Raw genomic sequence first — 258,039 nt, 5'->3', positions numbered from 1 at the left:
TATATATTCCAAATGTTGTACTAGTCCTTTGTCAGACATGTGGTTTGCAAATATTTTCTCCCTGTCCATTGCTAGTTTTCCATCCTCTTAATAGAGTCTTTCACAGGCAAAAAAAAATTAATTTTGATGAAGTCCAATTTATCATCTTTTACTTTGTATGTTTACTTTTGTACTTTTATTTTTGTATGTTTATCTTGTATCCTTTGAACTTGCTACATTCACTTATTAGGTCTAGGTGTTTTTATGCAGATTCCTTGGGATTTTCTACACAATCATGTCATATGCAAATAGGAACAGTTTTAATTCTTCCTTTTCAATCTGTATGCATTTTATTTCCTTTTCTTGCCTGACAGCACTGGCTAGAACTTTCAGTACTAGGCTGAATAAGAGCGTTTTGTTCCTGACCTTGGGAGAAAAGCATTTAGTCTTTCACTATGACGTATAATATTAGCTGTGGGTTTTTTGTAGATGCTCAAGATGAGGCAGTTCCCCCATTCCTATTTTTCTGGGAGTTTTAAAAAATTAATCATTAATGGGTATTGAATTTTGTCAAATGCTGTTTCTACATCAATTGAAACGATCATATAATTTTTTACCTTTAGACTTAATATGATGAATTACATTGATTGATTTTTGAATATTGAACCAGTTTTGCATCCCTGTTAAACTCCACTTGATTATATAGTATAATTCTTTTTTTTACATATTGCTGAATTTGCTAATATATTCTCAAGGATTATAAAATCTATACTCATGAGAGATAATTGGTCTGTAGTTTTGTTTTGTTTTCATTTTTTTGGTTTGTTTTGTACTGTCTGTGTCTTTTTTTAGAATAAAGCTAGCTTCATAGAATGAGTTGAGAAGTACAGTTTTCCTTTAGTTTCAGGAGGCATTGGTTCCAGGACACATTTTCTCTCTCTCTCTCTCTCTCTCTCTCTCTCTCTCTCTGTCTCTCTGTATTATTTTTTATTGTTTCTTTTTTTAATTTGTTTCAAATATTTTTGATTTGTGATTGGTTTAACCTGCAAATGCATAACCTGCAGATAGGGAGGACCAACTGTATTCCCCCAGTAGAATTTTCCAGTGAAACCATCTGGGCCTGGATATGTCTTTTGGGGGAATTTTTAATTTGATTTTTACAAAATCAATTTCCTAAATGGCTGTAGGGTTATTCAAATTATCTATACCATCTTGGTGAGTTATAGTAGTTTGTCCTTTTTGAGAGATTAGTCCATTTTGTCTAAGTTGCCAATTTTATAGGTGTAGAGTTCTTTGTAGTGTTCCCTTGTTATCTTTTTGATGTCTACAGCATCTGTAGTGATAGCCTCTGTTTCACTGTTAATATTGATAATTTGTGTTTTCTTTTTTTCTTTGTCATTCTTGCTAGAGATTTGTCAGTTTATCTTTTCAAAGAGTGAGGTTTTCGTTTTGTTAATTTTCTTTATTTTCTGTTTTGAGTTTTACCCTTATCTTTATTGTTTCTTTCCTTCTGCTTGCTTTGAGCTTATTGTTCTCTTCTTTTTCCAGTTCCTTAAGGTGGGAGCTTAGGTTATTCATTTGAGACTGTTTTCTTTTCTAATATAAGCATTTAGTGCTATAAATATCCCTCTCAGCACTATGTAAGGTGTGTTTCTCAAATTCTGATATATTTTCATTTTTATTTAGTTCAAAGTATTTTTTAATTCCTTTGAGACTTCATTTTTGACCCATGGATTATTTATCAGAATGTTATTTAGTTTTCATATGTTTGGAGATTTTCCTGTTATCTCTCTGTTATTGAGTTCTAGTTTGATTCCATTGTGGTCAGAAAACACATTCTGTATGATTTCAATTATTTTAAATGTGTTGAGGTTTGTTTTATGGCCAAGATATGTTCTATCTTAGTATATGTTCCATTGACTCTTGGGAAGAGTCTGTATTCTTCTGTTGTTGAGTGGCATGTTCTCTGTCAATTAGATGCTGCTGGTTGATGGTGCTATTCAGTTCTTCTATGTCCTTGCTCATTTTTTGGTCTGGTTGTTCTATCTATTGCTTAGAGATCGGTGTTGAAGTTTCCAGGTATAATTTTAGATTTGCTATTTCTCCTTTCAGTTATAACAGTTTTTGCTTCACATATTTTGCAACTTAGTTGTTTGGTGCATGCACATTTAAGATTGCTATATCTTCTTGGTAGATTAACTTATTTATCATCAGGTAATGTCAGCTCCATGCCTTCAACTCAGAGAGTGTGCCAGGTTCTTCCTGGCTTCACCCTCCCTGCACCACAGCCTGCAAACTCTCTTAAGGCAATATTCTGGGGCAACTGTAAGCCTACCTCATTGTTTGCCATCTCTAAGGGATCACTGTACTTCATTGCCTGATGGCCAGTGTCTTGCAAACTGTTGTTTCATAGTTTTTTCTGCTTGCGGGTAGGGCAGACAAAAGAGTGAGTTGCTAGACATAGCAGGGTAAAACCAATTATTCTTATTCCATCTTTGGCATTAGCCAAAATCTCAATGTATGTTCTAATGGTCTTGGATGTGGTGGCTTCCTTCCCTGTCCCCCTATTTCATGAATAAAAATCTAGGAAATTCAGATATTCAGAAAGCTCCAGTTGAATATCATGAAAAAGGAGTTAGTCCAACTTTATATTACAGTTCAATTATGAAGTTAGATCTCTCAAATAAGGCTCTGAAATTTTCTTTTGGGGGCCACATTTTCCAGCTTCTCTGAGCCCCATCATTTCCTACATATCAAATATCACTTTTGATTAGTGACTAGAATTGATTAGTGACTAGAATTTTTCTCTGAATGTTTATCATTAACAGACTAGTACTAGTAGGGAGAGTAGTTTCCTTACCCAAGGATTTAGGAAGTGGCCAGAAGATATCATTACTAGCTATCATTATTATACATCATTTCTAGGCATTAGATGACTTTTCCAACCTTCTGGTGGCTTTTTCCCTAGTAGATCTGGGGACAGGCCTTTATGTAGGTACTGAGTGATACTTAATTCTAAGTACCTTTAAAATAAATGAATCATGTATACTTATAACCTGAACTTTACATTAGTATTCAATTTAATAAAGATGCCTCTGTAAGGAGAGTGTCACAATGGCATTAGTCCCTACCCCTCTGTGAAACTTGTATGAGTGCGGTATAACATGATAGGGACATTATCCATTTTCGTCAAGGGTTTCTAAGATATTGTTCATACCAAACTTGAGACCAGTTGACTCAAATTGTGCAACAATTCCTCTTTTTCTTTTTTAGCCATAAAATATAGTTGATGGAATTGTAAATACTAAATACTGTCTTCAGTTTGTACATAAAAGCTTATATTTTATTTGGTCTCTAAAGTCTTAGATTAATCTTAAACAATTGCTCTTGACAAGTAGAAAATATTTATGTCCAAGAAGATCTAACAATCCTAAACATATATGCACCTAACAACAGGGTTTTGAAATATGAGGAAGAAATTGATATAACTCAATGGATAAATAAATCCACTATTATAGTTGGACACTTCAACATCCCTCTTGTCAAGTAATTGAGAGATGAAACAAGCAGAAAATAAGTAAAGATAGAATTGGCTTGAACAGCATTATCAGTCAACTGGACCTAATTGACATTTATACACAACAGAATACACGTTGTTCTCAAGCTAACCTGGAACATTTATCAAGATAGAATACATTCTGAGCCATAAGACACCCCATCATAGATATTAAAAAAATGGAAATCATGCAAAGCATATTCTCAGACCACAATAGAATTCAACTTAAAATCAATAAAAGAATGATAGATGGAAACTTACTCAAATATTTGAATGTTAAACAACATACCTCCAAATAACACGTGGGTCAAATAAGAAGTCTCAAGGAAAATTTAGAAATATTTTGAAAATACAGTTTATCAAAATTTGTGAGATACAGAAAAAACAGTGCTTAGAGGAAAATTTAAAGTATTGAATGTATATATGAAAGAAAAGAAAGATATAGCATCAATATCCTAAGCTTCCAACTTCAGAAACTAGAAAAAGAAGAACAAATTAAGCCCAAAGTAGGCAGAAGAGAAGAAATAGGCTGGGTGCAGTGGCTCACACCTATAATCCCAGCACTTTGGGAGGCCGAGGATTGAGACCATCCTGGCTAACATGGTGAAACCCCATCTCTACTAAAAATAAAAAAATTAGCCGGGTGTGGTGGTGGGTGCCTGTAGTCCCAGCTACTTGGGAGGCTGAGGCAGGAGAATGGTGTGAACCCGGGAGGCGGAGCTTGCAGTGAGCGGAGATCGCACCACTGCACTCCAACCTGGGCGACAGAGCAAGACTCTGTCTCAAAAAAAAAAAAAAGAAAGAATAAAAATTAGAGCAGAAATCAATGAACTTGGCAAGAGGAAATCAATAAAGAAAATCAACAAGACTAACACCTGGTTCTTTGAAATGATCAATCAAATCAATAAACCTCTAGCCAGGCTAACTAAGAAAAAAAGAGAATACATTAATATAAGAAATAAAAGATGGGTCATCACTGCTGATTCCATGGGCATTAAAAGGTTAATAAAGGAATCTTCTGAACAACTCTATGTCCACGTATATAACCCAGATAAATGAACCAACTCCTTGAAAGATACAATCTACCAAAATCCACACAAGGAGAAATACACAGTTGGAATAGGCCTATATCTATTAAAGAAATTAAATCAATAATTAGTAGCCTGTCAAAACAGAAAGCACCAGGCCCAGATGGGTTCATTGATAAATTCCACCAAAAATTTAAGAAAGAAATTATACTAATTATCTATAATCTTTTAGAGAAAATAGAAGCAGAAAGAATACTCTCTAACATTCTATGAGACCAGCATTCCACCAGTAGTGAAACCAAAGACACTGAAAGAAAGGAAAACTGCAGACCAATATCTCTAACCATCTCTCATGAATACAGATGTAAAAATCCACAACAAATTATTAGCAAATAACACCCAATGGTGTATAAAAAGAATTATACATCATGAACCAGTGGGATTTATTCCATGTGTGGTTTCAAAAATCAGTTAATTTAATTCATTACATCAACAGGCTAAATAAGAAAAAACATGATTTTATCAATAGATGCAGAAAAAACATTTGAGAAAACCCAAAACCCATTAATGATTAAAAAAAAAAAAAAACCCTCAGCAAACTAGGAATAGAGAGGGACTTCCTCAACTTGATATAAAACATCTACAAAAACCATACAGCTACTGTTATACTTAATGGTGAGAAGCAAGATCTACCCCTAAGATCAGGTAGGAACAAGGCAAGAATGTCTGTTCTTACCACTCCTATTTAACATCCTACTGGGAAGTCCTAGCTGATACAATAAGATAGGAAAATAACATAAAATGTATACAGATTGGAAAGGAAGAAATAAAAATGTATTTGTTCATAGATGACATGACCATCAATGTAGAAAATCCCAAAGAATCAACATCAGAAAACCCTGAAGCTAATAAGCAATTTTAACAAGATTGCAGGATACAAGGTTAATATATAAATTGCTTTCTTATATACCAGCAGTGAAAAATTGAAATTTGAAATGAAAACATAATGTCATTTACATTCACACTAAAAAGAAAAAAGAAATCTGTAAAAATAAGCACAAAATTTATATGAGGAAAATTGTAAGACTGTGATGAAAGAAATCAAGGAAGATAACACATGGTGAGACAGTTCATATACATGGATAGGAAGACTTAATTTTTTTATTTTTATTTTTATTTTTATTTTTACAAACATCTCCAGGCATTACACATTTCACCCTGCAGGGAGACATTGGCATCTCTCCCTTGGACTCTAAGCTTTTTCCCACCACTGGATCTTTGTACTGGCTATTCTCCCCTGCATGGAAAGCTCTTCCCCTTACCTCCATTTGCCTGCTTTCTTCTTTTCATTCAAATGTCTCTCTCCTTCTCACAGAGATTTTCCCTGATCATTCCCTCCCAGTCTCCTTCCCTGTTACTTTCTACCAGACTATTCTATCAGCTTTCTAGCCAGTAGCACAAATGGCTCAAAACCTTGAACTTGAAGACAGCTCCTCACAAGGAACCACATTATCTCTGCCTTCCTGTCCTTAAATTTTCGTCTTCACTCACTCCCTGAAGCCACAACAGCTTCTGTTGCTCCTCCTAAGTGCCAGGCATCCCCAGCAAGGCCTGCACATTGGCTGTTCTTTAGCCTGAGCACTGTTCTGAGACAACCTCTGTGAACTTCAGTGTTTGCTCAAGTGTCAACTTCTTAATAAAAGGTCCTCTAACTCCTGCTCCCCTGTGCTCTATCCCTTGCTAATCTATTTTTTTCTACAGCATGAATCACTTAATTATCAACATCATTCCTTGCTTGTCCCCTACCCGGCCACCTCCTTCAGGCCTTTAGAATGTGAGCTACTCCAGGGGAGGAATTTTTGTTATCTTTTCTGGTGTCTCCTAAGTGCTTAGAAAAGAGTTTTGCACACAGAAGCTGCTCAATAAACACTTGAATTACTCTGAAATTACCCAATATATTGATTTACCTGTGTCATTTATCATTCCAGATTGTGAGCCCCAATGCAGGGTCTGGTTCAGGGTGCTATCTACTCACTGACTGCACCCCACTGTGGTTGCCCCCAAATCCCAGAATGCCAAAGAGCTGGAGTAAACTTTTCCTATAACAGCCTTTTTGAATTGCTATTAAAAGGCCAGACCACAGGCTACTCCAGACCCTACTAGTCGACACCTATCACCCTAAATGTTTTAACATGTCAATTCTTCCCAACTTGATCTGTAGATTCAATGCAACCCAATCAAAGTCCCAGCAAGTTACTTTGTGGACATTGACAAACATTCCAAAGTCTACACAGAAAGACAAAAGACCCAGAACAACCAAGACAGTATTTAAAGGAGCAGAACAGTCAGAGCACTGACACTACCTGACTTCAAGACTTACTCTCAAGCTACAGTAACCAAGACAGTGTTGTATTGGTGGGAAAAAAAAAAGACAAATATTTCAACAGAACAGTAAAGAAAACCCAGAAATGGACCCAAACAAATATAGTCAACTGATCTTTTACAAAGGAGAGAAGACAATCCAACAGAGAAAGGGTGGTGATTCTATGATCACACTTCTATTGATATGATAGATCATGCAAATGATATAAATCAGTACTTAAAAATTCCTTCTTTCTGTCAATACCTGGTGAAAATCTACTAAGTAATGAATTTTTAATAAAAGAATAAACTCTTTTATTTTAGTTTCCTAAAAAATAATTTATCTTTTAAATGGCAAGTTAGACAATTAAAATAAACTAGACTTCTTATGAAGTCCATTGATTCCAGGTCTTTAGAGAACTCAACCAATTTCTAATCAGAAAATCTTTGCAACCACCTATGACCTGGAAGCACCCCCACACCCACACCCGCCACTTCATACTTCAACTTGTCTTGCCTTTCTGGACCAAACCAATGTATATCCTACATGCACTGATTGATGTCTTATGTCTCCCTAAAATGCAAAAAAAAACAAGCTGTAGCCCAACCACCTTGGGTATATGTTTTCAGGATCTCCTGGGGCTGTGTCACAGGCTTTAACATTCCCATTTGGCTCAGAATAAATCTCTTCAAGTATTTTACAGAGTTTGACTCTTTTCATCAATAGACTTTATTAAAATTTTAAAAACTTCTCTGTGAAAGATGCTATTAAGAACATGAAAAGACAAGCCACAGACTGGAAGAAAATATTTGCAAAACACATAAGGACTGATAGCCAAAGAATTCAACAAAGAACTCTTATAACTTAACAATAAGAAAACAAACAACCCAATTGAAAAATAGCCAAAAGTTCTGAATGGACATCTCATCAAAGAAGATATACAAATGGCAAATAAGCATAGAGAAAGATCCTCAACACAACATGTCATTAAGATATTGCAAATTAAAACAACAATGATAAACCACCACACAACTAAAACTCAAAAACACTAAAACACCAAATGCTGGTGAGTTTGTGGAGCAAGAGGAACTCTCATGTATTGCTGATGGAAATGCAAAATGATATGGCAACTTTGGGAGACAGATTGGCAATATTCACAAAACTAAACATACTCTGACCATATGATACAGCAGTTTTGCTCCTTGGTATTTACCCCAATGAATTGAAAACATGTTTATACAAAGCCCCACATACAAATGTTTATGGCAGTTTCATTTTGTTTTGTTTTGTTGTGGGAATGAGGAGGACTAGAGAGACTACGGGGTGAAATAGTAGGATGTTTATTGAGTGCACTTAGACTTAGCAGATTAACATCCAAAAACTGGGCCTAGAACAAAGACAGCACTTGACTTTTATACACACTTCTAAAAGGGGGTGGGCTAGCTTGGAATAAGCTTATAGTAGTGTGTAGTGGTGTGAAAGCAAGGAGACAGAGGCAGAACAAAGGCAGTTAATCAAATTGTGACAGGTTCATAACTCAGGATTACATGCAACTCTTGCTATGAGGTCTAGATGGCTGTTATCCAGGCTTGCTCTAGTGCCTTGCACGGGTTTATCTCATAACCTTTGCTATGGCACCTAGATGGCTGCAGCCCAGGCCTGCTCAGGCATGTCTTATAACTTTCACTGTGCTGCTTAGATAAAACAGAATACTTGAAGTTACTAGTTACAGAAAACAGGAATCTATAAACTCATAAGTTTACTCATATCATAGGGGAAAGGGAAATTTGTTTTCTTCTCCTTATTTTGAGAGAGTGCTGGGAGAGTCTCTAGAGCACATTCCTCTGAGCCCTGGCTTCTTTGATAATGTTATTGAGACTTCGCCTGGGTCCAGGCTTTGCCTGTTACTGCCTTTGGGATGAGTCAGCCTAATATAGAAAGTTTGTTTTTCTCTTTTTAATTCTATTTTTTATTTTTTTCTTTAATTTCCTACCTCAGTTTTTTTTTAATTATAAGTTTTATCTTTTTTTTTTCTTTCCAGCTTTTTTTTAGGTTCCAGGGGTGCAGGTGCAAATTCATTACATGGGTAAATTGCATGTCCCAAGGGTTTGGTATACAGATACTTTTGTCACCCAGGTAATCAGGATAATACCTGATAGGTAGTTTTTCAATCTTAACCCTCCTCTCACCCACCACCCTCAAATAGGCCCCAATGTCTATTGATCCTTTTTTTGTGTTCATGTATACTCAATGTTTAGCTCCCACTTATAGGTCAGAACATGCAGTATTTGGTTTTCTGTTTCTGCATTACTTTGCTTAGGATAATGCCTTCAGCTCCATCCATGTTGCTGCAAAGGCCAGGATCTCATTTTTTTTTTAGTAGCTGTGCAGTATTCCATGGTGTATATGTACCACATTTTCTTCATCCAGTCTGCTGTTCATGGCATCTAGGTTGATTTGATGTCTTTTGTTTATAGCAGTTTATTCATAATTGCTAAAACTTGAAAGCAACCAATATAGGTAAATAGGTAAACAAACGGTGGTACATCCATACAATGAAATCTTATTCAGTAATAAAAAGAAATGAACTATCACACTGTGAGGAGACATGGAGGAAACTTGCTAAGTAAGAAAAGCCAATCTGAAAAGGCTATATACTATAAGATTACAACTATATGACAGTCTGGAAGAGGCAAACCTGTGGAGACAATAAAAAGATCAGTGATTGCTAGGGGTTCCGAGGAAAGAGGTGAAGAAAGGATGAATAAGTGGAGCACAGGTGATTTTCAGAACAGTGAAACTATTCTATATGATACTGTAGTGGTAGATGCATGTGATAGGGTTTTTGTCAAAACTCATAGAAGTGTATAATACTAAGAGTGAACCTTAAACTATGGACTTTAATATTAATGTATCAAGATTGGCTCATCATTTGTAACAAGTGTACCACACTAATGCATGATGTTAATAATAAGGGAAACCAGGAGGTGTGTTTGGGTTGAGTGAGTATTTAGGAACTCTCTGTGCCTTCTGTTCAATTGTCTTGTAAACCCAAAACTTATCAAAAAATAAAGTATATTATTTTTTAAAGACTTTATATTGTTTAGAGCAGTTTTAGGTTCACAGCAAAATTGAGTGAAAGATACAGAGATTCCCCATTTATTGTCTACCCCAACACATGTGTAACCTCCCCAACTATCAACATCAAGCACCATAGTGGTATATTTGTTACAATCAATGAACCCACACTGGCTCCTCATCATAACCTAAAGTTCATAGTTTACATTAGGGCTCACCTTTGGTGGTATACATTCTATGGTTTGGACAGATGTATAATGCCACGTACTGTATTCAGCCTTATAGTATGATATAGTTTCAATATATGTTCCCACCAAATCTCATGTTGAATATTAATCCCATTTAATTTAATCAACATTGGGGAATGTTGCAGGGGGAGCCTGGTGGGAGGTGTTTTGGTCATGGGGGAAGATCCCTTCTGCTTGGTAGTGTCCTCACAATAGTAAGTGAGTTCTCGCAAGATTTGGTTAAGTGTGTGACACCCCCCTCCCACTCCTTCTTGCTCCTGATTTCTCCATGTAACATGCAAGCTTCCTGCTTCACCCTCTAACATAAGTAAAAGCTTCCTGAGCCCTCCCAAGAGCAGACGCTGATGCTATACTTCCTGTAAAGCCTGCAGAACCATGAACTAATTAAATCTCTTTCTTATAAATTACCCAGTCTCAGGTATTTCTTTATAGCAATGCAAGAATGGCCTAACACAGAAAATTGGTACCAGGAGTGGGACATTGCTATAAGGATACCTGAAAATGTGAAAGCAACTTTGGAATTGGGTAACGGGCAGATATTGGGAGAGTCTAGAGGGCTCAGAAGAAGACAGGAAGAGGAAGGAAAGTTTGGAACTTCTTAGAGTAGTTAAATGATTGTGACCAAAATGCTGACAGTGATATGGACAGTGAAGTCCAGGCTGCTGAGGTCTCAGAGGCAAATGAGGAACTTACTAAAAACTGGAGCAAAGGTCACCTTTGTTGTGTCCTAGCAAAAAATTTGGCTGCATTGTACCCATGCCCTAGGGATCTTTGGAAATTTCAACTTGAAGTGATGAGCTAGGGTGCCTGGCAGAAGAAATTTCTAAGCAGCCAAGTGTTCAAGGTGTGGCCTGGCTGCTTCTAACAGGATACACTCAGAGGTAGGAGCAAATAAATTTTTTTAAATTGGAAATTATATTTAAAAGGGAAGCAGAACATGAAAGTTTGGAAAATTTGTAGCCTAGATATGCAGCAGAGAAAGAAAAAGCTTTTTGGGGAGAGAAATTCAAGCAGGTTGCAGAGCAACCACTTGCTAGAGAGATTTGCATAACTTAAAAGGAGACAAGTGCTGATAGCCAAGACAATGGGAAAAAGGTCTCAAAGGTATTTCTAAGACCTTCACAGCAGCCCCTCCTATCATAGGCTCAGAGGCCCAGAAGGACTGAATGGTTTCATGAACCAGGCCTAGGGTCCTGCTGCCCTGTGCAGTCTCAGGACACTGCTTCCTACATCTCCTCTGCTCCATCGTCAGCTGTGGATCAAAGGGACTCCAGTACATCTCTGGCTGCCACTCCAGACGACAAAAGCCATGAGCTTTGGAGGCATTCATGTGGTGTTAAGCCTGCAGGCCCACACAGTGCAAGAGTAAAGGAGTCTTAGTAGCCTTTGCCTAGATTTCAGAGGATGTATGGGAAAGCCTGGGTGCCCAAGCAGAAGCCTGCCACAGAGGCAGAGCCCTCACAGAGAGCCTCTGCTAGGAGAGTGCCAAGGGGAAATGTGGGGTTGGAATCCCCACACAGTCCCCAGTGAGGCACTGCCTAGTGGAGCTGTGAGAAGGGGGCCACCATCCTCCAGACTCCAGAATGCTACGTCCACTGGTAGCTTGCTCCCTGCACCTGGAAAAGCCCCAGGCACACAACAACCTGTGAAAGCAGCCATGGGGGCTGAACCCTGCAAAGCCAAAGAGGTAGAGCTGCCCAAGGCCTTGGGAGCCCACCCCTTACACCAGCATGCTCTGGATGTGGGACATGGAGTCAAAGGAGATTATTTTGGAGCTATAAGATTTAAGGGCTGCCCTGCTGGGTTTTGATCTTGCATGGAGCCTCTGGCTTCCTTTTTTTGGGCCAATTTTTCCCTTTTGGAAAGGAAGTGTTTACCCAATGCCTATACCCCCACTGGGTCTTGGAAGTAAATGGCTTGTTTTGATTTTACAGTATCGTAGGTAGAAGGAACTCATTGTCTGATGAGACTTTGGACTTGGACTTGGGACTTGGGACTTTTGAGTTGATGCTAGAATGAGTTACATCTGGGGGACTATTGGGAAGGCAATATTGTATTTTGCAATGTGAGGACATGAGATGTGGGGGCTAGGGGTGGAATGACATAATTTGAATATATGTCCCCACCAAATCTCATGTTGAATTGTAATTCCCAATGTTGGAGGTGGGGTCTGGTGGGAGGTGTTTGTGTCATGGGGGTAGATCCCTCATGCCTTGATGTTGTCCTTGTGATAGTGAGTCAGCTCACTCGAGATCTGGTTGTTTAAGTGTATACCACCCCACCCCCTGTCCGTGTTGCTTCTGCTTTTGTCATGTGGCATGCAAGCTCCCTGCTTTGCCTTTCACCATGAGTAAAACCTTTCTGAGGCCTCTGAGAAGCATATTCTGGTGCTATGCTTCCTGTACAGCCTGCAGAACTGTGAGCCAATTAAACCTCTCTTTTAATAAAGTATACAGTTTCAGGTATTTCTTTATAGCAATGCAAGAACAGCCTAATGCAAGTATCATACAGAGTATTTTCTCTGCCCTACAAATGTTAATTTTAAAAACTGTTTCTGTAGAAAAAAAAAAGAAAGAACTGAAGTAGAGGAAACAGTGATTCTAAGTCTGCCCAAACTTTTCCCACACTGTTCATGGTGGGGAGTGACCATCCAGACAGAGGCTTCAATTATCTCCAGTGTTGCTCAGAAGATCATGGAGCACAATATCCCAATACACTTGTTGCCCATTTATGGTTTGGATCACAGAAGATACACTGGGAAATTTTGCTCTAAGAAAACAAGATAGAGAAAGTTAATTTTAGTTATAGTTTCAATTATTTTTCATTGTGGAAAAATAATGCTGTATGCTGATTAATAAATTTGGAAATAATTATTTCTATTGCTAGCAAGATGCGTTGAAACTGGAATGCTCTAACAATGCAGGATTCAAAATAAATTGTTATAGGCTTTTTCTAGAACAACTTTATCCATAAGTGTGTATATATTATAGGTGTGCTTTGTAAAATATTATATATATTTATATTCAATAATTTGATTATTGGTAATTTATGCTATGAAATGAATTTGATGGCTCAAACTATACAGACTGCACAAAGATGTTTATTACTGCATTATTTATAATGACAAAACATAGAAATTATCTGAATATGTATCTAATAGCAGAATGATTAAATAATGTTTTTGCAGCAATTCAGTAAGATGTGTTACAGTCATTACAAATCATGATTAGGACATTTGATTATAGCCAGAATTATTGTTACTAATTATCATTACAATTAGCTCAACATAGCACTATACAAAAGAGAATGAATACAAAATCTTCAAACATTACATTCTTTCCATCTAACCTCCATAGCTTTGTCCATGTTCACCCTATTGCTTGGAGTAAATGAATGATTGTACAAATACAAGTATGTAAACATCATGTGTGAATATGCAGAGACTGGCAGCTCATTGAAATTGAAAGGCCACATGATGAGAGTTAGGATTTTCTTTTTAATTTTTAAATTTCTATTGTTTGCATAATAAATAATTTATCTTTAAATAATGAGCAATACTTTGCCTATCCTAATTCACTGGGGATTTAAGAGACTTGAAAGCTTATTCTTGAGCAGGCATCATGGCATGACCACACGGGCAACAAATCTGAGAATGGAAGTACTTATCCATATAGTTCAACATCCTGACCATTCTCCCTTCTACCTCCCAGATAATCACTTTTTAAAAACTATATAGAGAATTGAAACAGATTTCTTCCTTTAGATAATTGTCTCAACTCTCAACTCACTTGGCTGGTTAAAATCTGTTACAGAAATGCTTCTCAAGCTTTAATTGTGCGTGAATCACCTGGGGATCTTGTTAAAAGGCAGACTTTGATTTGGTAGATTTGGGGTGGGGCCTGAGATTCTTCATTTCTATCAAGCTCCCAGATGATGCTGATGCTGCTAGCCCTGGACCATATTTATGTAATAAATAATATAGCATTTGAGTAATCTACTTATCTAGTGAATCCAGGTAATTCATATACTTATATGTGTGTGCATATGTATGCATATATATGAGTCATATACTTAAAAGTATGCATATATATCACATATATACACACATATACACACTTTATGTATACATTTATACATACATACTTTATATATGTACATATACAAATATACGTATCTATACATACAGACTATAGATACATCTATACGTATATATACTATATATATATATATACACACACACAAAGTATTCCATCAGGTTTGACCATCAACATGAAGCAAATTATGGCAAATGGCCAGTTTACACTGTAATTTATACTATACAGACTGACTAGTTTCCTTAGTTTTCTCATCTTTGAAACAAAGATGATAAAACAGTTGGTAAGTTACCTGCTATTTCTAGATTCTGTGAAGGAAAAAAAGAAAGAAATGAAGTGTTGAGTTTGATCATGCTTGGCAGAGGCATGACTTGTTTAATGATAGAAGCAAAACCTGGTCATAAATGTTCAAAAAGCATCAATAAGCTCTAGTAACTCTTGCTGATGGAATTGACATCTAGCACCCTTCTTACTCACAGACTATGCTCGAAAAATATTTGTTCAGTAAATGCCACATGAACAAATTTATGAACACCTACAGCCATATCTTTGTACCGTACCCTATGCTACTATCTTCAGCTACTGGCTGAAAATATTATTTTTTTCATGGTGTTCTCAAGTGATAAACCTGATTAACTTCAAATATGATGAAAGTATTCATTTTTGTGGAAAATCTTAAATCATCAAGATGCGATTTTCTGTGACATAGTATTTGAATTGATGACATCTTCCAGAGTCAGTCAGTAGCTCTCAACACATCTTATTTTCCAGACACTGTCCTCAGCAAAAATAATACTGAGAGGTCAGGGCACATCAATCTGCAGGGCATAAAAAGGCGGCATCTGAAATACTCTTTTCTCACTTCTTTCTTTGCATAGATAATGCATTGCTTTCCCCCACTGAATAGGGATTGTTGCCATAGTAATGTTTTAAGAACACTCCTAGATCAATATTAGAACTGCAGAAAGTGTCTGAGATATTCCATGCCATTTGTGAGTCTAAAGCTATGTCCCCACTCTTGTTTATTTGCTCAACTGTAAACTAAAGATTTGAGCAACTCTCACAACTGGTCAGTTCTGTGATGTGAAGAATTAGTCAGTCAACCAACAAGTGTCCTGTGAATGCTCCCAAGCAGAGGATTATGCTAAGCATTAAACAATAACCAGCAATGTCAAATGCAGAGGCTGTGTATCTGTCAATATGGAAAAAAAAATGCAGTGTTTACTGCACCAGAGGGTCAGGATCCCAGCTGTCCCTTAAAATGCACACTTTGATTTTTTTTCCATATTATATTTCAAAGTTTCCCTAAGAAAATTAAATATGTTTCTCTTTTTATTGTCCTATTCATGTTTAGCTTCCCATCACAATTCCCAACTTGCCCACATAAATAATATCTCAGTACCACACACTGCACAAAATATGGGAAATGAGTTGCAATTCCTTATATTACAGAATGTTTAGAAACATTCAGATGGTTTAGAATCAACAGTTAGAAGGAAATAAATATATATGCCAAGTATGTGTCTGCTTCCTTCTGTAACAAAGCTACACATACACAGGCAGTGCTTTTTATGCCACAAGGTAGACATGCATTCCAAAGACCCCGTTAACTTCAAGTGCTGTTACATAAATCTCCTCAAGTTATCCCAATAATGAATGTCCTTCTGAGGAGCTGGGTAAGAAGATGCCTGCGCTCCAGCTGCAGCCCTGCTTCCAGCCATGTGACCCTGAGCAAGTCATTTCACCTTGCTTGAGCCTGGTTTTCCATGTTTAAAAAAGGCAGAACTGTACTTCCCAATCTGAGTCTCCATCTGACTATAAAACCTGTAGCACCATGAAACAGAGTCAAATAAGGGGTCCCTTCATCCTTCTTTGGTCTTTTGCTCCACTTTCATATCCCTTGCTGATATAGCAAAGTACTCAGTATCTGTTCTTATGGAAGTTTGGCGGCAAACACACACCATCTGTCGAAAAGATTGGTGGTGGCTCACGCCTGTAACCCTAACAATTTGGGAGGCCAAGGCAGGTGGATCACTTGAGGTCGGGAGTTCAAGACCAGCCTGGACAACAAGGTGAAACCCCGTCTCTACTAAAAATACAAAAATTAGCCAGAAATTGCTTGAACCCAGGAAGCAGAGGTGGCAGTGAACTGAGATTGTGCCACTGCACTCCAGCCTGGGCAAGAGAGAGAGAGACTCCGTCTCAAAAAAAAAAAAAAAAAAATTAACTCAGTGTTTTCCCAGTCATGCATATTATAGGAATGAATTCAAGGATTCGGTCTGGAAGAATGAGGACACTTGTTATTTCAAATTAAGAATATATAATTTATGGGAGGCCGAGGCGGGTGGATCACGAGGTCAGGAGATTGAGACCATCCTGGCTAACACGGTGAAACCCTGTCTCTACTAAAAAATACAAAAACTTAGCCGGGTGTGGTGGCAGGCACCTGTAGTCCCAGCTACTTGGGAGGCTGAGGCAGGAGAATGGCGTGAACCCGGGAGGCGGAGCTTGCAGTGAGCTGAGATCGCGCCACTGCACTCCAGCCTGGGTAACAGAGTGAGACTCTGTCTCAAAAAAAAAAAAAAAGAATATATAATTTATATATACACATATGAGTTTAGAAAAAAATATATAGGTTAGGTAACTGAAAGATGAGCATTACCAAGTAATTGGTCAAGCTGTCTTAATTTTTTATACAACCATATTTAGAAATAAAATAATGCCCTGATATAAATGGCTTCTAACTACCTGTCCTATATTATTCCTCCATTGTAACCATGAGTGAAATTGCATAAAGTTAATCCATTGACCTGTAAAGTCAGATTTGCCCTCTAAAATGCAAGCTATTCTCAATATAAACAATCCTTTGTTTAACTATTTGTAACAGTCATTTTAGCTATATGAGAAGTGCTTGAAGTGTACTCTTAGAATGCCAAATTATAATTTAAATTTAAACATTATTTGGCATAGGGTTGACTGCCACTCAGTGAATTCCTGGTTATCTGCATTGTGGCAAAATGCTCATCTGCCCAGGTAAGTGAAAATTGACTATAATTTAGTACTGTGAAATTTCCCTTGGCCTGCTCATTGTCTCCCACACATCTCTGGGAATTTAACCTTTCCTCATTGGGATCTATTTCTTTAGTTGCAAAAACTCCAGAAACAATCTTATGTGGGAACCCTAGATATCCAGATGTTACAGAGAAGTAGTGTTATTACATAAGAGGTGTACTTGGGATCTTTCTATTTACACAGATTAAATGGAATGAATAGCTGTGACAACTTCCATCATTGAACACGAGTATACTGTTCTGGGACCATCAGGAAACATAGCAGAATGAGCTGACATAAGCAGGTTACCTCCCTGCATCACCATCTTACACCCAGCTCCCAAAACATAGAAATGCTGGATAAAATAGGACAACACCACAATACAATTTTACTACAAGCCAAGCACAAAAGAATGGTAAAAATGCAGGAAGCAAAAACAAAGGCAGACACCAAAGTCAGAGCAGCACGCAGTAGCAGGGTGATGCAGCCACAGCCCATAGGGATTGAATGGAATGGAGGCCCTTGGGACTGCTGATTGAAGGACAAGAAGTTCAGCCTAGGCTCTATATGAGGCTGGGAGCCTACCTGGGCCTTGGGCATGAAGGTCAGAGCTGTGAAGCACTGCCTTCTCCAGGGAAAAGGAGCCAGGAAAACTCTCCACAAGTCCAGGAAAGCCTTGAAGAAAGATGCTGCCCTTCTGGGGCCTTGGGTTAGAAAATAGTCACCAGAAATCAAAATGCCAGTTCTGTGACATATTTGGGTGTATAACTTGAATTTACATCATTTGCGTGGTAGGGAACCTCCAGGCCAAGAAACAAGCCCAAAAAGTGGCCCGGGATCACTGGAACCCTAGAACCCAGAGAAACAAACTGCAACTGAGGGCATCTGGGAGGTTTCTAGGAAATGTGGACGTGGAAGGATAAACAGAATTTCAATAGACAGAATTAGGGGAAAGGTGTTTCAGGTGGACACCTACCTGTGCAAAAGCATATGAGGGAATATGTGGCCTAAGGTAAGAAATTTGTGAAGGAGTAGAGTGAGAAAAAAGGCTGGATAAGGGGGGCAGATTAGAGGAATAAGATGATCAACTTTTTTATTGTGAAAATAGCTGGTATTGTGCTCAAGCTGAATGCAAATGTCACAATGTGTAAAGCTAATAACTAGGTTTATCCCTTTCCACTTGATAATGAGCAATATGAATAATGAATGGTATGAATGAGTGAAAGGGTTGCTTAATACTAGCTAACCTCCCCTGAGTTCTCTTGGCCAAATAATTCCCCACAATCAGATAAATAAATCCTTGGTGCTACTTCCCTAGAGCTTCCTACAAAGAAGGCCAAATGAGAAGTAGTTCAGTTTTCACATAATTTCGTGCATTGGTCCTTGTTACTTCCAATTTGGAGCCATTTGCAACCATTGTCTAGCACGTCTCACTCAATCATAAAGTCTCTCACTGAATCTCGGTTTCAGCTGCTTCACTAATTGTCTTTTGAGATCTTCTCTGGGCTCTACCTAAAGAATATTTCATATAGTCTACATGGTTTATACTTAAAGTCAAACCATACCAAAAGAATTTCTAAATTGGGAAGACATGAAGCTTGCTGTTTTGCATGATGTGGTGTCACATGAAAACAATTTTTTAATAGAAATCATGGTTAGGCAAACTTTTCAATAAAGATCCAGATAGTGAATCTTTTAGGCTTTGTGGGCTATATACAGTCTCTATCACATATTCTTCGTAGTTTTTTTCATTTGCTTTTATAACACTTAAAAAGCCTAAAAACCAGTCTTAGCTCACAGGCCACACAAAAACAAGCTAGGGCCAGATTTGGCCCACCGGCTGTAGTTTGCTGAGCCCTGATATAGATTAATCCAAGGAATACAGCATTTTTGGCATTTAATTACAAAGAAGTCCGGAGCTAGCATGAGTGAATGACTGAGACCCTGAGGGATGGCTGTTGGAGTGCTGAGACCAGCTGAAGAGAATGTTAAAAACACAAGACCATGCTCGCCTGAACAACCAGAGCATCCATCAAAAGGAAATCATTTTCAAAGTGAAATCATGCTTGCATGACGAACAGCAGAATATCAATCCAAACAGATGTGTAGGAGGCAATGGAAAGTCGGAACCACGGAACAGTAGATTATTTAAAGCAAATGAAGTCAAGTGCCAGAGAAGATGTATAAAGGAACCCAGAATGGGATTTTAAGGAAGATCCTCCCTCAAAACAAAACTACTCTGCTACACCACCCTTCAATTTCAAGTCATTTAAGACTAGGTAACCTCCTGTAGTATAACTCCTATTATAAACTAACACATAAAATATAAAGCTATTATTCTGGAGAAAGAGAAGAGAGATAAGGAAGTAGGGGAGATAGAAGAAAGGCAAAAAGAGGAATGGTAGGAGAGTGTGATGGTAAATTTTATATGTCAACTTAACTGGGCTATGGGGATGTCCAGATAGCTGAAAGAACATTTCTGGGTACGTCTGTAGGGGTGTTTCCAGAAGAGATCGGCATTTGAACTGGTAAACTGAGTAAAGCAGATGGCCTTTCTCAATGTGGGTGAGCATTATTTAATACACTGGGGACCCTGAATAGAAGAAAAAAATGGGGGAAGTGGGAATTATCTCTTTGCTTAAGCTGGGCATCTAACTTCTCCTACCTTCAGACATTGGTGCTTCCAGTTCTCGGCCTCCGGACTTGGACTGGGTCTCCTGGGTCTCAGGCCTTCCAGCTTAGACCAGCATAACATTATTGACCTTCCTGGGCCTTCAGTTGGCTGATGGCAGATTGTAGGACTCCTCAGCCTTCATAACCCTGTAAGCCGATCCCTCATAATAAATTTCTGTATATCTATAAATATCCTACTTGTTCTGTTTCTGGAGATACCTAATACAAATGGGAAAAGAAAGGAGGGGAGAGAAAGAAAAGCCAAGGGAAAAGGGGAAGAACAATAACATAACATTTAATAAATCTTTTTTTTTTTTTGAGATGGAGTCTCGCTCTGTCATCCAGGCTGGAGTGCAGTGGCGTGATTTCGGCTCACTGCAATCTCCGCCTCCCGGGTTCAAGCAATTCTCTGCCTTAGCCTCCTGAGTAGCTGGGATTACAGGCACCCACCACCGCGCCCGGCTAATTTTTGCATTTTTAGTAGAGACGGGGTTTCACCATCTTGACCAGGCTGGTCTTGAACTCCTGACCTCGTGATCCAACCCCCTCAGCCTCCCAAAGTGCTGGGATTTCAGGCTTGAGCCACCACGCCCAGCCGGCATTTAATAAATCTTTAAGTATAAAGTAACATGTGGCATCTGTCTTAAGCCTAAAAACTCTGACTACAAAAAAAAAAAGTACTATCTTTTTTCTTTTTCTTCATGTATGTCCCACAAGAAGTTGACAACTTGTTGTCCAGGATTAACCACATGGCCACACCCAGCTGTGAGGAGGGTGGGAAGTATATTTCAGCTAAGCACATTGCCTCCTCTGATAAAATCAGTAGAAAAGGGATAATGATGTTGGGGTAGGCTATGGCAGTTCTTGCTGTATGGAGCTAATGTGACTTTCACCTTACTGTGGTTATTGGAATATTTTTCAGCCAAGTCAGGGATCTGAAAACACAGAAAATTTAAGGAGCATTCAGAGCCACAGGTATGTAATTGGCCAAGGCATTTTGGAGGATGGACATTGGTAAACACCAGTACACTAAATAAGCAATAGAAATAAATGTGTGTAAAACACACTACCCTTTTAAGCTATCCAGAAGCATATGATACAAACCTTGAAAGAACAGCAATGGCCTTCAACTAAGCAAAACATAATTTATTAGAGGTGAGCTCTTTTGAAATGAAAACTATTTAGAAAGTTAATATTGTTAGACTGGGAAAAAAATATTCCAAAACACACACCTGAAAAAAATTTGTACCTAGATTATCTAAAGAACTCTTAGAACTCAGTAATTAAAGGCAAACAACCTAATTTTAAAATAGGCAAAAGATTTTAATAGACTAAAAAAGAGATGCACAAATGGCCAATAGTTACATTAAAATATACTCAATATCATTAGTTACCAGAGAAATGCAAATTAAAACCACAATTAGATACCACTACATCCTCACTAGAATGGCTATTAGTAAAAAAGCTGACAATACCAAGTGTTGTCAAGGAGGTAGAGAAACATGGAACTCTTCATGCTGATGGGAATGTAAAAATAATACAGCCACTTTGGGGAACAATTTGGCAGCTTCTTATGAGGTTAACATGCAACCCAGCAATTCTACTCTTATGTATTTACCCAAAAGAAATGAAAATACATGTCCAAAAAAACACATGAACATACACAGCAGTTTTATTCAACATTTCAAAACATTGGGAAACAATCCAAATGTCCATCAACCGGTGAATGAATAATGAAATTTATCTCACAATTACAATCCAACAGCACTAATGTTCTTTTAAAATCAATGTATCGTGGTATATTCCCATAATGAAATTCTCCCAGCAAGAAAAAAGAAGACAACTGCATTCAATGACATAGATGAATCTTGAAAACATTACACTTTGTGAAAGAAGTCAGGCACCTAAATACATACTGATAATCCCATTTATACAATTCTAGAATAGTTAAAGCTAATCTACAGTGACAAAAAGCAGAGCAGTGGTTGTCTAGGCCAGGAGTGGTCGTGGGCAAATTGACTGCAAAGGAGGCCAGTGGAATTTTTGGAGATGTTGGAAAAGTTCTGTATCTTTATTTTGATAATATTTATGGGTGTATAAATTTGCCAAAACTCATTTAAAAAACATAGGGTTTTTTTTTGTTTTTGTTTTGTTTTGTTTTTGGTTGAGATGGAGCCTCACACTGTTTCTCAGGCTCCCAGGCTGCAGTGCAGTGGCGCGATCTTGGCTCACTGCAACCTCTGCCTCCCAGGTTCAAGAGATATTCCTGCTGCAGTATTGGAGGCCATTCCAATACTCAACAATACCACATGCCTGTGAATGGTACAGCATGTGGAAGGACCACTGGATAACTTAACTATTATTAGCTCATTCTTGAGTGGCTTTTGTGATAATAAATGTATCACTATCAGACTGCAAATAGTATGGAAAGCCAAACACATTATGCATATTAGTTTCAAGGGCCACAACAGTGTGGCTGGAGTCTGTTGACCAGACTGCAACAGTAACACTGTAACCTGAAAGAGTATCTACAGCAGAGAAGCACCACTGATAACCCCAACAGAGGAATCAAAGATCCAAAGTTGAATGCATATCAATCACCAGTGCATGGAAGGCAGTGTGGCAGCCTACAGCATGAGACAAATGGATCAGCTTATGGCAGGATTCACAGGTCTGGCATGCAGTGGCAGCCTCAGAAACACTGAATCCTTTACTTTGTTCCCAGTCTATGATGGTGGATGTATTGCCATGTATGGTATGAGGATGGATTCCAGCAGCAATGGTAGCAATCCAAGCTGTGCAGGCTTGATCAGCAGTTTGATTTCAGTTGATTTCATCAAAGAATAGGTTCTTATGATGAATATTTACTTGAGTGAGCCTGACTGTTTAGTTAACACAGTTCATGATCCCAAAGAGGGATATCTCTAAATCTGCCAGTCTTTGGTTTTCCAGGTGGCAGACCAAGTAGCTAGGCCATTGGCAACACCCCAAGAGTCAGTAAAAATATAACAGAGTCTGTCAAGGGGAATATTAGGCAGAGCTGTGGGAAGACCTTGAGTTCTGTCCCACCGATAGGATCAAATGCATCCATTTTGCCTCTGCATAGCTGAATAGCTATAGCAGCTCACTGGACAGTACTGGATTTCAGCTTTGCCGAACCATCAGTGACTCAGGCCCAGGCATCTGTAGCAGGAATCAACAAACTTTTTCTTAAAGGCCTAGAGAGTAAATATTTTAGGCTTATGGGATGTGTGATCTCTTTTGCAACTACTCAACTCTCCCACAGTAACACAAAAGTAGACAATACATTATGTTCTATCCACGTAAAGAAAAAAATAAAAATAGACAATACAGGAATGAATGGGTGTAATTGTGTTTTAATGAAACTTTATTTGGGGATACAAAATTAATGTACAAAAAGCAGTAGCATTCCTATACACTAACAGCACCCAAGCTGATAGCCAAATCAGGAATGCAGTCCCATGCACAATTGCCACACACACAAAAAAATACCTAGTAGTACAGCTAATCAGGGAGGTGAAAGATCTCTACAATGAGAGTTACAAAACACTGCTCAAAGAAATCAGAGATGACACAAACAAATGGAAGAGCATTCCATGCTCATGGATAGGAAGAATCAATATCGTTAAAATGGCCATACTGCCCAAAGCAACTTACAGATTCAATGCTCCTCCTATCAAACTACCAATTACATTCTTCACAGAATTAGAAAAAGCTATTCTAAAATTCATATGGAACCAAAAAAGTGCCCAAATAGCTAAGGCAATCCTAAACAAAACGAACAAAGCTGGAGAAATCACACCGCCTGACTTCAAACTGTACTATGAGGCTATAGTAACCAAAACAACATGGTACTGATACAAAAACAGACACATAGACCAATGGAACAGAATAGAGAGCCCAGAAATAAAGCCACACACTTACAACCATCTGATCTTTGACAAAGCTGACAAAAACAAGCAATAAGGAAAGGACTCCCTATTCAATAAATGGTGCTGGGATAACTGGCTAGCTATTACATAATACATGCAGAAGATTGAAATTGGACCCCTTCCTTACACCACATACAAAAATTAACCCAAGATGAATTAAAGACCTAAATATAAACCCTAAAACTATAAAAACCCTGGAAGATAACCTAAGGAATATCATTTTGGGCATTAAAAACTGGCAAAGATTTCATGACAAAAATGCCAAAAGCAATTGCAACAAAAGCAAAAATTGACAACTAGGACCTAATTAAACTAAAGAGCTTCTGTACAGCAAAAGAAACTATCAAGAGTAAATAGGTGATCTACAGAATAGAAGAAAATATTTGCAAGCTATACATCTGACAAAGGTCTAATATCCAGAATCTACAAGGAATTTAAACAAACATACAAACAAAAAACAATTAATCCAATTGAAAAGTAGGCACAAGTGGGCAAAGGACATGAACAGACACTTCAAAAGAAGACATACATGTGGCCAACATGCATATGAATAAATGCTCAGTATCACTAATCATTAGAGAAATGCAAATCAAAACCACAATGAGATATCATCTTACACCAGTCAGAATGGCAATTATTAAGAAGTCAAAAAATAACAGATGCTGGCAAGGTTGCAGAGACAAAGGGAATGCTTATACACTGTTGGTGGAAGTGTAAATCCATTTAGCCATTGTGTAAAGCAAGTGTGGTGATTCCTCAAATAACTAAAAACAGAACTACCATTTGACCCAGCAATCCCACTACTGGGTATATACCCAAAGGAATATAAATGGCTCTACCATAAAGATACATGCACACATATGTTCACTGCAGCACTATTCACAATAACAAAGAGGTGGAATCAACCGAAATGCCCATCGATGGTGGACTGGATAAAGAATACATATACACTATGGAATACTATGCAGCCATTAAAAAGTACCAGATGATGTCCTTTGCAGAAACATGGATGGAACTGGAGGCCATTATCCTTAGCAGACTAATGTGGGGACAGAAAACCAAATATTGCATGTATTCAATATAACTGAAACTAAATAATGGATACATGGATACATACAGGGGAACAACACACACTGGGGCCTATCAGATGGTGGGGTATGGGAGGAGGGAGAGATTCAGGGAAAGAAAAAAAACTATCAGGTTCTATGCTTGGTACCCAGGTGACAAAATATCTGTACATAAAACCTCCAAGTCATGAGTTTACCTATATAACAAACCTGCACATGTATCCCTGAAAGTAAAATAAAACTTAAAATTTTTTTAAAAACAATATTTTTAAATGCATGTTCCCTCATATGCTTCTTTGCACTGTTTATTTTTATCATGAAAAACATAGTTTTGTTTTATTTATTTAAAAAAAAATGAGTGGCCAGCCTGCAGGCCATAGTTTGATTGAGGGCAGAATTCTGTGAACAAAAGGCCCTATTGAGCCAGTGACTTTGTTTCAAATGGTAGAATAGAGGAGATAGTTTCTCCCAGAGAAACCTGCCAGTTTTTCATGTGAAGCTGAGATGCAACTGGGGCCAGGGTGCCTGCATTCTTGAATATACCATTTCTATTTGAAAACAAGGTTTACTGGGCTCTTCACAGCTTGTTACCAGTTGAGTCCAAGTTGACCTACCCCACAATGAGAACTTCAGACTGGAAGTCCAAAAGTCTCCATGAATTAGGCATTCGATGTTGACAAGAGCCAGATAGCAAGTTGTTAATAGCTGCTTTTCAAAAGAAATGTACCTGGTAGCTATGTCAGTAAGGTAACAAGACCAAAATCCCAAGGAGCACCTCTAGATAAAGGCTGCCTCTCTTTACCAGAAGTTCCCATCAGCAAAATCATCAGTCATGGAGGTTTGTAGCTCACAGGGGTAAAAATAGACTTCTTGGTGGTGGTGGTGGTGATCATTGTTGTTGCTTTTTTTTTTGAGTCCCACTTACAGGGTGCTGATTTTCAAGTTACCCCATGTACAGGACCAAGAAAAATGCCCAAGTGAGGCACATACTGTCTCTAATAACCAAAAAAAGTACAGTAAGGTGCTGGGTCTTCTTTTTGGTGGTGGTTGGCTACAGGCAGTAGTTTTTTCTTGACTGATGGAGGGATTGAACATTGTGAATCCATACATGGTCCCAAAAACCTTCACTCACTGAGCAGGCCTCTGAATTGTGTTAGGATTTTCAGCCACCCCTGCTGGCAGACATGGGATAATACCACAGTCAGGATCTTCTCAGGCTTCTGACTTGCTAACCAGGAGGATATCATCTGAATAGTGAAAACTTTGGGCATCTGAGAATGGACACATTCATGCTAAATCCCAAATCACCCGCTGGGCGCAAATATCAGGATGGTTTATCCCACTAACACTTCTATACATTAGCCTCTCTTTGATCAGGGGAATCCCCTCTGGCAACTTCTGGGACAGGGAAGTATGGGAATATAAAACATCAATTCATACTAGAGATTCATCCTATCCACAAGGTCGTGTTAACTTCCCTTCCCTACTGTATATCCAACCCACCCCCTGTCACTTGGGACTTTGGGGTAGGTTGTCTATGTCCAATAGAACTTAAAAGTTTGAGGTCCTTCCCTCCCCAAGCTTTCCCAGCATATTCAGATAAGTGTATAAGGCCTCCAGTTGCTCTTGGGGACAGGGAGACCTTGGCCCAGCCCCAATCCTCCTTCTCTTTGAAGCAGCTGAGTTCAAGGTCAAGAGAGAGGGAGAGATCACAGAGGTGCAGAGGAAGAGAGTGATTCTGCACCGGAAATCAAGGCTTTGTATTTACTTTCAGTTTTAAGCAGTCACAGTGCAGTGCAACCAAATGAACTTCTAATGACTTTAGCCTGTCTAAATCTCTGCATCTTCATTGCTGATATCGTTTATTTCAGCATCACTGCCTCGGTAGCTATAGCCATATTGTCTTTTGGCTCTGGCCACAGGACTCGCTGCCTCATTGTCACTATAACATTTCTTCTTCTTCCCACCTGAGGCAAGCAAGCAATGTCAAAAACACTGTTCTAATTGCTTGTTTTATTCCTATGCCCTTTACTTGGCCTTAAAACATATATTAACAGGCAGGACCATGGAGACCCTTACTAATCCCCCTACAATCCTCGTTCACCAATTGGATAAGAGTGTTATCACTGGATTCTAGAAAATCCTTTCATATTCCTGAACCTGGCCCATAGGGTACTTATCCTTTCTTTTTCAGAAAGCAATGTCTGTGTCAGCATCTTATATTCTCACCAAAAACTGCTGAGAACTACAAAGGGTCTGAGGTTTTACCTGCTTGCAAACTAACAAAGTAGCCAGCCATGGTTTCATGGATGAGGGCAGAAAACACTAGACTCCTGGTTCAAAGATAAAGCACCTTATTAGTCACAACACAGCAGATGGCATGAGCTTCATATTTATGCTGCTTCCTTTTGCCCCTCAAATTCAGGAGTGATCTGGGGAGGGCCTGCATGAATGCTGCACACACACTGGCAGAGGAACCATGAGCTCAGGTGTCCCAAATCTTTCATACTAGACAGTAAGCAAACCTACCTACCACCTGCTCCCGAGGGGGACACTATTATCTTCCAAGGCTGTTTGCTATACAAACATCCTTGAAAAGACAGTTCCAAACAAAGGGACAGTTAGAGCCCCTTCTCATGAAACATGCAGAAATGCAAGGCACCCAAGTTGAATTGTCTTTGAGCATCCAATCGTCTCCACTTGATATTCCCTCACTTGTTTACTTTTTTATTTGTCTTTTGCTCCCAACAGAACATAGCTTTATGGGATCAGGGACCTTCTGTGTGTTGGTCTCTGCTCTTCCCCTACCATCTAAAACAAGACTTGGCATATAGTAGAAGCTCAGTAGGTATTTGTTGAACAAATAGATTTCTCAAAATCTTACTTGTTTCTGAATACCCAGCTTAGATGACCTGTCTTCAGAGGAGCCATACCAGATGCTGTCATTGAGATTTATTAGTCAGGCATTTGAGCTTTCATAATGCTTGAACTTTTGGCATGGCACTTGTAATTGGACTTGTGTTATGGTTCCTTTTTTTGAGACAGAGTCTTACTCTGTCGCCAGGCAGGAGTGCAGTGGCACAGTCTCAGCTGACTGCAACCTCTGCCTCCCAGGCTCAAGTGATTCTCCTGCCTCAGACTCCCGAGTAGCTGGGACTACAGGCGCGCGCCACCATGCCCAGCTAATTTTTTTGTATTTTTAGTTGAGACAGGGTTTCACCATGTTGGCCGGGATGGTCTCGATCTCTTGACCTCATGATCTGCCCACCTCGGCCTCTCAAAGTGCTGGGATTACAGGCGTGAGCCACTGCGCCTGGCCAGTTCTTTTTTATTCATGTTTGTCTGGCTAGATTGAAAAACCCTTGAAGGTGGGGATGGAGTCTTATTCATAAGGCTGAGACTAGGGTGAAGCAACTAAAGAACCTCAGCGCAAAATTTAAGGAGGTACCCTCAAGCACATGCAAATGTGCCCTACACACTTTGCTTGCCTGACCCTAGTCTAGTCCTGCTTACTTGTCTTCACATCTTCAGAGCCCACTAAAGTGGCTCTCATCTAATAGATGTTCCACCAGTGTTTATTCAGTTAAAATGAATAGGATCGCTAACTGAAAGTGTTCGACAACCATTTGCTTAGTACGTAATATTTGCCCTTTGACCCTTTAGAGGCACGTTCACCATTCTCCGCCCTGCTTTGTGCCACAGAAGGCTGACCTGTGTGAACTGTATCAAAAGGCACTCTTGCCTCTAGCTTCTAGTTGAATGTGGTCAGTGGGAACTCCCAGTAGAAATTGGAAGGGCAGAAGGAGGATGAGTTCAGGGCCCCAGCTCCCTTGCTGCAAGGTCACCTTGGATTGGCTATTTCCTCCAACAAAGACACAGCTCCTGTCAGTCAGACCTCTCTTACAGGTACAGTCACTCTCTTCAGGTTACAACAGTTGCTCCCACTCCTTGCTCCTTCGTGCCTAAGACAGGTGATGCCTCCCCATTGTGGCTGCCTCTGGAATGTATTCCTGTACCTTTTTGTTTCCCTCCATTCTGACTGCATCTTTTTTACATAGTTCATTTATTAAAACTCTTTCAGGCCAGGCACAGTGGCTTACGCCTGTAATGCCAGCACTTTGGGAGGCTGAGGCAGGCAGATCACTTGAGCCCCTGAGTTCGAGATCAGCCTGGGCAACATGGCAAAACACTGTCCCTACAAAAAATACAAAAAAAAAAAAAAATTAGTGGGGTGTGGCAGTGTAAACCTGTAGTCTCAGCTACTTGGGAGGCTGAGGTGGGAGGATCACTTGAGCCCAGGAGCTTGAGCCGGGGAGGTTCAGGCTGCAGTGAGCTGTGTTCATGCCACTACACTCCTTCCTGGATGACAGAGAGAGACCCTGTCTCAAACAAACACACACTTCCAATTACTTCATTTGATATGCTATTTTTTTTTTCCTATTGAGACACTTAAAGAACACGATATTGGACCTCAACAGATATTTTATAATAAATATGGGGAAAAGCAATGATAAAATATATCACTTAATTTTTTAAATATAAAAGATATCATTTTAAAAGAAAACTTGACAGCAACTATATGGTATTTTATTGGTTTCAACCAAATGAATTTAATTTCAATGGATCATGATACCTAAAATTGATAAAGTAATAAAATTAAGCCAAAGGGAAACCAGTTTGAAGGCTGGGAAGACTGATGATGTATTATGGATAATGAATGCTAGAGGGTGGGGTATTTTTATAATTCACCTTTTTGTCATTAGTAAGTTAATCGCAAATCTATGCACCAAAATGAAAATGCCCAATCAAAGGAATACATAAAGCCTTAGATGACTCCAAGAATTACTAGGGCATAAAGACTTAAAAGAGTCTGAAAACTAAAGGATGCCTAGGTAAAATAATTTCAATTATCTTAATGATTTAACAGCGTAAGTATGAACATTTCTTGATAACAAAATGGCATTAATGATTCTGGCTGGCAAAAGAAAAGCTTTAATTTACTAGAAAAGGGTTAAAGTTGATATACTGTTTCATCTGGGAAACTCAATTACTGAAAAGCAGAAGAACAAATTGATTAATAGGTGGTTTTAACAATGGTTTCATGCTTTGGTCACTACAAATAGAGGGAGGAGTGATGGAAATCCTACTAAATTCATAACATCTTAATAAGCCTAGAGGATTTTGGATTCTAATAGCAAGTTTATTTTGAGATGGGACTGACATTTACATTAGATTTCATCTCTTCTAATAGTGCCTTTAAAAAAAAATCTTTGAACAAAATGGGATGGCAATTCCTTAACTCTTTCATCCCCGGAACTAATTACCTAAAGAAAGAATATGATTGTGTGTTAAATTCTAAGCTTATTTAGAAGATGCAGCACAGAATTGAGTAATTATACAGATAATTGAATCCCCAAGCCTTTCTCTTTATGCAGAGTCTAAATAATTGACGCAAGGATGAATTATCCAGATTCATTATCTCATTTCTGGACTTCATTTTAGTAATTACAAATTAAAATTCAGCCAACATTTATTGAACAGCAGCTGATTCCAAGATTTTCCATATGCTGTTCCAGTTAATCTTCCTAGCACCTTTGTAGTGTAGGTGTCATTAATTCCATTTTACAGATGAGGAAGCTCAGATTCAGAGAGGTTTATAACTTGCATGGAATTGGATTTGAAACCGCATCCCCTTACTTTAAGTCTGGCAAAGTTTCCTTTAAAAACCCCGTGGATAAATAGATGAGAAATGAAATTTGATCATGGTGTGAAAGCCACACATTCTGGGAAACAATACTAGCCAGGGGATGAGTTTGCTGTTCTGAAGTTCTAACTGAACATGCCTTGAACATTTCTGAGGATCCTGTCATCAACCACACTGGGAGCAGAGCAGGACTAAATTTACACCCAAATTGATTTGTTTTCTTCATCAGTTACCTCTCACTTTCTCTGGAAATGATTTATCTTTCCTACCTGATTTTTGAGTAGAGGAAACATTATGACATTAATTGGTCACCAGTTAAACAGTGACTCATGATTTATGTAAGGAATATAGAGCTTTTCCGGAAGACTACATTTCCCTTTGCCAGTGTTACAGAAAAACATTTCGTCTCACATATAGAAGATCAAAACTCGGAAAGGGAACAAGCATTTAAAAATCCAGTGCCTGTGGGGAGGAAAATGTATCCAAAGAGATAATCCCTCAGGCACTTACTCTCTCTTATTCACCAAGAAAAGAATGCACACGACTGAAAATATATGAGAAAACTGAAAGAAGCAGGAGCTGGAGAAAGCCGGAACAGAATAGCTGTTGTCTAGAAAAGAGCAGTTGGTTCTTGGTTGGTAAAAATACCAATCGCATTCCAGTGGTATGTGACTTAGTAGAACCAAAATAAGTGACATACTGGTCCAGAGAGAAAACTGCCCCAGGTCTAAGGTATTAGGAGAAATGAAGAGCTACAGAATGTATTCAATGAAACATGACTTTCATTTGCATTTTCCCCTTGATTTGACTTTGTACTTCACACTTCCAGCCTTCTACACATTAAACAATGAAATGAACTTATTTCTAGACCCTCACTCAGCAATCCACACAAAATCTATCTCAGGCAGTGCCCAGCAGAAACCAACCTGTATAAAAGCCCAGAAAACCCCAGCAAGATTTTTCCCATTTTTTATCCCACAACCCTCCTCACCTTTCTCAGTCCATACATTGTTATAGCCTCATTAAGAATAGTCTTGAGTAAAACCTACACTTTCATATTTTTCTCCAAGAAACCACTAGAGCAAAACTCATATAAAGAAGAATCAAGCAGTCTTTTCAGATAAACGTATTAGAAAAAGGCAGTTTCTATGTTCACTCATTCATTCCACATTGTTTTAGCAGTACCTACTCATTTCCAGCCTCTGTGCCAGGTGCTGGGGATTTAGAGGAACGATGTGATCTGGCTGTCAACCTAGATGAAGAGACAGGACACACAGTACATTGTAGTTAGGGTACCTCACAGATAGGAACACCAATCTAGGATAGCACAAACATAGAAGTTTTAAAACTTTATTATCTAGAATATGCTGTTGCATGATTTGTTGATGGTGTTTCTCGCAAATAAACGGGTTACAAATGCAACACTGTGGGCTCTGGCCAGTGCTGCAACCCTCCCCCTGTCTATAATTCTGAGGTTACTTCTGGACAAACTGTAAGTAGTCTTTGTTGTCTGGGGTGGCTTAAAGGGATCTGAGGGATGCTCCTTTACAGTAAAGAGATGTTCTCTTTACTTGAGCAGTTTCCAGGTGAGCAAACCTTTGACTCAATTGTCAAAGCCTCTTACTAAGCCCCTCTAAATATAAGGACCTTTTTTTTTTTTTTTTACAGAGTCTCACTCTGTCACCCAGGCTGGACTGCAGTGGCGCGATCTCGGCTCACTGCAAGCTCCACCTCCCGGGTTCCCGCCATTCTCCTGCCTCAGCCTCCCGAGTAGCTGGGACTACAAGCGCCCACCACCACGCCCGGCTAATTTGTTATATTTTTAGTAGAGATGGGATTTCACCTGTGTTAGCCAGGATGATCTCGATTTCCTGACCTCGTGATCCGCCTGCCTCGGCCTCCCAGAGTGCTGGGATTACAGGCGTGAGCCACCATGCCCGGCCAATGATCTTTTTTTTTTTTTTTTTTTTTTTTTAAAAAAAAAAAAAGCTGTTTGGTGGGGGAACTCTCAAATCAAATCAAATAAGAAAAAAATGCACACGAATATTTAACATTGAATGTATTCTCATTTGTATCATATGCCAAAGGAGGTATCACAGGAGATGAGCAAGACGCCAAGTTTTCCCTTTCGTTAAACTTGCAAGAGTCCTGTAAATGGCAACTCTTGAGCACAGAGGAGAGGGTTTTCTCTTCATTTCCTAAATAGTTTTTCCTTCTGTTAGGCTTTCAAAGTGGAGAACGTAATCGCTACCAGTGCTATCCCCCATTTCCCAAGCATTGGCTCCTTCGCCCCTGGAGGGAGGAGGAGCCTGGCGGGAGAGGAGGGGAAGCAGCGGAAGGGTCTCATTCAGCTTCTCCTCCGGGAACCTTCCTCCTGCTGCCGGGATGGCAGGCGTGGCAAATAGAGGTATTCTGCTGCCTCTTCACCACCTTTTCATTCTACTCTCCCTGCCTTGCAAAAAGTCACAGAAGGTCACCAAGCACATAATCCATCATGGCGTTTTGACAGAATACCCGCAGCCCTGCTGAGGGAAGACATGAGGTCATTAAGGGCTTTCAACGCAGACGAGGAGGAACCAGATTATATATGAGCCAAATTACTTATCTCTTGGCCATGAGGGATATTAACGTTGAAATGAATTTCCTAAAGGCTATTGCAGAATCGTCCTGTCTGGGCCCCTTGAGAAGAGAAGGGGTAGTGTCTGTCTAATGCTAGATGGGGGGAGAAGAGCTTGGGAGGAAATGGCATAGCCCCCACTTTTTCTTCCAGCCTTAGACTTCTATTAAACTTCTGTTAGATACTGGCTACAAAGTGCTTTTTGGAAAGTATTAGATTTGAAGTGAAACAAATTGCTGGTCATTTACTTACACTTTGATCGCCTTTGGGTATACACCAATTGTTGATGACAAATAACAAAATTAATGGAAATCGTCACTGAAGAGAAATCTCTACCTACCTTTCCTCTCCCTGTAGGCTTCCATAACTGAGAGAAACAGTTACCAGATTCTGCTGGGGAAAATACAGTTAAGGCATAAAACCAAGAAGAAATGATGTTGTAAGTCAGTGACCCTGTTTTATCTCCTAAACAACCACAACCACACTCAACATTTCAATCGACTTAAGTGAAAACGTGAATTGGGCCCCTAGTTCTCATTGATTAATCACACTGGGAGACAAATCAGCCAAGAAACCAATTGAATTAAAAGGCTGAACAAGATAAATAAAACCTGGGAACAATCCTTTAACACAGACAGCTATGACTCAGTTATGAACGCTCAGCACAAAATGATCCTGAGGAGAGAGAAATGACAGTTATCATTATTATCGTTAACATTATTAGTTGCTATTATTACATTTTATTAAAAACTCATAAAAAATAGATGTGCCATTGTAAAAATTATGTCAAGAACTTAAAACATAGCTAGAGAAAAAAGAAAATTTCAGGTTTTCATGATTGTGCTTAAATTAATGTTTAATACATCCTGCTAACTTAATTTTTTTTTTTTCGCTTGTGACTCATCTAAAAGACTAAAAGGATTTTTACATTTTCAGAACAGGAAGATAAAGAAATCAGGATGCTGCAGCAAAATAAGCAACATTCTAGTTGATAATTATCTATCACACAGTATAGTAACTTTTAATTAATTTGGTCACAGTTTAATTAAAACTTAAGTTTTATTTGATCAGATCTCCAGGAAGCTAGTGATTCGCATTTGCATTGTGCTTAGAATGCACATTTTCTTCACCTCCTGTTATCACCAGGTAATTCAGTAATGATTGCCTGCGACTAAGCTAGGCCTCCATATCGGTCACAAAATTTATCACCTCACTATAGAGTGACCTCTGCTTGAATCTCCTTAGGTTGCTCTAACTTGTTTTATTCATGAGGCACTCTTGTTCCAGGAGGCCAAATACAGTGATCAGCGGCAAAGGTCAGCACCTGTCTTTAGATAGTCTCATAAGTCAGTGGCTCTACAAGGGGTTATTCCACAGCATTATACATTCTGGACTGAATGTACAGGAAAAACAAGGAAACAAGGAAAAGCAAGGCATTTCCCTTTCCCTTAAAAAGGCTGTGATCTGTTTTAGGAAATCATGTTCATCTCTTATCCCCTCACAAGGGCCTCCAGCCAGTCTTGCTGCCTTCTAGCTCCTACTCCCTCCTACCACAGATCTCCCCAGCACCCTTCAATCTGATCAACATCTTTCTACAACCACTTTGATTCTGTCACTCTCCTCAGGAAAGCCGAGTCCAAATTCTTCAATCACCAGATTGCACAACATTGTGGCTGCATTACATAAATCTCTTCTGCAGCCTCACCCCTAATGCCTCACAATGAAGCTGGCTCTGGCCATCGTCCCCACCTGAGCCACCACCTCCCCTCTCTGTTTAGTCACATTCCACCTGTACTTCAAGCTCCAGTTCGCCTCCACAAACTTGCCAGAATATCCTAGCCCTTAGCTCTTTCTCCCTTTCCTATTCATGGGACTTTCTGCGTCAGCAAAGATTTCATTTAGCAATCAACCTTCCAAATTAGATCACTGGCTTCCTGAGCAGAGGCCAGGATTTACACCTTCTTGGTTATCCCCAGGCCCTACCCCAGCATTATTTTTCCTCAACAATTGTTAGTACGTCATGATGGACAGTGATAAAAGTGGTAAAGAATTGATGGTGTAATACCTTAAAACATTTTTAATATGTCAACATGCACAATCATTATATATTAAAATTACTTACATCTTGCCTCTCCCTACTATACTATATTTTCCCCAAGAGTCTAGATCAGGTTGTCTACTTTTTTGCTTTATTCCAAATGCCTAGCATAGCACTGCACACACATTGTAGAGATTTATTAAATAGTTGCTGGTTTAATTTAATTAATTTGATATAGCTGACACAAATATCTACAAAACCAAATATAAATATCTGTGCCACCACTAAATACTATAAGTTAATTGCTATTCTTCAGCAATTTTAGTACATTGTCCTTGTACTGACACTTCACTTCTCAGTCTAATGGGTTATTTATTTAATTAATAGCTATTGCCCATTAGGATCCATTAACATATCAAATTGTTTTTTCTGAGTCTTGCCAAAAAATAAATTGTACATGTTACTCTATGACTCTTGATTGTATTATTTTAACATCTCTTTGATGATCTACGAGTCCCTAATTAAGATAACAGATTAAATATACAAAACATTAAGTTTATAACTCCTTTGTGAAGGCAAACCTAAATATGAATTTGCTGATATTTTAATTTTTTTTCTAAAGTAAATCAAGGTAAAGTAAATCAATTTGATTTTGTAGGACTTTGTCGTGCATAAACAACAAATACACAAATGCACAGACACACTTGGGCTAATTCAAGTTGGGTTTCCAGGAGTTTCTGTGATTTAGTTTCAGGTTGTTTATTTGCCCCTTAGAATTCTTCTTGGTTGTTGCTTCTGGCACATCAGAAGATGACTTTGGGTAATATGTCCTTCTTAGCTGTAATAAAGTGCTGTGTTGGAATCAAATCGGCTTCTACTTCCTACAAACTGTCCATGCTCCATTGAGATGGGAAGCTGCTAAGAAAACAGAAAGCTAAATAGCAGCAGGCAAAATAAATCAATGTTCAAGCCTACCTAGTAAGCAAGTGAACCAAGCCGTTGCCATGAATGTGGGCAGACTGAACTTAAAATGGCTGCTATGAGACACTTGGAAGAATCTGATGTCGTTTGCCCTATTTCTTAGATTTCACACACTGAAAGACTTCCTTTTATCTTGAAGCAAACAAAATAGACAAACATGAACAAAAGTAGACCATGGTCTTATTTTTATATGAGACTTAAATGCAGTCCATGGTCAGGTATCTTGCCATCTCTGTTTTACTTAGGACCAGATCGTTTAATGAAATTATTGAATTATTAAAGAAGCACTTCTCACCAGCCCATCCGTCATTGTATAGGGATTTATATTTCACAAACAAAATCAATAGTCTCGTGAGGACATTGCTGCTTATATTGCAGAGTAACACCATCTGTCAACACTGAAACTTGGGAATTTTTTCTATGACTTGCTATGGAAGCATCTTATATGCAGAGACCTTTAAAAAAAACTTTCTACGAGTGCCTCTTAACTACACCAAATTTGACATGTTTAATACTCCAAAAAAAAGGGCATAAATAAGGAAACTCACTGTAACATTCTCAGCAGTCAAAGCCAGAAAGGATGCATAGTATTCTTACCATCTGGGCCAGCCACAGGTAGGAAATGTCCACTGCAGAAAACTGCAGAATCTCATTCTTCAAAGGACCAACCCACATGCCTCTACCCACACCCACACACATACATGCATGTGCACGCTCTATGTGCAGAATCAAGACTATAGATGAAAGGTCCAAGGGTACATAATCACATTACACATCACCAGTTTATTTTCTTACTCCAATGCCAAAAACCATAAGGAGATGTATATCCCTCAGTAGGTGCAGAGAAGGTGACTTGGGAGATAGAATTTTTGCTGAAGAAGTGATGTGCAAGGTCGGAGCCAGTTCTGGTTGTAAAAATTCTCAAAATGGCAGGTGCTGTCCACAGAGGTTTTTGTCAAAGACCACTTGATGACAAGTTCTTTAAATTCTACTGTGTCATTCAAGATAAGAGTGTCAGATGTTTTGGGCATTAGGTTTGCACAGCTCATCCCTATGAAAACATTTTCTACTTTTTCAACCAAGGAAGTAGGTTAAAGAGATTCTCAGGAAAGAATTCTTGGAAAAGAATTTCTTTGCTCCATTGATAATTTGTGGAAACCACTTTAGCTATTAGAGCACTGCGGCTTCAGATGGGTTTTAACAGATATTCCGAAATCTCTTCATTTTGTTTTTTTGTTTTGTTTTGTTTGAGACGGAGTCTTGCTCTGTCGCCAGGCTGGAGTGCAGTGGCGCCATCTCAGCTCACTGCAACCTCTGCCTCCCAGGCTCAAGCAATTCTCCTGTCTCAGCCTCCCGAGTAGCTGAGATTACAGGCACGTGCCATTACACCCAGCTAATTTTTGTATATTTAGTAGAGATGGGGTTTCATCATGTTGGCCAGGATGGTCTCGATCTCCCAACCTCGTGATCCGCCTGCCTCTGACCTCCCAAAGTGCTGGGATTACAGGCATGAGCCACTGCACCAGGCCCTTGTTTTTTTTGTTTGTTTTTAATATTAATGGATGCAGGGTCTCACTATGTTGCCCAGGCCAGTCTTGAAACAAAATCTCTTCTAACAAAATACAAGTGTATAGGGTAAGATGGTGTCCATCCTCTAAACTTAGTCATTATACTTCTGTCTTTAAAGAAAAAAAAGACTTAACGTTCTCAAACTACTCAGACCTAGTCAGTACACTGTACCAATGTTAGTTAGCTGTAAATTATTCATTCTTTTTTTTTTTTTTTTTTGAGATGGAGTTTTGCTCTTGTCGCCCAGGCTAGAGCGCAGTGGTGGCGTGATCTTGGCTCACTGCAACCTCCACCTCCTGGGTTCAAGCGATTCTCCTGCCTCAGCGTCCCAAGTAGCTGGAACTACAGGCACGTGCCACCATGCCCGGCTAATTCTGTATTTTTAGTAGAGACAGGGTTTCACCATGTTGGCCAGGCTGGTCTCCAACTCCCGACCTCAGGTGATCCGCCTGCCTCGGCCTCGCAAAGTGCTGGGATTACAGGCATGAGCCACTGCGCCTGGCCAGATTATTCATTCTTAATGGATGTCTACACTGTGTCAAGGCACTATTCCAGATCTGATAACACAGTAATAAGCAAAACAGACACAATACATGCCTTTGCGGAGCTTCATTCTGGTTGGGGAAATGGACAAGTACATTAATAAATAAATAAAAGACTGTCTGACATTGACAAATACTACAAATACAATGAAACAGGCTAATGAGGCAATGGCATTCTGAATTCAGATAACACAAACAGACAATAAAATTTCTTTGAGAAAAAAATCCATGTCCTACTTATCCTTCTTAAGACCCCTGGTATCTAATGCAATGCTTGATATTTGGTAGATGTGCACTTTTTTTGCAGTTGAATTAATTCTAAATGCAAAAATAAATAAATAAATAAATAAATAAATAAATAAGACATCGCTGAAGCAAGAACTTTGAAATAAAGGATTAGAAATTCACCAATAATGCTTAAACTCTTTTGCAGTCAAATTTCTAATACAAATGGCAACCTGCACAGGAAAAGCACTCAGAACTGCTCTCTGCCAAAGGATGGAGCTTCCATCCTTCTGATCAGAGCACTGCACAAAATGCTCCTAGTCTGTCTTAACTGATATACTCTGCTCCCTGGAAGGAAGGGGGTACTGGCTTCACTTTGATTCAGATTTATTATGGCAGGACATACAATTGCTTCATTACTGCTGGGACTTGAGGGAGATTCAGAATGAAACCCAGGTGTTAAAAGCCATTTGATGCTGAACTCTCAGCCATACCTCCTGAGGGGTCAACTGACACACCAAGCGGAGAAAGAAGTCATTCTCTCATGGACAGCAGGCTGCTGAAACAGTGTCCCTTCCGACTGGCCAATCAATGGCACATTACAAGAACGGCAAAGAGAGGTCACAGGTTCCAGCAGGAGGTGTTAGGTCATTTATTTATTTCTTTAAGTTGTTGGTTTAGCTCCTCCAGACGTGTCTATTAGAGAAAGAAGGGTAGGATTGGTTTTTGTAGTTTGTATTTGTGATAAAATTCTGTGTTTGAGTCACACTGGTCTCTGCCTATTTATAATTTTTTTTTAATGCAGTGTCCATACAGCAGAAATAAAATTTTGTAAAATCATTCATTAGAGTAGTATTTACATTGTACTGTTAGTAGAAATTGTTTATTTACAACTTAGGTTTTCTATTTATTAGGATCATTAGTAGGAAACAACATTCTCACTTCTACAGGGCAACTTGATGTCACAGACGGAGCACTGGGATCTGAATTTCTATCTGAGCTCACTCATGCACTGGCTCTGGGACTTCTGGCTTTGCGGTCACATCTGAATTTTGGCTTTTTCCTCTCTTAGCAGAATGAGCTTGGCAAATTACCTATCTTCCCCAAGCTTCCACCACCACCTCCATAAAATGAGGATGTCAATATGTACTTCAAAGTTTTTAGGATGACTATTAGCATCATAAATGTCATCATTTATGTATCATCATGTCATCATATGATGCCAATATGTATTAGTTTGCTAGGGCTGCCACAATAAGATGCCCCAGAATGGGTGGCTTAAACAACAGAAATGTATTTTCTGACAGTTTTGGAGGCTGGAAGTCCAAGATCAAGGTCCTAGCAGGAGTGGATTCCTCTAAGGCCACTCGGCTTGCAGATGGCCATCCTCTTGCTGCTTTTTCATATGGTTGTCCCTTGTATACTTGTGTCCCTGGTGTCTCTTCCTCTTCTTATAAGGACACCGGTCATATTGGATTGGGGCCCCACCCTAATGGCCTCCCTTTAAATTCTTGCAAGGACTTGTCTCTAAATATGGTTAAATTCTGGGGGGTGGGACTGCAACATATGAATTTTGGGAGGACACAATTCAGTTCATAACATAATGTTTATAAGGTGTATAATAAATTAGATTCCTTTCCTTTTCCCTTAATTTTACAAATTGGCCTAAATCAGCAGGTTTCAAAGTGTGGCCACAGATCATTGAAGGTCAACAAGATCCTTTCAGGGGATTTGTGAGATCAGAACTATTTTCACACTAATATCAAGATGTTATTTGCCTGTCAGGGTTGACTTTTGTACTGACAGTGCTAAAGCAATGGTGAATAAAACCACTGGCCCCTTAATACGCATCAAGGCAGTGGCACCAAACTTTGCTTATAGTCATTGTATTCTTCAATATCATACACTCGTAGCAAAAAAAAAAAAAAAAGGAAAAAAAGCAACAATTTAACTAAGAGTGTCTTTGATGAAGCAGTTATTGATTTTATTAAATTTCAACCCTTGAATACACGTGTTTTAAATATTTTGTGTGATGAAATGTAGTGCACACATGAAGTACTGCTTCATAGCAAAGTACAACGGTTGTCTCAAGGAAAACCACCTGTGTGGCTGAGTTGCAGCTGACCTAGCCACCTTTGTCACAAAGCACCAGCCAGTTTTCTGTTAAGACTTTCAGACTTACAAACTTTGATTTGAGGAAGTTTAACTTGCAGACAAACTATGATTATTGAGACTTTGGTATGTAATGACATTTTCTTGAAAATGAACTAAGTGGACCTCTCAACTGAAGGGAAAAAAAGAACCTGTGTTTTTCAGTATTTGTCCTAAATAATAAAGTGGGAGCTTTCAGGTAAAAATTAGAATTTTGGAAACTTGTATCTGCCACCATGAGATTAACAGATTTCCAAAGTTTAAATACTTTCCTTACATGGCTGGTGGTGATATTAAAAAAATATGATTTTTTGCCAAAATTTGGAAGCTCTGCATAGCCCAGCGAAACAATGTTTTCCAAATAATCAATGCATCCTTTTACAAAATGAGGCATGGGTAAAGAAATTCATTCAAAGTGCAAGGTAGACCAATAGACTTTAAAGTAAAAGTTCGTTGATTTCGTTTCATAATCTATATTATTGAGCTTTGTTGCAGAACCAAAGAAGAATATCTACAGTTTTCTAAGATGATGAAAATATACTTCTTTTCCAAGTATCTATCTGTGTGAGGCCAAATAGAATGGTTCTGAGTTTCCTCCCCCTACCTCTAAAAAATATTGGTTACTGCTAGCCTAGACCAACGTCTCCCAAGGCACAGTACACACACTGCTGGTCATGCATAAGATGGTTCTAATAAAAGCACACATAAACTTTTTAAGGTTTTTATAATTGCAAATTTACTTTAATTGATTTTGGCAAATTATACTGGTTTTCCATGTTATAGTTTTACAAAGCTTTCTTTTTTCATACATTTACTTATATTAAAAAGTGAATTTAATGGAAACATGCAGATATAGTAAAAATGGTGGCAGTTGTATGTGAATGACTGACGTATGGGAAGCTCTGGTCCCAGGATACATTTTCAAAAGCATGTATTGCACTGGGTTATTTTTTTCTAACTTGGGCCTTCTCACCCAACATTTTTACATATTAACAATTATCACGAATGTGAAAAAACATTTTAAATGGTCCATTTTCAAGGCATGATAAATCTAAGTACTGGCGGCCAGCCTGTGGATGTAACAAACCGCACATCTCATGCACCTAGAAGGTCACGATAAGTGAACAGAATGTAGAGGAGGGGTCAGCCCATAAAAGGGAAGAAAGTTTCATTATCGGGAAATCGAAACTTAAGCAGGGAGGGGGGTGGGGTATAACCTTATAAGGGGGATCATGAAACTTAGGCGACATCCGGGAAGATTGTAACCCCACAGTACTCAACCAATGAGGACCTAAGGGAGGGACTTGCATGCTAGGAGATAAATTACCTTCTGTAACTGCCCCGGATGAACCTACCTACCAAACACCCTATCTTGCAAGACCACCATTAAAAGACTTGCTTTCACTGTTCTTCGTGTCTCTGAGTCCATTCTTTGGGTTTGGACAGGTGAATGTGTGTTTTTCACAATGAAGAAACGGAATTTACTTACAGTACAAATTATTCTCCATCTCATTCAGACCACAAAGTTCTATTTGAGGCCCGGATAATTAGTTTGATTTAGCTATCTGCAGTAACAATTTGAAGTCTCCAATTCGTTCTGGATTTTGTAGACATAGCTCTCATTACACAGCTGGTAACATTACTTGACGAAATAGAAAATATTACTTATCAGTTCTTTTACTTTAATCTCATCTTCTGTCTACAAGCTATGTGAAGCCCTAGGCTTCCTTTAAATTAGAAAACCCTCCAAATTCATGCTGTATGGACAATGACTGATACCTCCATTCACTTTCTAACTCCATGGAAAGTGGTTCAGGAGCCAGTCTTGAGAAACAGGGTAGTTCAGGGAACAGAGTGCTGAAGGCAGCATCTGGAGATTTGGGTTCTTCCCATGACACTGACCCAATTTTGCATTGAGGCTTTGGGCAAAACTCAATCTCTCCGGACCTGGCTTTCCGTATCTGCAAAACAAGGAGTTGAACTAAATAATTTTTCAGTTCAAACATCCTGACTCAGAAGAGGGCTAGAAAGAGCTTGTCAGGGAGCCATTTCTCTAGGGGACTGCAGAGGAAAGGGAGCATTCAGCCCCTCAAGAGGCACCACTCAGGACACTGAATGCCAGGCTCTGCCTTTGCGGATATGGACTCCATTTCCATTTGAACGGTGTTATTTTATCTTAATCTGTTACTCTGCAGTGGCACTGAAACTTAATATAATTAAAAGAAGGGGGTGGACATATTGAATGGGTGGCAAGGCGTGGCTGCCTGAGCCCCAGGAACTGTGAATTCTAATCTTGGCTCTGCTGCTGTCTCAGGACACATCATGTACCGTTTCTAAAACCTAGACAGCTTCTGGACAACATCGTTAGCCTATCTCACAGGACTGTTGTGGGAAATAATTTGCAAAAATAGCAGTGTAAAACAGTTTGCAAAATTAAGTGCTAAACTGAAACTTGGGCAACATGCTGAGTATTCCTATTCTGTCCAGCTAACTAATAAATATAAATTTGCTACTAGTTGAAAAGTCCTTAAGAATATAACTACTTAATCAATACAACACCAGCAGCCTGACAAATTAGCATGAAGCCACAAGCCTGAGACCTGCAAGAAATTAAATTGGTGCTTAACAGAAATTGGACTGTGAGCAAGATAATTTATGGAAATTTAAATTTCAACCCACAAAACCTGAACCACATTATACACTTTTAGGTCTAGATGCACGTAATGGCTAGGTCCACATTGCTGTTACACATATTACAAGCAAATGTGAGAAGACAAACAAAAATGTTTTGGGGAACCCAGAAATTTTTTAAATCTATCTGCAAAATTGACACACAAAATATGCTTTTATAATGAATTTTAAAAGATACTTTACAAATTTTTTAAAGTGGCTATTATTGCTCTAAGTAAATTTGTCTTTTAAAATTGTTTCATTTAAACTAGGGAATTTAAGAATTAAGAACTGGAGAGAAAGAGAAAGAAAGAAGTTTATTTTGATGCTCATTTCTCTTTCCTCTAAGTCCTATACAAGCAATTGAACAAGAGACTTGCAAAACTGAGGTTGACAAAGGGGTGTGTGTGTGTGTGTGTGTGTGTGTGTACATGTATGTACACACACAGAAGTCAGGAAAACAGCTGGAATGGTTGAGTTGTGCTAGACCTCTCCTGAGCATTGTGGTTGGTCATTCCTCTGATGGGTCTGTTTTTCTGTTTACCTTTTCTTGGTCATAAAAGCTAGCCATATCTTTAGGGCAGCCTCCTTAAAGGAAGTGCTTCGATTCTGGCATAATGAAAGGTCTGAATAAATGAATGCCAAGAGTTTTTGTCACCTCTGTGTTCCTGGGGACTCCCCGTCTGCCAGCCTAACACGTCTTGCAAACTTACCAACAGTCTGTCCCCCGAGGGCCAGCAGAAGGTTTCCTTGATTGCCCTGTGTTCTTTTGCTGGATGCAAAGGTTTAATCATGGTCAGATTCCCTTGCCTCATTTCCATGGAGTTAAACTAAATGACAATCTGGCACTCCATCTTGTCTCGCAGTCAGCAGGAAATGGCAGCTCCACGGAGACTGATCTGAAGGGAAAATAAACTTTTTTTGCTAGAAGCAGCCAACCCAGACATTTCTTATTCCACAGGTAGTCGATAAAGTATTAATGACTGCAGAGATTTGAAAGGCCCCAGACAAAGAGGCTATTCTAGGCTTTCCCTTTCTGGTTTGCCCTTTAGATCACTTTGTATCTATAGGCAAATGTAACTCAAGAAACAAACTCCAGAATGAGTTATCCCAAATGACACAAAGAGAGTAGACTTCCTGTTTCCCATTATTTCACTGTAGGGAGCTGAAAAACAGCAATTCTTTGCAACTTGCAAGGCTATGACAAAAGAAAAGAAAACTCATGGCAAGAGGAGAATGAGAAAGAGAGAAAGGAGAATTAAACTTCCCTGATTATCAAGTGGAAATAAGTCAAACAATGATACACATGCCAGGTATACTCACAAAGCTCTCTGTGGAAATCTTCATTCCTTTATGGCTGTTAAGCAGGATCATTTTAACAGCTGTTTCTTTGACATTACTTATTGGCATCTAAAAATATGCCAGAAGCTGTAATGCAGGCCAGAGATGAAACTTCCATTTTTCCCAAGTGTTTCTTTTCCCTTCTCTTTTGAAACCTAGTAACCAACAAATGACACATTAATTCCTTGAGCAATGAAATTAAACAAAGTAGGATTAATGTCCACTTCACTAAAATGAATCAAATGAAATAAATATGTGATTGAAACTTGTCAGAATTAGAGAAAATAACCTGCTTATATGCAATTTTTGAAATGAGCACCTCAGGCACATTTAGTGAATTTTGCTGGAAGAATGTGAAAAACAAATAGTTCTCCATGGAATTTCTGTTAGATGGTCTCTAAAACAGCACCCTGATCAAACCGTCCCTCTCCCATTAAAAAAAAAAAAATGTCAAAGCCAAAGGAAGAATTCCGAAAAGTTAGGAAATTGAATGTTTATTTTTGCTATTGTTTTCATACTAAATAGGAACATGAAAGAAATCTTTCACTCCGCAGCTGCATCTAATTTAAAATGAAGCTCCCCAAAGAGGAGTGAAGAGGATGTGATGAGGAGCAGTTAAACATGGATGCTAATATTTTGTGAGGCATCTGGTACTGTTCCACCACCTAGAATTCTAAGAATCAAATTAGTAGATTCAATTCTGCCAAAGTTATCAAATTATTTGTCCAAAGGATTGTGCAAAGCAGGCCCCTCCCTACCAACATCTGCTCTACCCATCCAGTGAGGACCAAAGACGACCATCTATTTGATTTGTGGAGACGGTACGTTTCACCCGTTGCTGGTCTGGCTGAACACTGCACCTTTCATCATCAAAGTCCTCAGTTATTGCATGAATCTGCAGAGAACAGTAATAAACTACTTCATCTTTAGGTCCATATAGAGATAATTCAAAGATTTGATTTGAATTGTAAGATACTTACATAGTTCACAAATATGTTAAAAATGTTTTAGCACCTGTGTCACCATTTTAAGTGAACAACCAAGAACCTCACCAGCAAATAAATGAATGTAGTACTTTTTTGGGGCGTCGAGAGAACACAAAAGGAAAAGTAGTAAGGGTTTTCTTACTACTTGTTACATTCAGAGCCTTTTAATTTGTTTGAGAAATATTATTTAATACTAGAAAACGTGGTAATCCTATCAAGTCTGACTGTCCATCCTTGATGCATGTTGGAATCAGATGACAGACAATGGGCAAAATCTGTTAGGCTAAAAAGCTGAAATGAAAAGTTGCCAGGGATTTTACTTGCCAATGTCTCGCAAGAGGTAAAGAATGAATGACTATTTATCAGTCTGGGATGTGTGCAATTTGGCTTTTGCACATAGGAATTTCTCTTCCCTCCTACCAAAATGAAAACTGGAGTTTGAGGGTACATTAACCATACTGGATTCAAAGACAACTGACTGGAACCTGACCAGCAAGGATGTGGCTGTGTAGCTCAAATTTATGACGGTGCATCTGCTGTGAGTGGTGTCTTGAATGGAGGCCAGGCCCTCTTCCGTCAGCCGCATCCATATGCTACGCATGTGTTCACTGTACGCACACTTTTTAAATTTAGCTCTTGTGGGTACATGTTCTACACTTTCCCCCTGTACATGATTTTTTTAAAAATATGCTTTAGAAAATATACACAATCTTTTCAAAGTCTTTGCTGACTCACTGGGGGTTCTTTTGAATGTTTTCCTTTTGAAAGCCTTCAATTTAGGTAGTCAAAAGTGTGTGACAAAAGCCACCCTTAGTCTACTAAGATTAAAATCTACTGCTCATTTTAAAATAGCTGTTTTGTGATGGCCTGTCAAAAAAACTTCTTTTTTTCTATCCAGAAGCAGACTACAGCTCTTTTTGATAGACTACAACATGGTGAGAAAAGATAGGAAAACAATCATCCTGACCAGTTTGGGCCAGTTTATGTGTTAGTCTTCCAAACATCTTGCATTTTACAGTTTAGTGACAGGACAACACAGGTTTCAGTACTACAACTGTCAGTATGACTGCCTCCGAAGTGTCTCCCTTAGGAAGATGGAGATTCAGACATTTCCGATGTAAAAATTCAAACAACTATGTTGTCCATTAGATTAATTTCCATAGCTGCTTTTTCTAATGTCTGAGTTGTGAATCAAAGTTATTACCTGGGTCAGGCACTCCTGGAACAAGATTGTGAAATTGGTTGGCTGCAACTTTCCTGGAGGCTTGTGTTTTCATCTGACTTTTCGTGATTATATTTTATCATCTTCTTTGCACCTTAGAAAACAAAAAGGCATTATTATTGTGGGTGTTTATAAATATGTTCCTCATTAGCACTTTTTTTTTTTAAGATGGAGCCTCCCTCTGTCGCCCAGGCTGGAGTGCAGTGGCGCGATCTTGACTCACTGCAACCTTCACCTCCCGGGTTCATGCGATTCTCCTGCCACAGCCTCCTGAGTAGCTGGGATTACAAGTGCCTGCCACCACTCCTGTCTAATTTTTATTTTTTATTTTATTATTATTATTTTTAGTAGAGACAGGGTTCCACTATATTGGCCAGGATGGTCTCGAATTCCTGTCCTCAAGTGATCTGCCCACCTCGGCCTCACAAAGTGCTGGGATTACAGGTGTGAGCCACCGCGCCCAGCCCCTATTTAGCATTTAAATGCATACTTTCAAAATGTTCAATTTGTACTTCTTTTGATCCTGAAATCACGGTTCTATTTTTCTTTTTCTATAGACAGATAAGATAGCCAACTATGCTTTCATTTTATTATAATTCCTGGAAGGCCAGGACAATGCTTTTTTTCATTTTGATTTTTTTCTTTCTTCTCTTTTATCTTACTCTCTTCATGACATCTACAGTCTTATGCACACAGAAAGCATTCTTTTTTTTTTTTTTTTTTGTGAGACAGAGTCTCATTCTGTCCACCAGGCTGGAGTACAGTGGTGTGATCTCAGCTCACTGCAACCTCTGCCCCCTGGGTTGAAGCAATTCTCCTGCTTCAGCCTCCCAAGTACCTGAGATTATAGGCACCTGCCACCGCACCCAGCTAATTTTTGTATTTTTAGTGGAGACAGGGTTTCACCATCTTGGTCAGGCTGGTCTTGAACTCCTGACCTGGTGATCCACCCGCCTCGGCCTCCCAAAGTGCCGGGATTTCAGGCATGACACACAGTGCCTGGCTAGAAACCATTCTTAATTGGCTGTGTTTCCCTCTTCTCTTATTACCAAGCCTAAGATTTGGGAAACAATAGCTTCCGAAGTAGTTTTCATCTAATCTCTTAAATCATTAGAAAAATGCACCCAATAATACAACGTGAAATACAAGATTTACATTTTTAATATATATTTGGATACTTATCTCCTCTGAAACACCCTTTAAAAGACAAACTACATCAAACTTTTCGAAGTAATTCTTAGCATTATTGGAAATGTTCACACTTTTGGAATGGTTGACAGGAAAATAATTGGATGACAGTCACATAATTGATTAATTCAGTAAATTCAGCCTGTAAAATAAACCAATTTGGGATATCATATGAAACAAAACATCTAAATATTTCACATTCAGCCAATTAGCTTACCATCAAATAGCCAGCTGTGAATTAAAGGAGAAAATAAATTATCCCTGAGAAATGGCTTTGTACGGTGTATTTCCACCTGCCTTCCTTGAGGAAGGGTAACCCTCTAATTCAATCTAGCTGATAGCTCTAGGTCACTGCAGTTGATCAAATGATAAAGAAAAAAAACCATTAAGGGATTTTACCCAAGGCTGGGAATAATTTAGAACTAACACTCTGAGACTAGAGTTTAACACAACACTCGCTTCATGAATCTTTCTTAAGGCTACTATATGATTTCCATCATTTTCAAAGAAGCATTCAGGGTTCCATGAAACATCACACGCCTGAGAATTTGTGAGTTCCTGTAGGGTCTAGTGACTCCTCTCACATTCTTCCTACTTCATACACAAATTCATGGTGCTCACATAAAAAGCCCTGGCCCTCCTCTGGTCTTGAAAGCAGCCGTCCTGCTGTGTATTCTCTTTTGGTAGAGGATTGGACACAGTTACACTTCACTTGAAAATCTTACTCAGCTAGAAGGCAGTCATTCAATTTCTTCAAACACCCTCTAACATGTGGTCTCATCTCACATCTGGTTCAAAGTTAAATTTCTTTCTCCTGCTAAAGGAAGAATATTATCACTTCGTGCAAGCCTTGTCCCTGTAATGGCTCCATCTCCAGCCTCATCCAGTCACTGAATCCTGACTCCTCTCACTCCTAAATTTCTCTCATCCACCCTCTTCTCTCCTCCAGGCCTTCTGCTGTGGTCTGATTTCAGACCTTCCTCACCCCAGATTACCACAATACCCCCCTCCAGCCTACTTCTCTACTTCATCCTCCACACTGCTGCCAAAAGGATATTTTTAACTTTCAATTTTGAAATAATTTTAGACTTACAGAGAAGTTGCAGAATCAGTACAGAGTTCCCATAAACCATTCATCAAGCTTTTCCTAATGTTAATAGGAAATGTTTATAATCTCTTATATGACTATAATACAATCACTGATTTTTAAAAATGAATATTTTTCATTGAAAATTCATAATTTTATACATTTGTGAGGCACAATGTGATGTTTTCATATATGTATACCAACTGGAATAACTAAATCCAGCTAATTAACATATCTATCACCTCACTTATCATTTTTTGTGGTGAGTCATTTTTTAATTTACTCTTAGTTACTTTGAAATATACAATACATTATTATTGATTCTAGTCTCCCTGCTGTGCAATAGATCTCAAAACTTATTCCTACTAACTGAAACTTTGTACCCTTTGACTAACAACTTCCCATTTTCTCCCCCATCCCTGCAGCCTTTGGTGACCTTCGTTCTACGCTATGTCCAGGAGTTAGACTTTTTTAAGTTTCCACATATAAGTAAGATCATTTGTCTTTCTGTGCCTGGCTTATTTCACTTCGCATAATGTCCTCCAAGTTCATCCATATTGTCACAAGAGAATTTCCTTTACGAAAGGCTGAATAATGTCTCATTGTGTATTCATACCACATTTTCTTCATCTGTGGATCCATTCATGGGTACTTAGGTTGATTCCACATCTTGGCTATTGTAAATAATGCCGCAATTAACATGGGAGTGCAGATATCCCTTCAACATATTGATTTCATTTCCTTTGGATATACACTCAAATATGAGATTGCTGGATCATATAGTTCTATTTTTGGTTTTTGTAAGGAACCTCCATACTGTTTTCCATAATAGCTGTACTATTACATACCCAACAACAATGTATAAGGGTTCCCTTTGCTCTGCAGACCCACCAATACTTGTTATCTTTCATCTTTTTGATAACAGCCATTCTAACATGTGTAAGGCGATATCTCATTGTGATTTTAATGTGCATTTCCCTGAGATTAGTGATACTGAGCATTTTTTCATGTACCTATTTGTATGTCTTCTTTTGAGAAATGTCTGTTCAGGTCCTTTACCCACTTTTTTTTCCCTTTGAAAAAAAATTAACTTTTAAGTTCAGGTGTACATGTGCAGGTTTGTTACATTGGTAAACTTGTGTCATGAGGGTTTGTTATACAGATTATTTTATCACCCAGGTATTAAGCCTAGGACCCATTAGTTATTTTTCATGATCCTCGTCCCTCCAAGCCTCCACCCTCTGATAGGCCCCAGTGTGTGTTGTTCCCCTCTATGTGTCCATGTGTTCTCATCATTTAGCTCCTACTTACAAATGAGAACATGCGGTATTTGGTTTTCTGTTCCTGAATTAATTTGCTAAGGATAGTGGTCTCCAGCTTCATCCACGTCCCTGCAAAGGACATGATCTCATTTTTTCATATGGATGCCTAGTATTCCATGGTATATATGTACCACATTTTCTTTATCCAGTCTGCCATTGATGGGCATTTAGGTTGATTCCATTCTTTGCTATTGCGAATAGTGCTGCAGTGAACATACACATGCACGTGTCTTTATAAAAGAATGATTTATGTTACTTTGGGTATATACCCAGTAATGGGATTCTTGGGTCAAATGGTATTTCTATCTTTAGGTCTTTGAGGAATCGTCACATTGTCTTCCACAATAATTGAACTAATTTACACTCCCACCAACAGTATATAAGCGTTCCTTTTTCTCCACAACCTTGCCAGCATCTGTTATTTTTTGACTTTTTAATCATAGCCATTCTGACTGGTGTGAGATGGTATCTCACTGTGGTTTTGATTTGCGTTTCTCTAATGATCAGTGATGTTGAGCTTTTCTTTATATGATTGTTGGCCCCACATGTATGTCTTCTTTTAAGAAGTGTCTGTTCATGTCCATGGCCGACTTTTTTATGGGTTTTGTTTTTTCATGTAAATTTGCTTAAGCACCTTAGAGGTGCTGGATATTAGACCTTTGTCAGATGCATAGTTTGCAGAAATTTTCTCCCCTTCTGTAAGTTGTCTGTTTACTCTGTTGACAGTTTATTTTGCTGTGCAGAAGCTCTTGTCTAATTAGATCCATTTGTCAATTTTTGCTTTTGTTGCAATTGATTTGGAGTCTTCATCATGAAATATTTGTCCGTGCCTATGTCCTAAATGGTATTGCCTAGGTTGTCTTCCAGGGTTTTTATAGCTTTAGGTTTTATATTTAAGCCTTTAATCAATCTTGAGTTAATTTTTGTATATAGTTTAAGAAAGGGGCCCAGTTTCAATCTTCTGCATATGGCTAGCCAGTTATCCCAGCACCATTTATTAAATAGGGAACCCTTTCCTCATTGCTTGTTTTTGTCATGGTTGTCGAAAATCAGATAGTTGTAAGTGTGCAGCCTTATTTCTGGGTTCTCTGTTCTGTTCCACTAGTCTATGTGTCTGTTTTTGTACCAAAACCATGCTGTTTTTGTTACTGTAGCCCTGTAGTATAGTTTGAAGTTGGGTAGTATGATGTCTCCAGCTTTGTTCTTTTTGCTTAGGATTGCCTTGGCTATTCAGGCATTTTTTCAATTCTATGTGAATTTTAAAATAGTTTTTTTCTAGTTCTGTGAAGAATCTTAATGGTTGTTTAATAGGAATAGCACTGAATCTGTAAATTGCTTTGGGCAACATGGCCATTTTAATGATATTGATTCTTCCTATCCATGAGCATGGAATGTTTTTCCTTTTGTTTGTGTCATCTCTGATTTCTTTGAGAAGTGTTTTGTAGTTCTCCTTGTAGTGATCTTTCACCTCCCTGGTAAGCTGTATTACTAGGTATTTTATTCTTTTTGTGGCAACTGTGAATGGGAGTATGTTCCTGATTTGGATCCTGGCTTGACTGTTGTTCAGGTACAGGAATATTTGCCCACTTTTTCATTAGGTTATTTGTTTTCTTGCTATTGAGTTGTTTGAGTTTCTTATATATTTTGGATATTAACTCTTTATCAGATGTATGGTTTGCAAATATTTTCTCCCACTCTGTGGGTTGTCTCTTCATTTTGCTAGTTGTTTCCTTTGCTGTGCAGAAGCTTTTTAGTTTAATATAGTCCCATTTGTCTATTTTTGCTTTTATTTCCTGTGCTTTCAGAATCATATATAAAAAATTATTGCTCAGATCAATGTTGTAGAGCTTTCCCCCTGTGCTTTCTTCTAGTAGCTTTACAGCTTCAGGTCTTATATTTAGTTCTTTAATTCATTGTGAGTTGATTTTCATATATGATATGAAATAAGGATCCAATTTCATTCTTCTGGATGTGGATATCCAGTTGTCCTAGCACCATTTATAGAAGAAGCTGTCCTTTCCCCATTATGTGTTCTTAGCACCTTTGTGGAAGATCAATTGACTGTAAATATGTGGACTTATTTCCAGGCTTTGTATACTGTTCTATTGGTTGATACGTGGTATTATTCCAGCTGTTTGGTTAAAATAGCCTTATAATATATTTTGAAATCAGGGAGTGTGATGTGCCCAGTTTTGTTCTTTTTACTCAAGATTGTTTTAGATATTTAGGGCCTTTTGTAGCTCCATAAGAATTTAATGACTGTCTTTTTCTGTTTTTGAAAAAAATGATATTGGAGTTTTGATAGGGGTGGCATTAAACTTGTAGATTGCTTTGGGTAATATAGACATTTAACAGTATTAATTCTTTCAGTCTATGAACACAGGATGTCTTTCCATTTATTTGTGTTTTATTCAATTTCTTTCAGTAGTGTTTTATAGTTTACAGTATACAGATCTTTTTTTTTTTTTGAGACAGAGTCTCGCTTGGTCGCCCAGGCTGGAGTGCAGTGGCACTCGACTCACTGCAAGCTCCGCCTCCCAGGTTCATGCCATTCTCCTGCCTAGGCCTCCCGAGTAGCTGGAACTACAGGCGCCCGCCACCACATCCGGCTAATTTTTTGTATTTTTAGTAGAGATGGGGTTTCACTGTGTTAGCCAGGATGGTCTCCATCTTCTGACCTCGTGATCTGCCCGCCTTGGTCTCCCAAAGTGCTGGGATTACAGGCATGAGCCACCGCACCTGGCCAGTATACAGATCTTTTACCTCCTTGCTTAAATTTTCCACCCCTAAGTATTTTTGTTGCTGTTTTTGCTATGTAAATGGGATTAATTTCCTTTTCAGTGGTTTATTATTAATGTATAGAAATGCTACTGATTTTTGTATAATGATTTAGTATTCTGCAGTTTTACTGAATTCCTTTATCAGTTCTGACAGTTTTTTAGTGGAGCTTTTAGGGTTTTCCATACATAAGATCATGTCATCAGCAAACAGAGATAAAATTTTGCTTATTCTCTTTCTATTAGAATGTCTTTTATTTCTTTCTCTTGCCTAGTTTCTCTGGCTAGGATATCCAGTACTACACTGAAAAGAAATTATGAGAGTGGGCATCCTTGTCTTATCCCTGATCTTAGAGGAAAAGCTTTCAACCTATCACTGTTGAGTTTGATGTTAGCTATACGTTTGTCACATATGGCCTTTATTTTTGTTGAGGTACATTCCCTCTGTACCTAATCCATTATGGTTTTTTTTTTATCATGAAAGGATGCTGAAATTTTTCAAATGCTTTTTCTGCATCTATTGAAATAATCACGATTTTTATTCTTCATTTTGTTAATGTGATGCGTCACACTGATTGATTTACATATGTTAAGTCATCCTCGTATCCAAAGGATAAATCCCACTTGATCATGGTGAGTGATTCTTTTAACATGTTGTTGAATTCAGTTTGCTAATATTCTGTTGAGTATTTTTGCATTTATGTTCATCAGGGATATTGGCCTGTAGTTTTTCTTTCTTGTAGTGTCCCTATTTGGCTTTGATATCAGGGCAATACTAGCCTTGTAAAATGAGAAGTATTCCATTCACTTCAATTTTGCAAAAGAGTGTGAGAAGGACTGGTATTTGTTCTTCTTTAAATGTTTGACAGAATTCAGCCATCTGGTCCTGGGCTTTTCTTTGATGGAAATTTTTTATTATTCATTCAATCTTCTCACTCATTATTGTTCTGTCAAACAATAGACTCATTATTGGTCTGTTCAGGTTCTCTATTTTTTCATGATTCAGTCTTGGTATATTGTATGTGTCTAGGAATGTATTCATTTATTCTAGGTTATGCAATTTGTTGGCATAGTAATTTCTTATAATCCTTTGTATTTCCATGGAATCTGTAATAATGCCTCTTCTTTCATTTCTGATTTTATTTGTTTGAGTGTTCTCTTTATTTCCCAGTTAGTCTAGCTAAGGGGTTTGTCAATTTTATTTATCTTTTCAAAACATGAACTCTTGGCCAGGTGCAGTGTCTCATGCCTATAATCCCAGCACTTTGGGAGGCCAAGACGTGCTGAACACCTGACGTCGGGAGTTTGAGACCAGCCTGACCAACATGGAGAAACCCTATCTCTACTAAAAATACAAAATTAGTCGGGCATGGTGGTGCATGCTTGTAATCCCAGCTACTCGGGGGGCTAAGGCAGGAGAGTCACTTGAACCTGGGTGGCGGAGGTTGCAGTGAGCCAAGATCATGCCATTGCACTCCAGCAACAAGAGCAAAACTCCATCTAAAACAAACAAACAAAAAAAAAAAAACCTTGTTTTTCTAGTCTCTATTTTATTCATTTCTGCTCTGATCTTTGTTATTTATTTCCTTCAGCTACTTTTGTGCTTAGTTTGTTCTTCTTTTTCTAATTCCTTGAGGTATAACATTAGATTATTTATTTGTGATCTTTCTTCTTTTTTGATATTGGTGTTTATTGCTATAAATTTCCCTCTTAGGACTTCTTTTGCTGTATCCCATAAGTTTTGCTGTATTGTATTTCCATTTTTATTTGTCTTTGGGTATTTTTACAATTTTCTTTCAGATTTATTACGTGACGAATTAGTTGTTTAGGATAATGTTTAATTTTCACATATTTGTGAATTTTCCAAGATTTTTCCTGTTATTTATTTCTGGTTTCATGCCTTTGGGATAAAAAAAAGTTCTTGATATGATTTCCATCTTCTTACATTTGGTAAGACTCATTTTATAGCCTAACATAAGGTCTGTCCTGGAGAATGATCCATGTTTGCTTGAGAAAAATATGTAATCTGTTGCTATTAGATGAAATGTTCTGTACAGGTCTGTTAGATTCATTTAGTCTACAGTCTAATTCAAGTCCAGTGTTTTCTTATTGATTTTCTGTCTAGATGATCTGTCCATTATTGAAAGTGGGGTATTAAGTTCCCTAGTATTATGGTATTGCATTCTGTCTCTCCCTTCAGATAATATAATAATTGCTTTATATATTTTGGTGCTCTGATATTGGGTGCACACATATTTACAATTGTTATGTCCTCTTGATGAATTGACCCCTTTATCATTATATAATGACTCTTGTTGTATCTTTTTACAGCTTTTGACTTATATAAATATAGCTTCCTCTGCTCTCTTTTGATTTCTATTTGTGTGAAATATCTTTCCCATCCCTTCACTTTCAGTCGATGTGTGTTCTTACTAGTAAAGTGAGTCTCTTTGTTGGAAGCATGTAGTTTTTTTTTTTTAATCTATTCAGTCATGCTATGTGTTTTGATTGGAGAATTTAATCCATTTACATTCAGGGTAACTACTGTTAAATAAGGACTTGCTACTACTATCTTGTAATTTGTTTTCTGGTTGTTTGTAGATTCTTTGTTTCTTCCTCACTTGCTGTTTTCCTTTGTGGTTTAATTGTTTTCTGAGATAGTATGCTTTGAATTCTTTCTTTTGATATTTTTGCAACTAATATGCATGTTTTGTTTGTAATTACCATGAGGCTTACATAAAACATCTTATAACAGGCTCTTTTAAGCTGATGACAACTTACCTTTCATTGTATGTAAGAACCCTACACTTTTATTCCCTCCCCTCCATCTTTTATAATATTGATGTCAAAATTTATGTCTTTATGTTATTTGTGCCTTAACAATTTATTTCAGCTACAGTTTTTTTTAAAATAGTTCTGTCTTTAACTCTTACAGTAGAAATTAAATTGGTCTATACTCTACCGTTACAGTATTAAGATAGTCTGGATGATTATACATTACTTATACAATTGAGTATTTTTACTTTTACCTGTTTTATTTTATTAGCAGTCTTTTATTTCAACTTAAAGAATTATCTATAGCAACTCCTATAAGGCAGGCCTAGTGGTGATTAACTCTCTTAGCTTTTGTTTATCAGGAGAGTTTTTATTTCTCCATCATTTCTGAAGGATAGCTTTTCCAGGTAAAGCATTCTTGCTTGGTAGTTTTTTTTAACTTTACCACTTTGAATATGTCATCCCACTCTGTCCTGGCTCACAAGGTTTCTGCTGAGAAATCTGCTGACAGCCATATGGGACTGTCTTCAATATTATATGCTTCTTATTTCTTTCTGTTTTCAGAATTTTTTTATGGTGTTTGATTTTTGATAGTTTGACTATGATGTGTCTTGGTGAACTCTTTTTTGGATTGAAATTTATTGGAGACTTCTGAGCTTCCTGTGCCCAGATTTTGTCATCTGTCCTTAGATTTGGGAATTTTCAGCCATTATTTTATAAAATATTCTTTTGGGGCCTTTTCTCTGTCTTTTCATTCTAGAATTTGTATTATGCAAAGCTTCGTTCTCTTCAACAAATCTCTAGGATTTCTATTTGTTTTTTGTTTGTTTTTACTGTTTTTGTTTTCGGGGGAGGGGATCAAACTTCTCATTTTGCTCATGAATGTTTTCAAAATTTCATTGCATTTCTATTTGTATTTTCTTATGGTTTCCCAAAGAATTTAGAAGATTATTCTGAATTATTTGTCAGTCATTTCATAGATCTCCATTTCTTCGAGATTCATTATTGGAGCTTTATGAGTTTCTTTTGATGGTGTAATATTTCCCTGGTTCTTCAACATCCTTGTGCCCTTGCATTGGTATCTGCACATTTGAGGACATGGCCACCTCTTCCAGCCTCCAGGTGTCTTCAATGGTGATAGACCTTCACTATTTATTCTAGCCTGGGATTGGATGCAACTCCAGGCAGGCAGACCTTGCTGTTGGGTTCTCTAGTTGGGCTGAACCACTGTCTGTGTTCTGAAGTTGAGCAGAACTACTGGATGTGCTCTACAGTCTGGTGAGACCAATGGCTGGATTCTGATAAGGCAGGGCTGCTGACTGGACTCTGCAATTGCCTCTGATCAGCCTGGGTTGCAGGCTGTCATCCCTGGCTGGATGACATCACTGTTTGTAATCTGTAGTTGGACAAGGCTGCATCATAAGTTCCAAGGTTGGGCAAGGTCTCTGGGGTTGCTATGGAAACACTCAGGATGAGCAGAGCCAGAGGCTATGCTCCACAGATATTCATGGATATACACTTGCCTTGTAGCTTCAGAGAGCCTTGAGCAGAGCACTGAGGCTTGGTGGAGTTAATACTTGGCCACTGGGGTTGAGCAGGACCAGAAGTTTCTGCTTGCAGACCCGCACTTGTCTCCCAGCTAAAGGATATTTTTTAACTGAAATCTGGTAATGTTATTTCTTAGTTTATAATCCACCCATGGGCCTCCAACATCTTCCAGATATATGCAAACTCCTTGGTGTGGCTATGGAGCCCTCCACAGTCTGATCCTCTCACCTCTTCAGCTTTGTCTTCCAATGATTTTCTATTTGTGATAGTTAATTTACAAGTCAACTTGATTGGGTCAAGGGATGCTCAGATATTTGGCTAAACATTATTTCTAGCCATATTTATGAGGGTATTTTTGGATGAAATTAGCATTAAATCAGTAGACTGAGTAAAGATTACCCTCTGCATTGCGAGTGGGCATTGGACATCACTTAATCTGTTGAGAGATTGAATAGAACAAAAGGGTGGAGTAAGGGAGAATTTACTCTCTCTTCCTGGCTGCTGAGCTGGGACACTGGTCTTCTCTTGCCCTCAGACTGGTACTTACACCACTGGTGCCCTTGGTTGTAAGCCTTCAGACTTGGACTGGAACTACACCACCAGCTTATCTAGATCTCCAATTTCCAGACGACAGATCATGGGACTTCCTAGCCTCCATAATTGCATGAGCCAATTCCTTATAATAAATCTTTAGATAGATATAGAGATAGAGATATACTAACAGTAATGTATATACATTATATATATATATAATATATATATATATGTAAAATTTCCTATTACTTTGGTTTCTCTAGAGAACGCTAATGAACACTACCTGATTTCTAGTCATGTGTAGGATACTAGGTATAGGTTGTGGAATTTGTTCTTATTCTTTTGGGCCTTGGCACATGCTTCCTATTTTCTCTTCCTTGGATGTCCTGCATGCCACTCTATGCCCCTACATTCCAAACCTTCCTAGTTTCATTTGGCTAACATCTACTTGACCTTCAAGACCTGACTCTTTCCTGTTCTCTGATACCCTTAGCACCTGGGCATCTGTTTATCAAAATATTTGTCACACTGTCTTATCATTTCTGCTCACCAGATACTTTTCTGTACTAGATTCTATGCTCTAGTATCTAGGACAGTAGCTAACACATAAGGAGTTTTCATTGTGCCTAAAGCAGGGGCCAGCAAACTATGGCCCACCTGCAAAATCTGACCCTCTGCCTGTTTGGTAAATAAAGTTTTATTGGACCACAGCCATACTCATTGACTTTTGTATTGCCTGTGGCTGCTTTTGCACTGCAGCAGCTGAGCTGGGTAGTTGAAACAGAAACCATATGGTCCACAAAGTATAAAATATTTTTTATCTGGTCTTTTCCAGAAAAAGTCTGTCAACCACTGATCCAGTGGATAAACCAGGAGTCAGTTATATTTAATATTTTATATTTGATTATCAATGGCAATGTGTGTTAGAAATCAATAGATTTGTTAAAAAGATACCTTTTTCATGGCATTAATAACAATCATCATAAATTTAAAAGTGGAAATTGGCAAAGATGTTTTAAAACAACAATTCCCTGTAAGCGTCCAGGGAAACAGTCACTCACACACTGCTGGTGTGAGTGTAAATTACTACACTATTTCTGGAGGGAAATTTGACAATATATTTCTAAAGCATTAAAGTCATGCATAAAATTTGTTCCAGAAATTCCACTTTTAGAAATTTGCCCTAAGGAATAATCAGAGATGTACACAAAGATTTATGTCCCGTGTTCATTGGAGCATTATTTACAATACTGGAGAAAATACACCAGCTAAATACCACCTAAATAGCTAGCAGAAAAAAAAATGGTTAAATAAATTGTACTCTATCCAGAGCCTGGGAAATGAATGTAGCCATTGCAAATCATGCATAGAATACTTATCAATATAGGTAAATGCTCATGAAGTATTGTTAACTGGGAAAAGCAAGTTTTAAAACTGTCAGTATGACATAATGCTATGTTATTATTAAAATATATATAATACATGCATCGAAACAAGCAAAAAAGATGAAAAGAAACATGCCAGAAGGCTAACAGGAGTATCTCTACTATGTCTGATATTTTTTGTTGTTGTTCACTTCTGAATTTTCTATAATAGAGTTTATTGCTTTGGCAATTATAATCTTTTAGAAAGAAAAATGGGCAGTTTCCCCATTCCCTATGACTTGGATGGGTTTTCACACTTTACGTTACAGAATTTCGAGAAAAGAAAGCAAAACTAAAAATGCTGTGGTTGAACCGAGGTCAGGAGCTCAGAAATGCCTTTTTTCCCCCAATCACTCCCACTCTCAGGGAATCAACCAAGAAAAGGGAAAACATCCCCTTAGGTTGTCAATATTAGGGTAATTTATTGCCTGACGCTAATATAATGAAGTTTAAACAAAAATCAGTGTCAAAAAAAAGGTTGAAATGTATAAACTTTTGGGGATACAAGGAGTAAAATGAATTGTCCACATAATTTCAAGTAACCAGATTTATTGATTTTTTTCTCCCCTATTTTCAGCTGGATATTCAATATCATGTAGACATGATCATTAATAACAGCCTCACCCATAGGTGACCCTTTGAGGGACAGGGAAAAATTAGAACCTAATATGCCAAACAACTGCAATGAATGGTGTGTGTGTGTGTGTGTGTGTGTGTGTGTTTGTGTGTGTGTTGGCAGGGTTCAGTGGGAGGAATGGGGAAGTAATATGGATACAGTTGAAATTTTTTAATTAATAAATTTGTGGACTCGAGTTTTATGTCTGTGGGTGATTTGCATAGCTTTTATAAAAAGACATTGGTGGGATAATTTGTCACTATTTTCCAGGACCCTCAAGTATTTCCTGATTTGCCCTAAGTTAACTCTCCGCTGCTCTAGCCAGGCTCCTCACATTGTCTCCTATGCCTTGTTTCTTGCTATACCCTCCCTACTTCTCCACTTCTTTACTTTAAAAAAAAATTGCTTGTGGCTGTGACCTGCTCATGGTCAAGGGCAGGAGTTCACCTGAAAACTTGTTAACAGAGGATTTTAAGGGCAGTGAAACTCTATCGTATGATACTATGCTGGTGTATACACATACATTTATCCAAGCCCATAGAATGTACAACATTAAGAATGAATTCTAATGTAAACTATGGACTTCAGATGATAACGATATGTCAATGTAGGTTCATCAGTTGTAACAAAGGTGCAAATGGGGGATGTTGATAATGGAAGAGGCTACGTATGTGTTTGGGCAGGCAGTCTCCATACCTTCTTATCAATTGTTGTGGACTGAAAACTGCTCTAAAAAAAAATAAAGATGATTTTTAAAAAAGAAAAAAAAGCAGATCCCTAAACCCCACTCCACAAATAACAAATCAGCATCTCTGAGGCCAAACCCAAGCATCTTTATCACCACCCAGCTCCCCAGGTGATTCCCCTGCATATTAAAGTTTGAGAACCCCTAACTCAATGAGTGTTAACATTTCCAGGTAGATCCATTTTTGATGAGGCTTTGGAGAGATAAAATAACTCAACTTAAAAACATAAACGTAAAGGCTAAAATTTCAAGGACTGGTGAGGAATATGTTTTTTAGGGAGGGGGTTGGTATCTTTTAGCTTATCCTCCTACCTGTCCCCTAAAAGTCACATCTCCTCTGCCTTAAGATGATCTGCAGAAGTGATCATTCTCTTATTATGATCATTTATGGGGGAGAATAATATTGGTCCAAGGGGGAATTAAATATTAAAGCCATAATAATTGTTAATGTCTTTAAGAATTTTGCACCCTTGAAGTACTTGAACATTTCCATTTTTTCTTGTTTTTAGTTCTAAAATATCATTTCTAAGTCTCACAGGGATTTTTTAAACTATCCCACTTCTTTATATTTCTGAACTTATTTTTTAATCAACACTTTTCAAAAAATCTTTTGATTGAAATACTGCCTTGGCTGTGACTGCTGATTGGAGTTTTATTTTTAAAACTTAATTCAAATGAATGTGTTACTAGCTGGAATAGGGTATGACATTCAGTTTAAAGAAACTATCCTTGTTTCTTTAGTCTGATATGTGGTGATGGGCAAAAATGGTTCTCTTCTGAGGGAAAAACGCCTCTCATTTTCCTTTCATATGCATGCATATCCACATCAATTTCAAGTGCAGTAATTATGACTGAAATATCTCTTCAGCCTCAGTCTACATTTCTGAGGGGGAAAAAGTTGAACATATAATGCGGTATTATTTTAAATTGCCAGCAGAATCTATTAAATATTCAACTGCTGCACAATAACCTTTATCTAGCCACCATCTTACTTATTCTCAAAGGTTTCAAAGGTGATCTATCGCTCTTCATGAATATAATGGTTGACAAGGTACAGACTGCTGAGTTTGATCTTAATAGAAGTTGAAAGATATTCATCAGACTTGAGCCTCTCTAAGGTTCCACAGTAGATAACAGAATTGTGAAATGCTACGTTTGAAAGAACAAAGATTGACAAGCTCATAGCTATTCCCATTTTCTTGGTTCAGAGGACATTTTGGTATTGCTCTGATGGAAACATCCCTGCAAATGAGGGTCTTGTAAAAGCTCTGCCTAATAAACTGTAATGCTTTCAGACCGCCAGGTCAGATCGAAGCACTACAGTTTCTGTTGCCATATAAATGTGATGAGTTGTGATGGGAATTATAAATTCATCCTTGCTGAAGATACTAAATAAAAGGGTTCTGCGTGTGTGTGTTTGCATGTGTGTGTGTGTGTGTGTGTGTGTGTTGGGGGGGTGATCATTAGAAGGATGATATTAAAAAGGAAAGAAGGGACCCAAACATTATTTAAATCAAATTTTATAACAAATAGGAACTTTAAAACATTATAGACCTCTATGTGTCAAATATTTGAAGAAAGTGTGTGTGTGTGTGTGTGTGTGTGTGTGTGTGTGTTTGTGTGTGTGTGAATTCTTTAAAAAATTAACAAACACCCTCTGGTCTTCCATTAGGAACAAGAAAGACAATTTTCTGATTGGTTTGTCCCTAGATATGTATATACTGTGGGCGTTTTTTTTTTCTTTCAAGCCCTTTACATAGAGCCATCAACTCTTGGAAAATTCTGGTGAAGTGGGAGCAGTTAGTCCTCTAATGTGTATACTCAATCCAAAATAAAATTAAATTGGGAGTTTCTATGCCTTTCTAAAATTGAGCAAAGTCAGGAGGTGAGGAGGAGGTGAGGTGGGGGTGGTAATGGGGGGGGGAGTTTAGAACTCTGACTCTTCTTTGAATGCATTACAGTCTAATGTGTGCCTGCCAGCAACAGCCCCGGAGCTTGAAGGAATAACATAAATAACTCTCGAATACAAACTCAAAGTGAACTTGACAGACGGGATGCTGGGCCAAGACCAACAAGATTAAATTTCATAGGATATAAAATCCTACATTTGGTTTCAAAAAAATCAATTAAGTAACTATAGACTGCAAGAGAGTTGACTAGGCTGCAGCTCAATGGAAGAATATCTGGGACTTACACTTGACCACACTTTAACATAAACTAATATTAATGTTGAGATGGCAACAACTTACAATTTTATAGTAGTCTACAGTTGGCAAAGCACTTTTGTATACATGATCTCATTTGATATTCCCAAAGATATTATGGGATAAATATTTTAATACCCAAGCACAAAGATTCAGAAAACTAAACTTAGGGAAGATAAAGAGCCTGATCCTGAATAACACATCTAAAAACCCTGCCTAGAAGGCAGGATAGGCCACTAAAATGTATTGAGCACCTAATATGTGCTGAGTCCTTTATAGATGCTATCTCATTTAAAACTCAAAACAATGCTGTAATGTGGTAATTGTTGGTTCCAATTTATAGATGAAAAAAAATCAAGGCACATAACTTCCTTAACCTCACAGTAATAATAAGAGGTTGAAATGGACTGAATGATGTCCACCAAAGAGATCAGGTTCTAATCCTAGAACCTGTGAATATTTTCTTATTTAGAAAAAGATTATCAGAAGATGTGATCAAGGCCAGGCATGGTGGCTCATGCCTGTAATCCAAGAACTATGAGAGGCCGAGGCAGGTGGATCACTGAGGTCAGGAGTTTGAGACCAGCCTGGCTAACGTGGTGAAACCCCATCTCTACTAAAAATACAAAAATTAGTCGGGTATAGTGGCACACACTTGTAGTCCCAGCTACTCGGGAGGCTGAGGCAGGAGAATTGCTTGAACCCAGGAGCCAGAGGTTGCAGTGGGCTAAGATTGTGCCACTGCACTCCAGCCTGGGCAACAAAGCGTGACTCTGTCAAAAAAAAAAAAAAAAAAGAAGAAGATGTGGTCAAGTTAGGAATCTGGAGATTAGGAGATAATCCTAGTTTATCAGGGTGGGCCCTCAATGTGGAACAATCACAATTGTCCATGTATGTAAGAGAAAGGCAGAGGGAAACTGGACACCACACATGCAGAGGAGAAGGTAACATGAAGGCAGAACAGTGAGAGACACAGTCACAGCCAAGGAATGCCAACAGCCCTCAGAAGATGGAAGAGGCAAGGAAGGTACTCTATCCCCTCCCAAAGCCTCTGAGAGAGGAGAGCCCTGCCGATACCTTAATTTCCAACTTCTGACCTCCAAAACTGTGAGAGAACAAATTTCTGTTGTTTGAAGCCACCCACTTTGTGGTTATTTGTTACACAGCCCAAGGAAACTAATTCAGAGGTAGAGGCCAAGTTAAAACTCACGTTTGCTAAATCTAAAATTCATGTTCTTTGTATTCTGTAGATGCCAGGGAAAGAAGATTGTGAGGAGGGGGAGAAGGCTGAGGAAAAGGGAAGAGGCTAAAAACTCTCTCCAAGGAGGATATCCAGGGCAGAAATATGGAAAATAGGAGTGCTTTACACCTCTTTCTAGCAATCAGTCCCCCACATTTACAACTAAAAGAAGGAGAAACAGGACCCAGAAGATGAGCCTCAAAGACAAAAGGAAAATCTCAAATTAAATATGAGTTCAATAAATACATGTAATTTTACAACCATAGGAGAAGAGCAAATGAACAATAACTAAGAGAAGAAATCCAACAACAAACAAGTGAAAACTCACAGTCAAGGGTAAACTAGCATACTCGTGGTCTCAAACGAGACCTAAGGAGAAATGGTAACTGTAAAAGAATGAGGGGGTGTACCAAAAGGTGCCAGGAATGCTGGGACCACTATAGAGGAATGAAAACATCACCTATAAGAAGAAACACTGCAGAAAAATAAAGAACTAATAATGCATTCACGGTATCAGCACAGACACTCCTAATAAGAACAAAATTACACAGACAGATGTCAACACAAGAAAAGATGACGGACTTAAAGAATTATTTTCATGTAGAAAGAGATTCAAGCCAAGACAAATCATTCAACTTGTTCTGTTTACTTCCAGAGGTCTCAACCAGACTAACAGGAGAGAAGTTACAATAAAGCCACTTTGGCTCAATAAAAGGAAAAAATTTTAAATAACCAGAACTTTCAACAATGAAGTGAGTCTTCTTGTGTGATGGTGATCTCATTATAAGAAATATGACAGCAGAGGCTGGGAGACCATCTGTCAGGGGTGCTATGGACAAGATTTCAGCATCTCCACATCTTGAGGTCTCTTCCAACTCTAGGAATCTATGGCTTGAAAAAACATACATAAATTATAAAAATAATTCATAAAAATGATTAGAGGACAACTGACTTTGATGATGTTTAACATTTCTCTAAAGAGAATTAAATATAACTTAAATCTAAATGTTTACTTTACCTTATAAAACACAATGGTGGCTAATCAAAGTTCTCCAATAGACACATAGTTAACATATTTCAATGAAATTTAACCTGCAGATAGAGATTAAACAGCTATTCAACTACACTAATGGAATCTACATTTTGCAGAAGCATTAGAAGTCAAAGTACAAGTCTTTCTTGGCTAGCAGCACCTGAGAATACAGTGAGGAGGTGGAATCAGGTGGGGATTTGGAGAAAGAGGTTGGAATTAAAAGCCAGAGGCACCACTTCCTAGCTTTGGCTCATGGCAAGGCATTAAGCCCCACTGAACTTCAATAACTTTGATGTTAAATAGAGATGATAATAATAGACATCCTAACTCACCAGTGGTTCTAAGAATCTTATGAGAAAGTGAGTATGAAAGTGCTTTGCAGGACATAAACAGACACTTTTCAAAAGAAGACATACATGCAGCGCCAACAATCATATGGAAAAAGCTCAACAACACCAATCATTGGAGAAATGCAAATCAAAACCACAGTGAGATACCATCTCACACCAGTCAGAATGGCTATGATTAAAAAGCCAAAAAATAACAGATACTGGCGAGGTTGAAGAGAAAAAGGAGCACTTATACACTGTTGGTGGGAGTGTAAATTAGTTCAACCATTGTGGAAGACAGTGTGGTGATTCCTCAAAGACCTAAAGATACAAATACCATTGGATGCAGCAATCCCATTACTGGGTATATACCCAAAGGAACATAAATCATTCTACCATAAAGACACATGCACGTATGTATTAATTGCAGCACTATTCACAATAGCAATGATATGCATGGAATCAACTTAAATGCCCATCAAGGATAGACCGGATAAAGAAAATGTGGTACATATATACCATGGAATACTATGCAGCCATAAAAAAGAACAAGACCATGTCCTTTGTAGGGACATGGATGGAGCTGGAGGCCATTATCCTTAGCAAACTAATGCAGGAACAGAAAAACAAATATCGCATGTTCTCACTTATAAGTGAGAACTAAATGACGAGAACACAGGGACACATAGAAGGGAAAAACCCACACTGGGGCCTATCAGAGGATGGAGGGTAAGAAGAGTGAGAGGATCAGGAAAAATAACTAATGGGTACTAGGCTTAATACCTGGGTGATGAAATAATCTGTACAACAAAACCACATGACACAAGTTTACCTATGTAATAAACCTGTACATCTACCCCTCAACTTAAAATAAAAGTTAAAAAAAAAAGAAAGTGCTTTGTAAATAGTGATATGTACTCATGATTACTATAGGGTCTTCAAAGCCCCATTATCCTATGATACTCTTATAACCCTTATAATGGCCTTAGGTTGGGATGGCCCCAGTGCAGACCCTAAGACAGGCATTTGGATGCGAATGGTTTTTTTGGATGGTAATCCCAGGCAGCACAATTAGAAGAGCTGGAAAGCGAGACAGGGAAGGAAAGAAGTCAATACAGCGTATGTGTTACCAAACAAACTACTACTGCAGATGACTGAGGTGCAATCCTACTAAGGACTGCTGGGAGTGAGGCTACATAGAAGAAGGGGCACAGTGAGAGAGCTGAGGTCCTGTGCCACCAATTCCCATTAGTGTTTCCTCGAGGTCTACTCCTGAGACACTAGCAGCCCAGGCTTCTAACCTCCCCAGCTCAGGCTGAGCATGCTCCAGCAGTCAGAGAAACTCCTCAGGCAAAAAGTCACAGCTGCCTACAGTAGAAGGCACTGAGTCTTTGAGCTCCCAATATAAGGAGCCCAGGGGAATGTGCACAAGGCATCAACAGCATCCACTCCATACTCTTTTCTTCATTTTGAGAAAACTAAGGCACAAATACTTTCTAAGACTTGGCTATAAGTACATGATTGCAAATTAGAAAGATACAACCCAACCTAGTGAGCTAACTGGGACTGTCAGATTTCACCTTTCCAATTCATCAGAAGTTAGTGGTTTTCTTAAAGGCCATGTTCATAGGAGTTGACAGTATGACAACATTTTGGCATTTTTTAGATCAAAGGAGCATCATATTGATAAATATGGAGATAGGAGAAGTGTAAAAAAGACTATTAAAATCAACACTGAATGGTAAAGAATAATGCAAATATTTATAAGAAAAGTAAGAAGGCATCAATGTTCAGATTCAAGATGCTCATCAAGCAAAATTTCCTAAGCCTGTCTTTCTCCACCACTACCCGGATTCCTATCTCACTGTCTTTGGAAATCCATAGAGGTGATTTCACCCATGCCAGGTTCCACTCTTCCTTTTCCAGGCACGTCTTACATCACGTTGTCCTGCAGAACATAGTTTTCTCTCTTTTCAGGGCCAGCCCTGACCTGCCAGAGACAGCATGCTAATCCTCACTTATCTTGGTTGTAAAGTCTAATCTGTTACAGCACTGGCCTGTCAGTCAGACTTCTTAGCAGTACATGGAGTGAGATTCAGTTCAGCAATCTACAGTGAGGTATGGGACCTGGGGATTCCTTCCTTCTGAACGTTTTATGCCATTGACTTCCAGTGTGGCCTTTGAGCAAGTCATTTAACCTCCTTGGCTCAGTTAACCATATGGAAAATGAACATGATAATATCTCACAAGGGTATTGTGAGATTACTCAATGTTTATAAAGTGCTTGGGAAATGAAAGGCCCTGAATGGGCCTAGCAATGTCATTAATCATGTGGCCAGTTGAATTCAAGTAGGTGGAATGTTATAGAACTCTTTACTTTCTGGATAATTTCATTGCAATACCTCACAAATCATGAGGCTTAACTCTATGAAAATTTAGACAATGAATTTCATGCCGTAGTGGAGGACTTAGAATTTTTCTAAACACTTGCTTTTGAATTGCCTTTTCATAGACGTTGTTTCTTCCTCTCTCAAGAGCAGAAAATTGCTGAAACACTCATTGCTTTATTTCAGGAGCTCTACTTCTTTCTCAAGCACAGTGGGCCTTTCCTTGTCTTCATTTCTCTATCACTTTGTTTGTTTACTCATTCCACAAATGATCATTAAGCCCTAGCTACATTCCAGGTACCCTGCTAAAGGCTGGAAAAACACAACTAAGACATGTTTTCCACTTTGGAGGAGCTCCCAGTCCGGAAGGAGAGAAAGACATACAAACAAATAATCATGAAGGAATATGAACTCCAAAAAGCTATGGAAATTCAAACAAGTTTTTATACTACCTGTCAGGTAGTCAATGAACTGAAATTCCCCTCCAGGAATGATTTCCTCCTCAAAACTCACACTTGAATTACATGAGATTGCACTAGCTATCCTGGTTCTATTACTATCATTGTTCTCCCTTATCGGTTTGTTTTTTCTCTTTAATAAGCGTAGGTATTATCTAAGGTTTTATACTTGGTTTCTCCTCTGTCTGTCTTCCTTTTCTCAGTATAACATCTATTCCCTGATGTCAGTTATTGTCAGTATGAAGCTCTAACTCTGACCTGTCTCCTAAGTTTCCAATTTACTTGAAGATCCTTAAACTGGACATCACCCACACCAAATTTACAACATTCCTAACACTCTGACTTCCTCTGCTTGATTTCTTGAATTCTCTGAATGGTTCCATGACTTCCCTTATCCATGCTTTAAACCCAAGCATCACATGAGACTCTTAATTCTTACTCATCCTCACATCAAAATGAGCACATGTCCTCTCTGTTTTGCAAAGGGTAGAAGATGAAGTGAGCCTCAGAAAATTCAAGATCTCTCAGATACTATCTTCCACTGCTAGTACCTCCCATCTACAATCTTGCAATCTCCTCTCTCCTATCCCTACTGTGAAGTTCTCCTTTTCCCGGGCAATCCCTATAGGCTAGCAATCCAAAATTTCTTTAGCATTCTTCTATTTATATCACTCTTCTGCTCAAAAGTATTGATTGCTCCCCAATGCCTGCTAACTTAAGTCAAATTTCCTCATTCTGGGACTAAGTACCTTTTGCAAAATAGCCACAAACTTGTTTTTCAGCCTCTTCTCCAACTACTTGCCCATGCTAGGCATAAGATGGAGCCTGGCGGATGGTTGATGGTTTCCAAGTGGATATCCTCTTAGTCACCCCTAGATCTTTACACATACTGTCCCTCCTGCCTGGAATATCCTTCTTGCCCATCTCTGCCTAGCCCATCAAGGTCAATCGCAAACATTGCCACTTCCACACAACACCTCTTCCTAATCCCCAGTTACATTCGGCTGATTCTCCCTTCAAACCTCCAGAACTCTTTTTTGTTCACCTCTAATGGCACGAATTTTGCCCTTTTTCTACTCTGTTTGCCTTATCCCCTTCCAGATTGAAAGCTCCTTGAGGAAACAGAATGTATCTTATTCCATCTTCATTATTACCCCCAGCACTTAGAACAACACTTGTTGAATCAAACGAAATTAATCCTAGAAACACCAGACTTCTTGCTGTTGTTTCAACTACTCTTCATTTACATAAATGGGCATTGTTCTCCAAAATATTTTTAATACAAGAGCTGACCTCATTATTGCAAGGAAAAGAAAAGCAACAAAAATCTCTGCAGTGCCTGCCTTAATAATATTAACATTTACTCCCTATTTCAATTAAACCATGAAACAATTTTTTGTGTCCCTGAGTCTGTGCTGTTTGTTTAGTGCTGGAATACAGAAATCAATAAGACCTAGTCCATCACCTCAAAGAACTCAGAGTCAAATGGGAAAGACAAACTAATAAACAAATGCATTGCAATACCAGGTAATATGTACAAGACTAAACATATGGGCAAAGCATGGAGGATGGAGGCAATACTTTAATCAAGGGGATCATGAGTGTTAGAGAAAACACACGTAGATGGAGCCAGAGTTGTCCCAGAAAGTAAAGAGGGGGAGACAGAATTTCATGCATTTGCATCTGCAAAGGCCCAGGGGCATGAAATAATACAGTGTCGTAGCAGGACTGTGGCCAGTTAATTCCTGCTGCCACATAAAATACATATGGCAGTGTCTCATGGGAAGAAGATAAAGAAGTAGTTGGTAGCCACACTGCAAATAGCCCTTCATACCTTACTAAGGAGTCTCTATTTTTCCTATAGATGATAGGGAGCTGGTAAAGAGTTTTAGGAAAGGCTAAGATTCTGACACTTAAATTGGATTTTCTTAAAATTGACTCAATTCTGATTTTTTAAAAATACTAGCACTGGCTAGAAAAAGGAGGTCAAGCCAAGATCTGGAGAAAAGGACTGCATTTTCTGAGGAATATGTATGCTTAAATTTATTTTCGAATTTGTATGTTGAGGGCCCATTTCCCGGTAAACCTACCTTCTACAAGAGCTGCGGCAGCAACAGTATGGAGAGCTGATATGCACGAGGTAGTTATTCCAAACATTTTTATACATTATCTCATTTAATACACCCAACAGTCATAGGAGGTTCACGGCTCAGAGGGAGAAACTGAAACGCAGAGGAGTCCAGCAGCCGTCCAGGATTCCCCACCTAGTGAGAGGGAGATCGGGGAGGAGGGGGCCCCCTAGGTAGCCTGCGTGTCACAGCTCCATGCAGTGCTGCGAAAACTGCGGAACATATCTGCGCCTTGTTTGTTTTCCTCTTCTTTTTAATGTGAGAACAATTATGTTTACTACGTACTTCAGAAACCGGCCCTGCAGCCCAGTGTTGATAAAGAAGGGCTCTGAGACAGGCGCTGCTAGCACCGCAAAAGCCTTCCGGCTGGGAGGGGCTCCTTGCTACTCAGCAGAGAGCCTCGCGCTGTGGAAAAGAACGCGATTGTTATTCAAAACAAAAATATTCTTACCAGCACTGAAAACTACATTTACAAGTTAAGCACACGTTTTCTAAAAGTAGAGAAGATTCCAGGAGGGAGGGAGCATCTCTCGCAGCCTGGAGGGAGGAGACATCTAATTGCCTATTCATGAGGGAGCCGGTCTCTCAGGGACTGTAACATTTCCAAACAGGCTGTGCAGAGAATGGCAGCGACTGTGAAAACAGCAGGTCGCTGAATTCAAAACCTTGATGTAAACATATACATCACAAATCTCAATGCTCGCTTTTCATCAACTGCAGAATCTGTAATGTTAGCACTGTGGATCTTATATTGTGAGCTTTTGTGTATGGGTGCAGGTACACTTACAGGCGTGGAATTCACGTATGTACAGTCCAAGATATTAATGTAATAAGAAAGGTTCCAAAAACCACGTCTGAAAATCTGCTACATTACTTTGGAGTCACAAGTCACACACATGTGTGCATGTTCATGCATGCATGTGCACACCTACACACACACACACACACAGATAATACACATCTCTGGCTTTCTCTATTTGGGGGTGTGGAGGTGTAGAGTAAATCTCCCCTCTCTTCCTTGTATTTTCCCTCAAATTGCCCAAATTTTTGTACCTTTGAAAAAGCTGTGGGTCTCTCTCTGTGTTATCTTTGTACCTTTACAAAGGAAAGAATATGTCAGAAATTAATTGAACCAAACCTGCTGCAGAAAATGGACCAGTGCCTTGCACGACAAGACTCTTGCCTCCTTCTCAAATTTGAAATTTTGACTGCCTAAAGTTGTTGTGTAATGGAACAAGAATTCTAGTGAGACTAAAATATCTGCATAGCCACTTCAGTTTCATCCTGTTCTGTCTGAATGTAGAAAAAGCTAGCACTCCTCTATGTGAAGCTTCCCCAAACCCACTGCCTTCCATTCCAGGCTCGTTATGATGAGGGTCAAAGTGAGCTCAAGAAAGGTGCCATGTGTGAAATGGTAAAATGCTCTAAGGTACAGCTCCTCATTCCTGAATATGGTTTTGCAGGGCAAGGACAGGCATAGGGACTGCCAAGTTTTGATGCTGGGTAGGTTTCTAGGACCCTTATGCAGGGGGCATGGAAATGAGGTTCTAGGGAGAGCCCAAGCGCTAACTGGAAAGCTTTGAGGTTATAAGAAGTGAGAATGATGAAAATGATACCCTCTAGATTTGGAGATGACAAATGAAGGTAGGATGGTGCCTTGGGCACAGACATAAGGAGCTTGAGACCATGCCATGCTTCAAAAGTGAGAAATGGCTAAATTCCATTAAGGATCATGGAACTACACCATGATTGCTAAAAGAAAAAAAATACTCAACTGGCTACGTATTTTAAGAAACCAAAAGTTGCTGCATGGGACTAGCCTAAAAAGAGAAGTCAGGAGGTGAAGAGGGAGAAGGCAATGATCAGTTCAGTAAATAGTGGAGTGTCAGAAGAAAAGCATCCTTTGGAGACCTGAAAGCAGGGTCAGCTTTTCAAGGATGATCTAAGCTGATACTGGAAAAAGTTAGTTTGAATGCCATTAAACATAATCCAGTGGCTAGGATGTAAGTGGGCTCCTGATGTGAAGAAGAAAGAAGTCAAAGTTAGTCTATGAAAGTAAGCGGCTTAAGGGGCCCCAACTAAGAGCAAAAGATGCCCTTGATCAATAGCTAACATATGTGCCTCCAAATCAGCTCAGTGTCTCCATCATGTTTTCAAGGTATTAGCCACCACTGACAAGCCAGGTATCAGTGTGGACACTTCACACACACCGGCATGAATACCAAAAGGTTTGTCTACACTTGAATTTGATGCGGTAAATTCCAGTTGATCTAGTGACTGCCTGTGCAATGGGGCTCAGAAACCTCAGGGGGCATGGGAAGAGATTGTGTGAGGCAGTCAGCCCACTTGGACTCAGAGCCAAACCCTCTCCACACTCAATGTCTGCGTTCAAAGCCAACCATAGCAAGCAGGAGGGCAAAGATCTGTTGTGTACCTCAGTACTAAAATGGCTTGCCTAATCCTCAAGGGACATGCCAGTGTGATAGTGTATGGATTTCTCACCACCCAGAATCAATTCTTGGTCATTTACTAAGGACTGGGAAATATATAGCTCAGACAAATTAAATCCAGAGTTAATCTCAAACCTCTGATAAGCCAGCAGTTACAAATACTTACTGACAAAATCCTTCACCAGAACTGTTTTGACGAAGGCAAGTTTCCTCTGATCCCCTCTTTATTTCATTCCCTCTAAGAAGATTTACTAATGAACTGAGCAAAACCTTAGCAAAGGGTAGAAGATGAAGTGAGCCTCTAAAAATTCAAGTGCTGGGCCTCACTGGAAATAAAACTCTGTTACAACTTCCCTCCAGAACTTGAAAATTAATTATGGTCATTTTTAAGGAGGGTCAATGTATTAGTTCGTTTTCACACTGCTATAAAATAAAGAACTGCTATAAATAAAGAACTACCTGAGACTGGGTAATTTATAAAGAAAAGAGGTTTAATTGGCTCACAGTTCCACATGGCTGGGGAGACCACAAGTAACGTACAATCATGGCAGAAGGCAAAGGGGAAGCAAGGCATGTCTTACATGGCAGCAGCAGAGAGAGAGAGAGAGAGAGAGAGAGCAAGACTGAATGGGGAAGTGCCACTTTTAAACCATCGGGTCTCATGAAAACTCACTCACTATAACAAGAACAGCATGGGGGAAACCACCTCCATATCCAAGCCCCTCCCACCAGGTCCCTCCATTGACATGTGGGGATTACATTTCAAGATGATATTTGGGTGGGACACAGAGCCAAACTATATCAGTCAGTTAGTTAAGAACAGAGTTAATCAATAAGAAGGTACTGTGGCCAGGCGCGGTGGCTCACACCTGTAAGTAATCCCAGCACTTTGGGAGGCCAAGGCGAGTGGATCACCTGAGCTCAGGTGTTCAAGACCAGCCTGGCCAACATGGTGAAACCCATCTCTACTAAAAATACAAAAATTAACCAGGTGTGGTGACAGGTGCCAGTAATCCCAGCTACTTAGGAGGCTGAGGCAGGAAAATCACTTGAACCCAGGAGGTGGAGGTTGCAGCTAGCCAAGATTGCACTATTGCACTCCAGCCTGGGTGACAAGAGCGAAACTCCATCTCAAAACAAACAAACAAACAAAAAAGATTGCACTGAGCCCCAGAGGGTGCCAGACACTTCTGAAACAGGGCAGGTGTTGCATCCAGGACCTTTCTCGCACCTGAGTCAAGTCAACAGGTGTACAAGATGATTTTCCAATGCTCAGCCATAGCCCATCTCAGTAAAACAGTAGACACAGCAAAGTGAGTCTTTGGCCTCCCCCCTCAACTCCTCCTACATTCTTGCTCTTGACTGAATGTCAACAAATCTTTCCAATGTTTCTTCTTAACTAAGGTAATTAGAATTCAAGGTGTGATCCCTCCTGGGAAGGGGGAAAATGTGAAATCAAAAAAGGTATCAGGACCAAAATAAAGGCTAAAACAGTGGGCTGACAAGCAATGGAGTTGATGTTTTGAAGTAGAGGTCCTCAATTTTACCAGGTAGACAAGGTTGACATGACCCCAGCAGCTAGGATGGAAGAGAGAGAACTCTGCAAGAATAGGCATGTTGTAAGAAGCTCACTCATCACTCCCCTCCACATCATGGGTTTTTTGGAGGGGAGCTTAGCAGGTAGTAGGCTGGCAGTGTCCTCAACCCACTCAGCACAGTGGGAAAGGTGTCTCCCATCCCCTGGTGAGATCTTTGTGAGATCATTCCTAACACTTAGTCTCAAAGCATATACATATTAAAGTCAATGTTAAAATCATTTCAGATTGATTAAGGGCACACTCAATTGACAATGCTCTCTGTAAAACTTTGTGCCACTGGGTGTCAGAACATATTTCCTGCTTATTTCAAAACCAAACCCCAGGTGTAGCTGCCATGACTTCCACTGAATTCCAATTATTTCATTTTGAAAGATGCCACCCATGAACAGTACATTGGGAACCTCACTTTGAAGTTAAGACTTTTCTAAACCATGCTGGTTTAAAATCCCAGGGAATTCCTTTTTGCAGCAAAGCTCCTAGGGTGTTTTTACACAAGGAAATGAAAAACTAAAATTATAGTATAAGGTATTCAACTGATTTCCCTAGGGGATTTTGGCTGGGAAGAAATACACTACCGTGAAAATTTTATCTATCACAGGCTCGTAAGATTCATCTCTTTCACTCCTAAACCCACGTAGGCTGTTCAAAAACCTCAGATTTGGGGCATTTTTGCTTGCTATTTATTACTCAGAAATAATATATTTTATTAAATTATCTATGTTTTAACTTATTTGTTTTAGATGTGCTCATAAGCTTTTTTGCTTTGGTATGAGTTTTAATTCATTTTTTTATAAATAATCATGTCCATGGTACAAAATTCAAAAAGCACAAAATGAGACATAGGAAAAAGTAAGTCTCATTACATCTCTGTGCCCCAGCAGCAGAGGCAAAAACTGCCACTATGTTTTAGTGTAACTTCTAGATATATTCCAAGCATTTCCAAATATAGACATATATGTAAAAGTGGAATTTTTTTTTTTTTTTTGAGATGGAGTCTCGCTGTCACCCAGGCTGGAGTGCAGTGGCACGATCTCAGCTCACTGCAAGCTCCATCTCCCGGGTTCACGCCATTCTCCCGCCTCAGCCTCCTGAGTAGCTGGGACTACAGGCGCCCGCCACCACGCCGGGCTAATTTTTTGTATTTTTAGTAGAGACGGGGTTTCACCGTGTTAGCCAGGATGGTCTCGATCTCCTGACCTCATGATCCGCCCGCCTCGGCCTCCCAAAGTGCTGGGATTACAGGCTTGAGCCACTGCGCCCGGCCAAAAGTGGATTTTTTTTTAACATAAATGATAGTATATTATACAAGGTGCTCCAAATCTTGCCTTTTTCACTTAGTGATATACTTTAGAGCACACCCCATATCAATATATTATTTTTAACTGCTGCAGAACACTCCATTGTATTACTATACCAAATTTCATTCAATTAGTCCTTTCAGGATAAAAATTTAGGTTGTTTCCAATCTTGTGATATTACAAACAATACTGCAATAATAAGTCCTTTAACAGAAGGTGAGCATATCTGTAAATGAGCATATCTAAATATAGAAGTATAACTGCTGGGTCAAATGGTATGTTTGTTTTTTAATTTTAATAAATATCATAAATTGCCTTTCATAGAGGTTACTACAACAATGAGTGCCTGTTATTGCGTATTTTCAAAGTGTATTATCAATTTTTTAAAAAGTTTTGCCAGTGTGGTAAGTGAAAAATATGTCATTGTAGTTTTATTTTGACTTCTTTTTGTTTAAATGAGGTTGAGCTCCTTTTCATATGTTGTAGAGCCATTTGTATTTACTTTTCTGTGAACTGTCTTCATATCCTTTACCTAGTGTTCTAATGGATGTAGAATCTTTCTCTTACTGATTTATTAGCTCTTTACATGTTAAGAAAATCAAGCTTTTGCTGAGATAGGCTTTCAAAATGTTTTACCAGCTTTTCATCTGCCTTTTTATTTCTGTAAACCAACTTATGTTGTTTTTTGCCACACATAAATGTTTGATGTTTTTCAACAGGATTTTAGAAGTATCTTAAATGCTTGAAAAATTACTTACCAAATAATTTTTAAATATCATAGGCTTGATATCTATCTTCTTAGACCAAGACTAAAAGTTCTACATTACACCTGTATTCATTTTCTGTATTGCTTAACAAATTACCATAAACTTAGCAGCTTTAAACAATTCCCATTTATTATCTCAAATTTTGTTTTCATCAGGAGTCTGAACATGTCTTACCTGGGTCCTCTGCATAGGGTCTCACAAGCTGCAACTAAGATGTTGGCCAGGGCTGGGGTCTCAGCTAGGGCCTCAACTAGAAAAGGATTTACCTGCAAGCTCATCAGATGTTTGGAGAAGTCACTTCCTTAGGGGTGTAAGATTCATGGCAGCTCCATCTTCAAAGGCAGCAATGGAAAGGGAGACTCTAGAGCGAGCATGCTGGCAAAATGGAGTCGTATATAATGTAACATAATCATAGGAGTGACATCCTATTACCTTTGCCATTTTCCTTGGTAGAAGCAAGTCACAGTCCCACCCCCACTCAAGGGGGGGTGGATTATATGAGGACATGAATACCAGAAGTCAAAAATCACCAGAGTCACCTTAAGATCTGGCTGTCATAGGCATAATATGAAGTTCTGTGGAAAAGTATAGAAATAAAACAATTGGGCAACATTCCCTCAGGAACTTAAAAGTCTAATAGAAAAGATAAAAATAATTTTAATATAAGCCATAATATGGTATCTTTTACCAAAAGTGGTACAAAATAAAACATTATGCAAGTTTAGAAGAGGAAGAGGGACTTTGAGAGATTTTGAGAAGTATTCTCAGAGAAGGTGGTGGCATTTGAGTTGAGCTTTTAAAAATTTTTTTTTAATTTTTAATTTTGTGTAGAGATGAGGGTCTCACTATGTTGCCCAGGCTGGTCTCAAACCCCTGGCATTAAGAGACCCTCTCACCTCAGCCTCCCAAAGTGCTTTGGGATTACAGGTGTGAGCCACTGCACCTGACCAGGTTGAGCTTTCTAATGGTGGTGGTTGTTGCTGTTGCTATCCTTATTACTTAACAGTTAGCATTTACTAAATCTATGCCAGGCAGGATGCCATGCAGATGAGGGTCCTCACCTTCTTTCCAGCCAGAACAGCTCCATTTTCATCTGTTTTACATATTTCACTATAAGACTTTTATTTTATCAAAGGCTTTTTATGGCTGAAAAACCGATGTGAAACAATTGATTGGATTGGGTAGGGGCTTTGGAGAAGATCAATTCAATGTCAGACCAAAGGTTCCAAACTGAGTTTAAAATCTACAAAAACTGAGGCCCAGCAGACAAGACCAGAGGTCCATGCAGTGACCATTACATCATAGGGAGACTGTGCCTGGAGAGCAGAAAATCTGACCCTCATCTGGTCCTGGCCTAGGCTTGGTCACAGGAGAAATGAGTTGTCCAAGTTAGTGAGATGAGGAGCAGAACTGAATCAATGCTAAGCCCTAATTTAAGTGCTTGGGGCAAAGAGCACAGACTGTCCCTAGAGTCTAACATTGGGCCTAGTGTTAAGTGACGGGTTAGAGGGGAATGGAAAAAGAGTACAGGGCATCACTCGTGAAAATTAGGAGACTGCTGTGGCAGGAGAGCAATATGGCAGGGTGAGTTTGACTTTCCTGGATGGTCATCTTGAAAGCCTTCTGACTAGGGTAATAATAGAGAATAACTCATTTATTTCTTGATGTCACTCCTTATATCCTACTTCTGATTCAGAAAAGTCTTTGATAATTGCCATGTACTGTTTGAGAGGGCTATGGATGACCTGCCTGAGAATGTTGTATCTTTTAAAATCTATTTTTTAAAATAATATCTTTAACTTGCTATCATCTCAAGCAATGGTTTTCTAACTGTACTCTTGTGTGGAGCCTCAAGGCCATCTCAGGAATTCAAGGTATGGGAGCAGGGACCCAGGCTCCAGACACCCCCTTAACCAAAGCAGCTCTGCTTTTATTGGTTTCATTTGCTTAAAATTCCATAGGTTTGTTGATTCAAGAAAGAGTTTCTTAGATTTAAAATATTTTAAAATAATTTTTAAATTATCTATTTATTTCCTTATCTTTACCAAGAAAAATCAGTCTAATTTCTTTTTAGTCACATTTCGTTTTTGACCATAGATGGTATTACCCAGGGTGGCTCCCCTCTTTATTCATTAGACTTAACTCAAAATCATTCTGGTGCTAGAGTGCTACCAAAAAAAAAAAAACAAAAAACAAACAAACGAAAAAAAAAAACTCATATCTTTGCTCAAAGAATAAAGATTAGTCATTAATGTGAAGATTTAACAGAATGTGCCGCCATCTCTGAAGAAAATTCCAGCAGAGGAATTCTGCAAATGTTTCCAGCAGGTGTATCATCTTTGCAATAAGAGTATAACTCCTCAAGTACTTTAAAAGATAAAGTATTGAATAGTAAACATAATGAAGATCCTCATTATTCAGAGTTCACATTTATAATTTACATTCTTTTTTTTAGATGGATTTTTGCTCTTGTCACCAAGGCTAGAGTGCAACGGTGCGATCTCTGCTCATTGCAACCTCCACCTCCCGAGTTCAAGCAATTCTTGTGCCTCAGCCTCCCGAGTAGCTGAGATTATAGGCATGTGCCACCACATCCAGCTAATTATTTTGTACTTTTGGTAGAGATGAGGTTTCACCATGTCGATCAGGCTGGTCTCAAACTCCTGACCTGAGGCTAGGGACAAAGCCAGCAAAAGATGCATGGCAAACAATCCCCATAGGTGACATAGGGCAGGAATAATTCCTGTTGCCACCAGCTGGAGGGGAAAGCCTCATAATTCATGGCGCACAGAGTACTCAGAAAGGATTTGCCTCTGTAATGGGGAAAAATTAGCCATATTACTTAGGCAGCTTTAGTCCCACCTAAAAAAAAAGCATAAAAGCAACACTCAAAAGCATAAAGCTGTTTCTGTAACTCAATCACACCCTAGAACAGAATTAAGTAATATTTACAGAAATAAAAACACATCCCACATCTAATAGGGTAATATTGGCAATGTCTGGTATCCAATAAAAAATTATCAGGCATGCAAACAAACACAAAAATATAACCCATAATGAGAAAAATTAGCACAACTCAGTAATAAAACAGATGATAGAATTAATAGATAAGGATATTAAACATTATTATAATGGAATTCCATATGTTTAAGGAGCTAGAAGAAAGATGAAACATGTTAAGTAGGGAAATAGAAGATACTTTTAAAAGATAAAATAAACTTCTAGAGATGAAACCTATACTGTTTGAGGTTAAAAATACACTGGATGAAATTAAAAGATTAGTCACGGCAGACAAAAAGCTTAGTAAACTTGAAGATTAAGTAATAAAACCTATCCAGATATGGAACAGAGAGACAAAAAAGAATGAAAAAAAAAGAAAAGAAACAAATATCAGGGACTCATGGGAAAAGTTCAAGCATCCCAGTATACTTGAAGTTGGAATCCTCAAAGAAAAGGAGAGAATAGCAGGGATAGAAAAAGCATTTTAGAGAAATAATTGGCAAAAATTATCCAACTGTGATGAAAACTATAAACCCACATATCTGAGAAGCTCAACAAATCCAAGTTCAAGAAACTCAAAGAAAACTATGCCAAGGTATATTATGACTAAGTTTCTTAATACTTGTAATAAAGAAAGTATCTTAAAAGCAGCCAAAGGAAAATAACACATTATGTACACAGAAACAAAAATAAGGATGACAGCAGATTTCCCTTTAGAAACATACAAGCCAGAAACAGTGGAGCAATATTTTTAAATACTAAAAGGTAAAACAAAATAAAACTCAAATATTGTCAGCAAAGAATTTTTTACCCTGTTAAAATATATTTCAAAAACAAAGTGAAATAAAGACTTTTTCAGAAGAACAAAAGCTAAAAAAAAACCGTCAAAAGCAGACCTACACTTGTGATGGAAATATTAAAGTCCTTCAGGCAGAAGGAAAATAATAACAGACAAAAATCTGAATCTAAACAAAAGAATATGTAGAAGTATTAGTAAATAGAAAACTGTGAGCATATACAAAGGACTTTTTACTTACTATTTAAATATCTTTAAAAGATAATTGATCAATTTAAATGAATATAATAATTTACTGTGAAGTTTATAATGTGTAGAAGTAAAATACATGACAACAATAACACAAAGGCTGTGAGGGGGGAAATGGAAGTATATTGGCATAACATTCTTATGCAGTATGTAAGTGGTATTCTATCACCTAAAGATAGATTGAGGTAAATTGTTGTATGTACTACAAACTCTAAAGCAACCACCAAAACAACACAAAAAGCTATTAGTAATAGCTAATAAACCAACAGAAGAGATCAAAAGGAATCATAAAATATAGTCAATCAAAAAGAAGGCAGAAAAGGAGGGAAAGGGAACAAAGAACAGATGGGACAAATGGAAAATAAAAGCAAGATCATACAGATTTAAACACAAATGTATCAATAATCATATAAAATGTACATATTCTAAATATCACAATTAAAAAGCAGAGATTCTCATATTGGATAAAAAAGCAAGTCCAAGTCTTTGCTTCCTAATGATACCCACTTTACAAACATATTTAAATAGGTTAAAAATTAGAAGGGTGGAAAAAATATACCATGTTAACATTAGTCAAAAGAAGACCAATGTGGCTATTTTAATATCAGATAAAGTAAATTTCAGGGCAAAGAATATTACCAAGGATAAAAGCAGTCAAATTTGTCAAGGGAATATGACAATCCTAAATGTTTATATAACTAATAGTAGACCTTGAAGATACATGAAGAAGAATGATAGAACTATCAGGAAAAACACACAAATCCACTATTATAGATGGAGACTTCAATACTACCCTCTTACTAGTTGATAAAACAATTAGACAGAAAATCAGTAATGATATAGAAGACTTAAACAACACTACCAACCAATTAGACCTAAGTGTCATTTACAGAACACTCTACCCAAAAGCAGCAGAGTACACTTTTTTTTATTCAAGTTCACCAGGGACATTTACAAAGATGGACTCTATCCTGAACCATAAAACAAGTATCAATACATTTAAAATTATTCAAACCACACAAAGTATGTTATCTGATCATAATAGAAAAATAAAAAGATATCTGGAAACTTCCAAAATATTACAGAAACTAAATAACACATTTCTTAATAGCCCATTGGTCAAAGAAGAATTCCAAAGGGAAATTAGAAAGTATATTTTGAATAAAAATGAAGACACAACATATTAAACTTTAAAGGATGCAGGTAAGCAGTACTTATTGGGGGAAATGTATACCACTTATCACCTATATTAGAAAAGATCTCAAATCAATAATCTGTTTTTACCTTAAGACACAAGAAAGAAAGAGCAAATTAAACCCAAAGTAACAGAAGAAAGCATATAATAAATACAGTAGAAGCCCATAAAATAGAAAAACAATAGAGAAAAGTAAATCACAAGCATGTTCTTTGAGAATATAAATAATATTGATAAATCTCTAGCCAGATGGATCAGAAAGAAAGAAAATACAAATTACCAATATTAAGAATGAGAAAGGTGATATCACTAGATTCTACAGGCATTAGAAAGATATTGAGATATTAAGAGAAATATTAGTAATTTAACGTGAATCACTATTTATACTTTTATTCCTATACATTGCATCAGTGATTTCAGACAGTGCAATAAGTCAAGAAAAAGGAAAAAATCATTCAGTTGGAAAGAAAATATAAAATTGTCTTCACTCACAAATGACATGATTGTCTATGTAGAAATCTAATAAATGAGCTTAAGAAAGTTGCAGGATACAAGATCAATATACAACAATTAATTGTATTTAATATTTCCACAGAGTAACAATGAACCTTAGAAATTGAAATTTTTTAAGTGTCATTTATAAAAGCATTGAAATATGAAATGCTGTGGGATAAATCTGACAAAATATGTGATGGTCTATACACTAAAAACTATAAAACATTGCTCAGTAATAGTAAAGAACTATCCCTTCAAAATGAAATACACTCACTTTGTTTATCAGTCAGAAGACTCATATTGTTAAGATGTCTACTCTTCTTAAATTTTAGATTCAATGCAATCCCAATTAAAAAAACCCAGCAAACTTTCTTTAGGAATTGACAAGCTGATTCTAAAACTCATTTGGAAACAAAAAGGACCCAGAACAACAACAATAACAACAAAACCTTTAAAAAAGAAGAAACTTGGAGGGCTTACAGCACCTGATTTCAAGACCTAATTAACTGTAATAATCAAGGCAATGTGATATTGCAGTATTGGTATAAATATAGACAAATACAATCATCTCCCTTTATCCACAGTTTCACTTTTCCATAGTTTTAGTTACCTTCAGTCAACAACGGTCTGAAAATATTAAATGGAAAATTCCAGAAATAAAATCATAAGTTTTAAATTACATGCCATTCTGAGTTATGTGATGAAGTCTTGTGCCATCTCACTTCATCCTGCATGGGATATGAATGATCCTTTGTCCAGCATATCTATGCTGTAGACGCTACCTGCTTGTTAGTCATTTAGTAGCCATCTGGGTAATCAGATCAAAAAAACATTGTATACATAGGATTTGGTACTATCTATGGTTTCAGGCATTCACTGGGGGTCTTAGAACATACTCCCCACAGAAAAGGGAGGACTACTATAGATCTGTGAAACAGAAGAGACTCACCACATAGGGACAACTAATTTTTGACAAAGGCAATTCAGTGGAGAAAGGGTAGTCTTTTCAACAAGTGGTAATGGAACAATTGGCTATCCATAGGCAAATAAACTTTATACCTTTCACTACATTCAAAAATTAACTCAAAATAGGTCATATACCTAAATGTAAAGACTAAAATTATTAAACTTGTAGAAGAAAACATAGGAGAAAATCTCTGTGGCCTTGGGTTAGGAAATACTGAAAGCACTATCCATAAAAGAAAGAATTGATATATGGGATTTCATTAGAATTAAGAACTTCTGCTCTTCAAAAGACACTTTAAAGGGAATGAAAAAACAACCAAGTCACAGATAGGGAGAAAATATTTGCTAATCACATAGATAATAAAGGACTTGGACCCAGGATATTTTTAAAAATCTCAATATTTAATTTTAAAAATCTTTAATGAGCAAAAGATTTGAACAGACACTTCATCAAAAAAGACATACAGATGGCAAATAAACACATGAAAGATGCTCACAACCATTAATAATTAGGAGAGTGCAAAATAAACCCGTAATTAAATACCACGACACACCTATTATAATATCTGCAATTAAGACGAACCATACCAAGTGTCAGCAAGGATGTGGAATGATTAGAATGCTCATACAGTCTTAGGTGGGAATGTAAAATGGTGAAAATTCTTTGGAAAACAGTTTGGCAGATGCTTCAAAAATTAAACATGCACCTACTACATGACTCAGTTCACTGCTAGGTATTTACCCAGTAGAAATTAAAACATGTGTCCATACAAAGACTTGTACACAAATGTTCACAGAAGCTTTATTTGTTATAGCCAAAATCTGGAAACAATCCAAATGTTCATCAATAGGTAAATGGAGAAACAAACCATGTTGTAGTCATATAGTGAAATACTACTCAGCAATAAAAAGAAATAAACTATTAATACAATAACCTGGATGAATCTCAAAACAATTATGCTGAGGGAAAAAAGCCAGACAAAGAATAAATACTGTATTATTCCATATATATATATATAATTCTAGAAAGCATGCAGGCTAATATACAGTGATAGAAAGCAGATTAGGGGTTGTCTAGGAATACAAGGCATGGTGAGAGGGAGGAAGGAGGAATTATAAAAGCATAGAGTAACTTTTGATCATGTTTATTGTGCTAATTGTGATGATGGTTTCATGAGTGTTTACATATGTTCAAACTCATAATATTACATATTTTCAATACATATTATTTACTTTATGTCAATAAAGCTGTTTTAAAATGTCTTGATCCTTGAAACTCATATGGGTTCTGTTTTTCCCTCTCTTTCTTCTGTAGTAACTCTTCTCTAAGGCAATGGATGCCACCAACTGAAGGGCAAAGAATACAAGGACAAGCACAAGGGAAATAAACCTGTTTGTATCTGAAAATACATTATGTTATACAAGCACCAGAGTCCATTGGAGGGAACAGTGTACAAATGGTGGCTAATCTGGCTATGTGACATAGCTTCCATTTTGAAAGGGTTCTGTTGATATCATATGCATGTCCAACTTTGTTGTGAAAATGTTAGGGGTCAGGGAGCTTGCTCATAGCAAAATCGTGAGGTGAATAAATCTTGTCTTTAGCATTCCTCAATTCTTCTGGAATTTCTCCTCACCTATAACTTTCCATTATTACTCTTCCTCTTCTCCCATCCTTGCTTCTCCTCTAATCAAGACCCACTGCATTTATGCTTCCACCAACCATCCCACTCCCTTGTATTCTGGCAGACACTGAAAAGTTATATGATAAATTTAGCCTGACAAAGATATTAGTAATTTAATGTGAATCACTATGCATGGCATAGGATTTCAAAGCATAGATGCTGGAGCCAGGGTACCTGCATCCAAATCCCAGCTGTCACTGACTAGCTGTGTGACCTTGGGCATGGTACTTAGCCACTCAGAGTCTCAGTGTCTTCATCTATAAAATACACATAATTTTACCTACCTCACAGGTTATGAGGATTAAATGAGTCAATAATTATAAAGTACTCAAAACAGTATCTGGCCCATGGCAAGCACAATGTAAGCGTTTATGATATAAATTAATTAAATACCACTTCCCATGGACTATTGTTTTAAAATGAAAAAGAATGCTTGCATCAAGGAAATGAACTCTTAATCTGTCAAGGGGTAAAAGCACCTTCCTGACCCATCTCATATCCCCCTACCTGGGTGCCCACCACTTCTGCCTCTGCATCAGCCCACCATGGGATTCTCAACGCCCTCATTAGAAATCTATGAAGATGCTAATGTCACTCTTCCTGATTTGGGTCAATGGAACTCACTGCTGTCCTCAGAGCTACCATCCTAGTGCTCTGCTCTGCTCAAACATCTCAGAGCCCTAAGCCTAAAAGCCGCCAACCCTTGGCTGAAAACGCAGGAAACCTGCGGCTGCAGATTCAGGCAGTAATAAGTACACATGCTAATGCAGTTCCACAACCTCCTGGGTGAAATATTAACTCTTTCAAGGATATATAAACCCAGACAGAAGCACTCATTAAAAACATTTCAGGGCCGGGCGTGCTGGCTCACACCTGTAATCCCAGCACTTTGGGAGGCCGAGGCTGGCAGATCATGAGGTCAACAGATGGAGACCATTCTGGCCAAGATGGTGAAACCCTGTCTCTACTGAAAATACAAAAATTAGCTGGGCGTGGTGGCATGGGCCTGTAGTCCCAGCTACTCGGGAAGCTGAGGCAGGAGAACCGCTCGAACCCAGGAGGCAGAGCTTGCAGTGAGCTGAGATTGTGCCACTGCACTCCAGCCTGGCGACATAGTGAGACTCTGTCTCAAAAAAAAAAAAAAAATTCAGAGCTATTAATCACAGTAGCTTTTAAAAGGCAGTGGAGCCGCAGCATCATTTGAAGGAAACCCAAACTTTCTCAGTGTTATTTATTCCTCCATTGCCTAAGTCCTCTTGAGGAAGAAACTATATCCAGGAGGATTAGAAGATTTCTCTTGAAAATCTATTAACCCAGTAGAGGCAGGAGTGGGATATACACCCTGAGATATTTTACTCTTTTTTAAGTTCATAATTAGGGTGGTTTTCAGGCTTCTGGCTCAGTGGTGTGTCATTATCCTCTAGGACAGCAACCCTAGTTTATAACATGGCCAATTTCCATCTGGATCCTGGAGTCCAAGACCACAGGGACACTTTTACTCAAGATTTTTCCCACAGTCCTTTCCTGAGCATCTGCTTTGGGCAAGACTCTTACAGCACAAGCCTCTTCCTTCCATAACACAGTAACTATTGGGGGAGGGGGATACCTGTCTTTCCCACAGACTAATTCTCAAACCTCCTGTTGGAGGGGAAAAAGCAATGTTTACATATGTGACATGCCCCCATGAACTGCTGATTTAAACAGGGTGGACATCCAAACCAAAACTAACCCATCTAATGGTCAACTGGTGCCTAATTATTCTCTCTTCTACAAGAATTAAAATTGACAGGGGCTGGCCGGGCGGAGTGGCTCATGCCTGTAATACCAGCACTTTGGGAGGCCAAGGCAGGTGGATCACTTGAGGCCAGGAGTTTGAGACCAGTCTGGGCAACATGGAGAAACACTGTCTCTACTAAAAATATAAAAATTAGCCGGGGGTGGTAGTGCATGCTGGTAATCCCAGCTAATCAGGAGGCTAAGGCATGAGAATCACTTGAACCCAGGAGGCAGAGGTTGCAGTGAGCCAAGACCACACCACAGCACTCCAGACTGGGTGACAGAGTGAGACTTTTTCTCAAAAAAAAAAAAAAAAAAAAAAGAATCAAAGAATCAACAGGGGCTGTATTTAGCTGGCCCTATGGAAGACACATTGATCTGGGCTGCTGGCCATTTGGAGCCATGCGGGGAAACATGGAAAGAGGGTTGAGAGAGCAAGAGGGAGAAGGGTTGCAAAAGCAGAGAAAAGACCACACGGCCTGAAAGAGAGAGTAGCTTCTGTGCCCAGAGCTTGCCCAAATATAGCTCCCATGAGTCTTAGTTGTCCTCAGTGCCTACATTATGAAGTCACCTGTTAGTTTGTGAGCTTAAGTGAGCTCTTATTCCTATCAAAGAAGTTCTGAATAAAACTAATAAGCCTTATGACTGGTTTTTAGCCTACACTACGTCTGGGACTAAAAGACTCACAGATTGCCATCTTCTATATGTAGCAAGAGTTCCATCTTAGGACTAAGCCCTGTTCAGCTAAACACTGAGATATGTGTGGTGGGGCCAATCTACTGTGTATCTATTTCTATAAGAAGCCTCATTGCCTCCTGGGAAAGAATTCATCCTAAAGAAAGAATTAAGGCATAAAATTCTGGTTCAAAAACAATGCTCAGTAGAGAGCAGATGCTGAACATTTTAGTGCGATAGTAAAGCATCTGTTGCAAAGCCCATTCTGAATCTTCTGAAGAGGGGATTGAAATAAAAGGCTTGTTTTCAAAAACTAAACAAAACAAAAAACCTCTTTGATTTCTAGGTACACGAGCAGCACTGTTCTGTATCCTAGTAACTGAGGAATTCCCACAATGGGGAGAAAGACTCTGCCCCGTTCTTCAGCACGAAACCCAGTGCAGCTTAGGAGGGTCTGGGCCACTTAGTAGCAGCAGTTACAGCCCTCCAGATGGAGATCTGTGGCCTCAGCCTAGGAGCTGGTGCCCGGTGCCCACATGGGCCTGCATCCCTAGCTCAAGAGGCATCAGTAGCCCAATCACAGGCATGGGGGAAACAGAAAACACAAAGTAGTTGAAAGCACCTCATCCATAAATGTACATGAGACATCCCCAGAAAGGCTCAGAAATAGGAGACGAGTTGGAAAAAAAGAGCTTCAGAAAAGTTTTGAAAATTCTCTCTTAGGTGGTGGGTGCTTGAGGTAGAAGGATACTGTTCTTATTGCTATTGTGGCAATCCTTCCTCTTTCTCACTGTTTCAAAAGAAAATTTCTAGGTTGGTGGGGAGGGCCACAAAGCAAAGGTTATATGTGGGAATGAAAATTTCCTTTTAATTGTGCCTTTATCTTTGAGGAGTATTTATTGTAGTTCTTGTTGAACAAGGCCACCCAAACTCTTCATCATATTGCAAATTTTCCCACTTTCTCCACCCATCACACTTTCTCTTTGAGGACTGAAGTTTGCTGATGTATTTTCTTCATATTCAAAAAAATTTATTTTCATAATGGACAATGGTGATGACATATGTAATCAAAGCCCCCATAAAATTGGGGTTTCATTAGAATTCTCAAGGGCTCTACCTCCTGAAGGGAGAAAAGTGTCTAACACAGGACAGCAGCCTGGCAGAGAAAACCTTTGATTAGATTCAACACTTACATCTAAAGTAAATGATAAACTCAAGAGCATTTTCAGCACCTTCACTATGGATCTTTGCTACGACCGTGGCTCAGCAAAGCACTGAGGCCTCAGCTTTCAGCGGGTGGGGTCTTCCTTACTATGCTAAGCACATGTGGGAGCCAATGTGAAATCTGAATAATACTTTGAAGGAATGTAGTTCAGTCTAGGAAGATGAAAGCACTTCACAGATAGCATTATCTCTTTAATTCACATACATTCTCTATGCAAGCAGTAGATGGGAAGTGGGTATTTATTCCTGGATTCTGACTCCGTTAGTGTTGAATGATTTGCATATTTATGGGAGCAGAAGAACCCCTGAAATGAACACAGTGAAGGGAGAAATGGATGGGAGTGAGGTTAGCCACCATCAAGGTGATGTGGTGGCCAGTGGATGACTCTGTTTTCCTGCCCCAGGGCAATGGCACTGAGATGGGAGGGCACGGGCTCATTCATGGAAAGCAAATTGTCTAGCTTGAAAGAAACTCTGGGTGTGTATAGAGAAGGAGTGCAACAGGGGGAATGGAAGGGATGAAAGGAACACAGGAGGGAGAAAATGTGGGCAAGGAAGGCGGAGAGGAGCTGGAATAGAAAGAGCTTTGAACACCATATAAGCAAAGAGTTTGAACTTAATTTAGTAAACCATCGGAAGTTGTTGAAGGTTTTAGAATAAGGGGTTGACATGTCAGAACTAACTTGGGCGAACTAACCTGGAAATAGCAAATAAAATGTTTGAAAAGGGAGAGACCAAAATAGCAAGATAGGCCCAGCCAAGAACCAGGCTTTGACCTTGAGATCTTGGCTCCTGAGCACTGATGAACCAGCCTTCCCCAAGCACCTCAAGAGCCGCTGAAGGTATGAGCCTTCAGTGCTAGAGGCTCGAGGAAGTCCAGGGGTGCGGAAAGCACCAGGACCGAGTCTATGGGCTTTATGGCCTCTACTACATTTTCCTCTCAGGTTGAGCTGCCTTAAGTGGTGACATCTGATCCTTACATCTCTAAACATTTGGCTACTCTCTAGACAACCAATCCCATGAAGTCCTACAGCCTAATTGACCTGCCGGCTCTGTCCTACCCTCAAATTTCGTGACATTATTTTTCCTTGTCCCCTGCTTACCAGTTAATTAAGAGTCAATTTCCTATTATAGACACTGCAGTCCCAATTACAATGCTTACTTTAGGAAATATTCATGAAGTATGCCATGGACCAGGCACTGTGCCACAGACACTGGCTAAACCACCGGGAATGCCCTGCACTTGCAGACCCAAGGCCTTGCGAACTCACTATAAAGCACAGGCCTTCAGATGAAAGCTGTTTGACATTCTTATCACTAAAAAGCCTCCTTTCAGCAAACCTAAACAAACTGCACTCTTCGTGGGCTTGCCTTTATGTTTTCCTTTGCTTTGCATTTCATAGGGAGGTGTCCTGTGCACTACAGGATATTTACCGGCATTCTTGGGCTCTACCCATCTATGGTAGTAGCACATCCCCTGCCCCAGTTGTGACAAACAAAAATGTCTCCAGACATTGCTAAATGTCCCCCTGGGGACAAAATTGCGTAGAGCCGAGAACCACCATTTTAGAGGAACCACGTACGTTTATATCTATAGATATAGGCTGCGTGGGCTCCCAGCCATCTGGGCAAGGCAGGCAGCATGGAACTCTACACACCACAGAAGATGCTGCTCCCCAGACCCTGCAAAATGAGGATCTGGGCAAGGAACAAGATCATCAGAGGAAGGGCAGCACCTTTACTGTCTAGCCCAAATCAGGAATGGAAAAACTTGGGGAGAGGTGCCTTGATTAGTCAGTGGTCATCTTCCCTTTCCTCCTGGCTTGATTGCAAAACCCAGAGCTGTAATTGCTCTCACGGTTGCTCTCTGTGGGTGACGGTCTTCATTGGGAAGGAGGGCCTGACTTCCACCATCCACCCATGAGGGCAGGGAGGTGTGGAAGGGGAGGGTGTCAACCTCAGGACGCTTTTCCCGCATTGGAGATTTTGTTCCACCCACAGGAATGCCAAAGGTTTCCAGCCACTTGGCTCCAAGGCAGAGGCGAAGTGGTAGGAATGAGGTGAGGATATCCACAAAAATAATTGCAATTTAAATCTGCATTTTAAGGTGTGCATGTTGAATTTAAAAGAGAAGAAATGATAATGATGCTTTAGTTCCTCGAAGCCTCATAAAAGTATCAAGGTCTGTGATCTGTCCTCACCTTTACAGACTGAAAAAAATACATTTGTCAGTGCTCCTAAAGTGAATGCACATCACATGGACCAACTTAAACTAATTAAACTCACCAGAGACAGATGCGTGAGCCCAGTTAGAATATTTACTTCTATTCACATGAAGTGAAGAATATGCCTCTCGGGCCTGGAAATATTTGTATCTGCTCTCTAGGCTATCCCTTTCTTCATGTCAAAGTTCTAAGGTTCTTTTTTTTTTTTTTTTTGAGATGGAGTCTCGCTCTGTCGCCCAGGCTGGAGTGCAGTGGCGCTATCTCGGCTCACTGCAAGCTCCGCCTCCCAGGTTCACGCCATTCTCCTGCCTCAGCCTCCCAAGTAGCTGGGACCACAGGCGCCCGCCACCATGCCCAGCTAATTTTTTGTATTTTTAGTAGAGAGGAGTTTCACCGCCTTAGCCAGGATGGTCTCGATCTCCTGACCTCGTGATCTGCCTGCCTCGTACTCCCAAAGTGCTGGGATTACCAGCGTGAGCCACTGCGCCTGGCCCAAAGTTTCTAAGGTTCTTTAAATACACAAATTCTTTCAACAAATTTATTTAACAAATTTTTATTGAGTGCTTGCTATGTGCCAGGTTCTGTGCTAGCAAACAAGATAGGAGTGGTTTCTGTTCCCTTGGAAGTTTCAACCTAATTATATTAGTAACGATAAGCTTCCCTGCTGGCTAGTAAAGCAGAGAAAAGAATATGAAATGGGTTTAAGGAATGTATTCAGGGCTCAGAAAATCCGATAAGCTATTTTAAACCCACAACAGAAGAGAGACCTGGTATCTCTTATTGTACAGTGATGCTTAAGTTAATTAATTCCAGCATCAACACTTACTTGCTTAAGAATAAAGGCAAATTATCATGCCTCCATAAATGGTGCTTCTTCGTTTGTAAAATGAGGTAGAAACATATTTTTCTGTCCTCTGTAGCACAAGGTTGTTGTAAGGAAAACACACATGAAAGTCCTTTGTGCTAATGCAGGGGCTGGTGGTGAGTGGTGGTGGTCAGAGTAGTTGCCTGTGTTGTGTTTAATTCCATTGAATACATAGGTTTAGGTGACTACTCTGTGTCCAGTCCGAGCTTCAGAGAAGGAAATGGAGCTAGTGTAAACATTTCCAGTACGCATGGATTTTTGTGAGTCTGCTGATGGAAACAGTAGTAATGACTTATCACAACACTCTAAGGGATCATTTTTTCAAGAGGGGTACTTTGAGAACCTTGGTGTGCCAGGTACAATGTGTCTGTTTACAGAATTAAAAGAGAAACACTAGGAATCATTTCTGTGAATCCAATAACAAGCCTGCCTCCTGCTACCTGGTTCCTGTAGATTAGTTGGTTATGGCTGATAAGTTGCTAAGTATATGCCCAGTTCTGTAACATTATCCATCTGTCCTTCACTAAGAATAAGGGGAAGAAAAAAGGGGTGAGGGGAACCTATCAGATTGCTCATCCACTAAAATAGCAGAGTAAAATTTTAAAACAAACAAAAATAAAACCCTTTCTCCTCTCAATTCCCATTTCTAAACCATTTCAGAGGGCTATTATTAAACTTCAGAGAGTTTGAAATATTATCCTATATTAAATTTCAAAGATCCATTAAGTGCCATTTTGCTGCAGTGAAAGGCAAGAACTAATTCAAGAAGGAAAAAAAAAATCTTGGAAGAGAAATTATTTTTAAAGGTCAGTTTTTCTTAAGAAACAGCTGAAAACCCCTCCATAGGGGCGAGGCTTTCAGCAAGTTCACTTTCTTCTGAATGTTCAGAGCCAGGGAAGACATCCTTGCGTATGGCAGGACATGGTTAAGTCACGATGATTTGAAGAAGTGTCACACTCTGTATTCTCGTAAACTACCATCTCACTTCTGTCTCATGTCTAAGTATCATGTTCTCATTGTAGCTTTACAACAAGCTCCTGTCAAGTAGGTCACTGGGAAAGGAAAGACATGAGACATAAAGAGGGGCTACAGGATGTGTATTATTTACTGTATTGCAGTGGTCCCCAACTGGGGGCAATTTGCTCCCCAGGGGACATTTACTAATGTCTGGAGTCATTTTTGATTTTCACAACTTGCGGAGAGAGTGCTATTGGCATCCAGTCAGTAGAGGCCAGGTATGCCGCTAAACACCCTACAATGCCAAAGACAGACCCCCCCAAAACCAAGAATTATCCAGCCCAAAATGTATACAGTGCTAAGACTAAGAAACCCTGCTGTAGTGCTGTTCTGTATTTTTTTCACCCCAAGTTCTGCTTTCTTGATAATGAACTAATATGTTGCTGGTTGCATGATCTGTTGAACACAAGGTAGCCGTGTCAAACCCTCTCAATTAACAGACAATCCTAATTAATTTGTTATCTTTTTCCCCCTCATTCATTCTTTATTCATCTTGGGTGGAAGCCCAAGTAGCAGCATATGGATGTCTTACAGCCACCAGCTCACATAAAGAAGGGTAAGCATGTTGCTGTAGTCACGCCGTCTGGGCTGCAATCCAATCAAGTTTCAGTATTTTGCATGGCATTCTCACTGCCTCACTTTGCCAGGCATCGTGGAGTTGAAAAACAAGTCCCAACAGAATTTGCTCAAATATATCTCATCGTGTGAAAGGAATCACAGAGAACTGGATGATGTAATATTGACTGCCTGTTAGTAAAGAGAATAAGCATGTCCGCCAAAGAATTAAGCCCAAGAGCCAGAGATGCAGAGGAAATGATGAGAGGGTTGAAATGGTAAATGAAGATGTCAAGTCATATGATGTGTGGACCCAGGCGCTGCGGCAGCACCTGGAACCTTTATAAGCACCTCTTCCAGAATGGTACAGATTTTCTCTCACAAAATGTACGACTATATATCACACTCTTCTGTTTGATCATCTTTATTTTCGTATGTCTACATGCTACCATCAAGCAACATCGTTTGAGCCAGAACAAAGGCTGCTGCCTTCCTTCAGTTAACAGCAGGTTTTATTTCTCTGCCCTGAATCCTATGTAGTCAAATAAATACTTTTGTCACAGAATGTGTGTTGATGAAGAAAGGGATCTATACCAATGCTCAGTAGATTCTGTGCTGTTTGATTCAGTGTATTTTATACACAGATATTTTTAAACTGCTTTACCTCTGAGAAGTACTATTTAGAGGCGATTTTCAAGTGTACAAGTCTCTTTCCTCTTCAGCACATTTTTGCTGCATGGTTTGTTTCCATCCAATCCCTTGATGTTTTCAGGCAAAAGAGAAGGGCAGGGAGGGAATGAAGCTGAGCTGCTGCATCTCAGAGTTTATTTACAGCTGAGTAAGTAACTGAGCTCTAAGAGCCAGACGCCAATGCAGGAGTGAGCGTTGGAAGATCAGCCTACTTTGTTCTGACATCTTCCCTGCACCGACCCTGCTCACCGCCAAATTGTCATCATTAAAACACCTAGTATTTATGGAGTGACTTAGAGCTTAACACTTTCCCATACTGATTCTCGCTGTAACTCAATGAGAAAGCAGGTATTATTCTCAGAGCTGGTTGGAAGCCTGTGGATGTAGTTTACCACGACCCATTACACCTATTGAATTCGCTGCATGTTAACACTGTCAAGCTTTTTCATAGAGGCGGAACATCATATTTTCTTAAATATTGCCTCTCTTTTCACCCTGGAGTTCCAGCATTCTCCTGTGGTAACTGTATTCCAAATATGCCATGCTTAAAAACTCCAGGGTATATGAGGAAAACAGAAGAAAAAAACCTTTTCTGCAAAATTTGAGCCGGAGGACCTGGAATTTAAACTCAACTCCTAGATCTCTCTTCTTTTACCTCTTATACGCTGCTTTATCTTCACCCTCTGGCCCTGGCCTGATGGTGGAGCCTCTGGCACGTCTTGACAGGCCTTCTCAGTGCTGAGAGCCATCAGCATGAGGTCAGTGCTGGTGGCATGCCGAGCTCTCTGTCTAGCCGTGACTTGCACTGAGGCAGTCACATTTTTAGTCCTTTTTTTTCCCCAAGATCATATCTCCAGCTCAACTGCAGCATGATAAATACCCAGTGTAAACATTTTAGTCACCCCAGAGAGTCACCTCCCTCCTTCTGTCATCATTAGTTAATCACCAGATATCAATCAGCCACTTTCGTTTATAGTAAAGCAGATTTCAAGGCATGTTGAGAGCTTGAGAGAGAGAGAAACTCAGCTCATATCCTAAAGGAAAGAGGCTTCAATCATAAATTGGATGAAGGACTGGGCACAGTGGTTCACGCCTATAATCCTAGCACTTTGGGAGGCCAAGGTGGGAGGATTGCTTAAGGCCAGGGGTTCAAGGTTACAGTGAGCTACAATCATGCCACTGCATCCCAGCCTGGGTGACAGAATGAGACCTGTCTCTGAAAACAACAACAAATTGGATGAAGGGAAACATCGAAGTATGCGCTGAATGTGTCCTGTACTCCAGGACCTGGGTTGGGTATTTTATGTGTTCAGGGTTATTCAGTTCAGGGCAGCCATGTAAAAGCTTACGTTATCCTTAATTTCAAGAGAAGGTGATAGATTTGTCCAATATCACCCAGCAATAAATGGCCTGCTCAGGACCAAGCCAAGTTTTTTTGTTTCTATCCCTTCACGCTGCTTCTCAAAATTAGTGCACTCTAGATGGGACCCAAACCCCCAAATCCCAGGAAAATACGGCAAAAACAGCACCTTTGAGCCCTGGGTTAAGTTTTTACACACACATATCTTGACAGGATGACTGTCCATTCCTACTTCTGAAGACAAGAAATCTCAACTTCTTGTGTCACGCCAAAGGACAACATGTTAATTCTGGGCTACCCAATGGGCAAGTAGTAAACTTCCTTGCCTAGAGCGAAAAGCACTGGTCTGAAAGTTAAGAGATGTCCCAGGTTTGCCCTAATTATATCCCAGCAATTCACTTCATCTTTGTGATGTTGGTTTCCTCATTGACCAAACTGAAATGAACTCAGTAAATAGTTTTTTAGTGTCTCCTGTGTGCCAGGCAGTGTTCTAGATGCTGGGAACCTAGCAGTGAACTAGACAAAGTCCCTTCCTTCATTGACCTTTCATTCTACGGGGGAACAGAGGCCATAGACCAATATATAAAGGCAATGATTCCGGAGAATGGTAAGGCCTTTGAAGACAATAAACAAGGTAAAATAATAGAGAAGCATGTGTTGGGGAAGGGGTAGATGAGGGTAGTGTTTCTTTAAAGTGGCCAGAGAAGGTTTCTTTGAGTAGGAGGAATTTCAGTTGATAGCTGTATGGTGGGGAGACAGTCATTTAAAGACCCAGGGGAAGAGTGTTCCACAGAGGGAACAACCAATGCAAAGGTCCTGGGGTAGGAACTACGTGATGTGTTCAAGAAACAGAAAGGTCAGTGTGGATAGAACCTAGGAAGCAGAGAGGGCACACTGCAGTGTGGTATAAGATGGTAGGGGACCTTGTGCGCCACCGTTAGGAATAATACTTGCCTTCCTGGCCTGACAGCATTATGGTAAGGCTCATATTTGATACAACTTTAGATGGGAAAGTCCTTAAGGCAGTTACAGCCTAACCAAAGATTACGTGCTGCAGAAATAGGTGGTGTACATTTGGTATGTGTTTCCTAAGTGTGTTATATGTATTATATGTTGCCAAATTCTTTACTAGTGCTGCTCATGTGCAATCTTTATTAAATCATTCTTAGCAATCTTTATTAAATCACTCTTAGCCCTCAGATTGCTTTGAGGAGTGGGATTGCTCCATCTGGATGAAGCCAGGGATGTTCGGCCCCTTCTCTTCCGTCTAATACTGTTTTCTGAATATGGAGGGCAGAGCACGAACTGTAGGCTCAGGGAAGGGAAGTTACTCTCAGTCTCTAAATCCATTGTAAGCAAGTAGCAGGGCAAAAGCTGCACTGCTTGCTTTAGGCAAGAAACAAACACATACTCCTGTTTTATCTTATTTATGGATTTTTTTAACAAGATACATGTAGCTGGTAATTTGTAGAAATAAAAACCTCCTGAGAGGAGATTACTTCTCATATCCTGTCTTCTTATGAAGTTAAAATGCATATGGAGACAAGAAAACAGGCAGGTTGCCCTGTGTACCCACGAAGGAACACAAAACAGAACCCGGGCTGCTGGGAATAGCAACAGAGCTCTGGGAGCAGGGAGATTCATTAAAAATGTAAAATGAATGCAATGATTGCATGTGGTTGTCTTTGGGGGCATTTTGTTTTAGACCTCATATGTGTTGGAAAACACTACTACAAATGCCATAATTATTTTAAGATATAAAATTATTTAAATTGGCCAATGAATGCAGCCCCTGACACCAGTCTGCATAAATCTGGATGTATTTGTGTGTTCCTGCAGAGTGGATGGGGTTTAGAAGCAGCTTTATTCATTAGCAGCATTCTCTTCACTTTCTTCTCCTCCTTAGCCCATTCGAAGACACAATGTCCTAAACTGCATGACCATCTAGAGGCAAAATACACCTTCACATACATTAGCTCAATTAATTATCATAACTGATATATGTTGCCATTTTCTGTATTTTACCCACAAGAAAGCTAAACTCAGAGAGGTTAAGTGTCTTGCCTAAAATCACACAGCCAGAAATGGCATATTTACTTGAACCCAGGTTTTCTGTCATCAAATCCTCCCTTCACTATTTTATGGCAATGGAAGAGTACCAGTTAGCAGATTGATCTAAAGTGATGAGTCATGTTAGGAGGGAGAAATTTTTTTTTCATTTGGGTGTCCAGTAGTTTCCAGGAATAAAAGAGAATCTGTGTGGAAGAGCAGTTCTGTATATCGAAGCCTTTGCTTATTCATCAATGTGTCAGATTGTGTGGTTTATTTGTTTGTTTGTTTTGCCATGGGCATTCTTTCTTCCTTCTTCAGCCAAACTGAGCTTGCCATGATTTTCAAGCTGATATCTGGCCATCATCTCCTTCAAAGGGCAGAAAGTCTTGCAGAGGTCATGGAATTCTGTAGCAGCTGTCCTCACTCAGACCCTTTCAGTTTGAAACTTCCTGAATGAGATGCTATCTCTGCCATCTCTTTGTTTTCTCTCTAGGAATCTTCATATTATTTCCATTTCTGTTTTCTAGCAAAGGGTAGAGATTACATCTACTCAAGGCAGTGCCAAAAAAACATATTTTTCTCCATTTCATGATTATAAACATTATCAATTGACATTTATTAAATACCCGCTGATGCATGATACCAAACAGACTATGGATTCTGTTCTCTCCCAAGGATTATGGCTCTGACATTGATCTGGGTTAGAAGGATGTAAATGCTGTAAACCAAGGAGGAAGTCAAGATAACATGAATGTTGGGACCAGCATGAAGTTACAGCTCCAACTTATGGGCAAGGTCCCCCTGAGAGGAACTTGGCAGCCAAATATGGTATGGCTAGCTCTAATCTATCTGTTGCCACCCAGCAAAATTCCAGAAGACTTCATCCTCTTTTTCATTTGGGATCAGTTTGAGGAAAGCTAGATTAATCCCATTGGTTGTTACACAGAATAGGGACTGGAAGAGATCAGAAAATTAAGTGATGCCCAGTTTCATACTAGAGGGGACATCACAGCTTCTCTATCCCAATGGGCAGGGATCTCTGTCATTCCTAGTTGTTTCTCTAGCACTGCCTCTTTGAAGAGAAAAGATGTGATATTCATCACCTCCCCAGGAGGCTTGGGCAAGATGTTAGGCAGGACAGAAGGATGGGAAAGAGACCCAGACTTCCACAGAAGAATGAGCCTCCCTCATCCATGTAACTTGTGCAGGCAGATCAACCCCTGTACAATACTCATTTGTGGGATTGTAGGAGCTGGAATCTCTCTCTCTCTTTTTTCTTTTTCTTTTTTTTTTTTTTTTTTTTTTTTGAGGCAGAGTTTCACTCTTGTTGCCCAGGCTAGAGTGCAGTTGCATGACCTCGGCTCGGCTCACTGCAACCTCTGCCTCCCTGGTTCAAGCAATTCTCCTGCCTCAGCCTCCAGAGTAGCTGGGATTACGCCCACCATCACGCCAGGCTAATTTTTTGTATTTTTAGTAGAGACAGGTTTCACCATGTTGGCCAGGCTAGTCTCAAACTCCTGACCTCAGGTGATCCACCCACCTCAGCCTCCCAAAGTGCTGGGATTACAGGTGTGAGCTGCCATGTCCGGCTATGGATTCTTAATAGTTATATTTCTCCCTCTTCATTTGAAAATCATCCCGTTTTCTATTTCACCTGGGATTTATTTTTTAACCCCCAAGTTACATCTCATCTTCTTCCTAACACAACTGAAAACAACTGAATTTAGTTGGAGAATATGATCACGAATCTGGTGAATTTAAGGAGCACCAAAGGTATCATTGTCCATATTTCCAAATACTAAAACACCTGGTTTTAAAGGGCAAACTAGACAGCTCAATTCAGTTCAATAAATATACAATAACTCTGTACTATGTCCTGAGTAGTAAATACCTATTTTATTCTTACCGTTTTCTGAGCACCGTGCTAGGCTAACGAAGATGAGTACCTTAAGTCCCTTGAGGAACTCCCACTCTAGTGGGAGGTTACACTTTGTGTATAATAGACTTGGTTATGTAATTAATGAAGCATTGCACCAGGAGGGAGAAGCTCTAACCCAGTCTTTGGGCCTGGGGAGGCTTCCTGAAGCTGAGCTGGGTCCTACAAAGCAAGTAGGAGAATGTCCGTGAATAAAGACAAAAAGGGGACTGTGGGCACAGAGAATAGCCTGAACAAAAGCAAGATGTGGGAGACAAGATGGGATGTGACAAGACAGTAATGCACAAAGTTGAGTGCCACTAAAGCATGGAGTACACAGCAGGGGATGGAGCCCTTGTAAACCAAGCTAACCAGCTTGGATTTTATGCTATAGGTGATAAAGAGCCCCTGTAGTGTTTCTCTAGGAGAGTGAAGTAGGGAGGCTGAACTTAAGAGGTGCAAAACTGAAGACAAGTTGGTGTGGAGTGCCTCTCACTGAAGGTACATATTAGAATCTTCTGTGGAATACTTTAAACTAGAGATTTCCTCAACTCATCTCAGATTTTTAAAAACATATGTATTTTTGACCCACCACCGGAATTCTAAAATATTCCCTTAGCTATGGACCACTCAACTGGGAGATTATTACATCGTAATAGTCCAGATAAAGGTGATGGAGACCAGGACTATGAGAATGGGAAAGAGGATGAAAAGACATATTTGAGAACCATTTAGGAAGCAAAATCAGTAGAACCTATTTATTTACTCACTCACTCATTCAATAAGTATTAGGCCAAGTACTGTGCTGGGTGGCAGGAACTCAATGATGAAAAGAACTCAGTCCCTGCTACTAATGATTGCACAGTCTAGAGCAGAATTTCTCCAACACAACATTAATCTTTTTAGCAACAGGAAAAATAAGGGGAAAAAATACTCCTGAAACATTCTGGCCATGAATTACCTCTGAGATGATTTGCAGGTTGAGTACTCCAGGGAACCTCCAAAATTTGGTATAGGCACCAGGCAGATCACTAACAAGTTCTCCTTGGAGAAACACCTTTTAATCCCAGGCCTCAAAGAACTGCCACAGATAGTTTTTCAAGAACAATGAGCTAGACACAATTAAAATAATAAAGCAAAAAGAAATACAAAGAAAATATATTTACTTAATATTTATTACTCAGGACATGATACAGACTAATTGTATATTTATTGAACTGAATTTAACTGTCTAGGTTTGCCCTTTAAAATAAAAAATTTTAGTATTTGGAAATATGGGCAATGATACCTCTTGTGCTGTTTACATTTGAAAGATTTGTGCTCATATTCTCTAAAAAAAAAAGCAGACTGCAGAAACCAACCTGTAAAGACTAAAGATATTAGACATATCACATTGTTTAAATATTCAGTCTCTCACAGCTTTGGAATTTATGTTTAATACTTTTTTACAATGCTATATCATCAGGGACAGGAAATTGTAAATAATAATAATAATGACCTGCCAGATTTATAAGGGTTCATTTAAAATAAAAAATGCAATAACCAATATGAAAAACTCAGTGGACAATGTTAGCAGCGGAATAAAGACGGAAGAGAGAATTTGTGAACTGGAAGATAAGAAATTGTCTACAAGGGGGAGCAAACTTTTTCTGTAAAGGATCAGATAGTGAGTATTTCAGGCTTGTAGGCCCTATGGTCTCTGTTGTATCCACTAAACTCTGTCATTAAAATGTGAAAGCAGCCCCACACAAGATGTAAACAAAGCAGTGTAGCTGTGTTTCAGTGGAACTCTTATTTACAAAAGCGGGCAGTGGGATAGACTTGGCTCAAAGGCGGTAGCTTGCCAACCTCTGGTCTAAAATGAAGCACAGAAAACAGAAACATGCAAAACAAGGAACAAATATTAAGAAACAAGAAAGATAGAAGAAGAAGGTGTGACATATGTTTAATCAGAGTTCCTAAAAGAAAGTGGACAGAGAGGCAGAAGCAATATCTAAAGATATGACTGACAATTTCCCAGAATTGATAAGAGATATTGATTTGCTAATGACAAAGCTCCATAATTCCCATGTAGAATAAATGAAAAGAAACACACCTCATGCCCGTAATCCCAGCACTTTGGGAGGCCGAGGCGGGCGGATCACGAGGTCAGGAGATCGAGACCATCCTGGCTAACACGGTGAAACCCCGTCTCTACTAAAAATACAAAAAATTAGCTGGGCATGGTGGCAGACACCTGTAGTCCCAGCTATTCAGGAGGCTGAGGCAGGAGAATGGTGTGAACCTGGGAGGCGGAGCTTGCAGTGAGCAGAGATGCTGCCACTGCACTCCAGCCTGGGCGACAGAGCGAGACTCCGTCTCAAAAAAAAAAAAAAAGAAAGAAAAAAAAAAAGAAAAGAAACACACCTAGATACCCATCATGAAACTGAAAAATCATAAAAAAAAAAAAAAAAGAAAAATCTAAAATGCAAGCAACAAAAGAATGACGCATAGACATAGGACAAACTCTAGGGGCTCCCAATTAAATAGACTAGAGGGGCCCCCTGGGGTTGTATAAGATGGACGCCCTGGTTAAGCCATTAGCTGATTTTTCAACAACAATACATCATGCCAGAAAGTAGTGGGATAATAAAAACCTGTTTTGAGGCATGAGAGTAGCAGGGAGAGTCGCTATATGGGTGACTGGGGGCAGACGCAGGATTTGGAGGCCATGAGGCCTGTATAGTTTGGGAGACCTTTTATGAAAAAAAAAACCAAAGAGAAAATTAAGTACAAGGCCTTGAAGGAGACCTATTCAAGTGAGAGGCCCTAAAATTTAAGCTTTATTAGCTTCATGGTAAATCTTCCTCTGACTTACAATGCACTCCCCCTCTTCTGCCTCCAGCATCCCTCTTCCCCAACACAGGCAGGAGAGCACCATGCCTCCTGGAATGGCCTTGGAGAGTGCCCGCAGTGCTCCTGTTGTCTCACCCTTTGATAGGTTTTGGCTGTGTCCCCACCCAAATCTCAACTTAAATTGTATCTCCCAGAATTCCCACGTGTTGTGGGAGGGACCCAGGGAGAGGTAATTGAATCATGGAGGCCTGTCTTTCCTGTGCTATTCTCATGACAGTGAGTAAGTCTCACGAGATCTGATGGGTTTATCGGAGGTTTCCGCTTTTGCTTCCTCCTCATTTTTCTCTTGCCACGCCCATGTAAGAAGTGCCTTTCACCTCCTGCCATGATTCTGAGGCCTCTCCAGCCATGTGGAACTGTAAGTCCAATTAAGCCTCTTTTTGTTCCCTGTCTTGGGTATGTCTTTATTAGCAGCGTGAAAACAGACTAATACACCCTTGTTCAGAGATCTTCTGAGTCAGCCCAGAGGGACCCTTGATCCTACATCTCCATCATATTCCAGGGGCCTATTAATCAGTGGGGTTCATAAGTTTTGAACAAACGTATAGAGTGTTAGTAGACAGCCACACATATCCTTACATTAGGTCTGCGCACACTTGTGTACCTCATGTGATCTATTCTGTGACACTTTCCATATAAAAAGACAGTAGCTGGCGTTCCAGGCCTCCTTCCCCATTCTCACTGCCTTCTGCCTCATCCAGGCCCTCTTCACTTTATCCATCTGGTGAGGCACCCAGATTTGCCTCACCACCCTCATTCTAAGTTAGACACTGCCACCAAAACTGCTTCTGTAAACGTATTCCCTTCAACAGTTTTTCTCAACCACCAGCGGAGGAATATGATCAGGGTAAAAAGCAATAAATCTCAGCCCCTGCAAATTTCTCCCTCAGGCTCAAAAGATGGGATAATACCTGGAGCATCTCCTCAGTTTCTCCACAGCCTCCAGCTTCCCCGTTGCCAACACCGCAATGGGATCCCGGGAGAATATGCATGCTTCCCAGAGAACCCACACCTGCTCGTGCAGTCACTGCAGTTGTCTCCAAGCAAGCCATACTTTGGTGTAGGTCCCCAGCAGGAGCTGCAAGGCGTTGCAACTCTGCCCCCAGGAAGGCCGGGAGGCCTATCCTATGCTCTCTAGTTCAGAATCGCCTCCTGGGTGCACCCTGGTCACTCATTTACAAGCAGAAACCTGCCCTTTGCAGCCCTTTATTCTCTCCCTCACCCAGCATTTTTACTGCCCCCAGTTTCTCTCCTCCCCACGCACAGCTCTGGGGCGCTGCAAGCTCCAGGTGCCAGGTGGAGCGATTACCCCGCTTCCTGTTTCCTCCTAAGTCCATTCTCCCAACTCCAGTCCTTTCATCTGAGAATCCAGTGCTTTCCTTTTTCTAGAGAGTGAGGGCTTCGGCAAGATCATTCGGATATCCTGGACGCTTGAAAGAAAATGCTTCTCTGAATGGTTAATTCTGCACGTGAGTTATATAAGATCTTTATTCCAGAACCTGCACGCAGTTATTTTAAAAAACAAGCTCCTGTGACTGACTTGAGAGGCCCCCCACCTACTTTGAATGCACCCTTCCCTTCCACGCCTACCTCCAGGAACCCCCACCAGTTGAAACTGGCCACTCACCAACCCCATTTTTCTGTCTCCTCAAGCCCCTGATTCCTTTCTAGACTTCCTCAGGTGGTTTCCTTCCCCCACTCTCCACTTAGCCAAACCTTTTCCATCCAATCCAAGGTCTCATTATTTCTCAGAGGTACCCTGACCGTTGTAGCCCGATCTTGTCTTTACACGTGGAACTTTTGAAGTTGCTATTGTGAATCCTGTTACTTTGCAACTGTGGTTCTCAACCCTGGCTGGACTATTTTTTTTTTTTTTTAAATACACATGCCTGGGCCTCCAACTTTGAAGATCCTTTTTCTGGAAGCTTCTGGAGCTTTGGAAAGCTCCCTGGGTGATTCTGATATGCAGCCAAGGATGAGAAACACTGCTTTAGAAACATGCTATCTTGTGATTTTATGTAATGCCTTTTATGTCTAAGCCTTGTTTCCCCAAATAGACTGTAAATTTATTGAATACAGAAGCCACAGTGGCAGTTCTTCTGTATCCCCCACATCATCTTGCCTACCAGGCATATAGTAGGTGCTCAGTGACAACTTGAATGATGGATTGATTGATTGAGCATGATATTGAATAACAAAGCCCCTGGACGGGAAGGAGGAAACCTTATATCTGTTCCTGACTCCATAACTAGCAAGCCACTATCCTTCCTGGATTTCTGCTTCCTCATTTGTAAAACGAGGGTGATAATTAGGTTTCCAAACTCCTGGGAGCTCAAAGGAAATTGTAGAAGCTCATGAGTTATTTTCAACATTTCAAAAAGTCATTGAAAATTATATATTTTATATCAATTTTCAGATTAGTAATCTATCAAAATATGCATTAATGAATGGCAGTGGGCAGAAATAATATAAAGGAATCTTTAGTAGTGAAAAGGTTTAAAACCGCTTTTAAATTACAGGATTTCATGATTCCATTTGCTTGGTATTTATGATCCAGATCCCCTGGGAGAGGGAGTAAAACAAAGTAAAAACTTTGGAGTTAGGCTAACCTGGGTTCAAGCCCCAACTCCACAGCCTGCTAACTGTGAAGTTACCTTAGGCAAGTTACCTTAGGCAAGTTCTTAACATTTCTAAGCTCATCCCTTCATCTGTAAAATGGGCATATTGATAGTACCCATTTCGTAGAGTTGCTTAAGCATAGATAAGTTGATACATGGAAAGCCTTTAATGCATTGCCTGGCACATAGCAAGTGTTCAATAAATGTTAGCTATAGTTACTAGGAATATACTTGGGATGAGAAAGACACTCAGAGCTATGCCGAGGAGAGAAATGATAGTCAAAGTCACAAGAAGGTAAGGCATGGTGGCTCATGCCTGTAATCCTAGCACTTTGGGAGGCCAGAGCGAGAGGATCACCTGGGACCAGGAGTTTGAGACCAGCTTGGGCAACAAAGCAAGACCCCTGTCTCTACAAAAAATTTAAAAATTAGCTTAGTGTGGTGGTGTGCATTGAGTCATGATTGCACCACTGCACTCCAGTCTGGACGACAGAGTGAGACTCTGTCTCAAAAAAAAAAAAGCCACAAGAAATATTTCTTCTAAGCTGGGGAAGGGTTATAACAGGCTCATGGTTGGGGAATCGTCCTTCCACTCTAGAAGATGTGATAAACGTGTTCGACAGCAGTCACTGTGGTACAGCCTCCATCATAGAACACGGAACTGTAAGAGAACCACAGCTATTCCCCAAGGCCAGGTTTCTCCACTTCCGTGGACTTCCAGATCACCTGGAGGACTTGGTAAAGTACTAGTTCCCAGGCCCAGCTGCCAGATATTCTGAGTCGTTCAGGAAAACTGCATTTCTGCATTTTTAATAAGCCCACAGAAATACAGCTCTAAGGAAATTATTCTAGAAGAAAAATCCAAAGCCCAGTAGAGAGGCAGAGGTTAGGCTGATTATGATGGTTACAAAGCTCCAATGCCTGCTGGAGCCAAAGTGTTGGGGTGGAAACCAATGTGTATGTGATCAGGCAGCTCATCTGCAAGAGGTAGAGAGACCAGGCATGGGTAGGGAGAGCCAGGAGGCCAGCTGGGGCATGGATATGGCAAAACAGAGGGCACAGGGGACAGAGGAAGGTTGACATGTATATGACTGCCTTCGAAGCAGGCCAGCCCTCCACATCCTGGATGCCAGGGTGCCCAGGCACTGGTGCTGAAGCTGTGGGGCTCAGAAGATTCAGGAGGGTAAATCAGTCGGTCACAGCAATTCCCCAGCTTTGGTTTTCTTCCAGGTGGCTTTGTTTACTTCTGAACTAACATTTTTTTTCAGTTACTGTCAGCCCAAGTAGAGGCAGTTACTGACACAACGTTGTCTGATGTTCAGGGAGTTGGGGGTGCTGATGATGACAGTGGGGGTCTCCTGGCCTGGCACCTGCTATAGTAGCATCTGGTATCTAGACCTGAAAAAGGGCAACATGACCCAACAAGAGGAAGCTGCCATTATCATAAAGGCACAGTTAGTTTCCCTGGACTACTTTTCTCTATTTTTATTTTCTTGTCAATCTGTGGTTAGATTAAACTCTCCCCTGATGATTGAATGTCATGATCACAGGCAAGAGAAATATTTGATGGTTTGGTTGATTGTGGTATACATGATACAAACCTTGTCTGTCTTTCCAAACTTATTTTGCAATTACTAACAGTCCAGGTGATACTGAGGGAGAATTCTTAGCCCAGTATTTTGCCCTCACTCCTCACCATTAGGGTTTCTATAGTTCCCATATTCACTTTGACGTGTACTTTTCTGAGCCAAGTTAGGGAAGGAAATGTCTTATATTGAAATACAAAGAGACCATTAGGACTTCTGAACCTATTCTCAACCTCAGTCCTTATCTAAAATGAGATCCAACTTAAGGATTTTAAAGCTCAACAACAACAACAAAATCAGGAATAAGTGTTACAAATTCTCCTTCCAGAGTTCATGTTCATTTAAGGCTGCTAAAATGAAGCTATTCTTCATTAATGTTCAGATTTAATCAGATGGACAATGCTCTGGGTTACATAAGTGGTAACAGAAATGTTAAGGAGGGCATTTGGTTGAAAGAACTTTCTTCCTATCTCCTTGTTTCCGCCTTGATTATACACACAGCACCCTGTTGCTTGCTCATTTACACAAGAGGAAGAGTTGCTAATCTGCTCTCCAGCCCTGACCTTCATCGGGTAAGGGCACAGCGTTGAACAGTGATAGGCAGCTGCAAGCACCTGGTCTTCTACTCGCTGTTGCTGACTGAGGAAGGACCAGCCTGCAAGGGCAGGCCTGTGTCTCCTTGTCCGCTTCTTGCTCTATGAACTCTTGTTCTTGTGTGGGAATCAGGATAGTCAGGACCTTCCCTGTTAGGAAGAAGCTCTTTGGCTCCCCTGTGGCCTTCAGCCTAAGCCACATGCTAGGTTTCAAATTAACCAGAGACACTTTTCACAGGGCAAGTGGGGTAGTATTGTTGTAATTGGAAGCTTGCTGAGATGTTAATAAATATGGTTAGTATTCTTCACTTGGCTGCTGATCTTTGCAGATACAATTTTTTCAGAAGGGAGCATGAGTCTTAGGATTTAGACCCCAATTTCTCTACCTTGACTATTTATTAGAATTCTCCTAAAGTGGTTGAATATTTACTAAAAATCACTTTGTGGCCCTTAGATCCTGTGCAATTCTGTCCTCTGCACTCTGAGTAAAATCCATACTCTGCATTATAAAAAGTCTCAGGTATTTTCTACCACTTTAGCTTTAGTCTGGCAAAGACCAAAGGCAGGGATGGTCCATTTCCACTTAGAACTTCACCTGTAGCTGGATGCATTATTCCTAAATGATTTGTGGAAATTTGGGTTTTAGTCTGTGATGAGACTGTAAGAACCTAGTTCATTGCAAAGGCTTCATTTAGATGTTCACCATCTTTGCCAACTTGGAAATGAGGTCTACCCCACCACTGGGAAGTTTCCAGAACATGAAGATCTTAGAGGTGATCTTGTCAACATCCCACCCAACTCAGCCAATAAGCACATATTGAAATTGTGACCAAAAATTTGCCCATTTACACAAGAGGAAGAGAACCTATTTTCCCCAAACTAACATTCCATAGTTTCTTATTACTTACCCCAAGAGACTCCCACAATCTTTAGAATCAAAATGGTGCTTCCTTCTAGGGTAGATCTTTTGTTTTAGTTCTCTCTCTCTTTTATCTAACAGTTTCTCTCCAGTTGATAGGCCTTCATTTATTTGACAGTCAGTGATTAAGCCATTCTTTGTCTTTCTTTTCTCTAGAAAAGATACAGATTCTGTTCATCCTAAGTATGTACAGGGCCTTTAAAAATCACTCTTGTGGGCCGGGCGCAGTGGCTCACACCTGTAATCCCAGCACTTTGGGAGGCCAAGGTGGGTGGATCACCTGAAGTCAGGAGTTCGAGACCAGCCTGGCCAACATGGTGAAACCCTGTCTCTACTAAAAATGCAAAAAATTAGCTGGGTGTGGTGGTGCACCCCTGTAATCCCAACTGCTCAGGAGGTGGAGACAGGAGAATCGCTTGAACCCAGGAGGCGGAGGTTGCAGTGAGCCGAGATTGCACCATTGCAGTCCAGCCTGGGCGACAGAGTGAGACTTTGTCAAAAAAAAAAAAAAAAAAAAGCACTCTTGTGTATTCCTTTTCCCTAAGAGAGCCATATCTAAACTAGTCCAGATCTAAAACAATGCCAACATTTTCTGGGGGTAACTCACCAGGAATGAACACTTCTCAGTGCTAAAAAGCCTTTTCTATTTTCTTGCTCTAGGTAAAGCTCTTTTCCTCTTCTACTCTGGAAACAGGGAGTAACTGAGCATTGTTCTCTGTAAAAATAACCCTTCATATATTATATATATTCTTTTTTCAAAGTGGCTAAATTACCCTCAAAGTATTGCTTTCTATAAAAGCCCCACAGTATATCCAGCTAAAAGAGGAAGGTTAAATAGAATGTGTGAGCATAGTGATTATTTTAACAATTAGAAATTATTCTGATTTATAAATGCCCTTTCCTTATATATGGTTGCAAATGGTCCTTTTTTCCTTCATCTTCCTGTCTTAGCTTCCCCACCATCAAAACCATCATCCCAAAACCTAACTATTCTGCCTAGAGTGTTGATTATCAAGTTAAATTGTTGGTTTTTCCATATAACCTATCTCTCATCCTCCTACTGACTTCACTACAGTGGGTTGTTTGTTTTCCTGAAGACTGGGCCTTGTGCACCTTCGTGTACTTAAGCCATGCAAAGGGAAGAGAACCTACTCCATATATAGTCACTGGTTGGAAACACAAATGAACAGATGAATGAATCAGAAACACCTGCATACAACCTCTAGATTAGTCAAAAATGCCTAAATAACACCACTGGATTGTGTTCAACCCAACCAGATAATAACTATTTTAACAGCTACCAGTGTTAAGCTCCCCAACCAGGCTTGTTGCTTTACCTATGATATGTCCTTCAGCTTACAACCCCCCTGTGAGGTAAGGGGTTAAGGGAGAGGATTAGCAGAGGTTGAAAGACTGACTGTAATGTCCCCATCCTTTAGTGTCACCCTGATCTTGCCCTCCTCCCTGCCTCCCTGTCTTTAATCATTGAGGTCCTGCAGTCCATGAAGATTTCTGTAGTCCTCATGGGCAGCATTCAATCCGCCAACACTGAGGAAATCAGCCAGCTGGCCTTGCACGAAATCCTTCCTCTCCCATCTCTTTGTCCTGGGCCACAGGAGTGTGTAGTCTGGTTCCCATGTGCCACCTGCTGGTCTCCTGAGTCACTGCTTCCGAAGTGCCTGAGTAGTGCCGAGTAGTGGCTGAAGAAAGGGAAGGAGCGGCCTTTTCACAGCATGTGCACGAAGTGACCCAGATGCCTAGACTGGGGTGTGAATTAGTTCATTCTGACTGCACGTCAGCAGTGGAGACTAGGAACCTGAGGCACTGGGGAAAGAGGTCTCTGCCCAAAGCCATAATCTGTGTTTAGGAATTCTTAGTCAAAGCATTCTTTAGGCATGCAATCTGCCGAACATCCAAAAACAAATGTTTAAAACAGAAAACAAAAGTCTCTGTGCTCATATCATAATAAATACGTGTACAAGATGAATGGGTCAGATAAAACAAGAAAGGGTTATTCGGGTATTTGGTAAACCTATGGCAGTCTCTCTGGAATAAAATAAAGAGAGGAGGGAGGCAGGAAGAGAAGGAAGGAAGGAGAGAAAAATATACACCTTCACCAGAAAAATATTGCTTAATGTACATGTAATTATTCCTAAAAACTCTCCAGCTGAAAATGTTCAGGATTTCTTTTTTTTACTTGAACTAGCCTTTTGGAAATTTATACAAAATAATAAAAATCATTGATTACAAGCTTATTAAAAATTAGATGCAGTCACAGAGATATAAGGTGGGTGCTTATAGAGATAGCAGTATTGATTCGCTAGCAACAGCTCTTCGCTCATAGCTATGATCCAATGAGCTTCTCTGGTGGTTTCCCAAGGGTGAATTATGGCCTCAGTCAGTTGGGTTTCTGGGCAAACATTTACATGAATGATTCTGTACAGAGGCTCTCATGTCTCCTCCCATATATTCTTCATCTAGATCACTAAATAACACTTCTGAATTTCCAGAGACATGTACCTTTGCCTTCTGCTTTAAGAGGTCTTTATTTCAGCTGGGTGTGGTGGTTCATGTCTGTAATCCCAGCACTTTGGGAGGCTGAGGCGGGCGGATCACGAGGTCAGGAGATCGAGACAATCCTGGCCAACGTGGTGAAACCCTGTCTCTACTAAAAATACAAAAATTAGCTGGGCGTGGTGGCACATGCCTATAATCCCAGCTACTTGGGAGGCTGAGGCAGGAGAATCGCTTGAACCAGGAAGTCAGAGGTTGCAGTGAGCCCAGATCGTGCCACTGCACTCCAGCCTGGTGACAGAGCGAGACTCTGTCTCAAAAAAAAAAAAGTCTTTATTTCTCACACACGTTACCTTTGTGTAAAATAGTTTCCCTCCTAAATATCTTCCCCTGCTCTGTTTTCTTCAGCCTGAGGCTCAAAAATTTTTACACGGAAGCCATGTCAATGAATGATTACAGAATTCTTTTCATTTCTTCCTCAAAGGCCAGAAGAATACTGAGGAAGACAATCCCTCCCCATCGTCCTTTTGCCTGAGCTTCTGCTTAAATGCAGGTCTGAGCAAAGTTGAAAACCATGGGCCCTCAGGCAGAGACCTCATAAGCGCTGTATTTAAGGATCTGAACAGGAAATAAAGATTTTGACTTTTTTCTTGGCATTGTGCTTGGCCCTCTGGTTTCTCCTAAGGGCAAGCCCATTTCCTCTGTATCTCGGAGTCTGTTTTGTTTTGTTTTTTATATTATTTTTATTATTTTTTGGGACAGAGTCTTGCTCTATTTCCCAGGCTGGAGTGCAGTGGTGCGATCTCAGCTCACTGCAACCTCCGCCTCCTGGGTTCAAGGGGTTCTCATGCCTCAGCCTCCCAAGTAGCTGGAATTACAGGCTTGCACCACCATGCCCAGCTAATTTTTGTATTTTTAGTAGAGACGGGGTTTCACCATGTTCACCAGGCTGGTCTCGAACTCCTGACCTCAGATGAGCCACCCGCCTCAGCCTTCCAAAGTGCTGGGATTACAGGCCACTGCACCCAACCGGATTATCTGTTTTTAAAATGGGGCCAGAAATTTTGGAATCAGAATGTTAATAATATTATACAATGATGGTTAATATGCACTGAGTGATGACTATGTGCTAGACACTGTGCTAAACATTAACAATGGGTTGTCTCATTTAATGCTCATAAAACCCTATGAGATAGGTAAGAACTCTTATTATCCCCATGTTATGAGTAAGCATAGGTGAACTACAGTGGATTAAAGTACCTTGCTTATCGTCTCTTTAACATGAAATTCCTTCAACATAAGTAAACACCTATTATGTGCTAGCCAATAAACTGGATGCTGGAGCTCAGGACTAAACACAAACATAATCCTCACTTTTGAGGTTTGCATAGGCTCTAAGGAGCCCATGAAGGTAAACTTACAGGACCAGGAAAGCTTTGCAGAGGTTTCAAAGAAGTGTACTTCCAGTGGAATGGGGGCTCCTGGAAGGGAGTGGAAAATCTCTGGGGGTAGGGAGTAGGGGGTTTCAGGGAAGTTCTTAAGATAAGTAGTGCCTTAGGGGAATCTTCAGCAGAAGGAAGAAATGAAGTTCAGACTCCTGGTGATCAGAAGGCCTTCAAGATTTTCCATTTTCAGAGGACTCTGAGACCCTGGGTTGGGAGTCCTGACCTGCCAGAGTGCACATATTCCTATTAATGGTAGGATAAGGCCAATGAGAGGGTCCCCACCATGTGGCCTCGAACCTCCCATTCATCCCCCAAAGTCCAGAAGGAGCAGTCAGGAAAAGGAACCAGCTAGCCTTATACTTGTGAAAAAGAAGTGATTAACAAGTAGCCCTCTATGATTTCTATGTAAACTCAGATCGCAAAAGGCATTTAAATACTTAATGAAAGGATTTCCTCTACCTAGTTTTAGTCCTGCTTATTGATTGAATTCCCTTCTAATGACTGGGCTTTTCTATGTTTGAGCTAAGTTGTCTCTGGGAAGGGAGGTCATCTGAGCGCCTTAGGATGTCATATCCTTCTTGGCAAGTACAAGAAACAGGTTTGAAGAAGCCTGGAGGACATTTACCAGTGATCTGGTCTGGGAAGTTGTGGTTAGGCCACAGCAGAAGGGGACCAATTACCACCATGTACCATCTGGGGGCCAAACACTCTTCTGGGTGCTTTATATTTGTGACCTCATCTCAGGTGGACAATGACCTAGCCAAGGTGGCTCTCATAATCCTTCAGTCACAACTCAGAGAATGGAGTGACTGCACAAAGGACCCAGTGGTGACTGGCAGAACCGGTACTGTGAATCAGCTGTCTTTGAGCCTGGAATTATATTCTTCTGGAAATGCCTCTCTTTACCCAGGCCAGGCAGTTCCCAAACAATTCCCCAAAAGACGCCAGATTTGTGAACAGATATTGGTTGACTAAAACATGTTCCCCCTACAGGAAAAACAACTCCAAGTGCATGCCTTAATGACAGTGCTTCTGCAGTGTCCCCGCTGTACCTGGGGACAACATACTATCCACAATGGATAGTATGTACTGAATACCTACTTTGTGCAAGGGACTAAGCTGACAACTCTGTATACAAGAGCTCATTTAATCTTATTATTATTCCTGTTTTATACAAGGTTAAGTAACTTGCCCAAAGTCACAGCCAGAACTGGGACTTAAACCCAGATCACTCAACTCCAGAATCCATGTTTCATGACTATTTTCCTAACCACTGTTTTTCACTGCCTCTCCTTGAGGGAAATAAATCAGTGGGCCCTGGTATCTGAGAAACGCCACCACAAGACAGCCAACCTCAGCGCTTTGTGGATTTCTCTAATTCTAATTTCTAGTCCCTGTTTTTGTCACCTGTGTGAGTGGTAACGGCCTGAAGCACTGGTATTACTAAGACAGGTCCCCCATCCCCTAAGCAATCTTGAGGGCTGTGACGAACTATAGATAAATGAGGGTAGGTTGAGCACTTCGAATTGGAACGCATGAAATTGGTTGGATTTGTAATCAGATGAGAGAAAGCAAAGGCTTTAGGAAAGCCCACTTTTCCCCGTAGTCCCTTCTCATGGCCATGAGGCATCATCAACTCTTAATGGAAAGGGTATAAATGCTGGAGTTGGGCAGACCTCAGGTCAAGCCCTGGCTCCACTCCTGGCCAGCTGAGTGACTTGGGCCAGGTAACTTCATCTCCCTGAGCCTCAGTCTCCTCATGTGTAAAGTATGTGCACCAGTAGCTAGCAGAGGGCTGGGAACACGGATGGAGATGATCCACAGGAAGCACCTGGCACTATGTCTGGCACGTGGGAAAGGATCAAGTACATATTAGCTAAAAATAAAACTGAGAGCATGGTTTCAGGGCCGTTGGGGATTCCCCAGTCACCAGACTGTGACCATCTGCCCCGATGCTGCATGTGGGATCCTCCAGATCCTACACTGGCGTTGCATCCCTGTGTCTGGCAGGACAGGTGGCTTTTCCTAGCCACCTCAGGAGAGTACATTTGTCACCACGGATGCAAACCCTGGAAGCCAGTGCAAGCTGCTTGCTACAGCACTGGTGTGGCCAGGCCCCTGCTCTGCCAGAACTTGCTTCTAGTGAGAAACCTCATTTCTCACCCCATGGTCAGGTGGACTGTGGTGGGAGGAAGAGGTTGGGAGCAGAAAAGGTGACAGTTCTGGTCTCAGAGTTGATGGCTTCAGATCCCGCAGGGGTTCAGATGCCTTCAGATTTATAGGCCCATAACAGCAGAAAGCTGCCTCCTGGCTGAGCCTGGTGCTGCTTTTGGGCCCGGGGGGCTCCTGGCTGATACTGTTTGTGAACCTCTTTATCTCTCTAATGCCATGTTCTCTAAATCTTGGTATTAGAACGATGAGAAAGGGCGGAGGAGGGTGATTCATGCCCTGGTTACACTGACAACGAAATTCATCGAAATCAAATTTCTCCTAAGCATGCTAACAACATCCCGGCTGGTGCCTGCCTCGGCTGTAGGTCTGGGTTTGTTTGGTTTCTACAACAATTTTTCTTTTTAATGTCATTATTTTTATTATTTCGCCTAATGTTTTTATAATGTGCTTACTGTGGAGGTTGTTCCACAGAGCCCGCCAGCTCTCTGGGGATAGGGTGGGCCACGCTTGGTAACCCCAAAGGCTGCTGTTTTGCACAACCCTCCAATCACTGAAGGAAATAGAGTCTTCACCCTCCCCACTTCCCTAGACCTGTCTTGACAAGGAATCAAACACTAACCATAGAATTACTAACCTGTTCAACCCCAGTCTGAGCAAAGCTCCAATATTAACTGATGAACCCAACCAACCCTCCCCTTCTTCCACCCACCTTTTATTCTCCCAGTTAAGCATCTCTGGTTGCATCAGTCCTTTTTTCTATGTCATGGCTTCTGGCTCCACTTCTGCCATCCTGCCCTGGAACATCATCCCCTGCCCTATTTGCCCATATCCCTCTTAAATGTGACATTGATTAAGGGATGAATAAATGATACCACATCCATATTTCTGGAACATTAAGCATTTTAAAATTAATTTTGGAGAGGTGTCAATGATGTATCCTTAAGTGAAGAAAGATGGAGAAAATGGGTTTGTCCACTTTATGAAAAACCAAAAATCCCAACAAAAATCTTATATACTTGTGGGTTTGTTTTGATATGTTTGTCTCAGCATGAGTAACAGCACAGAAGGATACACACCAAGTTGTTAACATGTGTTATCTGTTTTGGGGGATGTTAGAAGGAAGAATTTTTTTTAATATACCTATAATGTTTCATTACCTGCAGTTAACTCTTGTTACTCTGATTTATTTATTTATTTATTTATTTTTGAGACAGGGTCTCACTCTGTCACCCAGACTGGAGTGCAGTGGAGCAATCTCAACTTAGCAGAACCTCAGCCTCCTGGGGCCAAGCAATCTTCCCATCTTAGCCTCCCAAGTAGATGGGACTATAGGTGTGCCATCACACCTGGCTAAATTTTTTTGGTATTTTTTGTAGAGATGGGGTTTCACCATGTTGCCCAGGCTGGTCTCAAACCCCTGGGCTCAAGCAATCCACTCACTGCAGCCTCCCAAAGTGCTGGGATTGCAAGTGTGAGCCATCACGCCTGGCCTCTGATAATTTTTAAGGAAGAATTTAAAATTGTTTTCAATCCATCAATCATCAATCAATCAATAACATGTTTGTATTTTTATCTTCAATGTGATAGACACTCGGAGTCCTGCAGATGTGGGGATCTGTTCAGGGCCTCTATTCATGCAGCCTAATTTGCATCACCTTCTTCGTTAACTCATGGTAGAGCCGACATCTACTAAAAGTCCTTAGTTGTTTTCCCTAGAACTGCTACAAAGAAAAGTCTCTCCTCCTATCCTATATACTTTTGAAGCAGATTTTTATTTACCCAAGTACAAGACCTTAAGTTTCTTATTAAATTTTTTTCTGTTGGTTTGGCTTTTTGTTCCAATTGTCAAGATCTTTTTAAAATCTGCTCTTCTTATCTAGCCTATTAGCCGTCCTGCCCCGCTTTGTGCCAACTGCAAATTTGATCAGCAGGTCTCTTAAGTCTTGATCCAAGTCCCTAATGAAAATGTTCAACAGGACAGAGCCAAGGACACAGTCTTGCACTGCCCATTTTCAATAAATAAATACAAATATTTTTTGTTTGTCTTTCGGTGTGTTCCCTTCATTATGTACAAGGCTCCTAATAAACAAAGAGGTTTGTGCTAGGCAAATCAATAACCATCACCATTATCTGATCTAGTGATAATAGCAGTAAACACTAATCACAATCCAACTTGAGCCAACCTAGAAGCACAGCAGCATTAGTCAGAGTGATGGAACATATGGCTGTGTCCACATCTGCTCTGAGGCATCCAGATGGAAGAGGAGGTGGGCCAGGGGGCAGGGGTGAGTGAACAGTGGGGTAGGAAGGAGAGAGGAGGGAGCAGACAGGTGAAGGCTGACAGGGGAGTGGGGCAGGGACTAGGCTCCCAAATCAATCTCCACGATTGTGTGGTTAATGTGCAAACAGCACACAACAGCTGCTGGTGGCTCCCATCCGTGACAGTACAACTGTATGACAAATACTTCCTGTCACACTTAGAGAGCTGTGTCTTCTGCTTTTTGGTTAATGGACCTTTGACATGCCTACTCAAATCACTTCTTCATAGGCCTTACAAGTCTTTGTCACAAATATATGCTAATGTTTTTCTTCTCTGTGTGGCTGTTTCCTTTGAGCTATCACCAAGCATGGGTCCTATGCTACCCTGGTCCTCCCCATCTCTCCTCCACAGCCTCCCAGAAGCTGGCACACTCCTGACTTGTGCATCTCCCTACATAAAAGAACACTCACCTAACTGATAAAAGATGTAAATTCAAGCACAGTTCTTGCTTAAAGCAACATTTAACCCTCCCTGTGCCTTGGTTTCAGAACTGAAAAAGGAAAGTCATGACTGCAGCTTTTTTGTAAGACTAAATAAGATAGCATGTGGCAAAGAAGTAGATGCTAAGTATTAGCTGAATCTGAGTCCATACCTGCAGAAGACATGGGCTTGACTTACTCCAAACCTCTGGCTTTGATTATTTATAAACATGGGCAGGGTTAGCAAATGGGTTTTGCAATCTTCAGTGTTTTGCCAGTCACCCTTGTTGGCCTCCTGAGAACATGTTGAGGACCTTTTACAGTATTCTCACATTTGCACTGATTCTTTCATTCACTCAACATTTGCTGTCAACTCTGTGCCAACGCTGGGCTGAGCCCCAGGCATACAAAGATGATTGAGGCAAGATCCTGGCACTAAAGTATCTCACGGTCTAGTGCCCATCACCCATAGTAACAACCCCCCCCCCAAACACACACAGACACACACACCACCCAGCAGCAACACCAGCAGCAGCAAAAGTTCACATACCAGACCCTTACTATAGGCAATATACTCTGATACTTTATGTTCTATTTTACTTTTTAAATTGACTTCACCACCCACTAATGGGATGTTGACCCACAGTTTTAAAAGCTCCATTTTGGGGTTGGATATGTGTGCTAAGTTCTATTATCATTTACTAGATTGCTATGGGAATGCCAAAAAAAGAGCTCCCAGGCCTAAGAGAATCAGCAGACCTAACACTTAAGCTGGAAGGATAGTCAGGTGTGCATGGGGTATTTGGTGTTCTCAGAAGAGGAAACATCATGAACAGTGCATGGAGGAATGAAAGCATGGCTGTTCAGGGAATTTTTTTTTTTTTCTTAGATGGAGTTTTGCTCTTGTTGCCCAGGCTGGAGTGCAATGGCATGATCTTGGCTCACTGCAACCTCCCCTTCCCGGGTTCAAGGGATTCTCCTGTTTCAGCCTCCCAAGAAGCTGGAATTACAGGCGCATGCCACCATGCCTGGCTAATTTTTGTATTTTAGTAGAGACAGGGTTTCATCATATTGATCAGACTGGTCTCCAACTCCTGACCTCAGGTGATCTACCAACCTTGGCCTCCCAAAGTGCTGGGATTACAGGCGTGAGCCACCACACCTGGCCAACTGTTCACAGAATTCTAAGAAGTTTTGAATGGTTAGAACACAGGGAACTTTAGGGGAAATGGGGGAAATATGAGGCTTTAGAGATAAATAGAGATTTTTTGTTTAAAGCAAATATTACAGAGCCAATGACTGAATACTCGGGGAAAAGATTTTTACTGCCAAGCAGGAAACTCAATCCAGCACAGAGTCTAGGCTCTGGGAAAAGAGGTTTCAGGAGAAGAAGAAACAAGATAGGTTTTTTAAAGCCAAGAGACCACACCCTGTATTTAAAAAGCAAACTCTCTTGAGTATTGCTGATTGGTTGGAGGCATCTTGGTGTGTGGATTTGGTTAAGCACTGGGCTGGGTGGAGAGCTCTGCTGTGTACCAGAGCACCCACCTCAGGATTGTGGCACCCAGAGGTTGTTTTAGCAGAAGTCATGTCTGCACCACTGACAGCTGATCCAGCAGCCCAGTTGCCTCTGTCAGGAATCAGATCATGAAGAAATTTGTGGCCTGCTAGAGAGTTTGGGTGTTATCGGCCATGGAGGCCAGTGGAAGATTTAAAGTAAGAGGGTACCTAAAAATTGGTAGAAGCATCAATATCACAGCAGAGTAGCAGATAAGATTGGAAGGAAGAATTAACTGGAGGAACACAAACCAGAAAAGCAGCTAAGGTTAGTAGTTCAGGAGATGGTGATGGTGGGCTGAAAGAGAAAAGAGCTGATCAGGAAGAAAAGGAAAGGCTGGATTAGGAAATGGAAAGTTGGAGAATCAATATGATCTAGGGGCTGATTCAATGTAACAGGTGAGACAGAGGGAAAATCCACAATGATGCATCAGGTTACTAACTTGGGTGATGAGAAGATTGTGGAGACCCCCGAAGAGAAAATTTGGGGTGTTTGGGGAGAGAACGGGAGGATCAGGTCAGCACAAAAACAGTGCTAGAGTACCCAGACTTGTCTCCCATGTATTACCATGAGCAGAGAAATCTCCCATTTACAATGTTCATGAACCCAGGAATTATAGAGCTACCCTTCTCTTCCAGATGCCTAAGGAATCATCATTAGGATCAGGGCCAGGAGGAAGGGGAAGTGTCTGCCTGCTGGTGTGCATGGCGTGAAGGTCGTCTCTGCCATCCAGAAAGCAGACTTTCTCCCACAGACACCAGATACGGTGGGGACTCTTGGGGCTGCAGAGCAACTCCTCCCTCTAGTTGAGCATTGAGCTGGATGAAGAGAGGTAGAAGGATGCATTTGTCAGCTCTGGCTCCAGAAACACTTGCTGGCCATCTCCATCTGGAAACCCAAGTTTGCACTGCCCAGTCACTATTTCAGCTTCTCCTCAGACCTGAGGTTGGAAGAATGATATCTGTAGTGGGTTGAATTGTGTGTCCAAAAGGATATATCCAAGTCCTAATCTCTGGTACCTGTGAGTAAGACTTTATTTGAAAATAAGGTCTTTGCAAATATAATTAAGGTTAAGAGAGATGAGATCATCCTAGATTTAGTGGGAGTTCTAAACCCAATGATTGATGTCTTTGAAAGAGAAAGCAGAGGGACATTTGAGACACAGAGACGCGGGGAGAAGGTGGCCATGAGAAGATGGAGGCAGAGACTACAGTTACACAGGTGCAAGCCAAGGAACACCAGTGGTGGCCGGCACCCATGAGATGCTTGGAGAATGGCATGGAATGAATTCTCCCTCTGAGCCTCCAAAGAGAACCAACCCTGCTGAATTTGGACTTCTTGCCTCCAGAACTGTGAAAGAATAAGTTTCTGCTGTTTGAAACCCCCGTTTGTGGTAATTTGTTATAGTAGCCCTAGGAAACTGAGATAATATCCCATTTAATTGCTTTTATGGCACTTGGGTACAGGAAACCTAGTGACCATCTCAGAAGTAATCACTACTCTCTGGTGGCTTGCCTCTTCTCCCCCGCCTATTCCCCTCAGATAGACACCTTCTCAACCAGCTGTTTCCCATCTTTTCTTCATTCTTTCTCTAGAGCAGAAGCTGTTCTTCCCAGCTTAGATGCTGTTCTGAACTCAGGGTAACAGCCAATTAAGCAGGTCTTTACTGAAGTCTTGCAGTACACCAGATGCTAAAGGTGCCCAGTAGATCCCAAGTGTGACAAGGACCAGAAAAAGCACACTTTTCTCAGGCATTTAGTAAGAAAAGCCTTTCCCATTTTATGTTTTTTATTTCTACTACCCAGAGCAATATGACATTCCAGGGCAATCATTCTTACATTTCAGAAAACATCAAAAAATAGCTTATCCTTAAAACAAAGTTGGAGAGCTCATCCTATTCTAAGGCTTGGCCTGAGCCTGTAGATCAGAGAGGGTTCCATGATCTTAGGAAGTCACCCAGGACTTCTCATTTCCACTTGAACACCTAACACTATACCAAAGCAAGTATTTCCCCAGATTGCCCCAGTTCATGAACTGACCGTGTAGTGTGATGTAGAAATTGCAAATTTTGGTGAGCCCTGGAATTAAAATGTGTCTTCCTTTCTGGAAATTTAAAAAAAATAAATGAAAGGACTAGCCATATCCACATATGGTTCTGCCCTAGTCATTTAACCTCTGTTTGGCCCAGTTTGCTTATTTATGCATTAAGTGGAGATTGTGAAAGGACATCTTATGAATTAATTAATTAACAATTGAAAGGGGCTTTAAAAGTGCTATGCAAATGATAAGCATTATTGTAAGGCCCATGGGAACCTGAGACAAAGCAAGGAGCCAAACTCCAAATTGAGGATTATAACCAAGAAGCAAATGTCAGCACTTTGGAATGTGAAAGAATGATTAACATTGGTTACGATGATGTCGGTTTTTTCTAATCCAGATAGAGAGGTGAGAAACTGTTAAAATGTGGATTCAGTTTGAAAACCCATACGAGCCCAGATGCTCTGTAAGTGGTTACACTTCAGCAAACGCCTGCACATTAAAACATAATCAAAAGATCGAACCAAACTGGAACTGGAGAAGAAGCAGGTGCATAAAACAAATGCTGTCAGCATATGTGTGAGCACAAACAATTCATTGTGCCCACATAAGTCATATGATTGGCATTTGCAGATGTCTACATATATTTAGTTCAAATATTACAAAAATAAAACCTCTTGAACCCACCTAATTTTAATATTACACTCGTTAGAGAGATAAAACCTCTCTCAAACCATTAGCCCATGGAAGTTCTCCAGGCAAATCAGCTTAGTTTTCTGTTTTCTATTTCTCAGAAAATGGACTCTTGGCTTTACAGAGGCCTGAAGCAGCCATTGGTCCTTATAATTATAAACAAAATGTGGTAATTCATCTCTTTAAAAAAATTATTCAAATTAAGCTATTGAGATGTGGCTGTATTGTCTTCTAAAAGAATAAAAAGCTATCTTAATAATAACAACAATAAAAATGAAGAAACAGTTTACATTTTTTTCCAGTTTAAGCAACTTCTGGCTTCAGTAATTATAGAAGAATAGCTTTGCAGATTGAAAAAGCAGCTGTTAGTGTCCAGGCCTGACTTAACTTTTATTTTCCTGCCTGAATGGCACTTTAAAGCGTCCAGCATCCTGTGGTCTTTAGCTTACCAGGCAAAAGCAGAGCTTTCTAGACTGGCAGCTTCTCATTTCCAAATCATCATGATCTATGGGTAAGCAACAGCAATCATAGAATTCAGGACTAGGTAATGAAGTTAGAGACCAGGAAAAAAAAAGACACTCCAGAAAATCTGTCTTCCAAAATATTTCCTCTGGAAATGAGAACAAATGTGTGATCTTTATATTTCTGTGCTGCCTTTGTTGCTGATCATTCTTGTCCAATTGACTAACCAATTATGGCAAAGAAGCATTCAAGGTTGTCTGGGCAAATAATAATGGTCCTACCGTAATACAAACTACTTGAGCTAACATGGTCCTTGACAAAGCCAAGCTGCTTTTTCCACATCTCTGCTATTGATTACATGATGAAAATGTTAAATGCTCAAAAATTTGGTGAGCCCCATTTATAGGCATTCATTTTGAAAAAGTATTATCGTAATGACAGCCGACCTAGGTGGTCTTTGGGCACAGTGACTCAGCTGCATTTATTTGGCTTCCCCAGGACCTTCCTGGGTACCAAAGTTTAGTTTGTAGGATTCTGTTTCCTTGATACACACACACAAAAAAAAGTAAGTATGGCAGGTCTGTCTAAAATAAAACACCCTTTTATATTCTTTTCTAGTTCTTTTAGGTGCCTAAAAAGGCAAGAGAAGTGAGACTATCCGAATCTCCTGAAAGGTTAAAATAATTAAGGGAAGTTTCAACAGAAAGGAAAGAAGGTTTTTAAGCCTTGCACTAAACATAAATTTTTTATATTCCAAAAGAAAAATACCCCAGAAGTTAAATCCTTCATAAAGGTCATCTCAGAAAATCTCAGATCCTAACTTTGGTCCCATGTCCTCATGTCTTCAAGAGCAACCTCCTTCTAACCTGCACTCCTCTCTGACTACCTTTTGAGAAACCCCTCTCTACTTATGGTATCTACCTCCTCTGCAGCAGCACAATTCCTAGGTCTGAGATGCTCAGTCTGGAATAAGAACCAGAGGCCTTGAGGATAATAGATCACAATGGCCTGGCACTCTGAGGCAGGAAATTTTCCCTGACCCCTTCGTGGGCCTTACTTAGCCTGCAGCTCTCAATCCCTTGCAGGAGGGAGAGCACGCAGGTAAGTGGGTGCAGGAGTCAGAGCAAGTGCTTTTGGGTGCTGGCAGGAGCAAAACTCCGTGTGGGCCCACAGCAGCATCTGGGGGGGAGTATCTACAACCCCCAAAGCCCCAGAGGGCATGTGTTACAGTGCTCTTTTAGCTTTGCCATCTGCAGACAGCTTAAGTGTTAAACAGCTCAGTGGGCCTTCTGCCTTTTTGCATAAGGCAGTTGCTCTCCACCAGTGAGGGCAGAGGGTCAGTGTGACAGCCTTTAGCATCTGAACCTATGGAACTTAAGCTCTTGTTTGGCATCCAGGAAAAATGAGGTTGCACAAATGAACTGAAGGGTGGTAAATGCAGAGGATTTTGTTGCCAGTGAAAGTGGCTCTCAGCAGGAAGGGGAGCTGAAAGGGGGATGGAGCAGGAAGGTGATCTTCTGAAGCAATGCTGTCAAGCCGTTCCTCTGAAGTCAAGCTGCTTTTCTCCACATTAAACCACATTCTCTGACTTTCAGCTGCTTCTACTCTCTCCCCTTCTCTGTTCTCTGCCAGTGGAGCCTGGGGTTTTTGTGGGTACAGGAGCAGGGCAGGGAGGGCCAGGGGTGGTTTTGGAAAAGGCAACATTTGAGTGAGAAAATGGGGAGTAAAATTCTCGCTTTGGGCCATGGTTCCAGGCTTGAGGGTGGGGCCCTCACCAGGGACCCCGCCCTTTCCTGCCCAGAATTTCTCTGCCTCTTGTCCCTATCAACGCCATGTCCCAAGGGGTGTGTTCTGGTTTTGGCACTTAAGTCCTGCAGTGGAACACTAGATGGATGTAGGCTCTTGATTTAGTCATCTTTAAGAGGTAAGCTGAAGACACACCTATCCCTGTTGTCCAGCATTCTCAGAAAGTTGTAACGGTCTAAACCAATGGTGAATAAGAGAAATATTTTCCTAACTCAGTCTTAACTCACAATAAAAGCAGAACCATATTATTGTTCAAAGCAGTCTAATTTCTTTCCTTTATCTGTCCTTCCCTAAGCCTTACCCCCACTTATAAATTGTGTCCGTTGAGCTTTCCTGGCATGAGAAATTGCCCCATTAAAAATCAGATATCTCTTTAAAATCCTTAGTCACACATAGACCCTGCTGAATGTTTCCTTTATTCATTCATTCAACAGATATTCATTCACTGCCTATAGGCACCTTGCTAGGCATTCAGAGTACAATGGTGAGTAAAACCCCACATAGCCCCTTGCCTTTATTAGAGCATAATTTATAGGGGCACAATCTATTTTTTTCAGCAAGGGGCATCCTCTTCCCCATCCTCTGGGCAGAAAAGATTGAAGATCTTTCTCCTAGTTACATTTGTTAGAAGCCCACAGAGAAAGCACTTCCTAAATGAGTTATCATTTTATCATTGATTTAGACCAGGTTGCCTTTATCCTGCGTGCTTTTGGTACAGAATTGCTATAACGCAAAGCAATGAAATAGCAAGTCCTAAGAGGGCCTTTCAAATTGTTCTGATTCTATAATGAAATAATCAGAGTGTGAAAGCTCAGAGCTTAGAGATTATCTACCCACCTCCCACCCTCCACACACACATATGCACCCATTTCGCAGATGAAATATCCCTCAAGGCTGAGGGAGAAAGGTGTGCCATGTCTTGTTTAAAGCTAAACAAGTTGTTAGCAGAAGAAGCAGAACAAGCTGGGTCAGCTGCCTGCTAGTTCTAGACTCTCTCCACCACATCCTGCCGCCTTATAAGGAACATTTGGCTTCTGGAATCTGACTACTAGCTGTTCTGCTGCAGCTGCTAGTCACCACCAGCCAATGAGAGGGTAATTTGTTATCCTCTGCATTGCCCTCTTTCTAATTCTACTCACATGCAGAAACAGAATCTAATAAATATGGTACTCACAGTCTTACAATTCTCCCTATGATGGAAACCAGCATTCCTTTTCCAGAGGAAAATGCAAACATGTATACAAGCCGAATGACAGGAAGAAAAATCACTTACATGTCAGCATTGGAGAACATGTACATGTTTCATTACATTGAAAACCAAATTCCTTCTGAAATTACCTAAGAAAAAACTAAGAAAAATAGCAAAAAGACAATGTCAGCAAGTTCTCAGAAAATATATTTTCTATATTTTTCTTTATTAGCAGGTGAGAATAGTGACAGATAAACTGTGCCTCTGTCCTGCCGTAAGATATATGTCATCCAAGGTTGTAGAAGTTGACACTCATTTTTCTCCATGTAACTCATAATTCATTAATTAAAATTAGAAAACATGGTTTGGTCATCAAATGTTCAAATGTTTACATTTTTGTACAGATTTATACAACTAGTTCCCACATTTTGAAATAGAGAAAGTGTAAATCAGGTATAAACAATACAGTCAGCATGAGTGTTCACCATTTAGGAAACAATTTGGGGGGAAAAATAATGTTTAGAGTTTGAAAATGTCCTCTAATTCCAATTTTGTAGCTCCAGTTTCATTTTTTAAACTCTGGTTCTTGAATCCTAGTCTTCAGGGGTTAGTGGAGGTTAAAGATTGCTCTACCTACCAGTCTCGGAACATGTGTGTTTTAACACATTTTAAAGTTTTTATTAGGTGCTCTTTTATTACCTTTACGCTGGAATCCCTGGTGGCCATACTCGATTTTTAATAAGGTAGAAATCCTGTAAAGTGATTGTTCAGTGGTTACATTTAACCAGCAGGCCCGTCGCTGAGCCAAAAGGTCGGCTGCTAAGCTCAGGGAGGAAGCTGGAGAGAAAGCAAGCTGGCTCAGCCTCCCCATTTTAAATGAAGGCCCTTTCATTCTGCTGCTCATTCAGAATCAAAAAGGTTTCAAAGCTCATTCACTACCATGGGAGAAGGGGGCAAAAAGGAGAGGGTGCATTTTGCTACTCGATATCAGAAAAACAGAAGCCTGAGCTGAGCACTGGTATCCTTAGACAACACAGTCTTATAGTATACTATTATTCAGTGTTGTTGTTATACTTTTGCAACGAATATGAAGTTTTATTCATAAAAATAAACAGGTCACTCAGCCAGGAGGCCAAGAAAACCCAGTAATGTATTTCCTGCTGTAAAGGCACAGTGGGGGCCCTTCTCTGTCCCCACTCTTTATCTCTTTTACACATGGAACCATCTGGGTTGGGGGGCAGGCACAGAGTTCAAGAGGCCCTCACAGGGATTCTGAACAATCCCAGTTCTCAGTGTGCCTGCCATCAGAAAGGGAGAAAGGTGGAAATGTTTCCAATAGAGGAAATAATTAGTGAGAGACACAAAACCACTAAGCTAGAGAGATGCCAGCCATATTTTGAAGAATTAGGTGTGTGGAGGTGTTGCGGGGATGACCTTTGGGACAAAATGCCAGTTTTGAGATATAGCTATGTGCATGGGGGTGTATGCTGAAATGCATCCTTCACCTCTGAAAAGGATAGTAACTAACTTAGGGTCTATTTTCTTCCAGCACTATGCTGGTAACATGTCACTAACAACTGTTTTGGAGGAAAACCAGGATGTGGAACATGTTGCAAATGTAGGCTTTGCCACAGGATAAGTGGGAGTACAACAATGCCTGAGATTGGCCAAGAGGATTTGGAGGGAGCTAAATAATATAGATGGATACAAACTCAGAAGCTTCTTCTTTTTTTTTTTTTTTTTTTGGCAGAGTATCACTTTGTCACCCAGGCTGCAATGCAGTGGCACAATCTCAGCTCACTGCAACCTCTGCCTCCCAGGTTCAAGCGATTCTCCTGCCTCACCCTCCTGAGTAGCTGGGATTATAGGTGTGTGCCACCACACCTAGCTAATTTTTTGTATTTTTAGTAAAGATGGAGTTTCACTATGTTCGCCATGCTGGTCTCGAACTCCTGATCTCAGGACATCTGCCCACCTCGCCCTCCCAAAGTGCTAGGATTACAGACATGAGCCACCACGCCCGGCCAAACTCAGAAGCTTCTTAGCAGGTCTTGCACAAAGTAACAGGGTCCTCTTAAAATCAGTGTAGGCTTTAGGGTCTACAGTTTTGGTAACCTAGTTGAGAATCTCACCCCACTGCTGCTCTGTATAGCCATGGGGATGAAAACTCTCTATTACACACACATATAGAATGCACTGTTGCCCACCTAAACCATTACTACTTAAGATATAGGGCAATCTTAACTAAAATTGCACAACCATCTGGTTAACCCAACTGTTGGACTTATCTCATGCTAGGGGTTTAAGGTAGTGTTTGGGCTCCCAAACTTCTACTCACTCTCCTTCCTCTCCATTGCTGTGGCCAATAGAGCAGACATGCCCAAACAGACATCTGAACAAGAATCCAAATATTGGACTTATAACAGACTAAGCAACTATCTAAATACACCTCTGCCCAAGGTTTAGGCTTCCTGGAAACAGCTAAATTGGAGAATGTGGTTTGGCTACATATCTCCTACCTCAAATTGAGGACAGACAGACTGATGGGAAAGGGGACACCTGAGTAGCACCCTAGTTGTAGTTAGAAAAGCTAGAACAGAAAGTGAAAATCCCTGTCTCCCCTCATCAGTATCATCAGTATAGGAAGAGCTTGCTTTGGTGTACAAAGCAAGGAGGAGGTGGCCCTTTTAACTGACAAATGAGACAGAGCCCGCTTTATTTATTTATTTATTTATTTATTTATTTATTTATTTTGTTTTTAGAGAGATAGACATATGTCCATTCTCTATTGAGGAACATACCCCCATCCTTTTATAATTTTCCAAAAGAAATATCAATCTTTGACCATTTGCATTAGCCATTCATTCACCAAAGGGGAGGAGCAGGGGGCAGATTAGAGAAAGTGTCAGGAAGGTTGATTCCAATACACTTGTATTTGGGAAGATATTCCCCTTCCACAAATCACAGCTCAGTGAAATCTGGGGAGGCCAGCAGAGAACAGAAGGATACTTTAAAAGTTCCAATGCAACTGAAGATGCTGTGCGAGATGCCAAAGAAATAGAAAGAGTTCCTGCCTTTGTAGATCAGGACACCAAACTTGCATAAGATTCAACAAGAAAAAAATAAAATAAAAACACAAAATAATAATAAAGTTCAAACTGTATGATATTATCCACTTCCATCAGGTGAACTTCCAAAGATGAAGGGGGAGAAATTGGGAGGAAAAGGGAGGTCACAGAACAACAATCTTCCCTTCCAGGACATTGCTCTCTGCTGGGGAAGCACCTGTAGTGTGAGGTGCCCAGTCTCAGCTCATGGACCAGCATTTGGGTACTCTTTGGGAGCAACCATTGAGCCCCAAGTTTTCTGAAGCAAAGTGATGACAGATAATCAAGCAGTCACTAGTTGGGCTGCTCCTGAGCTTTGGTTTTCTGCAACTCTGGTACCATTGGTGCCTTAGGCTGGCTTGTCAAACACTCCTGCCATCATTCCACCACTCTCATTTACTCTTTCCCTTCTAAAAGCCTTTTCCAACCAAACAAGTGCCTTTTCTGGCCTTGATCATCACCTGACATCTTTTTAACAACTTTGTTGAGGTATAGTTTGCATGCCATAAAATTCACCTGTTTTAAATGTAAAATGTACTGCCTTTTAGTAAATTTACTGAGTTGTGTAACCATCACCATAATCCATATTTAGAACATTTCTAGCACCCCAATAAGATCCCTTATGCCTGCTTTCACCTAACATCTTAATGATATTGTTTGGCAGGTAGCTAAGAGTAAGGCTAAGACACAAAGGGAAGCAGAGGGAGTAGTGAGCCTTAGAAGGCAAAAGAATACCAGAGAGGTGCAGGTGAGAAATGTAGAAGAGATCAAAGGCTTCACATGGCTCACAGCTCTACTGAAGGCTTCAATGATGGAATGCATGCCAGATGTGGCAATCCTTCATCTCCACTCCTCAATGAAAAGCCATAAGAGTGCATGGCCCCACTAAATGCAACATGACTGACAGCAAAGTGTAGACAACCTCTTTTTCAACATGCCCAATATCTAACAATGCCTTGTGCAAAGTTGAAACTTAATGTTTTTTGAATTGAACTGAAATGAGTTGGAGAGATGAAAAGTTGGAAGAGGAAAAATGTCTTCTCATGGACAATTGTCACCCAACATCCTTTCTCACTTCCCAATGCCCCTCCAGTTTCCTTTTTGATAATTACCTCTTTCCATCATGTGTGGTGTTAGAGGGATGATAATTCCTGGAGTGTAGTAAACCATAGAATCAGATTTTCCTTCTTCCCGTCTCAACATATCCAGGGACAAAAAGTTTCATTTTGACACTATAAACCAATGATGCAAAGTCAGAAGGAATGATTAGACATCATCCATGGCCACAGTTGTCCTGGCCCCAGCCAGACTCAACCTGTGTGAAGCAGATGCTATGCTTCCTGCTTCCTGGCCTTCCAGAGGTGCCCTGTTCCTACCTATTTGCAAGCCCAACTGTCCATCCTCCTGCTGATTCTGTGTCCTCCCAGTAATTCCATTTTATTACCTAGAATTGGTTTCTGTTGCTTGCAACTGAGGAATCCTAACCCCTTCATGCCCTTTAATGGCCATGGCATTGATGAGGTGAGAGGTAACAAGAGTCATGGTGTCACTTCCATAAGAGGCATTCAGGGCAAAAATGGGGGTGACTGAAGAAATTATTTCCTGGCAGGAAAGGAAGAGCAGTCAAAGTTGACCCTAAAGTTTTATATTTCAAATGTGTTTCTACCACACAGGGTTTTTGGTCATTTGAACTTTCACCCAGGTGAGCTAAGAAAACTGGTGGCATATTTCTCATAAATGGATCAACAGCGCAGGCTATTTTAAGACCTAACGTGTGAGGATGAGCAATTTTCACATGCTTTTCACTTCACTGAGAGAACAACCAACATGGCTTGTCGAGCAGTTGGTCTCACTGCTCAACCTCACGCACGTGCCGCCTGGGCCGGTGATTCAGTCCCCCCAAAACACTGCTTCCTTCTGAATTGGAGAGCCAAGGTTATGAGTCAGCCCTGCTCAGAGCCAAGACACTTCGATTCAGTGTTATTTTTTGCCTTACCACACAAGGTTCAAAATGTCCAATCTCTTTTCTTTAATGCCAATGCCCCAATAGTTAGGAATCACAGTCCAGAGCTGCTTTATTAAAAATGTTCATTTTCAGAAATCATTGATCCTGAAATCATTGCACTCTTCTGAAATAAAAAATAAATAGAAAGAAAAATCAATCAAGGAAATAGCAAAATGGTAAGCGGTACAATATGACATGTTAATGCTAAATGCCAGCTTCATGGTTCAACGCCCAATTTATTATGTTGAAAGCACTAGGCAGAAGACAGGCATCAAATGAAATGAGGACTGAATAAATGTGCTACTGCATAAAAACTATTTATGAATTTCCATGCTGTTTGTCATTGAATAAAAGCTATAATCATTTGATAGATATACATTTTTGTCAGTGTTACTTCAAACTGATACTTCATCAAATTGCTACAATCCTTTCAGGTGTGAGAATCATAGAGCTTCTTTGACGGAAATCATGACTTAATGCATGAAAGCTGAAAGACCAGCAAAAATTACAGAGCAACAGCCCATTACTAAAGGGCCATGGTATGAGAGACACATAATGCATTTCACTTGGAAGGGATTTCTGAGTTCACCCCTAAGTCCAATCCCTCCACCCAGAGCTGAAGCCTGCCAGTTATAACACAATCCAGATAACATGCAATGGTGTCGTATCACATACTAATGCTATGGTAATTCTCCTAGTATTTCAAAGACTGGGAATCTGAACCAAGAACAGGAATAGATTAGTCAAGTTTATTCAGCTTATGCCTGCATCCTCTCATTGCCCTCTTTAGAATGGAAATACGTCATCATAGTTCAGTTTCCTGAGGTCGCAAAGATAAGACAATATCTACTTTGATTTCAAACAGAATCATCTGTAGATAAAAGAAGGCTCCTCTCTCAAATAAAACAGCTTTTCAAATAGCCTCTCACCACAGTTAGTAATAATTTATGCTTGGTGAACAGGAAAATGTGCTGAATTTATTCATTTTACTGTGTGCTGCCTGTCAAAAGGGCAAGCTGATAAAGACAGAAGTAGGGGTGGGCAATTTATTGGTATTTGCAAATCTGATATAAAAGGTTTTTGTAATTCCTCCTGATTTCAAAAGAAGAAGAAAATTAACTCTGAAAGTGGCAAAACAGAAAATTCCTGTTCTTGTCCATCATATCTGACATTTTACCACGTGGATAATTCTAGAGGCGGGTTTTTCTTTTGTCCTCCAAAATAAATTTTTGCTCCATTTTTGAACCCTAATCAAAAAATTATGCCACAGGAGACACTCTACTTAAGAACCTAGAGTCTAGCCCAGCTTCAAGGGCATAGTCCTACTGTGTCGCATTTTCCTAAACACCTGTAACAGCTGGACAGCTGTTCATTCCCCTCCTCTGCCAACCCAGTCATTTGCTTTAACCAGGACAAGTTTATTTTCAATCTTAATTATTTCTGAATTGAAACTTTATTTTCTTACCTGGTTTCAGGATGTGTTTTAGAGTGTTTTGGGTTTTGAAAATTCACTTTGAAATGGGATATGGTTTTTACGTCCTCTTCTTATGCTGTCTCTCCTCAGGAGTTGTTGAAACTCCTTACATTTAAATTCCTTAGGGGGCACTTGTAGTTTTGTGCCTCATGTAGCAGACAGGGTATCAGGTACAGCTGGAAGTTTGGGGAATTAACTTGACTTGAAGCTCAGATAACCAGAAGTCTTAACTCATATGCTACCCTCTTTTTTCCACCATAAAAGATAATAAAGTCTTTATCATAAATTAAAAGTATAGCATGAAGATTGGGGCATTTTGAAGAGAAGAAAGTTGTTTGAAGTTCAGAATTTAGCAAGTTCATTTTATAGACTTCATGTATGGGTTGCTTTTTGTTTAATAGCACATCACAAAATTCTAGCTGAAAGCCATGAGATAATATAGCTTAATGATACTAAGGTTCATTTATAAAAATTATAATTTAATCATAAAAATACATTTTAGATACAAAAGCTTCTTTCTGAGCTCACATCTCCCATTTATGTCTGAAAGAGCACAGGCAATGCCACCCACTGAGCATTCTTGGTGGTAACTGGTTCTAAACCTCAAATTTCAAAATAATCACACTCAGACACACCACAACCACATCCTGGATCATCAGAAGCCAAGAAAATCCAGTGATGAAAGTTTTTCTTAATCCCACAGGCATCTATGGTGTGGGGAAGAGGACTGTGTTGCTATAGCTACTGATCCCCCCATTTTTGGCTTCTTTGACCTTTCCTCCCCTTGGGGGAGGAAATACTGCTGCAGTAGCCTGTGGAGGCTATGGGGAGAGCAGATCCACCTTCGAGTTCAAGAGAAAGACATTCTCCAGGAAGCCCTCCTCTCCTCACATTTGGCGACAGTTACAAAGCAGAATTGTCTCCTCTTTAAGTGGCCGTCGTGAAGCCCAGAGGCAGTGTGGGATGCTGAATGAAATAACAGTTTCCAAAGTACCATCCGATCAAGCCTTCCCATATTCTCCTGAGATTCCTTTCACTACTGCTCAAAGACTTGGGGGTCTGGAGTCTTTTGTTTTTGTGTGTTTGGTTATTTACCATTAGATGGTAACATAGGGATGGGCCCTGGCTATATTTCCACTCCTTGTTCTTGCTCCTGCATAAATCATGGAAATCCTCACCTTAAAAACTTCTTTTGACCATAACCTTGACTTCATTGTGAGGCATTTAGAAAAAGGCGTGGCCTATCCAAGTAAAGGGCAGGTACTCAGCTTACCCACCAGCTACAACTTGTCACAAACTGACACATAACCTGGCTCTCTATCCATCTCCATTGGTTTTTACACTCACTGAGGAAGCATCATGGTATACCAGAAAGTCTAGGCTTTGGATCAAACATATTTGGATGTCAATTCCAGCTCCTGGATCCAAACATATTTGGATTTAAATTCCTTGAGTAAATTACCCCCATCTTCAAATCTGTTTCCTCAATTAGAAAGGGCTGTTAGGAAGAGGCAATGCAAAACGAGCACTTAGTGTGCTGTGCCAGGCACATACTAAGCGTGTAAAGGATGTTAGCTATTATTATTGTAATTTACTTCATAGGGATGCTGTGCGGAATTAAATGAGATGACATCTGTGGAAGGCCAGGCCCATTTGGAAGAGCTCAAAAAACACTAGCTCCTTTCCTCTTAAGAACAATTAAGTTCTTTCCAAATCTGCTTAGGTTTCAGGTGAAGACCTTGGATTTGAATCCAAGGTGCTTCCCTGCAGCCACTTAACGATACACACCTCTCCCTGTGCCTGCAGCCCCATAGGGGGAGCATCCTAAACACCTTTATGACATCTTTCCCCCTCCCCACCTTAAGTCCAGTTCTGTTGGGTCTTCTTCACCTCACTGTCTGGCCCTCTCTTCGAATACTGAAATGTTTTCCCAATGTCTTCCCTCCTGATTTCTAGGTTGGATCATAAACCTTGCCCTTAGCCCACCCACTCCTGTTTCCTCCTCTACTGCTCTGTTCTCTCCCGTCCATCCCTGAGGGGCTCATTACCCAAGCACCATTTACAATGACAAAGCAAATGCACTGCATTTAGATTGATTTTTGTCTTAGTCAAACTGGGGTACATTTGTAATACAGAAAAGGATTGGTGTGTTTCATCACAAGGAATTAAAGCTATTATCTCACAAATCTGATTGATGTGAGCAGCCAAAACAAATATGTTGAGTAATTTCTTCCCTTACTAACTAGTTCTTTGCTTGAATCTTCCAGTTAATAGTTACGCCTGGCAAATTCTCAAATGGTATATATTATATTCATCCCAGCACTTGCGTTCTGTTTTGGATATGATTTTGAAAGAAGACATCTTAGAGAGTAAATTCTTGAGGAAAGGACATAAATAGATAAATACCAGATATAAATAGATAAACATGAATAAAAATGCATATTTCAGAAACATTGTAAAAAATAACAATAATAATAATAATATAATGGCTGTAATTTTTCAAACATCCTCAGACCACAAAGGTAATGCAGAGGGAAAATAGGCGTATTTGTTTTCCTCTTGCCTTATGGCTGAAAGAGCAAAGCATGCATGATTTTTATGACCTGGCTAGTGATGTGTCCCTTCAGGGAGCTATTAACTCTATCCTTGTAGATGGTGCCTGATCCCCTTCAAAATTAGAAATTGCTTAAAACCAGAAAAAAAAAAAGCATTTCATTCCTAAATAGGCCATTAGTGATATTGGATAGTTTGTTATGCTGTAATGCAATATTGAAATTCCTAGAGGCAATGGATTTTCAGTAGTGAATTAAAAAGACCAAACTAAACCAAGTATTTGAGGAATGAGTGAAAAGAATCTTGGGTAGCTAACTATTTTATAGGTTGTGTGTCAGCAAGTGACCTTTTGAAAATAAAATTATTAACTCTCCCCAGAGAACTAAATGCAAATTGAGCCCAGCTGGATTGTGTGGTAGGTATGAAAACATATCTATTTTGATGCAGGGGAGCAGGGGGTGGACATATATGTCACGAAATGTCAGAATAATGACCATCACCCTCAACAGAAAGTAAGTGGACTAAAAATAGCAACATACAGTTTTGGTTCTTAAAAATTATCAGCAAAGATGCAAAGGGTAATGACAGCAGATGTGTACAGCAGGGTTTTAACCTGAGTATGTGCCTGGACATGCTGTGCTGCCTCACTGCACAGCTAATACAACCTTTGACAACCTTTTCCCAGGAATGCAGAAGTCCAAGAATAATGCACATAAACTAAATAGCATCATTTCGTAGCATAAGTTAAAGGGAAGCTAATTTACTGGCTGCATGTTACAATAGATAAAATGAATTTCATTGTCTCCATGCCTGTACCTATCATCAGGCTTAATGTAAATACCCCTTTGAAGGACTATAGCTATCAGACGTGACATTAGAGTGATTCACAAACAGCTCTAATTACATAAGTACAAAACTATATTGTACTTACAGGCTTGCAGATACTAACTAATTTCTCATCATTTGCATCCAAAAACCCTGGTAAATTCCCTTTTCCTGAATATAGTATCTAAATTTTAAATGTGTAGGAAAAGTCACTATTCTACTAAGTGTATCTTTCAATAGATACTTAATTTCCTTTCTGAAGTTACTGTAATTATTTCAGGAATTGAGCCTTTTTGTCCTAGAATTTTTGTTCTCATCAGGATAGACAAGCTCTCCAAGGACACGCTGATATTTCTCCTGGCTAACCTCTGGGGACATTATCAATGCATGGTACAGTAAGTTAATATTTCACCAAAGGTTAAAAAAAATAGAAGAATACAATTTGAGGAGAGGGGATTGTTAAGAATCATATTCAGGTTAAAATATTACATTCATAGGAACTTTAAAAATTTTAAATCAATATAGATGATTTCAACACAGTATATAAATCAAAGCCCTCCTATTTATTCCCTGGCCTGATTGATAGGGTTTCTCTATTAAAATTGCCCATTCCATCCCAAATATGGATAATATATAATTTGAAGTTGAAATCAGGTCCCTTGAGTTTCTTGAGATTGGATAAATGTCTGCAAACATCAACAAACAGGCCTTAAAGTAAGGCAGTAATCTATAAACCATCCTGATGACTTGTCAATAGGAGGAGGGAGACAGGATGAGACTGTAAACTCAGCAACCTCTTCCTGACCTTAACCCTCCCCCAACCTCTGAAAAGTAATGAGGACTGTTCCTTGAGCCTTTGTTTGAGGAAGCTGAGAATAAGAATTGTGAGCTCCTGTATTCCCACAGAGACTTAAAGTATCCACAACCCCTTCAGTTCAAAATTGCTTTATATTTGGTGACCTGAGGTTCAAGTAGATAAGTTTTGCTACATTCAAGAATGCAGAAATAATTCACCCTGTCACTGCACTGAGCAAGACAACCAACCAGGGCTGGTGTGGCCCAGGAAAGGTCTAGGGAAACAGGGAACCGAGGATGTATTTCAAGGGGGCAGGTGGACTGGGGAACAGGAACTGTTTGAATAATTTTCAGAGACTCTGAGATTTTAGCTGCCACCAAAATGAGAAAAAAAGCACCAGATGTAGAGTTAGTAAACCAAGTTTCTAGTCAGCTCTGCCATTAATTTATTTTGTTATCTTGGACAAGTTTCTTAATTTCTCTGGGACTCAGTTTTCCCATCTAAAGACTGGCTGAAACAATGTCTAAGTTACTGTCATCTCTCAAAAGTCTGCAGTTTCGCGACCGTTACTTATTCCTCAGAGATATAAGAAAACTGATGTTAACTATAATCACATAAGTGGAGGAAGAAAGAAAACAAATTGAGTTTTCTCAGCCTTGCTAATAACACTGCAGCGCAGCACTCGAACGGTCAGTGAGAGGCGATGGAACGAATCAAGATCCTTAGACTAATTACATGTGGAAGACCTCCGTGCGTCACCATGGAAACCAAAGGGAAGGTGGCCCCGGTAAAGGTCAAAGACTCGAAAAATAGACATGGCATTATGAGAGATTCCTACACCTCAACCAGATTCATCCCCAGGGCAGTGAGACCCTAATTATTTTCTAAAACAGTATCTCCAAGTAGGGTGTGTGCTTCAGAATCACCTGGTCAGTTACTCATACAGACTCCTTGAACTCACCCAGGCCCACAAAATCAGAATTTCTGGGAAAAGGACTAGGAAATCTGCATTTCTAAGCAATTCCCCTAGTGTTTGTACAATAGCACTTGAGCACTACTGGTCTAACAAATGGAGAGGAAGAAGTTGGAAGAAAAATAATGAAATGCCCAGCATGTAGGCTCACAGAATACCTCTGGAAGTGGAGGAGTCACTGATAACAGTGGTTGCCTTCAAGGAGGTCTGAGGTACACAGAAGAAAAACTTGCCTTCACTGTAAATGTGTTAATGTTGTTAACATTTTTACAATGAGCAAGAATTACATAAATATTTCTAATCCTAAAAAAGATTTTAAGTGCAAATTAAATGTGGGTACAATTTCTCAGATTTGAAAAAAAATGGGCACTCTTTTTAAAGTTAAAGGATAAAGTGATAACAACAGTTTAAAATTTTCTCCTTTCTTTTTTTTTTTAAATCAAATAACCCAACTTGGAAAGGTTAAGCAAAATGCAGTCTTAGTTTTGGATTTTATCAAATGAAAGCTGTCAAAGAAGAGTTTCAGGAAGGATACTTAACAAAGGTATCTCCCCTCAATTCAGCTAATTTCTGGTTTATATCCTAGAATTAATGCCTTGTTACTCACTGTACTATTTTTTGTTTCCTGGATGATTAGCAGTTCTTGCTAAGCAGAGACCATAATGTATGTCCCTTCCTGTTTCTCAAAGTCCCTTTCATGGTACACAGTACATGGTACTTGCTCAATAAAATTCTTATGAAATGTTTTCTTTTCTGTAACATGTAACACTTCCCTTTTGCAAGAAAACCTTGAAATTTAATCAAATTAAACATATTTTTAACTCCAAGGTAGGCTATAAGCTGTGATTTCCAACAATTGTAAAAGAGGATGATGCCTGAAGAGACCAAGGAGAAAGAGATCAGGATCAGAGGCCCAACTGAAACCACCTTTGCAAAAATTATACCTGAGACAATTATGACAGTGAAAGAGATCTAACCTAACCGACTCCATCTTGCTTTTAACCTCCAAACTGTCCTTGTTTATTCCTAGCCTCCCAAGTAGCTGGGATTACAGGCACACACCACCACGCCCAGCTAATTTTTGTATTTTTAGTAGAGATAGCGTTTCACCATGTTGGCCAGGCTGATCTTGAACTCCTGACCTCGTGATCCACCCACCTCGGCTTCCCAAAGTGCTGGGATTATAGACGTGAGCCACTGCACCCAGCCGTATCTTTGAAACAAAGATAACAGCCCTTTCTGAAATAAACCCCCTTCTAGCCAGGGGACTAGACTGCCTTTGCAGGACTAACAAATTAGCCACAAGATTAGAAATTATACTTTAGGAGTCAAGCAGCTGAAGGCTGCAAGATTATGAACCACCCCAAATTGCTCCTGGGGATAACATTACTATTGTAAAACCTAAGATCAGTGCTTGAGATATTTTGCAGACTCTGTACTTGATGGATCAGCTGCCACCACCCAGATCAATAAACTGGCTCATCTGGCCTTGTGGCCCCCACCCAGCAACTGACTCAGCACTGGAGGACAGCTTCGACTCCCTATGATTTCATTTCCCACCTGACCAATCAGCACTCCCCACTTTCAGACCCCCTTCCCACCAAATTATCCTTAAAAACCTCAACCCCCAAGTTTTAGGGGAGACTGATTTGAATAATAATAAAACTCCAGCCTCCCATACAGCCAGTTCTGCATGAATTAAACTCTTTCTATTGCAATTCACCTGTCTAAAGAAAACGGCTCTGTCTGGGCAGTGGGCAAGGAGAAACTGTTGGGCGGTTACACCAGGACCATTTTCACATATGCTCAGGGGTAAGGCAGTTTGCTTAAGAAAACCCCAGGACCAAGAGGCCTACAGCTGAGAGCTATCAGTGAAGGAGACACAGAGGCCTTCTGCCAAGGCAATTGTTTTATATGAAGCACCACGAGCTTACCTGGAATTCACTGAAAAGTGTCCCACCTCACCATCTGAGACAAAGAGAACCAAAGACACAGCATGTGCTATGCCCTCTGTGGGAAGGGGTGGGATGAGCTATGCCTGGTGTGAGAGTTAGAACTGCACCATCAGGTCCCCAGCCAGGGCTCCCCACACTCTGCTGTTAAGTACCTGTTGGAGAGGTCAGCTTGTCCTGCTCCTGCCTAAGACAGGCAGAGACAGCTGGGAGTGACATGGAAGGAGGTAGGGAGATACTGGGTAGAAGAGGGCAGTTACCCAGCAAAGGCCCCACCCTCAAGCCTGGAAACCCACAGCCTTAAATGGGAACAGGCATTCCTGTTTTTGTGCCCCAATGTTGCCTTTTGGCCCACGATGCCCCCTCTATCTTGTACCCATATAAACCCCAAACCTCATGCTCTACAAGCAGGAGAACAGAGAGTGGCAGCGTGGTATGGCAGAGAAGGAGAGAAGAGAAGGAGCGTCTGAACATCAAGAGGAGTTTGGCTGGGGATGGTCAGAGAGGAGATAGGCCATGGGGTGGCCAAACTCCAGGGGAAGATCATCTTCCCACCCCATCCCCTTTCCAGCTTCACATCCATCCCACTGAGGGCCACCTCCATCCAGCGATAAAACCCCCCGCATTTACCATCCTTCAATTTGTCACTGTGACCTGATTCTTCCTGGACACCAGACAAAAACTCGGGTACTGAGCGGGCACTGAGTTGGTTAACACTTTAGCCATCTGTGGATGGCAGAGCTAAAAGAGTACTGTAACACACCCACTGGGGCTTTGGGAGTCACAGGCACCCACCCCTAGACACTACCATGGGGCCAGAGCCCAAAAGCACTCGCCCTGGCTCCTGCACCTGCCCATCTACGTGCTCCCCCTCCCATAAAGGGTTTGAGCACATGGCAGCCGAACAGATGAGACACACCTTGTTAGGGAAGTTAGGTAACTCTCCTGTTTCAGGAGCATGCTGTGGTGCCTACCAATTACCTAATGGGAAGCAAAGGTTGCTTCAGTTAGTTCAACAGCACTGAGATGAGTGGTGTGCAGTGAGCAGCAGAAAACCATTTGACACAAGATGGGCATCTAGGCCATTGCATGACGGATGATGCAAGAAAAGTGGCAAGCAACTTTGGTGGCTAACCAAACCCAAAATTCAGAATCTCTCTTTTATGGTACAGAGTTGTGAGTTGTCTCTGGCAGCTGGGAAGCAGCTGCCCAATCAAGGACTACTTTCCTAACCCTCTTGCATCTAGAGACAATATAATATGAACAGAAATGATGTGTGTCATTTCCAGTCAAAGGCTTTCAAGCAATTCTTGTACCATCACTCCCTCTTTCCCATCCACCGGTTGGATGCAGAAGATGCCAACCCCTAGCTGTTGACAGAGCCACAGGATGGGGGAAGCCTGAGCCAGAATCATTTCATGAAAGAGACACCAAACAACAAGGAACCTCTGCTTTGGACTGCTACCTTAGCAATAAATAAACTTCTGTTGCATTTGAGGTGGTATACATTGTGGGATATATTAATATTTGTAACAACAGCTGCCGCTACTCTAACTCACGTATTTGGCTATGCCAAAAGTAAGTGCTGTATTTCCTGGGACTCAGGAACTGTGTCTAAACAAGGCCCAGTCCAAGGTCTAATTGGCAGAAGCCCGGAGCCACCCTACTCTGACTAGGCGTTTGCAATGGAAAGAAGACTCTTGTATAAATTTTGTTTGGCTTGAATGAAAAGTATTCCTTCTTTGGATGTTCATCTCTCCAGGACACACTAAAGATAATGCCCAGAGGAGATATATGTTCTCTCTATTTCTTTCTCCATCATATGCCTCTTAGAGAGGGTTTCCAAAGCCTGGAACACTACCTGATTGCAAAATGGTTTAAGACCTGATGAATTTCCTTTTGCAAAAAGCATCTTTATAAAAGAATAAGTCCAGAGAATCCAGCCACAACCCAGAGCAGAGCCTAGAGATTCCCCTGAGAATGCTGAGTGACTTGTGTTTTCATGCAATAAAAACAACTCTTGAGGATCTTAATAGAAAATTATAATTTATCAGCATACAAACACACGTCCATATGCACACACACACATGAAAATATTTGCCCTTTGAATCCCAGACTTGGGTTATATCTATAAGAGACACAGTGGCTCATGTCTGTAATCCCAGCACTTTGGGAAGCCAAGTTAGGCGAATCACCTCAGGTCAGGAGTTCAAGACAAGCCTGGCCAACATGGTGAAACCCTGTCTCTTCTAATAATACAAAAATTAGCCAGGCATGGTGGCAGGCACCTGTAATCCCAGCTACTTGGGAGGCTGAGGCAGGAGAATTGCTTGAACCCGGGAGGTGGAGGTTGCAGTGAGCTGAGATCACGCCACTGCACTCCAGCGTGGGCAAAAGAGCGAGACTCCGTCCCCCTCCCCCCTAAAAAAAGAGACAAAGTCTCACATTTGGGGCATTCAGGTGGTTCAAAAATAAATAAGACATGGTCCCCTATCATCAGGAACGCACAGAATATAACTCTTAGTGTTACAAAAGAGAAGGATGAAGAATGTGCTATAGGAGCAAGAGAGAGGGAAGGGGTAATTCCACATGGGGCACCCGGGAAGTTTTCTGGGGTGGGGAGTATACAATGAATGCCATGTGTGTAGAAGGAGTACCCAGAACAGCAGGCAGAGGTAATAGCTCCAGCACAGGCCCTGGGACAGGACAGGACAGAAAACTTACACTGGATCCTCTTGCTTGCAAAAGCATTTAGTGCCATAATCTCAAGGCAAGGGAGTAGTGCACTCTTAGTAACAAAGCTTCTTAACTTTTTCCTTCCAAAAAGATAAAAATGCAATTTTTAAGCAGTAAACCTGCCACTAAGCACTGTCTGGAATAATGGGTAGATGAAGGGAAGAGCACATTCAGAGGAAGTAGAGAATCAGGATATAGGTGAGCCCAATCCACAATTTGCCAAGATTATATGATGCTCAAGTTACCAATGAAAGCTATGAAGATATTGAGTGAGGAGACAGAAATGAAGGCTGGGCCGAGTGTGGTGACTCATGCCTGTAATCCCAGTGCTATGGGAGGCTGAGGCAGGAGGATTGCTTGAGGCCAGGAATTTAAGACCAGCCTGGGCAACACAGCAAGATCCTGTCTCTAAAAAAAATTTAAACATTTAACAATGAAGGCTGGAAAATTCAAATAGCTTTTGGACAAATGACCTATGAAACAGGGTGGGGCCATATCTCAGAGGTGCCAGACACCCAGTAGGCCTTCAATAAATGTTTGTTGAATGAATGGCCCCTACATACACATACACTTTGCCATGATAACCTGTGTCAGAAATACTCTTCAAAATTCATCGGTGGCCCTAATGCAGTGACTCATCCTCTATCCTTCCCACCCACGTGCAATCAGAGCCAAGAAACTTCCTAGGGCTAAGCTAGAAAATATATACAGATATAAAAAATTAATATTTAAAAGACTATGCAAGCCAGGAGTCCTATGCATACCAAGCAATGCTCTCCATTCAAGCTCCAGCTCTGTCTGTCTTGCTTTCTCAGTCCCAGAAAGGAGTGGGAAGGCACAGCGATCTAGATAGCTATACACCTTTTCATGAGGACAATTTTAAACTGCCTATCATAGTGAGAACTATAAAATCAGTCTCCAAGTGTACATCTTTAAAGGTCTATATGCATAAATTAGTTTTCCATAGCGCTGCAGAGCTCTAATTATTTTTTAATTTATACAAATACATGCAATTAAAGTGCAATTACAATGCAATTAAAATGCCAGTATAATTTAAATGCAGAAAGAAGAAAATTTATAAATCTACTCATGAATCCCCTTGATTTCTTTTTTGAGTTCAATTAATGCCACTTATGATTTACAAATTGTGAAAAATCTTATTTCAGTTCATAAGGCCACCCCATCAATCCATGTACCTTAGGATGTGAAGTCTCATCTAGACCCACAATGTGTATCTTTATCATGAATATTGGACCAGAATTGGCCAAAACAGAGTTGCTTGACAAAGAGGTAGCCAAAAGAAGGAGGGTAATTTAGAGTCCCTGCCTTACAGAGAAGTAAAGAATGTATGCAAAATTCAGGTCTTGCATGCAAAATTCAGGCCTTCTTAAATGCTGGCAGGATACATTTACATATTTTCCTAACAGGAGTTACAGCCCTCTTTACCCTAATTTCTCTGTAGATGAAGATACTCAGTAAATAGAGACTTATCTGAGCTGCCAGCAGTATATCACAGGCTTTTGAAAACTGAAGATGATTTCTGCTAAAGGGCCTCCCCTTTTTTTTCAGCTTTTTATAGATAAAAACTTTCACTGGGAAGTGGCAGGGGAAGACAAGCAGTATGCAGTCCAGTAATATGCTAGAAACTCAAACTTAAAAGGTTGGCTCACATTAAATTATGTTTCATACACCAAACATTGAGCACTTCCAGGCTCTTAGTACAAAAAATAGCCTGAGGCTCTAGTCTTCTGGGAGGACGTGGTTTGGAGGAGAGAACAGATATGTAAAATGTTCATTGCTATACAATGGGATAAAAGCTACAGTGGTCACGTGCATTTCGGGGTGCGAAAGGAAATGGCCAATAATAAAGAGTTCTTCAGGAAGGAGAACATGTCTGAGTTGGGTGCAGATTGAACAATGGTTTTCATCCCCTAAGGGGCTTGTGATGGTTAATATTGAATGTCAACTTGATTGGATTGAAGGATACAAAGTATTGATCCTGGGTGTGTCTGTGAGGGTGTTGCCAAAGGAGATTAACATTGGAGTCAGTGGGCTGGGGAAGGCCCACCCACCCTTAATCTGGTGGGCACCATCTAATCAGCTGCCAGCAAATATAAAGCAGGCAGAAAAACGTGAAAAGGTGAGACTGGCCTAGCCTCCCAGCCTACATCTTTCTCCCACGCTGGATGCTTCCTGCCGTCAAACATCGAGCCCCAAGTTCTTCAGTTTTGAGACTCGGACTGGCTCTCCTTGCTCCTCCAGCTTGCAGACAGCCTATTGTGGGACCTTGTGATCATTTAAGTTAATACTTAATAAACCCCCATATATATATATATAACATAACCCCCATATATATATTGTAATAAACCCCATATATATATATATGTGTGTGTGTGTGTATATGTATATATATATCTCCTATTAGTTCTATCCCTCTAGGAAACCCTGACAAATATGGGACTTTCACTGTTATCTCAGTGACTGGGGCACAACAGGCATTTAGTGGGTAGAGGTCAAGGCAGCTAACCATCCTCACCCAGGGTCAGTGCCCCACACAAAGAGTTGTCCTGTTTTCCACACGACTTTTAAATGTCAAGTGTCATGCCAGGCATTTAGGAGGTAAGAAATCTGTTTATAATTATCTGAGCCTAGAGGCTAATTCGGTTTTACATATAAACCACAAAGAATATGTTATGTTTTCTTATGTTTTTGGCACAATTCTAATACCGAGGAATATTTTTGAATTTTCCAGGAATGCAACTACTTTGTAAAATAAGGGAAAATTGCATTTTGTTTTGTTCAGAACATTACATTATTTCATAAATATAACAATGTATATTTACGCTTCAATTTTTCAATATAGGGCAAAAAATTTTTTTTCCTCAGCATGTGTCTTCTGATAGGAGTCATACAATGTATTTCTTACATAAATATCAAAATATGTCTACAATTTCCAGTTTCAGCTTCTTGAAACTAGAGTGGGGCCAGAAAGACAATCTCGAATTAATATGAACCCCAAATCCCAAGTTTGTCCTCCGGTTTTTTAGAATGGTCTCTTTGTGCACGTTGATGAGAGTTTCTTTAGGATACAAATGGCTGTTCATTGCACAGTTCCAAGGTTTGTGCAATGCAGTGACCCAAGTAAGTATGTACAAGTGGAATTGCTGGATCATAGGGTCTGCACAAGTCCAAATAGTTCTTCAAAGTAGACATGCTTTTTATGGTCCCACCAGCAATGTTCCCACAACCTCACTAACACTTGGAGTTATTCAACTTTTTAAATTTGATAATCTTTGTAGTAACAGAATGGTATCTTCTTGTTGTTTTAACTTAAATTTCTCAGATAATTAGGAAGGTTGGACATTTCTTATGTGTTTATTAGTCAGTCAGGTTTCACTTGCTGTGAATGATGTGTTTATATTTTTCCTCCATATTTCTCATAGTTATTTTCTGTCTTTTACTTATTGAGTTATAAGAGTTCTTAATCTTTATGTGTATTGCAAATACATTCTCTAGACAGTATGTTGACTTCTCTCTCTCTCTCTTTTTTTTTTTAAACATTTTGATGTAACCAATTTTAACTATCTTTTCTTTTTTGGCTTGTATTTTTTGTGTCTTATTCAAGAAACTCTTTTCTACACCAAAATTATGCAGCTCCCTTTCTACATGTTTTTCTTGATGTGTTTAATATTTGCTTTTCTCATTTCGGTCTTTAATCCGTGTGTGTGCATGCATGTGTGTGCATGCATGTGTGTGCATGTATGTGGTATATAAAATTTTTTTTCATGTAGACATTCAGTTGTCTCAGCATCATTGTTTCAAAATTAATATTTTCTTACTTGTTTGTAATGCTGCTGGTGTCAATGATCAAACTCCCATATGTACTTGATTCTGTTTCTAGGTCTAATGGTCTAATTCGTCTATCAGTACATCAATACCACTCCTTCCATTACTAGAGCTTTATAATAAATATTGCTAGCAGATAAGATCACTCCCCCTACTTATTCTTCTTCAAAATTATCTTGACTGTCTTTGTCCATTTGCCCTCTGTGTAAGTTTCTGAGTCAGATTATCAAGTTCCCTGAAAAATCCTGCTTAAATTTTGACTTTATTCATATTGAATACAAATATTAATTAGATAATAATTTATGTTACCAAATCTATTTATCGAGAAACATATGGTTCTCCATGCATTTGTGTCCCTTTTCTGTCTTTTAATGAAATTTATTATTTTCTTCCTAAAAGTTTTACATACAACTTTTGTTGGATTTATTCTTAGGTAACTTAGAATGTTTCTTGCTATTATAAATAATATATTTTTGAAATTATATTTTCTAATTATTCCCTGCTGGGATAAAGGGACCACTTTGGATGTTTTGATACTGTTGACAAAGCAAGAAGTATTGCTTGCCTTGTTGATAAATTCTAATGGTTTGTCAAGTCTTGTATTTTCTGTATAGACACTCATAATTTGCTAATGATGACACATGCAATCAATCTTTTTTTCTCTTATTGCACTAAGACTTCTAATACAATGCTTAATATGAGCAAGAATAGAAAGTATTTTTGTCTTGTTCTTACCCAGAATTCTTCTCTGATAGGTATAATATTCACTGTATATTTTTGTTAAATACTTTTATCAGATTAAAGAAGTTTTATTCTATTCAAAAATTTGCTAAGAGACTTTACCAATTCAATTCAATTTGATTCAATTTGATTTGTTGTATATACCCAACATCATAAAAAGAGGGGGTAAGCTCCCCAACTATTTTTTGAGATTAATAAAATTTTGATAGCAAAATTAGAGGAGTATGTGAATAAAAAAATATAGGTTATTCTCACTTTTGAATAGAGATGAGCATAAAATATATAACAATGATCAAATATGATTATCTCATAGGAATATTTAATATATAAAAATTACTACAGTATTAAGGGAGAACAACCATGTAGTGCCTTGACATTTGCAAAAAACTTCCTTTTTTTCCCTTTCCTAATTTCTGCCAAATTAGTTACTTGTTTTATTCATTGTATTGGTTTGGAAACTATACCATCTGTTGCTATTTTTAATGATTACATTTAAATTCCTTAACATATATTGGACTTAACAAATTATAAAATTAATCAATATTTCTTAACTTTTCCAAAACATAGCAAGCAACTTGGAATTTATTTTTTATTTTTAATTTTTTAAATTTATGTATTTATTTTATTTTATTTTTTTGAGACGGAGTCTAGCTCTGTTGCCCAGGCTGGAGTGCAGTGGCACGATCTCAGCTCACTACAGCTTCCACCTCCCGGATTCAAGAGATTCCCCTGCCTCAGCCTCCTAAATAGTTGGGACTACAGGCATACACAACCATGCCCAGCTAATTTTTGTATTTTTAGTAGAGATGGGGTTTCACCATGTTGGCTGGGCTGGTCCCAGACTCAAGTGATCCTCCCACCTCAGCCTCCCAAAGTGCTGGGATTATAGGTGTGAGCCAGAGCGCCCAACTATTTTTTTTTTTTTTTTTTAGACAGGATCTCTCTCTCCCAGGCTGGAGCGCAGTGGTACAATCATGGCTCACCACAGCCTCGACCTCCCAGGCTCAGGTGATCCTCCCACTTCAGCTTCCTGAGTAGCAGGGACTACAGGTGCATGCCACTATGCTTGGCTAATTTTTGTATTTTTTGTAGAGATGGAGTTTTGCCAGGTTGCCCAGGCTGGTCTCGAACTCCTGGGCTCAAGTAATTTGCCTGCCTCAGCCTCCCAAAGTGCTAGGATTACAGGCATGGGCCACTGCACCTGGCCTAACTTGAAACAGTTTAACTCTCATACCTTCTTCAGTCTTACATTTTTTTGTCCAGTATTCAAATTCTATCTTGTTTTTAAACTCCCTCCACATTTTATCTTCAACACCATTATTGTTTTATACTGTCTAAGTTTGTTTACATTTATTCATATTTTAGTAATTTATTGGGTCACCAATTTTTTTTTATTTCCCGCTTCTTCCTTTGAGTTGAGTTTCCCTCTTGCTGAAGTATAATTCTTCATAAGTTCCTGTGGGGAAGTTCTGTGAATGGTAGACTAACCCCATCTTGTTTTTCTAAAAATGTCTGTGTCCTCACCCTTGAATGATAATTTAGCCTTGTAATTCTAGATCACAAATATTTTCTTTCATTATTTCGTATATCATTCTACTGGCTTCAGGCTTCAGTTGTTTATATTGAAAAGTCTGCCATTCATTTGATGGTCTATTCCTTTTGTAAGTTGACTTTTCTCTTTAGTTGCTTATAAAATCTCCTTTTTTCTTTGTTGTTTAGTTTCATTGTAACGTGTCTGCTTGTGGATTTATTTCTATATTATTTATTCTTTTTTATATTCATTGTGCTTCCAACTCATATTCTTCATATAAGAAACAGGATAAATTGATGTAAATTTTGGAAAATCCTCAGCCATTATATCTTTAAGGATTGCCTCTTCATTATTCTCCCTTTTTTCTCTTTCTGGAACTCTTACTAGATCTATCTTAGACCTTCTAATTTTATCTTCAATATTTCTAAATTTCTCATTTATATTTTTATTTGAAATTTCTTGCCTCAGCACCATAGCTAACTTACATAATTTACATTTAACTTCTTGGCCAATGTCCTTTGAGAATGGCAAGTAAATATGTGACACTTCATTCAGTGCTATAAACTTACAGTCAACTTTTAAAAGAAATTCTGTGTATGTTCTAAGGAAATGCTTGAACATTGCATTGTACCAGAATCCCTGAAGTCTCCATGTAAAACATCTGGGGTTCTTTCTCAAAAACTTCTCCAAACAACAATACTACAACAGGATGAGATTTAGCACTTGGAGCTTCAATCATGTTTCAAATTGCAGAGCTAGTTTGGACATAGCACAGGTCAAACTCTCCACTGTCATTATTTCATTGTAGGCAAACCAATAGTCTTGGGTCTCTACTATGTCTTCATCAATTAAAGTCTTAGCATCACAGTGATACTAGCCATGGTACAACCTGTGTGATCATGAATCTCTTCAGTTATTCCAATGCTACTGCACTCCATGAGAGGGAAGGTATTTCTCTCTTCCACAGCTAGCACACACCCTGTGATGTGTGACTCCTAGCAGCTACGGAACTAAGCTTTTCAAACCTCAATAGCATAATATATTTGGAATAATCTTTACACTGCTGTTGTAGTCAGTCATACCATATAAAGCACATAAAAATGGCAAAAGAAAGCAGAAGTTGCCTGTTAGGGGTTTGATATCTGACACAGCTATAGATAACCCAGGAATTCAACCATTGGCTTTGTTTTTGTTTTTTTAACAATGATTATAGTGGCCATTTCTACTTGATTCATTTGCAAATGTCTGATCTTTTCATTGTATCTTACTTTTTATTATTTTATTTTATTTTATTTATTTATTTATTTTTGAGATGGAGTCTCACTCTGTCGCCCACTCTGGAGTCTGAGATGGCTGGAGTGCAGTGGTGCCATCTCAGCTCACTGCAACCTCCACCTCCGAGGTTCAAGCCATTCTCCCTGCCTCAGCCTCCCGAGTAGCTGGGATTACAGGTGTGCACCACCACAACCAGCTAATTTTTGTATTTTTTAGTGGAGATGGGTTTTCGCCATGTTGGCCAGGCTGGTCTTGAACTCCTAACCTCAGGTGATCCACCTGCCTTGGCCTCCCAAAGTGCTGGGATTACAGGCGTGAGCCACAGCACCTGGCCATTTTAATGCTTTTTTATAGCACTTGTTATTGTTTTAAATGTATATAGTTATTTTATTATTTCCATTGTAGCTTTCTATTATCTGAAAGTTTGGGAAATTAATTCTATTTATTGTGCTAGGTGGCTCTCAATTGTGATATGTTGTTTCCTCATTTGTATTGTAACCGTGGATTGTGAGCTCATCTTTAGCAAGTTTTATTCTGTTGAAATCCTCTGCTGCAGGGGTGAAGATATGGTCCTCCAGAGTGATTCTACATTTGCTTCTGTACAGTATCCTAGGGACATCATCAGCTCACAATTTTTATTGAACTTCCTGGCTTAAGGGTGCCAGACTATGTGGATATTGTAATTTCAAACCTTGGGTTTCAGGTTCTCAGAAATTTTTATGTTCTTTTTTCTTCACCCACAAACACATAAGCTTTCGTGTCATCTCCTGTGTGAGTGTGTGGACTGTTTTTTAGTCCACCTTTACACAGAAGGTGCTGTCTTTCAAAATCCAGGCATTATACAAGGGTTTTATTTCAAACCCACTGCGTATATAGGACCAGTCCTCCTTTCTTCTCCCTTGCAAGCATTAAAGCTCTCCTGCCCCAGTCTCCAGGGAAGGCTTGCCATCAGCTCAGATTCATACTTCTTTAATTTATAGTTTCCTCTTTATCCCCAGGAACTGGAGGTTTCCATTTTCTCCTAAACAGTTATACATTTCTAAAAATTTTTATTGTATTTCATCCAGTATATATAAAAGCTATAAGAAGGAGAATTTTCTGATTGTTTTGTAAGTTTGCTGGAACCAGAAATTCTCAGTTTTATCTCATATAATAGTCTCTTTTTGCACAAATATTTTAGTGCTTTATATTTCCTTTAATTATGGAATTATAATAGGTTTAACAAAAATAAATGGATTTGGAAACACACACACACTCACACCCCTCATTCTTTTAAGCATATAACTCCAACTGGTGTAAGCAGAAGTTTAGGACATACTGGAGAGTGTCCTGCTAGCTGAGTATATTTTGCAGGCTGTAGACATCCGTTAGTATGTTTTACAGAAAGAACGGGGAATCTCTTAAATCCAATAAGGGAGTTAAATGGAGATCGAGGAAGAGTGTCTCTTATAGCTTTTAGAAACTAGAGCGTAAGAATGGATGAGAAATGATTCCAGAGAAATATGTTGGATCCATGCTCTGAAAGCATGTAAATCATTCTGAGAAATTTGGCCTTAATCCCTAGGACATCATGGGAGAGAGCATATCAAAGTATCTAGGCCTGTCAGTTTTGAATGAGAAAACATACGAAACCTTCTGTGTAAAGTTTTACACAAATGTAAGACATTTTTCCTATTATTGCAACATCTATAAAAGCTCCCCTTAAAAACTAGATGTCATTGAAGCAGTCTAAATGTTCTCTAATGCTTATATGAATGTAAGTTCTTAAGCTGCCTCAAGGTCTTTGCAGATGCTCTTGCCTAAAACACTCAGCCCACTCCCTCAGCTGTGGCACCTCAGTGACCATCTCCACCATCCAGCAGACCTCAATTATGTCCTCTCAAAGAGGCCTCAGCTGTGGTGATAGTGGGGAAGGGAGTATCTTTCAAATTGTTTGTTCCCTATGGACTCTACTCTACCTCAACCCTAGCAAGAGTGGCTGTTCCCTATATTGTTTTCTTTTGAATTCTTTTTAACTGTTCGTAGTGATGGCCCATCAGTAGTTAATAATCCTTTATATTAAACTTTCTATGTTCTAATTACTGTGTTGATTCTGTCTCCAACTTGGACCCTGACTGATACACACACTGAAATCTGAGGACCATGACCCTAGATCACAAAATTATCGAAGAGTTTCCAGTTATTTTCACCAAAAGTAAACGAATGACTCCAATGGCTATAAATACCTGTTCCTCAAAGGTTGAGAATCATAAATACCAGAAACTTCTAGGCTCCAGTAACTATTTCCTCAAAGAAATTTTGACATACAGGTAAATGTTGTGCACTTTTAGGGCAATATATGTAATCTGTACTTGTATGCTAGTGTTTTTCTGATTGTAAAGCCTATAAAACATTTAGTTAATTTAATTGAAGAAAAAAAAAAATCCCAGGTCACCATGATTCAAAGCAAGATTAATCATCTGTGGAACTAAGAGATAATATTAATAATTATAGTTCAAAGTTGTTTGAAATGTGTTATATTTATTCAGTTATGGAATTCTATTTTAGCCATGGAATGAGTGCAAAGGTCAGGAAAAGAAAAAATATTTTTAATGGGGCTTTGTAAGGAAATACCTTTTTTTAAAAGAAGCAGGAGATCTCACACATAACCTATGGCACCACATTGTAGTAAGATAAACATTGCTCACAGCAAAAATTCTGATCTTAATTTACTTATTGAATTAAAATAAAAACACCTATTCAATCAAAGTGACCTGTTAGTGCTGCAGTTTCTACTGCTTCAGTGAGTACCTTTCTTATAAAGATCAGTAGAAGGTCCAGAAGAGAAAGTGGTAATTGCACATCAAAGCTATAGGTCACAAAACTCCCAAACATCAGCTTTTATTTCGAAGCTAACTTTAGCTATACAAACCTAAATTTTTATGAGGCCTCAATTCCTTTCTCCCAAAAGTGAATAGATTGTAAAAATCATTCTCAATCCAGAATTTTGAAAGATTTTTATATTCTTTAAGGCTTTTTTTTGTTTTTTTTTTTTGAGACGGGGCCTCATTCTGACACCCAGGCTGGAGTGCAGTGGTGCGATCTCGGCTCATTGCAACCTCCATGTCCCAAGCCCAAGCAATTCTCTCCAGCCTAAGCAATTCTCTCCAGCCTTCTGAGTAGCTGGGACTAATGGCACATGCCATCATGTCCGGCTAAATTTCTATATTTTTGGTGAAGATGGGGTTTTCACTATGTTGCCCAGGCTGGTTTCGACCTCCTGATCTCAAACAATTCACCCACCTCAGCCCCCAAAGTGCTGGGATTACAGGTGTGAGCCACCGCATCTGGCCATTTTAAGGCACATTCTTAACAACAGATTCACCAAAACACAAAAATCACAAAGGTATTCCCATCTTTTAAGAAATTTTCTTGACAACACTGACATTTATGTGAATGTCTTTAGGTTTGACATTATTCTGTGTGAGAAAAATGACTTTTAAAAGGGAAGGTTTTCTTCTGGTGGCAACACGGCAACTTATTCAGTATCAGAACCTCAGTATCAGAACGAAACTCCAAACTCTTCCAGTCTTCCTGGTATGTAAATCTAGAGTAAGTTGTGGAAAGCACAAACTTTAAGATGCTAATGCTTGCTTCCAGTTTCTTTAGAATTTTAGTCACCTTGATTCTTTGTCAGTATAGCAAGATCTCAGCCTTAAACCCACTTGGAAAATCAACCCACATGGAACCCACTTTTCTTGTCAATCCACTCAGTGTTTGACACTTTGCGTCTTGTAGTGTTCACCCTCCTACCTCTTTTACTTTGTAGTGGCACTCAGCCTGGTGCCTACTTATTTTCCTTGTTTATTCACTCATATTTTAATTGGTTGATCTTGGCTTCTCAGCAGTTGATGACCCACATCTCAAACCCTGTAAGTATATCTGGAGCCAAAAAGATCACTTTATTTGTTTTCAATCATTCCATTGATTTTAGTTGTTTAACCAAGAACATGTTCTTTTTCTTTTCGAGAGAATCTACCATGGTTTTTTAAAAACCGCTTGGTAACCTCAGAAGGATTTTAGACACACACATTTGATATATTTGAATCAGAAAAGATAAATCTGGATATCCAATTCACATCCTCAAACTGCAAACCTAATTTCTGCTTATTTACTTGCACAGAGGGCTTCAGAAACTTCTGATTGTGTTTATTTTGTCTTGAAAGGTGAGGATGGGGAAACATATTTATGTGCTTCCTCGACAGGAAATCTAGTAAAGAAACAAAAGTTAATGAGCTGTTTTGGTCACTCTTGATGACCAGGATATTCTAATTTCTCATATTACCGAACTTGGATCCTCTAAACCTATAGCTTGTCAAATATTAATGTGCAAGCTAATCCTCTGAGATCTTTTTAAAAGGCAGTTTCTGATTCAGTAGGTCTGAAGTAGATCTCAGAATTCTGCATTTCTAACAAGTTCCTAGGTAATGGTGATGCTTCTGCCTGGGGGCCCACTTTGAGTAGCAGGCGTCTAGACTATATAAAGCAGGGGTGTCCAATCTAACAAATGGACCTTGAGAGTAAATAAGTTTGTAAGAAGAAAGCATCCTTTTCTGATAGAGCAACTTCCATGACCCACATCTGGAAAATGGGAGTCAGAGGAAAGATCCTTAAAACGTCGACTCTGAGTCCCAAGAGAGAGTTACCACAATATGCATTTAAGTCTGCCTATTCAGATAACAACACATGGAGACTAACTTGCACCCTTCACTATTCCCTGGAGCAAGCAGTGGAAGAATTTCCCATCATGTATATTACCACCTATACCCCTGAGGATCAAAGATGTTCAGGGAGTGAGTTCATGGCACCTTCATGTCACAGGTGGGAGATCGGAGGAATGGCAAAAATTAGTGCCAGTATTTTCTTCTTTTTTGTTGTCCATTGCATCCTTGATAAATAGGCCCTTTTCAAGGGACTTGGTATTGTGTGTTTAATTCCTTTGGCCCAGATGGGCAGGGTAATACCTAATAGTATTAGATGTGAGGGAGGTGTAAATCTTGGGCCTTCTAGGGGGATTACACCAGGATTACCCCCTCACCAGGAAAAGTGATCCGGAAAACCAACTTTCAATCTTCCCATTCTCCAGAAAAGTGCAGGGGTCATTAACCATTGCTTTCCTGGAGGCGGGCAGGCTGTGGCCCATCTTCTGGACCGTTGAGGCACGGTCAAAAGAGTACACACCATGTCATGAGAATTGCAATGGGAACCTCAGAGGACTTGATGCCCTAAGGAATCCTCACCCCAGTTAGGTGGAACCATCTTCAATGGGGGCCTCTGTGGGGCATGAGGGCCAGAGAAATTCGTCCTTCCAGTAGGGAGAAGGGTGCTATGTCTCCCACTTCATGTAGTAGCAGCTGACTGTGTTCCAAGTTGTATCCTTTTCCTGTATTAGTGGTGTCCGTTATTTGTGGCTATCTTTGAGTCAACTGTCCAACCCTTTCTTTATGGCTAGCAAACCTAGGTGGTATCCAGAGCCTCATTCAGTTATTTAGCAGACATTTATAGATTTCTTCCTTGTACAGGCACTGCATGGCCTTGTCTAGCTGACATCTTCACAGACATGCATGCAGTGGTGGCAAAGAAGGGAGGGGGTGAGAACATAGGCTTTGAGGCTGGGCAGACTCCACTGGACTCCCAAATCACCTACTGGCTGTGTGACTGCTTGTTTTGCCATCTATAAAATGAACACTTCACAGGATTGTTGAAAGAACTAAATGAAATAATGCATGAACATGTGTTTGGCATGTCATAAGAGTTCAATAAATTGTTGATATTTTGTTGTTATTGCTATAATTATTATGTTTAAATATCCCTTCTGAACTCCTAGCCAATATTTTCATCTGCCTTTAAATATCTCTCCCCAGACAACTCTTATGAATACATCAAACTCAATATTTCCAACACTGAACACTTTAGCATTCTTGGGAAATGTATTACTCTGTCTTTTTCCTTATCTTAGTATCTTCACCTGCCATTATCTTTATGGACAGATAAAATATCTGTTTCTTCTTCACTCCCCTATTATATATGTCACCTACTCTGTCCTTTTAAATTCATAAGTGCCTCCCTTTCTCTCCATTCTAATTGGCACTGCCCTGGTTTACACTGTCATTCTCTCTTTCCTGCATAGCCCTGGGCTAGAGCTTCTGTAAATGTTTCTAAATGACCCCAATTCTAAATGCTCTGTTCTGTTGTGTCTGTAACCACATTAGTACTTGTTGAACTTGTTCTAATTTTTGATTCAAGAAATACAGCCTCCCCACTCATCTGTGGCCTCTAGTCCTCTCTGTCCCCTCTAAATCATGTCACCTGCCACCAGAGCAATCATTTTAAATAACAAATCTAACTCTATCACTTCAAAACATAAATACTTTCAGTGGCTTCTTAGTATGCCAAACTCCTCTCAAAGTATAGAAAAGCATCCACTCTCAATTCCCAACCTTGCTTTTGAGGCCTATCTCTTGCCAAATGCTAATGTCCATTCTATGTACACTCTAGCCAAACAGAGCCAGGTTTTTAAAAAACACGGAGCCTTCCACTTGTCACCTCCACCTAGGATCCCTTCCCCATCCTGAGCCTTCATCCTGCCTTTTCTCCAAATGCCAGCAATCCTCTCTCATTCTTCAAAAGTCACTTCCTCCATGAAGACTTCCAAAAGCTTTCTCTTGAGAACACTCACGCTTTTGGCTTTGGCCTCATCTGGTAAATACCCTACCATGGGCTTGTTATACAACAGTTCCCTCCATATCTTACTCTTCCACTAGAGTTTGAGTGTCTCTCCCACTGGACTTTGAGCTCTTCAGGGACAGGTCAATAGTTTACTTCTTTATGTTGACAACATGTAGTTGGTCTTTGATAAATGGTTGATGGATGAATGAAAGAATGAATGAATGAGCAGGTATGGAGGGAAGGAGCATGGGCTCAATTTGGAAGGGAGATGAAGGACACTCACTGGTATTTTTCAGTAGGAAGGAAAGTAGCATCTCAATTAGTAGCAGCGTTTGCAAATCAAAGCATGTCTTTTTTTCACCTACAATGAGAAGGGCACTGAGACTTACACAATCACCATTAGAAACTCAAGTAGCCAAAAGCCTGTGGGGTCAAAGAGTATAAGAGAAAGGCCCCAGTGAACACTATGTGCTGGCCCTTAGGAACACTTATGAGAGGAAGTGATGGCCAATATCCAGGTCATTTACATAAGGTTTTAGACAACTAGTAGAACTCTTCAGTCACTTGAAGACTCACAGCGCCGTGTAGAAAGGAATGAGTGTGCGTTCTATTAAGAGTGAGAATTAAGAGGGATGTCATCCTGAGCTTAAGAGGTGCCTTTCTTTCCAGCCAGTCATATTGTATCAGGGGTGTATTCATTTGCTAGCGCTGCCTTTGTGGTACCACAGACTGGGTAGCTTAAACAACAGAAACGTATTGTCTCACAGTTCTAGAAGCTGAATGCCCAAAATCAAGATGTCAATAGGGTTGGTTCACTCTGAGGCTATAAGGAAGACGGGTTCCACACCTGTCTCCTAGCTTCTGGATTTGCTGGCAGTCTCATTGGCTTCTGCTGCCACACCCTAAGCTCTGCCTTCATCTTCACATGGCATTCTCTCTGGGTGTGTATGTGAGTCCAGATTTTTCCTTTTTATAAGGACACTAGTCATATTGGATTAAAGGCACATCCTACTGTGGTATGACCTCATCCTAACATATCTAGTTATAATTGTAATGACTCTATTTCCAAATAAGGTCATATTCCAAGGTATTGGGGGTTAGGGCTTCAACGTATGAAGTTTTGAGGGGATATAATTCACCTACCAAGGGGTTAGGTGGTGTCCATTCCAGAAGATTCTGTTCTCCCAGCATCTTGGGACAATTTATGAGGAACCCACGAGGACAAGAGCTGTGATACTGATGGCTCAGGAAGAGAAGGGCTAGGAGATTCCTAGCAAGCACTATCAATGCACCACTGTGCAAGGGCCTTTAGAAAGCAGACACTGGAAAGGACAAACTATAAAAGGAGGAGACAAAGGGTCTTTAGGACGAGACCCACCTCCTAATGGCTGTTTTGGCAGGTTGTAGAAGACTAACACCAGCAAGCCCTGAAGGATAAAATTGCCACCAGAATTGAGGGTCCCGGGATTGGGAAGGCATTTTGCCAACTGGTTTACCAAAGTCCCAAGGTGTTGATGAATCACTAAAATTAAAGTCCTATATAATTATTTGTATCCAAACTCCAGTTATGTTTAAAAAACAGATTTTTTTTAGAGAGAGAAAGAAAAGAATTTGACAAAATACTGTAGTCTCTCTGCCTTAATTTATAGAAGAAACTCAGAGGGGCCATATATGCTATGATTTAGAAAAAAGAACACCAGATGGAGAAGGAGGAGGACTCTGTTAAGTCCATGTTCTGATGCTAACTAAAGGACCTTAGGCAAACCACTTCATCCCTCTGAACCATACTGTGCTTATCTTAAAATGCCATACGTCTTTCACAGGATGGTCAATTGATTAAGGAGGTAATGGATGTGAAAATATCACTCAACTCTAAGAAATGCTTCTGAAACCAGCCCAATTGTCCCAGAGAACTGATGTTTATGGTTTCTTTGAATAAACGTACAAATTGATCCTCCCAGTCTTAAAATTTGAGAAAGTTATATTTGTCTTCTATGAGTTCCTTTCTCAGAAAGCCAACCATCAGGACTCCCAGATAGTATCAAGGAGCTGAAACTTACTAGATCACTGTATCTGGACAATGAGACACCATATTTCTCACCAATCATGATTGCCTAACTGACCACCTGCTTCCTGTTGACCAAATTCTCTTCTTTACCCCTCCCTAATTCCTGTTTTCCCACACATTTCTCCCCTGCTATATAAGCCCCTAATTTTAGTCAGTCAGGGAGATGGATTTGAGACTCATTTTCCATCTCCTCTGCTACAGCACCTGATTAAAGCCTTCTTCCCTGGCAATACTCATTGTCTCAGTGATTGATTTTCTGTGCAGTGAGCAGCAGGACCTAGACCAGACCCCTGGTGTTTTGGTAACAGTTCTATGAATTCTTAAGTGCAATGATCAGATTCTATTCCTTTTTAAGTCTATAGTAACTAGCACATAGTAGGTGTTCAGCAAATATTTGTTCAGTAGTTGTGAATGAATGAATGAATTCAATCTAGTCCTTACTTGTATTCAGAAAACAGTGTCCAGATCTCAACTCTGAATACCAACTTCCTGAGGCCTTGAAGATGTCCTGATTTACAATCAGGCAATTCCAGAATCATAGGGACAATAGGTTTTCTGAAGGCAGCATCTCAATCATCCTAAAGAAACTATCTTGCTATGGTTGCTGCTTGCGTTCTAAGCAGCCTATTGGAAAGACTACATCCTCTGGCAAAATTCAGCAGAGTTCTCTGAACATCAGCCTCTCAGGACTTGAGAAAGTCTCCCCTGGGTATTGACTGCACATCTGTTACACTCCTCAAAAAGTAAACAAGTAAACCCAGAAAACAAATTCGTTACAGCCAGCATAATCTCCAGCAGTTATTCTTCTGGAGCCCTGTGGCCATGTGGGAGATCTTTGTGCACGTTATTATAACCGGTGTTATTACTGTATATTGCAAGCTCTAACATGGGGATTTTTTCTGTGTCTGGTGACTCACTCTTTTTCTTAGTACCAACTACATTGCTTCTTTGTAGATTGATCAAAATGTCCACATAAGATTTCTTACTTTAGTACCTAACCAATAGTTGGGGGCTGGGAAAAGGAGAGTTAATTTCAAGGCAAACAGGAGAAACTGGCCTGATTGTAACACTTATTGAAACATCCAAATAGTACATTGTAAAGGGACATTTTAAGGGAAATTGTGATAAAGTGGTACTCACCACTCTGAATCTGTGGCTTCAGTCATTAGAATGATTGGACTATGATGTTTTATCCTAACAAGTGATATTTAGGAGCTCATTAGATCCTGGAGGGATGTACTTTACAGCATTTAAATAAACCTAAGTTATTGGACCCTAAAGAGCATAATTGATCATCATTTTTTATTTGATCAAAATGGTTTGCAATTATTCCTGCTGGGAGATTTATCTATTTGCATCTTGCAGTCAGTTTTAGAATTTTATCCCTCTGATCTTGCCATAATATCATGATTAATTGATTGATTCCAGGGTTCAAGAGTCAATAAACCCAGTATTTGTTATTATTTATTATTAAACTGTCCCCAGTGTGCCAGTTGGCATTCAGAGGCTAAAGAAAATACAATTCAGCTCTCACAGCTTCTTAAAGAATTGATTATGCAAGGGGAAAAAAAAGAAGAAAAGAACTCTTTTTGTTCCATCGTGTGAATACCAAATGGGGAAAAAAATAATGAAAAAAATGCATTCTGTATGTATATTAGCCATTATTTACATGCTCTGAAAATCTGGATTGTTGCTCACTTTTAATTTTTTGGTTTCCACCTACTTATATGCATCCATATCTGTATTTGAACCTGCATCTAAGATGAAACTTCCCACTGTACTTATTCCTCACATTGTAAAAACAATTTTACTTGAGCACTGTTTAAGAAACACACAGGCTTGGAAGAAAATGCACAATAAAATTGTCCTGAGCTAAGAAGAATAAAAAATATGTAAGTCCAGGGATATTGATTGTGTCCTGGTGCCCTGGGTGCTTTACTTAGATTAGGACTAAGGCTTCCTTCACCTGAATAAACACTTCTTCACAAGATGGATTTAGCAGTAGCAAAGAATGGGTCACTGAACCCAAGAAAATATAACCATTTCTTGACACCCAGATTTGCTGTCAGACCCCTGGGCAAGTAAAAATAAGACCAAATTGGCCAAATGGGAGGTATCGCAGTAAATAAATGTTACCAAATTTATGCTGTAATTCTCAAATTACGCATTTTAAAATAAACTATCACTAAAACACAGAGCCTAAAAGGGGGTGATTTACATATAAATAATATCATGCTTGGGTATTATAGCCTCCATCAATGATTAACACAAAGCCAGGATGATTATTTGGTGGCTATTTTACAATAAATAAAGATGTAGAAAGCTTAGTGAATTCTTCCCAACACTGCTAAAATGAAGTCAGTATTAACACTGAGATGTAGCTATCCTAACGAAAAATTTCCAGGAAAGTGTCTCTTCCTAGGCCACATTTTTACCCAAAAACTATACATTCTGTATAATTTGAAGTCAAATTGTACAGAATGCTGTTACAAAAATATGCTACTCTCACTTGAAGCTCCAGGAGAGATGTTTGCATAATCCAAAAAAGGAATTCATCACCAAAAGCCCAATAAAAACCCAAAGGTGTAAGGATGCTACTGAGCTAAGATTGATGGTATGTCCTAAAAGCACCAGCTGTGTAAAATATGAAACCATCCACTATGCTGACGTCCCGAAGGAGCCTGATGAGAGGCACATGCAATACCACATGTCCTGCATGACAGGCGAGACAACAATGGTCGACCAGATGTTCTTTTCCTTCTCATTTGCATGGTTAGGACATATGGTAACTGGGAAGAATGAAGTCATCACTTAAGAAGTGATATGAATAGCTTGAAATATAATTGTTTCAAATCATAGACCCCACACCTGTCACGGATTAATGATGTTTGAACCTCTAAAAGTAAACATGTTAAGTATAACCTAAACACCTCATGTCATGCGGTGTTTTTTTAATGCCTTACCACACATTTGCAATCCCTAAAATAAATCATACCTCTTTGGATAGTTTTAGATTGCTAAGTTTTATCTGGAGAAAAGGTTTGGTTTCCTTACACATGTTAAACTTGGGAGTATTTCAACACTTGCAATAGCAATATTTGGATGTCAGTAAGATCTAGATTTCAACACCAATGGATGATTTGGTATATAAAACATCTGGTGTGTTTGTGAGAGAGTATCAGATTTAAATCAGTGATAGCCACAGTCCTTCTCGTTACATAAGCCCTTTAGTAGTAAGTTTAGTTTCTGGTCTCTGTACCTAATGCCTAAAGTAAGACAAACATATATTTTTAAAGGTTGCCTTAAGTAAAATAACAGCAAAGAAGAAAGCAAAATTGCTTGCCATTTTGAGAACATGAGCACCCAGACAACCCAGCTCCAACTTATTGCAGCCGATCTCATACTCAGGAATATTGAGGACAAAATTTTGATAGTGATGGTGGAGCACAAATAAAACAAAAACCTTGAAATTTGACATGCCGAGAATTCCCAAGGAATACATAGAGTTGGGACTCTGTTTTCTTGGATTTGAAGAAGGCAAGAAAAACTCATTTATTCTTTCCTCTTGCAACATAATTGATTTCTATAATAGAAAAGGAAATTTTTGCCCCACCTATGGTCTTAATGCTTCTATTTTGACAGATCTCCTAAAAATCTAGTAATGTCAACATTCCTTGTGTATTTGAAGCAATACTACAAACAAGATATATTAAAGGAGTCTACCCTGCTGTAAAACATATTATAATTGATTTTTATGAAGCATCCCTTGGTCATCACACAGCAGTATTTTGGAGTCAGTATATGAACCACATCAAAGAAGAGAAATAAGGTTTGAAGTTTATTCTCATGTAAGATGTGGTTCCTAATAAGTAGAACTTCTGAGTTGAAATCATATCTCTTGTCCAATGAGGATGAGATTTTGGAAAGATAGACCAAGAGAGACACTCAGGGAAAATATGCAACAGTGTCTGTAAGAGAAACCATAGAGGAGAAAGAACTTAACTGTATCAGACATATCATAATTGAACGCTGTCAGATCAATCTCTGCTGGGAGCAGTCTTACACATTGCATATGTAATCTTCACTGTCTTTAAGTTAACACATAAATACGGACAATACGGGCAGAATTCTTGGGTCAAATCGATCCTGAAATCCAGTTGGATAGACCTACGAGACTGACCCTTCTATTTCATGGGCTTATCGACATAATTTTCCATGTCTAGGTATAGTTATGTCTAGACCAGAAGGCAACACCAATATCACAACAATGCTATGTCCAGCTGGCTCCAGGCAAAATTGTGAGTCGGTTGTGAGTTTGACCAAACACAATCACCATTTCAGTGTTCTGCTTTCCATTTTCAGTGTCTCCTCCAGTAATGGTCAGTGGTTTTTCTACCCCTCACCTCACCCCTCACCCCCAGGATGCCAGCTCATTATGCCCCTGGCAAAACAGTGCTGCCCACCCAGCCACACTGTCCCATGCTGTAGCTTTTTTGTACATGTTCTTTAATTGAAGAAATTTCCCTCTATTACTAATTTGCTGAGAGTGTTTTTAAAAAATCATGAATGGGTGTTGAATTTTGTCAAATGCTTTTTCCATGCTAACTGATATGATTACTTAATTTTTCTTCTTCAGCTAATTGAAGGGTGAATTACAATGACTTTTGAAAGTTGGAGCAGCCCTTAATTGCTTTTTAAACACCAATAGAAAAACAAAATTCTATTCAATGAGTATAATAAGTAATAAAACCCACCTCAACATTTTCTGACATGAGATAAAGATTGAAAACATTTATTGATGTCATCGTTTTAATGTGGAGAAGGCATAAAACCATTTGCATTTATAAAAACATAAAATAATATTGCTAGACATAAGGAATATTTTAATTCTTATGTGCAGTATGGAAGCTCTAGGATTCTTTACATTCTCTCTTTTTATAGAGAAAACCTCTAACTTCCTAGGCTGGAATATCAAGAGTGTAAAGTGGTATTTTTACTTTAAAAACCCACAGAAAATGTTTTTTTATTTTCAGCAGGAAATGGCTCACTTTGATGGAGCTACATCACTAACTTGTGATTGAAGAATATTACTTCTAAGACTTTTAAATCTTGTTGCATTTCCCAGCTAGATGCATAAAACAGGATCCTATTTGGTGTTTGTTCCACAAAACAGATAAAGTGGAGCCCGTATCTGGGTTGGTTCACAGGATTCAAGTCCCTTCTGTTGAACTAACACATGATGAAATATTAATAGGGGAATTCAAGGATATTAACATACCAGAGAGTATTTCTATTTTGTTTTCTTATATTTAACACTCTCACATGAAAGTTAAACTCTGAGTCAGGTGTTCAGGCATTGGACAGAAAGTCTGGAGATTTTGGTCAGTAGGCTGCATTTGGGGTCCCTCCTCAATATACTATGTGGTTGATTGCCTCCTTCAACTACATATAATGCTTTTCAGAGCCCTTGAGTAGCTGCTGTTGTTGTTGTTGTTGTTTAATTTTATCCTGAAGATTTAGTTGCAATCAGTGGGAGGGATGGGACATAGAGAGCTTATGCCACCATAGCAGAGCTGAAATTCTCAACAACTCACTTCATGATGAGTAAACTGAGGCCCAGAGAGATGAACAATGATGGCAGCAATTCCTCGTATTTGATGTAGACTTTATGGTTTACAAAGCACTTCCTCATATTACCCATTTCATGCTTACAATAATCTATTGTGAGGGTATAGTCTAATAATGCCACAGATTCCGGCAAGTTACAATTTATGCTACAAAATTATGACTGTGCTTAAAATTTCATTTTTATTTCTCTCTGCTGTTTTTCTGGATTTATACAAGTAATATAACCCAACAGACAATGTAGGAGGACAGGGATTTGCAGCATTAGAACATAAATCTGCAATTAAATAGAAAAATTTTGAGAGGTCTCAAACTGAGACCAAAAAAAACACTAGACACAGATGATACTTTCCTTGAAGTGCCCAAGGGTGATGGAGGGGATGAACCCAAAAGTCATACTAAGATGAGCTGCACTGATGTGAAAGAAAAGGAATTTGGATCAAAACAAGTAGAAAGTTTTGAGCTGAACCCCCTCATCCATATGCTCCACACACCAACGTAGAGGAAGCCAGGATATCAGGGAGAAGGGGGCTCTTTGCCATTTGTAAAAAGATTCTGTTTTTTAGCTTTACTCATGATGCCTTCCATTTTCATCCCACCTTTGTTTCTTCCAGAGCATTCTCACATGTCCAATCTTATTTCAGCCACATAGCAACATGAGATTGGCAAGACAGACACTTGCTTTACTGTATACAGATTCTTACTGCTGCCTTTACAAATGAGAAACTGAAGCCCAGTGCATTTGAGTGCCTTACTCAAGGTCACACAGCTGGTTTGGAAATGAGCAGGAGCTTGGACTCTCACATAACATGAGTCAGGCAAGGTCTTCAACATGCAGTAAAGCAGGTTAAACACTCCAGATTGACACATACATGACTGTGTCCTAAACTCCATCAACTGACAGGAAAGGAATTTAAAAGATTTTAGCCCACAAGAGAAATGACCTGTTGGGGAGATATTAGCAGAGCAGAAATTTCAACAAACGTTTGAAAAATGGCAAAGGAATGGAAGTATGGTTTTGATTCAGCAAGGAGGAGACACATCCAGGTTGCTAAAAAAAAATAAATAAATAAAGTGGGGGAGAATACTAAAAAGAAATGAGACCACTTGCTGCACAGAACCACAGCAAATCCATTACATAGTGGCACAAGTTATCAGAAGAGGCAGGAGGGCATCTCAGAGCAGACAACCATGCATGGTCCCAAGCCCACACACAACCTGATTAGAATCTTCCATCATTCTCCCACTCCTTGCAACCAGCCAACTATACCTTCCCTACACTGCTCCCTACCTACCCTCTGCACACAAACCAGAGGATTCTTTTCTGGGGAAATTGATCCCAAGTCTCAGTGGTCACCACATTCTATGTGGGAGGAGGAAGGTAGACATGAGTACAAATGGGGAGATTAACTTGTGAAGGGTGGGACTCCCCAGTCTCTTTTCCCAATTCTGATTCCAGTAAACCACCCTCCAGGCTTAACTCCTCAGGCAAGAAATGCAATGATCCTTCTCTTCTCTAGAGAAATTGAATAGCTGGAAACACATAACAAACCCAAAAAATGGCAACAGCAAAAGCAAATAAGAACAAAAAACTCCTCAGGTATTGGTGGGGGGAATAATTAGGTCTCCAGCATCAAGCCTGACTTCCTGGCCACCAGAATCTACACAGGAAGGCCCGAGAGTCTACAACCCCTGTCCTCCTACACATACAAACCAGTACACACTGAGCCCTCCCACATTTGAAAGTGTCACTCTAAATCGAATGGACAGCCTAGGGTAACCAGACTTTTTTTTTCTTTTTTTTTTTTTTGAGACAGAGTCTTGCTCTGTCGCCAGGCTAGAGTGCAGTGGCGTGATCTCAGCTCACCGCAATCTCCACCTCCCGGGTTCAAGCGATTCCCCTGCGTCAGCCTCCCGAATACCTGGGACCACAGGCACACACCACCACGTCCTGCTAATTTTTTTGTATTTTAGTATAGACGGGGTTTCACCATGTTGGCCAGGATGGTCTTGATCTCCTGACCTCGTGATCCGCCCGCCTCGGCCTCCCAAAGTGCTGGGATTACAGGTGTGAGCCACCACACCCAGCTTAAGGTGACCAGACATTTGAGGAAGGTCTCCAATAGGAGAGGGACCAAAATAGGCAAACAGAATATAGGAAACTGAGCAATAGGGGAAAAAGAGCAAACTGATAAAGAGATGGACGAATGGAGAGAAAGTTAAGAAAATTTAAAAAATCAATCCAAGGACCCTAAATGTGACTAATAGGAGCTCTAGAAGAACAGAACAGAAAAAACAGTAGGGAGGAAATTATGAATGACATAATTTTCTCATAACAAAATTTCCAGAACTAGAGAACACGAGTCTGTAAATTAAAAATGGTTGATCATAATAAAAATTAAAAGACCAATACCAAGGCACCATTGGAACTCATTCCATACCCCAAAGTACAGCACCACAGCCTACTGAGTACTTTGAACTGAAGGAGGTGGGAAGGTCTCAGAAACAAGGTCGATCTGCCCTCCTCCTGCCCTTCTGCCTTCCTGCCACCTTTCTCCCCTGAAATAAATCACAGAAGCCACAATTCCTCTTCCTCAAGGCAGGTTGTAGAAACTAGACCTGCCCTCCCCCAAAGCAAGCCATAAAACCTAGAAAGCTCACTCTCCCTCCCTCTTCTCCCTTGAAGACCCTCATTCCAGAGGGGTTCCACCCCATACCCAGGAGGAAGGAATGCTACCCAGAGAACCAAGAAGCATCTGAGCAGACAGGCTTTGCTGGGCTTCCCCGCTCAGTCTGTTACCATTAGATCTTACACTTTTGTCCAATCCCATTTCTACACAGCTGTCTATTCTTCATTGAACCTAAGCATAAAAACAGTGTTCCCTGGGTCTTTCGGTCTTCATTTCTGAAAGTTCCTCTGTCACATAAAACTTTGATTAAATAAATTTGTTAGGCTTTTTGCTTGTTAACCCATCTTTTGTTATAGGAATGTTGGTCATAACTCCTAGGATGGGTGACGAACAGGTATCACACCTTTCTTCCCCTGCAGGGCATTGTTGTGAAATTTGAAAATATCAAGAATAAAGAGAAAAATATTTTAAACTTCCAGAGAGGAAAAAGAGGACACACACAAGAAATTATGAATCAGAATAGCATCAGACTTCTCAACAGCAATTACGCAAAGTAAAGAAAATGACTTCATAATTCTGAGGAAAAATGATTTTCCAAATGAAATTCTATACTCAACATATCAGTAAAGTTTGAGTATACAATAGACATTTTCAGATGTTCAGATCTCAGAAAATTTACCTTCTTTATATAACTTTTTAGGAGACTGCTGAAGAGTAAACTATTCTAGCAAACCATGAAAAGAAGACATTGGAACCACACACACACACACACACACACACACACACACACACACACACACACACACAAAACAAGGGATCTATCCCCAAAGAGCTGCATGTGGGGTTCAAATATAGAGCAATGCACATGGATTAGGGGGAAACAACAAAGAGCTCTAGGAGAAACATTTTTAAGGGGAAACAGCAGAGTTGATTTGTTTGCATACATGGCAAATATTAATATGTATGTTGTGACAGAAACATTGGAGGCATTTGTGGGAAAATGGCAATAGTTACACAAAAATGAAGCAAAGGAAAACAAGAGAAAAGTATCAGCTCCAAAAATGTACAAGGTAAGAGCCATGGCTGTAGTGTATTACTGGACTCAGCAGTTGGCAATACTTCCGCAGTCATAATATTCTAGCACTGATTATTAATTTAATCAAAATTTGTGGTGTTACTATTTGAGGAGTCTGAGGACTATGAAATGGGGATGTTTATACAAGAGTAGGTCTTCATTTACTATGATAATAAATTAACAGGTGATGTCCAAACCAACAAACCAAAACCTTGTGGTATAAACATATTAGTTAGAAATATGACTATATTAGCCAGGCGGGTTGGCGCATATCCATAGTCCCAGCTACTCAGGAGGCTCAGGCAGGAGGATTGCTCGAGCCCAGGAGTTCAAGCTATGATTGTGCCGCTGCACACCAGCCTAGGCAACAGAGTGAGACCTTGTGTCTTAAAAAAAATTTTAAAAATTATTTAAAAAAAAGAAATGTAACGATAAAGGCCAGAAGAAACAGCTAGATTCATGGTGGTTACCTCTGGGGTTCAGATTTGGGGTTGGGTGGGATGGGACAGAATAATGTAGTTTTTCATTTAAAGCCTTAATGCATATATTTAGGCAAAATAAATACAGGTAAGGAGAGCCACCGCTTTCATCACACACAGGCACCCCTTAGAACTGTTCTCATCCCAGCCTCCCCACTGAACTCCTCCTTACAGCCTATGGAAGAGAAGGTACAAGCAAAAATCACAAGAGCGAATTCACTAAGAACTCTGTAGGGTGCTCAGACCAAAGACAGCCCTACCTTGGAATCCCTCTAACATTGTATGCCTTCAAGTGGGGAACTGCTTCCTTGTGTACAGACCCTTTCCCAGCTGGGCACATCAAGGGCTCCAGCACATTAGGGCACTGTCCAGAGGGAGACTAAATGCTGCAAGTGGACATGCCTTCAGAGACTGCGCAGAGCAGGGCATGAGTCTAAATGGACGCGCTTATTGCCGACTGAATTTGCTCATAAGCACAGGCCAGGCATACCCTGCAGACTCCCAAATCGCTGCAGGGCACTTTGCAGCCATGGGTAACCTGTGTGAGCAGATGGGGTGACACAGGCAAGCTCAGTGTCTTTCTGTGTGTGTGACCCCATTGCTCTCTTGGGCTAGGGATCTAGAGGAGCAGACCTCCCTGAATGGGGTTCAAATGTGCCGGATCACGCACCTGGCTTGGGAAGAGAGGCTCACCTAGGAATTCTCTTGCCACAGGCAGCCTTCCCAGATCCAATCAGGAAAAACAGAATGCTGAGCAACTGCCCAGGCCCCCCAGAAACTCCCACCTCACATTGTTCCATCAAGTCTGAGAAAGGGGCTGTGAGCAGCAGGCTAGGTCATGGCTGTCAGCTCCAGGAACGTGGTCTGAGCTTCACAGTTTAGGACGAACAAAGGATCCTGGGGAAATGAGTTCCGGGCTTTGGTGCCTGCTTTTCCCTATGGCCATGTCATCCGCCTTGGGCCACTAGGCACATCCTCACCTTGAGCAGCCAAGGTGTGCTCTTGGTGCCTGGGTACCAAAGAAGAAGCTCCTATAACTTCCTGGAGGGCAGAGCAGCATTTCTGTGCCTCTTCCTGTCCTCTGGCTGTTCTGTTGTCACAATGGACAAGGGGAATTTTCCCCTTAAAGGTCATTTCAGCCTCTAAGACACCAGGGAGCCCTCATTTGTGCCACTGCCCTGACCTCTCCAGCCCAGATACTCCAAACCACATGTCCATCATTTAATGAGAGATCTACAGCTCCTCTTCTAAGGAAGGTCCCTTATGCTTTTCCATAGGTTGGTCTTTCCCTCTTAGCTCAACATTCCAAAATGGCAAGGACCAAACCTTAAACATCTAAAGTCCCCAAAGAACCAGCCCTAGCCCAAGTACCCATCTAGTACTCAATAAATATGGCTTCACTAGCTATTTCAATCCGAAGGGCTAGCTTTATAAGGAAGCTGAAAATGTCATGTTGGAGGGGAGGAGGAAAACAAAGAAAAATCGACAGGTTCTTCAAAGTGCTTTTGAGAACCCCTCCTTCCTTTTCAACCCCTTTCTACCCCCATGCTTACTAAAAATACATAAGTAAGATTCTCTTAGAAGCCAAACATTTAGAATAATATATTTTCAGGAGATTGTTTTTTTCCCAACAAAGCTTGGATGCCTGAGCAGGTTGTAAATTTACAGCTGACGATTCTCTGCCAGAAGTTCTTTTGGGTGTTTACAGCTGTGAAATACAATCTTTAGGTGACAAGCATTCCACTTTGTTCTCCCAGTCTGATTCCAGCAGTCTGCGTTCCTGACAACATAACTCATCACAACAATAATGAAATAACAAGAATATTTATTCAGATTTACACACCACCTTTCACCTAAGGATCCCTCAGCAATTTCAAACACAGCTGAAATAATTCCAAACTGTGTATCTCTCCAACTTTGATTTAGAAGCTAAAAAAGGATTCAGTCTGCCGTGTGTAATTCCTTGGCAAAAATCATATACTTCTCCATAAATGGAAACAGTGAATCTGGCTCTTTTTCAAAAATCTTCTCTCTCCTTCTTAAACCTTTTTTGTTGGGAAATAAGCCATTGCCATAACCTAGACCCCACCCAAGATTTTCTTATTTTGTGCTTTCAAGATTTTTTGCAAAAGATAAATATAATATATAAATTAAGTGCCTTTTCTGCTTGGCAAGATTCAGTGAAACAACTTTTAATTGGGATAACTAATAAACAGGAAATTCTAAATAATTTATAGTTTTAATCAAGCAGAAACCCTCCCTCTCCCATTCCTTTATTTTTTTTTCAACACTTGCGCTTTTATTTTTCTATGAATTACAGCTATTTACTAACTTTCTTAACTTCCTAACCAGGAGTTTTTTAAAAAAATAAGGCCCTGCATCTGTATCACTTCTCTTTGTACACCAATATTTCTCATAGTGCCTCGTGCAGTGTGCAGATCTGTGATAAATTGTTTTTGTTTTTGAGACAGGGTCTCCCTCTGTCACCCAGGCTGGAGTGCAGTGGCACAATCTCCACTCACTGCAACCTCCACTTCCCAGGTTCAAGTGATTCTCATGCCTCAGCCTCCCGAGTAATTGGGATTACAGGTGGGTGCCACCACACCCAGCTAATTTTTTGTATTTTTAATACAGACAGAGTTTTGCCATGTTGGCCAGGCTGGTCTTGAACTCCTGACCTCAAGTGATCCGCCCACCTCAGCCTCGCAAAGTACTGGGATTACAGGCCTGAATCACCGTGCCCAGTCTAAATTGATTTATTTCTGAATTGCATCCACGAGTTAAAATATTTCCAAAGTAATATGACCACAATGTCTGCATTAGGGTACAAACGAAGGGAGAAAACAAGCAAATGTCCAAACCCTATCTTTCACCCCACTATCAGTGGTGCTACCCACCCTTATCACTGGAAACCAGATTACTAGGCCTAAGTTCAAAGGCCTCAGAGCTCTTGCTGCACAGAACTAAAGGGAAATTCCTCTGAGATCTTGGATAACTTCAGCCCTATATCTGGGCAGAGAAAATGTTGACCTTCTTGGAAAACCTTGGCCTATAGTCATTCATTAAATCTAAATTATGAATCCACTATGCATCAGACATTGTGCTAGGGGCTGAGGGTATAAGAATGTAAAGGGCATTGTTCTGCCCCCAAGGGATGTGTAGCCCAGGGTGGGAGATATTAGAGAAACAGATAAGAGAGATAAGATCAGGAGAACACTTTGTGTCATGACATAATCACCCATAAGACAGAGGTGGCTCCATCTGAACCCAGTCTGACCTCCCAACCACAGACTAGGCCATAGGCATACTTTAAAGACACCAGGCTCTAAACCCACCTGCTCACTTCCGCCATGTTCAGTTCCCATCCTGTTGCATCACATGGGGGACACTGCCTTGTGTCTTGGTGTCCTCAGAGTGGCGATTTTGTCGCCCTCTAGGAGCTTTCTGGCTTCTTCCTTGGATGCCACCTTTCTGCTCCTTCTTGGATCCACACTCTGTAGCCCACAGGCTTGCTCGCCTTCTCTTCTTACTTTAATACTGTGGCTGGATAGTATTTTAAGATATTAGCCTTTTTTCCTCCCTGTATTTATTTCCTTCCCCCAGTTCAAGCTGGTGGCAGTCTTGATACTCCATAACCTCAGGAAAGCATCCATCAGGGTCAAAACCAACAATAGCCAGCAAGTCCATCTGGCTTTTATTTCCCTGAAAAACAATGTTTAGCCCTAAAGAAGAGTTGGTGGTTTGGGGAGAAAGTGGGAGCTAATGTGAGAAGTAATACAGTGGGGGCTTCATCCTTTCTTCCCTCTTTCCCTTTTCCAGACTAACAAGAGATGTCCCTGGGTGAGAGGAGGGAAGAAGGGGAAGAGACATGCCAAAGGGTTGCAGAGAAGCCCATGCTCCTTTTTAGTCTACAGTGTTGACAGCAAAACCCCAGGTGGAAAAGTTGGGTGGAGTGCATGCCAGGCAGACAAAACCACAGGCAGCCTAACATGGCATAGCTATGGCAGAGAAGAAGGAATCCAGGAGGTTGGTGGCAGCTTTAGCAGTAATCTCCATAGATGGATGACCAAAGACCAGACCACCAATCTGCACTCTGAAGACTCCACACCACATAAGAGGAGGATAAACTCAAATCCGTGAAGTTAGGTTTTCCCCAGACTAAAAAAAGGGGTGCTCAGCATGAAGTGAAGTTGACTTATAAGCCATAAAGACATGTGACATTTCCAACACACCTGAGTTGTGTGGGTGACTTATTCTGGCACCATACTCTTCCTGGAGGCATCCAACCATGCCCAGGTCTTTATACACTGTTTAATGCCAGATCTAAATCTCAAGTTTTGTTCTCTTTCTCTGTTAAGAAAAAGACCAATATTTTAAGCTGCTTTCTAAATATCTCATTTCAAACTTAGCATGTCCTTAAAGTGACTTTATCTTTTTGAGTCTCCCTGCCCTACCCCACCAACTCATTTCTCTCCCCACTCTTCTCTTCCCAGGTAATAGCACTAGAGTCCATCCAAATTAGAAACCGCACAGATATCGCTAGTTCCTGTGTCTCTGTTTCCACCCAGCCCAGTCTATTCTACCTCAGAAATCTCATTCATATATGGCCTTGTCCTTTCTATTACCTCAGCTATGCCCATTTTCCAGACCTCACTGTCTGCCATGTTCATGAAACAGCTTCCTGTGTTTTCAGACTATCTTCTACACTATCCAAAGGATCCGTGGTCCTAGATTACTTAGGCTTCCTAATAGAGAAAATCCATATTCCTCGGCAGAGAATGCAGGACTCTGTCTAAATATGGCCTCTGACTACTTCACTCCCCATCAACTTTTACGTGTGTCCACACTCATGCACACACACGAGACTTACCACCCTCCCATGACTCAAGAGGTAACTATTGCTAAGCAATGGATCACGTAGCAGAAAAGAAAGCTGTGGTTGGGTCTGGATGCTAAGCTGGTAGAGCATAAGTAAGCAGGAGGGAAATAAGAGCAAGGAAGGGAAAGTCTTGTGATTTGCTTCTAGAATTTTCTTATGATGCAAAAAGAAAAACCCAGGAAAGGCTGTCTGAGTGGAAAGAGAGACACAGGAACTAGAGATATCTGTGCGGTTTCTAATTTGGGTGGACTCTAGTGCTATTACCTGGGAAGAGAAGAGTGGGGAGAGAAATGAGTTGGTGGGGTAGGGCAGGGAGTGTTAAAAAGATAGTCACTTTAAGGACAAAGTCACTCAGGATAATGATCAAGGTGAATAAAAATTAAGCTTCTGAAATCTGTGAGGCTGCTCTGGCCAGCCTTCCAGGAGTCCTTGTGAGATGGGACAGGGACTCCTTTTTTAAGTGGCCTGTGGACCCAAACCATGGAAATCAAGAAAAATCCTGAATTCCTTCAAAAAATATACCGGGTACCTAGCTAGTCCCAAAAGTAAGTAAGCAACTTGTTAAACAAGAGGGGAATAGTAGTCCAAAACAACAGCGAAAAAATTAAGAGTCCCGGAGATATTGCTTTCCCTATAGAACCCAAAGATAACATTTTGGCATATGTCCCTGAGTTGTCTTTCAAAAACTCAGACCTCCACCGGGGACTCCCACCAAAGGATCCCCTGGCACACCGACCTCAGATATGCGGGAAATAAATACTAAACTTTAACCACCATCCTTTATTCTAAGTTTCTTCCTGAGAGGCTTGGAAAAGGTCACTCCCTGTAGCCAGTTAACATTCTTTCATTGACCTCAAATTTTAAAACAAAGCTTTTCTTCCCCAACCAATCACAAATCAGAAAGTCTCTGAATCTACCTATGACCTGTATATCCTGCCCTTTCAGGTCTAAACCAATATGTAACCTCCATGTATTGATTAATAATTTTGCCTGTACCTTCTGCTTTCTTGTAATTTACTCCCGCCTTTAAACATCCTTGCCTGCGGTCGGCCGGGCGCGGTGGCTCACGCCTGTAATCCCAGCACTTTGGGAGGATGAGGCGGGTGGATCACCTGCGGCCGGAAGTTCAAGAAAGCCTTACCAACAGGGGGAAACCCCGTCTCTACTAAAAATACAAAATTAGCCGGGGTGGTGGCGCATGCCTGTAATCCCAGCTACTCGGAAGGCTGAGGCAGGAGAATTGCTTGAACCCGGGAGGTGGAGGTTGTGGTGGGCCGAGATCGTACCATTGCCCTCCAGCCTGGGCAAAAAGAGCGAAACTCTGTCTCAAAAAAAAAAAATCCTTGCCTGCAAGCCATCAGAGAGGTCAGGATTTGAGCATTCAGCTGCCTAGATCTCCTTGCTTGGCACCCTGCAATAAAAGCCTTTCTTTTTATTGCTGCAAACCTTGGTGTAGGTATCTGGTTTTACGTTGCCGGATGAAGGACACTGGTCACTTTTGTGGTGCTTGTAATACTGCTATTCTCATGGGATTTTTTAAGTACAAAAATGATAGTCGGAGGGGGAGTTTTCTGCAAACTTCAAAGTGCTGTATAAAATAAATAAATATTCATTCACCTTTATCTTTTACAACTCAACATTTCTTAGAAAAATACAAGTCACAGAGGATCTGTCTTATGCAAAAAAGAAATGCCAAATACTCATGATGGTCCAAATAATTTTTTTACTGAAAGAATGTTGGGAAATGGCAGGGTATGTTTTACTGAGAACGTGGGAATCCATATGAATTCAAAAACATTACACCACAGTTGTTATCATCAGGGTAGCCCTGGTGTGTATTGGCTGAATTTTTAATATTCTATCTTTTTAATCTTGCATGACTCTCCTTAGTAAAGTCGCTCCAAAAGGAACAGACACTTAATAAACATTTGAGGCTGGAGACTAGCTGTTTGTAAAACTCTGTCCATTAAGTAATTGTAGGTTAGGCTGAGTAAGATGTTTTATGGAGGCTAAAATAGCTACAGTGAGGCCTCATTAAATATGTTGCTGTTTTTATGGCCCCTTCAGCATAGAAAACAAATAACTTGTCCTTGTCCTCCAGAGACTGCCCTGTCCCCAAATCTGCTTTGCACTTGCCTTGCATGTAAATAAGATGTCAAGGGCTGGGTTTACAAGGTGTAAAAGGGTGGAACTAGTTCTTTGTTGCTTACCAATGCTCTGATAACACATGATGAGGAATGATATGTTATACCAGTATTCTCGAAACTGTGTTCTGTGAGATGGTAACATATATTCTGAGAAAAAAAAACAAAAAACAAAAACAAATGAAGGAGGCAGCCATGACAGGAGGCTCTTCCACGAGCAAACAGATTTGAAAAACAATCAGTTAAACAAAGGTAAGAAGTTTTCTTTCCTGCAGAATATTTAGTCTTTCATGGGCCAAAGTGCTTTGTGAATCTCCAAGAGGGGAATATCATACACAGAATGCCACCAAAAATATTCGAGCATAGAACTTTTTTTTGTAGAATACAGTGCAAAAGACACTAATGTTCCACAGAACACAATTTAAAAGAGTCTGCTTTATTTAATAAAGCCAAGTAACCAATGACAACCAGTTCAATCGTTTCCAGAACATCATATTTCTCATTGAAGGTCCTAAACAAGGGAACTCCTCCGCAAGCAATGTCATTACAAGAAGCATGAAACAGAATCATCTGCAAATGAAGTTTTGCGTAAAACACATTAAGATTTCACTACAGCCTGAGGATCCATAATTCAATATTTGAAGTCATTGTTCCTCTCATTGAGACTAGGAAACAAAATTGACAAAGGAGCCTGCCATGTTTTCTACACTTTGCTACAAGATGACAATCCTTACTAAAGCACAGGAAGAAAAATATGACACAGAAAAAAGCCAAGTATATGTGCTGTCCATATTTTCCCTTGCAATTATAAAAAGAATCATAATAACGCAAGCTTACTAAGTAAATGACTACAGCAAGAGCAGTCAGAGGGACCAAGAACAGAAGCCACATTGTGAAAAGCCTCCCACATGACTCCATGTTGTCATAGTGTAATGAATACTGATGGTGCCCCTCGTAGATCCCCTCTACCTGGCTGGTGCACCTATCCCCCGGCTGCCATGAGTGTGGGTTGCTAGTGGCTCCAGAGGCTTCCTCCCAGGGGAGCTGCCCTGTGTAGAATAGGGATGGCCTCCTCCATGAGGTTACATCACCCATCCACCACAGGGCAGCCTGTAAACAGTGACTGACATGGGATACAAAAGTCTGATTGACTTTCCTCAAGGTCTATGTGGTGGAATTCATGCCCCAGTGCTCCCCATGGTATCAGGCTAAAGCCAGCCTCCAACTGAGACCATAGCCTTGCTTAGCTCCTTGTCTTGCCCTTGCCCACTTCCCTCGCTCCCTTTCTCCTAAGACCCTTCCAATAAATCACATACAATTTGTTGCCTGTCTTAGGCTCTGCTCCTAGGGAACCCAGCCGAGGACATATAATTAGAACTTTAGATCTAAAGAGACATCTTTTCTCTTAGCTATGATATGAACAGAGTTCACCATGACCAGTCTTCTTACCTGCTTCAGCAACCGTTCCTTGTGGTATAATAAGAAGCCCTGGGTCTGTATTTCATACAATGTGCTTCTGTGGTATGCACATCACAGGTATTGGAATGCTTGCTAAAAAAAAAATATAGATCGCCAAAAACAAAAACAGATCTCAGTCCTACTAAATCAGATCTCCAGAAGTGGAACCCAAGAATTATATTCTATGACAAGATCCCCAGGTACCTCTGATGTACCCTAAAGTTTGAGAATGACTAGCAAGGGGCCATAGGTTATCCAACACGTTCCTCTCCTGCGCTGTAGTAACTGAGAGATACTCTCAAGGCAAACTAACTTGTCTTCTTATCTTCTGCCTACTGACAAAGTCCTCTGAGAGAAAATAACATATGAATGTCCAGGTGAAAATTTCCAATATGGTCTATAAAGGAAAAAACAAAACAAAACAAAACAAAAAAGAAACCCAACCAGATTTGTCTTAGCTAATGACAAATTACTTCAAAATGTGAATTTCATTTTATTTCTTTAAAATTGGAAAATGTGATTTGAGATGACAGTCTATGTAAGTTGGAGCAGTTATGTGTAATCATTGAAAATCAATTATGTCCAAGTACTTAGGAGTTACGGAAAGAAAGAAAATCTGAAAACAATTTTTCAAAGCTTCATGCAGAAAAGATTTACAGTAGCTCATAAATGTCTAAATTACCACATGTATTCATCTTACAAAAGTTGACTGTTGCTTTTTTACCTAAGAAGTCTCAGATCTCTAGACACACATTGATAAATATCACCGAATGCTGTATTTTTCCATACCTCTAACAAGCATGTGACAGCCACAGCTGAACACAAGTACCTCAACGAGCAGGACAATCAAAATTAACCACAGGTATAAGTTAGTGACAGAAGATCAAACAGAGCTCCAATAGTAAACCTGCTGTCCACTATGGAACAAGATGGGTCAAGAGAATCAGAGGGTGGGCAGAGACGGCCTCCAGGGAATGATGTTTATTGAGCAGCAGTTGGTTCAAGCCTAGATTGCTTGGCAGGCAAACTCCTCTCTTCATTGTTGTTGTTTTGTTGAAGGTTGAGGGGAGTGTTTCATTTGTTTGTTTGGCTCAAGAGAAATAAAGTTGTCTTGATTCATGTCAAGCAGAGCAGGCGCCCAGCTCTTCACTGGCTGACACTTCTTAATGACCGTCTGGGCAGGGATCCCAAAATGAATCAGGCCACCCATGAGAGGCTCACTCACCCCTAGAAGATTCTTAATAATTATCTGGTGCTTGGTTAATAGAGAATAACAGAACACACTTCTAATCAAAGTGAAGCACCTTTTCAAATCCCAGATGTCCAAAAAATTACCTGGTAGAAGGAGATTGGGTTGTTCAATGTGGTTTTCTCCTGAATGTTAAAACCAAGGACAGTGTGATAGCAAATCTAAGTACAAAACTCAAAGACAAGTCTAAATCTGTAAGTTTTAAAAATATATTAGGACCAATATTCTTAAGAAAAGATATACCAACTAAAAAGCATAGCAAATAACATACTTCTTAAGGAAACTCTACAGATAGTTTCCAGAACATGCAGTTTCTAAAGTTCACAGTGGTTCTAATGCATCATTTTTAAATAAACTCAAAGTTCACTGAACAATGTATTATTAGAGTGGCTCCCTTTTGGGAGAAATAATAATATATCATTCCATAAGATTACCAAGCAGATACCTGGGGACACCTTCCAAAAGTCAGCATCCTTACCTCAAATTTCATAATCAACTCCATTGGTGGACCACAGTGAACTGACTAGTGTCAGGCCTCTGAGCCCAAACCAAGCCATCGCATCCCCTGTGACTTGCACGTATATGCCCAGATGGCCTGAAGTAACTGAAGAATCACAAAAGAAGTGAAAATGCCCTGCCCTGCCTTAACTGATGACATTCCACCACAAAAGAAGTGTAAATGGCCGGTCCTTGCCTTAACTGATGACATTCCACCACAAAAGAAGTGAAAATGGCTGGTCCTTGCCTTAAGTGATGACATTACCTTGTGAAAGTCCTTTTCCTGGCTCTTCCTGGCTCAAAAAGCTCCCTCACTGAGCACCTTGCAACCCCCACTCCTGCCCACCAGAGAACAAAGCCCCTTTGACTGTAATTTTCCTTTACCTACCCAAATCTTATAAAACGGCCCCACCCCTATCTCCCTTCGCTGACTCTCTTTTCGGACTCAGCCCGCCTGCACCCTGGTGATTAAAAGCTTTATTGCTCACACAAAGCCTGTTTGGTAGTCTCTTCACACGGACGCGCATGAAAACTAGCATCAAGAGGATGTTGGCCATCTGAAAAGCTTGGTATTTTTAAACAGACACAACTAAAAGGAGAAAGGATTGCCTGAGATAGAGAACCTTGGAAATGGTGATGTTAAAGCAACTAACGTTCCAACCTCCTGCCAGCATAGAGTCCCACTGCCTTGACAGTTTCAGGGAAAGGAGGAAGACACATGAGACTGACAATTATAACACATCCTTTAACATTAATTCCTGTGGATACACAAGGACAAATCATCAAACTATCTATTTGACATGACTCAGAGAAGCACTAGGTTCAAATAACCTTGCATGGATCCATGAAGAACAGCCTGAGAGGTAGTTCTTCTACTACAGGGTTGATCTACATGTTATGTAGATAAGGGAGGCAGAATTAGAGCTAATTTCCTCCAGAGATTCAAGTCTAGTCTACATTATATTCTCATTAATTACTTATCAAAATATGGCTTAACACTTAGTCAAAGGCCAGACCGAAGTATAATCGAGCCGAGTGGCTTGATGTCAGTCCAAGCACCATAGAGTATCATTACAGTGAAGACTTGAATTACAATGCACAGCTTAGTCCTTCAGATGACACAAAGTAGGGTGGAGCTGTTTGGCAGTCATGGTATCCTAATTAAAAGCACTTGTAATTTTAAAAATAGGAAAAGATGCTCAACTTCATTAGTCATCAAGGAAGCACAAATTAAAGCACATGTGATGCAATTACATACCACTAGAATGGCTAAAATGAAAAAGACTGACAATACAAAGTGTTGGTGAAGGTGTGGAGCAATAAGCACTCTCAAACTCATGGGGGTTTAAATTGGCCCAACCAGTTTGGAAAAACTGTTTGTCAATATCTAGTAAAGCTGAGCATACACATACCTGATGACTCCACGATCCCATCTCTAGGTCTATACCCAACAGAAATGGGTACGCATGTTCACCAAATCACTTCCACCTTTAGGCTATTGTAAAGAGTGCTGCTATAGATATTCTTCACAGAGTATTCAAAAGTTCGAAAACAGGCAAAACCAATCGATGGTGTCAAGAAGTCAGAATAGTGATACTATTGGGGCAGGGAGAGAATGTTGCTGGTAATATTCTGTTTCTTGATCCAGACATTGGTTACACAGGTCTGCTCACTTTGCCAAAAAAAAATTTTTTTTTTTGAGATGGAGTCTCGCTCTGTTGCCCAGGCTGGAGTGCAGTGGCGCGATCTCGGCTCACTGAAAGCTCCACCTCCCGGGTTCATGCCATTCTCCCACCTCAGCCTCCCATGTAGCTGGAACTACAGGCGCCCACCACCATGCCCGGCTAATTTTTTTGTGTACTTTTAGTAGAGACAAGGTTTCACCATGTTAGCCAGGACGGTCTCGATCTCCTGACCTCATGATCCGCCCACCTTGGCCTCCCAAAGTGCTGGGATTACAGGTGTGAGCCACCATGCCTGGTCCACTTTGCAAAAATTTATTGAGCTGTCTACTTATAATTTGTATACTTATAATAGTATTGTATTCTATATGATATGGCCGAATTTTGTCCCCACAAAATTATATGTTGAAGCCCTAATACCCAATGTGATGGTATTTGGAGCCAGGACCTTTGGGAGATAAATGGGTTTAGATGAGGTCATAAGAATGGGGCTCTCATGATATGATTAGTGTCCTTATAATAAGAGACACCAGGGAGCTTGGTCTCTGTCTTTCTGCCATGTGAGGACACAGCAAAAAGGCGACTGTCTGCAGTCTAGGAAGGAGGTACTCATTGGAACCAAATATGCCAGCACCTTGATTTTGGACTTCCCAGCCTCCAGAGCTATGAGAAATAAATGCCTGTTGTTTAAGCCACATAGTCAAGGGTATTTTGTAAGAGCCCGGCAAAAGGAGGAAGCTAGGCATGTGTGAGGCCACCTTCATCATTTTCTTCCTATAATCAAATTGGACACAGGAAACGATTTCCTTATAAAAAGAGAATTGAAAGAGTCAATATAAGTTCCCCCAAGTTATTCCTCCTTGATTATTTGGGTCTGTCAAGTGAAGTGCTTACAGTTTTAATGGCCAGACAGTGCTTACAACTTTAGCTGTGTTTTGCCTGTGTAAAGACAAGTTTGGTATTCAACGCTAAGACTAACAAAGTTATAGAAAAATGCATAAGTGCAATTTTAACTCTATTAGAGATGCAAACCTTTGGGAACATGGATATGTGCTTTTACCTATTTTAAGTGTGAAAATGGAATGTGATTAAGAACAACCACCCTGTTAGATAATATGCATCTTTAGAAATGGACCTGTGATAAGCTTTTAGTGGTAATTTAGTAACTAGCTATAAATATTGACCATAAAACTTAGTTAGCAGAGCATCTCAGAATGTTTTTATTTATTAATAATGAAAGTTTATAGAGCTCTTTCTGGAATGGTTGTTTGGGCCCAGAATCTAACTTCACACCACTCTTTGGTCTGTGTCTGCCTGAGGCAGTGATTCATCTTAGACATCCTCTGGAGACCCCTCCAACTTCTGTGGTTCTGCAATAAAGAGATAACCTACAAGAAAGAAATCAGCATGCAAAGAAAACATCTTCATTGGAACACTCGTTCTGGTATGGATTCTCCAAATTATCTTTTCCTAGGAATTCGAGACTATTGTTCCTTCTTAAATCGGGAAGAAGAATATTTAGGTATAAATCTCCTACACTTCCTGATCTCCACAACAGAAAAAAGAATCAAACAATTTATCACTCTGATACTGAATCGAGAGTGGTTAAAAGTAGTAAATTAGTAGAGAATCTTATGGCTGTACAGAGCCACAGTAAAATAATCAGCAAGATAAGAAAAGAGAAAGAAAACGAGCAACAGAGAGAGAACCAAGGAGATTCCAGGTAAATAATTCTCATTTTTTTAGGATATTGGCCTGAGGCATTTTTGTGAATTTTAGATAAAGATATTCAGCCTCTGCAGAAACCTTTAATGAAACACCCAACCCAACAATAATGTATTTTCCTGCTGTGGCAGAAGACTGCAATTCCATTTTCCAATGGTCATGATCTATATTTCTGCACAAGAAAGAGGGCCAAGTAAACAGGATTTTTCCATAAGGCAATTAAGGTAGAACATGGATTAGGATGAAAATAAAATGACTCTTTATCTTCTTTTATGTAAATATTTTTCCTAATATACCACCTGCTGGAAGCCCGTGGCAGAATATGATTGCAAGAACACAACTGTGAAGCAATTTTCTGAATTCCTGAGTAATTCAGTCAAAAGTGGGACAGCCCTTGAGTTATCCAAGATGTTATCTCAAGCCACTGCTCTGCCCTACTTTTACAGACATGCCCCAGAAATTTCTATGTATCCATTTTTCTATTCAGTGAGATAAATTCCTTTGGTTTTCTCATTGAGTCTGAAATTTAATCAGTTAACAACCTTTCCACTGCCAAGTCTAAGTCCTCTTGGATCTCCTCACCCTCTCACCTTCATGCTGACCAGCCCCATCAGTCCTGCTGCACACACGTGCACACATGACACACTAAAATATGCCTTTGAATAGGTGCCTCTCCCTGTGGGCAATGCCCTGTTTCCTCCTCTGTGCCTACTCAAATTCTAGGCCTTCAAGACAGAACTCAAACACACCTTCTCCAGGTAACTTTGCTAGATGAAACCCACTCCTCTCTCTCTCTCTCTGTGTGTGTGTGTGTGTGTGTGTGTGTGTGTGTGTGTGTGTCTTTCTCTTTCTCTCTTGGAGACAGAGTGTCACTCTGTTGCCCAGGCTGGAGTGCAGTGGCACAATCATGACTCACTGCGGCCTCGACCTCCCCAGGCTCAAGTGATCCTCCCACCTCAGCCTCCCGAGTAGCTGGGACTACAGTCACACACCACCAAGCCTGCCTAATTTTTGTATTTTTTGTAGAGATGGCGTTTCACCATGATTCCCAGGCTGGTCTTAAACTCCTAGGCTCAAGTAATCTGCCCTCCTTGGCTTCCCAAAGTGCTGGGATTACAGGTGTGAGCCACTGTGCCCAGCCTTCACTCCACTCTCTTAACACATAAAAATCAAGGTCAAATCCTGTGAAAGTAAATTCCAGGTATTTGGCTGTTCTAGACTTTAGTTCTTTTTAACATTGCTTGAAATAAAACAACTTTTATGTGAGCATTTGGTTCTTGGTTCTCCTAGCCCCAGCCTGTATTTCCACTGCTACCTACCCCCGACCCCGACACCCCACACACACACTCAAACACACACATACACACAACAGGTTGATCCAGGGCAGCAGTCTCTTTGATTACTTTGCAGCATTTGTTCCTTGCATTTCCCTCTATCCTTCCTAGGTGAGCAAGAATACTGTTTTTTTTGCACTATAGTTATTGAACAAATAACTATAAATAAATGGCAAATTTATTTACAGTTAATTTGCCATCTATTTATAGTTAAATAAATAAATTGGCAAATAAATGTTTGCCATTTTTTTGATAGCTAGAGATAAAAGGACATGGAAACTAAACTGACCAAATAAATACTTGATCCAGTAGGCACCTAAAATGTCAACATCAATGGTTTTCTTGAGGGTGACTATCTTTGGAAGTGGGAGCTGGAGTGGGAAGGATTTTAATTAATCTACATATGGAATTACATAGCATTTTCATAAATCCCTGCTTGATTTTCCCCATGGATCAAAGACCAGGGAACCATGAGGATCCTAGTTCTCTGACCCATCAGCCTGGAGATGTGTCCTTTGGTCAGGCTGCCCCTTCATCCCCTACCAGAGTTTGGTTGTTGTTGTTGTTTTGTCTTTTTAATCTTGTTGCATACCAACCCGACCAGAGTTTCTTGTCTGTGAACACCACAGAAATAACTGCAGGAATGTTTTCATGTGCCCCTATCACAGCATTTACCCACTGTCATGTGATGATTTATTCATATGTCAGTCTCCCATGATTAGAGTTGCCAGAATTAGCAAATTAAAATACAAGATACCAGTTTAATTTATATTTCAGATCAATAATGAATAACTTATTAGTATAAGTATAACCTGAATATTGCATGGTACATACTTACACTTTTTAAAAATATTCATTGTTTATCTGAAATTCAAATTTTATCCTGTATTTTATCAGTTGTCCTATATTTTAGCTGGCAACCGTATCCACAATAGACCAGGATCATTCCTTCACCTGCCACACCCACCTTATGCCATGTCTTGTGAGCACCTCAGAAATGATAATCTTGGATGTATGTAAATAACTTCCTTTTTTTTTCGAGACTGAGTTTCACTCTTATCACCCAGGCTAGAGTGCAATGGCATGATATTGGCTCAATGCAACCTCCGCCTCCCTGGGTTCAAATGATTCTCCTGCCTCAGCCTCTCAAGTAGCTGGGATTACAGACACGTGCCACCATACCCAGCTAATTATTGTATTTTTAGTAGAGATGGGGTTTCACCACGTTGGCCAGACTGGTCTCGAACTCCTGACCTCAGGTGATCCACCTGCCTCAGCCTCCCAAAGCGCTGGGATTACAGGCATGAGCCACCACTCCCAGCCTATAAATAACTTTCATTCAGAGTTTAAATGGCATCAAGTTGCACTGAAAGTTAAATTTTCACAATAGAAAGCACAAAAATATTAAATGTTCATTTAGCCTGACTTTTAGCATGAGTAGATCCAGCAAAAAAGAAGGATGATATTGTTTACAAAGAGTATATGAGGGGCCAGGCATGGTGGCTCATGCCTGTAATCCCAGCACTTTGGGAGGCCAAGGTCGGTGGGTCACTTGATGTCAGGAGTTCTAGACCATTCTGGGCAACATGGTGAACCCCCGTCTCTATAAAAAATACAAAAATTAGCCGGGTGCAGTGGCATGTTCCTGTAATCTCAGCTACTTGGGAGGCTGAGGCAGGAGAATCACTTGAACACAGGAGGCGGAGGCTGCAGTGAGCCAAGATCATGCCACTGCACTCCAGCCTGGCAACAGAGACTCTGTCTCAAAAAAAAAAAAAAAAAAAGAGTAAATGAGAACATTTGCCCACTTTGAACAGCAGTATTCATCAACTGATTCCTTCAACTCACATTATAAGGATATGTAGAACCAATGGTCCAGGTCAGAGGGCAACCACTGTCAGGCATGCAACAACCTACACTTGTAGCTTTCCAAACAGACAAAGCTTCATGGCCTCATTTCCCGCAGGGCTATCTTATCTTCCTTCCTCCTATCCCCAAATGTTGTTTGTTGATACAAGTCATATTTTTCAAAAAAAAAAAAAAAAAAAAAAGGGGAAGATGAGAAACAGGAAAATCTACCACCAAAGAGTTGGAACAACATAAGAGAAATAAGCTGTCTAGATTCTGGTTTAGCAATGGAGAAAGGAATTAAGAACCTGATATATTTCATAACTGGAAAGATGAATATGGAGGATAAAGAATATAGAAAAGTTTCTTTAAAGCTGAAATACACACTAAAAAAAGTACATAATACAAAGCAAAATATTCAAGGCTACAGAAATCAGCAAATACCTCTTCATTGTGAAAATACATTTTTATAGAATTGTGGATCAAAGGCTTCTTCAGGAGGACTTTACTAATTTTTCAGATACCTGAGCCTTCTTGTTAGTAAATCTGTTGTCCTAACAATCCATCTTTTGTATTGTTACTGAGCAAAAGCTACTCTTAAAATTCAAATGTTTTATATAAGTTGGCTGGGCATAGTGGCTCACACCTGTATTCCCAGCACTTTGGGAGGCTGAGGAAGACAGATCGCTTGAGTCCAGGGGTTCAAGACTAGCCTGGGTAAGATGATGAAGTCTCATCTCTATAAAAAATACAAAAATTGGCCGGGCTTGGTGGTACATGCCTGTAGTCCCAGCTACTCAAGAGGCTGAGGTGGGAGGATCACTTGAGCCCAGGAGGCTGAGGTTGCAGTGAACCAAGATGGCGCCACTGCACTTCAGCCTGGGTGACAGAGTAAAACTCTGTCTCAAAAAAAAAGAAAAAAAAATTGCTGGAAAAAAATGGTCTTCAGAAGGCAGAAAGAATGAACTTATATAACTCACTATTTAGAACCCATTAAAACATTGCTTACTTCCCTTTTAAAAAATTAGTATGTATATCTAGGAAAGGAACATCAACTGGCACGTGGAGGAGCATGGATTATATAACAGCCCTTCTTCTAGTAGCTGCAAATCCTTGAACAGGTTTTTTCACTTCTATGGCATTGTCTTTAAAATGGAGATATGATACTTATCCATTTGGGGCGAACATCAGTTAACATCTATGGAACACCCAGCATGATTTCCACAATGTATCTATTTCCTTATTCATTCACATTGAGTGCCTCACTGTCATGATCATCATCATCATCATCTTTATCAATTTCAGTTATTGATTGCCTGCTATGTGCAAATCGTTTTTCACACATAATCAAGCATGGCTGATCGAGCATTCTAGTCCCTATTTTGTTGATTCTATAGGCCCTGCCCTGTTTATGATACTATATTGCCTCTAAGAATAAAAATTCTTTCATGTAAATCCCTTCGCTTCAGCATTATACTCTCTCTGTATTTTGGAGAGTCAGAGATTTATTGACATTTAATAGCAGCAAAGCCAAGGCCTTCAGAGGTGTGACAATGAATTACACTCTCTCCTGGAAATCAAGTGGTAAATTCTTAGTCTTCTGAATTTCATTGAACAAGAACCTCCCCAAGAACAAGGGAGAGAGTTGCTCAAATCTAGGCCCTGCTGATGCAGACAATTCTGGGAGTAGGGAGGACAGCTCAAAGAGGAATGGCATCATCGTGAATGACTAGGGCCCAGGAGAAGAAATGAATTGGTAGCCTTGACAGTTGACCTCTAGCTGCTACAGGAAGTGTTTGCTTTCTTCTTCTGGGCCCTAGTCATTGCCAGCGCGGTGGCTCATGCCTGTAATCCTAGGACTTTGGGTGGCTGAGGCAGTGGATCACCTGAGGTCAAAGGTTCGAGACCAGCCTGGCCAACATGGTGAAACCCCATCTCTACTAAAAATGCAAAAATTAGCCAGGCATGGTGGTGGGCGCCTGTAATCCCACCTACTCAGGAGGCTGAGGCAGGAGAATCGCTCAAACCCAAGAGCTGGAGATTACAGTGAGCCAAGATCGCGCCATTGCACTCCAGCCTGGGCAACAGAGCAAAAACTCGGTCTCAAATAAATAAAAAATAAATAAATAAATAAAATAGTGTTTAGGCCGGGCACGGTGGCTCACATTTGTAATCCCAACACTTTGGGAGGCTGAAGTGGGTGGATCACCTGAGGTCGGGAGTTCTAGACCAGCCTGGACAGCAAGGAGAAACCCCGTCTCTACTAAAAAAAAAAAAAATTAGCTGGACTTGGTGACAAGCACCTGTAATCCCAGCTACTCAGGAGGCTGAGGCAGGAGAATCGCTTGAACCGAGGAGTCAGAAGTTGCAGTGAGCTGAGATTGCGCCACTGCACTCCAGCCTGGGCAACACAGTGCGAGACTCCGTCTCAGATAACTAAATAAACAAACAAATAAATAAAACAGTGTTTACAAAAATTAAAAAAATGACTCTGCAGTTCAAATCTTTTAAAAATCAATGTATTTTGTTTCTCATTTGAAACCACCTGTTTCAGAATCTCAAAAGTGGTGCCCCCAAACTTATTCCTCAGACGGGCTCACACAGGTGCACAAAAATGTTTAGACAAGGACATTTCTTTTTTCTAAGAGGAAAAGATTAGAAAGAATCCAAATGTGCACCAATAGGAAACTAGCTAACATATTGCTTATCCATTACAACAAAATATTCTGCAATGATGAAAAAGAGTGGAATAGATCTCTATATGCTGATAAGGACATATTTCAGAGCCTAAGATGGTACCTTTGTGCAAATTGAGAAAAGGTGCCCTCTTACAGGCAGGCCCAGGCCCTGCCAGAGAACACAGTTTACTGAATTTCAGCTTCCATTCTCCCCTCAACCAAGTGCCTGTGCACAACTACATATGACAACTCTGCTAAGACCTATTAAAGGGGAAGAAGGGAGGTGGGTATAATTTGATACCACGTGTGTGTTTCAAAGACCATACACAAAAATATTAAATATATACTTTTATCTTTAAAATATTTCTGGAAGAACACTCAAGAAGCTGGTAACAATGGTTGTCTCTGGGGAGAGAAATTGAGGGTTGTGTGGGAGATGACTTTTCACTGTATTCTCTTTTGTACATTTTTTACCATGTGCATGTAACTTTCTCAATTAAAAAAAAAAAAAAAAGGAAAGTTCTTTTATTTTCTAATGGCATACCCAGAGACTGTTGTTAAGGCCAAGGGCCATGGCTACTGCTGCTATGCAACCTGTCCTACCACACACCTGGACCTCTCAGCAGCCAATATGCGGTGTCCTGGCCCAGTTCAGCCCACGTGGCTTCCATTTATCTATGTGAAGTACAGATTTTCTAAAGCATATTTTGTTGATGGAACATACTTTGCTTTTATACATTTTTCAACAATGACAACACATCTCCAAATTATTTTCACTAGGCGCTTTTCCTTTTAGCCCAGTACCCACCCTGATGCAAACCAGCCATGAATTCTTGTTTTACTTCTGCCAACCACAGTGGGAAAATAACACACCTACTCCAATGTGTGCAGCAGTCACTGAAAATTGCTGCAATGGCAGGTTCCTAGCTAACATCTGTAGACTGTGTTTCTAGCATCTTGCTTCTGGCACAGGATAAACCACTCTGAAAAGTGTTAAGCAATAAAAGTCAAAGGTTCCCAGATCCGCGATTAAGAAGTGCCCTTGATATGGTCCATTTGCTAGCAGCGTCATCCTAGGCAAATTCCATGCACACTGTATGTCTCATAGAAAATTGGTAATACTGTAATAATCATACTTCCCTCAGAGGATTAGTGTGATGGTTTAATGAAACAATGCATGTGTCTCACATAATAACCACCCAATAAATGGTTTGCTCTTGTGGCTTTTGTGGCAAGGTGGTTGTTATATGATTGGAGAGATGAGACTGAAACAATTACATGATAGGTAACAACATCTATTATCATCTGAACAATCTACACTTACCAAATGTGATCTCATATGGTACATTATCTTCAGTAAGTACAACAATATTTGTCCTTTGAGCTTTAACGTAAGGTACTTTGAAATATAATGCCATGTCCTTTATGTTGGTGCTTGGTTATGGTTTTTGCTTAATTATAAAAGCCACCCATATTAAAGTTTGGTGGAAGGTAAAAAGTACACAAAAAGAAAAGATCATCATTTCCAATCCCACTCCAGAAAACCACTATTAACATTTTAGCATATTTCCTTCTAGTCTTTTTTCCATGCATTTTAATAATTGAGATCATATGATATATATACTTTTCTACCCTTTTTCCTGTTTAGCATTTTATCCTAAATATTTCTCCATATTATTAAAAACTCCATCAATATTATCATTTTAATAGGTGGTTAGCATTCCATTGCATTTATTTATTTAACAAATATTTATTGAAAACCTATTATGTGTTAGATACTCTCTTTGATGCTAGAGCTACTATAGTGAATAAAACAGACAAGCTCTCTCTTCCCATGAAGTTTCTGTGTAGTGTTAATGGTTGTGGTACAAGTTAGAGTAAATTAAGGAGAAAATAGGAGGTAGAAAAGTGGAGGCAGTGCTTATGGACAGTGTTTTCAAGAAGGTTAGCTGTAAAGCAGCCGTAGCTGGAGGAAAAGGAATGGTCAATGCTGTACCTAATTTTACTCAATTATTGCACTGGGGAGATACAAACGTGTATTTTAGATGATCTCTTGGGCATTTTGGTAACATTTAAAATTGAGTTTTTAATAAAAGTTGCTAGTGTCATTCCTAAGCTCGTTTTGGTGAGTCTATTGCGATTTTCATGTAGTAGCTGCAATAATGTCGTGGTCTTTAATGCTGTATAAGCAGAGAAATGAGCTTAAGGGCCATAGCCACTGATACTAAGTCCTAATGCAGGATTCTCCTCTGGCTATCATGTTATCACCTCACAATAACCATTCATCTCACCATGGGGAAGAATTTGATAGAAACCCTCTCTACCTTGGATCTCATCCAACTATTTTTGGTGTGTTCGTGTGTTTTTTAAGGCAGGGGAGAAGGAGTATTGTTCTTATAGATTTTTGTACTAGAAATGTTTTCTGTTTCCTTCTCATACCCTCTTCTATGAGAAACAACCTGCTCACAGCCCTGTTAAGGAATGGTGGCCATGTTCTGAGCACATGGCCCTACCATTCCCCCACCCCAAAACACACATACGCCCACTGACCACACTTGACTGAACCTAGTGTAGACGCTGACACAACAGCAGTAATCAAGGACCTATGAACCTGAATGGCTTGACTTGAAAATTCGATTCCTCTCTTAATTGGAGTTGAAGTGACAGGGGCAAATGGCAGTGACAGTAGAAACTGAAGTAGAGTCAGAATCAAAGAGGCCTTAGTCATGGAAAGCCACAGTAAGTTGGAATTCTGGAAGGCTGGGAACTTTGACTAAACAGGATCAGCTTACCTAGTAGAGAAGAAGCACAGAGAGATGTTTATATTGAAGTAGAGACACTGGAAGATTAATTCTCAAGCTTCCAAACTCCCCAAATGAGGCAACTAAAATGTTAGCTAATATTTTAAAAAATGATTTAAATGCATCAATGAGCTGGCATAAAGTAAAGGACTCTATAGTTGCCAAAATATGATCAGATCAGGAACCCTGGCTGGTAAGTGAACATCAAAGCTAGCTTTCATCCTGAAAGTTTCTGCCAATCCCTGGAGGATCTGAGCTTCTGCTTTGAGGGGTTGCACAGAGATATAGGGACCCACCCAAGATGGGTAATCTAAATGATGACCTCCCACATAACATTGAAACCCAGAAGTCTACACCTGTAGTGCTTAAGTGAATGAAAAAGAGACCCTGATCTACAGAAGGTAGCAGCAAGGAATTATGTCTCTCTTGATCTCAGTGCTGAACGAAGGGTTAAACCATCTCCTGTGTGTATTCAGAACCACAAGCTAGTCCTCACATGGCTTGCAATCCAAATGCTATCGGTGTAGTCTGAAATACCTTAAGCACGGAATATAATTCCTAGAGTGCCCGGGTTGGTAGTCTCAACTTCAATCTAGGTCTCAAAGGATTCCACAGATAAAGTTCCGAAAGAATAAGCAGCTCTCAGGCAAAAATCACAAAAAAGAAAAACCCACAGAGAGACACCATGAGAGAAAAAAAACCCATGTAACGCTTGAAAAAGAATCTTCTTCACCCTGCAGTCCCTGTCCTTGGACAGCCATGAGATTCATTTTAATGATGCAATAAAGTCTTCCCTTATTTGATAAATTTTACAGAAATTTTGTTCTTAAAAAAAAGTCACAACTCCCTTGTTATCAACTTTTGTTTCTAAACAGTGGCTGAGAGCATGGATCTTAACAGCAGCAGTAGCAGAGCTCTGCTGCCTTGACTTACCTTTATCTTTACTGTTATTGCATTGGTTTCTGAGCCTCATGCTGCAACCTCACTCTTTTGTCATGATCAAGTGCCAATGATCTTATGCATCTCTCTTTGGTATCTGTTTGAATGACACACTGGATGAACAAGAGGAGCTTACTGTGTCCTACTGGGACTTGATTGCAGAAGAAATGTATTAGGAGACTCTTGTGGGAAATCTAGCTTATGCTAATCAAACCCAATTTGGATGATTGTAAATGCCTGGGAATTAAGGAGAGTAAAACCAAAGAGACAAACAAATGGCCAGCTAATTCCTCAAAAGGGTTGAATGTAAGAAATAACTAGTCTTATCATTTTTAGACACAATGGGAAATACTCCATAGCCGAAAGTCTGGTCTATGCAGATAAATCTTTCACATAAAGGTGAATAAAGCAACCATTAACCAGCTTTAAAAGACATTACATGGCACTATTACTAAAGACGGCATTTTGTAAACCTGTGCTCCCCTTCCGGGAATGATCACACTGTTTCAAATCCCTAGGCCTATAGACCAGGATAAAAATGTCTTTGATTCTCCAGAGAATTCTATGTTGGCTGGCCGCCAGCTGCTGCTAAGACTGGTTTTTCTTGAAAGTTTCACCAGCACTTTGGTTTGTTTTCCTGTTAAACAAGCAAACCACCTGGTTGTTGACTAGACTCTGATGGTAAGGCTTCCAGGTGAGTGGCAGGAAGACAGAAGGAACCAGAACTCCTGACCTTGGTCTCAGGCTACATTAACACTTTTTGGTTAATACAATTAATCACAGAGAAAGAAGATGCAATCGGGAGCTAAAGCCTATGCCTTCTTAACCTTTTCTCTTAACTCTGTGAGGAACTATTTTGAGCTTAATTGGACTTTTATCTGGAATGCTCAGTTGTATGACCCTTTCCTTGCTCTGCAATGAGCCAGCCACAGTACAATTATTTCCTGTGATGGTCAGATATACAGTGATATTTGAAAACAATTCATCATTAGGCATTAAGGAAATGAGAAGAGCATTTCGATTCCTCCTTTCCTTGTTTGGAAAATCATTTTCAATTTCAGATTAAGTGAAAATTTAAGGGCTAGTAGTGGTGATTTAAGGTCTAGTAGTAGTCAAAACAGTAAGTCAGGTATGCATCTACTGCAGATGAGCTTGGTGAAAATTAATCCAATCTGAACTCTACAAAATCATTTTGGAACTGGGGCATTGAGGCTATCCAGGAGTTATTTAATATCTCAATTGATATTTCAGCAAAAGACCTTTACTTCTACTTTCTCAACTTGCTTCATTTGAAAAGGTATATTTTTAATGCTACTTGGAGTTTAGCCTTAGTAACTTCTGATTGAGCCAATTATAGTAGTTGACTAATTTAAATCACCAAGTATTTATTGAACATCTACATGTTCAAGGCATTATGCTGTGACAATTAAACCAAATGTCAAGCAAAAGGAGGCATCTAAAATCAGTTGAATTTCACAAACTTCATCACTGAGGGTCTCAAACAAAACATGATAATATTTTTAATTTTGCGAATTCTGACTTTGTTTAATTGAAGGCTTCTTATCTAATATTTATCAGAGAATATACTTAACATCTTTATTCATTATAAAATATTTATCTTACTGTAAAACAAAATGCCATCTTTGTCCTCATTATCATCAATAACAATCGACTTTTACAAGGTGCCCACTGCCTATAGGGCACTGTGCAAGAGAAATACAGTATCATAAAGCTGCTACTTTCACAATGTTATTTAGGTTGGTGCAAAAGCAATTGCGGTTTTTGCAACTTAAAAGTAATGGCAAAAACCACAATTACTTTTGCACCAACCTAATACAATCTAGTGGAGGAGTCAAAATATACAAGAGGGTATTGGGAGAATCTGGATACAGAGTGGAAATACAAGGGGTTCTTTGGTGTGTTGAATCGTGCTCTGTACCGTCAGTCATAGTGGTTACAAGAACCTATGTATGCATGTGCAAAAACTCATAGAACTGTAACCAATAAAAGTCAACTTTACTGCTATAAAAAAATTAATTTTCAGTGCACAGCAGGAAAGCAGAGCAGATTTCCCATAAAGCTAACGAAGCTAAAGCTTCAGGGCTCTCACAAGCACATCTCCTTTCAAAGCCTGGTACCTATTTTATATTCTTTGTCATAAAGAGAGACTTTATGAAAATGTGGAGTGTTTATGCCACACTCCAAAATGTTTAAGCGTCAGGACCTATAAAACTTGGATTCACCCCTTGGAGGTATGACTAAAGTAATTAAATTTATTTCCATAGTTGAATATAGAGAAGGGTAAATAATAGGATGAGGCGGCAAATGCTGAATGCTGGGAATTCAGAAGAAAGAATGATGACCAAGGACCAGGAAAGTCAGTGGGATTTGGATTGGGTCTCAATAATAAGTAGTCTGACTCTATTGTTAATGTTTGACTGCTGAGAGCTTTCAGCCCCATTATAGGTATATGCCTCCTGCCCCACATCTGAGCAAGCCAATAAGAAACTTGACTTGCCCAGAGAAACCCCTCCTTTGCTGTTGGCAGTAAATTCAAACCACACAAGCCCCATCCTATGTGGGAACTTTAAACCAAACCCCACTCCCTAATCACAATAAAATCCAAGCCAGTCTACTTTCCCTGCTCTCTCAATGCATTTTTGGACTAGCTTGGGAGCCTTGCTTGCTTTCCATGCAAAGCCTCATTATGTGAGTAATGAACCTTTTCTGTCCTCTTGGTAAGTATGTGGCATCATCAATGTTGACATTCAAACCAAATTTTGGATGGGAACCAAATATTGGGTAATGGAACCAGCCAGTTCTGTTTTTATAACAGTCTTGAAAATTGATATAATTTAGATGCAAAAAGAAAAGGACATTTTAGGGAGTGAAATTGCTTATGCAAAGATATGAAAGAAAAATATGAAAATTGTGTTTACAGGGTAGGTTAATTGAAGCTACAAGTTTGCATAGAAGAGTCAGAAGGATGGTGATAAGACCAAAGTGGTAGGTAGGGGTCACTGAATAGGATGAGAAATATGGATTTTATCATTTGGACAGTAAGAAATACTAAAGATTTTTTATGAATGGGGAAACAACAAGGTCACATAGGTATTCTAAGATTGTCTATCTAGTTATGAAATGTAGAATGGCTTGGAGGCAGGGAGGTCAAGATAGAAGAAAACCAGTTAGAAAACTGTCTTATTATTCAAGCATAGGATGTCAAGGGCCTGGTTGTTGTGATGCCAATGGAATGGAAAAGGAGGGGTTAATATAAAAATATAGTGAAAGATATTTCACTATAGATGTATATCTACAGTATAGACGTTGGATCAGGTCTGTTTCCTCATTTTGAATTGGAAATATCATTACGAGCTCCTAATTTTCTCTCTCTCAGATCTGATCTCTTTCTGTCTTCCTTTTTTTTTTTTTTTCTAGAGATGGGTTCTTGCTATGTTGCCCAGGGTGGAGTGCAGTGGCCCTTCACAGGGGCAATCTTACTACTGACAGAACCAGAGTTTTGACCTGCTCCGTTTCCAACCCGGGCCGGTTCACCCCTCCTTAAGCAAGTTGGTGGTCCCCTGCTCCCAGGAGGTCACCATATTAATGCTGTATTTAGTGTGGACCCCCAATTGGCATATCACATTTCAGCCCAGAACTCCTGGGCTCAAGGGACCTGCCTGCCTCAGCCTCCTGAATAGCTGAGACTACAAGCATGTGCCACCATGGCCAGCTTTCTTTCTATATTTCCTAGCTCTGCCCACTGAAACTGCCCAAAATAATGATGACTTCAGTAGCAATGAGTATCCTAACACCATATTTTTATCTCCAAATATAATTTTACACTAAACTGAACCAGGGCTCTTTGGATAAATGTTTGATTCCAGGTCTGGGACCAGAAAGTTAGAAATTGGTCCTGAAACATCTTGTCAACACAGATAGCAATAATGTTATCAAAGACTATTGGAGTGTCAAAAGGACCCAGGAATATACCTGAAGAGGCTCCCACTGGCCAAAGAAGGGAAAATTTGAGTGTCAATGAGGATAATAATGGCAACACATTGAAACATTAAAAATTCTTAAATCCATGAGTTTACTAACATACTATGGGGAAGAAAGAAGAAAACAAATTGCCACTATTGGAGGATGCTAAGGAACCAAATTTTGTTTAGAGAATTGGTCAATAAAGGGAAGAAAATCAAGCATGTATCCCCTTTCCTATATGAGTTGTATCAATGGATAACCGAAAGTAGATGACAATGAATCTCTCTTTATGAAAGTATTCTAGCTAACAATCAATCAAACTAACAAACAAAATATTCTAGCTAACAAACAAAAATGATAGAATTAGAATATCAGCATTCTCCAATCCCTAATGAATTAATGGAGCTAGACATTTTATACTAACAAATAATAATGTCACAAAGAGACACAGCAGATATTATAGGGCTCCTAACACAATGCCACCTACAAACTTGCCTTGCCCAAATACCTGAAGGTGAATTGGGTCAAATCTCCTGATTTAACTACTAACTAACAGGATGTACAGGGGACAGATGCGCATGGTAAACAACATGCTTGGGATGCAATCAGCAAAATCCAGGCTGAAAACTATACAGGACAAACAACCTGGTTTCTTTTTTTTTTTTTTTCTTTTCCTTTTTCTTTTTTTTTTTTTTTTTTTTTTTTTTTTTTTTTGAGACGGAGTCTCGCTCTGTCTCCCAGGCTGGAGTGCGGTGGCGCAATCTTGGGTCACTGCAACCTCTGCCTCCCGGGTTCACACCATTCTGCCCCCTCAGCCTCCCGAGTAACTGGGACTAGAGGCGCCCGCCACCACGCCCGGCTAATTTTGTTTTTGTATTTTCAGTAGAGATGGGGTTTCACCGTGTTAATCAGGATGATCTCGATCTCCTGACCTCGTGATCCTCCCGCCTTGGACTCCCAAAGTGCTGGGATTACAGGCGTGAGACACCACGCCCGGCCAACAACCTGGTTTCTTTAACAAATAAATTATAAAGAAAAAAAAGAAAAGCTGGACGGGAAACCTATAGATTTAAAAAAAAAAAAAAAAAAAGTAAGAGACATTTCAGCCAATAATATGTGTACGAGGCCGGGCGCTGTGGCTCACGTCTGTAATCCCAGCACTTTTGGTGGCCGAGGTGGGCGGATCATGAGGTCAGGAAATCAAGACCGTCCTGGCTAACATGGTGAAACCCAGTCTCTACTAAAAATACAGATCAGCCGGGCGTGGTGGCGAGCGCCTGTAGTCCCAGCTACTTGGGAAGCTGAGGCAGGAGAATGGCGTGAACCCGGGGAGGCGGAGCTTGCAGTGAGCCGAGTTCACGCCACTGCACTCCAGCCTGGGCGACAGAGCGAGATTCCGTCTCAAAAAAAAAAAAAATAATACTAATGATAATATGTGTACTTATGTGGATCCGAATCCAAAAGAAAAAGACAATTAGAAGTATGAACCCTGATGGATATTGATGATATGAAGGCTCCAGTGACTCCTGTGTATATTGTGTATATTTCTAGCCAGTGATTCCAAATTTTAATTAATTTCATAAGTATTCAGCAAGTTCAGTAAGATAAAAATTCAAAAAAATTCTTTGTTTGGCTGTTATTGCCTATATCTATATTTTTTATAAAAATTTTTTCTGTTTTCAGTTTTGTTCTTAATTAACAAGTTTTATTTTTATTTGTTAACAAAATTGCAAGGATATAGTGTTAGTAAATTTTATTTTAGTTCTACAATATAGATAATTTAAAATTAATTAGCTTTAATTCACTTTTAAAAAGAAAATAATATTTAAAAACCACATGTGTAAAAAAACTAGATGGGTAGATACATGATGAAAAGAGCCAGTATCGAAAAGATAATTATCCTCCAAATTAATCTACAAACATAATTCAAGTCCAGTCAAAATCCCAGCAAGATTTTTCATGTGACAAGGTAAATCTTTAATTTATACAGAAAATTAGAGGTCTAAGAAAAGCCAAGATAATTCTGAGCAAAGAGCTCTTCCCTGCTAGGTAACAAAATTTATTATAAAGCTATAGTAACTAAGACAGTGGGATATTGGCACAAAGATGGATAAATGGGTTAAGGAAACGGAATAGAAAGTACAGAAAGAGACCTATGTATATATGGGAACTTAGTACAAGTGGTCAAAATTAATGGGGGAAAGGATTAGCTAGTCAGTAGTTGTGTTATATTCCTAAAATTATAATAACAGTAATGTAGGTTGTTTTGAAAAACACAGTTTTTTACAAATACATCTATTCACAACAAGCAAAAGTGTAAAACATGGAGTGGATACCCATAAAATATATATAACTCATGGCTTCTGGGGGACAGAATGTCCTAAACCTTACTAGTAATTTTTTTCAAATCTTTAAATATAAATTGTATAAGATGTTACAGCTTTTAGTGTTGGATAGTAAGTAAAATTATATTTGCTACATTATATTTTGTTCCTTTACAAGTTGACATCAGTGTATGTTATATAATTCAATATATAATAACAGCACAAATCATTGGGAATAAGAAAGATTTACTCCATAAATTGTTTAGGGCAATTGGTTACTATAATGGGGAGAGAGTTAGATTGACAACTTGTATCATATACCAAAATACATTCCAGAGATAAATGTAATAATTTAGATCATTAAAACAAAATTCTATACTGTTTAAAGCAAAACTTTCTAAGGACAAAACAATGGAAGAAATCACAAAGGGAAATATTAATAGATTAGACTAAGTAAAAATATTAAATTTCTACATGTCCTAAAGTGTCACCAAAAAAATTCCAAGGCAAATAAACTATGAAATATCTTGAGACTAATATAACAAAATGTTGATATCCTTGATTATAAATTAACAAGGAAGATATTAAAACCTTGGCCAAATAATGGACAAAGGACACAAGCAAGCTATATTTAGACAAAGAAATACAAACAATAACCATAGGTACAAATACTCAACACAACAATTAAAAAATACAAATTAAAATAAGATGCTCTTCTTATGTATTATTAGCAGTTATTTCAATAATTTTCATTGTTGGTGAATCTGGGTTAAACTGGCATTGACATACCTCTAGTGGGTATATAAATATATTTGTCCCCAATTATTCCTGCAAATAACATCACTTTCATAGTCTTTTCAGGTTTTTGTATTTCTCATGACTGAATAGCTCCACCCAGGCCCGTCAACCAGTCCTGTGGCCCCTACCCAGGAACCAACGCAGCACAAGTGGACAGCTTCGACTCCCTATGATTTCATCTCCAGCCCAGACAATCAGCACTCCCCAGTCCTTGGCCTCCTACCTGCTAAACTGTCCTTGAAAAACCCTAGGCTTCCATATTTTTGGAGACTGATTTGAGTAATAATAAGAATCTCCCATTAAAGCAACAACAACAACAACAAAACTTTCAGGCAAGCTTTTTATCAATAGACATCAAAACTAAGATTAGGACCCTTTGATTTGTAAATTTATTGTGTACCTTCTATGAATCATTTAAAGGAAATAATCAGAAACTTAAATAAAAGATATAAGGAGTGCTGAGGCAGTTGGATCACTTGAGGTCAGGAGTTCGAGACCAGCCTGGTCAACATGGTGAAACCCCGTCTCTACTAAAAATACAATAATTAGCTGGGCATGGTGGTGCACGCCTGTAATCCCAGCTACTCAGGAGGCTGAGACAGGAGAATTGCTTGAACCCCAGAGATGGAGGTTGCAGTGAGCCAAGATTGTGCCATTGCACTCCAGCCTGGGCAACAAGAGTGAGACTCCATCTCAAAAAAAAAAAAAAAAAAAAAAAAGACCTATTGAGTAATAAATACAAATGCTAGTATTTTTCTAAGTTCTCCATCACCGGAATGTTCCATGTGAGTCATCACAGTGAAGACTAGAAGCAACCAAAATGTTCAAAAATTGGAGAAAAAGTATGATATATGACTTCTAGTTTCAAGATAGACATTAAGTGCTCCCTTTTCATAACCACCAAAAGAACATAAAACTGAAACATAAATACCATCTTTGATAAAACTAGATGGTGATTTGTATTCATTTCTTAGGGTTCTGTAACAAATTACCAAAACTAAGTGGCTTAAAAAAGAAATGGGGCTGAGTGCAGTGGCTCACACCAGTAATCTCAGCACTTTGGGAGGCCAAGGTGGGCAGATCACTTCAGGCCAGGAGTTCAAGATCAGCCTGGCCAATATGGGGAAAATTTGTCTCTACTAAAAATACAAAAATTAGCCAGGCATGGTGGCTCACGCTTGTAATCCCAGCTACTCAGGAGGCTGAAGTGGGAGAATTGCTTGAACCCAGGGGGCAGAGGTTGCAGTGAGCCGAGATCACGCCACTGCGCTCCAGCCTGGATGACATAGCGAGACTCCATCTCAAAAAAAATAAATAAAAATTGTGGCTGGGTGCGGTCACTCACGCCTGTAATCCCAGCACTTTGGGCGGCCAAGCCGGGCAGATCATGAGGTCAAGACTTCGAGACCATCCTGGCCAATATGGTGAAACCCTGTCTCTACTAAAAATACAGAAAAAAAAAAATTAGCTGGGGCATGGTGACACGTGTCTGTAGTCCCAGCTACTTGGGAGGCTGAGGCAGGAGAATCGCCTGAACCCAGGAGGTGGAGGTTGCAGTGAGCCGAGATCACGCCACAGCACTCCAGCCTGGCGACAGAGCGAGACTCCGTCTCAGGGAAAAAAAAAAAGTATTCTGCCACAACTCTGGAAGCCAGAAGTCCAAAACAAGGTGTTGGCAGGACTGCCCTCCATCTGTAGACTCTACGAGATAACCACTCTTTGCCTCTTCTAGTATCTAGTGGCTTCAGCCCTGCCTTGGTTTGTGGTTGCACCATTCCAATCTCTACCTCTGTAGACACATTGCCTCCTTCTCTTCCTATCTGTCTTCTACTCTGTGTGCCTCTTGTATAAGGACACTTGTGGTGGCATTTAGGGCCCATCTAGATAATCCAAGGTAATCTCCTAATCTCAAAATCATGAATCTACTCACATCTGCAAAGACTTCTTTCCCAAAAAATATAATATTCACATATTCTAAGATTGTGACCTAGATATCTTTTGGGGGATCATTTTTCTGACTACCACCACAACTAGATCTCAGCCCCTTATATATGAAGATTAAAAACAGGAGCATGATAAATGACCATGCAGGGAGAAAAGAAGGTCAAACCAAAATATCTACACAGTGTATGGCAATAAATTACAACACCAATACCATAGTATTAATAACTAACATTAATTGAATAGTGATTTGGTGCACAGAACCTTGGAAGAGCTCAGAAAATAGGAGAACTAGAGACCTTTGAGGACAGGTGTGAACCAATGAGCTGAAGATGAGGATTCGTTGATAAAAATATATAAAGAGCAATTAAGCCACTCCTAAATTAGGTTCTCATTTTTATTCTGTGTGGTCAGGTAGCTACCCCTTCTTTACCCTATAGTATCTGGAGGAATCAAACCAGAAAGTCTTCGGAATTAAGAAACTGGGCAAAAAGGAGGGTAGAGATGCAGTACTATGCTGAGAACAGAGGGATCAAATGAAAATCTGCATCCTGGATTTTTCACTCAGTTCTAGAACACAAGCAGCCAATCTTACATCCCAGGCAGGAGATGGTTAGTATCCTTCTCTGAAGACAATGAACCTGAAGACACCAATATATGCTAACATATAAGGAGTTCAATTCAAAAGCTCTCTGCTCATCACTTGTTCCACAGCAACCAACCCCACACATGCACACACAGCTTCCAACCACCTTTTTAGTGCTCCATTCCTAACTATAAATAACTAGATAGACTCTCTTGTACCAGAAATTTGAGGAAAGCCTCCAACATGAGAGAAAAAAATAAACAATGGGGGGATGAGGGGAATGGTACATAGGAAAGTGAAACAATGCTGAGGGCAGAAGAAAATTTCGAACATACTACCATTCATAGCTTCAGAGAAGAAACGATGATAGCAAAAAGGACAGACTCAATTGGGGGACTGGGAAATAAGGTCTAGGAAAGGACAAAGAATTCAACAACAACAAAAAAGCAAACAAAACAAACAAATACACAAAGAGATTGGCATTAAAAAAGATAATTAGAAAATAAATTCAAAGATCTAAATTAATAGGAGAGAAGGTAGAAAACAATAAAGGGAAATTATCAAAGAAATCATATACTTTCTAGGACTACTAGTCATGAGTCTTCAGATTAAAAAGCCAATTAATGAAAGAAAGAGCTGCGTCACTACAAAAGTTCAAAACACTAAAAATAGAAAAGATTTTGAAAAGGTCTAGGGGATGGATGCGAGAGAGAACAGGTTATACTATGAATCACAACTTAAAATGGCACAAGATTTCTATCAGCAACACAGAAATTTAGAAGGCAATGGAGCAAAGTCTCAAAAATTCTGCATAAAAATTATTTCAGTCTCAAATTCCCTACCCAATCAAATTATTCATACAACATAAAGAGAAAATTAATAGATATTATTTTTAGAGCACTGTTAGGTTTATAGAAAAATTGAACAGAAATTAAGGAGCACTCATACATCCCTTTCCCTACACTTTTCCCCCACCTTCTGCCACAGTTTTTTCTGTTATTGACATCTCACATGGGTATGATACATTAGTTACAATTGATGAATGAATATTGATACATTACTATTATTTACTAAAGTCCATAATTTATATTAGGGTTCACTCTGTGTTTTACACTTCCATGGGTTTTGACAAATGTATAATCAAATGGATCCACTATCATAGTATCATACAGAGTAGTTTCACTGCCTAAAAATCCCATGTTCCATGTCTTCAGCCCTCTCACCCTTCCTCTTGAACCCCTAACAATCACTGATCCTTTTACTGTCTCTACAGTTTTGCCTTTTCCAGAATATCATATAGATGGAAGCACACCGTATATTGTCTTTTCAGACTAGCTTTTTTCACTGAGCAATATGCATCTACATTTCCTCCATGGCTTTTCTTGGCTTGATAACTTACCTCTTTTTATTGCTAAATAATATTTTATGGTATAGATGTTCCATAGTATGTTTATTCATTCAGCTATTGAAGGGCATCTTGGTTGCTTCCAAGTTTTGGCAATTATGAATAAAGCTGCTATAAATATTCATATGCAGTTTTTTTGGTTGGATATAAATCTTCAACTCATTTGAGTAAATACTAATGAGCATGATTGCTGAATTGTGTAGTAATACTATATTTACTTTTGTAAGAAATTACCAAACTGTTCTCCAAAGTGGCTGTACTGTTTTGCATTCCAACCAGCAATGAATCAGAGTTCCTGTTGCTCCATTTCATCAACAGCATTTGGTGGTGTCAGTGTTTCAAATTTTCAGGTTCTAATAGGTGTGTAGTGATATCTCGTTATTGTTTTTTGTTTTTCTTGTTTTTGTTTTTGTTTGAGACAGAATCTCGCTCTGTCACCCAGGCTGGAGTGCAGTGGCACAATGTAAGCTCACTGCAGCCTCTGCCTCCCAGGCTCAAGTGATCCTCCCACCTCAGCCTCCCAAGTAGCTGGGACTACAGGAGCACACCGTGCCTGGCTGAATTTTTTTGTTTTGTAGTGACAGGGTTTTGTCATGTTGCCCAGGCTGGCCTCAAACTCCTGGGCTCAAGTGATCTGCCCGCCTCAGCCTCTCAAAGTGCTGGGATTACAGGTGTGAGTCACTGCGTCCAGCTTCATTCTTGTTTTAATCTGCAATTCCCTGAGGACATGTAATGTCAAGCTTCATATGATACAATATCTTCTTTGGTGAGATGTCTGTTCAGATATTTTGCCCATTTTTAAATTGGGTTGTTTGGGTTTTTTATTGTTGAGTTTTAAGAGTTTTTGTATATTCTGAATACAAGCCCTTTATCAGATATGTGTTTTGTAAATATTTTCTCCCAGTCCATTACTTTTATTTTTTATTCTTCTAAAAATAAAGATGTTTTAGACAGGCAATACCTCAGAAATTTGCCTCCCTTAAACTTTTTCTTAGGAAGCTACTAGAAGGTGTGCTCCATCAAAATGAGGGTGAAAACTAAGAAGGAAACATTAAATCCAAGAAATAATACAAAAAAATAGACTAAAGTAATTTCTAGATTGATGGCAAAGGAAAATCCCAAGACAATCATTGTGAGTAAGCCTAGAGCATTGGTCTCCCACCCCAATGAGTGAAAGACAACCACTAAGGCACAAGAAGGAAATTAATACCTTTTAAATTTTATTTTTATGTTAGCCTTTAAAAATTTCTAATTTGTTCATGTTTCACCGTGTGCATTCTACTTTATTATAGAAAAAGGATATATTTTATAAACATTAATAATACAAATATTGGAGGCATGTGCTTTTTAAAATAATTGATAACAGCCTATTATTTAAAAATCTAACCAGGTGCGGTGGCTCACGCCTGTAATCTCAGCACTTTGGGAGGCCGAGGTGGGTGGATCACCTGAAGTCAGCAGTTCAAGACCAGCCTGGCCAACATGGCGAAACCCTATCTCTACCAAAAACACAAAAAATTAGCCGGGTGTGGTGGTGCATGCCTGTAATCCCAGCTACTCGGGAGGCTGAGGTAGAAAAATCGCTTGAACCCAGGGGGTGGAGGTTTGCAGTGAGCCGAGATCACGCCATTGCACTGCAGCCTGGATGACAGAGCAAGACTCTGTCTCAAAATAATAATAATAATAATAATAAAATTAAAATAAGGTAAAATATAAATCTAGAGACACCTGGCCTAGGGAGAACAAGTCCATAAGGGAGCAGGAGGTCAGAGGGCTTCAGAAGGAATTTTACACAATAAAATAGAACTGATAAATTAAATGACAGATTTGACTGTGTAGAAAATGACATAGAGTCATTTTACAGAGCTGTTAGAAAGTAGGGAGACATTGTGTGTCAAGAAATTTAAGCAAGCAAAAATGACAATTATTAACTCCAAGAAAAAATTAAAAATGCACAAGAAAATATAATCACAGTATATCACTTAGAGGTTGACAGTGAACAATATTCACAAAGTAATAATCATAGACATACTGAATATGTACTTAGGTAAAAATTAAAATATAATTACATCAGGAAGATTCGAGAAAGAAAGGAGGGTAAAAATAAGCAGAAGTCCTCACTATATGTACTAAACTTGGTAAATGAAGAAATAATAGGATATTAATCATGTTTTTAAATATGGAGGCAAATTTCAAAATAAGCTGCTAGTGAAAACTGAAAGTAGCTCCTCTTGACAAGGACAAAGGAGTTGAGGGTGAGTAGAGAAAGCATCATTCATTCTGTTTTTATGCTATTTAGCACTATTTCATTTGTAGAATATTTGCATGCAATATTTGCATAGTACACCTTAATAAAAATTACTTTAAAAATTAGAGTAACCCATATGGAATATGTATATTAAATAGTATTTTCAATAATAGTTAATAATATAGGAAAATATTCAAAATAGGGTGTTAAGTGAAACAGGGAGAATAAAAGTGGGTAAAATTTTTATAGCAAATATAGATATTTAGATAAATTTAGCAAATTCCAAACATGCATCTCTCTTGTTAGTTTAAAATCTAACCAGTGGCAGGGCGTGGTGGCTCATGCTTGTAATCCCAGCACTTTGGGAGACCAAGGTGGGAAGATTATCTGAGGTCAGGAATTCAAGACTAGCCTGGCCAAGATAGCGAAACCCTGTCCCTACTAAAAATACAAAAAAAATTAGCAGGGCATGGTGGTGCATGCCTGTGATCCCAGCTACTTGGGAGGCTGAGACATGAGGATTTCTTGAACCCAGGAGGCAAAGGTTGCAGTGAGCTGAGATTATGCCACTGCACTCCAGCCTGAGTGGCAAAGCGAGACTCCGTCTCAAAAAAAAAAAAATTCTAACCAGGCATGGTGTCTTACACCTGTAATCCCAACACTTTGGGAGGCTGAGACAGGCAGATCACTTGAGGCCGGGAGTTCGAGACCAGGCTGGCTAACATGGCAAAATCCTCTCTCTTCTAAAAATACCAAAATTAGCCAGACATGGTGGCATGCACCTGTAGTCCTAGCTACTCGGGAAGCTTAGGCAGGAAAATCGCTTGAACCAGGAAGGCAGAGGTTGCAGCAAGCAGAGGTCTCATCATTGTACTCCATCCTAGGCAACAGAGCAAGACTCTTTCTCAAAAAACAAATAAAAAAATTAGATGGAAATACATCAAAATACCTTTTAAAAATACATCAAAAGTAAATCTCATTGTATGATAAACTAAGGGCTACTTTAATCTAATTTTTTATGTTTTTCTATTTTTTTAACCACCCACAATGAGATATGTTACTTTCTTAGGCAAGAAGTGAACTTTTTAAGAACTTTTCAGACCTTCAATTACAATGGAAATTGCCAAATTGAAGTCAGGATTCTGATGTGCCCCAGACTACAGCAACCTGAAGGATACAAATTGGGTGGCATTAGGCCGTAACCTTCCTTATGCTGATTTTCACCCTGCCTGCTATAGTAGGACTCCTCTTCTGCAGAGAAGCCCCACCCACCCAAAATTTCTGGGTGTTCTTAGAGGCTGTCTCCAATGTCCTCATGAACAATCCTCTCTGGAGTGTCTGCCAGGGACCTCTGCCACCCAGCAGAAGCCCTGGGGACCTGGAGGTGATAGTATTGACCTGCGGTCTCTGGAGCTATCAATCCTCCAAAATCTCAGCCCTACACCCATCATGGGCTACAATCTATCTAGGGGCTATAAAAGCAATTCTGCCGAGACCTTGGGGTCTTATAGATATTTAGGTGAAATATCTCTAACACACACACAAACACAGACACACACACACAAACACACACACAAACCCCACTGCAGGAATCAGGACACAGAACTGGGCCAAAGTGACAGATGCTGTGTCTTGCCTCTGCTTCTTCCCTGGGGCTTCAGGGTAGAGCCAGACATGTCAGCCTGACTCTGTCTTCCTTAAGTTTAGCTCAACTTCTTTCCTTGGGGGCTCCTTGGTGTGTCCGTGAAACAAATTTAGTTGGGCTGCCCTACAGAACTGTGGAAATGCCCAGTCATGTCTGATTTCCACAGGAGAACATAGATAGGTGCTATTATGTACCCACATTTTATAGATGAAGACACTGTGACACGGAGAAGTTGAATAAGTTGCTCAAGGTCACACAGCTAGTGAAGTAGCGGCCTGGATTCAGGACAAGTGTTCTCACCTACTATACTGCACTGACTTGGCAGCATAGAGTGGAGCCTCTAACTCTGTGCCAGGCACCGTGTGACTACAGAGAGACCACTGCCCTCAGAAATTTTACCGTCTACTGATAACAACAACCACAGCTACAGATATTTGATGGGAAATTGTAAGAATAATCTTATGCCTCCTTCAAGTCCCAACTAAATTAGCACCTCTTCCGTGTTAAGTGTCAGCCCTTCCATCCAAGTGCCATCCCAGCAATGAACCTTCCTGGAGTCCCCCAGTCAGGATTGAATCTCATCCTCTTTCATACTCCCACAACATTTTAACTGTAGAAAACATAACACTGTCCAAGTGATTAATTTTACTTTCTCTCATTGGAACATAAGCTCTGTAAAGACAGGACCTCATCTAGCTGACCCTAATGTTTGCTGCAGTACTCACCAAAGCACCTTGCAGAGAGTCAATAATATATCTTTGTTGAGTTGCATTGACATTGTGCTGAGTGCTTAGTGGGCAGGCAATGATTGTTGATTGATTATGAAGTGGTGAACAATGCCTGTAAAAGACCTCTTCACAGAAGGCCCTGTAGCATAAAGTATTAGGTTGAACTCTGTAAAATGGCCATTTTTATAAGCCAAATTGTTCAAATATTGACAATTTCACACGAGCCAATTCAACATAAGAAAAATAACCTGGCGGGGCATGGTGGCTCATGCCTGTAATCCCAGCACTTTGGGAGGCCAAGGTGGGAGGATCACCTGAGATCAGGAGTTTGAGACCAGCCTGACCAAGATGGAGAAACCCCGTCTCTACTAAAAATACAAAAAGTAGCCAGGTGTGGTGGTGGGCACTTGTAATCCCAGCTACTCAGGAGTCTGAGGCAGGAGAATCACTTGAACCTGGGAGGCAGAGGGTGCAGTGAGCCAAGATCATGCCACTGCACTCCAGCCTAGGTGACAGAACGAGACTCTGTCTCAACAAAAAAAAAAAGAAAAGAAAAGAAAAATAATCTAACCGGAATAGCCAATAAACCCTGGAAAGTGTTCCCTTGGAAGGTTTTGAAATCTCCCTTCTTGGATATCTTTTATAATCTTCCTACAGCTCTTAATATTAGGTTGGTATAAAGTAATGGCAAAATCTGCAATTACTTTTGCACCAATCCAATACTGTTTTTTTGAAATATCTAAAAAGTTCAAATTTTAAACTATAAACCTTCAAATAGCCCAAAGCCCAAATAACAGAGATGAAACTTGATTCTGACGACTTTGGTGAGCCATGAGACTCTAGGGTCATGAGAACGGGGCCAATTGCCAACAGGCCACCAGAAGAGAAAGTGGTTTACCTAGCTGAGTATCTCCCATTCTTGGCCAAAAAGGAGGCTGAGACACTCTGGGGCCTGAAAAATTGGAATTTCTATGTGCAGTAAATCCTTCTGTTCCCTGGCACCCTTTAGCAGATTGATCTGCCTGTATATTGATGTTTTGGGTGCCATCCTGACCTTTGGAAAGGATGTCAATAGTTGGGGGTTAGTCCAATAGATGAGAGTGTTCTGGAACTGGCAGCTTTCTTTTGTGTGACTGGAGCCTCTGGAACTGGAGGCAGCAAAGGTAGCTGACAATGTAATTTATCTACATTTCACCTGGAAACAGTAACATGTCTTTGAGCTCCCTGGAGACCCTAGTCTGGAAAAAGGCCCAAGATACCTGTCAGACCAAACAATGCCTATCATATTTTATTACATGGCATGAAACGTAAGACTTTATGCTCCATTAGCAGAAGGTTTCATTTTCACTCCAGGAAGGTAGTTCAACATTACAACATCTTATCTTGTTCTTTCTTGTGTTTTTAATATAAACGGCCTTAAAATTTCCCACTTCATCCCCTACACCCACTGCCCCAGGCATCTAGAAGCTATATTATCAGATTTTACAGTCTGAGATAATGTGTCATTGTGAGATTCCCAATATATACGTGGTGTGTATTTTTTAAAAAAAATAAAACTACGGCCTGATAAAAAGAAGAAGTTTGCTCTCTAGTGGCTGACTTATAAAAGGCTCTGAAAACCACACAATAGGTTATCTTAGAAAAGGAGGACGTCTAACAGCGATATCTATGTAACAAGGTCTGAGTAATCATTTTGTTTTTATTGATTTTTTAAATTTTCTTTACACTGAAAAACTACATGATAGCAACTATTTGTGGATAGCTTTTCCTATTAAAAAATTTTATATCATTAAGCTAATTTCAATTCTAAATTCTGAGAGCAGCAATTAGGTTTCTGGTGTTATATTAGCCTACCGTACCTTTAGAAAGCTCTATGGATTGGTTTAATACTGTATCATTAATGTCTATTACAGACACATTGCTAAATAATATAATATCATTAGAGCTTTTTAAGCCATTTTTAGCTCTTTGCAGAAAGATTATATAAATTCAGAGAGAAACAGTATAATTATGAATATGATCCTAATTAATATCATTTTATTATTCCTTTTTCTACAGAAACTAAATTTATAAAATTTTACTATGATATGAATTATAAAGCAAGGAAAAGATTTATCCTGGGTGCTTTTCTTTTTAGCTCCCCCTTCCCCACTCTGTTTTACTTTCCCATTTTATTCTCCCACAAATCCATTCCTTTCTCCCCAAGTCTATACTATTTTTTTCACTCTCTTCAGTATCCTTCATCAGATAGTAGAAAACTGACAACATCACTGGTCCCTGAAGTTCCAGCCTTTGTTTCAAAAAAAAAAAAAAGAAGAAGAGGTTACCTAGGAAGTTTTCTACCTCCTGCACAGTAACAAATACTTTAAGGAATTTTCAGATCCATAAATATTTTTATTCTTACTTTATCTGTGGGAAAGAAACCATATAGCATAAAAGAGGCTTGAGCTTTTCAGGAGGTCAGTACTACAGCGGAAATAATGCACTAAAGAATGCAAAGAAGAGGGTTTTATGGGCTCAGGGACGCGGACATGGGGCAGTGCAAAAGGTTATTAAGAAAGGGAGTGATGCAATCTGATTTACATTTTTGAAAATTATTCTGGATGCTGTGTGGAGGAAGTACCATAACAAGCACAACAGTAGAAACAGGGAAACTTCTTTGGAAATGACTGTAGTCTTACAGGCAATAAAATATAGTTGCATGGACAAGGGTGATAACAGTAGTATTGTAAAAAGGGAATGGGGCCAGGTGCGGCAGCTCAAGCTTGTAGTCTCAGCACTTTGGGAGGCTGAAGCAGGTGGATCACTTGAGCCCAGGAGTTCAAGACCAGCCTGGGCAACAGAGAGAAACCCCATCTCGACAAAACACAAAAAAATTATCCAGGCATGGTGGTGGGCCCCTGTAGTCCCAGATACTCAGGAGGCTGAGGCAGGAGGATTGCTCAAGCCCAGGAGGTGGAGGTTGCAGGGAGCCAAGATCTCGCCACTGCACTCCAGCCTGGGTGATGGGAGTGAAACTCTGTCTCAAAAATAAATAAATAAAGGAATGAATTTCCAATTTATTTTAGAAGTATAAATGGTAACAGATTAGAGGTGGGCATGGAGTGTGACTTTTGACTGAGCTACTAAGTGGATGCAATACCACTTACCGGAATTAGAAAGGCTGTGAGGAAGGCATGTTGGGAGGGGGTGGCAGTGAGAATAATTTCTGTTTGTGTTGCTCATGGCTCAGTTTGCTATGTCTATTCAGGAGAAGATGTCAGGAGACATCTGCACAAACAAGATCTCTTCTTGTTAGAAATCTGGAGATTAGGGGAGAGGTTAGGGCTATTGATTTATACTTAGAAGTCTTCAAGGCCAGGTGCAGTGAATCAGGCCTGTAATCTCAGCACTTTGGGAGGCCAAAGTGGGAAGATCACCTGAGCCCTGGAGTTTGAGGCTGCAGTGAGCTGTGATAGCGTCACTGCACTCTAGCCTGGGTGACAGAGAGAGACCCTGTCTCAAAAGAAGAGGAAGAGGAGGAGGAGGAAGAAGGAGGAGGAGGAGGAGGAGGGAGGAGGAGGAAGAAGGAGGAGGAGGAGGAGGGAGGAGGAGGAAGAAGGAGGAGGAGGAGGAAGAAGGAGGAGGAGGAAGAGGAGGAGAAGGGAGAGGAGGAGGAAGAGGAGGAGAAGGGAGAGGAGGAGAAGGGAGAGGAGGAGAAGGGAGAGGAGAAGGAGGAAGGAGGAGGAGGAGAAGGGGAAGGAGAAGGAGGAAGAAGGAGGAGGAGGAAGAGGAGGAGAAGGGGGAGGAGAAGGAGGAGAAGGAGGAGGAGAAGGAGGAACAGGAGGGGGAGAAGGTGGAGGAGGAGGAAGAAGAAGAAGAGGAGGAGGAGGAAGGAGAAGACAAAAAAACAAGAAGGAGAAGAAGGAGGAGGAGGAGGAAGAGGAGAAGAAAAGGAGGAGGAGGAAGAGGAGGAGGAAGAGGAGGAAGTCTTCAAGATATAAGTGATATTTAAAGATGAGATCCTCAAGGAGAGAATTTGGATAAAGAAGAGAAGAGGCCTGGGTCTGACCCTAGGGCACAGGCAATTGAAACAGAGAAGGGAGGAAGGGTGAGTCAGGAAGCATAAGTGGCCAGCAACAGAAAGGAGAGCAGAAGACAAGTGAGGCAACCCTGGAGAGAGGTCGGCAAGAGGAGGACACAGAAGACATCAAAGCTGGCAATGCAGAGGTCACAGGTAACCTTGACAATAGCCCCTTCAATGGAGTGATGGGGACAGAAGCCCATCTTATTCTGGCACTAACCCAGCATATGGGCCAACAGAATTCTTTCTCGGTGCAAATACGCAAGACAGAAAAGAACTAGTAATTGACGCAAAGTATCTGGGAGACTTTTCTTTTGATAGATAGTTAAATCGACTCAACTTTTTATACGAAATCATCCTCTTTGAACCCTTTTAAAGTCAAATTAGGCAGGGAAAGGGATTCTTGGATGTCAGAAATCGAGTTATATACCATTGCACAAAGTAAATCATCTTCCCCACAGAATAGATAATGAAGTAAAAGGAAACTGAGGGCCGGGCGCGGTGGCTCACGCCTGTAATTCCAGCACTTTGGGAGGCCGAGGCGGGCGGATCACGAGGTCAGGAGATCGAGACCATCATGGCTAACACGGTGAAACCCCATCTCTACTAAAAATACAAAAAAAAATTAGCCGGGCGTGATGGCAGGCTCCTGTAGTCCCAGCTACTCGGGAGGCTGAGGCAGGAGAATGGCGTGAACCCGGGAGGCGGAGCTTGCAGTGAGCCAAGATAGCGCCACTGCAGTGCGGCCTGGGTGAAAGAGCAAGACTCCGTCTCAAAAAAAAAAAAAAAAAAAAAGGAAACTGAGATACAGGATAAAATAAGTAGAGAAGGGGAAATTCGACCTAGCAAATGTAAAAAGACACAAGGAAGAGAGAAGGAGAGGGGAAAAAAAAGAGGAAAAAAGAAGATATAAATATGAAAGGAAAGAAGTAGAGGTGGAGTTTTTATCCTTTAGGCATACCTCAAAATGAAATTTGAACCATCTGTCAATCTCAGAGGAAACAGTACCAGACAGAATAAATATGGAAAACATTTCTACTTCAGACCATAGGCCAAGGACTGGGGAACAAGGGAAGGGAGGAGCACATTAAAGGTGAGGCAGGCAGTTAGTGAGGAAACAGGGCATGATTACTTGCTTTTTCGCACTCCTGTAATGGGTCTTTGTTCAATTCACATTGCAGTTTATGCAATGTAATGCCCAGTAATTATATGATGTTGAAGACTACTGGGCTTCACTGTCAATGCTTGTTTGTGCCAACTCCACGGACCTTAGAGGCTCTTGAAGATACCACCAGTAAACGATGGTCAAGCAGGGGTGATGCCAGAACCCTCTAACTGGTCTTAAGATCACACTTCTCATTTCTACCCTGGCCTCCACCACCTGGCAACACCATCCTTCACAACCCCAGTCTCCTCTCACCAGGGGCCCCAGCTGGGGTGCGCCTGAGAGCCAAAAGTGGAAGCCTCTCTTTACTTGGTTTCCATCTGGTGTTGAGCTGCTGTTTCACCTGACCATTTCTCTATCACTCCAGAAGCTCAAAGACATCACCCTTCAGGCTCCAACTTGTTTCTCTTTTTTTGCTTTATGGCCACCAATTGTTTCACTGTTATTAAAAATTTCAGCCACCATAATCCCAGCACTTTGGAAGGCCGTGGCAGGATTGCTTGAGCCCAGGAGTTTGAGACCAGCCTGAACAACATGCCGAAATCCTGTCCCTAGAAAAAATTTAAAACTTAGCCAGGCATAGTGGTGCATGCCTGTAGTCCCGGCTACTCAAGAGGCTGAGGTGGGAGAATCACTTAAACCTGGGAGGCTGCAGTGGGCTGTGTTCATGTCACCGCACTCCAGCCTAGATGACAGAGAGAGACACTGTCTCAAAAAAACAAAACAGCAAGCAATAATTCAGAACGCTCTATAGGAGTGGGAAAGCAAGTTGCACACCTCAGTTCCCTGGACCAAACAAGCACATGCATAGTCAAAGGACGTCAAGTGTGTTTTCCTTCTCCTGCAGAGAAAAATGGGATGGTGACAGGAAGCTTCCTCCTCCAGAAGGAAGGCTGTGATGTGCAGTTCATTAGTAATGACATCTTAAAAGAAAATAATGGTTAAGGAAATGCCATTAAAATTGTTTCGTAGGCCGGGTGCAGTGGCTCACGCCTATAATCCCAGCACTTTGGGTGGCCGAGACGTGCAGATCACTTGAGGTCAGGAGTTCAAGATCAGCCTGGCCAATGTGGTGAAACCCCATCTCTACTAAAAAAACAAACAAAACAAAACAAAAAAATTGTTTTGTGACTTCTGTCTCTTATGCAGTTTAGAAGGGAAAAATTAAGAAAAGGATCAGGATTAACATTATTTGGTGGACAACTGCCCAGAATATACCAGCAATATTGCTTTTCTCAGTCTACTGTGCTCCCATTCCTGAAGCAATTAGGCAGGAGAGACTATCCCTAGAATCTTCAATCAGAATGTTCTAACTTCAACCAGAATGTTCAAACTTCAACCAGAATGTTCTTGGGAACTCTTCTGGTTTCTTACTAAATTAATTTGAAGAAGGGCAAGCTTAGGCAATGCCAAGTCATACCAGAACATTATGTTACTGGATTTTTTTTTTTTTTAGACTGTCACCCAGGCTGGAGTGCAATGGCACGATCTGAGCTCACTGCAACCTCCACCTCCCGGGTTCAAACAATTCTCCTTCCTCAGCCTCCCAAGTAGCTGGAATTACAGGCATACGCCACAACGCCCAGCTAATTTTTGTATTTTTAGTAGAGACAGGGTTTCACCATGTTGGCCAGGCTGGCCTCAAACTCCCGACCTCAGGTGATTGACCTGCCTGGGCCTCCCAAAGTGTTGGGATTACAGGCATGAGCCACCGCACCCGGCCTATATTGCAAACTAATTCTAGCAAGTTGTGCTAAGTCTCCTCTCCATCCCAGAAAAAATAAAAAATTAAAATAGCTATCTCATATTGCAGAAGCTTGGCTTGAAAAAGAGATCAAAGGGGGCAGCCAGGGGTTAGCAATTACTTTATACAATGACAGTAAGACTCACATTCTCTCCCAGTCCTTATGGCTCCAAGTAAACATCTGAGCTCCCTCAACATTTACACACTGTGGTTTCTATGGTTTTGGATGTTTGTATTTCAAAATGACATTAAGAAGGAATAGGCATAAGGGTATGGAAGACCAGGAAAGGTAAAGGAAAACAACTTTTACAGGTCATTCAGATTTCTGAACAGTTCCAAGGGAGAAATAAGCCAGGTAAAAACATGTGCTTTAATACAGCACCCAAACAGCAGTGAAGGCACCACTATGTGAGGCATATATGTAGAATCCCAGTTCACCCTCCAAATTACAATAGATTCTTAAGAGAGGTTGGTCCAAAGGTAGTGAGTTATCTCAATTGGCTGTTCACAGTCAGTTACAGATCAAACTCCTTTTTCTACTCTTTCCTCCCATCTCACTACTGCATGTGACTAGTCTTAAAAAAAGAAAAAAAGAGAGAGTGCATGATTCTGTATTGTCTTACAGTATAGAAGAAAAGATGAAGTATATAGGCTAGGGACTAAATTTGGGAGTAATCAAAGTAGGGGAAAATCCACATTCTGTGATATATTTTGTTTATTGCAACCGTTGCTAAGGAAACCACTTCCTATCCATACACTGCATATATTTCCCCTATTTGTTATTCTCACAAAGTGCACAGTACTACGTTTAAAACATGAGAACAAGAGCCTGGTAACATACACTGAGGGACAGTCAAAGCTCTTAAATAATAAAGAAGACATTAATGAGGTTGTCCCAAAGGTCAGGGACCAAAGTACATATAGCAGAAAGACAAATCTACTCTTTATTTTTAGTATTTATAGTCCAATCCAAGCTAGGGACACGTTCATGAATGCCTTTGAATATCAGTGAAGAGGTGTCTATTTCCATGGCTCTCTCTCCATCAGGCAAGAGTGGTGGAACTCATTCTTCATACAATCACACAGAATATGAGAGCTGGAAGAGCACCAGCCTAATCTACACTCCTCGTTTTACAGGGAGAAAGCAGAGACTTGCCAAGGTAACAAGGCCACTTCATGGCTTAACCGGGACTTGAAGTCATTTTCTGACTCCTAACACAGGAAACAGAATTCAGGGAGTGCTGTCTGATGGCTGGAATCTAAAGACTCATCGAATCTTAGAGTGACATAACTTCTTCAGGTCTTTCAAGTTCAACTTGCCCTAAATTGCCAAAGTTTCATTTTTATTCACACTACGAATTCAAACAATTGTGACTCCTTGCTTAATCCACTAAAAAATATCTATACAGAGCTCACTGTGTCTGAGGAGACAACAGAGGTTAAGTGTAGTTCAGAACTCACTGTAACAGACATAATTACAAAACTTGTTCAACTCTCAAGAGTACATTAAAGCTGGCAGAAACATGCTCCCAGAGCTTTTCTCAAGGCTCTAGAAACTGTTTAGCTCACTCTTTCTCTCTTCCTCTTCTCTCTCCAGTTTCCTCTCATTGTGACTTTGTGACATCCAAAGAGATGTCTTCTGAAGGAGAGAAAAAATAAGGGAAGGAACTGGAAACAGCCAAGAAACAACCTAGAGAAGAACCTGACCCTTGATGTGATAACACAGTTGATGATGATGATGATGATGATGATGATGATGGTAGTGGTGAAAATAATTTTGTACCAATTTGTCTTTCCATTGCTGAAATTCAGTATTGGTTTGTTTTTGTTTTTGTTTGAGACGGAGTCTAGTTTTCTCTCCAAGGCTGGAGTGCAGTGACGCAATCTCGGCTCACTGCAACTTCTGCCTCCCAGGTTCAAGAGATTCTCCTGCCTCAGCCTCCCAAGTAGCTGGGATTACAGGCACCCACCACCATGCCCAGCTAATTTTTGTATTTTTAGTAGAGATGGGGTTTCACCATGTTAGTCAGGCTGGTCTCGAACTCCGGACCTCAAGTGATTCACCCGCCTTGTCCGCCCAAACAGCTGGGATTACACACTTGAGCCACCACACCTGGCTTCAATGTTATTTTACAAAGCTATGACAAACTGTAGTTATCTAATTATTTTTTTCCCCTAAGAAATGCCTTAGACTCCTTGAAGTTAATTAGAAGCTCCCAAACATTAAATATATACTCCTTTTATTTGCTGGAATTACTGCATTTTCCTTTTCACAAATGCTTGGATTGAATGTATTTTAGTACAGTGATATTTACCAATCTGTCAAATGTCCATCAGCCCTGGGAAAGCAGTACTGTTCATATGTTGTCTGAAATCCATGAGTCTCTGTACTCTCTGTCACCCACCCACTCCACCATTAAATGCACACAAACACCACAGAATACCATTCTGCCTCAACCTTCTGGAATTTTTTTTAAATCCAAGAATTATGTTGCATGACATACTAAAACACTCATGCACTTGAAATATAATTAAAATTTCTCTACACTGGATGTTTTTCCTTTATGGCCCCATCTCTGAATTTGGGGCAATAAACCTGCTTCCCTTTATCAGCACACTTGGCCTTGGGCTAAAGCAGGGGGACACACCAGAAGATAAGACAAAAGCAAGAGAAGCCTCAGAAACCAAGCTGACTTTGAATTATTTTGTTTTTTTACACCTGTGCTTTCTTTTGTTTTTTGTTTGTTTGTTTGTTTGGTTGGTTGGTTTTTTTTGAGATGGAGTCTCACTCTGTTGCCCAGGCTGGAGTGCAGTGCAGTGGCATGATCTTGGCTCACTGCAACCTCCACCTCCCGGGTTCAAGCAATTCTCCCGCCTCAGCCTCCTGAGTAGCTGGGATTACAGGCATGCGCCACCACGGCTGGCTAATTTTTGTATTTTTAGTAGAGAAGGGGTTTCACCATGTTGGTCATGCTGGTCTCGAACTCCTGACCTCAGGTGATCTGCCCGCCTCGGCCTCCCAAAGTGCTGGGATTACAGGCGTGAGCCACCACACCCTGCCACACCTGTGCTTTTGAGATGACGTACCACTAGTAATACCATCAGCTGTTTGTTCCAAACGTATTTCTTATCATATGTTCAAAAACGTAATGTTGGTTCTTAGAAGCCAACTGAGAAACTAGTATCTCTGTTGCAAATGCAGCCAGAATGACTGTAGTTTCACTTCATTAATCACTGGAAGATGTGTGATATAAAACATCATAAAATGTATAAAACCTTTCCTTAATAGCGGTTATCCATAAAACAGTATCTTTTATTTGTATAAAGATTTGTATTTTTGGGCCTGGCGCAGTGGCTCATGCCTGTAATCCCAGCACTTTGGGAGGTCAAGGCAGTGGGAGGGATCACCTGAGGTCGGGAGTTCAAGACCAGCCTGACCAACATGGAGAAACCCCGTCTCTACTAAAAATACAAAATTAGCTGGGCGTGGTGGCACATGCCTGTAATCCCAGCTACTAAGGAGGCTGAGGCAGGAGAATCGCTTGAATCTGAGAGGCGGAGGTTGCAGTGAGCTGAGATCGCACCACTGCACTCCAGCCTGGGCAACAAGAGTGAAACTCCGTTTAAAAAAAAAAAAAAGATTTGTACTTTTGAAAATATTTTCTTGGACCAGGCATGGTGGCTCACACCTGTAATCCCAGCACTTTGGGGGGCCAAGGTGGGCGGATCACCTGAGGTCAGGAGTTCAAGACCAGCCTGACCAACATGAAGAAACCCCGTCTCTACTGAAAATACAAAATTAGCCAGGTGTGGTAACGCATGCTTGTAATCCCAGCTACTCAGGAGGCTGAGGCAGGAGAATCACTTGAACCTAGGAGGTGGAGGTTGCAGTGAGCCAAGACTGCGTGATTGCACTCCAGCCTGGGCAACAAGAGAGAAACTCTGTCTCAAAAAAAAAAAAAGAAAAGAAAATATTTTCTCATAATAAATAGTTAACATTTATTGAATACTTATTATCTGTCAAACATTGTTTTAAATGTCTTACACAGCACATTTAATTAGCTTGTCCACATTTTAAAGAAGAGAAAACCAAGACATTAATTTTCTATGCAAACTTTAGTTGCCCTTGTATAAATTAAGAATTATTTCACTTGAGTCTTCATCAATTCATAGAAAAGATCTACAGCTTTTGGTCTCATGCTATTATACTTCATCTGAAACCATAAGAAACCCAAAACCAGCTTATTTTCTCTTGGGGAAGATATTATATATTCAGTTTATTTGTTTGAGTATGAAAATATAGAGAAAGTCCCAAATTTTCATGTATAAAGGCCAAATGCCAATTACTATCTGTAAAAGAAAAGAACAGTTTGCAAGTTAAAAGCTTGCTTATGCTTCCATTAGTTCTATCTGACTTCAGGCAAATTGTTATTGTAAATAAAATCTCTGCCTTGAACAGAAGAGAAAGAGGATTTGTTTAACATAGATCTTGAGCAAACTACAAAACTTTAGGAATTCTCTGACTAAGCAAGCCAATGGACTTCTCTTAAAGAACTGGCCTTCAAGATAGTAGGCTAAAAAAACAAAACACATGTATTTCATCTATTTTTCCTCTTCTCACTGCAAATATTTTGGATATGACCTTTAGCACTAGCTCATGTGTGTCTGTGTTTATGTCTGTGTGTGCAGAGAGACAGAGAAACAGATGGACAGTAAGAATACCAAGCCCTGGGAGAGATAATCTGGCCATTTGCAACTGGAAGTCAGATTATTTATTTTAAAATTCAGGGAAATATTTAGGGTAATTCTAAATTCATAATATTATTAATTTTAACTTGAGATATGTAAAAAAAAAAAAAAACCCCTCCCTAATACTAGAGAAGTTAGTGCTGCTGACTTAATTCATCAAAGTAAAGTTGCTTAAATACCTTAATTTAGTCAGGTTCTCAGTTTGCAGAAGCGCACGGGTGTACCTTATTTATCCTTTTATCTCCTGTGATGAATAGCATCACGGCATGACTTGGAGAAAGCACAAGGTAAGAAAATTGAACAGCTGAGTTCCAGTTCTTTGTTGTCCAGCTAATGAGCTGGTCCATGGAGACCCTACTATAACACAAACTACGACACTCTCAAAGCTGAGCACACCATCTTGACATATAATGAGGATGCAGTAATTATTTGTATTAATAAATGAATGAGGAAATCTATAATTCTGGTAGGTAATCACAAATATTTCTCTGAATTGGAGTCAGGGGTGATATACCATTTATATTCTAATACAGTCAAGATGAAAATTGTCCTAGGCCTTCAGAATGTGTTCAGGAATTTTTGGAAAGAACTCAACTGGTCATTTGCAGATAAATCCTCCTATTTATAAATAGGGATCAAAATTAACATTTCTCATTAAACTCCTCCTCTTCCCTACCTTCAAGCCTGCAGGAAGATTTATAGCCTCCATTTTACTAAATAAGAAATTTGGCCGAGCACGGTAGCTCACGCCTGTAATCCCAGCACTTCGGGAGGCCAAGGCGGGCAGATCACTTAAGGTCAGGAGTTCAAGACCAGCCTGGCTAATATGGTGAAACCCCGTCTCTACTAAAAATACAAAAATTAGCCAGGCATGGTGGCTTGCGTCTATAGTCCCAGCTACTTGGGAGGCTGAGGGAGGAGAATTGCTTGAATCCGGGAGGCGGAGGTTGCAGTGAGCTAAGATCGAGCCACTGCACTCCAGCCTGGGCAACAGAGAAACAGAGAAAGACTCTGTCTCAAAAAAAAAAAAAAAAAAAAAGAAAGAAAGAAAGAAAAAAAAGAAAAGAAAAGAAAAAGAAAAAGAAACTAAAAATCAGAGAAGTTCAGTAATTTGCTCGAGTTCACATTAGCTAGCAAATGGGTGAACCAGAATTGAACCCAAAACTGACAGATTCCACAAAGACCAATTTCTTTCTACTATATTTTGCCACCTCGACATTTCTGTTAACATGTGTACTAAGGGAATACAGCTCCTGGGGGGCAGGAAATGAGTTCTGTCCACCATTATATAACTAGGGCTAGCACAGTGATGAATAAAAATCTATTGAATGAAGCTACTCATGGTCAACAACACCCAGCCCACCTTAGAAATGTGCCCTGGACAATGTTCAGTCCTCAGGGCAGCTGGACAGAGCGCTATCCGTAAGTAACCTCATCTGTTACCCAAGTTTGTCTACAAATGTTATCATTTTCTCGGCATGCCACACTGTAGGAAAGATTGGGAAGGCTTGCACAACTTGTCAATGTCAGTAAGGCAAGTTATGTGCTCATAGCAGTAAGAATGATTTTCAGGGCTGCAAGCAGTGGCTCATGCCTCTAATCCCAGCACTTCGGGAGGCCGAGGCTGGTGGATAGCTTAAGCCCAGGAGTTCAAGCAGCCTGGGTTACATGATGAAACCCTACCTCTACAAAAAATACAAAAATTAGCCGTACATGGTAGCATTCACCTGTAATCCCAACTACTCAGGAGGCTGAAGTGGGAGGTTCCCTTGAGCCTGGGAGGCGGAGGTTGCAGTAAGCCAAGATCCCTCCACTGTACTCCAGCCTGGGTGACAGTGAAACCCTGTCTCAAAGAAAAAGAAAAAAAAGAGTGGCCAGGAAGAGAGGATTTCTTCACTTTTTGAGTTCTAAAAGTTAGGCCTGTCCACAGTGAAGTGGAAACCAAGAAAACCAATGGAGGCCATGATAATGGATTACCTGAATCAGGAATAGAGAAAGGGTTCCTTGGCAAGGGTGAGAGAGAAGAAACCGCCTACCCGAAGCAAAGAAGTCAGAAATGGGAGGGGATCATTAAATTTGTTAAATGGAACTTAAAAATTTTCTGGTGTGGATGGTAAAATAATTATCCCATCAGAACTGTGGATGGGATTGGGAGACAGGAAGAGGGGCAGCAATGTGAGCTCTCTAGGACTAGGGTTCAAATTGGTTTTGCCTAAGTAATACAGAAAACTATGATGTATCTTAACAGAAGATCCAAGCCCCTTGCATTATTCTTCACAATGACAGTAGTTGCCATTAGTTATGTATACAGTATATCGTGTACTAGGCATCTTTACATACACCTATAATCTCATTTTTAAAATCTCACATAACTCTCTAAAGTGCATAAGTCCCCACTTACACATCAGAAATCTGCATCTCAGAGAGGCTGAGTAACTTGCCCAGTGTTAAATCCCCGATGAGGAGCAGCCAGGACTCCACCCCAGGCTGTCTGACTGGGAAACCCATAGCTTGCCACGTCTGCCACAAAAGCTCTTTCTGAGAGGCAGATATTCCCCCTCCATCTATCTGAACAAACATCTTCAAATGAGAAAAAGTGGGGCAAAGACTTATCTAATTCCCAAAGCCCTGTTATAACTTAACCAATTAATGATGGCAGAGTGCTTTGAAAATGCCAGTGCTGCACTCTGACTGCCTGGGCTTTGTTGGGGCTTTGAGGCCTCCTCTTCCCCAACTTCATCCTCAAACGTTGGGCTTCTTTGCTTATTCTAAACTCTCCCTAGGCAAGATTCCTTTTCCCTATCCATCTTACCGAACATGTCATACTAGATGTCCCACAAACATTTTAACTTAACACTTCCCAAGCCAAACCTATTTTCTTCCTCCTCACAGCCTCCCATCTTAACTCATGGGATGAAAGGCTCCACAGAGCTTCTGTTTCCCACAATGGCCTCTCATAAGGATATCAAGAGGAGCAGGGAGCCCCATTCTTGGGAGGAGCCTTCAGAACCCTTGTTTGATGGGATAGTTGAAAAACACTTCACATTAGCACTGTCTCCTGCAAAGCTCCTGGTTAATAAAGGGTGGGAGATGGACCTTAAGCTAACAAAAGTGTCTCAATAATTTTTATAAAACATGCTGAGCAGAAAAACGGGTAAGAGAAAGCCTGTTTCTTTCAAAGAATCATGAATTGCCTTGGAATGATTTGAGTGGCATAAATTGAGTCTCTGCTAAAAGACTAGAAAAAAAGAAACAAAATTTCCCAAATAAATACTGATGAATAATTAAAAGTACCTACCACCGCCTAGGCTGCTGAGCCACCAGCTTCTTACCAAGTTATAATTTGACCACAAACTTCAAAAAACCATCCAGAAAAAAAGAATGCTTGAAACAGAAGCCTTTTGTCTTTCTTTCTTTTTTTTCTTTTTTACTATCTCTGAGACAAACCCAAACAGGGACACATCTGAAAAGACAGATTGATTGAACAATATACGGTTCATTATGTGTGCTGGAGGAAGACAGTGTACTGATACAAGAAGGTGGAGGAGGGAGAAGCCTGGAGACACACAGTTACAGGAATTGCTCTGCAGTGCTGCAGTCAATTTTAATTTTGCTTCCATGTTTATATCAGAGCACAATTCATGATGGCATGTTTTCCCAAGTTCCATCTCTCATCTTCCGTACTCTTCCCCTACTTCATCACATTACCAAGCCCAAAGTTGTGTATTAGTTAGCTTTCAGTATGTAATCACTACTCCAAATCCTAGTGGCTTAAAACAACAGCCATTTATTTAGTTCATAGTTCTGTGGATTGGTCAGCAATTTGGGTTGGACTCCACTGGTTTACCGTCATGCTGCTTCCTAGCTAGGTGGCTCTATTTCTGAGGCTAAGGTGGTCAACAGAGGCTACAGGGATATCTGACCCATCATCATCCTGCAGGCTAGCCTAGACTTGTTCTTGAATGCCTCTCATGGTTCCAAGAGGAAGAGCAAAAGTACATAAGGCCCCTTGAAGACTAAGCTCAAAAGTGGCTTAGTTCACCTCCCTAGCATTCTATTGGCCAATGCATGTCACAAGTTCAGCCAAATTCAGGGGTCAAGGAAATAGACATCATCTTTGCATGGGAGTAGCTGCAGCTACATTGCAAAGGGTCATGGATTTAGAGAGGGAAATAATTATGGCCCTTTTTGAAAAAAAAAAAAACAACTATGCATCAGGGGTTTGGGGAAAGGGCCGCCATTCCTGTTCCTTTCCTTACACCTTACTCTGCTTTTCTCACTGCTGTCTACTCAGCAATTCACCCAAATCTCCTCAAGTTTTTGCTTCTCAACTCTGCAAAACTCTTCTGAAATGATCTGGTCAACAAGATTTTAGACAGCTATCTCTCTCTGCTTAGCATTTTTCTGAATGTCAAATATCTTGCTGAGACAAGACAACATTAGGAAAATAACAGACTTCCAGAGCCTTAGGAATCCAGTGTGGGTTTATTTTTTTCTAAATTAACAATACAGTTTTCATAGAGTCCAAAACCCAAACCACTCTGATATTCTTGGCACACTATTTGTTCTCAATAGCTTCAAGCTTACTTTTAAATCCTTTGTGATCCTACTGGAAATCATTAAACAGTGAGTCATAGAAACTCTCTGATGGCCTCCAATAATTATTTTACCATCCACACCAGAAAATTTTTAAGTTCCATTTTACAAATTTAATCTATTGCTGAGATTATTTGTTGGGAGGGTCTCCATTTTTTCCTTACTGTGTCTCAGGGTCAGTGAGTCCCTGGCACTCGAAGCCCTTTGAGGGCCAGCTGCTATGGTATGATAAACCAAGATGCCTCCTGAAAAACACTCATTGCTGCTGCTTCTGCCCTTTTGTACATACTGGAATTTGTTCTGAGATGTCCCTCGCTTCTCCTTTTATAAATATCCATCTTTCAGAGCTTCAAAACAGAAGATCATACTTAGCTCAAAGCTGGAGCTTGTGCTGGGGAATTGAGCTGCTTAAACCCAGGTCTCCATGTATATCTGAGTGCTTAATAAACATTGAAAATGCATAGCACCAAGCTCCACAATTCAAGTCATAGTAGAAATTACTTGAAAGACTTGTAGAATTTCTTTGCAAGTTTTTAACATATCTACATCTCCTTTACCAATTGTTATCTTCCTTCTTGTCCCGAAGAGGCAGCCCTACTCCTCTTAATGACCCATCCCACTGTGTCTTTATATCACCCCATCCACACCACAAATATCACAGCCATAGTTTCCCCTCTCTTCTCTGAATTTTAATCTCTCCTACCTTAGATCTATGCCATCTGCCTACAGACATGATCAAGAGTTTCTGTGCCCAAAATAAGCTTTCTTTCAACTGACCTGCTGCCGTATTTTGGCTACCTCTCTACCCTTCACAGCCCCACTTCACCTCCTATCCACAACTAAGCACACTATAATTTGTCTTCAGCTCCCCACCACTCCTCTGAATAAACAATGTACAAATCAAATGACCTCTTCTCAGTCTCCCACTTGTCCTCTTGGCAGCATGTCATTCTTTATAACAGTATCGGGCTGGCATGGTGGCTCACACCTATAATCCCAGCACTTTGGGAGGCCAAGGTGGACAGATCACCTGAGGTCAGGAGTTCAAGACCAGCCTGACCAATGTGGTGAAGCCCCGTCTCTATTAAAAATACAAAATTAGCCAGGCATTGTAGCACATGCCTGTAACCCCAGCTACTCAGGAGGCTGAGGCAGGAGAATCACTTGAACCCAGGAGGCAGAGGTTGCAGTGAGCCAAGATTGCACCATTGTACTCCAGCCTGGTCAACAAGAGTGAAACTCCATCTCAAAAATATAAACTAATTAATTAATTAATTAATAACAGTCTACTTCGTTAAGCTTCATTAAGAACTCAAGAGACTTCTGAGACACTGCCTTCTCCTAAGTCTCCTCCAACTTCTCTGCTCTTTCCTGGTTTCTTCCAGAGACTCCTCTTCCTCCACTTCAGTCTCAAACATTGGCCTTCTTTGCTTATTCTAAACTCTCTCTAGGCAAGATTCCTTTTCCCTAACCATCTTACTGAACATCTCATACTAGATGTCCCACAAGCATTTTAACTTAACACTTCCCAAGCCAAACTTATTTTCTTCCTCCTCACAGCCTCCCAACTTAACTCATTTCTCTTCTTGCATTCCTCAACTTAGTTAACAGAAACACCATTGATTGTCTCCCCAGTATTCATTCACTCTTTCTATAGTAATAAAAGTTTTATCTGTGTATACAGCTATCTAGTTAAAGACCACGTTTCCCACAATCCCTAGCAACTAGGTGTGATCATGTGACTAGGTAATGGCAAATGGGATGTGAGCATAAGTAGTGCAACTTCCAGGTCATGCCCTATTAGCCAATGTGTATTCTGTTGCCTACAACTAAGAATCTTGAACAATACAGTAATTGGTACCAAAAGTAAAGTTTATGAGTTTGGGGTTCTCAGTCATCAGCTCATCCCAATTGTCCACATTCTAATCCTAAGGGTCCTACTCTTCCCTATCAGTGCCTTTATCTTTACTTGAGAGACCTGGCAAGACTGAATTCAACCTATATTTTAATTCAGCAACTCACAGGATTAGACTCCAGATATGATTTTCAGCTACATAAATCCTTTACTATAAAAGATTTTTTAAATTCTTCTAGGATAATATTAGAAATTTCTTGGTATTGTTGTCATCTACTGAGCTGAGAATTTAAAGCTTGAGCCTGTTACTTTCTTTTTTTTTTTTTCTTTTGAGACGGAGTCTTGCTCTGTTGCCCAGGCTGGAGTGCAGTGGCGCAATCTCGGCTCACTGCAAGCTCCACCTCCCAGGTTCATGCCATTCTCCTGCCTCAGCCTCCCGAGTAGCTGGGACTGCAGGCGCCCACCACCACGCCTGGCTAATTTTTTATATTTTTAGTAGAGATGGGGTTTCACTGTGTTAGCCAGGATGGCCTTGATCTCCTGACCTCATGATCCACCTGCCTCAGCCTCCCAAAGTGCTGGGATTACAGGCGTGAGCCACTGCACCTGGCCTGTTACTTTCTTTCCTTACATTCTCCAGGGCACTTTGAAGAAGTAAGCCAAACCCACAGGTCTTATATTCATCATGTTCCCTCCATAATTATTTCTTGCAATGAATAGCCACTTACTCACAAAGATTAACACAGGTGATAATTTAAGTAACTCTTTTACCACAGGTAACAAGAACTATCAATATCTCATATTTTAATAATAACTGACAAGGCAGGCAGATCACCTGAGGTCAGGAGTTCAAGACCAGCCTGACCAACATGGTGAAACCCCATCTCTACTAAAAATGCAAAACTTAGCCAGGTGTGGTGGCGGGCACCCGTAATCCCAGCTACTCAGGAAGCTGAGGCAGGAAAATCACTTGAACCTGGGAGGCGGAGGTTGCAGTGAGCCAAGATCGTGCCACTGCACTCCAGCCTGGGCAAAAAGAACAAAATTCTGTCTCAAAAAATAATAATAATAGTAATAATAATTGTTATTGCCCTCAAAATCTAACCCAGTATGTATTCAATTCTAAATTTCCCATTTCCTTGTAGGTTTGTCTAGAGTGAGTGTGTAGGAAAAATGGTGTACATCAGTGTCTGGGTATCAAAGGAATAGACTACAGTAAAGAATGCTAGTTCCCTATCCATGCATACATTTTTCCCCTCCCTCCTTAGTATTATTTTTGGGATGGCAAAATAGACAGCTAAAAGCCACATTCCCAGGACCTCTAGCTGCTGAGCATGGTCACATGTCTAAGTTCTGCCCAGTGAAACAAAGTGGAAGAATCATTTGGGACATCTGGGAATCCTGCTTTGTGGGAATTGTCTCAGTAGGGTAGAATCCTTTTTTGCCCTTCTGTCTTTCCTCTTGTTTCTGGCCTGCATCACAGATGTGATGCCCAGTCCCCCAGCAGCCATCCTGGATTCTAAGGTGATCTTGAGAATGAAAATCATGGACTAGAAGAGTGGGATAGAAAGATAGAAGACGCCTGTGTTCCGGATGCCTGTGGATCCTCAATGCCTACTTTGACACTTCACTTACATGACAGATAAATTAAATCCTGTCTGATTTAATATTCTGTCATATGGGGGGTTTATGTCATATGCAGGCTCACTTAATCCTCGCTGATATATTGAATAAATGTTTTAAGGACAAGAAGATAGAGGAAACAGCATCTTAGTAATAAAAGAGGGCAGAACTAACAGCAAAGCTGCTCCAACCCGAGAATGTCCCTCACCTAAAGAATGACTTTTGTTTGACCTCTTAAAATTAATCCTGTAAAATGACTCCATTATATTATCCTCATCTTTCAGTTGAGATAATCCAGGCAATAAGTGTTTAAAGGAATACTTCTAGAATTATGCAACTATGTGGAAGAAACATAACCAAAATGCAGAGTACATTTGCCTATATATGTAGTCCCCATAGTCACCCAATGCAAGTATCAAAAATATAAGAAAAAAGACATAACAAAAACAGCTACTCCCCTCCTATATGACTAGGACCAGTTAAGATGATTTACCTCCTGCATCTGTTCGATAGGCTATTTTCTATGAAGACTTATCAGGCAAGTGGCTCTATGGTCATAAAAGGAAATGAGTGGATGACCCTGAAGTCATTTTAGTCTTCCTTCCACCTTCCTGAGAAGCTCTGGAAGTGCTACTCGGGTGGCTGAGGCAGGAGGATTGCTTGAGCCCAGGAGTTTGAGGTTACAGTGAGCTTCCACTGCTGGGGTTAAGTCTGAATGCATTTTTCAGATGCAGCAAAGTCAGCTTCTACAGTCTGGTTTATTCACCTGGGTGGATGCAAAGATTCAGCATCCCCCACTGCTTTAGAAGGTTTGAAAAGCTCAGTCATGCATATTTTAGAATACGTTTTGGACATCGTGAGTCCTAAAGGAATAGGCCATGGCGAATAATAGAAAACATCAAACAAACAAATGTTGCTTTCAAGACATACGTGTCAACAAGTCACTGATCATAAACTTTCTGCTAGAAATCAGCTTACTGCCACTACACAGAGGGTTCAGTTTTCTTTCTTGCAACTCCAAAGCAAAACTTTCCAAAAGAAGATCAGAAAAGCCCCCAGAAGATATTGAGGCTCTGGCAACAATTGATTGTTGATGAATCTGACCCTTCTGGGGAATCTTATAACCATACGCTCTCAGACACATTCTTCAGAGGAGCCAAAAAATGAGCAATCCTAAACTCTGACTTGAGGGCAGCTGTGTTGCCATGAAAAAAAATCTTTCTGTAGAAGAAAATCTTTTTGGCCATCAAACTAATTTGAATGCATGGTCTCCAACAGTCCACTCACTGAAAATCGATTCTGCATCGATCTTCTTCATGCCCTGGGCTTCCCACTCTCTGTGCTACTCACAGTTCCCTAATTGCACAGTAGTTGCTGAAAACCCTATGCCTTTGCCCATACTAGTCTCTCTGCCTGTGCCATCCTGCATCCCCCTTTCTTTACCTGGCTACTTCTTACTTGGCAACTGTGTTGTGGAACCAAACTGGGATCCACTTGCCCAGTGCGGCAAAGCCAGATACTGACATCAGGGTTGCAATGAGAGAAAATGAGGCATTTACTGCAGGGCACCAAGCAAGGAGAATCAGGCAGCTAATGCTTTAAGACCTCAATTCCCCAATGGCATTCAAGTAAGCGTTTTTAAAGGCAGAGAGGTGGAAGTGACGAGCAAAGTCATAAATCAATATATGAAGGCTATACTTTGGTTTGACCTAAAATGGCAGGTTACCTTGAAGTGGGGCAGCACACAGGTCATAACGTGGATTCAAAGGTTTTCAGATTTGCAGTTGGTTCAGGAGACGAAGGTTTGTCAGAAAATCTGGGATCAGTAGGAAGGAATATTAGTTCTGGCTGGGAGGCATGATCTCCTCCAGGTACCTCAAGAAGAAATTTAGAACAAAGAACTAACAGCAGTCAGGGTTGAGTCCTCAGTCCTCCCTTATCTGAGGTCTCCATGCCAGTGGATCCATTGGGTGGGGATCTGGGTTTCTGAAAAACAACTCAGGGACATATGTTAAGATGTTATCTTCAGTTTCTATAAGGGACAAAACAACTGTGATTCTAACTTTCTTGTCTATTGTTTTAAGCTACCATTACCTTCTTGGTTATCAAGTTGCTCATTTACTTCTTAGGACTAGCTAAGTGCCTGAAATTTTCCTTGAAGGAACTCAAGATTTTCCCCTATTTCCATGCTTAGGGGCCCACAGGCCCCTAAGAGGGGTCCCTGTTCTGTCTCAACTGCTTCAGGCATCACTTCCTTCAGGAAGTTTTCTCTGACTACCTCTGAATCAAGGCAATGAGCCTCCTCTGAGCCCCGTACACCCTGGGCATACCTACACCATGGCATTTATCACACTCTATTGCAATTCTCAGGTTATTGGAAGGCAAGTTCTGTTTTTTGAGATATGTGTTGTTATAGCACCTGTCAAAGTGCCATGCCCTGAAAAAATGTCAAGACAATAAATTGATCAATGCCTGGGTAGTAGGAGTATTGTACCGCAGGATGCCAACAGCACAGGGCTTGGCATCAGAAACCCTGCCTCCAAGGCATGACTTCATAATTTATTTGCCAAATTATTTAAAGTCTCAGACTCAGTGCCTCATCTGTAAAATGAGGATTATAATTCCATAGCATGGTTGCAGATTAAATAAAATAATATAAATAAAAGTACTTAGCTATATTTCTAATAACAACTTAATAGATGCTATTCAAATATCATGTGAGGCCAGGCATGGTGGCTCAAGCCTGTAATCCAAGCACTTTTGAAGACCAAGGTGGGCAGATCACCTGAGATCAGGAGTTCTAGACCAGCCTAGCCAACATGGTGAAACCCCATCTCTACTAAAAATACAAAAATTAGCTAGGCATGGGGGCGTGTGCCTGTAATCTCAGCTATTGGGAGGCTAAGGCAAGACAATCGCTTGAACCTGGGAGGCGGAGGTTGCAGTGAGCCGAAATCACACCACTGCACTACAGCCTGGGCTCAAAAACAAATAAACCATATATATATATATATAATTCGAGCATTAGTATTAACATCAACATACAATTTGCCCCTTTCTGCTGTGAAAAAGGACTTGGTGGCAATACAGGTAAGAGGAGATGCTTCCTATTTATTCTAAACTTTACTCAGTCTAAAGGAAAAGATTCTTCAGTTTGACTCCTTCTTGTACTTTGTTACTGACTGAGTTCCCCATGCCACCTACATGCTGCCCACCTTACTGTTTCTTATCCACAATTACAATTCCCAAAGGAAGAGAGGGCTCAGATTCCCCATTTGTAAAATAAGTCAGACTAGACTACCATTCATCTGCCTTTAATTTCTAATCTGTACACTTCAAGGTTCATATGGGCTAAGTCCTTATGTGTTCTTTACTGTATCCCCAACACCTAGAAGAGTGTTGGGCACACAGTAGGTCCTTAAAAAATACTTCTTGAGGCCGGGCGTGGTGGCTCACGCCTGTAATCCCAGCGCTTTGGGAGGCCGAGGCGGCGGATCACGAGGTCAGGAGATCGAGACCATCCTGGCTAACACAGTGAAACCCCGTCTCTACTAAAAATACAAAAAAATTAGCCAGGCCTGGTGGCAGGCGACTGTAGTCCCAGCTACTCCAGAGGCTGAGGCAGGAGAATGGCGTGAACCCGGGAGGCAGAGCTTGCAGTGAGCCGAGATGGTGCCACTGCACTCCAGCCTGGGTGACAGAGCAAGACTCCGTCTCAAAAAAAGAAAAATTCTTGAATGAATACACGCATGAATAGATGAACTAATAATGCTTAGAATACGATGATGACCATATTTGTTAATATCTTCCATAAATTATTTACAGCACTCTGGAATAAATAATTTGACCATATCAAAGACTACAAACTTTCATTTATAAGATGAATAAGTTATGTAGATTTAATGTAAGACATGATGACTAGAATTAATAATACTGTATGGTATACTTAAAATTTTCTGAGTAGATCTTAAGCATTCTCTTCACACACAGCAAAACAGCAATTGTGTGAGGTGTTGTTAATTAGCTTGATTGTGGTGATCGTTTCACAATGTATGCATATATCAAATCATCACATTGTACACCTTAAACATACAATTTTTACTTGTAAATTTTACCTTAATAAAGCTAGCTAGAGGGGAAAAATCATTTGCATATACTTTAAATCAGGATCCCGGCAGTAATGGCTCTCCAAAAGCAGTAGCAGTTGTTCCATTTGTTCTGTTAAACTGAGGACAAAATGGTGTTTGGGCTGAAATGAACCAAGTGAATGTCGAGGGTCTTCTCACTATAAGGCACCACCACCTTTGCCAAGTTGCAGAGATAGGGTCAACACCTGTTCCCTCAACCTCCTATTCTGTTCCCACAGATGACCTAACTGCCCACAACCATCGTGTTTATGATAGTGAGATAGTTGAGAGCACCAGACATTAACTGCTTCCAAAAAACAGTCCACAGTGGGATTTTCTGGGATTATATATAGCCTGCTTCCCCAAACAACCCAGATTTGAGAACAAAGGAAGAGGCCCAGTCCTCCCACAGCAGGCAGGAGAAACAGAAAGTAGACCTCCCCCTCCTCTCCCTTCCCTTGAGATAGGAGGAAATTTTGAACTCTAGTCTCTGCCTCCAATTATCAGGGTGTTCCACAGTCTTAGCCTTGCAATTTAAGAGTCTTTTCTGTTTTAGATTTCTCAAGCCCTGGGAAACGAGTTCAAAAACAGTTGTATAGTGTTGCACAATGCCATTTTCCTCACCTTATATAAAAGAGTTAGGATCAGGCCAGGTGCGGTAGCTCACGCCTGTAATCCCAGCACTTTTGGAGGCCGAGGAGGGCGGATCACCTGAGGTCAGGAGTTCAAGACCAGCCTGGCCAACATGGTGAAACCTGTCTCTACTAAAAATACAAAATACAAAAATTAGCCGGGCATGGTGGTGTGTACTTGTAATCTCAGCTACTTAGAAGGCTGATGCAGGAGAATCGCTTGAACCCAGGAGGCAGAGGTTGTGGTGAGCCGAGATCACGCCATTGCACTCCAGCCTGGGCAACAAGAGTGAAACTCCATCAAAAACAAAAAAAAAGAGTTAGGATCTCTGAATCCAAGAGGAAAATGAGTATAGTAACGGGCTTCGGCTGTGTAGCCAACCTCATATTAGAGTCTGCATTCATTTCCACTCCACCCAGAAGGGGCAGGTGTATTTAAGCGGCAGGTGATTGTGTTGGAGGAACAAAGTGCTTTAAGGCACAATACTTACATGAAAGACTATGTAAACCCAAGTCCAGAGTCATTACCTCTGTTGCTCCCTTTCCTCTGCTAAAAACTTGTAAAAGGCATTTATACCATCTGAGTCATGAACCCATTCCTGTGTACCAATTCATTTCCCTGAATGAGTCTTAATCAGTCATACTTTGAAGGGAGTAGTCAAGTCGTTAGATCTGACTAATGAACCTTTCCAAATCATGCACACCATTTACTGTAAACCACGCTAGTCCCACACAATGAAATTACATGTCATTTTATCTCCCAAGAAGCAGGGAGCTTGAATAGATGGGATACGGCTCTGAAGCACTCACTTAAACGTTGACCCTATAATCTTGGTGTCTAGTTAACATTCAGAAAAGAGAATAGCCATGCAAGTCATTGAAGGCTGCCCAGTAGGTTGGAAACTGGTAGGTGTTGAACACAGAGTACATGATTTCACACCTTTAACTGCAATAATTTACATTTTTGCAATGTTGTGACCACTGTGCATAAATGAAATACTTCATCTAATGGTTTCTCAGCTACCAAGAACATAGGCAAAACTCTGCCTTCATTTCAGAAACATGTCTCATAGTACATGCTACACAAAATTCATTCTCATCTAAGGGCAAAGCCATGGATCTGTGGGGCACTGTGGGGCACACAAAGTTGGGTCCACCATGGTTCCTTCTCTTTTGGAACCCACTTTCTAGTGGGAGATAGACATAATATAAGGCATAGCAGAGTAAGGGCCTATTGGAGAAATTATTTCTGTGGCAGACCAGAGGATGAGGACCTTAATTTGAATTAGCAGATTAGGGAAGGTGACTGTGAGGAAAAGAACCTGAAGAATAAGAAGGATTTCAGGTGGGGGAGAATGAGGATGATGGCATTCCAGCATGATGGAATAACAGCAATGATAGCATGAAGGCATGAAGCCCTCACCAACACAGAAACTCTATAATTACATAAGCTCCTAGGTCCCACTTACGTTTCTTGCCTACACAATGCTCAGCCCACAGGGGTCTTGAGAGAAGCATAATACTTCCTCTTTTTCTGTACTCTAAAGATACATGAAGAATCGCCAGCAACCCTTTACAACAGTCATAGTCAGAAGAAGCTATTCAGTGTCTGTATCGGTCCACCTCCTTGGCCACTGGTTCTTGGTTTCCAATCCATTCTGCACACTGAAACCTTATTAATCTTCCCGAAAGCTGCATTTCTCCAGACAAGAAGAGCTCATAGAGAGGAAGAACTTATAATACTCTTCTGGGCATTCTAATGTTCACCAAATAAAGCCCAAACTCTTCAACGAGGACCTGAAATTTCTCCATGATCTGGTTTCAATCGTCCTTTCTGTCTTAATTTTCCGCTACTCTGCATGTAAGCAATGATGGCATCTTATCACTAGGAAACTACATGGAACCCAGGAATTAAAAAAAGGAGAAAACTCTGTAAGAATTAGTCTGAGACAAGGAAGGAGGTGATACTGCTTCCAGCAACAAGACTTCAGATGGTGGGTAAGAGAGAGGGAGGAGAGAGCGAAACTTGCTAGGAAAGAGCTGCCGATGAGAGAAAAAAATTGTTATATCTCAGTGAAAATTGTATTTCAAATTTGAACTTTATAAAGACAAATCAAAATAAAACTTTAATAAGATTTTAACTCACACAATATTTGATCTCGTCAACCTCTTCCACGATTATTTAAAACAATCATTTATTTGTTCAGCAAATATTTACTGAGTGTCCACACTGTTCCAGACATTGCTCAAAGTCCTTGGGGATATAGCTGTGAACATGATGGATGTGGACAGCCGTGTAGAGTTCAGTAAAAACTAAAATTATGATACTAAAATGAAGTGGTTAGGCCAGAAGATCTGTGTATGATGTGCATTCACACACCCACACTCCAATGCAACAAAGCAGTGACTCTACGTAATTAGATAAGGCAATAAAAGACAGACTCTCCTATGTTCCATTGGCAGATTGCCCACCTACCAGGTTTTGCTTATCCTTCTGAACCCAGTGATATCTCTAAAGAATGTTAAAATTTCAATTAGGGATGACTTGATCTATCTCTTTATTAATATCCCTGTTCCTTCTCTTTTAACAAATTATTTTCAATTTTTTTCTAAGATATTTTCAATTGCACCTTTGAACAAGAGAAACATGCCCTGCCTCCATGAGAATTTCAGCTTTTCAGAAACTGAGTGTCTCAGTTAATATCTGTTTGGTTGACAATAAAAATCAACTTGAGCTAGCTTATTTGGAAGGAGGAACTTATTCTAAAATCACAGTGGTAATTCACAAAACCCATGAAGGCAGCCAAGCTTGAGAAAATGACCTGGAAAGCCCCTGGGAACCCAGACAGTGTTCCCTCTCTGTTCTTCCTTGTTTCTCTCAGTGCATCTGCTTCTTTCTTCTCTTTTCACACCATCTTTCTGTGAATGCTCTCCCACTGCTTGGGTTTTCACCATTTCAGTTCCAGCTGTAAAGAGCTACTAGCCATCACTGAATCCTAGCATCAAATTCCTGGGCATGAGAATCTAATTGGCTCACTTTAGGTTTACTCTGCTCCAACCAACGGTGACAGGGCCAAACATGTCCACCAAGGTCTGTCACTATGAGAAGCATTGTCATCCAAAATGTGTCTCCCATACCAGGAAAATGTGTACAGAGATTCCACAGCTACCTCCCACTGAGAAATGTATCTTTCAAAATGAAGTTATAGGATGGGCAGTGGCTCACACCTGTAATTCCAGCACTTTGGGAGTCCAAGGCAGGCGGATCACCTGAGGTCAGGAGTTTGAGACCAGCCTGAGCAACATGGCGAAACCCCCATCTCTACTAAAAATACAAAAATTAGTCAGGTGTGGTGGCGCATGCCCGTGATCCCAGGGAGGCTGAGGCAGGAGAATCACTTGAACCCAGGAGGCGAAGATTGCAGTGAGCTGAGATCACACCACTGCACTCCAGCCTGGGCAGCAGAGCGAGACTCTGTCTCAAAAAAAAAAAAAAAAAAAAAAAAAAAAAAGAAGAAGAAGAAAATAGGTTTGTCCACACATGAACCTAAAAATGAACCTAAAAGAGTTTTCCTCCAAGGGTCTCCAGAACACATTTTGAGAACTGTTACATTAAAAATTGCCTACCATCAGCATGTAAGAAAATACTTAAACAAAGCATCTTGATTTTATAGGAGTAACTTCTTTCTGCCTCCATATTAACTAACTCAACCAGTTTAGCTTGCTACATTAATCATATTATTTTGATTAATCTGATTAATCTATGAATCAATTGAATTTGATAAATTGGATTGATAAATAGTATATAGTAGTTATTGAAAAGCTTTGCAGAAGGATAGATCTGAAATGAATACTTGGCTCCTCCACAAATTAGCTACATGACCTCAGGCAAGTCCTTTAAGCATCAGTGTCAGCGTCCCCATTTTTCAATAGGCATAATAATGATACTTACTCACGGGGTATGAGGGTTTCATGGAACACTATAATAAAATGCTTAGCATAATGCCTGATATAGTGAGTGTTCAAAATGTCAGCTGTTTTTATTTTTTGTTACTTAGCATATCTGTGCTCACAGCCACTAAAGATGAATCTTTTCTTACGCTTGAAGAATTAGTCCTACAAGTAATGACTTATGTTTTGTATCCTAAGTGTCCCTACCCCACAGGAAAATGTGCTAAGTAACTACGCCACTAAGACAGTTACTGGGCACACAAGTGTTCTGGGTGCAGCTTGAGAAGGAAATCTCAGGTTACCCTGAGTCCATGTGGTGGTTTAGAAAGTGATTGGTCTCACTGAGAGGTTATGGAGAATGCCTTTAAATGTGTCTGGCTGGAAAAATTAAAATATATTTGGACCTAATTATAATAATATTAGATCTATTCCCAAACTTTTTTTTTTTTTTTTGAGAGACGGAGTCTTGCTCTGTCACCCAGACTAGAGTTCAGTGGTGCGATCTCAGTTCACTGCAACCTCCACCTCCCAGGTTCAGGTGATTCTCCTGCCTCAGCTTCCCAAGTAGCTGAGACTACAGGTGTGAGCCACCACGCCCAGCTCTTTTTGTATTTTTTAGTAGAGATGGGGTTTCACTATATGTTGGCCAGGCTGGTCTCGAATGCCTGACCTCAGGTGATTCGCCCGCCTTGGTCTCCCAAAGTGCTGGGATTACAGGCGTGAGCCATCGCACTTGGCCCATTCCCAAACTTTTATTTTGTTCCTTAAAGATTTGTTTCTTGAAGCCTTAAGTGAAATTTCCCTTTTGGTAAAAAAAAAAAAAAAAAAAAAAGCTTTCTAATTGGTTACTAATAAATCCAGTTCTATGCTATTAAATTTCATCTTTGTCTGTTCCAAATTGACAGAAAATGAGGAAATCATCAAGACATGGATTAAAATTTCTTGTGTAGCCCTGGAGGTCCCATCAATTCTCACATAAAATAAGAAGTATTCGAGAAAATGGAACCCTGACCACTGCTCTCTGGCTTACCTATGACTATCTTTACCCTCATTTCATATATTTTGCTGAGAATACAAAATACATAAGCTATTTAATTTTCTTTATCCAATGCCAGTATATTCTTATAAAATGAAACCAAAAAGCATTTCCTTAAAGCACATGCTGGGTGGCCACATATAACAAGTCTTTTATAAGAGGCAATATGTTTGCGTAAGTGAGAAGGCGGAAAGAGAAGACATCATCTTATGTGGCCACAGTAAGTTTTACACAGATCCTACTGCCTCTATATCCTGCCAAAGCTTGATCAAGCGTCTGAGTCCTAACAAGCCATGATAAAGAGCCAGGAAATAACCCAGGTATTTGGCAAGTTGTGATCACTCAATTTGAAGACTATTTTTTTCTTCAGTTATTTCTCACTCTAAAGCTCTTTCCCATAAGCTTCATAGGAAATATTTAAATTCCTCACGACTCTAAAATATTTAAAATAAACAACTAAAATCCAGTACCTTTGCTTAACTTTACTGAGAGAATGCAACAAAACATCAATCCAAAATTATATAAATCAGAACAACATTTTGAAAAAAATTGTAATCAGCAGCCTAACAAAGTACACACTGATAAGCCAATTAAAACGTTCATGTGTAGCTCAAATAATAAAATGTTTATTTATGATTTTTATCTTTTTCATAAAGGCAAAAGATTCACATTTTTGTTAGATGATTTTCACAATGGGAAGTCCACAACTTGTAGCTTCTCCTGGGTCAGTGATTTGGCAGGATATAGGTCTAGAGTTGGCCACAAATCTTTGTCACCCAAGCAAGTTTGGCCACAGTTAAAACACCAGGACTCTGCTCATTTTATATATTTTAAAATACAGAAAAAGTTGGGGACCCTTAGCACATCAGGATTCATTACTGAGCAGAACCATGAAGTATTTCAGCATCTTCTTTCCCTGCTTCCCAACGATAGCACTAACCCTAGTGTTCCATGAGGACCTAAATACTAATCAATCAAATGGAATGATAAATTGACCACAAGAAACATTACAGTTTCTACAGGATGGTGTTGTATAATGTGGAGAAAGAGAGAATGGGATTTTTTAAAAATTCTTAAACATTTTATTTCTGGTCTGCACCAAAAATAAAGACAAGGAGAATCCTTCCAAGATCATGTCATAAAGTAATGAAAATTCTCTATTTTTTCCACTCAACTCTACTCTTTTGCCACAGTTTCTACAAACTTTATAATCTACTTCAGCACCCACACTTTGAACAAATTAATATAAGGAGGATTCTGGAGGATGAAGTTTAGAAATGGGCAAAATAAGAAGAGTTTTCATTTTTCTGTGGAAATAGAAAAAATAACTAGAAAAAGTTTATTAAAATGTTTTAGTTATTTTTAAGCTTCTTGTCTGTAGAAACTATCCAATTTGCAAAGAAACATTATCCGTAGATCCTTGTAACTAGAACACATTTTTTACAATCATGATTTTAAAATAATTATGTTATCATTACTATGAACTATTTTTTGAACACTAGAAGTACTCCTGATGTATTTCTTATCAGTGGCTTTACCATATTATTTTAACAAAACAAATTTAAAAAGCAAGCCGTAAGATCACTGGACAAGATTAGATGATAAGTTTCCATTTCTAGAAATGGCAGAGTAGCTCATATTACACCAATCCTCCCAAAGTAACAATTATAAACCCTGGAAAACACACACACACACACACACACACACACACACACACAAATCTGAAGCCATTTGAGAGTGTCTAAAAGCAGGCAAAACTAGAGGTGGTCAATATTTAGAGAAGGATGGCCAGGCTCAATGTGCTTATAACCCCAGTGCATTGGAAGGCCAAGACACTAGGATGGCTTGAGGTCAGAATTTTGAGACCAGCCTGGGAAACGTAGAAAGACCCCATCTCTCCAAAAAATATATAAAAATAAAAATATTATCCAGGCATGGTGGCATGTACCTGTAGTCCTAGCTACTTGGGAGGCTGAGGCAGGAGGATCACTTGAGCCCAGGAGTTGAAGATTACATAGAGCTATGATCATGCCACTGTGCTTCCAGCCTGGGCAACAGGGTGAGACTCTGTCTGAAAAAAAAAACAAAAACAAAAAACAAACCAACAAACAAACAAAAAACCCACTGGATATTTGCCAATTTTTTCTATTTCTTTGTCTGAGAGTACTCCCAATTGGTCCCACCAAAAGGTGGCTAAAACTTGCACAGAAACCTTGCTAGCTAAGAAATCGGAAGACAAAATTCAAAGCAATAACAGCAGAGAAGTGAAAGGAGAAATAGTGGAAAGGAAATAGCCGCAGAAGGGAGACTCAAATTCTACATATAAACTCTGCCCAAATCTCTGGCCAGCCTCTAAAATATACATATGTTGGATAGATACCAAGAAATCTAGCTCGAGCTAAAAGAACTAAACAGATTTCAGTTGCCACACCACAGAGGAAAAGAATTTAGAAACTGAAATCAACTAGGTTAATTGCCTGCTAAAACACAAAATCAATACTCTTTAGAGTAACATAAGAGAATGCAGAGTCTCTATATCATTCACAATATGCACAACATGATCCAAAATTACAAGACATAAGAAAAAATGGGAAAATATGACTCATATACAAGAAAAATGACAATCAATGGAGACTCCTAAGATGATTTATATGTTGGAATTAAGAAACAAAAGTTTTAAAACAGCCATTATAATTACGCTCAAATATATAAAGGAAATATACTCATAACAAATGAGCAGAAAGAAAATCACAACAGAGAAATAGAAAAGAACCAAATGAAAATACTAGAATTACAAAATATAATATCTGCAATTTTAAAAACTCACTGATGGGCTTAACAATGAATTGGAAATGACAAAGGAAAGGGTCAGTAAATGTGAAGATAGATCAAAAGAATTACCCAATCTAAAAACAGAAAAGTCTGGGGGTGGTGGCTCATGCCTGTAATCCCAACACTTTGGGAGGCCGAGGCGGGCAGATCACCTGTGGTCAGGAGTTCAAGACCAGCCTGGCCAACATGGTGAAACCCCGTCTCTGCTAAAAATACAAAATTAGCCGGGCATGGTGGTGAGTGCCTGTAATTCCAGCTACTCTGGAGGCTGAGACAGGAGAATCGCTTGAACCCGGGAGGCGGAGGTTGCAGTCAGCCGAGATTGTGCCACTAGACTCCAGCCTGGGCAACAAGAATGAAACTCTGTCTCAGAAATAAATTAAAAATATAAATAAAAACAGAAAAAAAATTGAAAAAGAGGAGAGCCTCCAGGACTTGTGAGAAAGCAAAGAATAACATGTATAACATACACGTAATTATAGTCCCAGAGGAAGAGAAAAGAGAAGGAATGGGACACAAAAAATTTCTGAAGAAATAATGAGAGGAAGATTACCAAACTTGCTAAAGGACATACATTTAAAGATTCAGTAAACCCCAAGCAGGATAAATACAAAGAAAACTATACCTATGTACATCTTACCCAAACTGTTGAAACCCAAAGACAAAAAAAAAAATCTTGGAAGCATCAGAGTAAAGCACTCATTATATACAGGAAAACAATACAGATGATAGCTGATTTCTCATTAGGAAAAAAAAAAAAAAGAAGCCAGAAGAGAGTAAAAAAAAAATTTTTTTTTTTTTGAGACAGAGTTTCGCTCTTGTCACCCAGCCTGGGGTGCAATGGCTTGATCTCGGCTCACTGCAACCTCCACCTCCCAGGTTCAAGTGATTCTCCTGCCTCAGCCTCCTGAATAGCTGGGATTACAGGCACACACCACCACGCCCAGCTAATTTTGTATTTTTAGTAGAGACAGGATTTCACCGTGTTGGCCAGGCTGGTCTCAAACACCTGACCTCAGGTGATCTGCCCGCCTCTGCCTCCCAAAGTGCTAGAATTACAGGTGTGAGCCACTGTGTCCGGCCAAGAGTAAAATATTTTTAAGGTGCAAAAGGAAAAATGGTAAAACCTAGAGCTAGGATTCTATATCTAGTAAAAATATCCTTCAAGACTGAAGGCAGAATAAAGACGTTTTCTTATAAATGAAAACTAACAATGTTTGCTGTCTGCACCACAAGAAATGCTTAAGAAAGTTTTTCAGGCTAACAGGAAATGATAGCAGATGGAAATTTGGATTTCCCAAAACATTCTTTACAAATGGTAACTAGATGGGTAAATATAAAAAACAATATTTATTATTTTTCTCTAAAATACGTATCACTGTTGAAAGTAAAAATTATAGCATCATAATTGAGGGGTTTAAATCATGTGTATATGGAATATATATAACACCTGTAGTATAAAGGAGGAAGTTGATGGTAAAGCACAGATGGCCAGTGAAAGCGAAACTCCCTGGCAGACTTCATTTTTTATGTATAACTTACATTTAGTAAAGTGCAAAGATCTAAGTGTGCACTTGATGAATTTATGCGCATAACCACCACCGAGATCAAGATTTAAAATATTCTGACTCCCCCAAAACGTTCCCTTGTGTCCCTTCCCATTTGATGCCACTCATCTCGCCTCTATCACCATAGATTAGTGTTACCTGTAGACACCCATTTTCTCCATGTTTCCTTTTCCCACTTCTCAGTCCTCTGTTTTCCCTTGTTGCCTTTAGGGCTGTATTGGCACCTCTGTCAAAGGCTCATTAGAGGGATATGTATATCTATTCCTCAGAGCTACATAGATAAATTAATTTCTAAAACAAATTAATTTCTATTCCTCAGAGCTACATAGATAAATTAATTTCTAAAACAAGAGGCATGGAGCCGAGGAAGACAAAAGGGAGTATGAGTAGAAGAACGGGATTCTTCCCTGAACATGCCCTGCTTACTAGCTACATGGAATGAAAACAAGCACCACTTATGTTTCATCGAAACTCCACTTTCTCCAACAAGCCTGTAAAAGCCATGGAGTCTGCCTGTCATGATCCAGCAGGCAGGACTTCTGGTCCCAACTTTCTCAGATTTTACAGCCTCTGTAAGTGTGCTTCAAAGCTCTTCCCCAGGGCTGTTCCAGCAGCACCGAGTGCCCACAGCAGCCAAAGGCACCCTCACATCAAGTCCCAGAACTTGATAATGATGATGTTGGCCTTGAGTGGAGGGTTGCTGATTAGGAGACAGTAGGTGGGGGAATGCAGCAAGCTCTGAACACAAGTTAATTAATGACCACAGTGTGTGCAGTTAATGCTAACATCAAAAGCCAGCAGCATGAAGGGCTCTTTGATCTCCAGTTCAGTACCCTTTCAAGTTGTCCCCTTTATCTTGCCCAGAAAGTTCTTGCTTCTTTCTGCCTTGATTTTTAGGAAGAATTTTAATAAGAATGACCTCCAGCCCCATCCACATACCCCGTGGCAAGCAGGAAATGGGCTAGAGCAGCATCCTGAATACACAGTTAGATCCCTGCATCTCATTGTTACCAAAAGGCTCCAGTTCCCAGTGACATAAAGTGGAATCACAGCTGTCCTTTTAAAAAAAGCTTGTGCACAGGAAACCTGTATAAGAAGGTTCTCAGCAGCATTCTTGATAGGAGTCAAAAGCTAGAAACAGCTAAAATGTCCAGCAACAATAGAATGAATACATTGCTGGGTGTTCTAACAATGGAATAATATATATCCATGAAAATGGACATGACACAGCTCCATGTGACCACATAGATGTATTTAACAGGCATAATAATGGATGAAAGAAGCCAGGAGTAAAATAATAAATGCTACATAATCTCATTTATATAAATTTAAAAACATGCAAGACTAAATTATAATGTTTCTAGGGTGAATAGTTAGGCAGCAAAAGCATAAAAGAGAAGCAAAGAAACAATTACATTAAAATCAGGGAGGACAAGGGCTTCACTCCTTCAGAAGAAACTAAAAGACTTTCTGTGAAAAAAAATTAATGATACCCAATGTTAGCAAAGATGTAGGAAAAGAGGCATTCTTGTACAATTCTAGTGGGAGGGTGAATTGGTACATCATTTCCATTACTTTTGTAACCTAACTATTCACCTAGAAACACTGTAATTTAGCCTTGAGTGTTTTGAAATTTATATAAATGGGCTCATACAGCAAGTTGGCAATGTGAATTAAATGTCTTATAAAAATGCACGCTGGTTGATCCACGAATTTCCTTTTGATCTCAAGGAAGTTATCAGCTGGGTACTTCAAGATCTATACACAAACCTGTTCATTTCAACATTATTTATAAAAATGGTTTCTAGTAGCACACCCAGATATTTGGATCTTACCAAATACCTTGCAGCAGAGCTATATGGAGATGCAAATATTTTCACCAAATATTATTGAAAACATTTCTCATGTGGTCCATTTTTAATTATAGAAAGCATAAATACATATTTAAATGTGTTGTAGGATATTTCACAAAATGTTAACATGACCCTGGGCAAGGAAAAATCATGGGTGATATATTTTTCATCAATAGTCTGTATTTTATGTATTTTTTCCCAAAAATGGACATGCATTTTAACTGTATAAAAAATTCAAGGCCGGGCACAGTGGCTCATGACTGTAATCCCAGCACTTTGGGAGGCTGAGGGGGGTGGATCACCTGAGGTCAGGACTTCGAGACCAGCCTGGCCAACATGGTGAAACCCCATCTCTACCAAAAATACAAAATTAGCCGGACATGGTGGTGCGTGCCTGTAAACCCAGCTACTCAGGAGGCTGAGGGAGAAGAATCATTTGGACCCAGGAGGTGGAGGTTGCAGTGAGTCGAGATCATGCCATTGCACTCCAGCCTGGGCAAAAAGCGAATCTCCACTTTAAAAAAATAATAATAAATATAAATAAATACATACATACATACACATCTTTAAATGGAAGAAAAAGTAAAATCGGGGCAGAGTGGGGGTGTGACAGGGAAGGGGTGTATGGAGGAGGGATGTGTTCTGGGAGCTAGAGATGCTCTATTCTTGATCAGAATGATAGTCATCAGGGTGTTCCCTTCATTCTGCTGTACATTTATTCTCTAATCTTTTCAGTCACTCTACCATATTTCACAACTTTTAAAAAGGGGAGGGGGTTAAAAAAAGAAAAGTCTGAGAATTTTAACACAAGCTAGGGGAAACTGTAGTTTCAAAGAAAAAAAAAAAAAAGGAAGAAGAAGAAAAGCCTGTTCAGTTGCTGCAATGCCTAATAAAGCTGCAAATACAGCCCAAACCCACAGGCTGTCAGATTCACAAAGTGTGAATGTAATGTAGGCAGGGGAGATGAAGCATTGAGTTATGTTTCTCACTCACACACACACACACACACACACACACACACATGAAAATCTGTCCTTCTGGCCGCCCACCCTTCACCTAATCAGCACCAGTCTAGGCTGCTCAGTGGTGTGTATTCTCACCAAGGTGCTGCCCAGAAGATCCACCTTGCTCAGGGAAGCGTAGTTGGTCCTGTTCCCTTTCACTTTTGCTGGTGCCAGAAATCCTGACAGAAGCAACAGTCTCTATGGTGCCAGAAGAGGAGGCTGTAGCGCTGCCTGGAGACAAACCCTTGCAGAATATATGCTTCCAATTGGAACATGTTGCTTTTAGAGCCTCAGGGCCCTGCAAGGGCAGGATGTGCCGCTCTGATTCCCAGTGTGTGACAGCAGGGGATTCCTCCCAGTTATTCTCAGAGTCAGGCTGTGGTTTGTACTTTCTTTTTTTTTTAGAGACGGAGTCTCGCTCTGTTGCCCAGGCTGGAGTGGTGCAGTGGTGCGATCTCGGCTCACTGCAACCTCCGCCTCCCGGTTTCAAGTAATTCTCCTGCCTCAGCCTCCTGAGTAGCTGGGACTACAGGCACACGCCGCCATGCCCGGCTAGTTTCTCTTGTCTTTTAGTAGAGAGGGGGTTTCACCATGTTGCTCAGGCTGGTCTCAAAACCCTGAGCTCAGGCAATCCGCCCACCTCGGCCTCCCAAAGTGCTAGGATTAGAGGTGTGAGCCACTGCACCCGGCCGGTTTGTACTTTCTATCAGATCATTCAACTAAACTTTGTGACACCGCAGATAAAACAAAGCAGATTAATGTCGCTGATCCAAAGAGCCAGGTTCTGCTGCACTTGGACCCAATGGGACCCGAAGAGGCTTCGGCTCTCCAGCAAAGATTGGGGGAGCCAGGTTTGTCCTCACCCGTAGTTCAGGGATGGTGTTGGGTAATTTTGATAAAGTACCCCTTCCTCATAGAAGCAAAAACTCCTTTCTGTTATTTTTTCTTTTAACTTCCAAATTAAAGACACCAACATGTTGTAACAAACAACATAGAACATCCTTTAATCCAGTAAGGGGCACTGCCAACCATGAAGAAGGTCAGTTCACAAGCAGACACATAGGGCATAGACATGGCCTTCCCGTTGCAATCTTGGTTCCACCTCTCATGGTACCTCACGCTCTCTGTCTTGTGTTGTAACTATCTGTGCACTTACCATTGACTTTATCTCCTCCATTACTGGGCTGCAGGCTCCCAGAGGACATAATCCGTGTACAATGGATTTACCTTTGTTTCCTCCCTGCCTGGCATAATGCCTTGTAGTCAGTAGCTCCTCCAAATGTTTGTAGAGAAGAAGAAAGGGAATTAGCATGCCTTAATCTCTAAGCTGTACCAGTTACTATACATATGCTTAATGTATATGATCATATTTAACTCGTAAAACCAGCCTCCAAGGTGTTATTATTACCATTTTATAGAAATGGTAAAGAAACGGAGGCTCAAAAAAGTTAGATGCCTGCTTAAGATCACTGAGCCAGTTAGAGTGAGAGATGGACTTGAGTCTAGAACTGTCCCTCTGCCAAATTCCTGCTCTTATTTCTTCATTAACGAGTGAATGAATGGGGGTTAATGATACCTGTGCGATGAGTCATCCCCAGACCCCCAGGTGCTACTAACACTGCTTCCCAACCCTCGCCTGGGGTTGGCAGGGCTTTTTTAATTCACTGGATAGTCCCTAACAGGGCTGGCATTAACCCATAGACAATAGAGAAGTGGCCTTGGCATTAGTTTGTGAGATATTCTCTCTGCTCAGATAACCTCCAGGGCAAAAGTGAATGCCACTGCGTGCTTCCTCTGTCCTTAAGCATGACCACACCCATAAGGGCGAAGCAGACTCCTGAACTCACCCAAGCTTTTTCCTTAGAATGTCTTCCCCGTCATCTGCCTGACAAATGCCTGATCATCCTTCAGGATGCCTTCCTCAGCTCCCTCAGGCAGAGCTACTCACTCATTCTTCAGCTACTGCAAACTGAGTAGGGACTACACATTGTGGGGTCTAAAGTAATCAAAAGTCTCTACCCTTCAGGAACAGCAAGCCAAACAGGGAAGAAAAGAGACCAGCTGCAGTGGCTCACACCTGTAATCCCAGCACTTTGAGAGGCTGATGTGGGTGGATCACTTGAGGTCAGAAGTTTGAGACCAGCCTGGCCAACATGGTGAAACCCCGTCTCTACTAAAAATACAAAAATTAGCCGGGTGCGGTGGCGTGTGCCTGTAATCCCAGCTACTCAGGAGGCTGAGGCAGCAGAATCGCTTGAACCCAGGAGGTGGAGGTTGCAGTGAGCTGAGACTGAGCAGTGCACTCCAGCATGGGTGACAGAACAAGACTCTGTCTCAAAAAAAAAAAAATTAAATTAAATTATATATATATATATATCCCTTTTAAATAAGTTTAAATAAAAAGAGAGTTTATTGGAAAAATACATGGAAATTTCCTAGAACTCTAAATTGGGCAACACAGCCAGGCCTCAAGAGAGACAAGAACCAGGTACAGATATTAGGAACCAAAGCTTATTTTTGTTCTCTCTCTCTCCACATGTTCTTTCATCTCTGCTTCTGTCTTCTCTCTCTTCTCTCTCACTCTGAAAATACTAGCATCCTCTCTTCATTTGCACATGCATGAGCCAAACATAGATGCCCACATCTGATTTGTTTTTCCAAAATAAACAAAAAATTATAGTGACAATGAAATTTTTTTGACATTTTTGAAAATCCCTTTAGTGGCTTGCTTAATAAATGACAATTGAATCCCTACATCTGCTTCTACATTCAATCTGTTGTGATATACTATTTCAGTTGAAGTATATAAAGAAAATTCAGTCTCACAGAGAAATGTAGCTTAAAAAGAGTAAAGTATTTGTGGATAATTTTTGACAATACACCAAAACTCAACATGTGGTAGTTTCTTAAAGTTTAATTGCAATGTGGAATCTGAATTCATATAAAAGAAATTGTCTTTTTTACCATAACATTAAAATCCGCTAGTCTGTCTTGCACTTTGATTAGATCTTTAACCTGCACATTTGTCATTCATAAAATATTGGTTCACTGAGTTATACATCTCATCTTCCTAATGTTGACACATTTTATACAAATATATTTCTTAAATCTCATTTGTTGATATCACCACTGATCCCTTCAGAAAGGTCTTTAAGTATTGAAAAGCTATCAAGCTCACAGTGACAGATACAAGTTTTACAAAATTCTAGTTTTCGTTTGGAAACACAAATTCTAACATTGGCACAGAAAAAAAATGTTGTTGGTTGTTTTTCTTGAAGTGACAGGATAATCTGGTTCATTTTCAAGAAAATGTCTGCCAAATACCTGGTTTGAGACATCATAGTTTGTGCAGTCAAGTAGTAATGGTACTCCTTGAAAAAAAGCCATTAGTTTTAGTTCACCACGCAAGCAATTACTTAAGTGGTTTTCCCAGACAATTGCCTACTTCAGCATGCAGTAGATATGATGTATGCATTTTTTCCATTTCATCACACAGAATGTGAAAAAGACATGTACCCAAAAGTCAAGTTTTAATGAAATTAATTATTTTTACTGCTTCATCAGGGACATTATTAAGTAACACTGGCTTTTGCTTTTATTTTTTCCTTATTTTTTCTTACTGTGAGTGCATGGTAGTGAGAAATGTAACAACCACAGTAAGTGCTATTGCCTTGATTCATGCTAAGATGCCAGCAGTATTCCCCATCACTGCTGTTATTCCATATGTGAAAAAGCACACTTAAAAAAAAAAGGCGGCCAGGCGCGATGACTCACACCTGTAATCCCAGCATTTTGGGAGGCCAAGGTGGGTGGATCACAAGGTCAGGCATTCGAGACCAGCCTGGCCAACATGGTGTAACTCTGTCTCTACTAAAAATACAAAAATTAGCCAGGCGTGGTGGCATGTGCCTGTAATCCCAGCTACTCGGGAGGCTGAGACAGGAGAATCGCTTGAACCCAGAAGGCAGAGGTTGCAGTGAGCCAAGATGGCACCACTGCACTCCAGCCTGGGTGACAGAGTGAGACTCCATCTTTAAAAAAAAAAAAAAAAAAGGCAGATATCCTCTTAGCCTTGTTATCAAAATGGTTTTAACTTCTTGGACCCCATGAAAGAGTCTTGGGGTCCCCAGGGGCCCATGGACCACATTTTGAGAACTGAAATTCTAAACCATTCAAATTCAAGTTTCTGTTTTTGTTTTTGTTTTATTTGAGACAGGGCCTTGCTCTGTTGTCCAGGCTGGAGTACAGTGGCACAATCCTGGCTCACTGCAGCCTCGACCTTCTGGGCTCAAGCAATCCTTTCACCTCAGCCTCCTGAGTAGCTGGGACTACAGGCTTGCACCACCATATCTGGCTAATTTTTTGTTTTTATAGAGACACGGTCTCACTATGTTGCCCAAATTGGACAACTTAAGTGATTAATAAACTCCTTTGGTCCCAATTTCCATATCTAGATAGGAAAAATTTACATGGCCCAGCTCGGGTTAAGTGTCTGCCCCAGCCCTCAGTGTGGACAGGTGTGTGATCATGTGGGCCACTGTCCACTTAATAAGGATTATGGGACCAGACAGTTGGAAAAGGAGTGAACAAATCTGACAGAGCTGAGATTCAGGATAGGGTGGGGTTAAGCACCTCCACGAGCTTAAAAAAGAGTTGGAATGGCCAGGGAATTCAGCAGGAATATATCTTGGAACCTTGCCACAACACTATTAACAACTGAAGTGTGTATAGTTTTACAGATTCTAAAATGCTTTCACACGCATCACCTCATTTAATCCTTCCAACAGCCCTGTGAGATAAGCATTCCTACCACTCTACAAATATAGAAACAAAAGCTTAGGCCGGGCTCGGGTGGCTCACTTTGCCACCCAGCACTTCGGGAGGCCGAGGCGGGCAGATCACCTGAGGTCAGGAGTTCAAGACCAGCCTGGCCAACATGGTAAAACCCCATCTCTACTAAAAATACAAAAAAAAAAAAAAAATTAGCCAGGCCTGGTGGCGGGCGCCTATAATTATAATCCCAGCTACTCGGGAGGCTGAGGCAGGAAAATCGCTTGAACCCGGAAGGCAGAGGTTGCAGTGAGCCGAGACCGTGCCATTGCACTCCAGCCTGGACAACAACAGTGAAACTCTGTCTCAAAAAAAAAAAAAAATAGAAATTAGATCTTTGGACTTTAAGCAAAGGACTCACTCACCTACAGCACAGCTGTCTGCCAAGCTGCGGAAATTACACTCTAGGTGATCAACAGGTGCTCAAAAATTTGGAACAAGCATCCTGTACCTGATGAGGGTGGGGGTAAAAGAAGAAAGACTTAGGGCTCCCTGCCTAGAAGTTAAAGTTCAGAAAAGGGAATGGAGCCAGAGAGTCAGGGATTCCCCCACTTTCCTGAATTCTGGATAACTGGGTGCAGTGAAGACCCTGTGGTCTAACTCGTGTTAGGTCACTCCACCAACTCTCACGGGACAAGGAGCCTTCACTCCATGCCATCGTCACTACCAGTAAAGTGCAACTTTATGTGAGAAAAGAATACTGCTCTTGAAGAATCAAGTGTGAAAGTGTTATTTTTCTATTAACTATCTAATGTGAATTATTGTGCTCAGACTAGGAACTAAAGCTTAGACTTTGTTACATTATAAACATTTTTTTTTCTACAGTAGACCAGCTGGAGGACCTCCCACATGAGAAAGAAATGTCCAGTCTAAACAGAGAGGCATCCATTTAGGGAGCCTGGCTTTGAACCTTTCCCTGACACAATCCAGTTTCCCCTAACCCCTTTCACCCAGTATGGGTTTCTAGAATATTATTTCAAGTGTGCTGAGCCAAGAGGAAATGAAGATTAAAGTTAAGAAGGAAACTAACAGTTTGCTTTTAAAATACACAAGCAAAGCCTGGCTTTTCATAAGAGATCCAGGCTCTGAGTTCCAAAGCAAATCCAGTGAAATACCACCATGAAACGGAATTGATAATTTCCCAGAATTAGGGGTCCAATATGGGGATCACGAGCAACTTGTGAATGTTGAGATCTGAAATGTAGCTAGTCTGAATTGAGATTACACTGTACATGGAAGATACACATCAAATTTCGAAGACAGTACAAAAACTATGTAAAATACCTTATTAATAGTTTTATATTGATTACATGTTGAAATAATATTTTAGATATATTGAGTTAAATAAAATATATTATTCAAGTCAAGTTCACCTATTTCATTTACTTCTTTAATGCGGCTACTATATAATTTAAAATTCTATATGTGTCTCATGTTGTATTTCTATCAACAGCACTTGCGTATGGGGGTCAATTAAACAGCCCTGCTAACCCCTCCACATTCAGCTCTTCCTCATTTTTATTCAGAACCACATCATTTTGTTTTCTCATTAATTTTTAAATTCCTACTTACATTTTGATAAAAAAAAATTTTGAAGGGCAACTTAGTTAAATTTAGGCAAGTTGAGATGATAAAAAAAAATAGAAGAGGGAAAAGATCCAAATCCCAAGGTCTCTTTGTTTACTGAGAATGTAAAAAACAAACAAACAAAAAAAACCTGCTCATCTGTTTCCCTCTCTTGATAAAGAGAGGGATGTACTTATCTACATGACAAATTGCTGTCTCTCCTAGAAAATAAATAATGTAATCATGACAGATTAGTTCCTATTTGACATTCATTAAAAATGAGTCTGTTGAATTTAAGATCTCCCACCACATATTAGCAGATGCTCAAAAAGCTAGAACGAATTACCGGCTAAATGCTATGACTTTGTGAAAATAAATCTCAGTAAGTTCTTACCCAGGGAGTTAAACTACTGGATATAGGGAGAATGGAAGGAAGACGAGGTGGGGGTTGTGATGGGAAGGTTTTAGTTGCTGTGCAACTACTCAGTCACATTCAAATATTTTAGAAAAGTTAAATGGTATTTGGGAAGTCTAGAGAAATTTTATGTCTTTGCCTCTAGCCTTAAACAAATCTTCACTTTAGCAGACTTGAAGGTTAGGATAAAGGTTAACAAAGAACCAGGCTAATCATTTGGTGACACTAGCTGGAATACAGAGCAATACCATAGAAACCCAAGGGTTGGGGAGATGTGGGGCAGTTGCAAAACTTGTTGCAATTCTCTACAGGATCATGAGATTGCCCCTCCCAGGTTCCTACTGTCTCAAAGATGACCTTCCCCAACAGCTCCCAGGAGTGACTCATTGCTTTCTGTTGAGCCTCTCCACCTCTCCACACTCATCAGAGGCTTAATAATTACTTTATTGAACAAAGCAGGAAAACATGAGTCCAGATGAAAGTTCGAATCTTTATTAACCAATCCTCCCAGCTTTGCTTTTACCCATCCTTTATCCTGTCCCTGGAGAGGATTCCTCCTTTTTTATTGTTTCCTACTGCCTGCTGGATTTGCTCAAGGTATGTGAATTGCTGTGCAGTTTTCCCACCTGGTCCATCTTTGGCAACCTCCAGGTAGCATTTTCCAACACCATAACCCTTCTCCTCCTGCCTGTGTCTGTGATCCCTCCCTGCTCCCTGGGCAACGACCCTAGTTTGCAAGTTACTGCTTGTCAATGGGCTGGAGTTTTGTTAGGATGTTTTGAAATGAAACAAATCCCTCCCCCAAGGAAACTGACTCAGCAAAGATTATTACAAATGTCCCACAGTTTACAATCATGGGAAAGGGAAATTAGAATTGAGATTTATTCAGAAGATCCCACTTGTCAGAATTATGCAACTGATTTTAAAATATTTTAAAGAAGCCATTAGAAAAATAAAAATACTCCTTAAATTTAAATGGGTATGTGCTACAAAAATACTTAAATCTGTACAAACACAAATTTTAGCACCTAATCACATACTTTCAAAGTATGCTGCAAAATGTATATAATTAATCTTAACTCACGCTAAGATAAGGAAATCAGTATTACCAATCCTGCTACATTTTACAAATGGAGAAACTTCGCCACAGTAAGGTTTTACAAGGTGTCCAAAGCACAGAGAACTAGCATGAATTAGCCAGGGTGGCTTATTGAGGGTCAACACCAGACCAAAGATTATGGAGGCAAAAAAAAGAAAGAGGAAAAAAAGAGGATCAGGGGGATACACGGAAAAACAAAAGAAACCACCCTGAAACCTAAACCATTCCCTGGAGTGAACATGAGCCCAAAGTTTTCTTTCACAGAATGCTCAACCTTGAAGTAAGTGCAAAGAGTACATTCATACAAATGGACCAAATTGGACCAGTGGGTTCTAGAAGACAATCTTTCTTGCCTGAGAATACCCTATCTTAGCCCACATTGCCTTTTGCAGAGCTTTCTTTCCTTCTTCCAAAACATTTTTCTCTCTTCACAGTTCTTTATTTGAAAAGCTGTGGGAGACATTATAGGCTGGTAGCTAAGAACAGAAGAATCAGAAAACAGTGGGCTCAAAACCTGGTTCCACTGCTTACTAGCCATGCTGAATGCAGAAAAATTCTTAACCTTCTAAAATTGCTGGTTTACCTACAAAATGGGATGATAATAGTATCTACTTCTTAGGATTGCCGAAATGATTCAACAACATAATATTCATAAAATGTTTAGCATGGTCCCTGACCTGTTCTCAATAAATGATAATAATTACCATAATTCTGTCTTAAAACAAGAAATTCCAGCTTCTCAGACAACAAGGAGAGCAGCCAAAACATACACTGACAGGTTTTAAGGGATTTTAAGAAATTCTGCTGGGCACGGTGGCTCACTCCTGTAATCCCAGCACTTTGGGAGGCCCAGGCAGGCGGATCACCTGAGGTCAGGAGTTCGAGACCAGCCTGGCCAACATGGTGAAAACCCATCTCTACTAAAGATACAAATATCAGCTAGGCATGGTGGCGGGTGCCTGTGGTCCCAGCTACTCCAGCGGCTGAGGCAGGAAAATGGCTTGAACCCAGGAGGCGGAGGTTGCAGTGAGCTGAGATTGCGCCACTGCGCTCCAGCCTGGACGACAGAATGAGATTCCATCTCAAAAAAAGAAAAAATTCTAAGTTGGTTTGCAAGTTTGGAACCACCTGAGAAATAGACATAGAAATCAGACAGATGGAGATCAGAACATCAATTTGGTTACCAGTAAGAGCATGGATAGTAGAACATGGCTTTGATGAATGGCCACAGCAGGCTTCTATGGCTTTACCTCTGACTTAAGACAAGGCCCACCACATGCCTGTTCCTCAAAGGCAGGCCCCTTAAAACACAACAGAGAGCAGAATAGGCAGGAGGGTCTTTAAGAGAGAAAAGAAGAGGCTGTATAGAGCAAGCTCAGTTTTTCCTTCCAGGGATGGAGAGAGGCCAAGAGTACAACTCTAACAAGTTCTTCCACAGGGAAAGATAAACAGTAGAGAGAGTGTTCTCACCCTACCCCATCCCCAACGAGAAAGTATTTTCTCATTGGGGTTGCTCTACAAAAAATGCCTTGACTCCCCTGTCCCGCCAAGACATCTTCCTGCCCTAGTGTTCTCTTTTTCTTGTCCCTTCTTATCCTCCATAGTATGATTCTCCAGGTTTATTCAGGTTCAGATCAACACTCCCATATTCTGCTCCTTGAATTCTGTCCTGATGCAGTAATAGCATACAAAGATATTCACTTGCAAAGGCTTTAATTTTCATAGTCCTTTGCTCCTCACAAGTATGCCCTCACAACAAAACCCAGTTTAGAAGAACATAGTGAGAGTAAGAATATACCAAAAAGAAAGGAACCTGGAAAATATAGTATTGAGTCATCCAATCATTCCTGAGTACCCGATATGTGAATTTAGGGTGTTGTGAATGTGGCTGTGAACAAGACAGAATCCTGCCTTTTTCCCATGGGTCTTCCACTTGATGTGGGAGAAACAGGGAAGGCTATCCAAAGAGGTTTATCTTCACCTGCATGGAATAAACCAAAGACCTCAGTTCCCTCCCACCTCTTCCACTAACTGCCTGTGTGACAAAGTGTCTCTAGGCCTTCGTCAAATAAGGTATTAAAATCAGAAATAGAGGCTGCTGATTCAAAGTTCTCAAAGGTTTCCCTCTTCCTTGGATCTTTCCAAAGAGAGTCTCTTCTAGACAGTGGTGAGATCAAATACAAACATAGGTGACTTAGCAGGTGTCCTAGACAGACACTGTTGGGAAACAAAGGAATCCACAAGTCAGATACCACTTACTTTTATTTTAGACAAAACTCCTTCAAGCTCAGTGATCCTTTTTCTAAAGCCAAAGCGGATGGTGCAGCAAATTGAAAGAAGAAACTATAGATGCAAGGACAGAAGGAAGAAGCAAAAAACCATAATGGAAATGTCTGACTTAAATATTCCTGTAAAACCTTACCATGTAGAGGAGAAACAAAAGGGGAAAGATATGTTTTCAAGAAAATTAAAATTAGAAATGTTTGGTACTTTAAGGAGTAAATTTCTCTATTCTGGAATATTAATCTGTATTCCCTCATATGCAATTTACCCAGTGAATTTGCAGTTGATTTCTTTCCCAGAAGTTGCAGGCTCAAATGCTTCATGAGTCAAACAAGTAACAAATATGTAAAGTGGCTGTAGGGGGTTCAAACTCAAAACACAATAGAAACTCAAACTCAGAGCTGTTTTAAAATTGCCGAGGTCAGATTTCCGACCCCTATCTTTTTTTTTTTTTTGAGATGGAGTTTTGCTCTTCTTACCCAAGCTGGAGTGCAATGGCGTGATTTGGCTCACTGCAACCTCCACCTCTCGGGTTCAAGTGATTCTCCTGCTTCAGCCTCCCAAGTATCTGGGATTACAGGCGCACGCCACCACAGCCGGCTAATTTTTTGTATTTTTAGTACAAACGGGGTTTCACCATGTTAGCCAGGCTGGTCTCAAACTCCTGACCTCAGGTGATCTGCCCACTTCGGCCTCCCAAAGTGCTGGGATTACAGGCATGAGCAACTGTGCCCGGACTTTTGACCCCTATCTTAATCAATGTTTAGGGGAGAGAAAGGTACTCCCTGAACTTGACAGTAACGTCACCCTCTGAGAGTGACCCTAGTAGGAATCAACACATAACAGATGAGATGAACCACGAATAGAAATCACCTGTCCTGTAATTGGTCTGTAAATGTATGGTTGAGAAGATCCACTCTCTCTAGTCTTAGTCAAGGTAACTAGGGCAAAGTCTCAGGGAGACAAGACTGATTGAAATTAACGAGGCAGGAAGGGAAATTGCTGGGTTGCCTTTCCTACAACCATTCCTTTCCTCTTTTTCACCAAACCTGCCTCCCGTAAGAGGCTGTGAAAATGTTAGATACTGCCATTCACAGCCTCTCTTGCAGCTAAGAGTAAAAAGGTGATACTGTTCTAGCCAAGAAAACATGAGGGGAAATCTGCAGAGCAACATCTGGAAAATTTATTCTCTGTGATAATAACAACCACAAGAAGAAGGTTTATCCCTTTGCTGGGCACAGAGATTAAGGGGGAAATGGAGACTCTTCAAAGAAAGCACAGGCCAAAACCACATAATTTGAACTTCAAAAGGGTTATTACAAATCTATGTTTACTCTTGGAGAATGCCTTATAGATCAAAGGTTGTATCTAACCCTTTAGACACTCCAAATCAAACACTACAGAAAATTTAAAAATCATGAAACCAGGTTTGGAAAAAATAAAAATTCCAAAAGAAAACTATCATACTCACTCAGAAAAGAGTTGACAGTGAAGAGTTTGCCCTGGGACATTGAAGATCCCCAGAGAGGCCTAGAACAATCTTTATGGAGATGCTCCAGCTGAATTAGATATCCTGTTTACAGCAAATATCATGATGGATTTTGCAACTGCAGTTGATGATCTCTGTCAAAGTATTAGGTCAAAGCAAAATATAACAAAACTTTAACCACTTCTTCAGCTTTCTCCACATTAAAAAGGAACAACAAGAGACCATTCCAACATAAGAGTCACCTGTTATTTGCCACTTCAGATCCTCTCAGCCTTACCTTTCTCTGTGGCCTCTGACCTCTTGTTCCAGCTCAGCCCATATTGTGGCAGCCAACTCTGTGTAAATTTCAACCAACTTCACTCAGTGCATGCCAATAGCACCTCACTTCATGCACACCTCTGACATCCTGTCCCGCAGCTTTCCCGTTGATGCTGGGTATGTCTGCATATGTACATTCAGGGAGTGCAGGAGGATTAACACCCACTGGAAAGATTCTTTGACCAAAGGGAAACAGGAGCCAACAACTAATTCTCCCTTTAACACATCAGAGGACTGTCCTGAGAAGCAATCATATATATCCCTTTCAATAACAGTTCCCCAAGATCAAGGGATCAGTTGTTCTTAATAGCTATCCTCCAATTGCATTTCCCTCCTTCCCTGCCTCACTCTACTTTTCCCTAATTCCCGATCCCTACTAGGGAATTGCCCTCCCTAATTAAGTTGTAGCACATAAGCCTTGGCCTCAGGCACTGCTTTCTAAGCAACAAAAGCTCAGAATGTATTCGTTTTCTTATTGCTGGTAACAAATTACCACAAACTTTGTTGTGGAAAACAATCCCTGTTTATTAGTCAGGTCACAATTCTGTAGGTCATTCTACCCCAGTGCAGTTGGGTTTATAGCTCAGGTTCACATAAGACTGAAACCAAGGTGTAGGCTGAGTTGTGTTCTCATCAGGAGTTTAGAATCCTCTTCCAAGCTCACCTGGTTTGGGCAGAGTTCAATTCCTTGCAGTTGTAGGGTAAAGGTTGCCATTTCCTTGCTGTCTGTCAGCTGGGGCCTGTTCTCAGCTCCCAGAGGCTACCTGCATTCTTTATCACATGACCCCCTCCATCTTCACAGCCAGCAATGGCACATTGAATCATTCTTATGCTTCCAATCTCTTATCCTGGCCAGGCATGGTGGCTCATGCCTATAATCCCAGCACTTTGGGAGGCCAAAGTGGGTGGATCACCTGAGGTCAGGAGTTCGAGACCACTCTGGCCAACACGGTGAAACTCTGTCTCTACCAAAAAAAAAAAAAAAAAGAAATACAAAAAATTAGCCGTGCATGGTGGCGGATGCCTGTAATCCCAGCTACCCAGGAGACTGAGGCAGGAGAATCACTTGAACCTGGGTTGCAGTGAGCAGAGATTGCACCATTGCACTCCAGTCTGGGCAACAAGAGCAAAACTCTGTAGCAAAAAAAAAAAAAACTCTCTTACCTCTCTCGGCGTCTGACCCCTAGACCCAGATTTAAATGACTCACGTGATCAGTTCAGGACCACCTGGATAATCACCCTATCTTAAGCTCCACTGACTTGGAATTTTAATCACGTTAGCAAAATCCCTTTGGCCATATAATGTAACATACACCCTCACACTTGAAGGGAAGAGGATTATACAAAAGCAAGAGTCATTGGGAATCATCTTAGAATCCTGCCTATCAGACAGTTGGTATCAAGGGGTGACCCTTGAGAGCAGACCCTTAGGATGAGATTTTGGTACTAGATTACTCAGAGCTCTGAAAGCAATAGGGTTTCCAGTATTAGCGGTAAGTGGGGTGGAAGTTCCCAATGTGCAATGATATCGCAAGTACTGTCTTTCACCTGAAATTAATTGATATTAGGTGGAGCTAGAAGGTGAGGCAATGGGATATGCAATGGCTGTGGTACTTAAAAAGTATGGGAGCAGTTATGACTGAAAATTGTGGAATGGCCTTACTGCTATTAACAGAATCAAAAGCCTTCAAAAAAGAAAATGATAGACTCAGGACAAACTACTACCAATTCAAAGCTTGTTTTGAAAGCCAGAGGGCCACTGAGATAATTTTAAAAATACATTTATCTCCTGTTACTAAAGGGCAAAGCTGCTAGGGAGACAAGAATTGTGCCTCATTCTTAGTGGTAGCAGGTGTGAGGTGCAACCTCTCATTTTTTATCTTGGAAGGGATGACCTGGCATGTTCCAGACCACTGGATCCCTACAAACTTCACCAATGTAGCAATTCCCTGAATATTCATGAGATTTATCTCCCACTCTCTGGTACACATGATTCTACTAGGGCATTGGTACTTGCCACTCTTTGTTCATCAGGTCCATTTAGTAAGATGCCATATGGTGATCTGATGATTGTCAACATGACTGAAGCCCCTAAAATAGAAAGCAAAAGAATTTACATAGTCCTGGGGGCAAGGACATGAATGTGTAGTGCTGTTCTTCCCATGAAGGTGAATTACTTTTGATCTTTCCTTTTAAGGGGATTGAGAAGTATGAATTCACTAGATCAATAGCTGCTTATCAAGTGCTAGAGGTTGGGTTGATCTGAATCAGTAAAGATACCATATACAGGAGAGCAGGTATAGTTGGGATTAATACCCAGTTAAGTCTATGGAAGTCTACACTCTGCCATGATCCATCCAGATTTTGCAGGAACCATGCAGGTAAAATGAAAGCAGGAAATGATGGTAACCATAACAACTGTATCTTTTAGGTCTTTCATAGTGGTGCCAATCTCTGCAATTCCTTCTGGCATGTACTATGCTTCTGATTTATAATCTTGTCTGATGGGGCAGAACAGTGGGGAGGAATAGTTTCAGAAGCTTCCACTTGGCCTTTTTAAAGTTCTAATGGCGCAAACTCTACTGATTAGGGAACAACTATGAGGATTCTTCTAGTGCTAAGTATATCTCTAATGCCCTCAGGAACTGAGAAATAACAAGATTGGTTCACAGACCCATTGGACCCACTATGAGATAGATTTGGGCCAGAAGTCCATTTAACACATGGTCCCTAAAAGCACACACACTGTCTGCAGGTCCATGACAGAGTTTGGGGTTCCCTGGTATCAGTGTCCACCTAAATCTCTTATCTAAAAATCTTTGAATCTGAGTCTTCTCTTTTTCCCAGTGTAGTTACTCTGACAAATGTCTACAGGTCTCTCCACAAAAGGAGAGAGGGAAATATTTACCTATCCACTTGTGTTATAAAGTCCTTCCAC

General features: G+C 40.2%; 3 long non-coding RNA genes and 1 pseudogene across 4 annotated transcripts, besides 13 other annotated features; all 4 read right to left on the bottom strand.

Annotated features, from left to right (window-relative positions):
* Positions 1-41,694: 41,694 nt before the first annotated feature.
* On the bottom strand, positions 41,695-47,224 carry LOC107986541 (uncharacterized). Its single transcript, XR_001743884.1, has 4 exons — positions 47,118-47,224; positions 44,910-45,082; positions 44,300-44,485; positions 41,695-42,877 (listed from the first exon to the last, which is right to left on the bottom strand). It is a non-coding gene; the product is annotated as an uncharacterized LOC107986541 (long non-coding RNA).
* Positions 47,225-95,984: 48,760 nt separating this feature from the next.
* On the bottom strand, positions 95,985-108,587 carry LOC105377882 (uncharacterized). Of its 2 annotated transcripts, none has more exons than XR_001744246.1 (3): positions 108,385-108,587; positions 100,746-100,896; positions 95,985-98,392 (listed from the first exon to the last, which is right to left on the bottom strand). It is a non-coding gene; the product is annotated as an uncharacterized LOC105377882 (long non-coding RNA). The 2 variants fall into 2 exon arrangements; XR_002956400.1 differs by lacking the exon at positions 95,985-98,392 and adding an exon at positions 99,833-99,967.
* Positions 113,693-114,782: an enhancer, noted in NCBI's record as "amplified fragment containing the chr6:88634965-88636053 (GRCh37) CAGE-defined region". NCBI's record gives its function as "transcribed enhancer in B cells {active_cell/tissue: B cell}" and the evidence as "EXISTENCE:reporter gene assay evidence [ECO:0000049][PMID:24670763]".
* Positions 114,318-114,507: an enhancer, noted in NCBI's record as "active region_24813". NCBI's record gives its function as "activates an Ori minimal core promoter by ATAC-STARR-seq in GM12878 lymphoblastoid cells {active_cell/tissue: GM12878}" and the evidence as "EXISTENCE:reporter gene assay evidence [ECO:0000049][PMID:35858748]".
* LOC101928911 (uncharacterized) lies at positions 128,297-255,168 on the bottom strand. The gene is made up of 5 exons (NR_110869.1): positions 255,061-255,168; positions 254,766-254,917; positions 130,114-130,246; positions 129,230-129,349; positions 128,297-128,376 (listed from the first exon to the last, which is right to left on the bottom strand). It is a non-coding gene; the product is annotated as an uncharacterized LOC101928911 (long non-coding RNA).
* Positions 132,441-132,490: an enhancer, noted in NCBI's record as "active region_24812". NCBI's record gives its function as "activates an Ori minimal core promoter by ATAC-STARR-seq in GM12878 lymphoblastoid cells {active_cell/tissue: GM12878}" and the evidence as "EXISTENCE:reporter gene assay evidence [ECO:0000049][PMID:35858748]".
* Positions 134,575-134,824: an enhancer, noted in NCBI's record as "active region_24811". NCBI's record gives its function as "activates an Ori minimal core promoter by ATAC-STARR-seq in GM12878 lymphoblastoid cells {active_cell/tissue: GM12878}" and the evidence as "EXISTENCE:reporter gene assay evidence [ECO:0000049][PMID:35858748]".
* Positions 177,527-178,340: an enhancer, noted in NCBI's record as "OCT4-NANOG hESC enhancer chr6:88571406-88572219 (GRCh37/hg19 assembly coordinates)". NCBI's record gives its function as "activates a minimal SCP1, AML or CMV promoter by ChIP-STARR-seq in naive and primed H9 embryonic stem cells {active_cell/tissue: H9 hESC(naive and primed)}" and the evidence as "EXISTENCE:reporter gene assay evidence [ECO:0000049][PMID:30033119]".
* Positions 194,081-194,378, bottom strand: RN7SL183P (RNA, 7SL, cytoplasmic 183, pseudogene; annotated as a pseudogene).
* Positions 240,095-240,164: an enhancer, noted in NCBI's record as "active region_24810". NCBI's record gives its function as "activates an Ori minimal core promoter by ATAC-STARR-seq in GM12878 lymphoblastoid cells {active_cell/tissue: GM12878}" and the evidence as "EXISTENCE:reporter gene assay evidence [ECO:0000049][PMID:35858748]".
* Positions 240,803-241,304: an enhancer, noted in NCBI's record as "NANOG hESC enhancer chr6:88508442-88508943 (GRCh37/hg19 assembly coordinates)". NCBI's record gives its function as "activates a minimal SCP1, AML or CMV promoter by ChIP-STARR-seq in primed H9 embryonic stem cells {active_cell/tissue: H9 hESC(primed)}" and the evidence as "EXISTENCE:reporter gene assay evidence [ECO:0000049][PMID:30033119]".
* Positions 243,102-243,201: an enhancer, noted in NCBI's record as "active region_24809". NCBI's record gives its function as "activates an Ori minimal core promoter by ATAC-STARR-seq in GM12878 lymphoblastoid cells {active_cell/tissue: GM12878}" and the evidence as "EXISTENCE:reporter gene assay evidence [ECO:0000049][PMID:35858748]".
* Positions 243,102-243,655: a biological region, named in NCBI's record as "H3K4me1 hESC enhancer GRCh37_chr6:88506091-88506590".
* Positions 243,156-243,655: an enhancer, noted in NCBI's record as "H3K4me1 hESC enhancer chr6:88506091-88506590 (GRCh37/hg19 assembly coordinates)". NCBI's record gives its function as "activates a minimal SCP1, AML or CMV promoter by ChIP-STARR-seq in primed H9 embryonic stem cells {active_cell/tissue: H9 hESC(primed)}" and the evidence as "EXISTENCE:reporter gene assay evidence [ECO:0000049][PMID:30033119]".
* Positions 243,656-244,157: an enhancer, noted in NCBI's record as "H3K4me1 hESC enhancer chr6:88505589-88506090 (GRCh37/hg19 assembly coordinates)". NCBI's record gives its function as "activates a minimal SCP1, AML or CMV promoter by ChIP-STARR-seq in naive H9 embryonic stem cells {active_cell/tissue: H9 hESC(naive)}" and the evidence as "EXISTENCE:reporter gene assay evidence [ECO:0000049][PMID:30033119]".
* Positions 254,555-254,699: an enhancer, noted in NCBI's record as "145 bp enhancer 167 fragment used in the MPRA reporter construct; PK_construct_901". NCBI's record gives its function as "activates an SV40 promoter by MPRA in HepG2 cells {active_cell/tissue: HepG2}" and the evidence as "EXISTENCE:reporter gene assay evidence [ECO:0000049][PMID:23512712]".
* Positions 254,622-254,633: a transcriptional cis regulatory region, noted in NCBI's record as "FOXA motif; enhancer activity is reduced when this motif is scrambled". NCBI's record gives its function as "necessary for full MPRA enhancer 167 activity {active_cell/tissue: HepG2}" and the evidence as "EXISTENCE:site-directed mutagenesis evidence [ECO:0005528][PMID:23512712]".
* Positions 255,169-258,039: the final 2,871 nt, after the last annotated feature.

The sequence above is a fragment of the Homo sapiens genome, chromosome 6 (genome assembly GCF_000001405.40).
Source record: "Homo sapiens chromosome 6, GRCh38.p14 Primary Assembly".
Lineage (NCBI taxonomy): Eukaryota > Metazoa > Chordata > Mammalia > Primates > Hominidae > Homo > Homo sapiens.
Note: the sequence above shows the minus strand (reverse complement) of the source record. Positions and strands in the feature narration are given on the sequence as shown.